Consider the following 243,793-nt stretch of genomic DNA (forward strand, 5'->3'; position numbering starts at 1 on the left):
CCATCTAGTTAAATAATGTGGAGATCGCTACAACCCCTTTACGAAGCAAGATATTCTTTTAACAAGGCTAAACCAGAATGCTTAGCGCTAAGTATTTGACGGTTATATGATAACCAGCCACCAAGGCTAAAAAAATACTTGACTTGGATGGAACCCTAAAACATCGTCTCGATTCTCTGCGCTCCCTTGATAGTTATTTGATATGATTTATTCATACGAGCGTGCGCGTCAAATGGAAGCTTACTTAATAGAAAATACTTTCCTGAACGTATTTATAAAGCCATTAAGTTTATTGTGGAGTTGCTTGTGACGCCGCGTGTTATGCTAATGAGACGGGGGTTACGGGATGTTTACTCGACTAACTATAAAGTTTGCACAAGCTTTTACTTTGTTTTTCTAATGCTATCAAGTTAGGTTCAGTGGTGTGCATACAGGGTATGTTTATATAAAATGAAGAAAATACTCGAGTACGAGTTATAAAAACTTAAGGGTAGGTTTTACAACTCGTACTATGCCTACCTTTTAGTTTTTTTGTAACTAGCACTGGTGATTTTTAAGAATAGAATAAAATATGTTTTATTAGAACCGAAAATTTTCCTGCTTTCTGAGTCGGGGCCGTGCGTTCGATTCCCACAACTTGAAAATGTTTGTGTGATGAACATAAATGTTTTTCAGTGTCTGGGTGTTTATCTGTATATTATAATTCTGTGTATTATATTCATAGAAATATTCAACAGCTATCTTAGTACCCATAACACAAGCTACGCTTACTTTGGGGCTAGATGGCGGTGTGTGTAATGACGTAGTATATTTATTTATTTATTTTATTGCTTTAACTGTTTACATTTTTTTGGTGTTTAAAATGGTAAAAAAGTGTCAACAGTTTGCCACTTTCTGGCGTGCAATTTTCTTATATACTACGAGTTTTTTGTTTTAGTTTTTAGTTTTATTTATTTTATATCATCTGCGTGCATGGTGCCATACCCTTTGCATGCACGGCAAAGGCTTTGGTTGAAAAATAGCGCATGAAAACTCAATATTGTTTATTTATTTTACTAAAAAATCGGCACGAAGTGAGGTTATTTCCCCCTCTTTCGCCCCTTAGTACGCACGCTTGACGCTCTCATTGATGGATTGGAACCATCTCATGCGACTCGCTACACCACCGGTAACGGGCGCACTGTTCCCCCAGCTGGCCGATGTTGGCTGATCGTTGTCCTTTTGAAGTTGATGTCGCCGCGTGGTGACGTCCTTGCAGTCCGACGTACTGGAAGCGTCACTTCCGCAGCAGTCGTCGGTGGGGTTTCAATTCGTTCAACGACGACGACGACGAAGATGACGACGACGACAACGACGACGACGACGTCGACTAATTATTATTTACTATTATTTACTTATACTATTATTATTATATACTTACTATTATTTAATTATACTATTATAATTATGTTATTATTTCTGCCACCAAGCAGCATTGCTGTGTTCTGTTCTGAACGGTGTGATTGCACATGAGGACACATGAATATATATCTATATATATATATATATTTATATATATTTGGATAAATAACTAAATTGTGAGTATTTGCTGCCCATTTCAATCATGTTGCACTCAATTTGTACCCAAAAACACTGAATATACCATGATAAAATTGAAGAAAAGACATCCGAACTGTAAACATCGTTGCAAATTCAACTGACATAATTTCTTTTTCTTCTGGCTTTTTCTTAATTTTGGTATGAAAAGAAAAGTTATTATATTTCTCTATGGTCATAAGTTGTTTTTAAATATTGTTTCTCAGGTGACTGCGCCATTACTGTTGCGGTTGTCAGCGACTGTTTACGAAACACGTGTTCTAAATATAAAAATACTAGAATATACAACTTGAACATAGTTATCGATTTATGTCACCAGTTATGACACCTAGACCGAACTTTAAGATGTAGAATTCAGGTGTCAGTGTGCGAACGCATCGTAAAAATTCACTCTCATCCTTTTTCTCCATCGCGTCAAAAGAAGTATAACTTCAAAAAAACAAGTCACGTGCAACTTGTCAATTAGGCTAAAACACACATCCTAACCTACCTGCATCTGTGGTCCCCATTTACGAAGCTTATAAGTTTATCTATTAAACAGTCTGTTCATTCGATACAGTGATTAAGTATTCAGTATTCCGCCCACGTGACTGCCACTGAAGGATCGCTAAGCCCCGCCCTACAATACGCTTATGTATAACAAATGTATGCAGCACTTTGTACATTTGTTAATTTACGAATTTAAATATACTAAATAAATAAATCTAATACAACAATACATACATCGCCGTGTACCACCAAAGTAAGCGTAGCTTGTATTATGGGTACTAAGATCATACATATACAATCAACCAATTGACGTTCAATGCTTAACATATAGGTATTCTGTAGGGAGTTCCACAATCCACGGTACTAGGCCGCTTGTACTAAGATAGCTGACGAAAATTTTATTATAGATTTTATGAATGTAATATACATAAATTCTGATAAACACCCAGATACTGAAAAACCTTTATGTTCATTGCACAAACATTTTCCATTACGATGAAATATATACCAGTGCATTGTACATTTGTTAAATTTTTGAATTTACACTTTGTCTGTAGTTTGGAAGCGGCGGTAGGTACGATGAAACCAGACAGGAGAAACTAACAGCTGCTTTGTTAAGGAATCCTAGCCAACCATGGATTGAATCAACTTATTAATCATCATCATATCAACCGATAGATGTCCACTGCTGGACATAGGTCTTTTGTAGGGAGTTCAAAATTCCACGGTTCTGTGCCGCTTGGATCCAGCGGCTACCTGCGACGCGCTTAATGTCGTCTGCCCACCTCGTTGGGGGTCGACCAAATGCTGCGCTTACAAGTTCGGGGCTGTCATTCCAGCACCTTGGGGCCCAAACCTCCATGCTTTATCCGAACTATGTGCCCGGTCCATTGCCACTTCAGCTTCGCGACTCGTTGAGCTATATCGGTAACTATGGTTCTTCTACGAATCTCCACATTTCTGATTAGATCGCGTAGAGATACTCCGAGCATAGCTCTCTCCATCGCTCGCTGAGTGGCTCTGAGCCTTTTTATGAGGCCCATAGTTAACGACCATGTTTCTGAACCACGAGTCATCACTGGCAACACGCACTGTTCACTTATTAATAAGGCAACCTAATACAATTAGATTCAAAAGCTTTCATTTTACATGACTACAGAATTGAGAATATACAGAACCCTCATTCAGCCAATTGCCGGCATTGTATTTTGTCCAAAAACAGTGAAATGCCCAGCGAACGTCTCACGCGTAATGTTGCTAGCTCGCAAACTTTTTCCCATTTCCCCATTTTATGGTGAACGTAATTGGAATAAAGTGACTAAACTGCCTGTTTGTCAAAAAGAAAAAAAAAAAAGAAAAGAAAATAAGAAATATTACTAAGGCGGAGTGGTTTTTGATGCTTAAATATTAGTCGTGCATACGGTTTCTGTATGTTCTTGATTCTGTTTATATAACAAATCATTAAATAACTGCTGCGAGTATTTATTCGTATTGCTTGGGTATTTGATTATTATTATTTTTCCCATCATTTATTTTATATTTATTATATTTTATATTAAGCGATAAGGCCGCCTTTTGTATCCTACTTTTTAAGTTTACTCTTGTTGTGTCCATTGTTTCATTGTCCATTGTTGTTGTGTCATTTTTTTTCACTTTGTGGTATACAAATAAAGTGTAAAAATAAATAAATATTTATATACATTTTTTTTTTATTTTCAAGTGTGAATTGTAAAAGAAAAACAATTTATAAAAAAACCCCTCTTTCGCTTGCGGGGCTTGTGAGTACCCAAGCAACCGGCGCCCAGGGCTCCAGAGTGAGTGACCTCCTCACAATACGTGCCGTTTCAAGAACTACTGCATTCTGTACACGAACCTTGATCCAACAACCAAGTGAAATCTTCTTAAGATATTGGTCTAAGCTTTTTGCCAGAAGACCATTGACTGTAACAACTATCATAGGAATGACAGTTGACTCAACACTCCATTATTATTTGTCATTTATTTCATTTTGCAATTCGTTTATTAATACGGATCCCAAAAAGCAGCTTTTCCATTACCTAGTGTACGGGGACTGTGGAAGTGGGGAGGGAGCTCTCGGAGTGGTGCATGCATATTTTATGTGGGCTTAATGCGTTCCCATAAGCCGATTGTGGCATTGCAAACCAAAACCAGTGTTCTTGTATATGCAATCAATATCATATCTACCTATATATTGCTATTTCAACTACAGAGTTTCTATTTTGTTCGTTTGTTTGAACGCGATGATATCTAGAACTACCAGAAGGGCTAGGCACAGGCAGGAAAAAAAAGTATATATATAGAGGGATATACTTTTTTTTATAATTAATAATGTGTCCACCTGCTACAGCAAGGGAACTTGGAATAGGAAAAGTTTATCCCCGTATATTATTACACATATTTTATTTGGATATTGTCTCCACTTGTGCGCCAGTGCTCTGAGAATAGAATATAATAGAATAGAATAGAAAAAATTTATTGCAACAATAACACAATAGGAAAAACACAAGAAATAACAGTAATAGTACTTAGTACTAGGGTTCAAATGCGGCCTTATCACTAAAAGTGATCTTTTAAAGGCAACCTGAGCGTACGAAGCCGATAAAAATGTGGAAACTGGGTGGTGCATAAAGGATGTTACAAAAAAATAAAATAAACTTACATGAGAGTTGATAAAGCGGTGGGAGAAGTTAAATTTGTATCCTTTCACCAGGGAGATAATTGTTTCCGGCCCTTGCTAGCCGTGCTGTAGTATTTTGCTTTTGATATCCTAATAAATAGACTACATGAAACCTACGGCGCCAAAAAGACGATGAAACGGTACGAGTGAGCTGTACTACGCACTCGGTGGTTCAGGATATATTGTGCAGAAGAGCGAATTAAAGTTAGTATGGGAACCGTTACCGTCTGTGAATAAACTTCAAAATTTCAAATAGTGTGCTCGGATTTATAAATACAATAATGTACTGTTATGTGTGTGTGTTTGTCAGTTTCAACAATGTATTTTCTGTAACTTCAGAGTAAAATAGACAATACCTGCAATATAACGTATAATCGTCGTTGCAAGACATATCCTCGGCAACGCACCCTCAAAGAGTAGGTTTGGCGTTGCCGAGGATATGTGTGGAGAGTAAAGATTGGAGAAATTATAAATTTTCATAGCGTTTCGTTTTTTGGACCTATGTTTTACCTATGTTTTATAATAGTCTTGATAACATGGATCCCAAATACAGTAAATGTCAAACTCCAAATTTCGGTTAATATTGCTCTAACCAGGTTGCTTATTTCATAGTTTTGAGTGATAAAAAAATAAAACAACCGGCTAAGTTTGTTGTGGGCTTCTTCTTAGACCACGGAACCCTCGTAGCTTTAGTTTTAAGTTGACGAATTCAGTTATCGCCATCAACTCACTTCTATGTTAAATTTTACACGTATTGTACGCATCAAAAGTGCCATATATGTGCCTATTTGAATGAAGAAATATTTGACCTTGACTTTGACGGTTAGCAGTAATTTGCATTTATTTAAACGGTACGTGTATTTTCTGTCTCATTTTCTATTGACACTTTAACATTTTCGTCGTCCAAAATGGTGTAGACATAGTCCCTGAACGTGTAGAGATTGTCGAACATGGTTCGCAGGAGCAGCTTGTGGATTTTCATCATATGTGGTGGAACCCGCTCTATGCCAGACTCATCCGTCAACGCAGCGTAATAGCTATCCTGAAAAAGGCAATTGTCAATAACACTATGTTAAAGAGCGATGATCTTTGCTACGAAAGCGGCTTCGTCCTCTCTTTCGTTCCCCGACTCGCAATATAGTTACGAGTTATGTGCGTCTTTTAGTTTGAGCAATGTCACAGGCTGCAACGGTGAAGGAATACATAAACATGCATGCCTTACAGCTCTGAACCGTTTGAAGTTTAGGTACCTACAAAAATTCGCACCAGCGTTGTGGACTACGGCCTATCCTTCCCCAATCTAAGAGGAGATGGTTTGGTTATGAAGATAAAAAGACGATTAACGGTTGTGGTTAAGAGACAACCGTATCAGCAACTACCATGAAATTTTATATGTAGAGTTTATTTGAGGGCTCAGGAGGCCTAGAGCTTGAAACTATTCATTATTTTATTCCTAAAACTCTTTCTTAAACATCTTTCAATAAACATTAAAGCCCCTTTTTATAAGACTACACTGGATTCAATTCCATCTTGTTTGTGTAGTTGTAAGTTAGTTTAGCACTATTTATTGCATGCGGCGTTTACCTGTAAGTAGATTAACATTTGTTTTCATACTGTATAAGATCGTTTAAATTTAATTTTTTGAAATGTAAAGCAGCTGGTAAGCCAAATAAAAAAAAATGGTTGTCTGTAAAGTCGGCTTACTGACGATAGTTGAACGTGACAACGTCGTAAGAAAATACTGATGGAATGGTTGCATTTTTCAAAAGAAAATTTTAATTTTATTTGTTTGATAGATATTATCGTTGCTTTAAACAATTGACACCACATTCACGATTCACTGCACTTCATCATTGCCGAAAACATGTAAATGTATTATTGTTTAGAAGCTGTCTACGCGGACGCATCGCTCACTCAAGTAGGAGAGAGACAGATGTCGAACGTGGGAATTTGAGAATTTATAAATTCCGAATTTGCTCTGGTCTCGTGTGGTGGGAGGCTTTGGCCGTGGCTGTTAACACCCTACCGACAAAGACGTGCCGCTAAGCGATTTCATGTTCCGTTGCGATGTCGCTTAGAAACTGATTAGGGGTATGACTACCATAATTCCTAACAGGTAAGCCCGCTAACATCATCACTTACAACCAGGTGAGATTGCAGACAAGGGCTAACATGTAGTCGAATAAAAAAAATACAATTTTAAAACACTTTGGTTACAGTGCAGTAGTGTTTATTTAATTCGATCACATTAACGTAAATCACACAGACTACGTTATGAAAATTAAGCTTAATTTGCTTTACTCCGCGAATAGCAGGAGAATCTGTACGGTGTCATTTATAATTTCTTCAATCTTTATACTCCACACCAAACCGATCTTAGGCAATGTACCCTCTACGCACGTTTCGCTTCGAAACCGGAGCATCCTCAAGAGATGTTGACTTTAAAATGAATAATTGTTAAGGATACATAGACTACGGTTAATAATGAATTGCTACAACACTAACCTCCGCATCAGCTATTACGTGTAAGTCGGAAAGTGGTCGTCCGTTTGTCCGGATTGTTTCGACTTTTCTGTTCCATTCCTCCAACATATTTTCTTTAGACGGCAAAGTGAAATCACCTTTCACCAACACCGCAGCATATCTGGCCTGAAACGTTGGGTAAAGAGTATTTGAAGCGACGCATGTGATGTCACCGATACTTCCTGTGTCCTAACCTAATAAATATGTTAGGTTACTATATAGTTACACTACAAAACACGGACGAATGATCACTGGACATTGTTTTGGTTTAGCATTACCCTCTTACGTCAAACCTACGCAAGAATATTGAAAAGACCAAAGTAGAAAACAAAAGGCGGCCTTAACACTGCCAGGCAATATTATTGAATTAAGAATATACGTGTAAGGTTACACGTCATTTAAATTTGTGTAACAAAGGCGTTTATACATATACTAGCTATTGCCCGTGACTTCGTCTGCGTTTGATTTTGTTTTTTGATGTGGCATTCAATTTAGTTGTAGTTCTAAAAAAATTAAAAGGATCAGTATCGCTAAGCCTTAAATGAGGGGTTTGCTGCTGTTCGCTGAGGAGTTCTGTCCTCTATCTCTGACCATATTCATCAGATCTACACAAAGTTTGGGCAAAATTAAACACATATTATAACCACTATAGTACAAAAAAATAATTATAAATCGGTTATAATTGGTCGGAGTTATGATGTAAAATCGTCAAACACTTTCATCCTCTCTCCCAAAGAAACCGAGCTTAATATCGGGATAAAAAGTATCCTATCTTACTTCTAACACTTCCAAAAATATGTGTACAAAGTTTCATGAGGATCGGTTAAGTAGTTTTTGCGTGAAAGCGTAACAAACAAACTTACATTGACATTTATAATATTAGTAGGATAGGAAGTAGGGAGTAGGGATGTATGAACGCTTCATATCGCGATAGGCCTACATGAATAAATACATTTTGATTTTGTATATAATATGGAGTATAGATAACATACCTGAGCGTCCAACGCAACAACCAGACAAGCGCGCACAATAGCACCTAGAAACAACATCGTAGGCTGGTGGATGTTAACCATATATTTATGTAATGGCTTCACGCACTGGCGATCCCACTCCAGGCCGCAACTTATGTCCAGAAACGGGAGATAATACTGGTATCCTAGAATAGGACAATCCTACCTTTTTTTGAAGTAAAAACTAGCGCGCGTGCGACTTCATCCGCGATGAAATTTTGTTTTGTCCCGAAGTTAAAAGAAATTCTCGGAACCGCCTACACTTTTTTTTTAGCTCTTGACTGCAATGTCACATTTTGGTAAGTGATGACGCAGTCTCAGTTGGTAGCGGGTTAATTTGTTAGGGAGTATGGTAGTCATACCCCTAATCGTTTTCTACGCTACATCGCACCGGAACACTAAATCGCTTAGCGGCACGTCATTGTAGGTAGGGTGGTAGCTAGCCACGGCCAAAGCCTCCCACCAGACCAGTTCAAAGAAATTTGCGTTTGCCGGATATCACACCAGGCACCTCCCACTTAGAACGACAGCGTTCACTGATTTGTCCAATTTTCCATAATACCTAATAATATTAATAGTTTGTTATGTTGTTGTTGTGTTAAGTCTTAACAATTATTCATTGTTTTTTTTTTAATTTTAATATTAATTGCGGGCAAACGAGCAAGTGGGTCACCAGATGGTAAGTGATCACCGCCGCCCATAAACATCTGCAGCACCAGAGGAGCCACCGATGCGTTGCCGGCTTTTAAGGAATTTGTTGATCCGCCCCTTGAATAACCCTAGATTGAATTTTAGAGGAAACACATCAGATGGGAGATTGTTCCACAGTTTGCAAGTGCGCGGTAGTAATGATCTGGTATTTCGAACAGTAGAAGAATACCAGGCATCCAGATGATGAGGGTGGAATTTATTTCTACGACGTGAGGTGCGGTCAGAGAACAGGGAAGGAGGTATCAACGCAAACAACTCTTTGGAACACTCTCCATTACAGAGTCGATAGAACACACAAAGGGAGCTTACATCTCTTTGGTGCCCCAGGGACTCCAAACTGCAACTCAATTTGGGATTGTCAACAAGTCGAACTGCCCGCTTTTTTATCCGATCAAATGGAAGGAGTTGGTAAAGAGGTGCCCCAGCCCAAAGATGCGAGCATGTGAATGTAAAGTCAACATCTCCTCAGGATTCCCCGGTGTTGGAGCGAAACATGCGTAGAGGGTACATTGCCGAAGATCTGTTTGGTGTAGAGTATATAGATTCTACTGCTTTCCGCGGAGTATAGCAAATTAAGCTTAATTTTCATAAAATATCATGGATTCCACAAAGTAATAAATCCAATGTGACGGTAATAAAGACAGATATGGACAGATATGGATATGTCTTTAAAACTGCCACGCGCAAAATATCAACGATTTAAAAATAAATACTTTAAACTCACCTGTACAATAAATAACATCATCAGTATCCTCATAGCTCCCATCCTCGAATATAACACCGGTAGTATTAAACTCCTTTATATCCGGCTTTTTAATGTAATGTTCGGGGAATACAGTTTTTAAAGGTGCTTTTGAGTGGTGACTGTGTACTAAAGTCTTGGAGACGTAAGCCACGTCGATAGCTATGTCCAAGCCTGAAGGACCAGCGCCTACTATGAGGACCCGACGGTCTTTGAAATTATCTCTTTCTCTGTAATCGTGACTGTGGATAATTGTTCCTGAAACCGGTTCACCTGTTAGATAATAACTAATGGTGGCCGCGGCTGCGCCTGCGCTTACCGTAGTAAGTAGCTATACTATTCATATATATTTTTTTAAGTGTATGTATCTGTGTTCTTAATTCAAACATAAGCTCTCTCATCTTGAGCTGTGTTTAACGCCATTGGTTTCCTGGAAGAGATCGCTATAAGGCCGCCAAATTGTATACGTTAGATTTGTATTTACAATTTTTTTATATGTTTATGTAGTGTACAATAAAAGTGTATTCATTCATTCCTTCATTCATAGCATATAATCGACGGGGGATGATAAAATAATGGTTTTAGTTAAATTAAAATTACCAGTAAATAGTTTTTCGCCAGCTATATCAGGGTAATTTGGTTTATTAAAGTGTCCCGTGGCTACAAAAACGTAGTCATACTCGTCTTCGAACTCTTCACCGGTCGCTACGTTTTGGTGTTTCACTTTCCATATGTTTTCTTCTCGAGATACTAATATCACTTTATGCAAGAACTGTAAAAAAAGACGTAAGAGAACGAAAGAGAGTAAAATTCGTCTTAAAACGACCACTCTGTTCATATGTCCAATCATCCGCAGCCCACTGCTGGGCACGGAACCCGTCTCTCATAAGGGAGACGGGTTTAGAGCATAGACCCACCACGCTGCTCCAATGAGGTTTGGTGGGATAATATATCAATAACTTTATTTTTTTTCTTTTAATTTTATTTACTGTACAACAAAACATAATAATAAGTTAACAAAGAATAAAAAACTAGTATTCATTGGCAAAGTATTTCAATAATAGTTATAAAAAATGCCCTACTCGTCGGTATAGTGGTTAGCATCTTCAACTACGGTTAACGAGTTCCTGGGTTTCAATCCCGGGTCAAGCCAAAAAAAATGTTAGGTACCTACTGTGTATTTTCATTGCCAACCAATCAGGAAACTCCCCGTGCCTCGGAGAGCACGTTAAGGCGTTGGTCCCGGTTATTATAACTTACTTGTGGAGCAGCGTGGTGGGTCTCTACTCCAAATCCGTCATATAAGACACGAGGTTCGCACCCAGCAGTGGGGCTGCTGATGATTTAGATGAATAAAAAAATATACTATTATTATTTTGGTGCATTAAAAAGCTACCTACAGCGAGTATGAGCGACGCTAGTAGAATCTATGAGGATACTTTGAACCCTGGATAAACGGCCTGCGCGAGATTTTAAATAACCGAATCAAAGAATAAAATCGCTACTCACTAGTTTTATAAAAGATAGAAGGTCCGAGGAAATTTTATACCTAAAGCTTTTAGATTAAGTATAGAATCTTCTTAAGACTTAAATAAACATTTAATTAGATCTTCAAACATGATATTATATTGTTTACCTTGATACGTTTTTCTAAGTCAAAGTGCTTAACATAATCCTCAATATATTTGTAGACAGTTTCCCGTTTCATAAATGAAGGTGCATCCTCTGGGAGAGGAAAACCTCTCAGTTCCATGGTAGGTTTTGGGAGATTAGTCCTGCGTTGAACAAAATTATTCTCATAAACATAACATTCGAAAAAAAATCTATAAATAACGCAAATCGTAAGGTACAATTACATTTTCAATTTTTCATATCGTCGTTGTGAATTAAATTGCAGCTTCTCCAACTATGTGTCTGTACCATAATCAATGCTGTACTTTTTATATGATTAACATATTATATATTCGAGAAAGTAAACTATCTAAGTTTCGTTTCAAAGTATGCCGGTGAAATGTAGATCAGATTTAACCGTAAAATAATTTTTCTTTAATTTTATTTCACTGTCTATAGACATAGTAATCTACAACCGTCAAACATAAAAACAAAAGTAAATCAATAGAATATACGAAATTGAATAAACATTGTCATATTTAATAGCATTATTATTTAGAAATTAAATAATTGAGTGAAATGATTTCATAAGGACATAATATAATTTTTTTAAACCATATATCATAATCGTCTCTCTTAGAAGCAAGAGATTTAGAGCGTGCCTGAGCCAGATACTTATCAATTTTTAGCCTGACTCTATAATCGAAACTCAGGGGTTAGGTTTGATTACTAGACCAACTATACTCGTCTTTTCTTACTTCTACGTCCTAATACGTAACAATCTTATTTAGTGTAAAATGTTTTTGAAAAATAAAAAACACAATTGCGCTAAAATAAACAAAAATAAATGATAATAAAAAGTGATTTCCTCACTTAATGTGTGATTTATTTCATTTTTACATAATTTTTAGACATATTCTATACTAAAAGTAACGAAATTGTTGTTACGACAGATTATTGTTAAGACAGGTTTGAAAAAATATACTTAAGGTATGCATCATTCATTATAATATTTTATGCAGAATACCTTTAAGTTATAAGCATTTAAATGTTTGTCTACTTATTTTATTTGAATATTACTAGACCAACTATACTCGTTTTTTCTTACTTCTACGTCCTAATACGTGACAATCTTATTTAGTGTAAAATGTTTTTGAAAAATAAAAAACACAATTTCGCTAAAATAAACAAAAACAAATGAAAATTAAAACAGATTTCCTCACTTAATGTGTAATTTTTTACATTTTAAAATATATTTTATACTAAAAAGTAACGAAAAGATCGTTACGAAAGATTGTAGCAACAAACAAAGTTGTAAACAGGTAAGACAAAAAGACTTGAGGTGTGCATTATTTATAACAATATTTTATGATATACCTACTGATAATCATTAACTGCGCCGCATAAGTATACACGTATAAGTCTCTTGCAACCATATTATATATTATCTTATATATTATATGTTTATTATATGTTATCTAATATAAATCTTATTCGATTAGATAAAAGTGTCATGCAATATGCTGTCAAATATATAGATAGTATCAAAGGAAGATGAAAACATCAAGTAGTTAGTTCGCATGGGATCAGAAGTGGTTTAATATACGCGTAAAACATATAAAGGTTCAAATAAAATAAGAAGACAAACATTTAAATTTTTATAACTCACTAGCTGTTGCCCGCGACTTCGTCTGCGTTTGATTTTGTTTTTAAAGTATCCAGTATCGCTAAGCCTTAAATGAGTATAGTAGTATATATATATAACATGTGAGTTGTGACTGTCAATTAATCATAGACAAATAATTTGCAATAAAATAAAATTGCGACTATAAAGTGCTTATATTAGGCTTACTTGAAATAAATGAATTTTGAATTTTATAATTAAAGACCTAGCTATCCTATCTCTTAAGTTGGACCAGACTGCTCACGGTGTGCCAATTTAATTTAAAATCGGTTAAGTAGTTTAGGAGTCCATCGCGGACAAACGGCTCATAATATATTAAATCATTTATTTCTCTCCGTATTCATTCTCTTCTACTCTCGAGCGGGTGAAAAACATTATCTACACCCATGTACACCCAACAATAGAATATCATCATAGTAAATAAAACCTGTATTTCACAGTTGAACAGTTCAAAAATAGGAGTGCTCCGATGGTCACCAATCTTTACAGGATTACTCGCCAGGTCAATCCGGAGATTCCCTGAAAGTTTCATTGAAATCGGTCCAGTCGTTTCGGAGCCTATACGAAACATACCCACACATTTTCTCTTTTATATATCTATCTATGTAAAAATTATGTAAAAATGAAATGAAATCTCATGAAAATGAAATTTATTTTCATTTATTTTTGTTTATATAGGGTTTTCTATTTTTATGACCTATGAAGTATGATCATATGCCATCATCAACTCTATCCATAGACTCGTAACTGGCCCACCGTTGGGCCTCTTTTCTCATAGGAGTTTGGGATTTAGAGCTCTGACCTTCAGCGCTGCCCCAATGCATTATAACAAAATAATGATAATGATTTAAATGGTCTGGTCTGGTGGGAGGCTCGGCCGTGGCTAGTTATCACCCTACCGACAAAGACGTGCCGCTAAGCGATTTAGTGTTCCGGTGCGATGTCGCTTAGAAACCTATTATATGGTATGACTAGGGTATGACTACCGTACTCCCTAACATATTAGCCCGCTACCATTTAAGACAAGTCAGGTGTGACAGTGACAGCAGTCAAGGGCTAACTTGTAGTGGAATACAACAAGAAAAAAAAGGTAGAAGAAGAGGATCAGGTTACCTCAAATTTTTATACATGCTGGTTTGCAGAGGTTGTCCATACTCGTCGGTGCCGACCCTGGGGTCGTACCGCCACGTGCCGCCCACGTACTGCGTGCCCTCCAGAACCGTGAAGCTGATGCCTTCATCCTGCAGATACCTGGCGGAGATCAACCCAGCCAGTCCGGCGCCGATGATGCACACACGTGGATTTGGTATTTTTGTCTGGTGATTTTTTTATTTCGTTATCATTTTTTTGAGTTAAACAAATAATATGATAGTCTTTATGAACTTTTAATGTCAAGGCCAAAGTCAAAAATATCTTTATTCAAGTAGACCCATAGATGGCACTTTTAATGCGTACATGACATGAGAATTACACGGTAGCGAGATGATTGCGATAACCATATTCGTAAACTACGGGGGTTCCAAACGCGTCCCGGTCTATGAAGAAGCCCAAGAAAAACTTAGCCGGGTGTTTTTTTTTGTTAACACCATCTCACGTTGTCATTTACAATTATTAGGAGAGCAACCTGGTTAGAGCAATAATTTACATCCAAGCTTTTTCATCGATTACGTAGTCCTTTGACTACTATAATAAGAAGTTTCTATAAGCTTACGTTTAATACAAACTTTGAACTTTTTAAGAGACATCTCCAAGATGTCAACGGGTATTTTATTTATAGTTTATAAATATATATATTAGTTTATTATAGTATTGTAGGCAATTTCCTTTAAAAATACAACTTCTTATAAATATTTAGATGGAAGATCTCAAGCGGCGAGGTGCTTCTACACATAACTAAAACGGTTTCAGAACAAAGTTACTTCTAATTCACAATGTAGGTACCTAATGCCCAAGTTTACTTTTTGTGTATTAAAAAATGTGCTTATACTATGTGTAACGCTAGAAGGATCTTGAATCTACAAAATAGTAAGTCAGAACTCGACTAGATGAATTATAATGAGTCGCTGGGAGCCGCTGGACAAGTTTGTCACCCAACACGTAGAAGGCCCTAGAAGGTGTCGTGACATGTTCCACGCCTCTCTGAAGCGTTCGGCATAATCAAAGCAGCCGAAGACCATATGTCAAAACCTTGGCGAGGGTATGGTCAATACGCAAATGCACAAAACTTTTACTTTTAACTTTTAACTTTACTCAAAAGACACAGAGTTTTTATTGGGTGCAAGCCCAAAGACTTCGTTACCACCAACAAAGTTTGGCATTTTCGGCTTAAAATGCATTCGGCAATAGCATGTTACGCATTTTCGCTGTATTAAAAATAATTAAATAGTTCAAACAAACTAAAAAAACACGCTTGGTATAAAAAACTAAACTAATTTCTTTCTTTTAGTTTATTCATAATAGCGATTTTTTTTAGTTTTTCTTGATCTATTATTTTTATTAGAGCAAAATTAATCGGTAACCCATCCACCATTAAAGAGATATTTTTATTCAGTGTGCCCGTCTCTAGAAATGCAAGTTCTAATTATTATTTAAAACAGGCTATTAAAAAGTAATAGCTAACGCCCTCTACCATCTAGTAGCTTAATGTTTTCTGTGGAATTTGTTAGGTACGCTGTAGATGGCGCTGTAGTAATTAGTAAAAATCTTATTTTTTATAGTGAAAATTGGAATAATCTTTTCAGATTCGTGTATTGTCATCGGTCCTCGATATGTCTACAAAGTTTGAAAGAAATCTGACCGTTTAAAGTGGGTCAAAATCGCGCCCAAAGAAGTCGGTTACAAACAAACATACAAGTGAAGCTAATATAAAACGTGTAAAAAGGTGGAGCTGTTGGACGCAAGCAGATACCGCAGTTTTCGGAACATCCTACAAGAAGCATAATTTGTTGTGATGATAATTTTAATCTTACTTTGACAATTTCCGATTTGAGGTGAAAAAAAGAAATTAAGTTTCAAGCATATCCAGAAGGTGCCTAAAATACTCGATATCATAACGACCAATTAAATTGAACTTTTCTTGTTTTGTTTTAAAGTCATAACTTTTTTAACTGATCTTAATTATGCAAACCTTCTGATAGGATCTCTAACTATGGGCGTTAAAACAAAATAGATCAGATACATTTTGCTCTGTTGTTTGTGTTTTGACACTAAAAAAAGATACCGAGCGCGTAAATCTTGTAAAAATCCTTCTTACCATTTTGGATACCGTTAAATATCACAAAAATGTTCGTACACTCAAACAAATATATTATAAAATAATACGAATTGATCTATCTTTACTTCAAATCAAAACGTGATACTTTATTAGGTAACAAAAGTATTTTTTCAATATCTTAACGACACAAAGGTCGGCAGTTTACTGTGATGTAGTGTCTTTATTTACGTGTTCAGTAATAATATCAACATTAAATATGAAAGTTGATAAATGTTATCTATTACGAACACAAATTATCTCTAGACTGAGATATTGTGACTTGCAGAACTCAATGGCGCAACATTGTGCTTATGGCTTTATACTTACGTGGTTCTAGTTTCTTAGCTGGAAGCTATTTAGTTTATGCACATGGGCACTGCTTTATTAATAAATGTTATTGTAATCTCTACAACGACTTAACAAATTTTCATGTAATTTCCAGTGGTTCATTAAGATGATCTTGTGCTAACATTTATTGTTTGTTAAATTTTCATTTTGTGAACTATATGAGAATGTAATAATTTAATTAAAATGAAAATCATATTAATTACGATTTATATCCTCATCATCATTTGTATTTATTTAAAAATTTTTGTATCTATTTTAAATCTTATTTATTGCACCACCTACCTCTTTTCTATGTTTTTTCCTTTTACGCCATTGGTTGCCTGGAAGAAATCGCTATGTAGCGATAAGGCCACCAAATTGTACTCTCTTGATATGTATTTATATCTCTGTAACTACCTTTTTTCCTTTGGTGTACAATAAAAGTGTATTCATTCATTCATTCGTCATCATCATCATCTTCATCATATCAACCTATTATCGGCCCACTACAGGGTCCCATAATAAGAAGGGGTTAAAGCTTTAGTCCACCTCAATGGCCCAGTGCGGGTTGGTGGAATCACACACCTTTGAGATCATTTTGAAGAACTCTCTGGCATGTAGGTTTCCTCGCGCTGTTTTCCTTCACCGTCGAAGCAAGTGATATTTTTAATTACTTGAACGCACACAACTTAGTATAGGTGCGTGCTGGGTTTTAACTCGGCCCCCCGAAAGTGAAGTCGAGCTCCTACCTACTGCGCTATCACCAGTACCTTTCGCGTTTAGGGGGTCCGTTAGTAATTAATATAAAAAGGTAAAAGTAGAACTTTAGTTATGGGTGTGATGAGGCCATCCAAACGCGTCAGATCTCGCATCACACGGGGCGAGGGAGGGCTATAGAGGCTCAAATTAGATTCAGGAGGGGCCATTCGCTTCCGACAACTGTATTATATTTTAAATTGACCATGAAAAAGAATTTGAGTGGAGGTTGCCCCTGAATATTACAGACTATGGACATTTTTTAGACAAACTCCTATTATTGTATCGTATTATAGTATCTTTAGCCGGTAATTCGATTGACTAATTTTACCACACAGGTCATTGAACTTATAAAACCAGTCAATAATCAATAATGTTTTTTTTAAAATCTAAAACTGCTTTTATTGAGCATAACATTTCGGCATGAACCAAACCAGATTCCCATTTGATTTTGTCTCTTTGAATACCTAAATAAACCTCTGTTGTTTTCATGACTAGTTTTAAGTATAGTTACTTGGAATAATTTCCAATGGTATTCAAAACTACTTTTCAGGTAATTATTGAAATATTCCGACAAAAAAAACGGTACCCGGTAAAAGATAGCAAAGCAGAAGCAATACCGTTGTCTACGACTGTGCCTCGGAGAGCACGTTAAGGCGCGTACAGTTGCAATAAAAACAACAAACTTTATTTTGCTATTCTATACAATACACTCCGACCCAGCTCGTCGCCAACGCCTACGCAGTACTTTGTCCTAAAAAGATTTTTCATATTCGACTGGCAGTTCCAGAGGTTACCGCACCAAAAAAAAGCTTTATTATAATAAGCTTTTTTATTATATTAATAAGTCCTTGTCTTCTATCTCACCTTATAGTACGCACTACTAGTAGATGATGCAGTCTTCGATGACGGGCTAACCTGTTAGGGGTATACAACCAACTGTAATAAGTCTTAGTCCGCCTTAGCGGCACGTCTTATACACGTATTCCAGGTAAAATATTATTAATAATTTAGTTACGTTTAAAAAAAAAAGAGAGAGAGTCGGATGTCTCTTTTCTGACTTTATCTTGTCATAGCTAGTAGTCGGTCATTAAAAACAGACCAGCCCAATGTTTCAGAAATGCTTATATAATAGGCATTCAAAAAGTAAATTAATTTTAAATTATTTGTTTTTGTCTGTTAATTAGCTTTTGTTAGTGTGTGTTGTGTGTTAGTAATTGTGTGTTGTCTGCGTTTATTCCGGTTGTTAACAAATCCCGTGCGAACCGTTTGTTTTCCTGGAATAAAAAGTAGCCCATATTACTCTCCGTCCTTTAAACTAATTATTTGATAAAAATCAAGTGGATCGGTTGCTCAGTTAAGGTGATTAGGTAGTAATACGAACAACACACACTTTCGCATTTAATACATTACTTATGACTACAAAAAGTCTAAAGAAGTTTATCTGTAAATTTTCCCTGCACGTTCTTAAACCCCCTACCCTGCTGTAGATTAGCCAGACGAACTTAAGGGGTGGCCCGAATCACGTGCTATTCATACGCGAGATTCCTATTTGATTTATATTTTTTAATCTCTCGTCAATATCACCTTTTCAACCTCCTTAGTCAACTCGTATAAATTACATAAAAACTTACGAGTCTTACGAGTTTATGTCTTAACAAAAAAGGCATTCACCTACTATAAGCTAGCTATTGTCTTTACTTGTCCTTTTAAGATAAAAAGTATAATTTTTCTATGGTGGGATAAAAGATTAACTAGAGATCACTGACGATAATGACTGAGAATTGAAAATATCATGTTTTACAGGATAAATAGCACAATTCGCAGAAATATTTATTTATTTCTTTATACCTTTTATTTGTGCACCACTCAGAAAAACGAGGCAAAAAAAAGAACAAACACATGAAGAACGAAGCAGGATACAAAAGGCGGCCTTATCGCTATGTAGCAATCTCTGCCAGGCAACCTTAGGATTAGGAAAACTAAAAAGAAAAACAAATTATATATTTGTCTCAGTAATACTAATAAGTATTTAACGTATACACAAACGATTATATTATCAATTAAATTTGGTACAGTACAATAGTTTTCAGCAATAACAAAGCGCCTGGAATTTGAAACTCCCGAACACAAAACAGACCTAAACTCAGCAGCAGCAGAAATGTTACATTGGTTAAGATGACGACGAAAAAAAACTTACATTAAACAATCTCAAGAAAACATAATTATAGATTGATTGGTTCTACTATCGCTTAAAACAGTATCCGGGCACACCTCTGATTTTTCAGAATTATGTGCGTGTATTTTTTATTCAAATTCAATTAACTGTGAAGGAAAACATTGTAACTGTCAAAATTTCTCAAAGGCGTGAGTATACCAATCCGCAATTGACTAACGTCGCGAACTGCGACTTAAACCCTTCTCCCTAAGTCCATGAGGAAACTTTTTTTTCAAATTTTTCATCGTTCGGTCAATAATTTTATCATTTCATACCTAGATCACTTGTAGTGATAAGCCAGTCTGTGCACCCTAGTACTAAGTACTATTTCTGCTTTCCTTGAATTGTTTCTTGTTGTTTTGTTGCATTAAAGTTTTTTATTCTATTCCATGGAGAGATTTATGTTGGGAGTATCCAGTGGCGTGCACTTCATACATGCACAAAAGCATTGCATACCCCAAAAATTTTGTATTACTCATAAAGGGGATGGATTTTTCCATTTTATGCCATTTCCCTTCTTTATGCATACCCTGGTCAAAAACCCTGTGCACGCCACTGGGAGTATCTCTACGTGATCAAAACAGAAATGAGGAGATCTGTAGAAAAACCAGAGTTACCGACATAGCTCACCGAGTCGCAAAGCTGAAGTGGAAATGGGCGGGGAACATAGCTCGGAAAATCGATGAAAGTTGGGGTTCCAAGCTGCTGGAATGGTGATCACGCACAGGTAAACGCAGCGTTGGTCGGCCCTAAACGAGGTGACGTCAAACTAGACACTGGGAGCCGCTGGAAACAAGCGGCTCAGTACCCTGGATTTTGGAACTCCCATTCTAAAAGACCTATGTCCAGTGTTGCCCTTACGGTTGAAGTTGTGATGATGGTGCTTCTGTTTTATTTTAGAAATACCCACCTGAATTATATACCAACTACCTGGCATCAGTATTCACGCAAATACCAGTTTGATTTATCGTTATTAACGTGGTATGTGGCCCACACATAATGGTGGATGCTCACTGTATTAAATTTTCCGTTAATTGATAAATACTTGACCGCTGATGTGAATAATCGAATGTTCATACTGGAGTATATATGTATATGCTGCTTCTCAACAATGGATCTTATTGTTCAGTTATTAGGTATAGTTTTGTAATGGCGGTTGATGATGTTCATATCGACATTACACCACTATGAGGTACAGTGATTCAGAGAAGAATGTCTATTGACTTTAACTATCAATTAGAATGACGGTTTAAATAAATGATTTTAAAACAACTCAAGGTTGTCCTTAGTTGTTTTAAACAGTTCATTCCTACTGTGTTAAGATTTCTATAGCAAAGTTATAACGTAAAAGTTTATATAGGTACCTATTACGATTCCTCAGGCTCAGAATTAACTTCTCGCTGCCTTAAAATAATCCATATAGCATTATTGCCATGGAGTAAAATAAAAGAAATAAATAAATGTATTACGATAATACACACATTGCTATCTAGCCCCAAAGTAAGCGTAGCTTGTGTAATAGGTTTAGTACCTATGATGGCTGACGAATATTTAAATGAATAATATAATATAAGTACATATAATATACAAATAAATACCCGGACACTGAAAAACTAGTAAACCATTACAAGTCTCAAAGGAAGGGAATACGAATAATATCGTGTTCATTAAAATAATAACATTCGAGCGTACTGACACAAAACTTTGGGCGAAACCGCATGGCGACGGTTACCTTTGTAGAGTCTTTGTTAGAAACGGCCGGACTTTGGATGGACTAGTGAGGTTAACTGAAGTTTATTCATGTGAAAACTTCCCACCATGATAACTTTAGGTATAAACAACTAGATAGATATATAGATACAGTAGCGTGCATAGAGGGTATGCATAGGGTATGCAGATGCTATAAAATGAAGAAAATCTCGAGTACGAGTTATGAAAGACTTCCCTTAAGTATATACAACTCGTACTGGTGACTTTCTTCATTTTATATAATCTGCATACCCTGTGCATACCCTCTATGCACGCCACTGGATAGATAGAAAGTCTTTATTGCACATACAGAAAAAAAACATAAATTATCAAAACAAAAGGTAAATAAATACATATGCACAGAGGTGGCCTTATCCTCCAGACAACCTTTGGTTGAGGAAGCATGAACATGCAACTAGGATAGCCGACGCTAACGCAATCATTATTATCTCAAACAGAAAACGTCCACTGCTGGACCTACGCAAAGGTATTTTGAAAGGATTTTTACTCGTTACGTTTTTTGTCAAATGACCGCCTGAGCTACGAATCGTTATATCACGTATGTCCATCGTTGGGGTCCGCCAACACCGCGCTTTCCTGTTCGAGTTAGCCCTTGACTACAATCTTACGTGTTAAATGTGTAGCGGGATAACCTGTTAGGGAGTATGGTTGTAATATTATTATTAAACTCTTTATTTGTATACCACAACATTAACATATTTAAAATATAACAAAAATAGAAACATATCGAAAGAAGTATATAGGCTATAGGCAATATCTTCACACTTAGATTTCGCACCAATGAAGAATGTTTTAAAATCGGGGTTTTCCGGGGTTTCCGCTGTGTGCGGAAGAAACGGAAACGGTTATAGTTTAGATAGCATAAGGTACGACAAAGTAGTTTCCCTTTTAAAAAATATCCGCGACGTCATATGTCTATCTCTTAGCTCATCAAATGGCTGACTTATACGCGGATGAAGTCGCGAGGTACCGCTAGTATATTTATATAATCCATACATTAATATGGCAGAATACGAAAAAATAATATTAATAAAGGTACACACACAAGAAATAAATGATAAATTTTCTCCACGGCGAAGTGTATTACGGAAAGCGGGAGCGCAATTTTCCCGCCTAATGGAAAAATTCCGTGGAAATCTGTTAGCGCACCTGCTTCTAGGTACAATAGACTTTAGGAATATAAAACCTGAGTCCTACCTACAAACTATGTAAATATATAAGGAAATAAAGATGTATAATTTTGTCATAATTACTCCAACAGAATTTGTATGCTAAGCTGTTTTTTTTCTTACATTTTTTTATGTTTTTGATTTTTTTTTGTTTTATTATTAAGTTACCATTATTTATCTTTATTATACCTGGAATGAAGTGATTTCCACGATACAGGGAATCCTAGTGTAGAATTTACAGACTTTTCTGTATTCTTTGGCTTACTTTTTATGCGTTTGTTTGAAAAAAACAACAAAATAAGGGAGCAGTGTTTATCTTCGAACTCTTTCCACATTAAATATAATTTGCTTTAACGATGAAGGAAAACATCGTGAGTAAACCGTGCATGCCTGAGAGTTGCCAAATGCGTGTGAATTCTACCAATCCACGCTTGGTCAGCGGCCTTAATCCATCTCATTCTTAGTTCTTCAAAGAATGAGATGGATTATGTATGACGTATGCCCTAGTAATGGGAAGGTGATGGGTTGGTAATAGTGATGGCGATAACGATGATGACGCCTGTCACGTGTTTGGTATCCTGGAGTTACCTACCTTATATTACCTATACTATAACCTACAAAATACTGTTGAAGGATGCATACGTATTTTTCATAACGAATCACCCTGTAAAAATATTAAAACAAAAGAAGCATATTTATTTTTCCATACAAATGAATTCAAAAGTGTTTAATTTTGAAAACCCTATTGAAGATAAAAGACCGACGAACGCATAGTGCCTACGCTACGCGACGCGTAAAGACGTGCCGCTAAGCTATTTAGTGTTCCGGTGCGATGTCGCGTGGAAACCAATTAGGTATATGATATCCAACACTGAAAGAATTTATCAAATCGGACCAGTAGTTCTAGAGATCATTGCATTTAAGTAAACAAACAAACTTACTCTTCAGCTTTATATATTAGTATAGGATTCTACTAAAGTCTTCCTCCAGACGAAATTACTACACACAAGTACGTCTGGCGTGAGGCTTCGGCCGTTGCTAGTTACTATTCTATCGACAAAGACGTGCCGCCGAGCGATTTAGCGTAACGATTTCAAGTAGAAACCGATTGGGGGTACTATCTATACCCCAACAGGTTATCCCGATACCATCTTAGACTCCATCGTCACTTAAATACCACCAACTGAGCTTGAATCTAAGGGATAACTTGTTGTGGTATAATAAAAAAAAAATGTAGGTAGGTATATACCAAATAATTTTCCGATGTCAACTCACCTCTTACGTGTTTAACGAGATTACTTTCCTCCTACAGCGAAATAACAAAGCGAAAGGAATTCTTAGACATGTCGGACAAAGATGTCCCGAGCCACGACAATGCAGGCATTAGACATGCCCTTACAAAGCCGGCTAAAGCCCACAATCCCCGGACAGACCGAAGCCTGGACATAGGGATTACCACACAAAAGAATTGAAGGCTTATGTTGAGGTTTGACTTTGTACGCCTGTAAGAGTTGAAAACTGCTTTTGTGCTATGTACAATAATTTTATTCTTATTATTCCTTTAAAAGTATGTATTGAAAACTTACTTAAGGTCATAATTTAGTTTATAGACAAAACTTATTTTTCTAATTTCGTGTGAGCTTCAGAAATTCATCATCATTCGGAAACATAACATCTTAACTCACTCACACACCGGCATATTTAGCGGAACACAAAAAAAAGTTTTGATATCAGTATCATATCTTCTTCGGGCGGATTAAATCGTGAATTATTTAAAACTGTAGGTCTATAGGTACAACGAGCCACAACTTACCGAAGCCGACAAAAAGGAAAATTTACGTTTCTTGGCCAGTGAGAGAGTAAAAGTTTAACACATTATGTTTCCGTACGACTTCGGCTACGTTTTATGTTTATTTTTTTTAATCCTGTGGATATCGTTAGTTTTCTTGGAAGTTCAATTAGTAGTATTTATTAAAAACTTGTTAGATTAAAATAAATAAAACTGTTTGTCTATAGTTCTAAAAGATAACGAGCCGTTTGTTGCAGATAAATGATAGATAGATAAAATATTACGACATTACATTAAATAATTATATTCAAATGTAACATATTACGTTTATATTTGACATAATATGTTACGTACGAATTGTGTACGAATTAATATATACCAAGTAGTTTACTTGGTATATATTCATTCGTACTAAATATAAGGAACGTCTATTACGATTCCTCAGGCTCAGAATTAACTTCTCGCTGCCTTAATATAATCCATATAGCATTATTGCCATGGAGTAAAATAAAAGAAATAAATAAATATATTACGATAATACACACATCGCTATCTAGCCCCAAAGTAAGCGTAGCTTGTGTAATAGGTTTAGTACCTATGATGGCTGATGAATATTTAAATGAATAATATAATATAAGTACATATAATATACAAATAAATACCCGGATACATGGCCGTCAAAATATGAAACAAAAAAAAACCTCATAGCAAATAAGGGTTTTGTTTAGGTGAAAATGCATTCGCTATATAATAGGCAAGTGCGATTAAATACAATTCTTATATTCTGTGTTATATTAAAGATCATATTACATATTATTTCCTTCATACAGAATGGTCCTTTTAACGCAACACAAAACATGTCTAATCTCCTGTAATTCTTAATGGAATCAAACAGGTGATCGTCTTAATATTTTCGGGAGTCCCTACTTACTATAAGGGTTCCAAAAGTATTCAAATATTTAGTTCAATATTCTATTTTTAATCCTCACTCACTCCCTTGTGAAATGTTTTTATAGGGAATTCAACTATTATACTGCTTTTGATCATAGACTCCCAGTGATTATTTTGAAGTAGTCTTTCCACCAGTGGCGTGCACTTCATGCACAAAAGTACTGTCTATCCTAAAATGTATTTATAACTCGTATAAGTGACTTTTGACGTTTTATGCAATTTTCCTGCTGTATGCATACCCTGGTAAGAAACCCAGTGCATGCCACTGCTTTCCACCTAGCAGAGGACCTACCAACGCTAACTTTACCAGTTTGAGCCGCAATATTGAGTCCGATAATCCTCCGAACTATGTGCCCCAGTTGCAACTTCAGCTTTGCAACTCGCTGAACTAGGTCTGATGCTTTGGTTCTTCTCTTCACTCCAAGTATCACCCGATGGGTTACTCTCAGCTTTCGAATGAGCTTATATATTTAGGGACCATGTTTCAGAAACCTTGTGACACTGTTCGACGACTGGTCTCCAGGATATATAGGAGATGAACTCCTATTTTTCTTGATAGTAAAATTCACAATTGGCAGATTCACAAGTAATTCTCGAAGAAACGCCAACGTAGCTTTTTTTTACATAGAGCAAACTAACAATTAAAAATTTCGAAAAACAACAATTTTGAAGTTAGACAATAATGCTAGAGTTATCCATTTTGCATCGCATGATAACGCATTTCGCATGGTAGTCTTCTTTTTAAAGTGCCATATCAAATCAGATTCATTATCTATTGTATCATCACCATGTAAACCTATTACCGGCCACAGAGCACAGGTCTCCCCCCACAAAGAGAAGGGGTTAAAGCCGTAGTCCACCACGCTAGCCCAGTGCGGTTTTGGGGACAACTGTAGTATAAGAATCACTTTTTTGCTAAATACATAGCACCTTAGGAATCTTGGAGAAATCAGGCCTTATTCCTTGTCTACAGCATAAAATTCTCGCGATTAAGAGAAACCATTTCTCCTTATATGCTTGGTATCTACGACAACTTTGGGCAACACAGGGGCTCTATAATCGCTAATACCCTCGCCTATTATCATTGGGCACATTATGTCATAGACTCCGACCGCGTCTAATACGCGAAATCGAATGTTCGATCTCATTATTCACTAATACTGGCTGATGCCTTCAAAGGTACGGAGGGTAGCGTGGGGTGGAAAAACGATGAATAGGGCTTATGGAATCTAATAAAGTGGAACATTCTTTGCTGTTCGCAGCGTCTCGGCTAATTTTGCTTTGCTCTTCCAACCGTGATCGAACTTCGGATATTTATCTTATTTCTTTCCCTTTCAACTGAGCTCTTAGATGCAATATCACCTGGTGATGCAGTCTGCGATGACAGTGGCCTACCTTGTCAGGGGGCTACCCATAAATCAAGTCTACCTTGCATCGTATTGAAACGCTAAAATGGACTGACAAAGACGCCGCTAAGCGATTTAGTTATTTTATTATTTTAACATTATTTTATTCTACAGATAATATCAATTTGTTTTATAAATATAACCTAAATTAACTATTTAAAACTAAATAAAATCTAAAACGTCTTCGAAACCACCGCAGCGAGGCACAGTTCCTAAGATGCTGGCAGCATTGCCCCTTTGGATGGTCAAATTAATTCGATGGCCAAGTTAACTAACTGCCCGCTCTAGGATCACCGATAGACTCGATAACCCTTTTCGATAATTCTTTGAAAAGATGCGGACCCCACGGTCCGAAAGTCTCTACTCAAAAAAGGCACAAAAGTGAAGCATTATTATTATTATTATTTAGTGTCTCCAATAATTAAACCTTTCGAAAAAAAACAATCTAGAAATTAGACGATAGTACTAAATTAGATCTACACTAAAGTCAAAACAAAATGACAGGTCTAAAAATAGTGCTAGATCCATTTTCCCATGGTACGTTTTAAAAACGACTATTAATTTAAACGTGTCATACTAAATCAGATTTATTAACTATTGTATTAGAATCACGCTATTGCTAATTATTAAATTGTATTAGCTGCACTCTTTTGCTAAACACTGCCTGGGAATCTCGAAGAAATCAGACCTTTTTCCTTGTCTTCATACAATTCCACAAAAGTCGATGAGTCTTTACTTTTCATACTTTATATAAAGTGTATATAGTGTCCCGGTGCGACGTCGCGTAGAAACCGATTAGTGGTATGACTACTACACTACCTAACAGGTTAGCCCGCTACCATATTAGACTACATCATCGCTTACTAACACGTGAGATTGCAGTCAAGGGCTCACTTTTAGTAGAATAAAAATAAATCAATCGAAGCCTTCCACCAAACCATACCAGACCAAATTCAGAAAATAAAATAGGCTTATTTCCCCTGAACCGGAGAACCGCTGTGGTCTTATAAGGGAGGTCCCTTATAAGACCACAGCGTTCATCATTCGACAACGAAAGGGTAAATATTATTTGGTTTGTTTGATCTATTCCTAACACATTCCCCTAACGAATGTAGGAACTCTTTAGAGACAGAGTGCGATTTCTGCATCTCTGCATTAGCTAATGTCAGTTTTCCTCATATACCTAATACATAAATGTACATAAATAGTTAAATACCTACATACTGCATACATTAACGGCATAATGGAAATGACAGCAAACAGCGGTCCCACAATCGGCTTAAGAGATTACGAACCTCGTACCTAATAGCCATCAAATATGCATATGCCCAGGGAGATGTTTTACCTCTAGAGCCCGCAATGGCCCGTTAGAAAGGTCTGAATTGTGTGCGTGAACATCTGCTAACTTAAAAAGTCACCGCCTCGTTGCTCTAGTGGTTAGCATGTTTAGCTACCGATCTCGAGATCCTGGGTTCGAATCCAGGGTGAGACAAAAAATTTATGAGGTATTGTACATTATCTGTTAAAGAATTTTCAGTACCAGTTGTTAAAGAATTGCCAGTGTCAGCACCCGTGCCTGGTTATTATTACTTTTGGTAATAGTCGAAACCCACAAACCTGCATTGGGATAGCGTGGTGGATCTATAATCTGAATCCGTCTCTTCCTTGGAGACGAGGCCTATGCCCTGCAGTTGGCCGTTAATAGTCTGCGGATCATAATAATGATGATTTCTAAACCCAGACATATTCACAGACCCAAAACAATAGAGGCATAATTTTGAGTTTTGTGGCTGTAATGTTGATTTCCGAATTTATTTATTTTGTGGGGGGCGTTCATAAAATACGTGAAATGTTTAAGGGGGGGGAGGAGGTCGAGTCAAATCTCATCTAATCTTACGTTGGAGAGAGGAACCTCGTTGGGTCTCGGCAAATATCACGCATTTTTTTTTCCTGATAGTTACAAAAAAAATAATACTATTTCGGTCCATTGGTCTTTTATACAATAACAATCCAACGCGTTAACGGGGTTGAATAAAATCTCACGACATCTCACCAGGGGGGGAGGGAGTAACAGAAAATTTAAAACACCTCACGTTATTTATGGACGCCCCCTTATATGTCACCTCATCTAAAATACCTAAGTACCTGAAGACAAAAGTCTTCGAACAGTGCGTATTGCTAGTGGTGAATTATGTCTCTGAAACACGGTCGCTATCTATAGACCTCATAAGAAGGCTCAGGTTCGCTCAGCGGGCGACGAAGAGAGCTATGCTTGGAGTATATCTACTTGGTCAAATTGGGTATGGGGAGATTCGTAGAAGAACCAGAGTGACCGACGTAGCTCAACGAGTCGCGAAGCTAAAGTGGCAATGGGCGGAGCACATAGCTCGGATAACCGATGGGCGTTGGGATCCAAGGTGCTGGAATTGCTAGCTAGCACCAAAAAACGCAGCGTTGTTAGACTCCGATGATGTGGACGTATGACATGAAGAAAGTCGAAGCCGCTAGACCCAATAGTGGGATTTGGAACTCCCTACAAAAGACCTAGTCCGTTCAGCAGTGGACGCTCATTAGATGACATGATGCTCAATCGCTGAACCAAAAAAATCAAAACGTCTTTATTCATGTACGCCACAGGCACTTATGAAGCGTTCATACATACTCGTATATGTTTACATAATTGTAAGGAGATGGTGATAACTTCTTTCACCAACTTATTTATAATTTACACCGCAGATATACTACAAAGTATCAAATATTGCAGTGCACATCTCTACGCAGACGATACACAATTATACTATCATTTTAATCCCAAATCCACAAAAGACGCGGTGGAATTAGTCAAGCGGGACCTAGAGTCCGTTGCAAAATGGTCCGAGGACAATATGCTAGTTCTTAATGCGAAAAAGACTAAGTATATGAGTCTGGGTAACAAACATCAAAGGGCAATGATACAGGGGAGGAACCCGTTGATTTCGTTGAATGGTGAAGTTTTAGAACGCGTCGCTGTTGCAAAAAACCTAGGTCTCTACATAGACGAAGACCTGAGATTTAGTGAACACCTTAATATCAAAATACGTAACGCGTTCTATAAGTTAAAGGTACTCTACGGTGTACGACGTTTTCTGACAGAGAAAGTTCGCCAAATTCTGATGGAGTCTCTTATCTTGTCATCGTTTAATTACTGTGACGCAATATATGGACCTAGACTGTTAAGGAAAACTGAAAATGCTATACAACGTGTGCAAAATGCTTGTACAAGGTTCTGTTACGATTTGCCCCGTAGAAGTCATATCACACCCGTAATTAACAGTCACAAAATTCTGAATATGAAATCACGTAGGAACCTGCACCTGACAATGATGATATACAGAATACTGCATGGTAAGTGTCCACCGTACCTGTACGAGAAAATGCACTGGCAAAGAAATAATGATACAAGGCGGGTTATTAATAAATGGAAACTAGCCACCCCTAAACACAAAAAGGCAGGGTTCAGGGGCTGCTTTCGATTCGCTGCGGCCAAGATCTGGAATGATCTTCCTCCTCCGTTCCGTACATGTGATAATATTCTCGGCGAAATAGTATTTAAACACAAGCTAAAAAAATTATACCTTAACTTACAAATTGAAGCAGCGAGATTTGTCTATGCAAAATGAGTACTGTTTGGAATTATGTATATGTTATGTATTTATTTTTTGTTTTTTCTACAATTTCATTTCATTTTATTTTCATTTTATTGTTTTATTTTTTAATTACTTTTATTTACCTACTTGTTTAATTTAAGTTTGCGTTAGTTTTAGTTTTATTGGCTCTCTTTTACAGTTTATTTGGATTTTTTTTTTTCTTTTATTTCTTTCTTAAATTTACTCGGGCGTCGCGGTTGTTTGCTCAGTCGGATACTGGTGCAGACTGAAAATCAGCGCTGAGCATTGTTGCTAATGCACAGCATAAGGCTGAGTTTGCGGCCATTTGCCATATTGTTAATATTAATGGATGATTCTTTTAGTTATTAATCTTGTATTAGCAATAGTGTATGGCAATAAAGGATTTTTATTATTATTATTATTATTAACTTAAACCTAAAGCTACGAGGGTTCCAAACGCGCTCTGGTCTAAGAAGAGCCCACAACAAACATATCCGGGTATTTTTATTATCACCATCTCACAGTGAGTTAATATTAAGCTATGAAGTCAGAGCAATTCATACCCAAGCTTTTTTATCGTAATCCTAAACATTATATTAATTAATGTTAAATTAATTAAGAAAATAAATAGATGGCATCCTGGCAATACGAGAATACTCTTAAATCCGAGTAATAAAAAAAACGGCTACATATTCATTTACGCGGGTATACAGCTAGTTACATAAATATGTGGTACATAAGCGGATTATAGGGCGGGGCCCGGCGATCCTCCACTGGCTGTCTCGTGGGCGGACTGAATACTGAATACTTTATCACTGCCACAGAGTAAGGATCGACATTGTCACAGAGCAATGCGGTAAGTACGAGTCGAAAGAGGATACATAAATAGCCTTTATACACTGTAGCGATGATGTCTAGAGCCTAGACCAGGTGTTCCCAACCTTTTTACGCCGGCAGCATACTTCCAACCTTTTTAAAGATAGTCACGGTGCCTGCACCCTCACCTAGCTTGTTGAAATAGATAGGTTCTTACTTGTTTGTTCGACAATAGGCACAGAAAATAAAAAAAACCCTGATAAGGAATATATTCATTACACATATATTATTTGGTAAATAGCTTTACCAAGATAATTTTTTATCCTTTTCCCGGGGAGATAGTTGTTTCCTGCACATGCTAGCCGTGCCGTTAGGAAGTATAATTGTGGCACCTATATTTACCCGTACCTGTAATCCAGCCACGGCCGATGACTCCAACCGGACCTGACCAGAGAAAATTCAGAAATTATATATTTCCATATTACCCCTGCCGGGAATCGAACCCGGCACCTCCAGTCTAAAACTAGCGTTCACCGCTGCGCCGGAGAGGTTGTGGCACTGTGCTTAAAAAAAACAACGGCTTTATGAATACACTCACGAAAGTATTTTCTATTAAGTAAACTCCCATTTGACGAGTGCGTCGTATGAATAAATCATATCAAATAACTATCAAGGGGGAACGTCGAGACATTATTTTTTCACTTTGCACTTTTATTTTGTGAACGGCCTATTTGTTCTGACGAGATGAGTGGAAATTGATAGTTTTATAATGGGTATTAAAACCTTCTGTTTTATTATTAGGATTTTAAAAAATTAAACTGAACTCTGTATTGGATAGAATCAGGCGTTACTTTGCGGAATTCCACGATCAACATCATCATCCTCAACCCATCACTGGCCAACTACACACAACGGGTCTCCTCTCAGAGTGAGAAGGGTGTAGGCCGTAGTCTAATACGTCGGCCAAGTGCGAAACCGTAGACTTCACACGACGTTAAGAACATTATGGAGAATATATTCTATAATATATTCTTAGTTTGTTTTCTGAGGTTAAATAGTTTTAATATTATTTGTTCTGTGATTTATGATAAACTTATCAAATAAAATATTTTATTATTATAATTATTATTGTCTGCCCAGCGTGGTGATTACGAGCAAACCTCTAGGTTGGGAAAGAATAAGTCCAGCATTGGACTGTTTAGAGCTTATTGCCAATCATTTTACACGTGTACGGACTGTGGACGGACTATACGCACCGAAAATCTCGCTGCGAGTTCAGCACAACAATGTACTGAGAGCGGTGTTGAAGAAGCCACGACGGTGTAGTGCGTAAGAAATGTTTGCGGGTGCGACGGTAGATAATTTCTACGGGTTCGGCGTCAATGATAAAAAGGCTTGTGAGTAGCACTAACACCCTCCTCAGTACACTGCCATGCAGGCTGGACAGCTTTTTCTGGACGTGCTGCGAAGGTGTGCATCTTTCGGGGACACAAGCAGACTTTAAGGCATTTTTTTGTGTAGATTTAGATTGTTTCTAGCTGTTAAGTCTGGCTTCTGGTTAACTATTTTATATGAATAATACGATATGGACAAATGTCCGCACCGAAATAACACATAGGACCCCAAGATCCGTGCTGTAACGTGCGATAATATGCCTAATAAGACCAACTCAACAGTTGCTTTAGGTGAACAACTTAATTTATTTTTTTTAAACAAATAAAAACAACTTTGAAAATGTCTTCGAATCGATTTTAGATAGGTACATATTACCAAGTGTAGGCATCCATCAAACAATCCGTTCACCGAAAACGAGGTGAGTTCCACATTTCCGAGGCTTTATATCAGATCTTGTCGACTCCGCATTTCCGGATACATTGAATTTTTCACGGAAAATTGAAAGGAAAGGATTCCCGGAGGATGTCAGAGCGAACTCTTACGAAGATTTAAGCCTCTACGTTGCTTTGATTGACTAAAGATCACACAGTAAAGTAAGAAAATAAAATAAGTAGGGACGTATTTTTGAGAATTATATTTCTAACATTAAACAAAAACTACTCTATGTTCGATCTACGAGTATTTTGACTGAAACTTATTTCAAATATTCTGAATTTAGACGATGAGAATACAATCACAAGGTGAGCCTTTTTTTATTAGGTTTAACGGAGACAAGTCCTTAGCAGACCATCTTTACTATTTCACCACCCGTCATCAAGCAACATGATTTATTTAAGAAAAACTTGTTTGTAAAAGTAATCAATACTTACATATGATTATTATGTTGGTTTCGCTGAAAATATATTATATATTCTTAATTAATCTTAAGAATTTATTTTATAAAATCTGCCTTAACAAAATACAAGACATGAAATGTTTTTGAAATATTATATTTGTGCATACCTAATGAATGAACAGATTCACTAGCACAAATCGAGCGTGCGTTTGACGCTGCAGCACTCATTGTCGGCGTCTCATTCTCAAGCCCTCTAATTATTGCCCTGTGCCTGACGTACTGTACGATTCTATTAAAAAAAGAATTATAATTTATTTTTCAATTTTTCTTCTATTTTTGAATGAGTGTAACAGATCTTATTTTAAAAGCACGATGAATACAATTTTTAAGACTATTGCTGTACACTACTTATATCGAAATAAATAACTGCGTGAGGCTTCTTCAACATCTCATAATATTACCTACAAATAAAATTATTCCTATGTTTACGAGTTCGTTTTAATTGGTTCTTATTTGGGAATGGTAGGTACCTATTCCCATATAAAATTACAACCTAAAAGACAATAAATCATTTCCCAACCCGTTTTGACCTCTGCTACAAAACCATACAAAAGAAGCCAGAAAAAGTACCTAATAGAGGCAGACATAAGGGTAACATCATTATAATTATTAGCACCAGGGAATATTGCAGACAAGGGCTAACTCTTAGTGGAATAAAAAAAAAGAAATAAAGTTTTTACTCCAAAAGTTCAAATATTCAATACGCGAGCTTGTATCTATAAAATAAACATTTAAAAAAAACAACGAACCATAAGTGGGTGAGTACCAAATCTCGAGCTTAAGTCTAGGGCGGCTCCCGTTTACAGCGGGGAAGGACTCATGAATATTTTAAGTGATTCATTTTATGACAGATTGACTTCATCGGCGGGCTACGATGTACGCACGCAGACGGCGGGAAAACTGTTTACATTAGCATTATCGGATGAAAAGTTTTAAAGGTTTTGAACTAGGGTGCATGAGTGGTGCATAATGTAGAGATGGTGTTCTTAATTTAAATTGCGTGCCTAAAATATAATACATAGAGTAGATAATATCTATGGGTTTTCTACGACATTAGTTGCATGTAGCGATAAGACCGCCGAATTGTTTACGCTGATTTGTGTGGTATTTTTATTAGTGCGCAAATAAAGTGTATTCGTACATTCATTCAATATCTCATATATAAAACTGCGTGTCACGGTGTTTGTGGTCGGAATTCTACGAAACAGCTCTACCGATTTTTTTTTAAATCATCATATCAACCGATAGACATCCACTGCTGGACTGGAGTTCCAAATTCCACGGTTTTAAAAATAAAGAACCTGATTGTCAATTGAAAGCCAAAAACAATATATTAATATTATCTGTACTATAAACCTTAAAGTACCTATTGAAATGCAATCTGCTGATTTCCTGGGGCCTGGCTCTAATTCTCGCTGGCCAAGAATGCTACATAAAAACTTTGGTTACTTATACTTCAAACGATTACACCACTCGATTTGCACTGGTGTCCCGGGGCTAATCTAGTTTCTCGCTGGCACCCCGGGTACTCAGTTAAAATCGCAAGGCTAATAAAATATTTTGACCCTTTTACTAGACGAATACGCCCACTATACTGTACACTCGCGTACAAAGTGCTGTGGGGATCTAGGGACCAGAGATGGCGCTCTTTCGGCCCCATACAAATCATAGTTAACTTTAACGCGATCGAATAGATGAAAAATCTCGCACTGAGCACTCATATACTATCTGGACTTGCGTACAAATAAATTATAAAGTATACGTTTAAAAAGTTAAATAAGAGCTTTTACTAAATGATAATGAAGAATGTATATTAGTTACTATTAATAAAAACTTTTTTTTTAATTTCGGTACTTTTTTGTTATCATCACTGAATTTTTCTCACGGTTGGCCGTTCCTTTAATCTGTTCGTCCTAGGGCCCTACTGGGCCTAAGGGAAAATCCGTCACCGTTTCTCTAGCATAGTTTTAAACAATGGAGAAAAAATATAGTAGTGATGGCCTAGTGGTTAGGACATCGGCTTCTCTTTCGGGGGCAGAGTTCAAGTCCCACCAAGCACCTCTAATTTTTCCAAGTTATGTGCGTATTACAATTAAAATATCATGCCTGAAAGTTCTCCATAATGTTCTCAAAGGAGTGTAAAGCCGAGCAATCCGCACTGGGCCACGGCACTACAGCCTAAACCCTTTTCAATGTGGGAAGAGAGCCGTGTACTTAGACCCCTGTTGTGGGCCGGCAATGGGTTATTAAAATGAATATGATAACTTTTTTAATTTTTAATGTTAACGGTCTTAAATAAATAAATATACTACGACAATACACACATCGCCATCTAGTCCCAAAGTAAGCGTAGCTTGTGTTATGGGTAATAAGATAACTGATGAATAATATACATAAATTCTTATAATATATAGATAAACACCCAAACACTGAAAAACATTCATGTTCATAACACATAAATTATCCACTTGTGGGAATCAAACCCACGGCCTTGGGCTCAGAAAGCAAGGTCGCTGTCCACTGCGCCAATCGGCCAATCTTGGTCATAACCACCGGTTAAAGGTTGGTTTGTGACCAAGTCTGCTTAGCGGCAACGCCTCAGGTTGATGAACACAGGGCACTTTGTGTTGTCTACGAAATGTTGTTCTGTTTATAGACTTTCGTTTTGCTGTTACCATAAAGTGGGCCATCTGCTTAGTACAACCATCATTCCACCATCCAACTGGTATTTCATAGACTGAAACATGATTTTATATTTAATTTTGTTACTTCTACCACAAAATGCAGGTCAAAATACATAGAGGTCGAATTGATTTTTGGCATAGAGTTAGTTGAAAGGATGGAGAGTAACATAGGCTAGTTATTACTCCAGGAAAACAATGGATCGCGGAAGAAGAACGTGGGCACCAGCTAGTTCTATTAAAAAGGTACATTCGTAAAGATTTTCCTGATGACTGTACCCCAAACCCCACGTTAGTATTCGGATGTGACAATAATTGAAATTGGTGCCCGGAGGCATTCATGGCAAATAACTTTATTCACCATTTAGCTTCCAATTTTGAAGGCGTGAGCTTTTATACAAGAAGTCAATCAGAATTTCTGTAACAACATCAAGATTAGAAGCAAACTTTATGTTTTGGATTGGATTGCACAGCATTGAACTCTGATCAATGGTCACTTTAGGAATTAAAAAAATAAACAATAGGTAAGTTGTTGCAATTATTAGATGATCAAAGAAGATTCCTAGGCATCCATTTACTTTTCACTATTAAATTTTCAATATGCAACTCATTTAACATAACTTGTCTATGGTTCTCGCCACAAAGTGTGGTATTATGTGTTTGTATTATCATATTTTTCATTTTCAGTGTGGATTTTAGATCATTGAAAATAATCCAAATTTAAGATTTCACCACTGCTAAATCAGATCTTTATGTTTCGTGGATGGGCCTTTTTAAAGATTAAAATTATAGTGCAGGTAAATTGTAAAATTAAGTAGAGTAAGTGTAGTTAGTTCATAAATGTACAAAGAATGATAATATCAATGCAAAAACGTTTTCTTAATAATTAATTGACATCTCCGTCAAGTTGGCAGGTAGGTACGTCCCTTGTGCAAAATTCCGGAGTTAATTGTGCGTTGTACGAGTATATTGGTTCCGCATAATTGGCTTTCATGACGCCCGCTCCGGTCTGTTCGCACTTCGCAATACAGATAACCTCGTTAATTATACTTTAAACTTTCGTTTATACGAAGTTAAGAAGGACTTAGCCACAGGCTTATCTGTGATCTCACTATGACAGGGACTAAGATGGAAGCCTGCATAAAAGTCCTACAAAATTATACATAGATACCTACTATTATCGATGGTTTTATTTATTTTTAACTTGGCAGCCAGTACAAACAAAAACTAAATAGAAGAAAAGAAAAGTTTTTTACTATGAAAATTAAGCTTCATTTGCTATACCTACTCGCGAAAAGTAAAAGAATCTGTATGGTGTAATTTATAATTTCTTGAAACCTTATACTCGACACCAAACAGATCTCCGGCAATGTACCCTCTACGCCCGTTTTGCTCCGAAACCGGAGAATCCTCAGAAGATTTTTAATTTTGCAGTAAATAATTAGTAAGTGTTAACAATATATCATGGAATATAATTTTCATAATATACCTATCAAGGAATTCCGCAAAGTAACGCCGGCTTCTATCCATTTTTTTTTTCCACTACAGATTAGCTCTTGACTGCAATTTCACCTAGTGGTACCTAAGTGATGATGCAATCTAAGATGTTAGCGGGTGAACTCAGTGCCAAACCAATAAAAAAAAAACAGCCAAGACTAAATAGCTCGAAAATAACACCTGTGTTTATAAAATAGCAAAGTATTCCGAAGAAAAATTGGTCTCGGAGAAAAGTGCGTCATTAATAGCCGTCCACTGCTGGACTAAGACCTCTCCAGAACTAGGGGTTTGATCATAATCACCACGCTGGGCAGTTCTCTGTTATATTCTCTTAGTCTCCTCGTACCACACTCACGGGAAGAGGAAGGCTGGTGACACCAGCAGGTATTCTGAGCTGCTGGCACCACACCGCATAAAGTGAAAAGTTGGTGCACAATTACCTGCACTTCATACATGCACAAAAGCACTGCATACCCTAAAATTGATACATAGGAGGATTTTTGCCATTTTATGCAATTTTCCTGCTGTGTGCATACCTTGGTAAGAAACCCAGTGCACGCCACTGGGTACAATAGAAAAATTCCTGTTCAATAGGGGCGTGTTACAACAACACGGATAGGAAAGGTTTTTGGAGTGTTCCATACCCAAAAAACTTCTTTCTATTCGTATTAAACCTGATAGAGGAACCATAATGCCAAAATGAAGGGCCAAAAAAAACCGCAACCGACGACGGCTTAGCGTACTCTCCGGAGCACATGCTGATGTACACCTACCTAAGCAAACCTTTTTTTTTATGTGGTTGAAAAGCTTTATTGCTACCTCCGACCCTTGGGCAGGAGGATTATCTGGGACTCCTCCTTCTAAAGGGGGTATAACAAAACTAAAAACCATCACGCCATGTCCCTCTTGTTGGCTTTGTTAGACGCGGGGAACCCGTTGTATACCTCGCGGACGTCTACCAACCCCCGAAGTCCCCAACCGATTGCTGGGGCTCCCGCGCTAACGAGGAGGGGAAATGGACAGCTTGAACTTTTACAGGGTACAGAGATTTTTTTTTTTGTTAAAACTTATACACGTAACAATTCTTGGCTCCATCTAGGTATCGAACCGAGGACCTCGTGAACCGTAGTTGATCATGCTAACCGCTTGACCAAAATTGCAGTGCTTCGTCAAGATCATAAAATTTAATAGGCTCGCGTTTTTTCTCCTATTGACATTTTTTTGATCATGTTTGTTTTCGTTTTTTATACCTCATCACATCAACACATTACCAGCCCAGTACAGAGCACGGGTCTCCTGCCACAATAATAATAATAATCATTCATTTAAGGCTTTACCCATAAAAACTTTACATCAGTTCAACAAGTACATCGGTTACAAAATTAAATTAAATGCAATTGAAATAAAGCCCCAACAACATTCTGAATACATTATTCGCGCGCGAGGTCGAGCCTAGAAAAGGTACAGCCTTTTCTTAGAAAAATTAGTCCACAGGCTACACGTGTATAAGGATGTGCAGTATGATTTAAAAAGCGTCACCTTAACGTGCACAGAACAAAATGAGGAAGGGTTAAGACGTCCACCACACTGGACCAGTGCGGATTGGACTCCACACCTTTGAGAACATTACGTAGAACTCTCAGGCATGCCGGTTTGCTCGATGTTTTCCTTCACCGTTGCAGCTAGTGATATTTTTAATTAATAAAAACGCACATAACTTAGAAAGTAAGAGGTGCGTGCTGGGATTTGAACTCAGCCCCAGTGAAACTGCTCCTACCCAATGCGCTATCGGCGCTTCATTTCTTATACCTACTCATTTTATATTAGGTACATAGGCGTACGAGCAGTCCCCATGCGCCATCCAGCGAGGCAGCTAGCGATTTTCCTGGTATTTTTCCATTACGCGGACAAATTGCGCTCCCGCCTCGTAATGTACCTACCACTCCGCCCGAACACAAGCTTATTATTTATTTGACAACTTGATGATAATAAAGGTACCTAAGAATATAAGAAGTTCATATTACGCAGTTTGTAGAGATAGCCTAGTCGTTAAACTTCAGCGTCACTTTGGGTGTTTTAACTTTTGGAAGTTATTTAGTTTTAAGCCACTTGCGGAAAACATCGTGTGGAAATTATCTGAGAGTTCTCTATGTTCTCAAATGTGTGTGAAGGCTACAAATTAGAACTTGGCCAGCGTCGTGGACTCCGGTCCCGTCGCGGCCTGACAATAGGTTAAAAATAAATAAGGATGATGTATATTCCTGTTAAATATTTACTGAACGATCCGGCAGTTGTGACGTCATTCAGCGTATGCATACAGAACCCTCATGATTCAGCCATTAGTGCATACAGTGCCTTGTGTTCAAAATCAGTGAAAATGCCCCTCGCTCGTCTCACGTTAAACCCGCGGAATGATGCTAGCTCACAAACTTTTCCCATTTTCCCCATTTGATGGTAACCGTGTAGAATATTGGAGGTAAAATAATAACTGTCTAACTACTAAATGGAATGAAGTGACACGAGAAACACTACTAAAGTGGGGTGGTTTTTGATGCTTTAATAATTTAGTCGTGTACACGGTTTCTGTGTTCTGAATTCTGTGTGAAAAATCGACCGTAGTCATCGGGAGAGGCTTGCGGAAGGAAAGAAGGCCCAAAAGCATGCTGAATTTATTGAATTGAAGTTTGAATTTTATTTGTGTCCAAAGAAGGCTAAGAAGACATACATCGGGTTCTTATTGCATTGATGGCCAACTGTCAATATTTGCGGCCGTAAATGTCGCTTACGCATCAGCTTATTCAGCCATACAAAAAAGTATCGCTTAGACAATGTTTGAATCGTCTCTGAAGATTTAAGTACCTACAGGCCAATGTGTGTGTGTATCTGGTGACATCACACCTACCTTATTAGTAAAAAACCTTGACGGTTTTTAGCCGGCGACATGTCATCTCCATACAAAATTTGTGATGAATAAACAACTGATGAGCTATCGCTGTCAAATTGTACGTTTTAAGGTTTTGTATCAATACCTACGATTGGTTGGCGAGTTTATGTCAAAGTTTCTGAATCGAACACTAAGATTGAACAACGATCACTATTGGAAATTGGAAATCATGAAAATGTCATTTCTAAAACTAGAGTCATGACCCCGTATTTATTGCTTCACCAAAATTCTTTTATATCGTGTAAATGAAAACCGAAATAGTACTTTACATGCTTTTGAGGTACATTATGTAGGTACAGTCTTTGAGACTTATCTATGAAACCGAAAGCTTTTGATCAACTCTTGAGCTTTATATATTAGTATAAGATATCTGCATTTATATATGTGTTACTTTACATATTATAGTTTTGAGTTCATCAAACTTTAAAATTTTTAACACTAATTAAAGTTTGTTAAAAACCTATATGGGAAAAAAAAAAACTAGAAGATCGTAAAACACACAGTACCCATCCCCAGAAACCATTTAAAATTGGTGTGGAAAATATGTACCTACTGAAAAATCTGATAATAAATTTCATGTGAAATTCCAAATTGACTCATCCGGGAATCGAAGCAACAACGCAAACCTACCCTGTGCCAAACAGATCGCCATTGACATGGGCAAATACCAATTTGATTATACCTTATCAACGCGGCATGTGGCCATAACTCGACGCCAGAAGCTGGCTGTATTAAATTTTCTAATAATTGATAAATACTTGACCACTGATGTGAATAATCGAATGTTCATACACATCTCTTACGCAACTCTGAAATGCATCATATTGGATGGTGATAAAGTCCATTTTTGAATGCGCTAGGACTATGCAGGACTGAATGTGAACCATATCGATATGGACATATATCGATATGAACTCTCAGAACTGTGGACAGTCCAATACGCAGTTTATTAAGGTGCCGTGCTAAACGAGTTCCAAAGCACTTAACAATTAATAATTGTCTATAGAAATATAGGTTGGTAGGTTTTTTCAAAGATATTAAAACCGATAACAACCGATTTGATGCAGGCGAAGTTGCGCGGGTCAGTAGTTCAATAATAAATTCTTCAATTACCCTTGCTGAGAATTGAACCCGAAACCTCTCACTTATAAGAACAATAATCTAAGTATGTACCAGAATTGCTCACTCACAAGTGTGGAGAGTTTCTTACATAAATTATTAGACTCGGTATCGTCAAAGTAAAATGGACCTTATGAACTATTATTAGTTGCAAATCGTGTGATTCTTGTTTTACAAAGTATGCACCACTGCTTCAAAAATAATTACTATGGTATGCTGTCCTTTTGGTCGCAGCGTGATGTTATTAAGCCTTCCTCGATAAATGGAATATCCAACCCAAAAAGATAATTTTCAATGTCATGATCACCTATAGTTGCCGAGATCAGCGCGTTGGACAAATCTCTTCAGCTGTATAATATTAGTATTTATTTATTTAAAACTAGCTGACACGTGCAATTTCGTTGCACCAAATCGTTTATTACCGGAAAACACAAATAACATTTTCTAAAAATGAATCCTAGCTAGATCGATTTATCGCCCCCGAAACCCCCTGTAGATAGGTACACTAAATTTCATGAAGAAAAAGTTGGAGCCGATTCCGAGATTTAATAGGAATATATTATCTTAATATATATAAATCTCCTGTCACGATGTTTGTCCGCGATGGACTCCTAAACTACTTAACCGATTTAAAATTAAATTGGCTCACCGTGAGCGGTCTGGTCCAACTTAAGAGATAGGATAGCTTAGATCTTTAATTATAGTCACAATTTTATTTTATTGCAAATTATTTGTCTATAATTAATTGGCAGTCACATGTTATATATATACTACTATACTCATTTAAAACTTAGCGATACTGAATACTTTAAAAACAAAATCAAACGCAGACGAAGTCGCGGGCAACAGCTAGTATATATATATATATATACAAGAATTGCTCGTTTAAAGATATAAGATTAATGGTATTAGTACCTACTGGTTTTGTGCAATGGTTTTGGTTTTGTGTACAATAAATTATCATGATCATCATCATCATCATCAGTGGCGTGCACTTCATACATACACAAAAGCACTGCATACCCTAAAATTGAAATATAGCTTGTATAAGAGGTGGATTTCTTCCATTTTATGCCATTTTCCTGCTGTATGCATACCCTGGTAAGAAACCAAGCGCACGCCACTGATCATCATCAAAACATTACAGGACACGGGTCTCCTCCGCGAATAAGAAGGGTTTTAGCCATAGTCCACGCTGGCTTCCAGATTGGTAGATTCCAGACACCCTTCAAAACATTATGGAGAACTCTCAGGCATGCAGGTTTCCTTACGATGTTTTCTCACACAGTTAAAGCAGGTGATATTTCATCGCTTAGATTAAAAACGCGTATAAATCCGAAAAGTACGAGATACGTGCTGGGGATCGAATTCAGTTCCACCCCCGAAACGGAAACCCAAGCCTTACCCACTGAGCTATCACCGCTGAGCAATAATTTATTCTCATCATCATCACATTACCCCTTTACCGACCCACTATAGGACACAGGTCTCTTCCCACAATGAGAAGGGTTTAGGTTAGGGTTAGGGTTTAGTCCAATACGCTGGCCCAGTGCGGATTGCTGCACAATAATTTATATTATGACTAGCTGTTGCCCGCGACTTCGTCTGCGTTTGTTTTTGTTTTTCGAAAGACATGTGGCAGCACTTTGTTTTTAGTATAGCTAAGCCTTAAATGACGGGTTTGCTGCCGTCCGCTGAAGAGTTCTGACCTCTATCTCCAATCACATTCTATATATAGATCTGATATCTACACGAAATTTGGGCAAAATTAAACAGATATTATAACTCTAAAGTACAAAAATCATTTGACGGCGTTATGGTGTAAAATCGTCAAACACTTTTGTCCCCTCTCCCAAAAGAACTGAGCTTAATTTCGGGATAAAAACCATCCTACATTACTTCTAATACCTTCAGGAATATGTGTACAAAGTGTCGTGATGATTGGTTAAGTAGTTTTTGCGTGAAAGCGTAACAACCAAACTTAGATTCACATTTATAATATTAGTAGGGAAGTTAAATATATAAGTTAGATATAATAACATTTGGAATAAATATAAATAAATAAAATATACTGTATTTTATTTATGTGAACCTAACCCAATATTAGTAACAATTATGTCGGAATTCCCTTTTAGCATTCGAAATATTTTACCTACCCATAAATATTATAGGTCAATAGGCAATCTCTACTGTGGATTTATTAACAGAGTTTGTGATAAGAAAAAATATTATTTTATTTCGGTTCCGTACTGTTTGCAATTATCTCTGAATCAAAGACGAGATAAGTGTGGCTGCCTGGCCATAGTCCTTCCTTAATCGAGGATGGAGATCTGTTGAAGAATTGTACTTTGGACATTGGTATTAATACTGATGTACCGAACACTCTGAACTACTTATACTGACTGAAAACAGAGAATGTGATCTCTCGAGATCTGATTCTGGTGAAGAAATATGCACTGGGCGCCATCTAGAAACGATTGTCGCTAGACTCCATACAAATCGTAGTTATCTTTCACGATTTCAAGGTTCAAATATAATTATTACAAAAAAAATATATATTTACAACCAACATAACCTACTACTAAAATTAACACTAATGTCAAGACATTGTAAGACATTCAAATCGGACATTGCAGAATTATTGTAATGCTTTGTTCCGGTCTGAAGGGCGTGATTGCCGGTGTAATTCCAGGCGCATGAGGCTTAACACCTACGTCTCACGTTGATGGACACAGGGCGGCTAGTTGCAGGGGCGGCTAGTCGAGTTCCTAGCATGCCCTGCTTGGTTTGCCTTCATTATAGGCGCCTGTTTTCTACTTAACCATCATCTGCTGGGTTAACTAAACTTTAAAAAAATAAAAAATAAATATACATTTTGCGTTCTTCTTCTTAAAGTGCCATCTTCTTTCGAAGGTCAGCGATCATTAAGGCAACTTGTATTTTTGATGCCGCGGCTCTGAATAGTGAATAGTGCTTTTTCCAAACCATTGGTGAAGTTTTAAAGCGTAGATCTTCGCCAAACGCTTGGTTTTCCTTTGCTCTTGCTCATCATATAGATGAGTTGTGGTAGGTAGTATTTTAGGTTTCTCATCCCATCTCATTTATATGGCAGAGATCAAGCTTTCTTCACTCACGAGTTCTAGCGAACCCTAAAAATCTCTGTAGAGGATAACGTCTCACAAAGTCACGGGCAAACGATGCGTACGAACAGTGTATATATTATGTGTGATACCTTCGCAGGTCAAATTATATGATACAAGCGATAACACAGGCACCAAGGGCCTCTGTTTTATCTGTGATCGGGTGTGAATTAGAATTGTAAGGAGCGTAGTGAATAGAATTTTTATTAATTTTTATTTTATTGTTTTAAAAATGAATTTATTTTATAGTGTTATTCTTTGTGTCTTGTTGATGAATATAAACTGTGCCTTTTCATCTAAAATTAATAAGGTATTTATATTTTAAATCATGATTTTGACTAGACTAAGAAATGTGTGTAGAATACCTAGATTTTTTTTCTATTTGAAATAGTTGAGACAATATTTTATTATTTATTGAACAGTAATAAATCAATTTGATTATATTATTTAAGAACTAGCTAGATGCCCGCCCGCGACTTGGCATCAATTACGGTTTAATACAAATTTCGCGGAAACGTCAGTTTTGCCAGGGATTTTGTGTACTTTAATCATGTAGTACATAACTTTTATGTATCATCAATAGCTTTTACAGCGCACGCAAAATAATGAATGAAACAGGCAAAACGACTTTACGTTACGTTATTGCAATTGGTTTTCTTAAGAATCGCTAATGAAAAAAAAAATTGTTTCTTCAGGATTATTTAGCTTGGGGTATAAAACATTGTTAAAATCGGTCGAGTAGTTCCGCAGCCTATTGGGAAGAAACAAACAAAAGATGGCCTACCTCTTTATAATATTATTAAAGCTAATAATTTATTATTACAATTTAAATAGTAAGGTTTGTGTACTAAGTGTTAAAGTCAGAGGTATATTTTAAACTCACATCTTATTTTAAGGGAGTATTTGTAATTTCCGTTATATTAAAAGACAAACCCTATACTTAAACAATTAATAAGCCCAAATTAATTTTACTGGTAACATTCAAATATTACCTCCTAAAACTTACTACTTAAAACGTTTTTTATTTTTTTTATTTAAATATTAAAATTAGTTATTTCATGTTGTGTTAATGTACAATAAATTATTTAATGTGAAGGGAAGAGTGCTGATAACTATACAAGTACTATATATTAATACTTAGTTCAGGCATCAGTGGTTAATACCTAATTAAAATTTAATTTTTATAGAACATTACATTATTTTTTAATGCTCAACCAATATAATTTTGCAAACAATTAGGATAACACATTTAGGGTTGACTTTTCAGTCGCCAAATATTCATTAACTGGGCAATTAATTTAACATATTGAACATTAGTGGTGTGCATTGGAGTATGTACAGGGTATGCAGTTGAAATAAAATGAGTTGTATTAATCCAGTGCAAGTTATAAATACTTAAAGGTAGGCTTTTTTAAACTCTTACAATGCCTATAATTAAGTTTTTTATAAATTGTACTAGAGACTTTTATCATTTGGAGATGTCTCTTTAAAAAGTTCAAAGTTAGTACTAAACTTAAGCTTATAGAAGTCCTATTATAGTATAAAGGACTAGGTAATCGATAAAGAAGCTTGGGTGTAAATTATTGCTCTAACCAGGTTGCTCTTCTAAAAATTTTAAATGACATTGTGAGATGGTGATAACAAAAATAAACACTTGGCTAAGTTTGTTGTGGGCTTCTTCTTAGACCAGGATGCGTTTGGAACCCTCGTAGATTTAGTTTTAAGGTTACAAATGTGTAATTCTTATGTAGGCATCAAAAGTGCCACCTATGGGCCTACTTGAATAAAGATATTTTTGACTTTGGAATTTTATATAATCTGCATACCGTGTGCATATACTCTATGCACGCCACTGTTGCACATTGATCTTTAAAAATTATTGCTCAAGCAGGTTATAAAATAATACAAAAATCAGCTACTAATACCTAACACAAATCATTTATTGATTGTGTTAAAAGGAGTTTGAGAGATTGTAATTATTTGGCCTCCATGGTTGGAGAGCATGCTGCATTGCCAACATAACAAAACAGAGTTGGTGATAGCAATAATAATCTTATATATTTAAATGAGCATTCTTGTATATATATAATTGGAATCTCGGAATCGGCTCCAACCATTTCAACGAAGTTGCACGGGTCAGCTAGTAAAATATAATAAGAGATAAATGAAAAGAAGATGCCCACAACCAATCTTAGCAAGGTATCTAGGACAATAATGTGGGAATTCTCTTAACACAACATTTTAGGTATATTTATATACTCTTTTCGGCTGGTTATTGTCATTATTATCAATCCATTACCAGGCTATTATAGGGCAAGGATATCCTCTCAGATTGAGAAGGGTTTAGATTGCAGTGCACCATCCTAGCCAAGTATGGAATGATAGACTTTACCTCTTAGAACATTAAGGCAAACCCTTGGGCATGCATTTTATGTGTTATTGGAAATGATTAGTCAAAGGCATTGTAAATTTCAATTTTGGCATCACAATAATGGCAATAAGTCAGCAGCATTGTAGCATATGAAAGCATATTTACTGGTCTGAGTTATTTTGTCTGTGTGATTCAAGTATTTCTTTTTAAAAAACAAGAACAAGAACACAACACTGTGAATTGAATAACACTAAGTAACTAGACAAACTTTGCTCAGCAATTAGAACAAATTTTCTTCCTTAATATTTTCCTATGATTTAAAATAAACAATAGAACAGATGGTAAAAAAGCATTATCATATTTTAGCCAAAGCCAAGCAAAGTGAATAATATAAATGCTAATAAATTTGGCCTTTATATTATTAATTTCGCCTAGGCATTCTGTGTAATGGCCGAATATGCACATCGTCCGGAACATAGACTTAGCTTCATTCACTTGTTTTTAGTAGTCTCTTTGTTTCTGAACTAAAATTGAATAATAATAAATATAGACCGTATAGCACGCCTTCAATATTCGCATTCACTTCCTTATCAATCGCGATACCTATTTACATAATAGATATCCGCTATCGTGAGTTTGTTTATACCTAAAATACGAAAAAATGATCGCCTCATCTCAGTAGCGAATACCGCTTCGATAAAAACAAATTGGTTCGCAGTAAATATTTCTCGTAACAATACAAAACACTTTACAGGTGTAAGTAGGTATCTTATTTAATTGCGCGTTTAACAATTTCTTTTGCGTGTAGTGAATAGTGACAGTATACATTAAAAGTTGACGAAAATGGTAAGAATTTTAATGAAATGAATCTCTATGTTATTGATAACGTCACAGATTAATGGTTTTCTCGAGATGTTGTAATAATTGGTCGTTAAGTAAAAGTTACGCTGTTAAACTTTAAAGAATTACTTAAATTTACGTATTTTAACAAGGTGTCTATTATAGTAATTATCATTTTTAATTTTGGATTTGGCAAAAGTAAACATCATAGATAAAAAATACAAACTGTGTTCATAGCACATAGGGATTATCTAACTGTTATAGTCTATGGTAGATTTTTTTCTCTAAACGGTACGGTAATTTTTATATTATTCAAGCAAATAGTAGCTGTCTCTTTCTTCCCTAAACCAATGGAACAATAGATGTCACTTTCTCGCTAAGTCTGCGTCTATGGTTCTACCATAGAAATAAATCAAGTCCTAATGCTCTTAGCTATTGGGAACATTCATCACGCATTTACGATGAAACCTAGATGAAATCTCAATATTACACCTCATTACTTTTAAAATAATCGGTCTTGTTTCATCTGTATTCTAATTATTGCATAACAAAACATTAACCTCGGTAATTTTAGACCACGAGGCGTTCATATCAATTCCTTATAAGGTTTGCCGCAGACAATCGTTTTCCGCATTCGATTTCCAAATTCGTCAAATTTTATTCGATTCTACGGATAGTACAAGCGTTGTGAACGCACGACGATGGAGGATGACCATTTATTAGAAATTGCATTTCTGTTGAAAATTAAGTAGAAAAAGAAACGTCGTCGGTATTGGGTGCATCCACTGAAAACTCTATTTAGTCAATTTTATTTGAAGAGAGCAGAGTTACGAGCACACCCAGACAAATTATTTTATTTCTGACATGACAACGATCGTGTTGCAACTCTATGCGTTACAAATATCAAATATACGACCGCCGACGCGACGTCGTAAGCGGGCCGGGCGCGGTTGAGAATGGATATTTCCGAACGGGTGCGAAAGCACAAGCAAAATGTATGCAAGCACTGCATTCCGTATGCCGTCATAATGTTTTTTCCGAATTTCTTACCCGCGAACTCGCGGGCTAGCATTCGAAACGTAAATAGGAAATTTATTCAGTTCGAAGAAAATGGATATATGCGGCAATTTATGCATTTTATATTGATTCTATACATTTGGATATCCGAATACGGAAAACAAATTTGAAAATCTAATTCAAAAAACGAGCATATGCCGCAAGCCTTAAACAGAACAGAATAAGCAATTGATATGACTAGTTGACTTCTGAACTTGAATTTGCTGATACAAACAATTTCCGCATAAGAGGTTCCGTAGACACTAGAAATAAATAACATTATGTTATAGAATAACATAATTTATTAAAATAATTATTAAAATCTAGGTACTTTCGTACAAATTAAAAATCTCATAACATGCAGTAGGTACATAAGGGGAAGAAAAGGAATCCTTCCACTGACCCAAGCATACAAGGCAAAATGTATGCAGAAATGTCATCGGGATCGGAAGACAATGCAATGAAGTGATGTACTTATAAACTGCTTCTGCCCCATGATGCCCTTCCCAAGTAGCCACAATGGCAGTTGTTTTACTGCCCATACTCATTTTTTTTTTAATTTTGTAATGCGTAACTATATCATATTTTAAAATTAGTTCACTTTACTTACGCGTGCCGCGACTAGCCTTAATATAAGATTTGCTCAGTGTTACAGACTAGCCACGTTCTAAAACTGAATCCATAGACATGGCACATTCGCCGCCTCGATCGAATGAGCTGTGGCTGTGGATCCCGAGGTTCAAAAGAACCCGATTTATTGTGTAAATTATGAAATAAAGATAAAAATTTATAAGAACTACTATTTTATTAGGCTACAGCTTAAGCCGTGGAATCTTAATAAGTTTAGTTACTAAAGTTATCTTAACAGAAAAAGATACCAAATCCACGTGTATGCATCATCGGCGCCGGGCTAGCTGGTCTGACCTCTGCCAGGTACCTGCAGGATGAAGGCATCAGCTTCACGGTGCTGGAGGGTACGCGCTACGTTGGTGGCACGTGGCGGTACGACCCCAGGGTTGGCACTGACGAGAATGGCCTTCCCCTACACACCAGCATGTATAAACATTTGAGGTAAGTAACCAGAAAGGGTCGATCCCCGGCCTCTAACTTTTCGAACTTTTGAGTGCATTTGTTTTTTAATCTCTACCTGAGAGTTCTCCATAATGTTTTCAAAGGTGTGTTAAGTCTACCAATTCGCAATGGTCCAGTACGGCCTTAACCCTCCTTATTCTGAGACTCGTGCCCTTTAATGGGCGGGTAATGGCTTGCCAATGGTGAACCATTTACCAAAAAGGATTAGTAATCTTAATTGGGCGGAGCACACGATATCTGTCGATGAACTGATGATCGCTGGTACAGCTCTCTACTCGCTGGTAGTTGGTACATATTCTAAAGTAGTGACTGCGTTTCGTTTCGTAAGTTTCGTTAATATTAAACATGTATCTAAAGGGTGAAGTTTGGACGCTAGTGGATCGGTGCTTGGGCTGCACGAAGCAGTACTTCAGGGTTGCATCCAAAGTTTCATTAAAACAGCAACATTTAATTTCAGTAACCTAAACCAAAATTGAAGAACAGAGGCTTTAGACCCACCAGTGTTACTCTCAGCTAATAATTTGCAGCCTGGCTAGCATGGGCTGGCGACAATTATATCCCCGGGGAAAGGATATAAATGTATCTTCTCCCACAGCTTTATCAACTATCAGAGCACTGGCGCACAAGTGGAAATAGTATCCAAATAATATATGTGTATTAATAAACGGGGAAAACTTCTTCCACTCCATGTTCCAGTGTCTTAGCAGTACGGGCACGTTAATTATATCCCTCTTCAGGGTATATAATCGGGGGATATAATTTTTATCTCCCGCGCGTGCTAGCCCTGCAGGAAAAATACTCAGTTACACGGGGTTCGAAGTAACGGCCTGTCGATTACAATTATATTTGAAGAAGACAGCCTAAACGAAATCCATGCGAAACTGATCCAACCAAATCGGAGACGAAATTCGACATGGCGAATGTAGGCCATAATCTCGGACTTCGGTTAAAAGCTGACCTTGATTTATTTTAAGTCATCATTATCGAATCGGCCAATATTAGGCTCAGGTCTTTGATAGGATTGTCATGCCAGCTTTCTTGATGTCCTCCTGGTCACCAGTCCAGCGCCATGCGACCCCGTTACGTTATATAGGTGGAATCTGTTGTGTAGGTAGATAGGTAAAAGAACTTCGCGAAGAAAGTACCATCTTCATTCGTGTCAATTCCAGAGGAACAGCTGATTAATAGGCGCCAATATTGTTTTATAGTTCTTCATAATATCAAGATTGTTTGACATTTCGATAAGCGATATGACCCGACATTGTAAACCCGTTGTAAACTTTGTTATTTTTCCGTTATCTATAACTGTTCCGATAAGATACCGCAAACTTGCTATCAGCTACGTGAGGTGTTCATGCACTCAAAAGAAAATGCATGAAAGCCAAATTGCTTCTTGAATGTTCTTACGAGATACCTACATTGATATGAAACGAAAAAGCTCCAGAATTAATAAAGAACCATTTTCTTGTACTGGTCATGGTTCATCTTAATTGAATTTAACTATCCTGTGTATCGTGTGGTGACGGAAGATTAGAATACATTTGATACCACCACTCCGCTTCTAGCGGGTTTCGTACGAGGCGACTATAGGAATATAAAGTTGAACAGACAGCAGCGTTCTCTGTGCTACTCCTGCCTATTACCTTACGTCTTTTAACATCACATAAAGAAACTCTTAGAATATATGTCTCAATAGCCCGCTGAGTGAGGACGCTTACATAAATATACGTAGTTTTGAAGATTGACGAGAACTCTGAAGCGAACGCATCTCTGGTCAAATGACTACACCTTGTAGTTTTATGTCACTACTGTGGACTTGACTACAACAATGCTCCATACATAGTCTAAAACGGCGTTGTTTATTATTTTCGCGATGATTATTTTCTTTAACCTTTTCCCTATTTCCAGGACGAATCTCCCAAAGCCTACGATGGAACTGCGAGGTTTTCCTGTACCAGATGACATGCCCTCATTCCCCAGTTGGAAAATATATTACAAATACATACAGGAGTATGTGAAACATTTCGATTTAGCAAGGCATATAAAGGTAAATGAATATAAGCATAAAAGATTACCCTGACATTATGATGTGGCCAATGATTATCATTGGCCAAATCGTAATGTTCTTCACATCACATCAACTTCTTCCCAGAGTTTTGTGCAAATTTAACTAGCCTGTGAGTATTAGATTTTGACAACCCGGCGCAATATTCTTTATAATTTTCTGCTCAGTAGATTATTAAACAAAACAATTAAACGACCTAAATATGCTTTCTAAACAGTATCGTATTGTTGTGGGATGTCCTAATTCACAAGTCTATCCCTATTACATTAAAATAAAAGAATTCCTATTGTGGTAAAGGATTTAATCTAACATAACTAATTCACATAAAATTGTTTCTCAGTTCCTACATAACGTAATATTAGTTTCTCGAGTACAAAACATGTGGAAAGTGAAATATCAAAATGTACTGACTGGCGAGGAGTTTGAAGACGAGTTTGACTTCGTGATTGTTGGCACGGGGCATTACAGCAAACCAAATTATCCGACCATCCCAAATGAAGAACTCTTTACAGGTAAGTTATTATATTTTATCGAAGGTTACTGCTTTGCCTTTGCATAGGAGAATACCAGGTGTTTCATAAGCACAAACGTCTATGCGGAAAGAAGTTAAATACTTAGATTTTTAGTTCAAGCATTGTTATGTTAAAGATGCAAACATATGTAACGAATTTTTAAATTCGTAAAATATTAAAAATGAGATATAAGAATCGGTGCATTATGCAACTGATTGGGTCTGCTCTGAAAGCGAAGCAAAAGTAGTAAACATGTGATACTTAGTGAGTAGCGACCTCGGCTACCATCCTGGACTACGATTAACCTGAAAACCTTCGACTTTAAATCTTACTTAAACCCAGCTATCGGATTTTCTTATTCTAACTCTGATACGTTACAGAGCCATACAATCAAAAAGGCAATGTTCCATTGTTGTTTGTAATAGAAAACTAATTGGTAAACCATAGACAACTAATCATTAATCTGTGCCATAAACACCCGCACACACTTCGTCAAGGAGGATACAATTGACTTTTGGGCGCGAATGGCGAACTACTAAATAGAATATAAAAATAAATGATTTTTGGAGTTCTACAAATCATTAATATTTCAGGTACAATTATACACAGTCATGACTACAGAGAGCCTGAGGTTTACAAAGACCGTCGGGTACTTATAGTTGGTGCCGGTCCATCCGGCATGGACATCGCCATCGACGTGGCATATCACTCCAAAGCCCTAGTACATAGCCATCACTCCAGAATAAAGTTCAGGGAAGTCTTCCCCAAACATTATATAAGGAAACCGGATATAGAAGAGTTTAACGCTACCGGCGTTTTATTCAAAGATGGCACTTATGAGGATATTGATGACGTCATTTATTGTACTGGTGAGTAGGTTATTGTACAATAGAATTCATCCGAGAAAGCTAATATGCCAGAGGCTTTGAAGTATCACTAAGTATTTTTTAAATAATAATTTAGGGTTGGTAAATAGTTCTTCTAAAATTATAGAACTATTTATATAGTAGAACTGAAAAATTGTTTTACATTTCCAGGAATATAACACACAAAAACAAGATGCTTTCTTGATTTTTTCTGACTGATCTAAATGGTGGTAAAATGGTAACCGCTAAAAAGTAGTAAAACACTGATTGTCTTATTTTGAATTCACACGAGTTTGTTTGAGTAATTTCTTATTGTAAAGGCCGATTGCCGCAGCGGGCAGCGAGCCTGCTTTCTGAAACCAAGACTCCAACAACTGGAAAATGTTTGTGTGATGAACATGAATGTTTTTCGGGTCTGTATATTCTAAGTAATTATGTATATTATCATAATAATCATAATCATAATAATATTCAACAGGCATTTTAGTATCCATAACATTATTGTCGTAGTATATTTTTTGTCGTAATGTTTTTGTTTGTTTGACTTACGATTTAATCATTCGCGTAACGCAGTCCAACATAAAACTGCTAGCGGTCGGTACTGAAAGCGGCAAGCATGGTCCATTTGAGATTGGACGATGTGGCGATAAAGTGGCTTAATAATAAACAGACAAAGTTTTTTGGGGGCCCTTCACCTCAAAATAATATAAATTTATATGTATGACCAATAGACGTAGGTAGATGAATAAAGAATTCTTATTTGTATTTATTTGTAGGTTTCCAATATGACTATCCATTCTTGGACAAGAGCTGCGGCCTGGATTTAAGCCCACGCAGCGTCACGCCGCTATACAAGTACATGGTGAATATCCGCCAGCCCACTATGGTGGTGATGGGACTCACCGTGCGAGCCTGTCTGGTTGTTGCTTTGGATGCACAGGTGAGTCCTTGGAATCCTGTTGCGTTATATCAAACTTGGTCAGTTTAATGACAATAGCTCTCTTTCGACTAAACAGTCAGATGCCTAATGCCACGAACTCTTGTCTATACTTTACGACGTTAGGCACCGTCTAATGTTATGACATCGATTCGGCGAATCGGTAAGGGGACTCGTAAACGGACACTTTACAGATCAAAATAATATAAATTCCGTTTTTTATATTAACCTTAAATCCATACTAAAAATTAAAAATATGATAATACAAACACAAAATACCACACCTTGTGGCAAGAACCATAGACAAGTTAGGTTATATGAGTTGCCTAGTGAAAATTAATTGGTGAAAGGTAGGCCTAAATGTATGTCTCCGTCCTGCCCAAGGGTCAGAGGTAGCCATAAAGCTTTTCCAGAAGGCAGGAAAAAGACCTAGACCTTGACCTTGTACTTATGCCCTGCAATGGTTTGCTAAAGGAGTAGATAGGAATTTATTCAGAAATCACGTCGTTTTCTACCTGTACCTTTACACTACTGAAGATTTTTCGTGTCGTCCCGGCATTCTCACATCAACTGCAGTAGGTCTCTGTTTATATGTGAGAGAGAAACAGATATGAGGCTTATGATAAACTAGTTTCCATTTCCCAGTCCCGCTACGCCACGGCGTTGGTGAAGGGCAACTTCACGCTGCCTCCTCAGGAGGAGATGATGGAAGAGTGGAACAGGCGTGCTGAGCTCATCAGGTCAAAAGGACGACCGTTATCCGATATCCACTTCCTAGCTGAAAAGGAGGTAACATTCCTACAATTTTGGAACAACTTACTTTATACATTTTTGAATGACCTGCCAATTTTATCAATCTTCTATAAGGTACGACTCGATTCAGCTCATGCTTAAGACAGTATGCGGATCTTAGATACTCGCCTCGTCCTTGAATACAGTACTTTTATATCTTCAAATACCTAATTTACAAGCATGGTATTAGCTTTTAGAATAACTTAATTGCATTTGAAAGAAATTCCAAGCATACCTCTTCCTAGCATTGAAGTTCATAGAGTAGCTTCGCTTTCAATTTCCAAGTCTCGGCACCTTCACCCACAGATTTTTGGCACCACTTCCCCATCGTCCTATTAAGATTATAACCTAGCCGCCACGCGAGGTTGATGAATTGGCGATCGCAAATATATACACTTGATTTGCACCGTATCGATTCTGCACAACAGAGTGCCATTTATTGAATAAATCGGTTATCCCGCCATTTGTCAGTCGCCATAGGTTCGATCATCGATAAGAAGTATTTCCGTTTCCATCTCAAAACTTCAACGGCCAATAACACTTTCAAACTGAATTCCAAAAAGACGACGCCCTTTTTTTGGGCATATCAGTTTGTTTTAGTTCAGAGATTTATGTACCAACAGCAAAATCAGCACCAATATTTTCTATTCCGTACGATACGATATATAAACTATGTTTTCAGGATGACTACTACGCTGACTTGACAGAAGAATCTGGTATCGAGAGGGTTCCACCAGTCATGTTCAAAATCCGTACAGTCGATACACAGGCGAAACTTGAAAGCCTCTACACTTATAGAAATTATGCGTATACCGTTCTTGATAATGAAACATTTGTGAGGACTCTGGAAGACAAAAATATTAATAGAATAAGATAGATTTTATTTCGTCGCTACCTACATTTTCGGCGAAACCAATGTGTTGAACCTGAATCCACGCCGGTGTGCAATACTGCGTTCCTCTAGTGTCCAAAGGCTAGCTTAAACCAGCGGGACTTGTGATTGGTCGTAAATTTGCACGCTCAAGCAAACGCAGGCTATTTTAGTAAACTATACTTTGCTAAACAGACCAACGCCGTCTCAGTCAATACAAAGTTTCAGTCATGTGTACAATTCGCGATGTTTTGTTAACAGTTTGCTCGCTCGCAATCGAGGAGTTGTTTTCGCGTATCAATAGGCAGAGACATAATAATATTGAAAAAAAAAATTACTATGGATTCGTTAAACGCAATAAAATAATTAGCATTTTTTACAATTTAAGTTTTACTGGTTAGTATTATGAATTTGTTTAGCAACTGTTAAGTACAAAGCATACTAGCTGTTTTAATAAAAATAATCACTTATGTAATGTTTGAATTTTATTTACAAAATGTTTATTATTTTAAATAATTATGTCACTTTTTGTTTTGTTATTATTCTCTAATTTATTTCATAGGATATTCTGCCGATTCTACGTCACAACTGACTTTCATTTAAATGGACACCTATTAAGTAGCTTTATTAACTGGTAAGTATCGGGCATATGCGCAAATTTACAGTAACTATGCAATCAGCTCTATCAAATTCTGCATTTTGTATAGAGACGACGAGTTGCCAACTTGTCACCAGTACCTACAGTTAAAAGATAGTTTTGTGTACAGCGGTGTTAATGGCACCTTTAGTGTAAGTTTTCAAGTAAACAAACTTTAAATTGGCGTTGGTGTTAATTTTTTATTTTTTAATATTACTACCCTCCAAAATATGACAACTATAATTTCTCCGGTTGAAGTGCCTCGTTTGACTTATGGGAAACTGTATGTTTTATTGAGTTCGCTTGAGTTTTAATAGATCAATCAATCAATCAATCAATCAAAAATACTTTATTGCACACAAGAACAAAACAGAAATAAATAAAAGAGAACAAAGGTGCAATTTGTGTAACAAAGGCGATCTAATCACTTTCTTCCAGGCAACCGTTATGAGGAATTGACCCACATATAAATCCTTATAGCGGTGCGCAAACCTCTAAGAATATTCATAATTACTAAAACAGTACATATATAAAACAAATAAAATAAAGTAATAATATTTTCCTACGGTAAAATAAAGATTTTAGTGGTAACAATTTTAGTTCCTTTAAGACCTGTATAAGAGCTTCACAACTTACAGCGCCAAAATGAGCAATCAATTGAAGTGACATAATATTAATTAAAGTGACACCCGCTCTCACGTTTGTTATCATGAAAATATTTACTAGTGGTCCAGATGTATGTGGAGTTTGAAAATCCTAAGCTATGTTTTGTGTTACAATAAAACTACATGCTATATAAAAGTATGCTTTAATTTCCTTATACTATACTTAATATTATTTTTACAACATCTTACAGTTTCTGTTATTAATATAAAACGTGAATACCTAAATATTCAAACAGTTTTGCTAGCTTTGATTTAAATATGTTGTACTATAAATATATTATAACAAAATGGTAACAGTTAAATCTTACCGTAGATTATAGTGTATATAATATTTAATAAGAATCGATATGATATAGGTAGGTACATGTTATTTTTTTTTTTTTGACAATACACACCTAGCTCCAAAGTAAGCGTAGCTTGTGTTATGGGTACTAAGATAGCTGTTGAATATTTTTATGAATATAATACATAAATACTTATAATATAAATATAAACATCCAGACACTGAAAAACATTCAAGCTCATCACACAAACATTTTCCAGTTGTGGGAATCGAACCCACGGCCTTGGACTCAGAAAGCAGGGTCGCTGTAAACTGCGCCAATCGGCCGTCACATAATTATACTCGTTACACGTTATAATTGCCGTGCAATGTATTTTATTGGCAGCTCTAAAATAATATAAGGTTGATAAATAGTTTTCAGATCGGGATTGCTCAACTGTCAATTGTCGATTGTATAAGTTTATCACATTGCAATTATCGCAACGGTTTTTATTGAACGTATTTATGGCATTCTCGCTTTAAATGCGTATTATCTCAGCCTATCAGATAGCGTTGAGATCTTATTCTGCGACATCGCTAGACTGATTTTATATCGCAACTACGCATGCAACTCGTCTCGTGACGTCACACTTGTCAAATTGGATAGTTAAGAGTTTGATACGATTTCACCACAGAGAAATAGAGCCAAGAGTTTATATTAAACGCTTTAAGTAAAAATATAACGCGGTGATAGAGTAGCTTGTAACATTAATTTTTAATCGGTTCCATAGTAGTTAAATTACACTACAATATAATTTAAAAAAATACTTCTAATAATGTAGCAACACTTTAACAAATTAATTTATGATATCTTAGACTATTTACGAATAAACGTAACGTTAGACTGTGAAAAGCGCAGCACAAATTTTTGAAATGTAAATTTGATTAAGTTAAGAAATTTTATGCATTATTTATTTTTTTAATTTTCTAGACGACGATAAAATGACTTCTAGATGTAATTGAAAAACTAAAGATAGAAGAACATTCCGAATTTTCAGCCATCTGTCCTTTTCTTAATTGCGTGCTCATATAAGTTCCTTTCCAACATTACCAAACCTCAGATTTTGATAACAATATACAGAAAGTCCTCGGAAATCGTCCTCGGTTTTTCGGAAAGATTCGTTTTATCATGGTATGTGGAAATCCCTATAAAAATATCTATATATATCCAGCTGTAAGAGTATCTCTTGAGACGATGACAGCTAACGTTTTGCTATCTTCAATATTAACTTGCCTCTATAGGACACTCTTCTCCTCTTTTTCCCCCACCGTTATACCACCGTTTATAACTGCGAGAATCAATGATTTCGTAATCATAATCTCTGTAGTTGAACAGATCTTCCAATCGGTTCTTAGCGTTAAAGTCTCTGATGTGAGTCAACACTGGCGGGTTTCTTGTGATACCAGCTTCTTTTGAAAGCTTTGCGAAATATTGATCCTGAAAGACAAAATTAAGGTTATATTAATATAGGATATGTTATGTGTTTTTCCAAATGTGGTGTTCCACAAGGAGCATTCTTAGGGCCTGTTTGTTTTTTAGTTTATACGAGTGACCTATAGATAAATTTCTACAAAAAAGATTTTGCGCTATTGACAGATGATCCCTTAAAATAGAATATATTGAAATTACAAATTGTACACACTTCATTTAATAATGTTAACTATAATAATTTGTTTATTTCACTCCTTAATACAAAGTGATACTATTGATTTCAATTCTGTTGTACACAAATCTGTAAATTAAACTAATCTTGTAGGTCTACATATTTCACTTTCATTTTACTGACATCTCACTTACATACTTCCGCAAAGTAACACCTGCTTCTAGCTAATACTTTGCACGTAACCGATATCAATTGCGTGACGTCAATGGTAAGAAAGATTTTTTTTATCATTTAAGAGAAAGGGCGCTTTGAAAATGTACATATGGATATTAGACTCATTATTAGTGGAACCTGTAGGATTATGAATTAAATAATAGAGGCCCTCGCCTGCAAATGAATGCGATGTTGCCTAAAGTAGAGCTCCCCTAGTGAATATTCACTCACTTGCTTTAAAGGTGAAGGAAAACTTCGTGGAAAAAACCTGCATAACTGAGAATTCTCCATAATGTTTTCGAAGGCGTGTGAAACCAATTCGCACTTTGTAAGCGTGGTGGACTATGGCCTAAGCCATTTTGATTCTGAGAGAGGACCTGTGCCCTATAGTGTGCAGGCCATGGATAGTTAATGATGATATTAAATCTTGATTTGAAGGGTTTTATTGAAGCATAACATTATAAGTAGTTACAAAAAACGGTAGCCCGAAATATTGAATAGAAGCTGGCGTTACATTGCGGAAATCTGTGATATATTATGAAAATTAAGCTTAATTTGCTATACTCCGTGAAAAGCAGGAGAATTGATTGAGGAGCGAAATGCGCGTAGAGGGTACATTGCCGAAGACCAATTTGGTGTGGAGTATAAGGATTGAAGAAATTATAAATTACACCATACATATTGTTCTGCTTTTCGCGGAGTATGGCCAATTAAGCTTTATTTTCATAATATACTAGCGTACCCAGCCCGCTTCGCCGGGCTAGATTTTGCTTTAATTTATTTAAACAATAAACTAATTTAAGTCTCATAATATATTAAATCATTTATTTCTCTCCGTATTCATTCTCTTTTATTCTCTTCTCGAGCGGGTGAAGATCATTATCTATACCCATGTACACCCGACAATAGAATATCATCATAGTAAATAAAAACTGTATTTTACAGTTTGAAAGTTCAAAAATAGGAGTGCTCCAATCGTCACCAAACTTTACAGGATTACTCGCCAGGTCAATCAGGAGATTCCCTGAAAGTTTCATTGAAATCGGTCCAGCCGTTTCGGAGCCTATGCGGAACATACCCACACACTTTCTCTTTTATATATATAGAAGATAGATGGAAGCCCGAAAGGCATTTCTGGTCTCTGCAGATTTGTACTGTACTCACCATCTCTGGTCCAACAGTGTTGATTTCCTTAGCAGTCTTATGCCTGTAGGCGTGGTCGAACCACGCGTCCAGCATCTCTTGTTCTGAGGGTAGCTCGAATTTACCCGCTATCAACGACGCAATGTATGCCGCCTGGAAACATTGTTAAACAGGTTAGCAGGTCATCAGCATCAACCTTATAAAATAGAAGCAGGCGTTACTTTGCAGAATTCCATGACATATTATGAAAATTAAGCTTAATTTGCTATACTCCGCGTAGAGTATAAGGATTGAAGAAATTATAATTTACACCATAAAGATTTGCATTTGCTTTTCGCGGAGTATAGCAAATTAAGCTTAATTTTCATAAAATTATAAGTTATAGAACGTACCTAATAATAGGCAGAAGCCTTCTCTGTCGTCGAAAAAGAACAAAACAACAGGATCAAAAACACTAATGGACTTAGGTAATAAATATATAAATATAAGTACTACGACAGTACACACATCGCCATCTAATCCCGAAAGTAAGCGTAGCTTGTGTTATGGGTACTAAGATAACTGATAAATAGTTTTATGAACAATATACATAAAAAAATATAATATACACATAAACACCCAGACACTGAAAAACATTCATGTTCATCACACAAACATTTTGCAGTTGTGGGAATCGAACCCACCTTGCCAGCCCTGCTTGTCCAGCCTTGGACTCGGAAAGCAGGGTTGCTGCCCACCAGTGGCGTGCCCTTCATAGATGCACAAAAGCACTGCATACCCTAAAATTGATAAATAACTCGTATAAAAGGAGGATTTTTGCCGTTTTATGCAATTTTCCTGCTGTATGCATACCCTGGTAAGATACCCAGTGCACGCCACTGCTGCCCACTGCGTCGTAATCGTATGAGCTCCGAGTGTTGCTTTCAACCCGACTTCGCGATGCAAAGGAGGGTAGTGTGCTATTATCAGTTTATATTATTATAATGATCCCATACACCGGTCAAAAAACTTGTAAGTGTATGACTGTATAAACTTACATCGAGCTAACAGGTTCTGGCGTCAATAGCAAAAGCAACTACTGAGTTTCTTGCCGGCTCTTCTCGGTAGAATCTGCTTTCCGAACCGGTGGTAGAGTCACACAAACATACATACTTGACGTTTCAAAAGTGCTTATAAAGTAGGCCTACTTGAAATAAATGAATTTGAATTTGAATTCAATCTATTTTTAAGAACGAAATTAAGAACCTGTTACCCAAATGTCGGCTTCATAATATGGACCTTAATGCTGAAAATTTACCTGAGCGTCCATAACTTTAGTTATGACGCGGTTGACAACGCCGATAAAGGTCATGGTGGGACGGCGCATATTCACGATGTGCTGGTACAACGGCATCACGTATTTTCCAGACCTCGTCAAACCGCTGCTTTCGTCCAGGAACGGGTGGTAATATTCATAACCTGTCGATGAATCACACATCATCAGTGGCCTATCAGACGGAGATTTAAATAATAAGGAATTCATTTTTCTTTTTATTGGTCAACTCAAGAGTAAAACAATTAACGACAACTAGATCACTCACCTCATCTCAAACCACACAGAGTTTATGTGACAAGGTATAGATTAATGATTTTTTCTTTTTTTTTTTTTATTGCAATCACAACCCTACCAGTAGCAAGAATGCAAGTTTATGATTACAACTTGTACATAGATGACATACCAGAACCCCACGCAACATTCTCACTGATAAAGTTATTTTTCTTTAAGGTTGCCCTTACATATTCAATGCTATTAGTGTTTTTAATTAAGTTACTGAGTTACAGAAACACCTACCAGTACAAAATATGACATCGTCAACTTCTTCAAAGCTGCCGTCTTTGAAGACAACTCCGTTCTCCACAAAGCCCTGAATATCGGGCTTCTTTACATAGCGTTCGGAGTAATTTGGCTTCGTGTATTTTAAATGATGGCTATGCACCAACTTTGCCGTTATGTTGTGAAGCTGCACTGTCAGGTCCAAACCAGAAGCACCAGCTCCAACAAGGAGAACTCTTCGGCCAGTGTAAGGTTCTGGAGCTTTATAATCGTGGCTGTGGCATATTGTTCCTAGAAAAAGGAAAACAAAATTTGAGGAAACGAACCCATGAATTTCATACGACTCCTTCTCTATTCTACATCGCATAAGTAATATTAGGCTTAATAAGACTGGAAAGAGGCATTAGGGGTATTATTAGTATCCACAAATCCCTTTGTTATGTTTTTTCGGATTACCTACTGCGGAGATTTCACTCAACCGATTTCAATTTAGTGATTCTGTGCAAGTAACAGGAAATATTAAGATTTACAAATAATTATTGCGGAAATCTATCCCGCCAAACAGAAGCGTCCTTGTTTCCTGCCACTTGTACAGCAAGTCGATTTACCACGAAATATTTACAATTCCAAGCTCTAGTTACTATTGATACAGCTTGGGGAGAGAATATTTATCCTCTAGGTTCACTCCATCTAGACTCTTCTTAAACCAAACATTGTCAAGTGACACATCCTCTAGGTCTCTAAACATCTTGGTTCTTGCGAAGCATCGTCAGAGTCTGCATCGTAATATTATAGTTGATAACCCATGGACGCTAAAAAAACTTTACATCAGACTGCATTTGTATGAGGTGTGTAATTAAATAACTTACCTTGAAAGGACTCAAGTCCCGGAAACATCGGTACTACAGGAAGCACATACTGGCCGTTCGCGATTACGACATAATCACAAGGGATGGTGTAGTTGTTGTGGTCTTCCGTCCTAAAGTACGTCAGGTCCCAGTGGTCGCCCGCCCACGTCACTGACGTCACCAGACTGCGGACCTGCATATAAAGTATTTACTCCATTTAAATATTAATAACACTGGCTAACGGTGTAGAGAGGTTGAAAAAATTACAGGTTTGTTTCTCACGGCCGTTCTTTAATCCACTCCTGTGTCCTCTACAGCTTCCCAAAGTAAACGCGACATATTTATAACTCTTAATAAGAAGCTATTGAAATTCAACTATTTTATCTGTTTGAATGCATGTGTAAAATGAACCAAGCCTAATGTGTCATGCATCCCATAAAAATACAAGTCTTTATTTAATCTTTTGTATTGTTAAAAATATGGTATTTCAAATAATTTTCAATAAAGAAATATTATGCATGTCTCTATCATCCATTCGCAGAAAAGCTGACGATTGTGGAATATCCTTCGTATTAACTTCACTTGGCACCTACAAAAAATCATCTTTTGATTTCACGTCTATTTATATATGTGATGTGCAAATTTTTATTACTGTCGCTTTTAACACAATGGCCTAATCTACATCGCATCCTTAGGTGTTCAACTCACGTCTCAAGCTCATCTACCTCTTCCGTTTTGAATATAGATGTAGCGATAGTGATATATTTATACTGAGTTTATAATAATCTTTTATTAGCATTAATAAATTAACGCGATGACGAGGTTCTAGAGTTTTCGTTGTGGAGGTTTTATTTACTTACAAGCGCATTCATACAATTAAATATCACTTGCTTTAACGATGAAGGGAAACTATCGTGGTAAGTCTACCAACCTGCATTTGGCCAGCTTGGTGTACTATGTATATGTACGTCATCTTTATTAATCCATTACCGGTCCACAATAAGGCACGCGTCTCCTCACAGAAGGCATGTTACATTTCAAGGAACGTGGATTCCCTTACTTATATATAGAATTACGATACACGGACATACTTAGCCTCTTATAAATGGTCTCCTATGAATGTTGTTTCAATCAGACAGATGCTAAGGTTAGACAGAACCATAGGTTTTATATAACTTATGCGTAATATACTTCCAGTCATCCACTGCCCATTTGGTACCAATCTGCGCTAACATCTATTACTTAGCAGCCATTATAGTTGGTAACTTACTTCCTAAGATATATTCGGGAGAACTGGCCAGAATATTTCTTAGGATGTAGGAAGCCCAGCAACGATTCGATTATCGAACCGCAGTTCTCATATGGAACCGCGAGGCTATTTATAAACGCTTGATATACTACGATGCGCTTCGCTTTCTCGTTTCTAAATCGCGCCGCAAATATCTTGAGCGCCCTTCCGGATTCTGTCTTTCTCAGTATGGTTTCAAGAATGAATAGGCATTTTCTATTAAAGACAAAACATTACAGACGTTGGTCAGAATATTGAAAAAAACAAAGTTTATGAAAAATTGGTATTTTATTACATGAGCAAATGAAGACATACCTACTTACTTGTATATTGGTCATCAAATCGAAGTGCTTGACGAATGACTTGAGGTACTTGTAGAAGCACGGCCCATCGGGGTAGGTCGGAGTGGTGGAAGGAAATGGAAACTCGTCAAATTCCATTGTCTGTCTTGGAGTGTTCACCCTGTAATTAAATAATTAATTATGATAAAACGGTAGAATGGCTGGGATCCTATGATGGGGATGGTTTAACAAGTCAGTTGTGAAAAAAGGGGTCCGTCAGGGGAGTTCATCACGGCCTTTTAAATTCCACATTTATATTACTTACCTAATGTATTTTTCAGCAATGATAATGATAAAGCAAACTGTATTTAACATAAATTATATAAAATTGGTATGATTGTATATTTTCATTCTTATGATTTCATAAATTTTATTTATTTTAAGTTACTTTTCTAAATATAACCACGGAATCCAGATTAAATCTGTCTCTTTCGGTGTGTGAACTTCTTAAATTAGCGTAATTAAATCAAACATAAAGTACATATATTAAAATTACTTTGACGTTATAAATTAATATTCAAAAAACATTACCAATCAATCGTTAGCGGAAGTAAACAATATTATATTATTTAAATAAACTTAAGATATTTGCAATGCACTTCCTGGTAACGATCTACAAGTAGGGTCAGGTTCTAAGTATATTGGATTTATATTTACAAGGTTAATAAATCAACTTTATATGTTTTTTTACAGTAGGTACCTACCTCCTAGATATAAATCTTGCTTGTAAATTAAAATAATTAGAGCAAAGTCTGAACTATTTTTTTCGTTTAATTAGCTTTCTTCCGTCTTTCGTAATGCATGGGATATTCTCTCTTACTCTCTTCAATCGACCTGATACGGATTCCATCCTTGACAAGGGCAATTTGAGAACATTAATTTCTGAATTGTCTGTGATCTGGTCGAGTGGCAGGCTTTGGCTGTGGCTAGTTACCACAATACCGACAAGCTACTCGACTTCTAAGCGATCTAGCGTAAAAACCTACTACCCCTAACAGGTTAACCCGTTACGATTTTAGAATTTGACCACTGCACAAGGTGAGATTATTTCAATCTCACTTTTTGTAGTATAATAAAAGCTAAAAAAACATACCTCAAGTATTTATACTGGCTGGTAAAAACAGGTACGCCATCTTCGTCTACGCCCACGTGGGGGTCGAACCGCCAGGCACCGCCGACTTCCCGCGCCGCCTCAAAAGCGGTGAAGTTGACCCCGTGCTGCTTGAGGTACCGCGAAACCGCTAGCCCTGAGTACCCTGCGCCGATCACGCAAGTGTACGAGGATTTCTCCGGCTGAAGAAAAATAAAGAGGCTAGGTTACATTACAACCACAGTCCGTAAAAGAGGAAGCAAACATAAACTAAACCAAACATAAACGAAAAGCTGCAATCTTTATGAATTTTAAATAGGTATTAATGGAAAAACAAAGCCATACAGAGCAAAAAAGAGATGGATATATTGTGTGAAAAAGGAAATATCTGGAAAAGGAGTGGATAGATGACTGCTAATTTCTGTGAGTGGAAGGAGAATACATATTTGCTGATCCTACATAGCGAGAGCCAGGATATGAGTCGCGTCCTTTTAGAATACTTAGTTTTTTTTAAGAATAAAATATATGGGTAAGTAGGTACCTAAATAATAAAGTTGTAAAAATATTTATATGCGTCCGTTTCTTTGGTAAGTACATTGAGATGAAAGTGAACGGTGAAATTAATTATTAAATTCCTAAATTAAAGTATCGCCAAAAAACATTTATGCGTTTATTTATGGACAAAATAGATGGCCCACGTAAAAAAACAATCGCCTTTATATAACAGAGCAACACTTTTCAGGATATACCAGGAATATTTCCTGCAACAGCCCTGTGTCCAACAAACTGAGGTACAGGTGTTAAGTGCGTGTAATTACACCGGCCACCACGCCCTTCCGACCGCAACACATCATTGCAACTTACTCTTATTATAAACTTTGTATATCTAAGTTCCCAAAGGAGCGGGAAGTTCTTAGCAACATATGACATTAATATCAGACTGAGCATTTTTTATTTTTTTTAAATATACTACGACAATACACACATCGCCATCTAGCCCCAAAGTAAGCGTAGCTTGTGTTATGGGTACTAAGATGACTGATGAATAATTATATGAATAATATACGTAAATACTTCTAATATATAGATAGACACCCAGACACTAGAAAACATTCTTTTTCATCACACAAACATAGTCCAGTTGTGGGAATCGAACCCACGGCCTTGGCTCAGAAAGGGTCGCTGCCCACTGCGCCAATCGGTCGTCAAAAGCATGACCGAGATTAGCAAATTAAATAATATATTTTTTTAATTAATTGCTTTTGTTGCATAACTTAATCTTAACATTTATTATGATTTAATTATTGGAACAAATTATAAATAGTCGGTCATATTGTAATGGTAGTACACTGGGACTGATATATTAATATTTTAACATGTAAATTAACTTTATTTTATGTATATGCAGAATGTAGATAAAATGTTATTACTGTTAACTCTTACATGGCACTTTTACAACTAATCGACACCGACCCGAGGCGGTGATAGAAAGTGGCGTGCACTGTGTTTTTGACCAGGGTATGCATAAAGCAGGAGCTTGGCATAAAATGGTGAAATTCCCCTCCAATACGAGTTATATTAAAAAAATATGGGTATGCAGTATTTTTGTGCATGTATGAAGTGCAAGCCACTGGTGATAGCCCAGTTGGTAGGACTTCGACTTAACCTTTAACTTTTCTAAGTTATCTGCGTTAACATCACTTACTTCAACGGCGAAGGAAAACATTGTGAGGAAACCTGCATAATGTTGAATGTGGATGTACAAAGGTGAATGGACTCTATTAATCCGCACTGGGCCAGCGTGGTGGACTACGGTCTTAACCCTTTCTCATAGTGAGAAGAGACCCGTGCCCTGTATATTATGGTTGATATGATGACGATGATAATATATCTAGCCAATTCATTATAATCACCATTTCTTATTTACACGTTACCGATCCACTAAAGTGCTCTCTTATGGATCGGTGTCTCCTTCAAATAAAAAGAGTTTGAACCGTATAACCGTATAAGATGTCTCTTGGAGATGTCTCTTAAAATGTTCAAAGTTTGTATTAAACGTAAGCTTATAGAAAAGTCCTATTATAGTATAAAGGACTACGTAAACGATAAAAAAGCTTGGGTGTAAATTATTGCTCTAACCAGGTTGCTCTTCTAATAATTTAAAATGACATTGTGAGATGGTGATAACAAAAAAAAAAACACCCGGCTAAGTTTGTTGAGGGCTTCTTCTTAGACCGGGACGCGTTTGGAACCCTCGTAGCTTTAGTTTTAAGTTTACGAATGTGGTTATCGCCATCATCTCACTACCGTGTAATTCTTATGTACGCATCAAAAGTGCCACCTATGGGCCTACTTGAATAAAGATATTTTTGACTTTGACTTTGACTTTAACCGTATTATTCCACGTAAGGCAAGACTTCACACGCCTTTGAGAACATTATGCAGAACTGTTTGAGAGTTCTGCATAATGCAGGTTTGCTCACAATACTATTCTTTACGCTTAAAGCCAGTGCTATAAAACAAGATAAGATGTGCTTTCAGGGGTTCAAACTCGGTTTCCCCCTAAAGTAAAGGTGAAGACCTCACCAACAGGCTATCACCGTTTTACCTACTTAGTTCCAATTGACGGCCGAGTGGCGCAGTGGACAGCGACCCTGCTTTCAGAGTCCAAGGTCGTGGGTTCGATTCCCACAACTGGAAAATGTTTGTGTGATGAACATGAATGTTTTTCAGTGTCTGGGTGTATATATGTATATTATAATTATTTATGAGTATTATATTCATAAAAAATATTCATCAGCTATCTTAGTACCCATAACACAAGCTACGCTTAGTGCTTACTTTGGGGCTAGATGGCGATGTGTGTATTGCCGTAGTGTATTTATTTATTTTGTTTATTTAATTATATTTCACAAGTTAAATAAATTTGATATACGGACAGACTGGCAAACAGACAAATTCACAGATGAAATTATAAGGACTTATTTTAACATTTAAATAAAGTAAACTCGAAAAAAAAACCGCGGCATAATTTTTTTATTTAAATAAACACATATCTACTACGTAGTTACTTCATAATATTGTAATGTAATTTGATAGTCACCTATATTTTTGTACCATAATGAGGATAACGGGCGTAAAATTCTCATTAAAACACAGCAAAAAACAACACTAAGTACGTATACTCAGAACCCATTAACCTTCAACGCAAAATCACGGTTTTCCCAAACACTAAAACTCCGAACTAATACTTGGAATATTTTGAAGTTTAAGTAAAAACTTTTTAACTCCTTATTGCTATAGTACTAATAAGTACTTTATTAACACCGGTATAAGTAGGTACATATGTAATTTTATATTACTCAGTAATAATAAACAATATTATTATGTATCAGAACCTTAGAAGGCAATTACGAGTATACTGCAATTTATTTTGCTATTATATCTATTCTTATAATAAAACTGTAACTGGAAGATATCTATAGATTTAATATACAGTCAAACCTGGGTTAGTGAGAACTGGATAAGTGAGAAAACTCTATAAGTGAGAGAAATAGCCAGGATCCGTCATTTTAAGCTCCCAAAACCTCTATTAGCGAGAAACAGAAACCTTTGTAAGAGAGAGTCGTTTTTCCCTCATGGACCTCGTAAGTGAGACTGCTACTTATCTATACCTCTATAAGCGACAGTCGAGCAAGCAATATTCGACAAAATTTATGAGTTAGAGAAAAACATTCAAAATACAAAAACAGAAACCCAAACGAATGTGACGGATTTTTTTAAATGTAAATAAGTTCTAAATAAAATAAAATTACATAGTGCATGAATATGTCTTGTTATTGCTGCGTACCTCTATAAGAGAGAAACGCTACCCACTTTGACTGTATTTTGAAAATTTTGACCGGGGTATGCTTTTTCATCTGATACTGAGTCCAAAACAGATTTCTATTTATTTTTTGTCCGTCCCTCTGTCTGTCTGTCTGTCTGTCTGTCTGTCTGTCTGTCTGTCTGTCTGTCTGTCTGTCTGTCTGTCTGTCTGTCTGTCCGTCCGTCCGTCCGTCCGTCCGTCCGTCCGTCCGTCCGTCCGTCCGTCCGTCCGTCCGTCCGTCCGTCTGTCTGTCTGTCTGTCTGTCTGTCTGTTTGTCTGTCTGTCCAGGCATCAAATGAAAACTACTAAACGGATTTAAATACAATTTGGTATAGTGGTAGCTGATCCTGGTCAACATATAGGATACTTTTTATACCGCTAAACAGTTAGTTTCCTCCGGGAAACGGGATGATAATTTTTATCAATTTTACTTCATAGCTCCGTTAATTTTGAATCGATTGTAGTAATTCTTTTTTTATTTGAAAGTGTATACTATAAAGCATGTATTGTCAGTTTTTAATGAGGATCTGATAAATATTATCGGAGATAAAGGACATAACTCTTCACAAATAACAGTATGTTGCAAGGCATATGGAAAAACGATGAATGCATGCATACCGTCCTACGCATAATATAAATGGGAAAGTTTGTGAGGATGGATGTATGTATGTATGTATGTATCAACTAATATAATGACAACTGACATGACATTATAATGACATGCCACGATGATTATTATGTTAGCATCAGATCTATTCTAGCCTCTCGATTGACTCGTACGCGGACGAAGTCGCGAGGGTCATCCCGAGGTGCAATAACAAAAGGTACATCTCAAAGAATCTGCAATTATATCTTATTTATGTTCAAATATTTTGGCTAAGGTCCACCTTTTTTTCCATTTAATGGTTTCGCATAGAACCGTAAGTTTGGTTGACAAAGACGTGCCGTGCCGACCAGCGATTTAGCGTTTCGGCCCGATACCACGTGAAAACCAATTAGGGTTTTAATAATGAAATAATAATTAATAACTTCCATACCCCTTAACAGGTAAGTCCGCTGCCATCTTAGGCTGCATCACTTACCACCACACAAATAAAAAAAGGCAGGTGAGATTGCAGACAAGGGCTAACTTGTAGTGGAATTCATAAAGCTGCTTTCATCAAATTCTAAATTCATTTATTTCAAGCAGGCCTTTATATCTGCGCTTTTGAAACGTCAAGTATGTCTGTTTCTAGTGACTCCACCACCGATTCGGAAGGCAGATTCTACCGAGAAGAAGCCGGCAAGAAGCTCAGCAGCATAAATACAAAGAATCATTTTATTAAACCAAAAACGATCTAAAGTATCAGATTTCCGAGATATAAAATTTGAGAGCTATCAAAGTTGTAGGTACTTATTGCGCTACAGACTACAGTGAATATAATATGAAAACTACGACCTTTTTTAAGGTATTGTTTTTCGTTCAACAAAGTCGTTCAAAGATTTACCGTAGAAACCTACTCTTATATTATTAACTGTGGCCAACATAAGGGGTTTTCGAACAGCGAGTAATAAAGTGATGTAAGATTAAGCTGATTTAATAATCACGGGTCTAGATTATATACAAATACCTTTATCAAGCTGTATTACAATTTATATTCTAGTAAATTGAATTCAAGGACTTCAACATTGCTTAAGAAGTGTATAGTAATAATAACTCAGCAAGGAATACTGTTTGTTCTCTGTTGACACGTGTAAAGAAACTGGCGTGCGCTCTGACTCAGTCGTGCAAGCTGTTTTGACACAGAGTTTTCATCCGATGTCGACGTTTTGAAGTTCTAGAAAGCTTTCCTGACTATTCCCGCGATGGTGTTATCATGTCTGTATGTGTTTGCGTGTATGCTTAGGTATAAAATTGACGGATAATTAAAGAAAGGACCTGAAGATAGAACCACCCTACTAATTTTCTATAATTGAATAATTTAATTTTTTTTATATCTTTACGCTAAGAATCTAAATTTCTAAATTTAAGTTTAAAAATCCGAAAAATATTGCTTTATGAAACTTCTATCAGACTTTTGAGCTCTAAGAACCAAACAAGCATGGAATTAGCGGGAAGTTGCCGGGATGGCCTTTAGATAAACCGTTTTCCTATTTTTTTAAAAGCTGTCCATAAAATGGTGAGTATATGCTTATAACGTGCTAAGTCCACGAAAATCTGTACTTTGGCTAAGTTAAGCATTGGGTCAGTATTTGTTTATTTATTTATTGTTATTAGGTACACAAAACAGGTAATAACTAAAGGTAGATAAAATATCAAGTTATGTTCGAAACTAAAACCCAAAGTATGTGTACAACTTGGAATTAAATTGATCAAAAAGTAAAAGTAAAATTGATGTTTAAACAAAAAATGAAACACAAAAACATGAACACTTTGAAAATAAAATCCCTAGAGTTATTAGGTTGACTTCCAACGAAAGCAGATGCTAACGTAGCTACTGTCTATTTAAGGGATTGTAATGCTTGGAACAGACGCTAAGCACTTACGCCATACAAATGCAATTTGCCTTAAGCCATAGCTTAGCAATGACTATTCTTCCCGCATGGGGGTACAAAAAGAATATGAAGAAGAACGAGGTTTCCAACCTTGTTCCTCTTCATATTTTATGTACATAAATGTAACACAATCGACACAAGTAAACCTTTTTTTTTTACAGAGAAAATGCCTGACGCATAGCACTCCGTTGGGGGAAACGGAGTAGTTATCTCTCACACAAGTAAACGTTACAAAATATTCCTATCTACTTTTAGTGCGTGTACCTATGTTGTGGCAGAACGTGACTAGAGACCTAAATTATTTAAAACGAGGACACCGTGTTGGTGGTAACCGCCTAGGCTTGAATGAGTTTAGTGGCCATTTTTACGAGTACTTTGTGATTTTTCCAGAAATGGCATTTACGATTAATAATTTATTTCTGGTCTGGTTGGAGGCTTTGGCCGAGGCTAGTGACCATCCGCGATCTATTAAGAATCGTAAATGTCAAAAAAATTATTACCTAATCAAAGGCCTTATTTTCTTATTTTTCATAAGGCCCTGTGCTGGCTTAATTCAGCATTCTATTGGCTCCATTACAGCGGCAAGTGTGTATCGGCAATTGATCGCTGCGGATTTGTAAGCAATTGATCGCATTTTATTGGACCCTATATAGGGCTTTGAGTGATAAGGACTAGTTGTTAGGACTCCGGCTTAACTTTCGGGGGGCCGAGTTTGAATCCCATTACACACCTCCACATAATCGGCGTGCACTTCATACATGCAAAATGCACCGTCTACCCTAAAACTTTCATATTATTACTCGTATAGAAGGAGAATTTTTCCATTTTACGCCATCTTTCTCATTTATGCCTACCCTGGTCAAAAGCCCGGTGCACGCCACTGCTCTACATTTCTAGGTTAATTGCTTTAATAACTGTGTCACTTGCTTTAACGGTGAAGCAAAACATCGTAAATGAACCTGCATGCCTGAGAGTTCTCCGTAATGTTCTCAAAGGCGTTTGAAGTTTACTTCCGCTCTGGGTCAGCGTGGTGGACGGCATTAGGTAAAAATGAATCAATCAATAGGCTATAACAGTCATTGCTGGACTAAACGTTACTTATACATTTACGATTCAAAATCGATCGGATTATAGGAACAGCTTGAAAAAAGATATTAGGAGATTCGTTTTGTATGTATTCGTTATGTTTTAATGTTGTAAGATAATGTACAGACTGAGAAGAAAAGAATAGATGCTCTTGAGATGTGGTGCTGGAGGATAATGTTGGGAGTGACCTGAACATTTTCGGTACTAGTAAATCAATTCTCGACGAACTCAGTACAGAAACATCGCCTATCTTCTGCAGTTCAAGCGCGAATTCTCAGTTTCTTCGGTCACGTGTCCAAGAGTGTCAGTGTGTGAGAGTGAGAGCGTCTTGTGGGTCAAGGGAAGGTACAAGGTACCAGAGCACGTGGTAGATCACTGATGAGATGGACGGACCAAGTGAAGGCCTCAATCGAGGCTCCTCTACATTGAGAAGAGATTGTAAAGCGAGCCACAACACCCAGATGACGACCACGACCAGTCTGTCAAGACTGTAACGACTAAGAAGAAGAAGATAATATAGGCCTTACTTCACTTACAGAATAACAACTTCGTATTACAATAGATTTGTGGGTTGTAAGGTAAAAAACCTATCTCACTATTGTTGATTGTGCTTAAAAAACCATCTATGGTTTTATTGGCTCAATCGCGAGGCCCTATGTAGGCAATGTATTCTTTGCTTCTCTTGTGATATGGGTAATCTGTAACTGAGCCTATATAATATTATATTGTGACAGCCGAGTGGCGCAGTGGGCAGAGACCCTGCTTTCTGAGTCCAAGGACGTTGGTTCGATTCCCACAACTGCAAAATGTTTGTGTGAGGAACATAAGCTTTTTTCGGTGTCTGGGTGTTTATCTGTATATTATAAGTATTTATGTGTATTATTGAAAGGATATTTATCAGTTGTCTTGGTGCCCATAACACAAGCTACGCTTACTTTGGGGCTAGATGGCATGTGTGTATTGTCGTAGTTTATTTATTTATTTATTTATATAGCATGTTAGTGGTAAGGCAGTTATTATTAAACTTCATTATATTATAAATTGTTATTTATCTTATTTCTGAATGATAAACTTTGTTGTTAAAAGAGCAAACGCTAAGTTTCTCGATGGCTTTTTCTCGAGAGTGCATTTTTCACACCGGTAGCTTAGTCACTACAAACAGAGAGACTCAACCTTTCAAAAATAAAGCCCAAGTAGTCTTATATAAATGTATTTTTGAATTTAAACCCTTAATCACTTTCTATACAGTATCTTACCGAAAGTTACATTTCTAGCAACGGACGTTTTTCGGTAAGGTGGCACTGCAAAGGCCGATGCCCCTACCAGACTAGTCCAAGAAAAATTCTGATATTATCAGTTTCCCAAATTGCCGTTCAGCGAATCGAACCATAGACTTCCCACTTACAGCGCTCACCAGTGAGCCATAAAAGTTAGCATGTTAAGCAATTCAAGTAGACCTACTATTTCCATGGGCATGTTGGAAACGTCAAGTCTAATAGAAGGCGGATTCTATCGAATCAGTGAAATCAACAGTTGTAAAACATTCATTTCATCTTGTGAGAGATAACATAAATATAGTTATACATATAGTATTAAAACAGCTCTCGCTTCGTGTACACTATAAGATCTTTAAAACTACGCAACGGATTTTGATGCAGTTCTCAACAGCCGGTAGTGATTCAATAGGAAGGATTCTCCTCTTAAACCTTACGAAGGCATTTACTTTAAAAGTTGACCATATTAGTTGTAATATAACTAAGTTGATGTACACAAAAACATGGTAAGCGACGATAATAACTAAGTGATTTTTAAATACATTTCATTTAACGGACATTGACGTCTTGCTCTGGAAAAATAAACCATAGATAGTTGTTTTACAGTAAACAGGGATACCTAATATAATATGGATTTATACTATATATATATTGCTTACTAGTGGTTCCCTGTGAGTTTGACCGCGTACTGTAACTTCTGTTATGTACATGTTTCCCTTACAAACTTTTACGCACTACTTACTCTAAAAAAAAAATATACCGGACCCACCGCATCGCAACACATTTCCGCGTTATTCCGGCCTTGGCTTGCGTGCTATTTAGTCGCAGTGTGATCTTATATGAATAACCTTCCTCAAGAATTGGACACTAATCTTATTTAGGTAAAAAAAAGTGTTTCTAGAAACTATTATCCCAGGACAAAAGGTATATATACCATGGCCGTCTGCAGGCCGCAAGCTATTTTTTTTTAGGATAAGCAACTAACAATTTTATTTATTTAGGTACTTTGAGAACATTATGTAGAATTCTCAGGAATGCAGGTTTCCTCACGATGTTTTCCTTCACCGTTGAAGTACGTATCACTACATACATAAATATATACATTTATGTATATATTTTATATTTATGTTTATGTATGTCTATTTATTTTCGAATATATGTATATAAAATTGCACTATCCCGCTCTCTTGCAGCTTTCCTTCTGCCAGGGGTTGCCTGTAAGAGATTTCTCTCAGCGATAAGGCCACCTTTGCATGCCTACAATTCTTGTTCTTTTGTTTGTTCTTTACTTTATGTATATTTTGAGGTTTGTGTGCAATAAAGTCTTTCTTCTTCTTCTACTTACTAAGAAAAGTTAGCGGTGCGTGCTGGGATATGAACTGGGCCCACAGAAAGTGAAGCCGATGTCCTAACCACTGAGCTCTTTATTGAATGACAGCACAACTGTGTCATGGACAATATTAAATAGCAACTGACATTGTTTGTAATCACGCGTAGGCAGACACGTCCCCCTATATCCCCTCGTCCCCCCCATAATCGTACCCCTATTAGAGAATTTTTCATTGTAAAGCTAATTTTGGTTATTCGCGAGTCACGCCAACATGCAAACCTTGATGAAACGAGTTTCAACAAATTCCCTTTTCATTTTAATATTGGCAAAAGTATTTAGCATTCTAATTAACTTCCAATTTATTGCGACAAGCAAAAAAAATATGTCAATTCATTAGCTGGACGCAGTTGAAGGCTGTTAGTATCAGGAGATTAAGTATAATAACGCCGATCAGATTTCAAATACACGTTAATTAATTTTGTATGGTGTCAATCATCAACATATTATTTTTCATTTTTTAATCCTTTAACGGGCCACTACAGGGCGCGGCACAATGAGAACGGGTGGTGGCACGCTGGCCTGGCTGGAAAATTTTTGTGTGATCAACATGGATGTTTTACAGTGTCTGGGTGTTTATGTGTATATTATAAGTAATTTATGTGTTTTATATTCATAAAAATATTCATCACCTATCTTAGTACCCATAACAAAAGCTTCGCTAACTTTGGTGCTAAGATGGCGATGTGTGTATTGTAGTAGTATATTAAAAAAAAACACTCTTCCAACGGAAAGATTTGTACACAATCACTACGCGACGGTTTGGTGATCGCAGTAGATGGTAAGTAATAGGAAGTCACTTGTTATAAGGATTTCTATGACTAGTACACAGGACGCTGCTGTCCATTGCTCCGTTCTTCTTCTTCTTCTTCTTTCCCTGGGCTTGTATCCGTACTTGGTCGGCCGGAACCTTCCGTTGTACGTAGTGCCACTAGTACGGCTCCCAGCCCGGCACTCCAGCCAACCGAGCTCACTTCGGAAGCTTAGCAGGCCGCGGTCACCAAGTGCTTCAGAAGTGATCTTGGGGAGCCAAGGTATGCTGCTCTGCTACTCTACTACATCGGAGCTTTACGTGTTGCGGTGTTTCATTTACCTCCATCCATACTCTGCACAGTCCATGTATGTATGTATGTATGTGTGTGTCCAGTAGATGCGAATGCATGTGTGCGTTCTCCGTTATATTATTTCCTTAGTCACCTCGTACGACACCCGCGGGAAGAGTACGGGTGGTGACGACTGTATTCTGATCTTTCGTACCACACAATTTTATATTGTCCATGACACAGTATTGTGTGGTTAGTGGAAACATCCAACAATGATGGTATTCATCCAATGAAACATCACACAGAATATAATTGAACTTTAATTACCACGTTTTAATTATCTTGTCTGTGGTACCTATCTCAAGCGTCCATGCATAGTATGAGTACGTATGTACTATGTATAATGTGTAGTCAATAATTAATAACTATTAGTCGTGACCGAAATTATCAGCTTAGCTTGTTCAACTTTTTTTTCGGATTGTGTGTAGCTGATTAAAAGTGGCGTGCACAGGGTATGCATATGATATAAAATAAAAAGAAAATCTCCATTACGAGTTATAAAAAACTTAAGGATAGGCTTTGTAAGAGTTATAAAAAGTCTACCCTATCCTTCAGTATTTATAACTTGTACTGGAGATTCTCTTCATTTTATACCCTGTGCATACCCTCTATGCACGCCACTGCTGATTAACCCTAATGATTTTAACTGTTAGGCTTGTTGGCGTGCCACGGAATGAAGCTCTGCCAGGCAGAGTTGGATCCCTAGGGCTCGAAGAAGCGAAGGGATCGTCGGCCTGAGGGTGCCTCATGTGAGGCTGAGCCTCGGCTCAGGATGCGGTTTGGGAAGGTGATTAGTCCGCACGCCTCCGAGGCCGCGGTGTGAGGTCACGTCCGGATGACGTCAGAAGTCGGGGACCTCGTCTTCGCCGGTGAAGACCCTGTGCAGTTAATTGTGAGAATTGCCAGTAGTAATCTGATCGCCAGGGTCGTGAAGGATATGTTTAGGCCTCCTCTTCTTGAGAGTGGAGTTAAGGTTATGTGAGTAAAAAGAAGCCGCAAATATGAGATGGTTAGGATTTGTTCAACTACGGATTGCGAGGTCCTCGGTTCGATTCCCGGGAAGGGCCAAGAATTCTTAATTATGCATTCGGTTTTTCTGTTATTCTTCTATTATAAACTGTAAGTACTGCTACCCGGAGTTAGAAAACTGGTAATGTGAAACTTGCGCCTGCATCGAGCACAGGGTATTGATATCCAAATATTTGATATATACAAATTTCATCTTTTTTTTTTATTACAAGTTAGACCTTGGCTGCATGGCCTGATGGTGAGTGATGATGCAGTCTATGCGGGCGACGAGATATGTGTGTAGGTATGTGTGTATCGCTAATGCAGTCGTATTTATATCGTTTTAATAAAATATCGGGCTAATATGACTTTATATTATAATATAATAATATACCATCAGGTGAGATAGCAGTCAAGGGTTGAAGTCAAATAAAATTAAACCTAGAAGGAAAACCATGCAGGCCAATCTACAGGTATAAATATTAAAACGAAAGTTAGATAATAAACATTGTAGTTTATAACGATTGCGTAAAGGCAGCCTCAACTGGACCGGTTTGTATCCAGTTTTCTTGATATTCGGGTTTAATTCAATCAGCGTTCATTGATCTGTCATCTTACAAATGACCTTAATATTTGCTTTAATCCGCGAAAAGGAGGAAAATCTGTATGGTGAAATATTTGATTTATACACCACACCAAACAGATCTTCGGCTATGTACTAATGGTTGCTTAGTTGGAGCTTAAAGTATGGACAAACAGACAAGCTAATTTTTGCATATGGTTTTATTTAAACTGAATTCGATAGATCATCACAAGTATATACCTAATTACCTAAGACTGTATATTGGTATCACCCGTATCTACCCAACATCATGTCAACAGTTTAATGCAATAATTATGTCAACTGAATTATATACTAATACAATTATAGTTAGACCATAATCGCTACTAATATTAAAACTTTGAAGACGCTTTGAAGACGCTAGCAAACCTTACATCAAAGCTATCCCATTGCGTCCAATTTGAAAAACGAATTCCCCAAGAAAAAAAAACATGCATGACAGTCTTTGAGGAGTACTAATTCTACAGTTAAACATATATAGTATACCTACATATAGTTCTTAGAAACCGTTCGGTGAGTATGACGAGAGTTAATTTTTTTTTTTACCCAAAAAGTGCTCTCCTAAAGAAGGTTTCACTTCAAATATCGAATTCACGAAATGCATTCCGTGTCATAATTTTCAAACTTTTCAATGATGAGTAAAATATAAATACTACAGAAGAAATCAGGATCTCAAGGTAAGTTCAAGCAAAACTACAATTATGGAAACACACGCTAAACTTCCTCATGCGCTATCATCTAACTAAGACCCCGATTGTCTGTAGAATCGTGATGACCGATGAGGCAAGACCTTTGCAAACATGGAGAGAGACATGCGAGCCGGTTACGAAACGCTTCCCGTTTCGCCTTGAGCTGAGCAAGTTGCCGCTTACAGTGTGTCACTCAGGTATCTGCTGGTATAACTACTACGTACAGGAAATAACTAAGCATTTTTATCGCATCTTACGCCCTAGATTTTTAACTGGTTTTATGGATCGAGAGGGAGTGAATAATTTTGGGGGGGTGTTTAATCCAATCAATAATTCTCTATTCAAATAAGCCTATCACAGGCATCCATGTAACCGAAAAGACCACGAGTCTGAAATTATATATTTTTTTACATTAATGTATGGTGATAATTGAGTATAATTCGTTAGCTACAACTAAAGATACGAAGGTTCATGTATCATAATAATATGTACATAAGCGTTATTTAATATAACATACATATTCATGTATCATTATACGATTTAATCGCCATCAAAATATCTCATACTTTTACGGAATATAGCTAGCTTTATCCTAGCAATGAACATTTAAGACAATTTTTAGTGTATACTTTTGTTATTGTACCCACACGTACAATAATATGCAGTTTAAAGAGTAGAATAAAAATATGCGCGAACCCGGAATAAGTAGGCCTCATGGACCTTTTCTAATATTGTTTTGAAGTATATACCGGAACCACAGATAATTAAATAAATACTTTTGTACTATCGTCGCGCAGCTATCTACGCTAAATAGCCTTGCAGTTTTTCCGGTAGAGTTCATTTTAAAAGCGGTTATTATATCCTGTGGTATATAAAAAAAAAAAAAAATTATATATAAGATAGCCCAAGAAGTCTTATAGTTTCGCACGATGTAATCATTCGGAAGTATCCAGAGTTTTAATACACCAAAAGAAGAAAATCTAAACAATCTTGTGTCACGATTTTAGTACCACTTCTGATAAATAAGTAATATATATACTTTCTAGACCTGTGTTCGCTCGCTTTGCGACAAAAAGGTCGTCAAACTCATGAATTATTTCATAAGTGGTTTTCTCACGTGATAATGTTTAATTGAGTAATTCTAATGCGAAACCTCAAACGATTAATCAGTTGTTTATGTAAAACCACAGACATCAAATTAACATGGATCTGACCAATTAAAGTACGAGTAAGCAAGAAGTGGATTTTTTAATATTGTCGTAGTATATTCGACTTAAAATACTCTTTTTTTTTCAATTTTTAGTAGTGTTTTACCTACACTTGGAGGAATTATCAATTTTTATATGCATTTTAAATTTAAAAAAAAATTAATATACTCTATTTTTCCATAATTGTCCTATTATGCAAACAATCTTTTTATTACTTTTAAAATAAAATTATTTTTTGAACATAAATAAAAATAGTTCATTCACTTAAATGTATTTTTATTTTGCTTTTATTAATTAGAATATGAATGAAAAATAAATAGTTTACCGTTTTCTATATCTCTTCGATATACATTTAAAATACTTGATGGATTTTGAATAGAAAGTTTAAGAAATTAAAAAACCAACTTTACAAATGGCGCTAAACAACTTTAATGTTAATTTTCAAGGTTTTTATAACAATAAAAAAATCTTCTTAATTAGCAAAGAGGCAATCAAAATCTTGAAATTGTCGAATATCTCCAAGTGTTGGTTTTCTTGACTTAGCCTTCCCTGTTTAACTTTGAATTCCAGTTAATTATCCTCTAGGCATAAAAATTGTACAAGACAAAAGCGGCACGTGTCTGAGACCTTTTGTAAAACAGCCAGCTCCATTGCGTTTACATAAAGATAGTTTATTTATTTATACTCTGAGGCCAGCTGTTTAGTCCTTTAACTTAGGCTAAATAAAAATGCGTTGTTAGTGAAACGCTTAAGTGTTTTAAAGAGAGTTTACATAAAGATAGTTTATTTATTTATACTCTAAGGCCCGCTGTTTAGTCCTTCATCTTAGGCTACATAATTAAATGTGTTGTTAGTGCAACGTTAAAGGCGCTTAAGTGTTTAAAAGAAAACATTTTCATTTTCTAGACTAGCGCACCAAAACCTATGCTTTATTGCTTTCCATCAGCCATAAGTTGTTTTTGAGGAGTTTATAGTTCATTGTGTCTTACCAACCAACCTACACACACAAATGTGTGTAATCTTTTTTTGTGGTTTTGGGTAGTTTACGAACTCTACGTTTTGCAGTGTTGTGGCGTACTTCGGTTTTCCAAGCTATATGCCTAGCGAATTCCTACTGCTTTTACTTTCTGGCTCTCTGGTTGTATAGTTTTGATCACATATGAGTCCAAGCATAGCTCTCTCCGTAATCTGTTGAAAGGATCTCAGCGCTCGTTTCAGAGTCGAAGAAGTAAAGAAGAAGTCTCGTAGGTACGAGTAGGTACTACAATTTCCGCTGTTACCCGACGCGAATGTAAGTCAGCGTGAAATTTACTTTAATCACAAACATCGGAGCTCCGACACAGTAAAGGCGGCCATAGTTTTGCTATTCCGTTATATCCCGAGAGGGTGCAGGCAATTTTAAAGGAGTGTTTGATCAATGCAAAAACTTTTTCATCTAAGATAGGTCATCGGATTGTTTTTTTTGTTGCTTTAAAATTACGACACAGACATCTTGGTGTGTGTGTCTGGGATTTTGTTTTAACCTGCCTTGAAGATTCTCTTAAAGAGGCTGGCAGGAAACCAAGACAGTTGGTGTATAGTTTACACCGTAGTAGTTATAAGAAGCTCGGAGAACCGATGGACGTTGGGGTTCCAAGGTAGACCTCGCACAGGTAAACGAAGCGTTGGTCGGCCCCCAACGAGGTGGGCAGACGAGATCAAACGAGTCGCTGGGAGCCACTGGAAGCAAGCGGCCCAGGACCGTGGCTAGATAGATAGATAGATAAAGTCTTTATTGCACAAATTAAAAGCGAAAACAAGAAATAACAAAACACACACACACACACACACACATAACGTGGATTTTAGAACTCCCTACAAAAGACCTATGTCTAGCACTGGACTTCAATCGGTTGAAGTGATGATGATGAGTTATCAGCAACGTTGATAAAGTTGGTTTTTCTGTGCTACTGGAAAAGGGATATTTTACATTTGATTACAAATTAGACCTTGACAGTATGCATCGATAAATTTTTAGGAGTGCCGCGTGCGCTCTGAATCGCTTGAATATTCCGATAAAGAGATAACTAGTCGTAGCCCAAGCATTCCACCAGAGCAGTTAACTGAGTCAACATTGAAATTTTAAGTAACCTAGATTGGCCACTACAATTGGATATTTTAATTATTTGTAACAGTATATCATTCATAGAAACTGTTTATTGCGTAGTAATAGGTAGGTATCTAGAAGCGGTGATAGCCCAGTGCGTAGGAGCTCGACTCCATTTATGGGGTGCCGAGTTCGAATCCCAGAACACACTCTAACTTTTCCAAATTATGTTCGTTTTAAGTAATTAAAATATGACTTGCTTTAACGGTGAAGGAAAACATCGTGAGGAAATCTGCATGCCTGAGTGTTCTACATAATGCTCTAAAGTGTGTGGAGTCCACAAATGCGCTGAGCCAGCGTGGTAAAGAGATAAACCTCATCGTGGGAGGAGACCCGTGCCCTGTAGTGGGCCAGAAACAGGTTGATATCATGATGATGATTTTCAACATTTCTGGTACATTTCGAAAAAATAAGTTTTAACTAATAATAATAATAATTTATTTATTTCATATATAAAAGTGTATACAGCAGGAATCTCCTAATGGACACAGTGATACTCTATTTAAAGGAGTGCTCGCACTAAGGTAACTTGTGTTACGAGAGTTGCCACCTTCCTTCGGACCCATTACAACAACGTGAAATTAGGCAAATTCAAAACTTCCGAAATATTTCTTCTAACACCCGCTAACGACATATTTACTCCCGGACGTTGTTAAAATATTCCTTATCATACAATTTTTGACTATGAACATCAATCTTTTGTTACATACAAATCTTTAAAGGGTTTTACCCTTAACATTGTTAAGTCGCTTAAATTTTAGATTTTATCAAACACCCCGACACAATTGTCTATGGCCTCTTCGGCCATGAGTCCATTACACTTAACGTATGATATTATGACTGCCGCATCGAATTATATCCTTTCACTTGGACGTTATTTCGTTTATGTAACAAGTACCTACCAGTAAACTCATTTTTAATTTTTATTTATTGCGTATTTTCAATTTTTTGCAATACATTAAGCTAGTAATGGTGTGGTACTTAGTTGAAATTAAAGATAAGCCTAATACAGATTTTATGTTCATCATAACCGACCGATTACAGGACACTAGTGTCAAATCATGGGTAGTGTTTTGTACGGTTTTGGTTGACTTAACACGCCTTTTAGAATATTGTCCATAACACTCAGACATGCAGGTAGAAATTCGACGTGGCTGACGCAATGGTAAACTTTGTAGTCTTTTATAAAGTGGTCCCTAGTACGATACCCGGCCGAAGAAATTTGGAAGTTCATAATTTTTTAACTTTTCTCTGGTCTGCTTAGATACCCGATATGGATTTAATTTAACAATTTTAAAAATGTATATTTTATATCAGACTGACATAACATGAAGAATTCCAAAAATATAAATATAATATCTGGCTGTAAAAATATCGAAGAAAAATGGCGGGAACTTCAATAACCTATTTTTGTTATTACGGCACGCGGCGTTCAGCCGACTAGTCCAAATTCAAATTAAAGTTTAAAACAATGAGCATAAGAGTATATTAATAAAAGTAGAATTTATGAAAATCATCATTTACCAACAAGTGAGATTGATACAAGGTGTAACTTTTAGAGGAATAAAAAAGGTGCATTTCGGGGCGAACTTGCTCAAATCCTGACCACCTAGACTAGCTCCGCATCTAATATGGAGCTAGATGAGAAGCAGTGGCGTGCATAGAACGTATGCACAGGGTATGCAGATGATTTAAAATGAAGAAAATCTCCAGTACGAGTAATGAAAAACTTAAGGATAGGCTTTGTGGAGAGTTATAACAAGCCTACATTTGAGTATTTATAACTCGTATAAATTAGTGCATACCCTCTTTGCACGCCACTGATGAGAAGTATAGAATAAGAATGTATTTAAAATAAAAAGTAGCTACCAGTGACAATATAATAACCTAAAGATTCACACTGTATTGCAAAAACCAAGGATATCTAACAAACTAAAATCCACTTGGGTTTTTTAAATTATTAATCCTAATTACCTACGTGTTATTGTTGAAAAACGAAAAATAGTAAAGTCTGAGTCTTTTTGTAACAAATGTTGTGAGAGTTTAAAAAATTCTTTTATTTTCTATAGTCATAAATGGCGGACAAAACAGTTTCCTGATAAGTGATGACATTATGGTTAGCGGAAAACCATCCCTTAAAATAGAGCAATATCTCGCAGGATATACGCGTTCACAAAGTGCCGCTCAGTATACCACAACCTAAAGCATAGGTGCAAGTCACATTTACCTATAATCATTCCAGCAAGAACGACCCTCAGGCCGCAACAAAGCAATGCTATCTGTCCGCAGAAATACTTTGTATATATGATGTATAATAGTATATATATTATATATGAAGTATAAATATACTAAATATAATACGACAATACACACATCGCCACCTAGCCCCAAAGTAAGCGTAGCTTGTGTTATGGGTACTAAGATGACTGATGAATATTTGTATGAATTATATATACATAAATACTTAGAAAATACATATAAACACCCAGACACTGAAAAACACTTAATGCTCATCACACAAACATTTTCCAGTTGTGGGAATCGAACCCACGGCCTTGGACTCAGAAAGCAGGGTCGCTGCCCACAGCGCCAGTCGGCCGTCAAATATATATATATATATGTACATACAAAGTAACTCATGCACTCATTAAGCAAAATTTAGATGGCTCCTAATATAATAATTAATGACCAAATGTTTCCACTTATTTAACAAGTTTTCGTTCTCTAACTTTGTACTAACATACTGTCGCAATTAATAAACTAGGTTACAGTGATTCCAACGTGGTATTCCAATTAATTAATTCCATTAAGTTTTTAGTATAATTTACCAGTTTCCTATTGGAATCTGTATCCGCCGCGCTTCAAATTTGTTATGCCTTTTTCTTACATACGTAACTACAGAAAAATTTATGTTTGCTAACTAGGTTCGGTTTCTGATTATTATGCAAATCCTTCATAAGCTTTTTGCAGTATCACGCATTAGTATTTTAACATGTATATAATATAATATTATTGTGACGGCAGATTAGAATATTGAATATTAAGAATAATAATTAATTAGAATATTATTGCATTTGCTGCAATCACCAACCCTGTTTGTCTGCCCAGCGCGGCGTTGTGATTTAACGGCCGATTGGCGCAGTGGGCAGCGACCCTTCTTTCTGAGTCCAAGACCGTGGGTTCGATTCCCACAACTGCAAAATGTTTGTGTGATGAAAATCAATGTTTTTCAGTGTCTGGGTGTTTATATGTATATTATAAGTATTTATGTATACTATTCATAAAAAAGTTCATCAGTTTTCTTAGTACCAATAACACAAGCTACACTTACTTTGGGACTAGATGGCGGTGTGTGTATTGTCGTAGTATATTTATTTATGGGAAAATCCCTCTCGTTCGGCAGCACTGGACTGTTAAAGGCTATATCGATGATATATGTGAACTAAGTACTTAAAAGTACCGGTAATCGGTACATTAGGGACGAACTAGGTCGCTTTCCCAATTTTTATTCAAACTTATATACCTATGTATTTTATTAAATTAATAAAGAAGATAATATCTAAATAAATAAAACTCTGCATTGCCAACTGAAACTCACAACGTTTATCACACGTTTTTAAATAAAGATAAATTTCTACTAAAATTACAACTGGCTATCTGACTCTAAATCGACATCCCAGAATTCAAATCCCATATCACAGCGTTTTTTTGAAACAATGCCGACTCGAATACTCATAACATATCATGATATCACTATCCAGGAAGGAATTTTTTGAATATATTATTCAACAAAAAAAAGTATTTAACAAAAAAAATTATAGTTGTGAAATATATTCTATTTTATTTTCTCTAATACTTTTCTCTCAAATATCTCACTTTTATACCACATATTCTCCCCATTAGGCTTTTTGTAAAATTTTGCTTGAATTTTCACAAAAATTAAATAAGTTTATCGAAAAAATATTAATTATAGACAACAAGATTCTAAAACTTAAAAAAAAAAACTCACCAAAGACAATCCGTTAGATGTTCCAATAAAAACAATATTCAAACACAATAACAGAATAGTAGTCCGTAAAACTATTAAAAGAGACATTTTTAATTTAACACTAAAGTTATTAAATTACCAAAATGTTATTATTACGAATTAAAAAAGATCACAACAAAACTGCCTAGTTTTTTTTATTTATTTACGTCGCGTAGTATGGCACAGGTCGAAGCTACATTCGTATGCCGAGCGAAACATCGAATGAGGCTGTATCTCACAGTGAGGGCTGTACGAGGGTCCAGCCAATATTACCTTGGCAATCAAGGCCTACTGAATCATATACCTGTCGCTATTCGTGACTTTAGTAAAAAACGACCAACAATTTTGTATGTGGTTACTTAATTAAGTTTTAATAACTTCTTATTCATTACTCATTGTTTTTTTTTCTTCTTATATAACGTCATGTTAGACCAGTATATTATCCCTACTAATATTATAAATGTGAAAGTAAGTTTGTTTGTTACGCTTTCACGCAAAAACTACTGAACCGATCGTCATGAAACTTTGTACACATATTCCTGAAGGTATTAGAAGTAATATAGGATGTTTTTATCCCGAAATTAAGCTCAGTTCTTTTGGGAGAGGGGACGACATAACGCCGTCAAATGATAACCGATTTAAATAATTACTTACTTACTTTTTGTATACACAACTTAAAAATTTCAGTAGAATTAGTTCCCCCTAAATTGAATGCCACATGTCTTTCGAAAAACAAAAACAAACGCAGACGAAGTCGCGGGCAAAAGCTAATAATGAATATAATTGTACAACATTTATTTTTATTAGGTAGACTTTATAATTCTATCAGTCTCAATGGTCAAGTGGTTAGCATTTCATCGGCTACAGATGCCGGATCACGAGATCCAGGGTTCATTGCCCGGATGTGACCATTTTTTTAAGATGATATTAAGTTTTTCTGTTAAGAAATTCTCACCAGCCCGGTGTTGGGATATTCGCGTTCTCCATCCCCTTGCCTCAGAGAGCACGGTAAGCCGTCAGTCCTGCTTGATACTCACACTAACGTGTGCGATAGCTACTACGCTCCTAACTATAAATTCTAACATAGGACTATTATTTACTAATATAATTTTCATCTAAGCATCTAATTATGCGGTTACGTACTGTTTTGAGTGACCGCGATTATATTATGTTATAAATCTAAAAGTATGTCACCTACAGACAAAATGTTTATATCGTTATGTTGCGTTTCTCACGAGTTAATACTAGACAAAGTGGTCTTAACGATTTAATAAAAAAAATGTTTTAATATTTGTTTTGTTTTTAATTGATTTATTGTTAGGTATCCAGCAGCAATAGTATATATCTGTTGCTTCACAGGTCTCATTCAATCGTATGGAATCGAATGAGACCTGTGAAGCAACAGATTTTCTAAAGTTATTACTGATTTTGTGTGCATATACACAGAAAAAAATACTCAAAACTAGCCATTTAAAAGGATATTTCGATGGTGGTTAATGAGTTATATACAGATATTGACTCCCTTAAATTATAGCTAGTTCGATCCCGTTCACACTTTTCAAGTAGGAAACGACCAAACACGTTGCTTTAAAGTTTTTATTTAAACATTGTAACATTTTAATGTTATATATTTAGGTACTTAGGGCCTTTACATACAATTTACAAATATGCAATCGAAGTATATTACCTGAGTTCTTAGTTATTTCAATAACATAATATGTTGTTCGTGTAGGAGCTTTGATAGCCCAGTGGGTAGGACTTCACTTCACTTTCGGTGTCGCGAGTTCGAAACCCAGTACGCACCTCTAACTTTTCAAAGTTATGTGCGTTTACGCAATTAAAATTTCACTTGCTTCAACGGTGAAGGAAAACATCGTGAGGAAACCTGCATACCTGAGAGTTCTCCAAAATGTTCTCAAAAGTGTGTGAAGTGGTGGACTATGGCCTTAACCCTTTCTCATTGTGAGAGGAGACCCGAGCCCAGTAGTGGACCGGCAATGGACTGGCGGCGCGTTTCTAAATCACACCGCGGTTTCGCACAAGTCTAATGTGCCTATGCTGTGCTTTTCGGAAGTTCCAAAAGAGTAGGTAGGTACACCTATAAAGATCGACGAACAAGATTCTGAATCATATTCTTATAATATAAATAAACAAAACTATTCAAGTAGAAACTTAATAGGATGAAAAACTTCTCTGTGATGGCCTGAAGTATCTACTAGTATATAGGTACAAAAAATATCTTACTTTTGTAGAATCAAAGGTTTTATTTTTTTGAATTTATAACAAAAAACTTAGCAACTGATTATTTGAAATCACACAATACTTGATATAGGTACGTTTACGTACCTACGTCACATTGGAATATCGGTTACGCTTTTAATCGGTTATGCGAAGTGAAAGTCCTAGATGTAAAAAATGGGACAAGGATATAATAAGAAGATATCTACTGTATATTGGGAATTACTTACTAAGTTAGATTTATTTGTACCCTCGCGATTACCTAGGCATAAAAAGATTCTGCACGTACCCTTAACTAAAACTAAGAATAGATTTAATTACTTTTTAATCCGTGTCTCTCGCCTTCTTAATTCTGTTTACAATGACCCCGAAATTGACCTATTTTATGGTAATATGAATAGTGTACGTCGCAAATTAGTAGATAAACTGTTGCATGCTAGGTAAACTTAACACTTTGTTTTAGTTTGCTGCGTTTCTGCTGGGTTCTATCAGGTACCCTTGTTTATATAAGACTTATCTGTGGAAACCTGTTATTAGTTTTAAGTCAATCAATCTGTTAACTAGTTAGTATCTACAACTGTTGGTTTTCCAATTAAAGAAAAATAAAATAAAAAAAAATAAACTTTCTTTGTTTCTCGTTGGACGAAGAAAAATGATTTCGTGGTACAGTCTTTTACATACCTACTTAATATATGGTCCCGTCAGTCGTAAACATTGTCTTGAAGAACACAATGAATCGAAGTTACTATACAAATGATGAATTTCTTCATGAATACTGCTTGGAAAGCAATTGGCTCCGCTTTCATCTGCACACAATATGGAATAATGGAATGTGCTGTCAAATTGTAAACTGTTCATTTTGGAAACGAGCAACTGCAGAAATTATCCGGGACAAACGACTTAACGTGCTTTTCGAAGCACGAGGATGTAAAATTCTAACTTGCGGTTCTGTGCCTCTTGCGCTTCTGTGCTACAAGCTAAAGATTAATCGTTTCCAGCCTTCCACTGTTCAAAGAAAATACAAACACTAGATTTTGAAGCATTCATAACGACAGCTCTTAATATATAATTAATATTCACATGCAAAGTATGAAACCCGAAGCTGTAAAGCCATTTAAAAAAAAGGAAAGTCAAATCTAATGTCAATTTCCAATACCTAAAAAAAAATCGTAAACACTCAACAAAATAACCCGATTAATGATTTTTGGAAGCTAGTTAATCAGTTAAAATGTCGCTAAATCCAGAAGATGAATTCTATTCGGACCATAAGGTACTAGATAATACCGTGAGTACTATAATAATTCCAAAAAAAATATAACTTCTAAAAACCGATGCCAATTTTTCAGTCACCGCCAATTTTCGAAGATTTAGGCGACCAAATAAAGAACTATCTACTGAAACCTGAAAGTCTGTCCATCCATAAGTGGGTGAGATCCCAGGGAAAGTGGAACAGATCTACTGATTTAGATTCATTGTTCTTAACTGATGATTTGGAAGTTGATACTACCCTAGAAGTGAGTATAGATTAACATGTTATTTAATTTAATTTTGGGCTGCTTTAGGCTGAAAAAATCTTTCTCATAACATCTGCTATTTGGTTTATTACTTTAAAGTTGAATTTCTATTGTTTCCCAGCTCGTAATAACCCACCGATTTCCAAAGCGATTTTTTTTTTACACGCTTTTATTAGCTTGGTATGTATGTATATAATAATAACAGTTAACAGATTTTATTTGCTTAAAAGTACAATATTTTTTCTAAAATTACCCTGGAATCCCAAGACAGGATATCCTAGTTTGGGGGAAACTAGGATATCCCGTGTCTAGGAAGTCAGTGTCTTTCCATATGTGCATTGAGATTAGAGAAAAAACAAAAAAACAGAGGGAATACATATTTGGAAGAATATATATTTATATACATTATCAACATACAATTTATTATGTGTACAATTTATAATATTCAAACTCGAATTTAACACCCCTCAAAACGTTGGATTAATTTGTAACTTCACACTTAGCAAGGTCTGTGCAGTGCAGTTATTAAAAAAAATCTACTTTTAGTTTGACTACAAGAGCGTGTTTCATCTGATGTGCGCAAGCTTTATATAAATATGTTTTAACTGTGCTTCAATAATAAAATAAAACTGTGACCGTTAGAATAATATTTATAGCAGTTGTGTTTGCTATAAATCAGCAATTTAAATTCTTTTGAAATAATTTGCTATGTATCAAAAACTAAAATAAACATTTAATTGTAAAATTGATCTAATGCTATTGATCCCGCAAAGTGCATTTCACAGACATTTTTCTCTACATAAAGGCTCAAAAAGATCTGAGTAGTTGATCAGTGGGTCACTATGGACTCTTCTCAGTTTATGATTTAAAATAAATTCAACTAAATTAATTGAGAATAATTTATTTCAATCAAGTACATTGCAGGTTGTCTATGATGGTCTAACAGGAGAAATAACAGGTCTACAAGAGGTAAGTATACCAGTTGAAGATGATGAAGACTTTTCCATGTCCAGAGCTCCTCTACCTCCTAGCCTGGCCACTAGGGGGAGCATTATGCAAGATCCTTTCCTACCTGCTGGCTTTGAGGAGGAGTTGCAGCAAATGCTTGATGAAGCAGCCAAAAATGGAGAGATATTAATTGATTTGGAGAATGATGAGCCAGGGAAATTTCTTGGAGAAGGTACAGTTACACCTCTTTAGAATACATTCCAAACTTAACTGATTAAATGAGACTTTCTGCAGCTAAGCAGCTTTGATGTTTTTGGGTCTGCTGGTGTAATTACATACACATGAGGTTTAACACCTATGCCTAAAATTGAAGGACACAGATCTACCACAGATTACCTTTACCTAAGTTTAAACAATATATTAAAACACATATAACCAATCGTGATTACTACATGATTGATGAATTCCTTCACGACAACTACTTGAAGAAAGCCACTCTGCTCTCATCCCTCACAAAACAGAAAAATACTAACGATTGCTAAACTATAAAATGATGTTGGAAAAGAGCAGTCTGCTGAGGTTCTTGCCGGCTCTTCTCAATGGAATCTGTCTTCTGAAACAGTGGAAGAGTCACTACAAACAGACTGACTTGACGTTTCAAAAGTGCTTATAAACTACACCTACATGAAATAAATGAATTTTGAAATTTTCAGAGCAGTACTTTCTAGGACATGTTTCTTGCAGCGCCTGCAACATTTATGAACTAAATCAACATCTCCAAAAATCGCTCTAAACTTTTTATTGTTTCAGAAATTCTAACAACTGCACCCGGAGCAGCTGAAAGTGTTGTTTTCGCTGATGGGGTGACATTACTCAATAATGTGAACAAAGATGCACCTAAAGAACTAAAGAGTGAAGAAATTGAACCAATCAATTTTAATTTTGAAGAGATGATTGATAACAATACACATTTAGCTGGTAAGTGGGAATAATATTCTTTTGGTTTGGATGTCACCGAGTTTGATGAGTAACTTGTACATTTTTAATTTAAGAGATTAAATATCACACACACATCAACAACCGTTGATGATGAATGTTTAATAAGACATATCAATGTCTAATTTTTCAATGGTTAAGAACCAATACTTTCTATTTGTGGTTATTCTTAGCGTTTATGTATGACTAAGTTGTGGAAATTTCGTTGGTTTCATCATCATCATTTTTTTACACGCTTCATATTAACTTCACTTGTATGTTGGTATGTTTGTTTGTATGCTTGTAACCGACTTCTTTGGGCGTGATTTTGACCCACTTTAAACTTCAAGGTTTCATTAAAACTTTACACACATGTGAAAGACCGATGACAATTCAATAATTCGATTAAAATATCCGATTATCCTGATAGTTCATCAATTTCTTTCCGCATCCTTTGCATGAGAGTAAGAGGGATAGAGCTAGCGCGCAAAATCCAGATTTGACTATCAATACAGCTGTACACATTAATAATTTGGAAAATAATTAAAGCTGCACACATTAATAATTTAGAAAATAATTACAGTTACTTATAGTTACCACAGAATCGATAGTAGATTAGATCAAATAATAGTTTAAAAAAACTAAAATGCCCGTCTTATATAGAAAACCAAACTAAAAAATAATTAAAAATTAAAATAATTATTAATAGTAAACAAGAAAGATATGTGGCTGCTTTTTAAGATATCCTCGAAATGATAATCCTTCTTCTCATAACTGTCAATGAAGTATTTATTATTAACACCAAGCTTCTTTCACCTCACGCTTTTTTGTAAATACATTTTTTTTCTTTTTAACTCTATTATTCATTTATATTTTTGTTAGAATTTTTTTCATTATTCTTAATTCAAAAACAAACTTATTAAAATTTATCTTCTATTTTTTAGTTTGGTTTTCTATATAAAGTGTGTTTTTTTTTACTATTATCTATATATATAAAAATGTTATGTTGGTTTGTGCACGCTTCAAAAACTCAAAAAGTTCTGCACCGATCGAGCTGAAATTTTAGCATGATATATAATACGAAGCGAAGCGTGGCAGGTTACAGCTAGTTTAATATAAATATAATTTAACCAGGTCTTTGGCAAGATGACAACGAACCTGTAAAGCCTGAACCAAAAAAACCTAAGCCGAAGAAAGAAAATATTGATACAGAAGAAGATGACAATTTTCTTGAATGCACTGTCATACATCCTGAAGTACCTGAACCTGAGATACCAGTACTCAATATTACTAGCTCTGCAGCCAAAATGGCGGTAACTTCTACTGAATGGGCAGAAATGATAGATGTTTCTAAACCTGTACCCGAGTTCAGAGAGAGAATTACAGAAATGGCACATACTTATCCCTTTGAATTGGACACTTTCCAAAAACAGGTAGGAACAATATACTTAACATGCTCTCCCAGCTTTAGTTTTAAGTTAACGAACCAACACAGACAACAGCACTCAGCACTGCACCAAAGAGGTAGTCAAAAAGAGTTTTTTATTCTTCTTCCGCTGGGCTTGTCTCCGTACTTGGTCGGCCGGAACCTTCCGTTGTACGTAGCCCCTATAAGGAGCATTACGTGTGTCGGTGTTTCATTTACCTCCATGCATGCTCTGCACAGAGGACTGCCGGTTATAACTTATACCTGAAAGAGTACAGTGCTTTAATATCAGAAAACACAATTTTGCCAACCAAACTTGTTTGTATCATCATCGTCAGTATCGTCATATCTACCCATTACCGGCCCACTACAGGGCACGGGTCTCCTCTCACAATGAGAAGGAGTTAAGGTCGTAGTCCACCACGCTGGCCCAAAACGGATCGGTGGACTCCACACACCAGTCTTAGGCATGCAGCTTACCTTACGATGTTATCCTTAACCGTTGAAGGCAGTGATATTTGAATTGCTTAAAACGCACGTAACTTGGAAAAGTTAAAGGCGTGCTGGGATTCGAACTCGGCTCCCCGAAAGTGAAGTCGAAGTCCTACCCACTGGGCTATCACCGCTTTGTTTGCATACTATCTACATCAAAAATCTACATCTTTGACTGAAAACTGCCCCAATAAAACAAAAGACTACTCGAAAATATAATCGTTTCTTATTTCTTTTAACAGGCTATATTAAAGCTAGTAGAGGGGCATCACGTTTTTGTTGCGGCCCACACATCGGCTGGTAAAACTGTTGTGGCTGAATACGCTATCGCCTTGTCCAGAAGAAACTGCACTAGGTATGTATATCACTATTAATAAAATAAATCGTTAACACTGGCAAAAGTGCTAAGTTTTGACAGCTTGACAAATCATAGGCAAATCAAAGAACGAAAGGTTCGCTCTATTAGAAGTTCGCTACACACTTTTAATTAATGAAATTAATAATTTTAGGGCAATCTACACGTCGCCAATAAAGGCACTATCCAACCAGAAGTACAATGACTTTAATAGAACTTTTGGCGAGGTCGGCCTTTTGACTGGGGATCTTCAGATTAACGCCACGGCTTCCTGTCTCGTCATGACTACGGAGATTCTACGGTCTATGTTATATTGCGGCTCTGACGTCACGAGAGATCTGGAATTCGTTATCTTTGATGAGGTCCATTACATTAATAATGCTGAGGTAAAAGATAGTTTTAACATTTTTGTATTATACGAAGACATTTAGATATACAGGTTTAAAAAAAATATACTAGAAAGCTCTCGGCATTGTCGTTCCTGTCGTTAAAACTAATAACTTTTGTTCCATGACTTTTCAAAATTCCGTAATTAATATCATGCATAAAAATTTATAAATCATGTTATTTCTGTAAAGTGACATTACACTGTGTAACCAATTACGTCTTGTGCTTCGACAACGTCGCGTAGTCGGGTCGTATTCGATGTTAAATTACAGAGTAGTAACAAGTAGAGTATCTATGTATAATGAATGAATGAATGAATACACTTTTATTGTACACCACAGAGAAAATTTACAGAGATACAAATACAACAGCACTATAAGGTAGAACGTACAATTTGGCGGCCTTATCGCTAAATAGCGATCTCTTCCAGGCAACCAAAGGCATACAAGAAAATGTTATACGAAATTAGTAGGTGGTACAACAAACATTAGTTAAACATTAGGATTTTAAACTAAATTATCATAAAATAAAAATCTTACATAGTACATATTAAAGATATGTACAAAAATATAATATATATTCCAATATATAATCTATAATATTTAATCATAAACTATCGTGTTAAAAAAAAGTCGTAGAATAAAAGTTGTTAGTTATAATGTACACAACTACAGGACGAGAGCTTTCCGGAACTTTTTATTTAACCCTGTTATACAATATATTATGAACAAATTGATAGAATCAGCAAATATGTTATTATAATATAGTTTTCGCATAACAAAGCTATAGTTTAATTGATAATATTATAAGTTGCTCGGAAAGCAGGCTTTTCCGCTTAAATCTCTCAAAACATAGATTAATGAATGTTAAATTATATTATAATATCAGCTTTCGAAATTAACGCAACTTCATCATACAAGCATAAGGGCTAAAACTTTAAAAAGTTCAAATATAATAGATTCATTGACAAAGTGAATGAATGTTTAAATTAGGACCATTAGAACAATTCATTTATACCAATGCGCGGAATGCATCAAATACGAGTTTGCTATACTAGAAATAAAAGATAACAAGCTGGATTCCCTGTACCGCTAACTTTTCGGAGTTATTTATGTATAAAGCATTTGAAAATGAGTGATATAAGTGAAGGCTTTACAATGGTGAAGAAAAACATCGTGAGGAAACCTGCATGCCTCAGTTTTCCCTGTTGTTCTCAAAGGCGTGTGAAGTCTACCAATCCTCACTCAGCCTATGATAGACTATGGCCTAAACCGTTCCTTTGAGGAGACTCATGTCTTGCAGTTATCTCGAATAGGTTGATAATGATGAGAACATTTTAGCGTGGCTACGTATGGGAGGAGGTGTTGATATTGCTCCCGGCGCACGTAAGCATAGTGATGTTGAGTGCAACTGTACCCAACACGCTACAGTTCGCGGACTGGGTGGGGCGCACCAAGAAACGGAAAGTGTACGTTGTGTCAACACCCAAACGACCGGTGCCGCTTTGCCATTATCTATACACAGGTAGATATATATTTTTATGCTAATGACAAAAAAATAATTTTTGTTTTACACAAACTACAAATACAAATTAATAAGACTAGTGTAAATATATATATATTACAGATATCATGAATTCTTTCATGATTTTGTTCTCATACTTGTTAAAAGAAATTAGAAAACCCCTCTGCATCAGCGCAATAGTTGCACAAAGTCTTTTTTTTTAAGTATCATTTATTTATTTACATTACGCTTACTTTGGGGCTAGATGGCGACGTGTGTACTTGGCGTGTATGGCGATTTTCATACGCGCCGTTTCAAGGACTACCTCTCTCGTTCTAAGGAGAATCTTCTGTATCTTCTGTATCTTCATAAGCGAAATATTCTTAAGATATTTAGTCAAAACTTTTCGCGAGAAGACCATTGACTGAAACAACTATCGGAACAATAACGGTCGACTCAATAATCGCGAGCAAGGTCTAAGTATTTTGATACTTTTTCCTTCTCAGCTTTCACCAGGTTATCGTCGTGTGGAATAGTCATGTCGAACGATCGACTAGCACTACATCAGGTATATTGGCTGCAATATACCTGTCAGTGATAATCGTTTGATCCCAGGAAAGCAATGCACTGCTATTTTTAAGAACTGTCACTAACAATTATTAGCAGCTTTTAGTACTATAAAATTACAAATTACAAGTGGGTGTCTTAAAACTTGTTTAAAAGACGTCCAATTAGAAATTGTAACATGCGAAAATATTTAGGTTCCGGTGGAAAATCTAAAAACGAGAGGTTCTTGGTCATCGATCAAGAAGGAAACTTCCGACTACGTGGATATAACGATGCAGTCGCCGCTAAGAAGGCCAGAGAAAATGATTTCAAGAAAAACTTTGGACCTAAAGGTATTTCAACACTGTCTACCACTAATGTATTTTTCCCACCATGAATTTTGATTTATGTGCTATAAAATAAATATAGTAAAATGATTTTTTTACGTTTGGGAACTTAACAATTAAAACATTACAGCTAAGTTTCCTGCAAAGAGAGTAATTAATTAAAGAAGTGACATAAATACACCTACGTATTTTAGAGATATTCCAAAACCTTGATATTTTCTATTTACCTGTTAGAACTTTCTGCTTGTTAAAACACATTTATTATGTCATCGATGTTACTAAACAATTTATCAATTTCTTAATGCAAAGCCCTGGAACAGGTGGCTTTCATCCCGCAAGATAAATTAATGAATGTTCAATTGTAAAATGAACCGGAGTTACTAAGGTCAGATTTGACGTTTCTAAAGTGCAAGTGCAAGCGTAAAGTAGTTCAACTTGAAATAATTAAATCTTAGGTAATTTTTTTATTTTATTATAATAAGTTATGTCCAATTACCCACAAAAGATATTAATGCCATATTATTGAACAAAGTAAATTCCATTTGACTTGTTGGGTGTATGTACAGGTGGCAAACAGTTCGGAAACCCGAAGGCAGAGCAAACGATGTGGGTAGCTTTTGTAGACCACCTTAGGTCGAATGACAAGTTGCCCGTAGTAGCGTTTACTTTATCACGCAATAGGTGAGTTTTATTCTTTGCTTAGAGTGCTCTTAAAAAGGTTAAAAAACATGCTATTTAAATCTGAATTATTCGTCGAAAAATAGTACATAATAACTATAACTGAATTCGCCTTAAAAGCGCCTAAAATTGGCAAAGAATATTTTCACACTAATCGCTCGACAGAGCCTTATTACAAAACCTATTATCTTAAGGTACGCTATTACATTCATAAGGTTAAGCAAGGTTGTAATGCTGTATTGAAATCTATTGCCCGTTTGGGTTGTAATATGTTTATTCGAAAAATAAAAAATTACGAAACATCCCGTTTCTGAAGAAATTCTGTCCATTGTAATAAATATTGCTTTCTCGCTTTTTGACTTGGTAAATAATAAAATAAATAAATAAAAGCGTTCATACGAATTCAAAGTGAGAAAGCATTTTTTATTAGAATGGACAGTATTTTCAGAAGCGGGATGCTTCGTAATTAAGGAAAATAGGACCGCTGATTTAACCCTAGAAGGTACTTTAGAATCGTACTGTTTTTCCAATTTGTCAACTGTTTTCATGTTTATTAATTCTATTACTTCTTCCAAAGATGTGACCAAAACGCTGAGAATTTAATGTCAGTAGACTTGACAACGGCGAGGGAAAAGAGTCACATAAGGTCCTTCTTCTCAAAATGCCTGCAACGTTTAAAGGAGCCGGATAGGCGCTTGCCTCAAGTAAGTATTTTATTCAGTTGTTTATTCTTTTTTAGATATTAAATTGGCGGTTAAAAAAATATAAACGTAAAAAATTATGCGATTGTCTGTAATATGCAATAAACATTAAATAGTTTGCTTTGCAATTTATATTTAATGAAATAATACTTGACTTAATGTAGGGCCCTTGGTACTATTAGTCGAGCTTTGTGATATCACAAAGATCGCTCGAAAAGAAGAAAATCTTCGATAAGAGTTACAAAATACTTAAGTATAGGCATTGTAAGAATTATAGAAACCCTACCCTTAAGTATTTATAGCACGTACTGGGGATTTTCTTCGTTTTATATCATCTGCATACCATGTGCCATACCCTCAATGCACGCCACTGTGTGCCAGCATGGGAAGTACCACCGCCATGGTTACTTGTGCCGCTAAGCAGCAGTGCTGAGTTCCGTTGCTAAGGAATTAACTGCCGTTGTAAATCAATTATAAGCACATAAGGCTTAAAACCTACGCCGCAGGTTGATTGACACAGAGCGGCATTTTGTAGGAGCTTTGGTATCATGCTCTGAGAAGTGTTGCTCTGATATAGGCGATTGTTTTCCAAATATTTATTTATTTTTTGTGCTAATAACACACAAAACAGGTAATATCTGGATCCAAATATAAATAATAACAAGTTTTTTTCTAAGCTTAAACCCAAAGTGATAGTACACAACTTGAATTGGAATTGAATTAAACAAAAAGTAAAAATAAAATTAAAGCTGAAACAACAAATAAACACATAAAAAATAATATATATGTATATAATTTACAATCCCTGAAGTTACGTGGAATATTGGATAGAAGCAGGCGTTACTTTGCGGAATTCAATGATATTATATTATGAAAATGAAGCTTAATTTGCTATACTCCGCGAAAAGCACTGGATACTTTATGGTGTAATTTATAATTTAGTACACAATTTGGAATTGAATTAAACAAAAAGTAAAAATAAAATTAAAGCTGAAACAACAAATAAACACATAAAAAATAATATATATGTATATAATTTACAATCCCTGAAGTTACTTGGAATATTGGATAGAAGCAGGCTTTACTTTGCGGAATTCAATGATATTATATTATGAAAATGAAGCTTAATTTGCTATACTCCGCGAAAAGCACTGGATACTTTATGGTGTAATTTATAATTTCGTCAATCTTAATACTCCACACCAACTCCTAGTTTTCTTTTTATTTTCCACCAACCATGGAGTGGACCGTTTGCTGGTCTTCCAATTATCACGATGAAAAAAGTGTTCTTCGTACAGTCATACTTAGTTGAATGGTACACCATTTTAACTTCTTAATCAACATTGGATAGAAGCAGGCGTTACTTTGCGGAAATCCATGATATATTATCAAAATTAAGCTTAATTTGCTATACTCCGCGAAAAGCAGGAGAATCTGTGTGGTGTAATTTATAATTTCTTCAATCCTTATACCCCACACCAAACAGATCTTCGGCAATATACCCTCTACGCACGTTTCGCTCCGAAACCGGAGCATCGTCAGGAGATGTTGACTTTACAATGAAAAATTGTTAAGTCAATTCTTTTAATCAACGACGACCACCGTGGCGCAACGGTGAGTGCTGTGGTTTGAAGTTGGAGGTCCCTGGTTTGAAACCCGGCAGAGGAATTTCTAAACTCTCTCTGGTCTGGTCTGGTGGGAGGCTTCCGCCGTGGCTAGTTATCACCCTACCGGCAAAGACATGCCGCTAAACGATTTAGCGTTCCGGTTCGATGTGTACAAACCTGTTTTAATATTACTGCCATACTCCGTAACGCCTGTTACCATCTCAGACTGCATCATCACTTATCAGGTGATAGCACTCAAAAGCTAACTAGTAGTGGAAAAAAAAATTAAACAAGAAAATAATTGTAGGTTATTTCGAAAGGTTATACGTCTTCAGCGTGTATTGGAGAATGGGATCGGAGTACACCACAGTGGTATTCTGCCGCTGTTGAAAGAAATCGTTGAAATGCTGTTTCAGACTGGCCATGTAAGTATCTCGTCATCGTCATAAATCAATTACCGGCCCACTACAGGGCACGGGTCTCCGCCCACAATGAGAAGGGGTAAAGGCCGTAGTCCACCACGCTCGCCCAGTGTGTATTGGTGGACTTCACAGACCTTCGAGAACAATATGGAGAACTCTCAGGTATGCAGGTTTCTACACGATATTTTCCTTCACCGTTGAAGCAAGTGATATTTTAATTGCTTGAAACGCATATAACTTGGAAAAATTAGAGGTGTGTGTTGGGATTCGAACTCGGCTCCCCCCTTAAGCGAACTCGAAGTCCTATCCACTGGGGTATCCCGCTTCGTGAGTATGTAGTTTGTATGTATTGTTTTACTTAATTATGCACCGCCTGCAGTCTGTTTTCCTCATCAATTCCTAACCCTAAGGTTGCCTGGCAGAAATCGCTTCTAGGTCACCAACTCGTCTGCCCAGCGTGGTGATTATGAGAAAACCCTCCTTAGTTATTAACTTTTGTGTTGTCTAAATATTCTATGTTTTAAAAATTTGTTGAAATTGTTTTATTCAATTTCTTACCAGGTTAAACTACTGTTCGCGACGGAGACATTCGCGATGGGTGTAAACATGCCCGCACGTACTGTGGTTTTCGACGACATTACCAAATTCGACGGTTTGCAGTCCCGCAGTTTGGCGCCCGCTGAATACATTCAGATGGCGGGCCGTGCTGGCAGACGAGGTACAATCTAATAGTCTTCGTTAGGTACTTCTTATTTCTTTCGGCCATATGAGCTTCATAATTTTCAACCAACAGCTAGTTGTTTATCGTAATTTGTGCGCGTTATTTTTTTACAAATCCTGTGGGAACCGTTTGTTTTCCTGGGATAAAAGGTCCTATAACTTACCCATAGAGTATACAAACACCACGACTGACCATGTCGCTGTCTGTCCGTGAAAACCCGTTTGCTCGTAAAGTGAGAACAAACATACACACTTTCGCATTTATATTATTAGTATGAAAGTATGGATTATAATTTTTATCCCAGGAAAACAATCGGTTCGCACAGGGTTTTTAAAAATACCGTGATAAAACAGCTAGTAATTTTAATAAATTTCCTATGTTGATTATTAACTATTCTATTCTTTTACTATTATAATGTTAAGGATTACTTAAACGTTAAAAAAGCTTGGGTGTGACTTGCTCGAACTTCATAACTTAATATTAATTTACTGCGAGATGGTGATAACAAAGAAAAATTACCCAGCTAAGTTTGTGGTGGGCTCTTCTTAGACCAGGGCGCGTTTGGTACCCTCGTAGCTTTAGGTTTAAGTTGGCGTACGAAGTTATAACCATCCCCTTACAATTATATAAACATATATGTACGAACGCTTCATAAGTGCCTGTGGTAGGCCTACATGAATGAAGAAATTTTGAATTTGAATTCTTAGGTCTTGATGACACGGGTACAGTTATAATCCTATGCAAAGACGGCGTGCCCGATCAGATGACGCTCAAGGCCATGATGTTGGGCACTCCCCAAAAGTTATCCTCTCAGTTCAGACTCACATACGCCATGATACTCAGCTTGTTGCGGTAAGTCACTTATTCTAAACTTATCTTCTTCTAACTCCGCATAACATAAAGACTTCAGACAAACAGAATTGTTTTGGAAAAGGTTTAAGGAGATAAAGTATTATTCCGCTTTAACTTTTGTTCGTAAGTACGAATATAATAACTAGCTGTTGCCCGCGACTTCTCTGCGTTTGATTTTTCAATTTAGTTGTAGTTCTAAAAAAAATTTAAGTATTCAGTCTCGCTAAGCCTTAAGGGTTTGCTGCTGTCCGCTTAGGAGTTCCGTCCTCTATCTCTAACCACATTCATCAGATCTACACAAAGTTTAGGCAAAATTAAACACATATAACCTCTATAGTACAAAAATAATTATTTAAATCGGTTATTATTTGTCGGAGTTATGGTGTAAAATCGTCAAACACTTTTATCCCCTCTCCCAAAGGAACCGAGCTTAAAGTCGAGATAAAAAGTATCCTATATTACTTCTAACACTTGTACAAAGTTTCATGAGGATCGGTTAAGTAGATTTTGCGTGAATGCATAACAAGCAAACTTACATTGACATTTATAATATTAGTAGTGATAATAAGACTGTCAAGGTCACTAGACATATTCAAACATGCTATTAAAGCAATAGAGACGACATTAGATGATTAACTCTTACTCATATTTAAGTATGTATCGTATGTTATAGTATATATTAGTTTATTATTTTTTATATTTATTATTATTAGTATTTTATGTGTGTAATCTGGATAAGTATTAGTTTGTAATTGTTCGTAAGTATGTATTTAATAATAATACATCCCATCAATTGGTTTCCCTTGGGTTTCCTAATCCTAAGGTTGCCTGGGCGTAAAAGTAAAATTCAATATGACAAAATGCTGTGAAAGTAACTAAAATAATAAATAAATATACTATAACAATACACATATCGCCATCTAGCCCCAAAGTAAGCGTAGCTTGTGTAACTGATGAATATTTTTAATGAATAATATACATAAACACTTATAATATACAGATAACACTGATAAGGATTCATGTTCGTCACACTAACATTTTCTAGTTGTGGGAATCGAACATGCGGCCTTGGACTCAGAAAGCAACCCTGCTTTCTGAGTCAAATTCAAATTCAAAATTCATTTATTTCAAGTAGGCCTAATATAAGCACTTTTGAAACGTCAAGTCTGTCTGTTTGTAGTGATTCTACCACCGGTTCGGAAGGCAGATTCTACCGAGAAGAAGCCGGCAAGAAACTCAGCAGTTGCTCTTTTCCAACATCAACAATTAACATTTTGCATTTTAACATTCATTTTTCTATCTTGTGAGAGCTGAAAGCGGAGCCGAAAGCTTCCAAGCAACCATGTCATTAAAACATTAGTCTAAGGCCGCATGTTCGATTGGATGCTGTCCACTGCGCCAATCGACCTTCAAAAATAGACTAGTCTAGCAGTTCCTACGTCTGTCATATGGCGTATCTTCTTTACCACATATCTTTATATATATATTTCTTGTGTGCGTGTGTATGTCACTTAACACCTCCTAGAGGGCAGGATCGATTTGAATGAATTTTTTGGTATACGTTTGGGTGGCGCCCCTGGTAGTTTAGATTCACAAATTAGCCCGGCAGATGGCGCTGGGGTGCGCTAGTTTTATATAAAACAAGAGTGGCATATTCTAGGCAATCGCCTCCTAACTACTGATAAAAAACAAATGAAAAAAGGCGTATAAAACTAAAGATTTCTTTCAGAGCGGCAACTGTATCAGTGGAGGGTATGATGCAACGTTCATTCCGGGAATTCCATCAAGTATGCCAGGCAGACAATTACCGCAAACAGTTACAACTAGCCGAAAAAGAGTATTCCGAGAAATGTACTGTTCCTTTATCCTCACATTTGGCACCGCTAGCCACTTTCTACGACACCGCAGTGGCTTATATAGACGTTTTGAATGAAATAATGCCGATCTTACTGAACCAGCCCAAGGTCGTGAAGGAATTTGCGCCTGGGAAGGTGCTGATATTGTCCGCGGGTCCATATATCAATCAGTTGGGCGTTTTTTTGAACGGAAACGGTAAGTTTTTCTCTTTCAATATATAAGACTGGTGGATCTTAGAGCAAGTGACTCCCGATGTATTTATATTTTTAATTTGATAGTTTTGGTATGTAAACATAACTCAATGTTGGTGTTTGCATAGAATGAATCATGTCTTATTTACACAGCCATTGCGTTTATACATTTCGCTGAGTATTCTTTGCAGGGTACAAAGTCGAGACCCCAATCCTTTAAAATTTATTTGCGCAATTATACAAAGTGTAAATGAATATGGATATAATACTTCAGAGGCTTTAGAGATACATTATTAACTGAATCTGAGACTTATCTGTGACGCCAATTGTTTTTGAGTAAACCATTGCCATAGTTTTTACTGAAAGAAATCAGATACAGCCCTAACATCACATACAAACGTAAAATCAAGCGACTCCTGTCACCTTATTAAGTACGCGTTCTGTAGCGTAGGTACTATGCGCGTGTCCGTCTTTTATATTCAATAGGGTTATCATAAGTAAACACTTAAAATGTTTTGCATTGGTTTGAATTTCAAAATAAATATGCTTCTTTTGATTTAATATTTTACAGGAATATGGCAGTTTTAAATTAAAACCATTTACTAATCAGTTCCTACGCGACATCGTACCGCATCTCTTAATCGCTTGGCGGCATGTTTTTGTCAATAGGGGGTAACTAGACATGGCCGAAGCTTCCAAAAATATCAGAGAAAATACGGAACTTTTTTATACTCAAATTGCCCCTGATCTAACTCGGGACTGGTTTTATGTGGTCGTGCATTGAGAGGACGTATTTAGGGGTGTATTCGAGATGAGATTAGAAAAGGTTAAAAGTGGAAAAAGGTTTTTTAGCATTCTCGCCACGAGAAAAGCCCATTCGGTAAAACACCATTGATCTTGTTTTATCCTTTTGACCCCTCCTAGGCACTATTGAAATAACATTATGCGTTTATTAAACTGCAGGGCCCCGACTGACTCCATACAAGGTTTTAGTACTTGACACGGTCAAAGAAGACACCGTGCGGTACAATTTCGACGTGGATGAAAACTGGTATCGAATGCTGAGCTTCTCTGCGCTATACGATAATATAGGTAATTAGATCATTCCATGTGTACCTACTCTCCACAGCTGGACTAAAGACCTCTCCCGATAAAATGTTTTTTTTTTTATAAATATACAACGACAAAACACATATCGCCATCTAGCTTAAAAGTAATCTTAATTCAAAAAATTCATTTATTTCAAGTAGGCCTAATATAAGCACTTTTGAAACGTCAAGTCTGTCTGTGTGTAGTGACTCTACCACCGGTTCGGAAGACAGATTCTACCGGGAAGAAGCCGGCAAGAAACTCGGCAGTTGCTCTTTTCCAACATTAACAATTTACATTTTACATTTCAAAATTCATTTTTCTATCTTGTGAGAGATGAAAGCGGAGCCGGATGCTTCCAAGCAACCTTGTCATTAAGAAATTCATCAATTGTATAATAACCTCGCTGTAATTAAAGTGTTTTAACACATTCTTTAAACTTATGCATTGGTAAGTCCAAAATTACCTAAGGAATCATATTATAAAAGCGTATACTCAGTCCCACAAATGACTTCTGCACCTTTCGCAGACGATATGCAGATGTCACTAATTCATGACCATTTCTTGTAAGTCGACTGTTTATATCCACTTTTTGTTTATAAAGACTAATATGTTGTCTTACAAATACTATATTGTTATAAATATATTGTGAGCCTACCGTAAGGATACTTATTTCTTTAAATTTTTCACGGAGGGATTCACGTGATTTAAGTTTATATATTGACCGTACAGCTCTTTTCTGCAATATGAATATAGTTTCAATATCAGCAGCTTTGCCCCATAATAAGATCCCGTAAGACATCACACTATAAAAGTACGCAAAGTAAACAAGTCTTGCTGTTTCTACGTCAGTAATCTGTCTAATTTTCCTGACAGCGTAGGCAGCCGAGCTTAGTTTACCTGCTAGTGTATCTATATGGGTACCCCACTGAAGCTTGCAATGTAAGGTCATGCCCAAAAAAACTGTGGAATCTTCAATTTTTAGTGATTCTCCATTTATTATTATATTTTTATTAACTTTCTTTACATTTGGTAAAATAAATTCCACACACTTCGTTTTTATTGCATTTAAAAGTAAATTATTGACAGTAAACCAGTGCGACACAGGCGTGTGCTTACAACACTTAGCTTGTGTTATGGGTACTAAGATGACTGATGAATATTTTTATGAATAATATACATAAATACTTATAATATACCAGTGATATAGCGGTAATAGCGCATTGGGTAGGAGCTCAACTTCACTAAGGCCGTGGTCCACCACGCTGGCCCAGTGCAATAAAATCAAAATTCATATATTTCAAGTCGGCCTAATATAAGCACTTTTGAAACGTCAAGTATGTGTGTTTGTAGTGACTCTACCACCGGTTCAGAAGGCAGATTCTAACGAGAAGAATCCGGCAAGAAACTCAGTAGTTGCTCTTTTCGAATTGGATTGGTTGGGTCCACACACCTCAGAGAACGGTTTTTTTTTATTTATTTATTCAGGAAAAGGAACAGCTAATACATTTTTTCATATACAATTTTTTATGTTGTGAGCTAAGTGAATGTTCAGTTTTTTACAGGTTTTCGCAACGTTTACAAATAATTTTAATATTAATTACATTTTCAATATAACTGCATTACAGAATAAATATCTGGAAATACTACTAATTAGGTTAGGTTTAAAGACATTTATTCCCATAAAAAGACCTAAGTCACTTACATAGGAAACTTCTTCGCAATTAGACTACACTAAATTCAATTTTACTATTATCTACTCATTCAATGTATTCGTCTTTAAATTTATTGGTATTACTTAATATATAAGAAGCTAATTTAGTTTTGAATACATTGAATGAGTTTACATTTTTTATAAGTATATGTATTTTATTATAAAATTAATAAGGTTATAATGTTAAAAAAAAAAGAATTAAAATAAAATTAAAAAAATGTTTATCGTTGAACTCTCAGACATGCTGGTTTCCTCACGTTGTTTTCCTTCACCGTCGAAGCAAGTGATATTTGAATTACTTAAAACGCACATAACTTAGAAAAGTTAGATTGCGTGCGGATTGGAACTCTGCACCCCAAAAATGAAACCGAAGCCACTAGGCTATCACCGCTTCCCCTGCAGTGGCTCGATATTGAGTTGTTAATGAGAAAATAATGTTGTTAAGGTACCGAGGAAAGCACAATGGATCATACGATATTGTGCATAGCACCAAAGAACGTGATCGCCGTGACAAAGATGAATCTCAAAATAGACGCCAACAAAATCATACAAGACTTCGAGCAGAGGCAAATTCCGAGGTAAAATGACCTTTTAGTTACCACGCAAGTGTTTACTTTAGTTATAACTAAAAAACTTTTTCAGCTGAATGTGTCATTAGTGATCGAATTTACAGACTGAATTTTAAATGCAACCAAGAAACTGATTGCAAATAAAAAAAACTAAACAACATGCTATAAAGCAAGGTTTATCTACATAACTTTGGATAGAAGAAAAAAAATATTTGAATGATTATTTTTAAAAATTTGATTATTCAAAAAAAAAATCTTTACCTAACTATGACGATTAGAAAACCTTTTAATATTTTTCAAATACAATATAGTGGCTTATTTCTTTCTTTAGTATACAGGTAAGACACAGTAAACTCACCTCCAACAATTAATGTATGGTGCCAATAACACAAAAGTAGAACATATGTAACGTGTAACAGAATTACGAAATAATATTGAAGGATGGAATCACCTGTAAAAATATTAAATCAAAAGAAGTAAATTTATTTTTCCATACAAAGGATTCAAAACATTCTATGTGTTTACTTATGACAACCCTATTGAAGATAAGAGACCGACACGCGCATAGTACCTACGCTAGTCGACGCGTACCTAATTTTGCATGTGATACTGGGGCTGTATCTGATTTCTTTCGGTAAAAAATAAGGCAGTGTTTTACTAAAAGAATAATAGGTTTCGGTTGCACAGATACTTCCCAGAGACACTACATAATCTACTGTACCGTGAAGTACTTTTTCGATTTTAATTTAAACGTTGTAAAAGAGTGATGCAAATTAAACAAAAATAAATTTAAATAATAATTTAGTTTCAAATACAAACAAGCATGCAACGTTTTATTTAGTGTGTTTGGGTGTGTGTGTCTATGTGTGGGTATGGCTCTAGATAGGGCGTTTTGCAAAGAGAAAATAATTTTTTAGTAGATACGTATTTACTCAACCAGGTTTAAAGACGCGGCTGTCGGCCCAACCTGCGCAAGCGCAGTGCAGGAGTTATCCAGAGTTTCTCACGCGGTTCGAACCGGCGCTACAACACTCGACAGGATCAGCCTCACTCAGTCACTCGCTATATCTACCGGTGACATATTGCACGCACTCGATAAAATGAACAAGTTAAAGGTAAGTTAACCGTTCACTTTTTTTACTTGTTATTTATTTAACTAAAGATCACGAGGTCCTATTCTCTGATCGGGCCAAACAGTCAATAGCCTATAACAGCAGTGGCTCAGTATATAGATAAATAAATAGACTACGACAATACAAACATCGCAATCTAGCCACAAAATAAGCGTAGCTTGTGTTGTGGGTACTAAGATGGCTGAATGGAATACTTATGATATACAGATAAACACCCAGACAATGAAAAATATTCATGTTCTTCACACAAATATTTTCCAGTTGTGGAAAACGAACCCACGGCCTTGGACTCAGAAAGCAGGGTTGGGTTCAGGTTGCATAGTTCATTAATGTATAGCAAAAATAAGATTGGGCCAAGAACACTACCCGGAGGGACACCATAGGCAATATCTCTTTGCTAGTACAGTTATCAATTCTAACCATTTAAATTTAGTTTCACCGAATATAATTACCGAATTGCAATAAAATATTTTTTTAGGCGGAACTAGACTCACTTAAGAAGGCCACAGATATAGCGAACTTCAAAAGCGAATTCGCAGTAGTATATGAACGAAAGCAGACCGAAAGAAATCGAGATAAATACAAACGCTTACTCTCATTTGAAAGCCTTGCCTTATATCCAGATTACCAAAGAAGACTTTTAGTCCTACGCGAACTAAACTATATAGATGAACACGACAATGTTATCATAAAAGGGAGAGTGGCTTGTGGTATGGGAACGAATGAGTTGATAATATCCGAATTAGTCTTCAGAAACGTCTTCACTGATAAAGATCCGGCTGAGATTGCCGCCTTGTTGAGCTGTTTTGTTTTCCAAGCGAAAACTAGAGTGGATCAAGTTCTGACGGATAAATTGGCTGCTGGAGTGGCGGCGATTCAGGCGATTGATGAAGAGTTATCCGCTATCGAATCTAAGTATTTGGTAAGTTTATTCACCATTTTATTGTAAGGTACACTTCCAATCATTGCGTTAAGCGTCAGCCGATTCAATTATTTATGGCATGCAAATTTTAAGAAAGATTACGTTTCGTCTAGGTTTCTCTCTCTTTCGTTTTGTTCTTTTTTATTTGTCTATGAGTCTATAAACATGGCGGTAAAAAGGTGTATTATTGGTAATTTTAAAGGGTGTAGAATTTCTAAAAAATTTAGCCTTCCAAGACAAATAAATTATAGCCTCATTTATAACAAAAGAAAAAAAATCCACCTACTTTACTCCTAAAGAAGGTTTCTCACGTCAAAGTTTATAATTATTTATTTACAGGTAGGCCAATTCGAGGGTCAAGGTGAGCGACTGAACTTCGGTCTCGTCAGGGTAGTTTACGAGTGGGCCCTCGAGAAACCCTTCGCGGAGATTGTGGAATTGACCGACGTGCAAGAGGGTATCATTGTTAGGTGTATTCAACAACTTCACGAGGTACGACTTGGCTTAGTTTTTCCTATGTTGCTTAAACTGAGTTCCAGACTTGTCCTGCATCTGCAAAAGTAGCTTTCCCTACGTGACTTTTCCCCGTTTTCACTAAACGTAGGAAACTTCTTAATCGAATGCCTAATGACTGGTCGAAATTGGCACTTTTAGGAAAATAATTATGGCAACATAAGTATTATAGGCTCTTGTTTTCTTCTTTTTTTTGTGTAATTTTCGCTTGGTACTTAAGCCTTAAGCAATTTGTGGTTTTTGTATAACTAAGTTGTGAAAACTATGTAATCTTCATGTACTTTCACTTCTGTACTGTGTGTTATTTAATCCTAAGACTCCTTCTTATCTTAAGGAGAAGTTTAAATTTCTTGGAGTGCAGTCGGAACTTAGATCGAGTGGTGCGCTGACTTTGAGCATGCCGTTCCACAAAACGAAGTTTTATAAGCATTCGTTCACTGTCAAAGCTACTGAATTGTGGAATGCACTCCCATTGATCATAAGACAGTCGAAGTCATTGGGCATATTTAAAAATGCTGTTATAGTCGTAAAAATATAATAGGCCCGTTTTGACATTTGTGCAAGACCATAGAATGTAACTTGGAACGAAACTGAAAGAAACAATAAAATAAAAATCAATTACATACAGTGTTTTAAAATATACGTAAATTTTTTTGGGACGTCAAATAATTTCAAAGAATATATCGCGAGTATTCTTTTTGCGCTTACTTTATAGTAGCACGCAATTCATAATTGTTGCGAAACGTTTCGAAAACAGTAACGTTCTCAGTCTTTTTTTTTTTAATACTAGTGTTGTAACCATTTAATTACTGAATATCACCAGCTTCATTCGATTTGAATAGGAATTAAATATTATATAAAACTTTAATTTAAATTTTATTTGTAATGAATTTGATTAAATTCTGAATTGGTGACACTGAGGTCTAAATAATGAGTTGTCTTTGACCAATCGGCACATGACTGAAGCGTGCCCGCGCGCACAGCGCAGTCTTTCGTTCCTCATCTTGTGAAGTTGACTGTACGCTCGTTTAAATTTGATTTTTTTTTTCTTGACTCGGCTTTGCTTTTGGACTATTTCTGATTACTATTACGTTAACCTTGGCTCTTCTATTTTGGACATTGATTTAAACATAGTGATTTGGACTCGACTTTTTTGTTTGTTGTTATTTATTACGAACTCTGTTTCAACATGTCGAAAAGAGGACGTACAATTAACAGCCAGTCACGCGCATTGGTTGTGAAGTTAGCGGAGTACTTTGAACGCGAATCAGTAAATGGTGGACCTTTATTGCCCGTAACGCAAGTGCAAGATCGCGTCGCAGAAGCACTTGGAATCGGCAAAAAAACTATTCGAAACATCTTGAAGGAAAAATATGGGCCTTCCGGTACTGAAGAGAATGTATTACATACGCCTAAAAGGAGGAAGAAAAGCAAGCCTGTAACAGGCATTGATACATTTGACGCACACGCTATTCGAAATCACGTGTACGCTTATTACACAAGAAGTGAATACCCAACTGTGAGTAAATTGCTGATATCACTACGAGAGGCTGGTCTTTTTATTGGCAGTTCCACGTCTTTCATACAAATAATGAAGCAAATCGGATTCAAATACAAGAAAACCGACACGAGAAAAATTATGATGGAAAGATATGATTTAATTTTGCAGAGAGTATCATTTTTGAGGGAGATGAACAAAATCACAAGTTGGGACAGTGTAATATTTATTGATGAGACTTGGCTTAACTCGAACCATACTGTGCCGCAGTCGTGGACGGACGATACCAAGGCATCTTGCTCAAAAGTGCCGATGGGAAAAGGTGGTCGCCTAATTATCTGCCACGCTGGGTCAGCCGGGGGAGGTTTTGTGAATGATGCCTTACTCGCATTCGAGTCTAAAAGTACAAAAGAATATCACGAAGAAATGGATGCAAATAAATTCACAGACTGGTTTACCAACCTGTTAACAAACCTCCCCGAACAGTGTATAATTATTATGGACAATGCATCATACCATTCAGTACAAATCGATAAAGCACCTAATCAAGCACACAAAAAGGCTGATTTAGTAGCATGGCTACAGAGACAAGGCGTTGAAGCTGACGTTAACATGTTGAAAGCTGAATTGCTGAGACAGGTAAAAGAAAATAAACCTGCAAAATTAAAATATAGAATTGATGAATTGGCACTTCAGCATGGACACAGAGTGATAAGAACGCCGCCGTACCATTGTCAGTACAATGCTATTGAGATGATTTGGGCTCAAGTTAAAGGATACGCAGCACGCCATAATACAAAGCCGCCATTCTCCACAAATAAAATGATGACATTGTTGAAAGAAGCTTGTGCCTCAGTTAAAAAAGAAGACTGGGTAAAAGTGGTAGAAAAAACTCGAAAAATAATAAAAGAAGATTACGACAGAGATGTCAATATTGATAATTTTATAGAAAATGAAATAATTATATTTACAGGGGACGATAGCTCAAGTAGCGATTTTGGCTCATCGTCCGAAGAAAACAATTGAATAAAAATATTTTTTACTGTAACTAAAAATATTAAATAAAGACAAGTTGACCATTTGTACCATTGTTTTATTTAAAAATTACCCCAGTTTAAGTACAATTTTCCTAGTCAGAACTTTAATCCAATGCACTTCAAAATACATAATCATATCGATCAAATACTGTTGCAACTGATACAAATACAAATACTGATACTTGAATCGATTTAGCGTGAGTATCGAGTACCGAGTCATATGGTGACATACCTAGTTACGTCGCGATGACAAATGTCAAAACGGGCCTATTATATTTTTACGACTATAAGGCTCGAGCTTCGGCGGGAAACTTCGTACATGGCGGACGCGGTTTTCTCAAATTTTTCTTTGATTTTACTGTAAACTCGTCTTGAAAAGGATTTGGTGTTGTTTATATTGAACTGTAACTTGGCCTGTCAATTTGTGCACACGTGTTAGTGAGATTCCGGTGTAATTTCGGTGTTTTATGTGAATTTACACAGCAGCAGAAATAGTTGTTATTGGTGATATTCGTATAAATCTAACCGTATTTGGTGTTGGTTAAATATTTATTATGTGTCTGTAGTTATAGTGTTTCCAGTAAAATGGATCTAGATACACCTCCTGAGCCGCCCGACCCGGGGGCATCAGCCTCGTCTCGCAAACGACAAGGAGAGGATACCAACGTATATGCGGCCAAAAAAACTATAACTGATCCTACTCAGGTAAACCCATCCGTTCAAAGCCTTTACATACATCCTTCCTTCACCGAAGGCGCCAAGTCATACTCTGACGATGATAATGGGCCTTTTATCGTCCAAGTCTCACGGGAAGTGGAGGACCCATCCTCTGGAGCGTCATTACGGGCTATAAATTTCGGTCAATTCTTGCACAAACACAAAATTGGTTCAATTATCCACGACGGCGTCAAAAATATAGGCCGCAACAAAATTACTGTAGAGTTTACTTCTGCCCAAGCTGCCAACAACTTTCTGGTTAGTCCAGTTTTGAAGTTATGCAAATATAGAGCTATAATTCCCACATACAACATAACCAGAATGGGGCTGGTGAAAGGAGTTCCCGTGGACTGGTCGATGGACGAGCTTGTTGATTCGCTAGAGCTCCCGCCTGGCTGTGGTGAGGTTCTGAAATCAAGGCGACTGAACAGAAAATCTGTCACAGAGGGTGTCATCACTTGGGTGCCTACCCAATCTGTTGTCCTAACCTTCAGGGGGCAAATGCTTCCTGCTAAGGTATATTCATACCACACCTCACTGCCAGTTGAAACATATAAACTTCCAACAATACAGTGCCAGAACTGCTGCCGTTTTGGCCACATTAAAACAATCTGCAGATCTAAGCCCAGATGCTACAGATGTGCTCAGCCCCATACAGGTGACTCATGTTTGGTCATCAAGGAATTATCTACATGTTTACACTGCTCTGGTAGTCATTTTGCTACTGATAAAGACTGCCCAGAATTCTCCAGGCAGCAATCTATTAAAATGGTCATGTCTCAGAATAATAAATCTTACATTGAAGCATCATCTCAGTTTCCTCCTGTCCGCAGGTCCTATGCTGAGATAACAAAAGAAATGTTTACTCCTACTAATGTAACTTCCTCCAAAACCTCCTACCGGCAAACAGTTTTCCGCTCTCCTCGTCCCCGAGCTCCTCTAGCAAAGGGCTACGATAAAAAAGCTGTTCAGACTATTGTCGGTGATTACTCCTCATCCCTTCCTAATGGATGCGCTCTCAACAACAATGTTGAGAACCCTCCCTCCCAAGGTAAAATGCTTGAGTTTATCTCCGAATTTCTACTTAGTATTGTCGCTCCATGTAGTGAAATTCCCTTACCGCCCAACGTTGCCAAAAACTTAAGCCAACTTTTTAAACTACTCCAAAATGGGCCCAATAACCCTGCTACAGTGGAACTGTAAAAGTTTACGTCCCAAGAAACATGAGTTAACCTTCATAATCCCACCATTCTTCCTCCCAAAGTCCCCCGTCCTTTGAGTGTTAAATGTTTTTTAATGTTTGTTTTCAGTCCTTATTGTAGATTTTTATGTAAATATATAGTAAGTAATAAAATTAAAGTATAATGTACAAAAAATATCCGTGTAAGATATATATGCATGTGTTGTCTGTGTCCTTAGGTTAAAGAGCTAACTAGCTAATAACAACTATTTCTTGGTACAAATTCAAAATTAACTTTTCATTAGTTTCACCGATCAATCTCCTTCGTGCCTTCTTCATCTACAAGACATTGGCGAAATACCTTGTGCCCAGTTGGCGCAGACAAAAGCCATAAACAAGAATTGAATTGAATTGAATTGACTATAAGGCTCATTATCTCGCTCAGTAAAGACGACTATTATTATTATTTATTATTATTTGTTTATCTACTCAAACTCATGTTTAAGTATTTATGGTATATTAGGATATGTATTAGTATATTTATTTTTTTATATTTATCAATAGTATTTTTATTTTATTTTTTATTTGTGTAGTCTGGTTTATGTATTAGTATGTAGATATTTGTATGTATGTACTAAATAGTGTACCCCACCTATTTGTTTTCTTTTTAGTTTTCCTAATCCTAAGGTTGCCTGGCAGAGATCGCTACTTAGCGATAAGGCCGCCTTTTGTATCCTGCTTTATTCTTCATGTGTTTGTTCTTTTTTTGTCTTGTTTCTTTGCTTGAGTGGTGTACAAATAAAGAGTATAAATAAATAAATAAAAATAAATAATTAAAAATAATACGGCATTACTCTTATTTGTAATAGTACTGTTTATTTCCCTTGAAAAGTTGATAAATAAATTAATTAATATTTATTTCTTATACTCAGTTGTTGGTGGCAACTTCAAAAGTGCTTATAAAGTAGGCATATAAGTAAATGAATTTTTAATTCGTTTTCTACTTAGTTGTTTTTCATTGATTTGGAGTCGTATATAAATATTGTCACATTATTATTTAGTTTTTCTTTTTAAATTACAGCTTCTTGTAGACGTCAAAGACGCGGCAGTCGGCATCGGGGACACAATGCTTCAAGCCAAAATGATGGAAGCCTCCACCGCCATCAAACGTGACATTGTATTTGCCGCCAGCTTGTACACAACGCAACGGGAGACTATTACCATATAACTAATAGGCAGCGGATAACAGTTTTTAAACTAAGATGATGAATTTAGCAGGGTTAACTTTATAAAGCCTCAAATTATGTCTACCATTTTCTCATCCCATTTCTATAAGATAAATCGAGGAAAGGGTGCGTTCATAAAATACGTGAGATGTTTAAGGGGGTAGGGGTTCGAGTTAAATCTCATCTAATCTTACGCTGGAGAGAGGCCAAATATCACGCAATGTTTTTTCTGATTGAAACAAAAAAAATATATACTTTTCAGTCCATTGGTCTTTTTACGATAACAATCCAACGCGTTAACGTAAGAAACCCACATTTTGATAATCTCACGTGAGATTGGGGGATGGGGGAGGGGGTCGAATAAAATCTCACGACATGTGTGCGGAAGCGAGGGACTTAAAAAACACCTCATGTAATTTATGGACGCCCACAAATGGTGTAGACATAATTATCTCGTAACGCATCTGGGTAAGATTACCCAAATATATATAGATTTCCAATTGAGTGATAATTATTATTATGTAACTTACTTGAAATAAATAAATATTGAATTTTGATTTTTTTTTTTAATTTTGAATCAATTATTCGTGTTAGCGTTACTTTTTGTATTAATGCTAGAGAGAGATAAGTATGAACCAAAAAGTTATGCGCAAAATGTACTGTTTCTATTGCTAAATAAAGACAACCGTTTTATATATTTATTTTCTAGTTTGTTTTATTTTGTCCTACTGGTAGAATAGTTTTATAGTTTGCGTTATGAAAACTGGCTGCGCAACAGTCAAAATTGTAACCCAAAACAGCAGTAATGCATGCAGACACGCTAACAAACTGTATGGATGGGACTGTGTTATTTCTACTATAACTTGACCCCTATCTTGTATAGTGCAATTCACGACCCAGCACGCACTTACTACTGACTTTTCGGAGTTATGTGCTTTTTTAATTTAAGCAGTAAAATATCAATTGCTTTAACGGTAAAAAAACAAATGTTCCTTACAACTGTTTTTGCATGCCTTAGAAGTCTCCATAATGTTTTCAAGCGCGTGTTAATACTACCAATCCGCACTTGGCCAGCGTATTGGTCTACGGCCTAGACCCTTCTCATTCTGCGAGGAAACTCGTGCCCTGTAGTAGGCTGCAAATAGCAATCACAGATGATCCTGAAAAGTGTACAAAACAGAAATAGGTCAAAGAAACAAGCATAAAAGTTTTGCATCCTAATCAATAATATTTATGAGATTTATTCATATCTCTTTTAGTATCGGTGATCGTTAAGCTGTATTACTTGCACATTAAACCTAGTGCAACCCACAGATTAATGATTGTGCAATCCCCAGTGTGCCAGCGTCTTTTCTCCCTACTCTGACCGTTCTTTAATGTCAGTGTTACCCAGTACTACTTCATACTTCCAGTGAATATTGACAAGAACAGTGAAATAATTTTTAAAAATGTATTTTTTTATTTCATTGAATTGAAGAAATTATAGTTAATTAAAATAATCATTTTGAGTAAATTTTTCTAAAATAAAATTTACAATAAAAAACAGAACACAGCGTAAAAATAGTCGCAATTGCACGACTGAAATAATATTGAACGACCTTATTCTTGGCACACTGTTGACATGACATTGCAATTTGGTCTTGAACAGTGATACGTCAATCTAAATCATTAAAGTGCATAAAAATCGTAAAACGGAACGTTGAAAAATAATGTATGAACCTTTGATATTTATTCGGATTTCGTTTCTTGGTGAATTTTAGTGATGACTTGCTTTAAATTCAATGTTGTTTTTCATGTGTCGGTGACTGGACAAACAACAAAGCAATAAACCTTATGTGCACTGAATAAAACATGACGTGTTAGAAATATTTGTGAAGAGTGATGTTTTTGTGAATTATTATTATTTTTAATACTTCAAAATGTTATTGGACGATGACTATGAGGGGTTTGTTACGACCCCGGAGAGGATCAAGGCTCTGGGGTTCAAGCCGCAAAAGGAACTCCTGACTAACCACCTGCTGCCATACGCTGATCAGTTAGATGACGAGTCACAACTATTCCTTCAACAGGTGAAGACAAACCTGGCCAAATCAGTTATGCTGCGGGAGATGAAACCTGCCTGCGGGGTTTGGTCCTCTCGGTTAATGAAGTATGTTTCTGAGAAGTTTTTTTAAACAGTAATAACTATTTGTTATAATAAGTTGCTACCTTGGAAATTGAAAAATATGAAAGACTTGGTACTGACACTGTAATGAAAAATGACATCTTTATCAAAGAAAATAATGCCTAATTTGCTTAATTTGCTTTTAACTTAGAGAAAAGCAGGAATCTGTATAGCATTATTTAAAATTTCTCCAACCTGTACACTCCACACCGGAGCACCCTCTAAAGATCTGTTTGGAGTAGAGTATAAAGATAAAACAAATCGTATATATTTTCCTGTTTTTCATGGAATTACGCAAAGTAACAACCTGCTTCTAACCAATCTTCTTCTTCTTCTTCTGCTGGCGGCTCAGGTTCGTCTGATCCCTGGTGTCACGTCGACCGGCTACGATCTATTGTGACGCCGCTGTCTAGATCTCCCAGCAAGCGTTGGTCGCCTTCAGGAAAAGCAGCACTTTCCTTGCTGGAAGAGATTTAGCATCCACTGGTTGCATTATGTGTTTCCCCAAAAGAGTGCTGCGTTTATGCATCAGCGCGGGACAGGAACAGATCAAATGCAGCGGCGTCTCCGCAGCCTCCTTACAGAGTCTACATAGATCTGTATCCTGCAGCTTTAGGTTGAACATGTGTCTATTAAGCCCACAGTGCCCCGTAAGCGCTCGCACTAGTATGCATAGGTTTTTTCTGTTGAGTGCTAATGCCTCAGAGGCGGCCCTTTTGTTAAATGGTTTTATTAGCGCTCGAGAATGGTTCATTCCTTGGAGTTGTCTCCAGCGAAAAAGTGTGTGGTAATTACAATAGGTTTGAAGGGTTCTAACCAATACTTTTACCTTCTATTGTAATAACAAAACATCCCATGAGTAGATTGGTTTCAATTTATCAAAATCTATTACTAAGTACTGGTAGAATTACTACAAACCAACATAATGTAAGTTTCAAAAGTGGTTATAGAGTAAAAGTAGGTTTACTAATACTGAGTATGAAATGAAATTTGAATTTGAAACCCTCTATGTTTGACCCATATCCACACAAGAATTAAGGCTCTGGCTTTCAAATTTTCCAAAAGTAAAAACAATACTTCTTCATCTAAAATTAAAAACCCAATAAACATAATATACAGAAATATCAGTCATTATATGTAGAGTTGTCAAGTTATGGATTGCCAAATGAATTAATACCAAACACAAAATGTTGGTATGTATAACACTCATCTGAAGAACATGGCTATAAATTGAAGAATGTGTTTTAGTTGCCTCTGTACATTATGTATATCTATATAGAACATGTACTTGTACGCTGGTAGTACTTTATCAAGTACAGTTAGGTTGATCAGATAAGTTAGGTCAACATCTATCAAACTTGGGTATAATACATTTTTGTACTGCAAAAGTTTTGTCCAGTCCAGTTTGGTCTATTAATTTTTGCATTATGCATAAACTTATAAATAAACAAATATTTAATTCATCAACACTATCATCCAATTAACAACCTTCTACTTTACATTGAATGAGCGTAGATTACAGGGAAATTTCAGGCTTGCAGGTTTCCTAAGAATGTAATTTTTTTCTCATCTTGCAAGAGGTATTAAATTGCTTTACACACCTAACTGGTGAAAGCTAAGTGGTGCATGCCAGGGATCAAGCTCAGCCCCCTGAAAGGGAGGGCCTTCCTAGCCACTAAGGTATCATCATAATGATAACAAATTTTCGAATATCATGCAATAAATAATTTGAATGGTTGTTGAGTCTTCTTTTGTTTCTTCTGACTTTATAATAATTGAAATTCATTGCTAATGGTGTTTTACCTGATTTTATAATAATAGCTAATAATTTTCCTTAATAAACATGCTGTCTAATGTGAAAGAATTTAGTAATTCAAACTTGTAGTTACTGATAATTAAACTTGTTCAGTTTTATAATATTGGTATGAATCTCTTTTTTATTTAATCTTAAATAAGTAAGCCTATTAAAATCCCACAGCTGGGTACAGGCCTCATCTCACATTGGAGAAAGGGTTTTAGAGTTTGGACTGACATCACTGCTCAATTATGTTGGGTTTAAGGCTTTAAAGCCATTATAATTTTTACAATCAAACCAAGACCAATGGCTTTACATACTCAGCATGGGAGTGGACACCATCAATTTCTTAATTCTTGGCTGGTACTGAGAGTTTTTTTACAGAAATAACACAACCTACCTACAAATACCTAACAATTCTTTGCCAAACCTAGGAATCTAAGGCAGGACATTATCCCTAGTTCAACATGCTACCCAATAGATCAGTAAGGCAGTTGTAGGAGAGAAGTAAATCATATCTATGTACTACTGTTAGATAACAAATAAATAATTTTTCATTTTTTTTCACTGTGCTGCATTTCTTGGCGTATTTGATTTTACTATTTGCAAAAAAACTACATTTCCATTAGTATTTATTACTGCACATGTAATATTATGCCTATACAATATAATTTTGGTGTCACATGGTCTAACCTTTGGCAGCATACCCTGTTCTTAAATATCTGGCTACTGCCCAGAACTTCCTGACCCAGACACTTGGCATTGGAATGCTCTATAACATATCTTTGGTTATAGTTACTATCAATTGTGTTCAGTTAATAGAAAACAGAAATAGCATCATATGTTAAATACCATCACTATATTTCATTATATCATAATAATAAATGAAATAAAATATAGTGATGGCTTTCTATTTAGAAAATTTTTGATCATATTATGCCACATCTTAGTTTCGTATTTCATAAGAACCTATCTGACTCACGTATAGGTAATTCATATATGATCTGAATTAAAATTCTGTCAGTTTAACACTTCTTCTAAATCTTTTGGGGAAAGCTTCAATATCCTTTGGTGGTCTAACACAACTTTAATTATTGTTCTAATGCTAATGATTGTTCTCACATTTCTTTAGACTTCTTTAGTTCAACAATTTATATATAATGTGTTGTATTTTTATTATGTATATTATCATAACCATTTAAATAATTAATTATTCAAACTTTCACACTGAAATTATAAATAAATAAATAAAGATACTACAACAATACACACATCAGCATCTAGCCCCAAAGTAAGCGTAGCTTGTGTTATGGGTACTAAGATGACTGATGAATATTTATATTAATAATATACATAAATACTTAGAAAATACATATAAACACCCAGACACTGAAAACATTCATGCTCATCACACAAACAAGCTGTGCTTTAATAAATAATCTTAAGATAGCTTAGATAAAAAATCTTAGATTAAAATAAGTAGTGCTGCTCTTTTTGTACTCTTTCTTATTGATTATTACCTTCAGGCATTGAATCATTAAACTTACAAGTTGCCAGTTTGGAAATAACCAACTTAAACCTTTTATTTATCTTTATAGATATATACGCATTTATGGCTTGAAGTTCGGGAAAGAAGACCATTTATTGTTTATAAAGCTTGCCTATGAGCTTGTTCTCATTCCGGATCTAGAGCCATGCAAAGTCCACAAGTTTGCTACACTGTTCCTTATGCTCACAAAGTAAGTTTATTATAATAGTTATTATATTTTTTACACTAAGTATATCATTAAAATTTTTATAAGTTTACAACTATGTAGTTTAGTTTGTAAAGTTTAGCTTGTGTAAGACAATAGAGATAACTGATGAATATTTTTATGAATTGTATACATAAATACTTATGATACACATAAAAACACCCAGGTACTGGAAAACATTAATGTTCATCACACAAACATTTTCCAGTTGTGGGAATCGAACCCAAGGCCTTGGACTCAGAAATCAGGGTTGCTGCCCACTGCTCCAATAGGCCGTAAAAATAATAATATATATATATAGATAATATAAGGAATTACATAAAAGGATAAAAAGATATTGGCTGCAACTTCATTGCTAAGTATTAATTGACTGAGGGATGAGATAAAAAACTAAATATGTCTTAATTTTTTGTCTTCTTCTTAGACCAACGCATACGTTAATGAGTAGTAGTAGTTATAATCATCACCTCACAATAATGAAAACAAATATGGATAAAGCAACGAAGAATTTTAGAATTTGAATACGTTTTCACCTTTTTCACTGATTACAGGAAAAGATTCCTTATATCACCTGAAGAGCTGACACTTCCATGGCGACCTCTTTATGATGTTGGATTTAGGATTTTCGAAAAGAGTTCATCAAGCATTGGCATGTACCACTACCACACGTAAGTTATACTGATATCTCTATAAATAAATTTAAATTAAAGGTCATTCTAACTAAAATTAAAACATTCAGTATGCCACGTCACATAAACCCTTTGTGGTCTGAGCCGAGGTTAGTTACCCAGCCTAAGTTATTAAAATTTGTGTGTCTGTTGAAATAAAGGAAAAAACAAACCCTTCATACTGACAGCAAAGGATGTTCAAGTTATAAGTAAGTAAGTCATCGGGAATATGAGGAAAATCAATGTCAAGTAGTCTCTGATAATGCCATACTGCTTTAATAGCATTGTTAATTGCAGCTAAGTTAAAAATGCTTATTTTACAGTAGGATCTGATATTTTTAAATAACATGATTATAAATACAACAAATGACAAATATATTCTGATCTGCCCTTACCATACGGCAATTATAAAATAATATCACTTTAAGCGATAGTGGTTGGCCCCAGAATTGTATTGATAATGATAGTTACGCGGTATCCAAGACGAAAACGCCAAAACGTCGGAATTAAGTCGTAATTGTCAGAATTGGTTCTTTAAAGTTTTAAACTACCAACAGTCCGTGACTATTTTTTAAGGTTGACTCATACGCGGACGAAGTCGCTTGGGTCCGCTAGTCGTCTATGTGAGTCATACCTCAGTAGTTATAATGCCCACACACTATTTATTAGTATAGACAAGGTTAGACCTGTTCATTTTAATTAATTCAAATTACATTTGTAAATGGCTAAAGAATTAATATTATTTATAGTTTATGTTTAGCTTTTCATATTGGTTGAGATTTGCTGTAGGCATTTTTTTCGGTAAATCTAAAAAAAAATACCAAGCAAAAAAAAGGCGAAAAACATAATCATCTGGACTCGAACCGGGATTTTCTGGTTTTGGGACTGCCTGATTTCCCACCTGAGCTAGTATAACCTAGGATATGGTGACGAAATGTACCTTCGTATTCTAATGATATGGTAGTAGTTATTCAATGCCTGAAGACGCGGATAAAACAGCGTTTCTAAAAATAAACCTAGCGATCTAGATTTATCGCACCCGAAACACCCTGCATACTATATTTCTTGAAAATCGTTTACGAGAATTGCTCGTTTAAAGGTTAAAAAGTTAATAATGCATACTGCGGAGGTACAAAAGCAGTCACCGCACGTCACGGTTATAGCATGTTAAATAATGTATTTATTCGACTTTCTTGAATGATACTCTTTTAGTTCGCAGTGAGGCATTTTTTTTATTTACCTTCTGGCTTTACACAGATTAGCCAATGTTTTTGTAGGGAGGCACTTTGATATCGATTTTTTTGAATTTAGAAAATTCGAATTAAAATTTAATTTATAAGTCTATGGAAGTCACCTTTTGATGTCACATATATTAAAATTGTAGTAAGATGCAACATAGCGGTTCTACGGGGCATTCTATAAGAACACTTGGTTTTGCTGGCAGGATGGTGCCTAACTTAGCGTGATGAAACCATACGATATAAACGCTACCAGGTAGGCTAGATGGCCTACCTGGTGGCGTTGAAAAGCGTAGGCTAAGCAGATGCTTAGCCTGACAATTATAAATATATGTAAGATAAAACTTTACGACGTTCAGTCACGTTACGTTACAACTGTACAGTTTCGGGCGGTTGTCGCGGAATGTACGGTCCGATTCAAACTTTATGTCGCCGCGAAAGTTCTCTGCGCGAAAGCTGCGCGCAGGTAGTCAACTACCGTCCCGTTGATTGGCTGATACCAAATGAAGTTCGTAAAGTCATAAAGTTTCAATCGGACTGTACCAGACTAAACTTCATATTCATTGTATATCATGGGCATCCGCAAATAACGCCTTTATCCAATATGTAATAGTTATGCTAATAGTAAGTGCTTCCTAATGTTTGTTCAGGCGCAAAAGTGAAAATTCACGGCCGAGTGTACTCGACATGGTTCGGAAATTTATCTCGGGAAACGGTTTAGCCGGCGCTCTCGATTTGTTTGGACTTCCGTTACTGGAGGAAACTGAACTACCGACGTAAAATAATTTTCAAATAATTTGCCGCCGAATACTAAAACGCTTAATATTTATTATAACGCGACGCGTAGGTACAGTCTTTTAAAATCGTATCGTAGTATTTTCTGTCACCAGCACGGCTAGCATTTTACTCTACTACTTAAAGGAAGATATTTTAACTTTTCCCACAGCTTTATCACCCCCCCCGCCAATGCTCGAGCGCACAGGTGGTAATTATATCCAATATACGCGTAATAATAAACTGGGATAAACTTCTCCTAGTCGCTGATGCCGTGGTTTGGCGGGTGAACATGTTAATTTTATCCCTTATCAGAGGATATTTTTCTTGTCTCCTGCCTATGCTACCCGTGCTGAGAGAGAGATTCTGTCAGAATATAGTTCGCATTCATTTTGACAACTAAAAGCCTTCGCTCATTTATCGACTGAACACCGACACCGGTCAAACTCCGTTTCAATGCCGATTCAACTCCAATTTACTATGCACCGTCAGAGTCGTCCACTATACGATCGATACGGCGTCCACTAGTCTACAGCATTGTCTATCACTCCTACCACATCAGTCGAGTCGAATCGACAAAGCGACCTCCCTGGCACAGTGATAAGCACTGTGGTTGTTTGAGCGGGAGGCCCCGATTTCGATTCTCGGCAGGAACAATTTATAAATTTGTAATTACTGAATTTTCGGTGGTCTGGTCTGGTGCCAATAGTGCCGCCAACCTATTTACTGTTATGTACTGTTTCAAAAGTATGCTTTATATTACACTATATAAACTTCAAAATTCAATGCTTCTATTTGATTAGAGTTGATGTTGAGTCGATAAAGTGTGCCAAGGCCATGATACGATAGAGGTTACGATAACGCACAGATAATATTAAAGATGCGCTTAAAAATGAAGCGTTTCCGTATTCGAGGCTGGGATGCTTACATGTATGGTGGAAGTTGGCTCATTTCTCATTAAAGTTAAAAAACAACTGAAATCAGATCGCTAATAGGTCTAAAACGAAGTAGACGGCTGTCTTACCTTAGTACAACCATCACTCACGCTAGCTGAAAGGCACTTGTTTAAAGTAGTTATTGGTTTACCATTAATTAATGTTAATTTACCATTTATAAAATACTATCTAGTTGGTTTTATTGCTAGCGTCTTCGAATATGTATAACGAAAGCCTTTGTTCAATTTTCGGATAAGGTTTAAATAATAATATATTCGGTTTCCGTTAATAAATTTTGAGTACCAATCCGGAGTCAGGAGATTGGGATAAAAAACACGAGGGCCCCAAAGAGTACGTTACTAACATGACCTGATGATAATCGTCAAAGCCATCCAATGTGGGTTAGAGCAGCGTTGAGAGTTATACTCTAAATACCCTCGATTCTGTGCCCAGCAGTGGAAGTAGAAGAAACTGGTTAAGACCATTGTTATGCGATTTAATAATCATTGTAATCCTCGGAACTGCAATGTACGCTTGGTATTAGATTTACATGCTCGCAATCGTGGAGTCGCTTTCGAGTAGCGGAACACTGTAACGTCAAAGCAAATTGGACCTATTGCTACTAGGCTTAAAGTCACCAATTAATATATTCAATTATACTTTGACATTACAGAGTATCGGTAGTGTAAACTGAATTTAAATAAACATATACAAATCTTATAAATGTACTGATATCCTCACACGTCACAACCTGACCCGTAAGTCTTATGAGTATCCGGCTTAAATATTTTTAGTTTTGGAGTTCCCAACCTAAGGCAACCTTAGATTAAAAGCCGATATGTCCTAAGCGTAACATTGCAAAAATAAGTTTTCCTTAAATTTGATAAAAAAAAAGGAAAGAAGTCGAAATATCGCAATGACAAAGAAAAACAGTTCAGGAATTTCAGAAACAGGTTCAATATTAATATAAGAAGGCAATTACTATAAAAATGGGACTAAGTAAGACTTAAATTGTCAACCTCATCATCATAAATCAAAAGGTGGCAGGGTTTTGCATGATCGGCTTAGAATTTAATTTACGAAGTTTTACATTATTAATATTGATTTCAGATCCCTGGAGTCGTCGTATATGACAATGATAAAATGTGCGAAACCGTGAGTATCTACACTATGCTATAATATGACCCATGTGCCATTTATGTAATGAACTACTATATAATAATTTCAGCGCCACAGAGCGCCATTACATGAGTATCAGTAGGTGAATCCTTCTCACTACTTGTCTAATGCCCGGTTTCTGAACAACTTTTTTCGGCAGTTTATCTATTCAATAGCGCTATAGGTTCGATAACTTAGGAAAGTGCGTTTCTGAACAACACCTTGACAGAAAAACTCCGTTTAAACTTCAGTTATCTTAACTGACCCCTGAGTGCCGTTTATCGGTTCCGTAACTATATTTGACGCATATTGGACGTTTGTTCGTTCAAATTTGTTGGAATTTGTAGGTTAAAAATATTGAAATCAAAATCTCTTTATTCAAAGAGAATCAACTACGTTTTTATTATTCGAAGGCCAAAAAATGAATCTGATGGATACAAGCAGCTCATGAATCAAGTATGAAGTCTGACGATCTTTGACAAGTGACAATACGTTTCGTTTATAAAAATGTCTGTTAAATTTTAATAGAATAGAGTAGGTAGAATAGGGAACTGTTTATTGGTCTCATAGTTATTGAACGGTTCATTGGGTGTTCAGAAACGCAATTGCAATTAACCGACGTTTATCCTTTAGTAAATCAATAGCTGACTAACAGAAACTGGGCATCAGTAACGTAAATGAAAACAGGGTAATAAAATATAATTAAATTTGCGCTTTTATTATTCGTTGATTCAAATGCTAGGTAAGTTATATTGCGTACACAATGCGATCGTATGCATATTTAAGCGCTAAAATTTAAAACTACAATGCTACTACTAAACTCAAAACTTACTTCCAGTTTTTTTAAATCGTTTAACTAATCTTTTTTATTGAATCGTGCATTCACTTCCTTAGATATGTATTTAATTAATTACATATCCATTTTTAGTACTCATGCAAAGAACACATTCTGCAACGGTAGTTTATTTTAAGATTCCTTTGTTACGTGCTAAGGTTCGAAGATATGTATTTAACACCTCAAGGCTGATGAAAGTAAATTAACTTTTCAGTTTAGAGATCCAGTGTATTCACACTTGACCACTTATTTCATCAGCTATTACACTGGATCATTTGTTTCCCTTGATTTCACACTTGTCCACTAGTTATCACACTGGACCACTTGTTTCACTAGTTACCACACTGGACCTCTTGTCTCATTAGTTATCACACTTGACCACTTGTTTTACTAGGTATCACACGTGACCACTCTTTTCACTAAGTATCACACTTGACCACTTGTTTCACTAGTTATCACACTGGACCACTTGTTTCACTATGTATCACACGTGACCACTTTTTTCACTAAGTATCACACTTGAACAATTGTTTCACTAGGTATCATATTTGACCACTTGTTTCACTAGGTATCACACTTGACCACTTATTTCACTAGGTATCACACTTGACCACTTGTTTTACTAGGTATCACATTTTTCCACTTGTTTCACCTGGAAACTGCATCGCAACACTTGAACAACTGACTTAGTCGCGACATACACCACCACCAGCCTTCTTTAACCGCAGCGTACACTATACGAAATCCAGATTCATTTTGGATTTATGAATATTTGAGGAATGTTTAAGAAGATCCTTAGTCCTTCTTAGGAATTAAATACGAAATCCAGAATCATTTTGGATTTATGAATATTTGAGGAATGTTTAAGAAAATCCTTAGTCCTTCTTAGGAATTAGGTTTGTAGTTGGTCGGACTCTGTACGTGGTCACACGGGATTATGAATTTTATGTCTATAAGGTTCTTTGTAACAATACCATTGTATTTCCGCAGATATTTCCCTGTTGGGGCGACCAAAGAAATACTAGAGGAGTTGCTGCCACAAATCTGCCCGTGGTCGTCTAACTCTCAAATGATGGGACCTTTTACGACCTTCTTGCCTGTAGGGCTGTATCCAGAGCACGCGGAGCAGGGCCACTTACTGTGGTTCGATAAACTGATGGACTTATGGGACGTGTGCTATAACAACCAGTGCGGGATTTCGGTGAGTGCGCTAAATTCCAGCAGATATCTAACCTCAATGGTGTACACTGGCTTTAGGTGAGATTGACAGAGTTTTGCTTGAGCGATCCAAGAGGAAGTATAATACATGAATACTATAGTTGAAAAAGACTGATAATTTTAGAGGTTTCTAAGGTGATTGGAAACGCTGGCTGAACCCTAAGAGATAGATCTATAAAATGTAGAACAGTATTGTAAACCTTAAATAGGTCTTCAATAAGGTCCGCAATGATATATGTCCTCGAAGGAGAACCCACAGAGACAACTTTTATCTTTAATGTTTAAAAAAAAAAAATATGGGTAAGATATTAAAAAAAAAAATATAGTAATAATCCAAATCAAAGTTGTCGAAATTACAAATTTTAGTCAATTAAATAGATCAATTTTGTCCTTTATAGCATTTAAATGGAGAGGATATCAAAGAAATAAAGAGCGGGGACAGGCTACAGACCCGTAGCAAATTAAAATTACGTACACTGTCTCTAGATTTCTATACACGACAATTCCATACATATTTGACACATTAACTTCTGTGTAAATTAGTTATCATTATTTATATTATTAGTTTCCTCTAAGGGTCTAGGTGAAATCGCAATAAAACAATCGGTAACTTGTAAAAGAATAAAAATCTTCTGTAATATTTACGATAAGTTATCTTCCCAGGATGTGATGATGCTTTTTGCTGGTCTGGCGAAAAGGAACCCGGGTGCGGTGGACTGGACGCCACACGTGCCCAAAATGTTCATGAGATTCCTACACGCCCTCAGTTTACCCGTCAGCTACAAAGATATGCAGTACACCAAGAATCATTCGCTAGGTAAGACATGTTAGCCGGAATTGAGCATCCTACCTTTATACAAAGGTGACATACCTGGCGCAGAGGCAAGCGCTGTGCAATTTGAGAATTTATAATTTTGACGGCCGCAGTTTGCAGCGACCCTGCTTCCTGAGTCCAAGGCCGTGGGTTCGATTCCCACAACTGGAAAATGTTTGTGTGATGAGCATGCATGTTTTTCAGTGTCTGGGTGTTTATATGTATATTGCTATTTATTTATGTATATTATTCATAAAAATATTCATCACTAATCTTAGTACCCATAACACAAGCTTCGCTTACTTTGGGGCTAGGTGGTGATGTGTGTATTGTCGGAGTATATTCATATTTATTAAAAAAGTAAAATTAAATAAAATCTGAATTTTCTCTGGTCTGGTCTGGTTTTGGCCGTGGCTAGTTACCGCCCTACCGACAAAGACGTGCCGGTGCGATGTCGCGTAGAAACCTATTAGGGGTATAACTACCATACTCTCTAACAGGCTAGCCCGCTTCCATCTAAGACTGCATCATAACTTAACATCAGGTGAAATTGCAGTCAAGGGCTAACTTGTAGTGTAAAAAAACAATACAAAGTTTGTAAAATCCCGGCCATATTATGATCTGGGACAATTAAGCAGAGCCGATAGATAATTCAAGGTTTAAAACTAATTTGAGAAATATACTACACCAGGAATATATAAAATCTCCTTATGTCCGTTTTCGTAGGTAACGTATAATCTAAGGAGATTCCAAAGCATACATAAACTTTTTACCAATAGTTATCAACTAAGAAAATTCGATTTTGGCGATTCCTAGGTTTAATGCCCAGAATAAAGAAGATAAAGAACCCTCGTTCAGCCATTATTACATGCAAAAACGCCCCGCGCACGTCTCACTTTACATCCGCGGAATGTTGCTAGCTCACAAATTCTCCCATTTTCCCATTTTATGGCAGACGTTTAGAACATTGGAGGTGAAATATTTACTATCAACTGCTAAATGGTATGAAGCGATTAACCGCCTGTTCGAGAAACACTACTGAAGTGGGGTGGGGTGGGGTTTATGATGCTGCAATATGAGTCGTTTACACGGCGTCTGTACGTTCTTTAGGTTTAATGAAAACGGGCATTTTGCCCCTTGAAGTTTTAAAATACTGGATAGAAGCAGGCGTCACTTTGCGGAAATCCATGATATAATATGAAAAATAAGCTTAATTTGCTATAGTCCGCGAAAAGCAGGAGAATCTGTATGGTATAATTTAAATTTAAAATTTCTTCAATCCTTATACTCTACGCACATTTCGCTCCGAAATTGAAGCATCCTCAGGAGATGTTGACAATGAATAATTCTTAACAATTTCATTAAACCTGAGCTCGAAGCCGATATAAAGTTGGATATTGTATTGTGCATAAAGTAAAAAAAAACTTGCATGTACATACACACTATATTTACGCTCTAACACGTTGGCTGCTGAAAACACAACGTTTGTGTTTGAAAACTACGTAACGCGTGTGCGGCTCGAACACGCTAGGCGTGTTAAAATAAATGTACCTACAAGGATGCGGCCGAACACGCTGGGCGTGTTTTTCCGGCGTTCTGCGAGTGCGGCAAACACAAACGCTGTGTTGTTTAAATATACTGTTAGAGCGGCCTTTACGCAACAAGTGTGTTATACGTTACCGCAAGTACGTTTTATTAAATATTAGTTAAACGTTAACGCAATTACGTTTTATTATATATTAGACAATATACCTACTTAAAATTCGTTGTTTTGTGAGTTATCTAATCATTATACATGAGTGTTTTTCTTAATAATTCCCATGCCATCGAGAGAATCGACCATCACACGTATAACTAACAAGTTCATATAAAAAACATGTTTTCGACCAAATATTTGCAACAATAGTATAATACCATCGATCACTAAATAATACCCACCTAGATAATTGCATTGTTTTAAAATATTTTATAGGGACGCGAAATAGATATTGATATCGATATAGGATCGTCGTCCTATATTTTAGCATACTCTACAATGTTTTTCTGCAATAAAGGTATCCGCAACATAAGTTTGACGTCTATTTGTATATTTTTTAATATTTGTACGCCTGAGTTCGCCTGCACTATTTTCTTTGGTATCGGTATCGTTTATAAATATCGGTTTGCATTCCATTATACCGACAGAATTACAAAACGATGCATCCGCATCCTTATTTTTTCTTATCGTCTTAAATAAACGTTATCGGTGCGGCCAGCGGTACCAATAAACTACTCAGGAATGAGTTACTATTGTTTCGAATTTAAAAGTAAATTTAACAATGGTTCTGTATATTTACTGGAAGGATTATTATATTTAAAATGCATATTATTTTAAAATTTGCTTCTTTGTCGGCAATCCGCATTCGTATGTAAGTAGGTATTTAATACTGTTTTTTTACTTATTTATTTATCATGATTCGTAAATGACATTCACAAGTTACACACAGGTTGATGTTGCCGCGATTTTGAATATAGTAAAATAGTGTACCTACCAGATGTAAAGCCACTATATTTAAAGCTCTTTAGAAAATGATTATTTTTGAAAAAAAGAAAATCTGTGTTGACTACATTAAAGTTTTATTCTATTTTATCCAACAAAAAAATACAAATTGCTATTCAAATGCGACAAGTGTTGGGTTTTCATGTTGTTCAATAAATAAATGAGAAAATACGAGTGATGTAATAACACACCTGTTGCGTAAAGGCCGCATAGCTGTCGCGATAAGTTTAAACACGCCAGGCGTGTGGGGCCGCATGCTCGTAGCGCCTGTTTCGAATACGCTTCACCAGTGCTGAAAACACGCCTAGCGTGTAATCCTGCCGCACTCGTGTACCGTATTTGTTAATGTTAGGCAGCAGTCAACGTGCTAACTACAAAAATACAGGTATTAACGTATTTACATTACATATTTATGATAAATATATGTTAGTTACATACGACATGGCGGTTGTTGAATGTTTTATGCTCGCTATCCCGAATTAAAAAAAAAAGGAAAGGCCATTTAATATTTTCGATCCCATGGAAAACCAGAAACAAAAACATTGTTATTAACATTTCATAATGTTTTTAGACATGAAGGTTGTTGCATCCTGGATCGTCTGGACCATCAATCCAGATGGTGTCGTGTTGAAACACTTAAGATCATTCCTGGCGGGGGTGGAGAGCTACCTGCAAAGCGCCAACGCTGGCCGGTGGTCATTTAAACTGAGAGATCTTCTTAGAAAATTGGCCAGAGAATTTCTCATCAGGTAAGATTTCTATGCTTGAATTCTTTTAACACACTACCTGTTGACTGCAGGATTAGGTTTCGTAAAATTATTTATACCTACCTATGTTAAATTTCAAAGTTGAACCCGGTGCATACCTCTGACTATAGTGATAATCTTTCTTAGGGGATACCAAAAACCTAAAAGGAACCTACCTGATAAGTTTTAAGGTATCTTTAAAACCTTGAGATTCTCGTACAATATTCCAAACAGAATGAACAACGCTTGGGGATAGATTCCCGGATTAAATTTTGTCTATGTTAATCCCCGTATAATGCTTTACCTGCCTATGACAATCGGTTCATTGATTCCAAAGGCAGTATAAACAGACAGACAAACCTACTAAAAGTTTTAAAACCATTAGAGTGTACCACGAAGGTTTTGTCGTTGAAGTTATCTGAGTTATCTTATGAGGTTATTTCGAAATCACAGATCGCCCCAATTTAATTTATTTGTATAGATAATAAATGGTTCCGACAGTTTAAAAAAGAAGTAGACATAAATTAAATGTTGTTTCAGGGTGCGTCGTGAACGCGAAAAAAAATTGCAAGAAACATGGGAGAACAAAACCCCAGAACACTACAAACTTCGAGATGAGGACATAACGGAATTCGTTAAAATAGTCCTCGAGCCAACCTTACAGGCCGTTTACAGCAGGAACGGTTCACTGGACATTTCTCTAGCTTTACAGAACTTGTCTACTTTACGACCCGCCATCGTGATACCTCCTCTAATCGAGAGATTAAGGACATCGTTGACTTCTTTGACTGAGCCTCACAGGGTCACAGCAGCAATGACAGCGGTGGCAGCAGTCGCTCGACCAATGATCCAAGGAGCCAATGCAGACTATCCAGAAGGACCGACACACGTGGTTCCCTTTTTAATGGCTGTATTACCAGGCCTCGATCCAAACGACATCAAGAAAACTTTAGTCACCCTACATTTCATACTCATTTTTAGCGGAATGATACCTTTCATCGATTGTAGCACCGCCCACGAGCACCACTCCGATCTAACTGAAGAGGAGTTACTCGTTTGTGAATCGACAGCTCAATTCGAAGATTTCATATTAATCTTCTTAGACAGGATCTTTGTTATTATAGAGTCGAGCGTTACTGAGCATGCGCGGTTGGACACAAAAGACCATGACTGCGTTAGAAGCAAGACAGATGCTGTCATGGAAACCGCCATTTCCTCCGCGGCGACCGCGGTTTTAACTCAATGCTCCCCCAAAATATTTAAAGAAGCTTTGAGGAAGTTCAAATCGTTCGCGACCGAAACTACGTTCGAGACCAACGTATCTGGAAGCATGGTCGGTGTGCTTTTAAAAGTGTTCAGTCGAATCGATTCTGAGTCAACTTTGGCTGCGTTTCTCCCCAAACTCATAGAAGAATTAACAGAGTTATTAGCGAATGACGAGGTCTTAAAAGAAGAGAACCCCCCGCGGGATCTCTGCTACAGCCTCGTTTTATTCAAACAGGTCATAGAGTGTAATGGCACAGCATTGCTTAAATACATGCCTCAGATAGTTCCAGTACTAGATCGCTTATTGAAACTGCACGCGACTTACGCATTAGTTCGCGCAGCGGATGCTCTTGCCCACATATTTGTTTCGTTGTCATATGTTGATGTCGTGGAATGGCGGAGTTCCGCTAAAGACTACGGGAGTGCTCCGGAAAAGTGGTTACCTGTACGCGAGTGGGGAAACGGTTGTTGGATGCAAGATGCTAATTTAAAATGGCATGTCCCTAACGCAGACGAAGCGCAATGCGCGCAGATGTTGGTGGACAGATATGTCAAACATGAAGTTACACGTCTCCGGCAATGGTTGAGTGGGGAAAGGGACATGAGCCGTGAGCGAAGGTTGAAGAGTTACTACATATTTAACGCGATGCTGGCGAGCTGTAACTTCTTTCCACCGGCTAATGAGAAGCATCTTCCTATGTAAGTTAAGATATAATTGTAACACGCCTTCCGATCGGAGGGATTTTTCCTATCTGTCCCTCAGTTGCTCTATCCCCTCAGGGCGACAAATAGAAAAAAAAAGCGCGATCGGTCCCCCTGCGCCCGACGAGCGAACAGATCAAACTAATCAATTCAAACCGATGCGGTGTAATCAAAATTATAATAACGTAATCTGTCTTAAAATTTTCATGCCAAAAATAATTGAATCTGCTGAGTTTTCGTTAAGAAAACAGGGGAATACGAAACGTCGATATCGTAAATTTTTTTTAGGTTAAATAGGTCAGAGGTCTGCCTCTATCGCACTCTACTGGGAAGATTCATCAAATCCTATTAATAAAATATCACTTGCTTCAACGGTGAAGGTAAACATCGCGGAAAACCTGCATGCCTGAGATTTCTACACAATGCTCTAAAAGGTGTAGTCCACCAATCCGCACTAGGCTAGCGTGGTGCACTACGCCCTTAACCCCTTCTCATCGTGGGAGGAGACCCGTGCTCTGTAGATTCATCAAATTTGCCCTACCCCTATACCATCGTCTTAATATTAATTCCAGGATAGAATCCCAAGTACCGGCCACATGCTTGCCCTTCATAAACGCCGTGCCGCACGAAGTGACGCTAGACGGTGAGAACATGCGCGTAGCCCTTACGCGTTTGCTGGTGGATGTTCAAAGACGTCTGCTAGATGATAAGACAGACGATACAAGGGGATTGGAAACGCTTATTCATGTGCGTAAATTTTTAATCTTTTCAGCTATTCATAAGACATAACTTATCGCTTCATTGCGATTAAATATTTTTGTTGCCCGCGTTGATTACGGTTCTTTATTTAAATCCCGTCGGAATCCTTTGTTTACCTAGGATAAAAAGTACCTACGCTATGTCGTTTAACTAACTCTGACTGACTGACTCTATGCCAAAGATCAAGTTGATTGATTGCTTAGTTAGGGCGTGAAGTGAACAAGAACAAACAAACAAACAAACAGTTCCGCATTTATAATATTACTAAGAAATAAGGATTACTTTGTTGCCTGCATACTAGTCTCCTAGTGCTGCAGCAACTATATTTCAAACCAGAACAATGTGACATTGTAAAACTTTTTTACCTATGTTTTTTTTCGCTTAGTTTTGTTCTTTGTTATAGCAAATAAAAAAATGAATAACTAATGTACTAACTTGCTATGCTCCAGTGAGGGGTTTTATACTACATCTAAGAAAATCTTTAAAACATTCATATAGAACTATACCGACTAACACTGGCACTTTTTTGATTATTTTTTGTACACCTAATAATAAAATTATTGTGTAACAGTTTTATGAAATTCATTCCCACTGTACTCCAACGATACATAAATTTGATTAAAACAAATACCATTGTGCATAAATAATTTTTAAAAAAGGTACCAATTTGAGAATAGCTGCACTAGTAGGAAAAAATTAATTGCCCTGCATTTCTCAGGTTGACAAACAAACAAACAAAAATACTCTTTATTATTCATTCTATATATATATAAACTATATCTACATCACTTAGCGGGGGATGAAAAGAAATTTGTTAGGAGTATCTCTACGTGATAAAATCAGAAATGAGGAGATCCGTAGAAGAACTAGAGTTACCGACATAGCTCAAAAAATCGCGAAAGTGAAGTGGCAATAGGCGGGGCGCATCGTTCAATGAACCGATGGACGGGGCCCCGACCGGTAAACGCAGCGTAATTCGGACCCCAACGAGTTGGACAGACAACATCAAGCGAGTCGCTGGGAGCCGCTGGAAACAAGCGTCCCAGAATTGCGGATTATGGAACTCCCTACAAAAGACCTATGCCCAGCAGTGGTCATCAATCGGTTGATATGATGATTTTAATTGAACGCCAACTATTTGTATCTGCGTTAATGCTACTTGTTTTGTCAGGGATCCAGATTACAGATATGCGTGGAGTTGGGGATTCAAATAATAATACAAAAATAGCTAGATCGATAACAAGATACAATTTATTGCATTAAGATGATGATCCACATCCTTATAAATGACCAAGGGTTAAACACCTTCATGCATATTATAATTGGTGTACGAACACCAATTATAAAGCTTTAAAATTCCAGGTCTGGGAACGAGTTGTAGTCGTAAAGGGTCATCGGGCGGGTCCCGGGATAGAGGCTCGGTTACGTTCATACAATGCCCTCGAAAGAGCCCTGGACGGTCGTGGAGGCCTCCTTTTAGGAACTGGGTTTGGGAACGGAGGCGACGTAACGGGGTCGGCTAGGTTGCGGATGTTGGTGGCCGACGCCGCGAGGTTGCAGTTTGAATCGAGGTCTGACCTTGTATGCGACGCTGGAATGACGCCCACCGGCATTCAAGCCCTTAACTCATTGTTTGAGCTCTCCATCAACACTTACAGCTCGGTAAGTAATCGATCGACCTCATGAAACTTTGTACAAAGAGCAGAACTTTTGGCAGAGGGGATGAAAGTGTTTGATGATTTTACACCATAACTCCGACAAATTATAACCGATTTAAATAATAATTTTTGTATTGTAGAGGTTTAATTTTGCCCAAATTTTGTGTAGATCTGATGAATGTGGTTGGAGATAGAGGACTGAACTCCTCAGCGGACAGCAGCAAATCCCTCATTTAAGGCTTAGCGATAATGAATACTTTATTTTTTTTTTAAAGTACAACTAAATTGAATGCCACATCAAAAAACAAAATCAAACGCAGACGAAGTCGCAGGCAACAGCTAGTATTCAATAATTATCTTATTTTTACAGAAATCAAAGGTTTTGTTTTTATAAATTGTAAACTATATTTTTAAAATTATTTCCCGCGAAAACGTTCGCCGGGTATCATGGCCGTAGTCGTGACGTCATTGTCAAATTAGATCTTTAGGAAGTCCTTGTTTCATAGCTGAAGATTATTGATTATGATATTGATAACAAAAATCTTAACAACTGTTAGTTTGGATAAATTATAAGTGTCACATATCATGCCAATATTAGCGTGCAAAAAAACCTAAATTGTCTTTATTATTATTGTAAAAGAACATTTCATAAGCAAAATATTTGATTTTAACTTTATAATATTCACAGGTGCGTATCCTAGCTCAAATGCGTCTCTACTGGATGCTGAGTCACTTTCCGTATTCTTACCGGGTGCTTGTACCAAAAATAGTCGAGCTTCTAGCCAAAGGCGGCGAGGGCGAGGAATGGCACGCGAAACACAAGGGCATTTTGTTCGTCATAATGGGCCCTAAAGTCGGCCCGATGATCGCCAAACAAGATTGGGACGTTGTCAAAGCACTTTGGCCGGCAGTTCTGAAAGCGCCGCTGAGTGAGAAACCTAGCATACTGAGGTGATGTTGTTTTAAGACTTAAAAAAATTATTTCATGTTTCCAAAATAAGTTATGTCTAATCGACAGCTTTGGTCAGAACTGTGGTCTTAAGTGGGCGGTCTCTGGTACCATACCAGGCAGGTGAAATTAGGGAGTTTATTATTTCTGAAATGTATCTGGTCTGTGGAGGCTTCGGCGGTGGCTAATTGCTACCCTACCCACATATACGTGCCGCTAAGCGATTTAGCGTTCCGGTGCGGAAAAGGTGAGCCCCTAGGTAACGGGGATGCTAAGGGCTAACAAAAATAAGATCCCGCTGACCTACCAATATTATTAGAAATGTAAGGAAAATTGCGGTATCTGAGAGGACGATTGAAGCATTGTTTTTTTTTTAAATCGATATAATCCTATTGTATTTATACACGAAAACGAAAGCCTATTCTAAATATAGTTCTTAAAAATTCCTGCTCCGCTTCTTTTAAAAACTTCTTAGAAGGTATTGAAAAACCAAGTTTCCTAAATGTCCAAAGAATTCATGTAGGCCTATTACAGGCACTTATGAAGCGTTCATACATATATGTTATCAATAGTGTGAGATAATGGTGATAACTAAATTCGTTCATTTAAAAGTAAGAACCCTAATGCGGCCTGGTCTAAGAAGAGCCCACATCAAACTTAGCCAAATTTAACTTATGAAACTTAAAGTTAGTTTGTAATACTCCGCGTTAAGCAGGAGAATCTATATGGTGTGACAGCGTGCGTAGAGATTACTTTGCCGATCATCTATATGTTGTGTGTGGAGTGTAAAGTTTGAAAAAATTATAAATAACACCATACAGATTCCCCTGCTTTTTGCGGATTATAGCAAATTAAGCTTAATTTTCGTAATATATCATGCAAGTCGGCAAATTAACGCCTGTTTCTATCCAATATGTAATTTTAATATTTTACATAAAAATAATTCAATTAGGAATAATTTGACAGCGACACGACATCGCTTATTTTATATGAGAAGGCCTCCGGTTATCAACTGACAGAATACCGGCCCAGGGCCCAGGCAGCCAACGCGCCGCAAGACCGAACAATCCCTTCCACCATCGGAATGACAGTTTAATTGCGCCTCGCGCTCAACTACTACATCTTACTATACTGAGTTATAAAATCTTTTACAAATTGTCCTGATTTTCATAAAAATACACATCGCCCGAGCCTCGAGTATTTTTGATGCGGTAATGCTTGTGAAACAAATGTATGCAGACTGCGAAACAGTCATGTTTGTGATGATTAAAAATGCGTTGCTTTATATTATTAATATATTATTATTATTTTATTATATATCTATATTTTCTTCCTTTTTTAATTTAATTTTATTTTAATATTTTTATGGACATCAATTAAGTGATATATGTTTGGCCACAGGCTCGAGCAAGCGTTCAGTGACTGTCTTCACCGTCAATTCCCAGCGGTTAACACTCGGCTAACGACCCCGGAAAGTGCAGTAAATGTAGCTAAAAACCTCCTCCGCGAAGAAGATCTAAATGACTTTGAAAATAATGGCCTATTGGAAAAAGCAGTGCAGGACGAGATAGCTACATCCGATAGAATAGAGAGAGTCTATAATGAACTTGTGATGGAATTGGTTGAGGCTGCTGAGAAGCCTAACATGTAAGTATAATTAAATAATTCTGGTTGCGCCAAGTTATAATTAAGTCTTAAAGATTCATTTTTAAAATTTCATTGGTGTTCCTATTCTCCCATTTCCAACCTAAAACAGCACTGAAGTATTCTTCACGAAGATACCGGCGCCCTCAAAACACTAGAACGCCGAGCCGTCACATAAATTGACGGAAGCAAACGTTTGCGAACTACTTGCTTTCCGATGGCGAAAAGTAACGGGCAATACGAGTTTGGCTGCCTGAAAATAAAACCGTAAAATATCATAATATATCTTAGAAGGTTCAATAAGATCCTTTCAAAAGCATAATTCTTTATTGTGTGTACCAAAAACTATAACATAAGTGGTGGTGTTCGAGAAGAGAGAACTATGTGTGGAACATTTGAATCAACAGACGACGTGCTCCTACCGGATAGCCGTGAAAAATAGGGTCAAATAAGCTGTCTTCCCTGTGCTCTGATTCCTTGACATCTTTCTTTTGTATACCAATTTACCGCAAAAATTACAGTCCACTCATTCGAAATAAAAATCTTAATAATAACTTAATATAACTTGGCGCATACAAATTCAATAGGTACACGGTAAGGTGTTTGTTTGCATTTTCAGCTTCTTGACATTTGGTAAGATTGTCTGAGAACTTTTTTTTCCCCCGTATTGCAAAATCGTAAACCAGCTCCCAAAAGGCGGGCTTTATGCTTAAGCATTTTCTACCAGCCAACATTCGAACGTGCGAGAAAAACGTGTGAGAATCACAAACGTGTCACAGCCCAAAAAAATATATGATATGTAATAATTTATAGTTATACAGTGAGACACACTGTACATGGTGTATAACTACATGTATGTATAACATAAATAAGACTTTAAATTTACTTCTATAAAAAAGAAAAAAAAAGATTGTAACAAAGAAAAGAAAAAAAATAACATATAGATCGAACCCACGGTCGCAATTAAATTAACTCAATTAATTTCAGATAATATAGTTTATAGATTTATATATATTTCTTGTGTTATATATATTGCGCGTGTGTATTTCACTGAACGGCTGACGCCTCCTAGACGGCTGGACCGATATGAATGAATTTTTTGGTATACGTTTGGGTGGCACCCTGGATGGTTTAGATTCACAAATTAGCCCGACAGATGGCACTGGGGTCCGCTAGTAAATTTATATATTCTTTATATTGTGATTGACGGCCAATTGGCGCAGAGTGCAGCGACCCTGTTTTCTGAGTCCAAGGCCGTGTGTTCGATCTGTATGTTATTTATTTATTTTCTTTGTAACACCCTTTTTTGTTCATTTGTTATAGAAAATATTTATCAGACATCTCAGTACCCATAACACAAGCTACGCTTACGCTATGTGTGTACTGTCGTAGTATATTTATTTTGTTGTAATAGTTTTAAGTTGAATGTTTTCTCTACTAAGCTAATTTTTGTAATTCTTTTGAGCAATAAAGCTCTTAAACTTAAACTATTTTGCAGACAATGGCGTCGTCTTGAACTGGCAATGCAGATGCTGACGTACTGCCCCCTGGTTCAAACCCACTACCCCGCTCGGGCGGTTCGTCTCATGGTGCGATCGTTGCTGCACGACGACATCGCGGTGCGCCGTACCGCGCAAAAGCTGACGATGTATGCGCTGAAGCAGAGGAAGAATAAAATAAAGAAGATCGACATTGATCCGTATGAATTTGCGGGATTGCCTAGACCTGAGAAACATATACCAGGTGATTGCACTATCTTATCTTACTTGTTATTTACTTATCAAGACACCGGTTTCGCTTGATTGTCTTGCTTTAGCATAGGCCTCCCCCAGGTTCTTCCACTGTGCAATCCCTGGTATTTCATAAAAAAATACCAGTGATTACACTAATCTACCTTTATTTATTACTAGCTTTAGCCTGCGACTTCGTCCGCGTTTGTTTTGTTTTACATCCCGTAGGGTTTTTTGTCTTAAATAAATACACTCATCGCCATCTAGCCCCAAAGTAAGCGTAGTGTTATGGGTACTAAGATAACTGATGAATATATTTTAGGAATAATATACATAAATACTTATAATAAACGATAGATGCGCCGTTTGGCGCAGTGGTCAGCAACCCTGCTTTCTGAGTACATAATTGTTCTGTATTATCAATAGTTTTCTCAGCGCACGCCAACTAATGAATTTCATAGGCAAATTTGTGCTACTTACGGGTTACTTTATTGCAATTTTCTTAACGATCTCCAATTTTAATGAAAATAAATCATAGGTTATGTTACTTCATGATAGTTCAGCTTTCTTTTGGCGAAGAAATCGGTCCAGTACTTCCGGAGCATATTGGGTACAAAAAAAATCATTCCTCTTAATATTAATGTCCCTCATTCTACACTGTAGGAATTTAGCTTTAATCAAAAATTTTATTATAGTAGGTAGGCGTACATCTTTTAAGCTCTTGATACTTTCGTTCTTAGTAAGCTAGTTCGACGCCGGGGTAATTTTTGTTAGGTTTTTCCACTAAATATATGTACCTAAGAAAAACAAAAATTGGCACAATGCGGGATCGAACCTAAAACCTCGTCAAAATTATATACTGACTAGCGGACCCCAGCGCCATCTGTCGGGCTAATTTGTGAATCTAAACCATCCAGGGTGCCACCCAAACGCTTACCAAAATATTCATTCAAATCGGTCCAGCCGTCTAAGAGGAGTTCAGTGACATACACACGCACACAAGAAATATATATATATTTAAATATATATATATATATATATATATAAGTTTATTATATAAATATTTCGAGAGTAAAAACCGCGAGGATTTTTGACGCAGTGCGGGCTAACAAGATCCAAGGAATGAGATTAGGTTTTCTCTTTCAGGTTACAGGAAGGACCTCGAATGGGCCATCTGGTCCGAAGACAAGGAAATAAAATCCGACGAAGAGTGGGATAGGCCGTGGTTGCGTGACTATACTTTCGGATTCTTTGCGTGGCCTAAGAAACTGAAGGTAATATTGTACAAGCAAGATTATTATGTGTTTTTATTAAGCAATAGCTTTTACTCGCGGCGTCGCCCGCGTATATTTTGAATCTTTGAAGATTCCGCGGCGTTGATTGTCTTCGATTATCCAGTTATTCCTGTAACACACACGTCTGTCTACTATTATTTTTTCCTATTATTTTGGATTTCTGACTACCGAAATAAGTGGGTTGATATTTTTAACATTTTTGAAGGACTGTATAAGAATGATAATGATTGATGAAATGATAAGGTACTTTAGGTACCTACAGTTAAGTTTATCGACACAGTAAGTGTTACTTGTATGTTCATCGTATCGCCCTACTCTTCCTTACAATATTATGTGTAATACCCCAACTTTTTTGTCCCAAATAATTGTTTTCTGTCCCAAATGAATAAAATAAAAATAAAATATATAAAACTATTTAAGTTTGTGCAATTGAATTGCTTTCATAATATGATATCTCACTTGGGGCAGGAACCCCACTGTATAATACTGAAACTTCTTGCTGTCGCTAAGCATCATTGCTGTGTTCCGTTCTGAAGAGCTTGGTTGCCGATAATAACAGACGCGTAGTTTAACAACTACGCCTCAAGTTGATGGATACTGGGCACTTTCTAGGACGTATTTATTGCATGCCCTGTGAAATGTTGCTCTGTTTTTAAGGTATGGTCCATCTGATTGGCCCAAAAATTTATTATTACCATAAAAAATAAATAAAAAATTACTCAAATGATTCAAGGTTGCGGGCAACAACGAGTGAAATTTTTCTCTATTTTTAGGCATTGGTTCAACAATTATTCCAATGCAAAAATAAATAAAAGAAATAACTATTTCTTGAGTGCCTACCGTAGGTATGTGTCACCTATCCTGAGTTATGGCCTTATATTGTGGGGTAACTCACCAGATTTAAAAAGAGTATTCAGTAAAAAAAAGTGTCAGGGCAATAACTGGGGCACATCTTTTGGATAGTGCAAAACCAATCTTTAAAAGACAATACCCTGCATGTACATTAAGGAAATGCGCCTATTTGTAAAAAAGTATGGAAATTACTTTAGAACTAAAAAAGAACAGCAGGCGAAGGATTGTAGGTGCGGTAATAAATTAGTATGGCCCAAAGTAAACCTCACTTTATATCAAAGAAATGTTTATTGTATGACAATAACAATTTATAACAAATTACTTTAATTGACATACGAGTACCTCTACCTAAATTTCTGGCTTATGCTTCGTCAGTTTTATTCAGTAGCAATATCTAAAATTAAAGGTTTAAATTATTGTGTTTCTAGTTTTATATTTTGGTTTACTTTATATTATTTAATTTTAAGATGACATTGTTATTTAATTACACATTTTTGATACCTTAACTTTCTGAAATTTTGTATAGAATGGAAAAATAATTTTATAATTAAGGTGTTATTATAACTTGCATGCCATATAATAATGGCAGATTGCAGCACGGAATTTAGTATGTTTTATGAAGAGATCAAATTTGTTAACCTCCAATTACGCAAATAAAGATGTGAATTTGAATTTAACCGAATAATTATATATACCATGATTCCAGGTTGCGGCACCAACAAGTGAGCAGAAATATTCACTAGACACTCCCGCAGAGGAAATGGAGGAAGGCGAACGCTATTTGTTTGAGTTCTTCAGTGACGACGCCAACATCGACCGCCTCACGGGCTTCTTCACTGTCGAGGAGAAGAAGGGCAAAGACAAGTTCAGCGGTATACGTTTTTCCATGTTTCGGGTAAGTTTCCTTAAAATCGGAATATATCAAAGTTTTTAGAATCTACGATAGGGTTTATTGGACTGTATTAAAAATATGTTGTGCTTGTGTAATCTTTATAGATTTCACTACTATTTTATATCACAAATATATATAGTATATAGTATTTCTATAATTTTTTTTTTTTTTGAGATTTTTGTATGCAATCAACGTATCAAAAGTACGTATGTGCTTGTTTGACTTTCACCATAGTGCTCACCACTTCTCACTATGAGGATACAAATACTACGAATGGAAAGAAAAACATTTATGATTAAATTATTTTGTAAATGGAATCAAACTAAACAGTTGTTTTAGTTTGATTCCATTTACTAAAATTAGCCCGCTTTGAAGACTTTGACTTTATCTCTATCTACTATCGGAGTCGAGGAAAATAATATTTTTGATAATTTATATAATTATCATCAATAGTTGATAAGGCAGAAATTATATTAATTTTAATCTCTTATCATAATCTTTAGCCTTTTCTCTGATCTTAAATAAAATTATGGTGAATAGATGACCGATTAATTTTGCTCTAATGCAAATAATAGTATAAAAAACACGCTTTTATAAATAAACTAAACTTTGGTTTTTATACCAAGTGTGTTATTTAGTTCTTTTTGAACTATTAATTTATTATGAAGGAACAATTTGACCTTACTTACAATAATCTTTGTTGTTGACATGATTATAGTCGCGGTCATCAACTCCTTGTTTAAAATATGGTATTGCTATTGTTAGAAATAACTTTATTACTGGTACCTTAAGAGACATAATCGCGCGGGACAGCGTAGGGTCTCTCGAATTCTCGGGACGTACCTACAAAATTATACATGTTTTTAATACTAAAATAATTTGTGACTCGTTTTGTTTCGAGGCCGCTAATTGTTTGATGATGATGAATTTACTAGATGGCGTTCGCGCAATTCGGCGAGCGTGTGTATAGCAGACTGATGTCGCACGCGGTCCGCTGTGCGGGCGATACGCAAGAGGCGCCGCAGCGGTTTGCGGCCGAGCTGGCCGCAGCCGCACTGCGTGCGCCGCGGTACTGGCCGAGAAACCGCGCGCTGGCCCTGCAGAAAACCGCTATGGAAGTCATTAAAAAAGGTAATTTTTTTAACTTCACTGTCACGTTCCGCTTAAGCCGAGCGTGCAAGCGAGAGCGCGGAACAAGCGATAGAGAGGCGTTCGGCTTGTGACGCAAGTGTTTTCATAGAACCTTATCACGTGAAATAATCGTCCGTAAACCGACTTTACAGACAACTATTTTTTTTTATATAGTTCCATTAGTGGCTTTTTGTTTACCTACTACAAAAACTGCTTGCAAAAAAGCTGATTTCAGGCAAATCAGTTTAGGAGTTTTTTTTTTTTACCAGTAATCCATACATCCTCACGATCGTAAACGTTTATAATATTGGATGAATTTATATCGAAAAGATATTTTTAGGGCTAACGTCAGTGACTGCCTTTTTTTTACCAGTAATCCATACATCCTGACGATCGTAAACGTTTATAATATTGGATGAATTTATATCGAAAAGATATTTTTAGGGCTCACGTCAGTGACCGCCGAAACAATGGAAGACTGGGGCACTTGCGTGGCCACTGGAGTGGAGAAGTTAGACCCCATCCGCGGCAGTGAAGTGTTGAAGAAACTGCTTCAGCTATGCGCCCCGCCGCCCGCTGTGGGGGACGTTGACCCAGATCATCACACCTCATTCGTAGTTTGCGCGAGGCTTTATGCCCTACAGGTGAGTTGACTCTTAGAATTTGAACCCCAGAATCAAGAACATACAGAATCCTCATTCAGCCATTATTGCATGCAGTGCATTGTGTACAAAAACAGAGAAGACAATAGATATATTTAAAGACAAACTACCCAACTTCAAAAATCAGCTACTTAAAATACTTGGCTAGTCAGATTTTGTTTGTTTAGTGAATTAATTATTGTTTTTTCTTTCTTTTTAAAATAATGAATATAGAATTGGTTTGCTTATTTTTCCTTTTGTATAATGTTGTATATTTATTTACAATTTTCATTTTTTTTCTTTTCGTGTTACTGTTTTCTTACTCTTGCTCACTTCACACTCTCGGAATGTTGCTAGATCACAAACTTGTTCCATTTTCTTCCAAAGTTGAGTGGTTTATGATGCTTCAATATTAGTCGTGCACACGGATTATGTTTGTTCTTAATTCTGTGGTCTACTAGATAATTTATTTTTTTGTTGTCGAATTTACAGAAAGATTGCTTTAGCGTTTCAGTACGTTGTCGCGTAGAAACCCTTTAGGGTTTAATACCCCGCTTCCATTTTCATCCATCAGTTACCAGCAGGTGTAGTTCCTGTCAGGGGCTATCTCTACCAAGCCAAAGCCAAACATTTCTTCATTCAAATGGGACATACATGGCATTTCTAATGTGTACGTTACATAAAACTGTGTACATAGTAGTGAGATGATGGCGATCTTGTATAGTTGTACTGTGGCAAAATAAAAATTTAATGGTAGACAAAAACATTTTTTTTTTTAACTTTTATTCATGTACATGAATATTATACAGGGTGCTCTCGGATCGATGACTTGGCGAACGGCCCCACTGGCCGCGGACTTGCTAAAGCGACTGGACGCAGCCAACTTTATACAGCATCCCTACCAGAATGTCCGAGAAACTGTTGGAAGGTAATATTAATTATAGGACTACTATTAAATCAAATCTTTTAACATAACAAGTAAGCTTTAGATTTTAGGGTAATTTAATCTACAAAAAAAACCATAAACCATATCTAATAGTAGAGAGGTATTTAGAGCTCCGATCCACCACACTGCTCTAATGTAGGTTGGCGGGCTTCTTCTTTAGATTGTTACATGTTGTTGTGGATTTCCAAGTTTTCTTTGTCTCCAGGATGCAATATATCTCTGTACTAAAATGCGTTAAGATTGAGCCACAGCTATAAAATTCAAATTCAAGCTTCATTCATTTTAGGTAGGCCTAATATAAGCACTTTTGAAACGTCAAGTCAGTCTGTTTTTAGTGACTCTACCACCGGTTGGGAAGTCAGATTCTACCGAGAAAAAGGCAAGAAACTCAGCAGTTGCTCTTTTACATTTTACATTTTAACATTCATTTTTCTTTATCTTGTGAGAGATGAAAGCGGAGCCGGATGCTTCCAAGCAACCTTGTCATCTAGAAATTCATCAATTGTATAGTAACCTCGCTGTAATAAATGTAGTAGTATATATACTTGTACTAAAGTACAAATTTTATTATAATCCTGCATTAGCTATTCATTTTTCCAGGATACAAATTATATGCCCGTCACCGGGATGCGATATTTCTGTGTGCCAAATTTAATTTAGATCTGTGCAGCGATTGAGCGAACATAAGTTATAAACAAACAAACAGACATACTTTCACTTTAACAGCATTAGTATAGAGAACTAAATTTATTGTAAGGATTTAATAGAAATTGACTTAACCTTGCCCCGGAGAGCACGTTAAGACATCGGTGCTAAAGCCTACCAATTTGGAGCATCGTGGTGGGTCTGTGCTCTAAAACCGTCACCCCTACGATAGACTAGGTCTGTGTGCGGCCTTAAAAGTGTGGACTATACACTGAAGCGGTGATATGAGTAGGGTGTCGTCACTCTCGGGGTGCCGAGTTCGAATCCCAGCACGCACTTCTAACTTTTCTTAGTTATGTTCGTTTTAAGTAATTAAAATATCACTCGCTTCAACGCTGAGGGAAAACATTGCGAGGAAACCTGCATTCCTGAGAGTTCTCCATAATGTTCTCAAAGGTGTGTGGAGTCCAATTCGCACTGGGCCAGCGTGTTTGACTACGGCTATAACCCCCTTCTATTTCTGGGAGGAGACCCGTGCCCTGTAGTTGGCCGGTAATGGTTTGATATGATGATGATGATACAAGGAAGTCTCAAGGTCACCATTTCCCACAGTATACTGATGACGATCTTCGACACGGAGCTGGTATTCCCTGGAGGCAGTAGCGGTAGGGCGCCTCGCCTTGAGGACTTCATCGCTGAAATCAAACCCAGGCTGGAGGCATTGTACGATGAAAATGGAGACATCGGTATGTATAAGATCCCATTCCTAAGGCTCCGTACCAAAATGGTAAAAATTGAACCCTCATGGTACTGTACTACTTTGTCTTTGAGTGATGGAATTCGAAGTAGATTCTTTATATTTCTTTCTTTTAAATTATGTATTAAAATCTACTTATATATATGTGTTATATATTTATATATGACGTATATTTATTTAAATTATCTATGTATTTGTATCTTTACATTTTGGTATTTATGTATATATGTGTATTGACGGCCGATTGGCGCAGTTTTCAGCGACCCTGCTTTCTGAGTCCAAGGCCGTGGGTTAGATTCCCACAACTGGAAAATGTTTGTGTGATGAGCATGAATGTTTTTCAGTGTCTGGGTGTTTATATGTATATTCTAAGTATTTATGTATATTATTGATAAACATATTCATCAGTCATCTCAGTACCCATAACACAAGCTACACTTACTTTGGGGCTAGATGGTGATGCGTGAGTTGTAAAAAAAAAATATTCTATCAACACTCTTGGCACTATCCCGTTCTCTTGCTGTAAGTCCTATCTACAAAGGTTGCCTGTAAGAGATTGCTTGCAGCAATAAGGCCGCCTTTGCATGTCTAAATTGTGTACTGTATACTCCTAACTGTTTCTTTTCCTGTGTGTTATACGTGCAATAAAGTGTTTCTTCTTCTTCTTCTTTTTTGTCTATTGCAGTAACAAATCAGGGATATCGGTTTAATACAATTGCCATACTCCTAACAGGCTAGCCCGTTACATTCTTAGAAAAGAGAATTTAAAAAAAACAATAAATTAAACTTATTACAAATTCGTAATTTATTCAATTTATTAATAACTAAAACGGGAGACATAAAAAGTTCATCATTTATTTCATCGTTCATTATTAGAATTATTTTTACTGCGCCCCGCGGTGTAACCCGCGGTTAATAAGAGGTTTGGTTAGTTAATTTGTGTGTGAATATAGTACTATTATTACCGTAAACGACCCTTACGGGAATTTGATATTTTTACAGGATCAAAAAGCTGTGTAATTTCAAAATTCTAGCCAATTGATTGCTTAGGCAGGGCGCGAAGGTAGGACAGTCAGACAAACACACTTTCGCGTCGTATGTATTTATTTGAGGTCGGTCAAATTGACAACCTCCTTTATTTTATTTTATTTATGTACTAGATATTCAATGAAACAAACAGTACTTTTACACATGCCGTATTTTTATATAACATAAACAAATGCAGTTTCCATAACTTAAACGATACCATTAACCACAATTGCTTAGGCATTATAAAGCGAAAACAAAATAAAATTAAAACAAAAACTTTAAAAGCTTATAATACTTATTTTAACGTGAAAAATTTCCGTATCACAATATTTGCTGATGAAAACATTGCACGGTTTTGTTAAAAAAAATATAAAAATTAATTTGCGTTGTAATTATTGTTCTAGTGATAAAAACGGCCGCGTCCCTGATGGGTCCGTGCGCGTCGCAGGACACGTGCGTGTCACCCGCGCCGCCGGTGGTGGCCGGGCCCGCCATGCCACTCACCGTGATGCCCGCGAACCCGCACCTGGTGAGGCTGGCCACGGACACCTCCCACGCGGAACACACCCACCAGGTAACCATTATAGCCAGTGCACACCAGGGATGCTGGAATGGCAGCACCGCACTGGTAAACGCAGCGTTAATCACCCCCGACGAGGTGGACGGACGACATTAGGCTGTTAAGCGATAAGGCCGCCTTTTGTATTCTACTCCAGTTTTTGTGTTTCTCTCTATTCGTCCTTTATTTTTCTAACTGTGTAATGGTGCACTGGACGTCTATCGGTTGATATAATGATGATAACGATGACACCAGGATGGCACGACATGTTACTCGCACCTATCTGCTCTTCCAAATGTCCGCCAATGCTCGCAGAGTCGATAAAGCTTACCCGTCTGTTAATAAAAACCATTTCTAAATTTAAGAAAAAATGTGAATGCAATAATTTAAACATTAGAAGTAAGAATAAACTTACAGTGCAATATACTAGTTTACATAAAATTCATAATTCATTTGAAGGAAATTGCATACAATTCTACAATAAACTACCCACTTTTTAAGAGACATCTTGGAGATGTCTCTTATAAAGTTCAGTTTGTATTAAACGTAAGCTTATAGAAAAGTCCTATTATAGTATAAAGGATTACGTAATCGATAAAATAGCTTGAGTGTGAATTATTGCTCTAAGCAGGTTATTCTTTTAATAATTTTAAATGACATTGTGAGATGGTGATAACAAAAAAAAACACCCGGCTAAGTTTGTTGTGGGCTTCTTCTTAGACCAGGACGCGTTTGGAACCCTCGTAGCTTTAGTTTTAAGTTTACGAATGTGGTTATGCCATCATCTCACTACCGTGTAATTCTTATGTACGCATCAAAAGTGCCGCCTATGGGCCTACTTGAATAAAGATATTTTTGACTTTGAATTTGACTTCTTCTTCTCTCTGGAAAGTTTCCGCACGTAAGCACTTCGCATGTTTTACGTCGAAATTTCCCGTTGTTGCTCGCTATTCCAGCCATCCAAGCTCATTCCAGAAACCTAGCATACCGCCCAGATTGCTAATGACTTTTGGTATAGTGGCTGGTTATCTCAGGTAGATCTCGCGTTGCTCTGTCACGCCCGTGCACTCACGCGTCACGTGCGCAAGAAGAAAAGAACATTTTTCAAGGTCATGCACTTCGGGCGCTTTCAATAGGTTACCTAGTTCCTCGCCTTATTAATGAATTACCTTACGCCTTATTAATGTACAAGACGATATCAATCCTTGTAATATTAAGAAAAAACTGAAATTCTTCTTTTTGAGTCACTTGTGATCATTTTTATACGCAACATGGTAAAGTGGCAATAATGTTCTGTAGTTAACGTACCTAGACTTGATTCTCTGTTAGCATATATAACAAACCTGGGTGGTTTTATGATGCTTCTATAAGCCTGTTTTCTAGCTATAAGTATTTTTTTGGAAACTTGTATGTAAATAAATAAATAATAATAATAATCGTATTTGTCAGACGGAGGGTACAACGGACCCGGTGGAGGCGGAGGGCGACGAGACGCGAGTGGACAAACAGCTGGTAGAACGCCTCGACACTGCGCTACGACTGTCCGGCGACGCGGCGCCTGCGCAGCGCCATCACGCACGCGCCGTTAACCTACTCACCACCGGTAAATACGTTACTAGCAGTGCCAAGTAGCTTTATCATTTTTACTTCTTTCTTCCCGCTACGGAAATTAAAATTTTTCAAAAGTGAAGAAGAAGGGAAGTTATTGGTTTCACCCCGTTTTTCGAAAATCGAGTTTTCATCAGATGTCGACGTTTTGAGGTCCTAGCTTTCCTGACTATTCCCGCGATGGTGTCATGATGGTCATCATGTCTGTATGTATGTATGTATGTATGTATGTAGGTATGTATGTGTGTGTGTGTGTGTGTGTGTGTGTGTGTGTGTGTAAGAGTATGTAAACTCTCATAACTTTTGAACGGCTTGGCCGATTGGATCGCGATTGGCGGCATTCGAAAGGGCATGACTAAACTTAAATTTTCTACAATTTCGACATCGATTCGGACCGATAGATTCCGAAAAATCTCAAAAATAAAAATTTTGAAAAAATTTTTTTAGAATAACTTTTAAACGGGTCTACCGATCGATCCCAAAAACTAATCAGCTCTTAAGCTTGATATAAAATCGGTTGATCCGTTCGAGAGATATCGAAAACGAAAAATTCCGAAAAAAGTGTTTTTTTAGAATAATATTGAAAATTTTCGTCTTATCTCAAAGAATTAGTTATGAATAATTTTTTTTTAAATTTTTCAAAACGAATAAATAATTTAAATTGCAAATGTAATCCCAAAGCAACATTAATAAACAGTACATATCTATATTATTTTCGTCAAAAATCCCTCAGTGCCTGAAGACGAAAGTCTTCGAACAGTGCGTGTTGCCAGTGATGACCTATGGCTCTGAAACATGGTCGTTAACTATGGGCCTCATAAGAAGGCTTAGAGTCACTCAGCGGGCGATGGAGAGAGCTATGCTCGGAGTATCTCTACGCGATCGAATAAGAAATGTGGAGATTCGTAGAAGAACCAAAGTTACCGACATAGCTCAACGAGTCGCGAAGCTTAAGTGGCAATGGGCCGGGCACATAGTTCGGAGAAAGGATGGACGTTGGGGTCCCAAGGTGCTGGAATGGCAGCCCCGTACTGGTAAGCGCAGCGTTGGTCGACCCCCAACGAGGTGGACAGACGACATTAAGCGCGTCGCAGGTAGCCGTTGGATCCAAGCGGCTCAGAATCGTGGAACTTGGAACTCCCTACAAAAGACCTATGTCCAGCAGTGGACGTCTATCGGTTGATGTGATGATGATGATGATGATCTATATTAAAATTGATGCCGTATTCATGATGAAGTATGGTTTAGTGTAATTGCTCGAAAAAGGATAAGAAGACATACCACAGGTTCTTCGGATTGTGTCGATGGGTTCAACTGCCATATTTGACGCCGTAAATGTCGCTCGCGCGTCATCTTATTTAGCCATTTATACCCAGTGGTCAGCTGGCATCATTCGAGTCGCAGGGAGCCGCTGGACCCAAGTATCACAATCACCGTGTTATTTATTTAGAACTCCCTACAAAAGACATGTCACAGACATACAGCAGTGGAACTTATTCGGCTGATATGAAAAATAGGAAGATAGATAGAGAGATATTATTTATTGTGCACAAATCCATTAAAAACAATGCACATACAGCATAATAATATCTTCACAAACATTGGTATTGCAGAGGCAGAGCTAAAAAATAGAGGTCAGTTCCGGACTTGCATTAAAATTTAACTAAAATAATATATAATAAATATACTGCGACTAAATTCAAAATTAATTTATTTCAAGAAGGCCTACTTTATAAGCTATTTTGAAACGTCAAGTATGTCTGTCTGTAGTGCTCTCTCGCCGGTTCGGAAAGCAGATTCTACTGACAATACACACATCCCCATCTAGCCTTAAAGTGAATGTAGCTTGTGTTCTGGGTACTAAGATGACTGATGAATATTAAATAGTTACAATTTACAGGAAACACCCAACATTAATGTTCAACACACAAACATTTTCCAGTTGTGAGAATAGAACCCACAGCCTGGGACTCGGAAAGTAGGGTATCTGCTCACTGCGACAATCGGCCGTCTAAATCTATTGTATTCTGTTTATAAACATAGTTCTCCGCGCCTGCATGGGCGTGATCGTCCGCGGCGTCAGCGGCAACACAGAGACGCATTACGAGCTCGTGAGCACGGCATGCGCTTTGGCCGCACGCGGTCCGCCGCAACCGCACGAAGAACTCCCGCGAGCCGCAGGGGGTTTCCTAGCGAGCTTGGCCCTCGCGAACCACTCCTACAAGGCCTTCGATAAAGGTTAGTTCTAGATTAAAGGAATAAAATTATGAATGCTTCGTACCATCCGCATCAATGGCGTAAGAGACAGCTAGAAAAGAGATTACCAGCAATCTCATTTCTGGAATTAAAAAGGTAATTTTTGAATCGAAAATCAATAAAAAACTCATAGATGAGGAAATTATTAAATCGGATGGTTTTTTGTTGTATTTTTTTTTTTTGGTTCGAATAGGCTTATCACGAAATGGTGCCTATGAAATTTTATATAGATCCAATGAAGTTTCGATGCTGACTGCATGCATCTTAAAAACATTTCATCGAATTAATCGCGGTTGCTTTTCTCAGAAGTCTGTTTTTAGCGCTAACCTTACCCTATTACTAAAACTCCACTGTTTTACCCTCTGTCTGTCGGTCCGTGTTTCGCTAAACTATATGTCATGAACTGTGTTAGACAGTTGAAACTTTCACAGTTGAAACTTTCACAGATAACGTATTTCTGTTGCCTCAATATATTAAGCCAGACCGTACTAATAGGAAGATCTTCCTCCGAGCGTGTAGGTGTTGTATGCTCGGGGACCGAGGTCCAACTATTTGACTTTGGAAGTTGTTGGTCATTATTTGTAAAAACTTCGCTAGTGCGATGCAGGATATTTGTGGCGCCATCTAGTTTAGTAATGTGGAGTCCCACAACAAATCATTATCATCGTATGAACCCATTATTGGCCCACTACAAGACACGGGTCTCCTCCTACAATGAGAAGGGTTTAGGCCGTAGTCCACCACGCTGGCCCAGTGCGTATTGGTGGGCACAACCAATACTAAGAAATATTTAAGGGGGCTATACCCTACAACGGATATGATTATTTTGACGTTTTCATAGATAATTTAATTCCGCACGGAAACCTTCGTGCGCAACAACGACTCTCACATGGATGTTGTTTTTTTTTTAAGTTTTTTATCATGTTATTGTAGCTTTGGAAGTGCTAGAGTCCCTGGCGGAAGGTCGGTCCTGGTGGGCGCGGTTGGCGTGCTTGGAGTTCGCGCAGCCGCTTTTGTTCTACGGGCTGCCGATGTTGTGCGCGCAAGCTGACAGAGCGGTGCGCGCGGAGCGTTTCGCACTCAAACTGATGAGGGACCCTCGGGTTGAGGTGAGTTGACAACATATTTTTCATCTCCAAAAAAAAAATAAAAGAACAAAATTCATTTATTTCAATATAAGCACTTTTGAAACGTCAAGTATGTCTGTTTGTAGTGACTCTATCACCGGTTCGGAAGGCAGATTCTTCCGAGAAAAAGCCGGCAAGAAACTCAGCAGTTGCTCTTTTCCAATATCAACAATTTACATTTTACATTTTAAAATTCATTTTTCTATCTCGTGAGAGATGAAAGCTGAGCCGGATGCTTCCAAGCAACCTTGTCATTAAGAAATTCATCAATTTTATAATAACCTCGATGTAATAAATGTGTTTTATGACGTTACGAGTATGGCCATTACACCCATGAGTGTTTTTGCGGTAAATATTATGGCGAACGAAGTAATCACCATCATCTTGCAATTATGTAAACATATATGTATGAACGCTTCATAAGTGCCTGTTATAGGCCTTGAGTATCAGTGTGAAGCCATGAACGGCTTTTTTAAATCTTTCAAGATCTTCTCAGCTCGGTAGTTTTATGGGCTTTAAAATCTTATGACCATCTCCAGGATGCAAGCTATACAGGGTTAATAGGTTACTTTTAATTTTAGGAACTACAAGGCCGTCAGATTTCTGCTATTTTTATTTATCCCAGTATATGTACCAACTTTCAGCAAGATCACTGCATTACCGAAGATATATAGCAAAAAACCATTTCACATTTTTTACTTTATTTTTTTGCTTGGTATTTGGAACACTTTAAATTTGTTGTATTTGTTTACTCCAGGTCCGACAGGCTGCTGCAAAACTACTAACAGGCCTTATGCACTGTCGCGCTTTACCTGATGAGGCAAAAACCTTGAAGGCCCTCACACGAAGTTGTAGGTCCAAGGAGTTGGTCGAACGACATTGCGGAGTACTCGGTTTATGTGGCTACTTATCCTCAAGGCCATACAGCCTTGGTCCAAGACTTGGTGATGTTTTGGCGGAATTGGCGAGGCATACGAGTGCACCTGATCCAATACCCGCTACGATTAGGACAGCATTAGCTGATTTTAGGAGGACCCACCAAGATGACTGGTCCAAACATAGAGAGCAGCTTACTGAAGAAGAACTAGATTTATTGGCAGATTTGACGTCACCGCCCTCTTATTGCGCTTAAACAGCATTTTAATAGCAAAGTTAAGGTTACGGAGACTTTTCATTTTCATACAAACGTACTAGCAAAAACTTACGATATAGTGACTGCATAAGCAAAGAAGAAACGAAGTAAAAATTGCGGATATCACAATTGTTATTACTTTTATGTATGGTACATTGTGTTACAAATGTTGGTATTATAACCAACAATGGAAACGTCATCCAATTAGACGGGATACAATCATCACACTGTGTCATAGTTTTGCAGTAGGGAGAATGATCTCACTTCTGATAATATACATAAAGCTTGACACTCAGCCCGCTTGATTAGTCTAAAGTAGCCAAAATACAGCACATTTTATGACAGATATATTGTGACCCTTGTCAGTTTCAAATAGATGTAGTAGACAATAGACTTAAAAGTTACTCTCTCTTCTTTAATGTTATAGTCTGTCTATAATAATCTATGTCAAAAATAATGAATGTTAAGACATTATTTTTTTACTGTCACTGCAACACTATATTGTTTTATTTCATTTGCTTGTACATAAAATTAATATTATTGCATATGTACAAATAGGTTGCAAAAATAAACTGAATTGACATGAGAAAATATCAAGCTTTTAAAAAAATGGGCCTGAAATAGTTTTTTGAGTACTTTAGCAATTTTTGCTATTTATACAAATAATATGGTTAAAAAAAGTTCAAAGTCTTTGCAGTGGGGATCTACATCCCTTAGTAGCAATGGGTGTTTGTATAAATATAGCAAAATAAATGGCTTAAAAGAACTTAGAGGTTCATTGTTGTATTGCTCATTATTATGTCTGTATAATAAGCAAAATTAAAACGCTTTACTTCAAGCTGTAATATAGGATTTCACTGTTATTGCTTAACGTCATCACTTTTGTTCCTCTCTGGCGCTGAATTACTTATGATTTCATTTCACCTGTTGGAACAATGAGGTTCGGTTGATATGTCATTGCAGGGTGCATATTCTGAGATTTTCTACCTACGTTTACTTATTTCCTGCAGGCGTAAATCTTGGAATCTTTCCTGTCAAACGTTACTATGGTATTTTTTGCATGAGTTTATTCACCCAGAATTTATTGATAGTCTAGTTTCCCAGTTGTAAAACTAGGTGGCACTCTTTCGATTCCATGCAGATTGTAGTCGACTCTCAAGCTATCGCATCAGTAAATGTAGGTAGAAAATCGCACACTATGCACTCTGAAGGCTGCCCAGCTGATGTTAATTCTGCGATTGACCATAATAATATAATTTTATTTAGATTGACCATAATAATTTAATTAGCTTTGAGTGTATATAAATTCCATACACAGGGAAGAGTGGTACGGTTCTAATACATTGTTGTAATATTTTTGCATGTGGTGATAGTTTTTTTTTATTTTTTAACTAGATACTTACGATGGCAAAATGAAACTTACTTGGAATGTTGCAATGAACTGTGTTTTTTTAAATAGGAAAAAATTGTTGTTATAACCGGCGCCATTAAAGAATAGATTTTTAAATGGCGACCAATGTCGTGATTTGCCTTTTGATAGCACTACATCGGACGCTTTTTATAAATATATTATTTAATGGCGTCTTTGGATTTCTGTACAGTGTGCGTAATTTAAAATTGGTTCCGTTTTCAACTCGTAGATGTTATTGCCTATAGAGTTCTTACTGTCCTACAATAGCATTTTCACCGGAATTTTGTCCATTGTCAGTATGGTTCAAATGAGCAACCTTAAATTAGACAGCTATATGTTATCTGGAATTAAGATACCTGGTACGAAAATTACTCTATAAGGAACTAAAAGTTATTTTTGAGCGAAATATTATATATTACTAAATACCTAGTTTAACGTGCCTAGAGTATAACTGCATTGTACCTTTTTTTTTTCAATTTCCTCGCTTGATTAGATATTAACATGAAGCAGTCCAATTATTATCTTGTAGAGATAACTGTTTGGCCACCTCTTTTGGTGTTAAACAAAGAATAACAGGAATAAAAATATACAAAATCCGACCTTAGTATAGCTAGTTCTACCATTAATTTTTCTTTGCAAATAGGAAAACAGACTGTACATAGTACACAGTTATTTTGAGTAAATACTTACAAATAGCTGCATACTAAAATAAACTAACGTTTGTTTAATTATTAAAGGGTATGGTAAATATACCTGCCATACTACCTTACAGACTTTTGATAGTGTTAACCTACACTTGGAGGAAATTTTTAAATGCATATAAAAATTGTTAACTTTTAGTGTAATGTCTCTAGAATAGGTTTTTAATGTTCATGGTTGCGCTTTAATTTAGTTATTCTTTGTTTAGATTCTAGGGGCAATAGCATATGAGCTATTTTCAACGTGTTATGTAGTCATTATAATAATTATATTTCTTTACATATTATCAAAATTAAGCTTAATTTGCTATACTCCGCGAAAAGCAGGAGAATCTGTGTGGTGTAATTTATAATTTCTTCAATCCTTATACTCAACACCAAACAGATCTTCGGCAATATACCCTCTACGCACGTTTCGCTCCGAAACCGGAGCATCCTCAGGAGATGTTGACTTCACAATGAATAATTGTTAAGCAAATGGAGTATAGCAAATTAAGCTTAATTTTGATAATATATCATGGATTTCCGCAAAGTAACGCCTGCTTCTATCCAATATTTATTTACATTCAAAACAGTTATAATAAACGAAAGTAGACTGCTCATAATGTTAGGTTATACAAAATATACCTCACAATAATAAATATAATCGATTTTTTTAATGACGATGTATATATTATACCAGTATGTTACAATAATTATAATTATTATTTTTAATGCATTTGTTTTTGCATAAATGTGTATACATGTCTATTTGTTGGATGTAAATTAGATTCGGATTATCTTTATAATTTTAGTATTGTTTTAAATTTTTCTAAAGATCTGTAAGGTTGTTTTAAAAAAAAAAAGAGAATCTAAAGTTGGTGTAATGTTATAGGCGTATAATAAAAATAAATACCCATTAAAGAGTTTAATTTATAAAAAACTAGCCTTCTGCTGATCCAATTAGTTAAAATCCGCCCACCATCTATGTCTGATTTAAATCACTTATCTGGAAAAGCTTAACGCTGTCTGTCCGCTCATACGTCAATATTATTATTGTCTGTTGTCACTATATTCTGCATTATTGAAGGTGGTGCTAATTTATGTGTTGTTGAACCAAGTTGGGTCAGAGCACCAAAGGAGGTTGAGGTGGCCCTTCTACTTTGTCCGTTATTACTATAGAAAAGTTTGTATAAATCTACAATTGTCACTACAATTAGACTCTAAAACTTGACAGTCATTGAATAAAGAAATTTATGTCAAGACTATCACAAACAAAAAACATTTTATTGCACACACTTATAATTTCAAAGCCATAGAAAATTTGGGGCATAGTTAAAAGATATTTCGACCAAAAGTCTTGCTTAAAAAAATAAAAAGAAAATTAGACCTTCAGTTTAATTTGTATATTATCTATGACAAACAAACCACAATACAACTAAACTGACACATCATGTTATACAATATTTAATACTTTAGCAAAATGGTACTTTTTACAAAACTTTTCCATTACAATATTCAGTAGGTATTACCGCCGGTCATCAACATCTGAAAGTAAAAAGACATAATCATCAGCCATTCTCCTAAGAAAAGAAGCACTGACCGAGTTCCACTTATACTGATTTAAATGTGAAACTGTCAGTTTATACGTTTTTGAAATTTTTGCCTAGACTGCTGCACCAATCTTGATGAAATTTGGCAGCCTTGTAGGTGAGCACCGGATGCTATCCCAGAACAGCACCAGTTTAATCATTCCCAGGGTTATTAAAAAAATTCTATGCACAGCATCACAGTTACTGTCTTTGGCAAAATTGTGCATAGAAAAAACTTTAATCACTAAGCCCTCTTCAGAATACTTTTTAATTGCCAGAAAAATAATAGGCTGTGCTAAAGTTACCAAAGGTAAAATAATTGGTAATTTAATAAACAAGTTTTTGCATGTAGAGCTGGCTGTAGATATCAAACTAAAGCTGGAAACACTCTAAAACCAATCATCCAATCTCATCTATATGTGCAAACGGGTAATAAAAGTTCATACATAGATGTGCATACACTTCATACATAGACAATTGCCTACCCTTAAAAGATAGATGCTGTATAAGAGGAGTATATGTACCTGAGTCGAAAATAAAACATACTAAGTGTAATAATAGGGAGTACTGAGTCAGGACATATTGAATTATAATCATAACCAAAGATACTGTGGACACTGGCTATGGAAATAATAATTAACTAATAAAATACTTGAAATATTGTGAATATTTCAACTATTTTATTATTATGTATATTGAGGTAAGATTCAATATCAGAAGTTATACTACCATTTATAATATATAACACTGGACTTTCTTTCGGAATATTGGCTTGTGTGATAAAATCCTAATAACAATAAATGATGTTTGTGTAGACTATGGATTTTATATATTAATTATTAAAGGCCCTATGTGCCCTAAAAGATTGTACTTACTTTTACCATCACAAGCCACAATTTTCACTTTATCCACCTTGGCGACTTCTTGAACTTCCCTAAATTCTACATCATTCAGCATAAATGTCCACACATTATCACAAAATCTGAAAACAAACAATAATTTCAGTAATATAATGCAGCTATGTTTGGTTTGAAGGAAGATTTCTGCAGCTAGAAGCTAAAAATTTATGAACAAATTATGCATGCCAAATTACCTGTAAGTATTTAATTTTCCTGCTTTGAAGGTTAGCCTAGATTTAACCCTGTTTGATAAGGCTTGGTTTATTGATTTATCGAACTGTAACATGACTTTCACTGCTATATTTGGAGTTATTTGTCCATACTGAAACAAAACTGAATTAAATACGAGTACACATTAAGTTGATTACTTCATGTTTTGATTAATAAAGTAAATAATCACTTCTATCAATTCATCGAGGCTTTCCTGTAACGTGTTACCGATTGTAGTATTTCTATAAAGTTGATACGAAGACATAGCTGTTCAATTAATACAAAGTTACTATTTCAAACTGCTATTATTATTATTAATAAAAATAAAAACCACAATCTAAATTTTAAACACTGATTTTCTCTCGTAGACGTAGACACTTGACAGCACAGACCAATAAATCGAGTAAATAAATTATAAACCACAGACCTGGTATAGGCTGTCAAAGTCTGTGACAGACCAATAATTTTTTAGATATTTTCAACCATTGATTTAATAATACTGTTACTGTTGAATTCAACAGTAGACAGACCATAAAAAATATTGCCTAAGGTCTTTTTTTCTTTTCCTTTTCCTTTCAAGGCTCGGTATTAGAGACCAGTAAGCTTCGATAGTAATATAATAATTTACAAACACGCCCTTAAATCAATATTCAATGAACTAGAAACAGTTTGGAAATAAATTTCAAACAAAATTTGCGATTTTTTGCCTCTTGTCTGTGATATCTTTTTCAACGAACTTCCACTTATTTTTAGACAGCTGATCTTGACAGCTAAAACTGATATAATGATATTCTAGTAAGGTTAGAATTTTGTTTATTTCGTTTGTAAAAAATATGTAATGGGTAATAGTAATGTTTAGACAAGTATGTGTTAAGTTATAAATAGATTCGGCATTATGGCACTATATCGAGGTCTGAATATCTGTATTTTACGAGGTAATCGTTCGTACAGTATCTTGAGTAGAACCTATGATGCCTCTTCTTTAAAAACATACTATTACGTGAATGTAATACCGAAACGGCTTTTATTCTGGGAAAAAGATCGAAAAGCGGGCTATAACACAGAGGAAAAGATTTCAACCCTTCAGCACATCAAGAAAGGAATAAAGGAAATGAAATCAGAATTTAAATTACTGACGGAAGAAGTAAAGGAATATCTGGCCACCGATCCCTTGCTTATAGCCAGGCCAGGTAAGTTATTAAACATATAATTATATTAAAATACCTGTGATTAAGTACTATATTTCTAGTGGAATGTACAGATGGTGTATCCAACATTATAATGGACACTGGCTGACTTTGTGGTTAGATTCTTAGTTTAGCTCTGTGAATTTTATATTTTGTAAGTTGTTTTATTTTTATTATGTATAGCTTTAAGCTTGGTATGAATGAAACAGTGGTTAACACGTCTGCAAGTACACAGGGTCCCCCTACAAAACCAGAGCCGAAGTTCGCTGCGCCTTTGTGCTGAGACGGAGCCCTATTTGTCCACATGCTTAGTGTTCGTATTTTTGTTAGTTATAATTGTGTATACCTAAGTAAGCAATTATGTGTTTGCTTACTATAAAGTACATATGCTGGAGGATCATATAAAACTCTTCCATATAACGGAAGCATCTCAGGGCATGTAGCATTTGCTATGCCTGCTTCATGCTACATTAACTCATTGGACCTAATTAGATGATTTTTGTTATTTGTAAAACATGATTTTTTACATGCTTACTCATGAACACCTCATGTATGAAGATGGATGCCTTCCCACCTTCTTATGGATGCTTTGTGCATGTTTTATAATAATTTTTAAATATTCTATCAAGACATGTGTCTCTTACTTAATTACCTAAGAATACAGAACAAACTCTGTATTATATGTTCCTTACATATCTTATGTTCCAGTTTATTTGTTTTTATCTGAATTAATCAAAATTATAATGTATATACAACATATTGTCTCGGCTTAAATATTTTAACCAAAATTTTGAAAGGGTAGCAACTTGGCTTCATGGGAAAAAAGTACATAAATATAAGCTAACATTTAACTAATTCAGGTAATAATTATCAATTAACTAGATTGCCATAAAATTATTACACAAATGTTGATGTTATTTTGTTATACATCAAAGGTATGGAGGGTAGAGGTAAGGAGGATCATCTGTGTATATGAAAAAGTGTCGTCAAAATGTATTAAATTAGGATGGCGCCACATTTGCATCAAGGTAACTCTTAAAAGAAGCGCCAAATATAAATATTGTTAGAGTAGGCTTGAAAAATAAACAAGGAAGTAAGGTTATATTTACCACAATATTTTGTACAACGTAAGTTGTTGAAATTCTCAATAATTAACTACTTTAGTCGATAATGACATTAAATTTTTTAACTCTGCATACTTCAATTCATCTACGATTGCTACATTCATACCATACCCGGTGCATCCACCAGCGCCATTGTGGAGGATTTTTGAACTGTTATTTAGCGCATACAACTGGACACTTTTTCAACTTTTCTCCCATATAAGATGACTCTCCTTACCTCTACCCTCCATAATCAAAGGATAAATAGCAGAATGATAAAAAAGACACCAAAAGAATAAAAGTTTAAAATCAATATAAAACAATATTTTCTTGTCTATGAATTATTTTTATGTCAATGTCAAACACTTTGACGTGCATAGCTGTCAAACGTCAGTTTCAAAACTAAAACATCCGTTATTTTCGTAAATTCAATTTTCAACGTTCAGGTTCTTTGTGAGTTTGACGATTCTGGATTATTTGTTTTTCACCAATAATGAAATGAATATTGTGACATAATCGGAATTTTCAAAGTATTCAAAAGATTTGCATTACCGTGTTGAAATAGTGAGACACGTTCGAGTACGTAAATAAAGATATTGAAAAGACAGACATGGCGTCTGATGATAATTTTAGAACACCTGTATCTTCGACCGAAGACCTTATGACCTTATCTCCTAAAAGACTTGGACTCGAGGAACCAGACATGAAGAGCGATTACCTCACCGACGGCGAGTTTGACAGCATATGCGATATAACCATGAGAGAAATCCGTGACGATAACGTATTTATTGACGCTACTAGCTTAGATTACCTGGACAAGTGTACTATGTCGAAAAAAAATCAAACATCATTAGAGAGAGGAAAGGACAGCTTGTTTGTTAAATTCGATCCTCTGTATGCGAAATCGTTCCTAGCGCACTGTACTCAACAAAAGTCTTTGGACGAGTTATCACAAAGTGACATCGGTTACGAAACTGCGAGCAACAATTCTATATTAAATGACGGTGCGGCACATTCCAGACATACTTCATCTGCAGGATCCATGACCTCCAAGTGTGGGATTGATAAGCCAACACAAGTAGTGAGCCCAGTAGTGAGCGCAGAAATGCCCAAGCTCCTTCCAACGCTACCAGGACCTACCCCAGCCCTCGTGCGCAGCGTCTCTGCGATCCTCACGCCTACCCAAGCGGGTCCCGAGAGATTGATTTACCTATCTGGGAGCACCCCTCCCACTGCTGCACCACGTAGCCCACGTACCAAGTTTTGTAGCGCCCAAGACTTCAATCATGTACAATCCTTACGACTCATCCTACAGAACCAAGACCAAGAGCTCTCTCATCTCAAACACGAGAACAAGGAACTGAAATACACAATACAAAAGACAAGAGAAGAAACTGACATTAAAATTAAGAAACTGGAAGGTGAGCTGAAAACAATGGTACACAAAGAATGCAAGTTAGTGCAACAAATCAATGACAAAACATTAAGTAACAAACAAATGTCGATAGTTATGGAGGAATATGAGAAAACAATTTCATTGCTCATTGATGAAAATGAAAAACTAGCAGCTGATAGGGACGAAGCGTTGAAGCATCTCTCAATTATGGAGAGCTCCTTTAGTGATCTTTTGGCAAAATACGAGAAGTGTAAGGGTGTGATAAATGAATTTAAAGAAAATCAAAAAGTGTTGCGTGACAAAATAACAGAGTATGAAACTGGATTGAACAAGTATGAATCTTTATATAATACACTGAAAAAAGTTACTACAGAGAGTCTAAATGAAGCTAACAAAACTTTGGAACAGGTCAACAAAGCACACAGCATAGAGATAACTAAATTAAATGCCACAATTAAAAAACAAGAAATCACTATGTCTTCCCTACAGGAAAATCTTTTACAAAAATCAAGAGACATTGAAGAATTGACTAGAATCTGTGATCAACTTATAAATGCTAACTAAGAGAATGGTAACAGAATTAAATTATGTCTCCTCAACTGAATATGTGATGAGCCAAATTCAATTGTAGTATTCTTATAGCTATTATCAGAAAAGCACTACCATCCACTAATGTAGTGAGGAGTGGATAGGCATTTAACCCAATATACCATGCTTTAGGTGAAGTTTCTATTGTGCCCTACCAGCATACGCACTTTAAAACCTACCTTGCTTTTGTGAACCGACTAAACAGAGATTTTCATTAGGTTTTCACTTGTTCTGTCATCACCTGGCAGTTCCTTTCTTATCATTGTACTCTGGGGGCTGCTGTTATGATAAGATATTATATTCTCTTATTTATTAACTCGCAAACAATTTTAATTACCTTAATTGTTCTAAATTGTTACTTGTATAACATACTAGTGTAAATTTGTCTTTCTGTGGCCTTCTATGGCAGAATTAGAATGTGCTGTCTGTGGCTATAGAATTTCACCTTTCAAAGCTTATTAAATGCAACAGTGTGTGCTGCAGCCCATTATGGGCCTGGGCATTTATTTTCTCAAGCTATAACTTTTCATAGATTAAAAATATATCATTAAATTTGACTCTACATATTTTAATCATGGATAGTCATAAAAGTAAGCTGGTGTCTTAATCCTTATTCTATTTTAATTTGTATCATATTCACAAAGTACAATGACATTTTATTATGTTTACTTAAAATTTTATAGTTATTTACTTGAAGATCTTCGGCAGCTGTATATGATGTGTAATTGAGGTATTATTATGTGGTATATAAATTTCCAAATGATTAAATGGTGCTTTTGTAGTGACTTAAAATATAAATTACAATTACTTTTTGCCTAATTTTCATTAGCATTCCATGAGATATATGATTAATCATTAATGGGTTTTATTAATGATATACACAAGAAGAATGCAAACATTTGTTATTTTAGAACTGATCAAATGAAAGGTTACCGAGACATCCAATAATCAATATTATAATGAATACAGGAAAAAATTATTTGTTAAGTTCTGAGGTATTGATTGGTATTTTAGATTAGTAACCTAGTTTTAGTCTTTAATATTTACCTAGTTAGCTGCCTTACTTATAAATTGTGTTAAAAAGAATCTCATGTCTCGTTAATTTAATCCTGTTTAGTATTTCGTTAGTCACATTTCTTTAGAAACTTTCTGTGACAAATAAAATTTCTAATGTTACTTTTGTTGTTTTATTTGAAGGAAACTAACTTCATTTTATACCTTATCATCTGTGCTTTTCAATGCCTTACAATTTTTTCATGACTGATTTGGTAATACTGTACGATACAATAGATTTTAAGGATTTTTGTTTTAATTTAATACAATTGTAAAAATATAATATGCTACGTTTTGAATAGAGACTGCACATGTTTTGAAAGAAGGACTAGAACTACAGGAGTACGCAATTTGCTTTGTCTTTTTTCAAGTTCTTGTATGTGCTCTAAAATAGCTTTTTTGCCACCGCAAACTAGAATCTGACTCCAATAGAGGATTTTGCGGGATTTCTGTAGTACAAGTAACATTTTGCAATAAAGTCACAAATATGTAAATATCGGATAATAATATAGTAAAATCTTTATTGTATAGTACAAGGCGTGTTTATTTGCGAAGGTTTCACCATCTTCATATCAACACTCCTCCACTCCACTTGGCTTGGCACAAACTCACTCCACTTGGCCGTAGACAACGCTGGTCTAGTGCGGATTGCTGTACTCCACACGCCTTTGAGAACATTATGGAGAACTCACAGGCATGCAGGTTTCCTCAAGATGTTTTCCTTCACCGTTGAAGCAAGTGATATTATAATTGCTTAAAACACATAACTAAGAAAAGTTGAGGTGTGTGTGAGGGATTTGAATTGGCAAACAACTAAAGCAAAGTCGAAGTCTTACCCACTGAACTTATCTTCCCAAATAAAAACACCTTCGTCATTTTTACTACCTGTTATAATAAGATAAAGTAAGTTAATCTTAAAAGATAGATATATAATGCTCCTCCTTAAAAAAGGAACATTAAGTGTAACAAGATTTTTGCTTAGCTTTCATAGTTTTTGCAGCGTACGCAATGAAGCTCCCAAAAAAAAACATTTTTCCCATTTCTGCAACATTTTTCATTTAGCTCCGCTCCCATTGGCTGAAGCGTGATTTTATATATGAATTAGTGCCTATAGCGTACAGCCTTCCTCGTTAAATTAATTATACAACACAAAAAAAATCCACTTCGAACCAATAGTTCCTAAGGTTAGCTCGTTCTGCCACACAAACCAAATCTTCATTGATTCTTTGTTTTAGGTGAGACTGACTTGTTATGGTGCTTCAATGAACCCAGAGTGGTAGAACAGTTCGTGGCAACGTGTGACAGTGATCACAATGAGGGCTACAGTTCTTGTGGATTCGGCATGAGTCCAGCGGGGCGAGGTCTGTTCCACGGCTACCTTGATACACGGGTGCCGAAGGATGGCCGGATCAAAAAGGCCGGTTATTGCGCTATAAGATCACAGCGGATAAGGGTAATTCCAGCCAATTATTTCTAAACAGCACACCGAGACTAGCATAGTCAGGAGAGAAAAAGTTTTATCTCCTATTTTATCCACAGACTAGGATACATTTTATTTGTCCACAACGAAATCATAGCAACGAGGGAAAAGCTAAGTTTTCCCCTATTTAGTCACTACACGTTTACTTTTTGGATAATAATTTCCATTACGTGCTCCTTACACATTTCGTCGTGAGAAAATGTCTCCGGCCCATGCTAGCTTTTGAGAGTAAACTTAACCTCTTTACTTAGAAAACTACGGTGTAAGCCAAACTCGTCCGGAATATGACTCTTGAACGGCTCATAATAAAGTAAAATATTTAGTTACGGAGACATTCACAACGCGCGTGTTATTAAAAGGCCGATTCACACATGACGCTGCTGGCACCATTTACCGAACCGCAATGGCACGATCGCTCTCAGTTTGTGCATCAGCACTGATAGTAATCGAAACATAAACAAATGACAGTATGGAGATTACCAAACAAACTATTTTGAGACTTTAAAGTCCTGGTAGTGAATAAAAAAATAACACAGAGGCTTAGATTATTCAATTTATAATTCTATTTAAGCTGTCAACTCGCATTGGTTCCCCTATTAGTACCTTTTCCCTAACATACAAGAGGCCCAGTGGTGATATGACTGATAGACTTTTTTTTTTTTTTTTTATAAAAATAATTAACGGACCAAGCAGCTGTACCCAGTGGAAAACACTACGCAGGGCAAGCAAAGATCTCGTCCTGCAACGTGCCGCCCAGTGTCCATCAACCTGAGGCCTTATATGCCTATAAATGCACACAGGGGCGCGCACTTCATACACGCACAAAAGCACTGCCTACCATTCAATTTTTATATAATTCGGATAGGAGATATTTTTCCAATTTATGTCATCTTCCTGCTTTATGGCTACCCCGATTAAAAAAGCCTGTGCACGCCACTGGATACAACCACGCATTTTAGCTGCAATGCTGCTTAGCGGCAAAAATAAGCACGGTGGTAGCATGGTGGTACGATCTTTGTCTCAAAAAGCTCCTCGACTACTGTACCTACTGAGGATGTTGAAGATGAATTGATTTTCCAGAAAGCATTCAAACGAGAATCGACGTTTAACTGGACCATATACAACACATTAGTGCTCAAAGTGAGGGGCGACGGCAGGTCGTACCTCCTGAACATATCCTGTGAGGGCTATTATGACATCACGTGGAATGACATATATCATTACGTGCTCTACACCAGAGGAGGGCCTTATTGGCAGATCGCGAAGGTAAGGAGAGCCCAGATATGTAATCACCAACATCATATCAGTCCATGGAAGTCTTGACTTTATTTTGTATCAATTGTAATAATATCGCCAAAATAACATGCCAAGAAAACACGTCCTGCGACGTGCCGCCCTGTGTACGTTAAGGCGTAAGTGTTAAGCCTCTATACATATGCGTACCCAGCTTCTTGTCTAGGAGGGGCAAGTAAGATTTTTAGGTCACATAATCCGCGGCTGTTTTGTTTTGTAGAGGGCCCTCTATAATTGATACTGAAGCCACAACCGTATTTTTTCATTAATGTCTGTCTGTCTGTATCTTAGTCGCTATACATTTATTAAGAGTTCATATATTTTCTGCGAGATTTCCAAAGGAGCAGCTGCCCTCGCCTGCCCCAGAAAAACAAGTTAATATGTGTAAGTGATATTCCAGTCTAAGATGGTAGCAGGCTAATCTGTTTAAACCCCTAATCGACTTCTACGCAAAATCGTAGCGGAACGCTAACTCGTTTAGCGGCACGTCTTTGTCGGAAGAGTGATAACGAGCCTCCCACCAGATCAGACAAGAGAAAATTTAAAGAAGATTGTGAATTTTCTCTTGTCGAAATTATCGATCCCGGAACCTCCGACCACAGCGCTCACCGCTGCACCAGGGAGGTCGTCAAAGTAGGCTCATTAATTGGTTATTCCTGTTTCAGATTCCATTTTCAAAGTTTATTATAGGTTCCAAGGGTAGAATACAGGACAAACAGACTAGGATGCGTCTGGATAAAGTCACACACTTCGGCATCACTTGCGGTGATAAGATCAACGGCAATTTCAATCTTGAATTGGAGTATATTGGTAAATATTTTTTACTTTCTTTTGCTCTTAACGTTCATATGCTCTGCGTACTAACACTGCTGTTTGTGCCTTTATATGTAACATATATAAATCCCTGATCATTTTTTGGCAATTCGACGGCCAATTGGCGCAGTGGGCAGCGACCCTGCTTTCTGAGTCCAAGGCCGTGGGTTCGATTCCCACAACTGGACAATATTTGTGTGATGAACATGAATATTTTTCAGTGTCTGGGTTTATCTAAATATTATAATTATTTTTGTATATTATTCATAAAAAATATTCTTCAGTTATCTTAGTACCCATAACAACTAACTTACTAACTAACTAACTTAGTACACAAGCTACGCTTATTTTGGGACTAGATTGCGATGTGTGTATTGTCGTAGTATATTTATTAAAATGGCCAATGTGTCAGAGTCGCTCTGATCGCATGCTAAATGTCAGCTAATAGCAGACCGATTGGCATTTCAATATGGTGTCATTAGTTCCAATTTTAGTCACCGGGTCACGCTGTACGCAAGTAATTTAATTTTGGTATGTCTAACTTCACAACTTTCGATGTTTATAACAAATTGCAATTACAACAGCTGTTAAAATGTAATGCTGTGTTATCATTAGTTAACGACTTTGTTATATATGTTAATAATTTTATTACATAAAACTGTTATATTAAGAACTTAACGGCGCAAATACAACACGGTTTGTACGCGCGTTAATGTCTTGTTTATCCTGGCTAAAAGTATCCTACGGCGGTAAACAGCAGGTCTAAGATGCGCGACACATGATAATTCTATCGACCCACTATCTCGTCTCATAGAAATAGCACGAGAAAATTATAGACATAATTATCTCGTATGAAAAATGTCGCCAAGGTCTGTCAATCATTAATTTGGTAGTATTAGTTATTAATTCATTCGGCAGGGGCACGGTTCCCTGATACTTTTACGAAATAAAATGTATTACGTATCTTACTTTTGATACGGAAATAATATTTTGATACCCTGCCAAATGAATAAATAAATTATCCTACCTGAAACATACTGATTGGCAGATCTTGACATTTTGAATACGAGATAATTATGTCTACCATTTTTTCGTCTTATTTGTATGAGATCGTAATAGTGGGTTGATAATATTGTCTCGTCCGTAGTCATACTTTGTCAAACTTCTTCGGGCAAGCCAACATAGGTATTATATTATAGAATGGATATACCTAGTAGATAGATATATAATTTAGTCGATGCCATGTGGTGATGGCAGATAAGAATACAGTTTTCACCATCCGTCCTCTTCTTGCGGGTGTTGCACGAAGCCAGTGGCGACTAATAATAAATAAATAAATATACTACGACAATACACACATCGCCATCTAGCCCCAAAGTAAACGTAGCTTGTGTTATGGGTGCTAAGATAGCTGATGAATATTTTTTATGCATATAATACACATAAATACTTACAATATACAGACTAAGCAAAGATAACCTCTGTATAATTACTACCATCTTCTGCGATCACAACGACTGCCCCGTGTAAGAGGTCTTTAGACCAACAGTGGCGTTCAATATAGTCACAATCGCCCTTAGGCAAGGTGCGTAAAACTCTAGCACTATCGTTAGAAAAAAGAATACTAGGAATACTCAACAACTGATGTTGTATCGATATAATTTATTTAATCCCAACTGTTTCTTAGTGTTGTTTATTACAATTTGTTTGTTAGGATGTTTTATTTATTTATATTTATTCCAAATGTTAGTCCATATTATATTGACCGTGTACCATAGAGCGGATAGGATCTGAATTTTTAAGAATTTGAGATGCGATCTGAGTCCCAAAACTCAAATTAATATCCTTTTTGCTTTTTTTCCAGGTTTGGAATTTGACCCGACGCACGACGAAGAATTTGCTTATGAAATGTACAAAACGGATCGATATATTGTTGGAGTTTAATAATATTAATTAGACAATTAAAATAGATATTTAAACAAATATCCTGGCTTTTACTTCCGTATATTACAATAGTTCTCGGTTCGGCAAAAACGTTGTCACCCTAAGGTCGGTGAAATAACGTAAAAAAGCGCTGAGGGTCTTACTTTGGGAGGTTTCAACAATGTGAATTAGTTACACAACTAGCTGCGCCCCGCGGTGTTACTCGCGGTGATTAAGTCGTTTGGTTTTCTTGATTAGGACGTGAAGGCAGGACGATATATGGTGTACAATAAAAATGTTCCTGTAAACCAATTGATGTATTCCAGGATCAAAAAGTAGCCTATGTTACTCTACGTTCTTTCAACTTTATCTATGCCAAAAATCAAGTCGATTGGTTGCTAAGATAGGGCTCTAAAGAAGGACAAACAGACCAACAAACTTCCGCGTTTATAATATAAAAGTATGGATAACTTTTATAACAGCACAAAATAGGGACGGAAATAAAATAAATATCCCTGGCTTAAATCGTTCAATATCTTATCCTTGTAGCGACTACGGCCTCATTCTGAGGAGACTCGAGCCATTGCAGTGGGTCAGTAATGGGTTCAAAATGATGATGATGACATAACCCTAAAAAATTATGATAACTGCAATTATTAACATTGCAGTAGGCATACGACATTAATAAAGAATCACTAAAATATTGAATTTCTGTAATGATAGATAATTAATGTATTATGACACGTATTTTTTTTTATATTGTAAGTGAGATTGGTATTTATTTTCAATTAATAAAACTGCAAATCCGCCGTATCAGTTGAAACGCGCTATTCAAAATTATGACGTCACTCCTATATAAACATAATACGTATTTTGGGATTTCAAACTATCATCATAATAATCTTTATCTAGTGAACTAGAACTTACTAATAATCTCAATCTCCACGCCCATACCGACAAAGTAATAAGGGCCTTATTTTAATAACCTTTGAGTCCTAAATTCTGTACTTCTGAATTTTATATTACAAATGCTCTGCCAAAAACCCTATCTAAAGAATCCATTTCACTCCGATGTCCAAGTATATCAATACTCGAAAACGACTCCCCCATTGCGAGCGAGCAAATCTTATTAAGTTATTTCGATTCCAGGCTACAGGAGAATAGTGAAAGAGGAAAATGACACGAAATAAAACCGCACTTGTTATTTTCTACTTAATTTACTTATTAACTACTTGTAACAGGCGACCTTCGCCCGCGTAGAGTTACCTATCGAATCACTTCTGCTTGTTTAAAGTTTTCTTCATATATTTCACTAGTGAACAACACTGTGCTAATATGTGTTTAGTTCTGTCCGTATATTATATTCACGACTTATTTTCGTCTATGTTAACATTCACTTCGCCTGTTGTTCTATGAGACCTTATTAAGTATTTGTATTATCAATTCGAGGATGGTTATTTTCCACGGACTTCTGATCTTCTATTTGTGTTCTTTTTGATATATTGTTTTTGTCTGTAATCTAAGAAGAAATAGTGTTTTTTGTGTTTACGCATGCGCATGCGACCGTTTCAAGCGGGTATATATTCATTCTGTGTTCACTTTCGGTGTTAGTTCAGTCTGACTTGAGATATTTCTGTGTTAAGCACTTTCAACTCATTTTCTTCCATTTGTATACTTTCATACACATGTGGCACTGTTAAGGTGTATCTTACGGTATGAAGACACATGTTACACGAGTTTTTTTCTGTGTGATCTGATCGCATGCGTACTTGTAGTTCACTATCCGCCCTGAGTATTCATACGATGTTTCTTTGTCATGGCCTCAGTTTTTCTGGGGTCTCGTTCACGTGCGTTCTTCCTGAATGTTCACATATTTTTTCCTGCAAATCTATTTGTGTCTGTATGTGTATGAAATCTTTCTATGTTTTGAGGTCACAAACTCTCATTGGTTTATTCCTGTTCACTTATGCGTCCACATAGTGTTCTATAATACTGATTGCGTGAGATCTTTCTATGAGGTAACGAATATTCTTACTGCTGTTCAGTTGCTTTCAAACTGTCTGTGTTATGATACCTGTGTTCTTACGTTGATCTGTGTTCACGTGTGGTCACAATTTCCTGTACGTTTACAGGCGACAGTACTCACGTGAGACATTTCTCATCTTTCTGTGTTATTCGTGACATGGTTTACTAAAACTAAACATGATATATTCAGTGACGATATATGTGTAAGGCACGTGTTTTGTTATGTGATATTGACTAAATTTTAAAGTTATTTTTTTTACTATAAGGTAACCTGCGTTCTTACTGAGAATCAGATAGTCAAATGAGTTTTTCCTGTTTAAATACAAATGCGCTCACATAAAATTGATATAAGCTCGAGATTTAAGAAATCCATTTAATTCCATCCATGTATTTCTGAAAGCACGTTAAGCCTTCGGTTCTGAGCTGGTTATTGATAAAGTTTATGTCAACTAGTATTTATGTCGGAAGAGTCAAGAGACAGAGTGGATGACAGTTATAACGAAAGGAGTGTTGTTTGTCTGTGTTCCGAGGTCACGTGTGTTCTTCCAGTAGCTCATACTCAGCCGCGCGTGCTCACATAAGCTCTTCCTGCGGGAGGAGCTGGCGCGGCTTGTTCCGGGGCCCGCGGTTTCGCTTGGGCCACGGCACCTTCATGTGTACATGCTGCACGTGGATATACCGCTCGGGGGCCGTGTTGAAGCTCTTGTCGCAGATGTCGCAGCTAAACTTTATGCCCTTGTGGATCTGTGGAAAGAATATACAATTAGATAAGTAACAAAAAAAAACCACTTTCGTATCCAAATTGAGGGAGCTAATTATTTTTTTAAGTTATATTGACCAAATAAAATTTAAAGTATTTTCTTTTCTTTTTCATATTTTAATGTTGCTGTAAGAATCATGCTGTGGTCAATAAATAATAATAATAATTATTATTATTTTGTATATTTAATAATAATATGAGATATGTATGTTTTTTGATTATTACTGTTTTTAATTTTTCTGTCATATGATACTGTAGACGGGTCATAGTTACTAAATAAGAAATTTTTATTTATTATCATTTACTACATTCAGCGATAAAAACGTATCGTTATTTCATCTCAATATTATAATAGTAATAATTATATATTTTTTTAAGCAGCAGTAGAGCTATTTGTGACAGAGCTCCTCCGGGGAAGTACCACCGGCCATGCGTATTTCCGCCGCCCAGCAGTAACACTGCAACGTAAGCCCTTAACAAACAGACAACAAGGCTGTATGGCGGCGGAAAAAAGCAAGGCGAAAGTACTACCAGCACGTACGTATCTCAAAACAGGCGTAAATCTTGTAATCTTTGCTGTCGAACGTCACTTTTGTATTTTCTTTGTATGCAATAGTGCCGTTTGACAGCAAAGATGTACGTAATGAGATACGTAATCTGACGAGGTCTACGCTACGCATCACCACTATGGAATTCAGGGTGTAGCTAAAGACTCAATGAGTTACTATCTACGCGATAGAACTCAGAAAGTGGACGTGAATGGAAAACGGTCTAATGGATCAGTTGTGCAAATAGGTGTCCCACAGGGGTCTATATTAGGACCATTTCTGTTCCTTATTTACATTAATGACCTTCCTTACGTAATGAGATCGGTAATCACCCTGACGAGGTCTGCCACGAAAAGTTCAACTTGCTAACGTATACTGACCGTCATGTGGCGGTACTTGTTGGACTGGTAGGCGAAGGTCTTCCCGCAAAAGTCGCAGGCGTAGGAGGGGCGCGTTTCGCTGTGCAGGGTGGCGTGGCTCTTCAGGTTGAGGATTGAGCCGAAGCTCTTGCCGCACACCTGGCACTTGAACTGCTTGTGCTCCGAGTGCACCGGCATGTGGTAGCGGAGCTGGGCCTCGTTCTGCGGGCAGATGGCTTATTGGCATTCCACTAGACGACCAGACAGACGTTACTCGGGACCCGGTAGATGTTTTGCGAAATGATTTCAGAATGTAATAACGTTGGATGCTTTATTATAAACTAGCTGTTGCCCGCGACTTCGTCTGCGTTTGTTTTTGTTTTTCGAAAGACATGTGGCATTCGATTTAGGTGTAATTCTACGCACTTTATGTATTTTGGATAGCCTAAGCCTTAAATGACGGGTTGGCTGCCGTCCGCTGAGGAGTTGTGTCCTCTATCTCCAATCACATTCATCAGATCTACACGAAATTTGGACAAAATTAAACACACATTATAGACCTCTAAAGTAAAAAAGTAATTATTTAAATCGGTTATCATTTGACGGCATTATGGTTTAAAATCGTCTAACACCTTGTACCCCTCTCCCAAAATAGCGGAGCTTAATTTCGGGATAAAAAGCATCCTATATTAATTCTAATACCTTCAGAAATATATGTACAAAGTTTCATGATGATCGGTTTAGTAGTTTTTGCGTGAAAGCGTAACAAACAAACTTAGATTCGCATTTATAATATTAGTAGGGTAGGTACAGGGCACAATGAACCCAACCCTTCGCGTACTGAAAAAAGTGTCTATTTCACTTTCAATTATCTACTTAAATTTTCTCTTAACTTGTCTTTATTATTTATATTCGCATTTATTATAAAAACATATAAAATTAATTGTAAATTTTATAATAGTAAATGTAGATTTTACACCATAACTCCGACAAATTATAACCGATTTAAATAATTATTTTTGTACTATAGAGGTTAGAATATGTGTTTAATTATGCCCAAACTGTGGTTGGAGAGAGAGAACAGAACTCCTCAGCGGACAGCAGCAAACCCCTCATTTAAGGCTTAGCGATACTGAATACTTTAATTTTTTTTAGAACTGAAAATTTAATGCCACATGAAAACACAAAATTAAAAGCAGACGAAGTCGCGGGCAACAGCTAGTTATTTATAAATTGAGAGAACAAAACTCCTCAGCGGACAGCAGCAAACTCCTCATTTAAGGCTTAACGATACTGAATACTTTAATTTTTTAAAGAACTGAATTTAAATTTAAAAAATCAAATGAAAAAAAAAATCAAACGCAGGCGAAGTCGCCGGCAACAGCTAGTTATTTATAAATTGTATGATTTTGTTGTTATAAACATTATTTCATCATATGTAATTAATATTGTTTTAGTTGCCAATATCTCAGCTGTACCAAGTAGTAACGTCACTTTAAATTTAAATACTACCCTGATGACAATTTGCAGTAGCGTGGTACAATTAAGATCCACATATTTTTTTCTGTAACACCAATTTACCTGTATCAGCAAATAAATAAAAATTGATTGATTGATTAAAGAATAAAATATAAAAACAATTTACATAAAATTCATAATTCGTTCAAAGGAAATTGCACACAATTCTACAATAAACTACCAATTGACATCTTGGAGATGTCTCTAAAAAAGTTCAAAGTTTGTATTAAACGTAAGCTTATAGAAAAGTCCTATTATAGTATAAAGGCCAACGTAATCGATAAAAAAGCTTGGGTGTAAATTGTTGTTCTAACCAGGTTGCTCTTCTAATAATTTTAAATGACATTGTGAGATGGTGATAACAAAAAAAAAACACCAAGCTAAGTTTGTTGTGCGCTTCTTCTTAGACCAGGACGCGTTTGGAACCCTCGTAGCTTTAGTTTTTAAGTTTACCAATGTGGCCATCATCTCACTACCGTGTAATTCTTATGTACGCATCAAAAGTGCCACCTACGGGCCTACTTGAATAAAGATATTTTTGACTTTGACTTATATACAACAAATAAGTGATCACAAAGAAGGTATAATATGCAAAAAGTAAAAATAAAAGCAGAAATGTAAAATGACAAATTCTCCTGCCGGTGTACCGACACTATGACATTGAAAAGACTTTAGCCTCACGTTGAAAACCTTTCCGCACAGTTCGCAAAGCAGCTTGGGCCGGTGGTACTTGGTGCGGTTCTTGTCCGGGTGCGCCTTCTTGAAGTGCTGCGTGTACATCCAGTAGTCCTTCAGCGGGATGCCGCACTGAAACAAACCATTCGGTAGTAGTAGAGTTTCTTGTGACAGAGCTCGTCCCGGGAAGTACTATCGCCTAATTCTGCCGCTAAGCAGCATTTTTCCAACCGCATGTTCCAGTCTGAAGGGCGCGGTTGCCGGTGTAATTACACGCTCACGAGGCTTAACACTTACGCCTCAAATTGATGGAAACATGGCGACATGTTGCAGGACGTGCTCTTTGCATGCCCTGTGAAGTCTTGCTCTGTTTATGGGCGATGGTTTTGACGTGACAACGTCTTAAAATTCGATGGAGCCGGCTGCACGCACGAAAAAACATGACGTATGCGGCGTTACCTCGCTCTGAGGCGTTCCATTCAAGGCTTGAAGTGCAAGCGAGAGCGCGGAACGAGCGACAAAGAGGCACAGTCGGCCTCCGCGTTCGACATCTGTCTCTCTCCTACTTGAGTGAGCGATGCGTCCGCGTGGACAGCTTCTATACAATAATAAATTAAAATGTTTTCGGCAAGGATGAAGTGCAGTGAAAAGTGAATGTGGTGTCAATTGTTTATAGCAACGATAATATCTATCAAACAAATAAAATTAAAATTTTCTTTTGAAAAATGCAACCATTCCATCAGTATTTTCTTACGACGTTGTCACGTTCAACTGTCGTCAGTAAGCCGACTTTACAGACAACCAATTTTTTTCACTTACCATCAGGTGGGCCGTGTGCATTAGTCCGTCAAATATTACAATAAAAAAAACCATAGAGTAAATTAAAACGTCTCGAAGCCTTTGAGATGTGGTGATATCGTAGAATGCTCCGCATTAGCTGGACACAGAAAGTTTCTAACGTGAGAGTACTCCAACGCGTCGCCAGAAGCCGGGAGTTACTGCTTATCATTAAGAAGCGTCAGGTCGAGTATCTGGGCCACGTTCTGAGACATGAGCGATACCAGCTGCTCCGGCTCATAATGATGGGCAAAGTAGAGGGCAAACGACGTGTTGGAAGGAGGAAGAAGTCGTGGTTGCGCAACATCCGTGAATGGACCAATGTTGTAAGCGTGGAAGCATTGTTTCGCTTGGCACAAGACCGCGAGAAGTTCGCTGAGCTGACGTCTAACCTCCAGTAGTGGAGAGGCACAAAAAGAGAGAGAGAGATATTTTTTCCACACCCTCGCCGGTATTTCTCGCACGTGCTAAGAAAATTCTTTTGCATCAAGTCCGCCTTTCGTAAACAGTTTTTTTGTTTGTGCAATAACAAGACAAGATAAACAGATAAAATAAATAAATTGCGGTTGTCTTCACACATTACACACCCGCACAGGGTGCACCCGCACACCAGCTCCGTGTCGAAGATCGTCATCAGTATACTGTGGGAAATTGTGACCTTGAGACTTCCGTGTGTCATCATCATATCAACCCATTACCAGCCCACTACAGGGAACGGGTCTCCTCCAACAAATAGAAGGGGGTTATAGCCCTAGTCCAACACGCTGGCCCAGTGCGGATTGGTGGACTCCGGTGGACACCTTTGAGAACATTATGGAGAACTCTCAGGCATGCAGGTTTCCTCAATATGTTTTCCTTCACCGTTGAAGCAAGTGATATTTTAATTGCTTAAAACGCATGCTTGCTGGAATTCAAACTCGGCACCCCGAAAGTGAAGTCGAAGTCCTACCCTATCTACTATCACCGCTTGTGTAATAAATAATAATAACAAAGCGCGGTGAAAGCCTTCACTGGGGTAACGGGGTTTATATTAGGATGATCATGATACGGACCTGTTCGCACTCGACTGGTTCGCCGTCAACCGCGTCCGGGTCTTCCTTCTTGGACTTCCCGCTCCAGGGTCGTTTGCGCCAACAGACAGTCTTTATTAACGGGTCGTTGCGTTCACGCTTCCTGAAGAACCAACGATGAGACATTTGATCAGTTCCGTATTAAGACCAAGATTAAAGAGATGCCCTAAGCGAACTGTTATAACGGGAATTGTATTTATCTTTTTAAAAAAGGATAATTAATTACACTGTAAATAAAAGAAAGACATTCACTAGGTAGAATGTTTATTTACTTGTTACATACACACTTGACTTTTTGGCAACCGAATAACTTATCAAAATTAAGCTTAATTTGCTAAGTGCAGTTTAAGTGCACTTAACAATTATTCATTGTAAAGTCAACATCTCCTGATGATGCTCCGGTTTCGGAGCGAAACGTGCGTAGAGGGTGTATTGCCGAAGATCTGTTTGGTGTGGGGTATAAGGATTGAAGAAATTATAAATTACACCACACAGATTCTCCTGCTTTTCGCGGAGTATAGCAAATCAAGCTTAATTTTGATAATATATCATGGATTTCCGCAAAGTAACGCCTGCTTCTATCCAATACAACCGAATAACGTCGCGGTTGTTGTCAATGAAGGACTGACGATGATTCCCGTCGCAGTCTTAGCTTAGATGGGATGTGCTGATGTGTTACATCGCATCAGCCCTTTCCTATGCAGACGAAAGGTATAACAGATCCCTCAGAGAAACATGATGTTATGAAAGCATTATGCACTGTATTATGATAAAAATTTAGCCTTAGCTAAAAATAAATAAAATTATATAAATAATTGTATTTATCACATCTTACATCAAAAATATCAAAAATGTAATTCTTAAAACATTTATTTTTTATAATTCATTATCAACAAAAGAAAAATTATAACCCGCGCCGATAAAGAATAGATTTATGAAAGACAGCCGATGTCGTGCTATCTCTTTCGCACAATATATCCGCCCTCCAAAAGTTAAGCCCACTGTTGTCATGAGACGTAGTTTTAAGAATTTCAATAATGATTGTTTCATGTCTGATCTTAATAACATTCATTGGGACTCTATTCTTGGTGCTAATACTGCTGACGACAAGATCTCCATTTTTAACTCAATCCTGACCGAACTCTTTGATAAGCACGCTCCCCTTCGTCCAATTAAACTGAAGCATCTCCCTGCGCCATGGTTGACACAAGATATCCGGGCACTGATGGCGAAGCGTAATGCTGCCAAAGCCAAGTACAAACGCAACCCAACTGACAGCTATCTCAATAAATATAAGCATCTGCGTAACCGTTGTAATAAAATCTGCAGGGACGCACAGCGGAGCTATATTTTCTCCTCCGTTGAAAACTGTGGCAGTACTGGGATTTGGAGATTCTTGGAGACACTCGGTTTTGGCCGGCAACGCTTGAGCGCCCCATGTGACCTGGATATTGATGCTCTTAATCGCCATTTCACTTCAATTTCGCCTATGGATCCACAGAATAAATGCAGCACCTTAAGTCATCTTAAGACTCTTTCTCCTTTAAACTGCGCTCCATTTCATTTCTGTCCTATAACTCCGGCTGAGGTAAAAAAACATGTCCTGGCAATTAAGTCCAATGCTACTGGGTGTGACGGAATTAACCGCAAAATGATTTTTCTTCTCCTAGATACTGTGGCGCCAGTACTTTCGCATATTTTTAATTTCTCTTTATCTTCTGGAGAGTTTCCTAAATCTTGGCGTAAAGCTCACATTATTCCTATACCTAAGGCTAAAAATCCAATTTCTTTCTCTCAGTATCGCCCTATCTCCATTCTTCCCTTTTTATCTAAAGTATTGGAGCGCATCGTGCATTTCCAGCTTAACTCTTTCCTGGTCAATAACAATATCCTCAGTCCGTATCAGTCCGGTTTTAGACGCGGCCATAGTACTGTAACTGCTCTTGTTAAAGTTTGTGACGATATACGTGCTAATATGGACAATCAGCTTATTACAATCCTTGCTTTATTAGATTTCAGCAATGCCTTCAACACTGTGGATTTTGATATCCTCCTTGCTATTCTCAAATCCATTAACATCTCAGAGGCAGCTATTGATTGGTTCCATAGCTACTTAAATGGACGTCAGCAATGTGTTTATAGTCAAAATAAATTCTCCTCCTATTCTTCTCTCACTGCTGGTGTTCCTCAAGGTGGCGTCCTCTCCCCTCTTCTATTTGCTATTTTTATAAACACTGTTTCAAAACAACTTTCTTCCAGCTTTCATCTCTATGCCGATGACTTACAAGTTTATATTGGATCCCCCTCACACAGTATTTGTGAGGGCATTGCTGAGGTTAACAATGAACTACTCAGTATCTACACATGGAGTAATTCATATGGGCTATGTGTTAATCCCAATAAGTCACAAGTAATTATTATTGGCAGCCGTCAGCAATTAGCAAAAGTTAATTTTAGCACTCTTCCTTCTGTTCGCTTTAACTCTACTGATTTGCTTCTTAGCACTACAGTAAAGAATCTCGGCCTGCTTATGGATACCACCCTATCCTGGTCACCTCAAGTAGCTGAGGTGAGTCGTAAAGTTTTTGCTTCGATCGGTTATTTAAAACGTTGGAAAAATTTCCTTCCAGTTAAAACGAAAATTTCTCTTGCACAATCTCTTCTTCTTCCGTTACTTGACTACGCTGACTCATGCTATCCTGATCTTACCGAAGAACTGCTGAACAAACTCGAGCGCCTACAAAATTTATGTATCCGGTTTGTTTTTGGACTGCGTAAATTTGACCACATTTCGGAGTACCGGGTTAGACTTAAATGGCTGCCGATCAGATTGCGTCGTGAACTTCATCTCCTCTCATTCTTGTACTCTATCCTAAATAATCCAGTTACACCCTCGTACCTTAAATACCGTTTTCGCTATATTTCTGATTCTGCCTCACATACTGACCTCCGATCTCGGCACGATAACCGCCTGGTACTCCCATTTTGCAAAACCAAGTTCTTCGGTAACTCTTCCACTTTTAAGGCTGTTGTTCTTTGGAATAATTTGCCTGCTGACATCCGTAAAAGTCAATCCCTTCCCATATTTAAATGTCGTCTTAAAGACTACTATCTGTCTTTGAGTGATGTAATTTGAACAAATATCGTAATTAATGTGTTTTTTTTTTGTATTTTTTCTTTTTTCATTATTTAATTATGTATGTATTTATATATATATTTATTATATATGTATTTATATATTTATTTATATTATATGTATGTCTATTTATTGCCGAATATATATGTATATTATATGTAGTATAATTGCACTATCCCGCTCTCTTGCAGCTTTTCCTTCTGTCAGAGGTTGCCTGTAAGAGATTGCTTGCAGCAATAAGGCCGCCTTTGCATGCCTACAATTCTTGTTGTTGTTTATTCTATATTTTATGTATATTCTGATGTTTGTGTGCAATAAAGTATTTCTTCTTCTTCTTCTTCTATATTTCTACAGCGTGATTACGTATCTCACACAACGCTTGCGACACGCGTAAGTCTTGCGATCTTTGCCGTCAAACTCAACAGTTCAACGGTCAAGAGAGTATACAAAACAATAACCGGTGTAGTAGATTCGTAAGATGTATCTGGTGCGGTACAGTTGTACGGAAGAAGGAAACTCAAGAAATAAATATACGCACATTTATGGCTATCAGTAGCCCTAGTACACCATTTGCACGCTCACAATCGAGGAGTCTTTTTCGGATATGGACATAATTGAACATCGGAGTTAAATCGATCTTATTTGCATTGACTCCAAAACGAGTGATGTTAACGTCTCATTTTCCCTGTTTTAAAATTTTGTAAACACCTTCATTTTTTCTTTTTTCTCTTCAGTCTTTCCCGTAGGAAAAAGGCAAAGGTATCGCTGTATACAGCCATATAGACACTTTAAGTTTAACCCTTGTCAATGTATACAATGAGGGGAAAAAACTTTTTCTCTTGCCTATGATAGCTGGGCTTTAGTGGGCCGGTAATAGTTTGATATGAATGAAAATATTGGTCTGTTTACGATAGTGTTGGGAATCCTGAAATAAGTTTTAAAATAGAACCTGTGTTTTAAACGCTCTTTGAATCTATATTTATATCAAAGAGAAAGTGTGTGGGTATGTTCTGTATAGGCTCCGAAACGGCTGGACCGATTTCAATGAAACTTTCAGGGAATCTTGACCTGGCGAGGCCTATTTTTGAACTGTCAAACTGTCAAATACAGCTTTTATTTACTATGATGATATTCTATTGTTGGGTGTACATGGGTGTAGATAATGATCGTCACCCGCCCGAGAAGAGAATAGAAGAGAATGAATACGGAGAGAAACAAAATGATTTAATTAAAAATTGAATGATGTAAGTTTATTGTTTAAATCAAATAAAGCAAAATCTAGCCCGGCGAAGCGGCCTGGGTACGCTAGTAGTATATAAATACTAGTTAACGCGCGATCGAATAACGAAATGTAGCAATGGACGTGACAAAACGTACGTCATCTCCTCCTCATCTAGCGGGCCTTCTAACCCTCTCGTATTGAAAATCTCATACTACGCACACAGAAAATTATGAAATAATAAATTCCCAAATCCCTACTGGAGATAGAACCTGGGAGCTCCCACTTATATTCCGCTCACCACTACGCCAGGGGAGGTTGTCAAAAAAAACTTACTGGCCAATGTTGTGCTTGGGCGATACTTTCATGTGCTGATTGTACGCCATGTCCGACGCGAAGCGTATGTTGCATGGCTTGCACAGGGGGCCGTCGGGGTTCTACAAAAAGAAAAAAGAAAGTTAAATTCATTCATTATGTTTGGAGATAATATGAAACGGGTTAAATATTTCTTTATTCAAATAGTATGCACATACGTGGCACTTTAGATGCGGTACCGTGCATACAGAATATGTGTACATTGCAACGGTTTTTTATCGTTTCCATTCTGCCGTCTCCACGGCAAAAATGGCAAAACCGGTCTTGGAAAAATTTCGTGTTAAGATACCTTGCATTCTGGAGCTATATAGACTTTAGACTTTCCAGTCGTGGAAATTAAACGGTTCTTGCAGGATATTTACAAAACGGAAACAAAAGCGGACCAAAGGCTGTTCTACACTAAATATTTCTTACATGTCTTATTTTGTAAACACTCTTTTAACTACTGTTTAGTGTTAAGATCGTAATGAAAATATTAAAAAATAATTAAAGCAGATATTATGAATGTATTTGCTTGCTGTGCTTTTATAAATTTTGAAAAAAAAGAATGTCTTTTTATTTTATATCTTTTTTTTTTATTTTAACACGTTTGTTTTGCTTCTACATATTTGATACTTTACACCAAAAAGTTTAAATAATAATAATTCTAACTATGACGCGATTTCAATTTCTACACTATTATAGAACAGTATTAATAAAAATACAGTATTAATCCAAAAACTAAATCAAAAAATTACAAGTTACAATTCTTCTCTCCAGGCAGCCCTACAGTTTATGTATAAACTTGTATATAAGAAAAGATTGTTTACAAATAAGACAAGGTAAGAAATATAAACTTTATAATCTCACCTGTACGTCGAATCGATGCTTCTTATTCATGTGCAGTTTGATGCCTCTCTCCCCGATGAAGGAAAACCCGCAGATGGTACACGCGTAGTCGGAAGGGTGCTTTATCCGAAGATGTGACAGATATGACGACCTTATACTGCGGAAACAGTATTATATTATGATACATCATCTGTCATAATATAGCTGTGTCCTTGAAGATGATTTACGCTAGACCGTGGCGAGAACGAGCCGTGCCCCGTATGACATATTATTATACAACGTGTAACCGAATTATGAAATAATGTACAAGGATGCATAAGTATATTTCCTTAGGAATCACTCTGTAAAAATATTAAATCAAAAGAAGCTATTTTTTTTTCCATACAAACGAATTAAAACATTAAAAGTGTTTACTTATGACAACCCTATTGAATATAAAAGACCGACGCGCGCATAGTACCTAATAAAGTTGCGCTCCATAGGTATCAGGCGTTCTTTAGATTAACACACTTCCACCTTATAACCTTAGTATGAATGTATTATTAAAACACCACCATACCAATCGGTTTCTCTTGGTTTTCCTAATACTAAGGTTGCCTTTACGTTTCAAAAGTGCTTATAAAGTAGGCCTTCTTGAAATAAATTAATTTGAATTTGAATTTGGAAGAGATCGCTACTAAGCGATAAGGCCACCTATTGTATCCTACTTTTAAAGTTTTCTCTTGTACTGTCCAGTCCTTTTGTTTGTGGTATACGAATAAAGTCTATAAATAAATAAAAAAATAAACTTTACTTCAGATTTAAAAAAAATCTTGGATAGAAGCAGGCGTTAGTTTGCGGAAATCCATGATATATTATCAAAATTAAGCTTAATTTGCTATACTCCGCGAAAAGCAGGAGAATCTGTGTGGTGTAATTTATAATTTCTTCAATCCTTATACCCCACACCAAACAGATCTTCGGCAATATACCCTCTACGCACGTTTCGCTCCGAAACCGGAGCATCATCAGGAGATGTTGACTTTACAATGAATAATTGTTAAGTGAAAAATTCGCCAAATGTGTCGCCTTTTATACCTTTCTGACCCCCACCTAATCTATCTAAGCCCCTCCCACCTCATTAGTGCCTCTGAATATGTTCAATAGAGGTGAAGTTGATAAATTTATTTGTTCGTTTAGTAATTCGAACCTCCCATTCCTATGTTTAATAATTTCTAATTGTTCCCTCAAATCAAGTTTCAACCCTTTGTCGCAAGCATGTAATATTTCGTATGAATGATTACTGGTTACGTTATGTCCACTGTCTAAAAGATGTTTTGCAAAATGAGATTTTTCAGGATGGTTATGATTGAAGGCTGCCATATGCTCTTTGTAACGTGTTTCAAATTTACGTCCGGTCTGACCCACATATGTGGCGTGGCATTCAGAACATTGGAGTTTATATACCCCTGATCTGTGCTTATTGTCCAATCTGTCCTTACCGTTACAAATAGCTCTCAGTTGGTTATTTGTTCTAAAAGCCACATGAACTCCATGTGATCTAAGTATCTTTGCTACACGCTCTGATATAGATCCGAAGTAAGTCAGACTGGTCTTATACCTATTCAGTTTGTCCATTGGTACGGCGTATAACTCCTTAGCAATCAGCCTCTGTTGTTTCTTTTTAATTATGCTATCAACCAAACCTGAATTGTAACCATTTGCATTTGCCATGTGATAAATGACATATAACTCTTTCCTATAATCCTCCTTAGTTAATGGAATAGATAATAATCTATGAACATAATTAAGAAATGCTGCATGTTTATGCTGCCAAGGATGACACGATGAAGCTGGTATGGTGTTATCTGTATATGTAGGCTTACGATAAATCTCAAATCGATGCTTATTGTTACTACGAGTTATTACCAAATCCAAGAAATTTAATGAATTGTTTTGTTCCATCTCTGATTTGAATTTAATTTTTGGATGAATTTTATTTAGCTTTTCCACAAAAACATCTAGCTGTCTATCTGTCCCCGTCCAGCATATAATTATATCATCTACGTATCTATAGTAATACAAAATATTATTATGAGTTACTATGTTCTTATTTTCAAAATAATCCATAAATATTTCAGCCATTAAGGGACTTAGTGGAGATCCCATAGCTAATCCCTCTCTTTGATGATAGAACATATCATTAAATCTAAAATAATTTTGCTGCATACATATCTGTGTTAATTCTATTAATTCTGATACTTCTCCTGGATGTAGACGTTTAATTTCTAATAATTCAGTCAAAATATGTAAAGTTTCATTAACTGGAACATTAGTAAACAGACTGTCCACATCCAATGACAGCAATTTGCAACGGATAGGTAGATTTATATCTTTGATTTTGTTTACTAATTCAATACTATTTTTGATTGCAAATTCTGGCTGAAAAGAAGTCTTCAATTTTAAAATATAATTTAAATATTTGGCTAAATTATATGCTGGGGCTCCAATGTATGAAACCACTGGACGTATAGGAATATTTCCTTTGTGTATCTTTGGTAAGCCATACAATGCTGGGGCCCGAGGATTCATTTCAATGACTTTCTGCTTTAATGATGTTTTAGGGAATATGTATTCTGATTTATTTATAGCTAATCTAACTTTTGCTGCAAAATGTTTAGTTGGATAAGAAGATAGTTGCGAGAATTCATCCCCTGTGATTACATCTTTAACTTTGTTTACATACTCGTTGCGGTCCATAATCACAACGGCATTCCCCTTATCTGCTTTTGAAATTATAAGATCATTATCTGCAATGGTGTTCTTTAAAGATCTTAATACTCCGATGTCTGGATTATATAATGGGGCTGAAGGCGTAGTTTTAATTTCATGCGCAACTATATTCTTAACTATGTCATCTTTTTTACTAAGAGACACTGCTAATTCTGCGTCAATTGCCAGTGTTTCCAATGATTTTTTAGAAATATTATTGGGAATATTATATTTTAAACCATTCTCCAGAAGCTTTGTCTCGTCTTCTGAAAGAATAGTATCCGTAAGATTCTTAACACGGGGATGAAAAACATGATTGGGCATATTTGTCATAGCGTCTATAGTTGCAGTATTCATCGTATCATAGTGTATCGGGGAATATTGGAAGGATTTATTTACTAAGACTTGGAGTTTTTTCTTTTGGGAAAGAAATTTCTTGTGGACTTCGAAAGATGCCAAATCTCTAGCTTTACTGTCTAATAAATCAAATTCAATATTGTGTAATTTAAAGGTGAGTTCTGAGTAAAGTATTTTAAGATGGAGTTTCAAGTTGTCTCTTACCGTAAACCAGTGACGCGATTCCTCATTTAACCAAATTCTTTGGGCTTTGGTTATTGCAATATTACATGCTCGACTTCGAGTGTTGGATCTGATATTAATATAATTTGGAATGACATTTAACTGCTTACATTGTTGATTGAACCAAATATTTTGAACTGCGACTCGATGTAATTTAGTTAATTTTATGTAAAGTCGAGCCTGCACGGTCAAGCTCACCGTTTTTAAATATTGGATAGAAGCAGGCGTTAGTTTGCGGAAATCCATGATATATTATCAAAATTAAGCTTAATTTGCTATACTCCGCGAAAAGTATCTTTGCTTAGCTCCGGATGTGGACAGTCTGTTTACTAATGTTCCAGTTAATGAAACTTTACATATTTTGACTGAATTATTAGAAATTAAACGTCTACATCCAGGAGAAGTATCAGAATTAATAGAATTAACACAGATATGTATGCAGCAAAATTATTTTAGATTTAATGATATGTTCTATCATCAAAGAGAGGGATTAGCTATGGGATCTCCACTAAGTCCCTTAATGGCTGAAATATTTATGGATTATTTTGAAAATAAGAACATAGTAACTCATAATAATATTTTGTATTACTATAGATACGTAGATGATATAATTATATGCTGGACGGGGACAGATAGACAGCTAGATGTTTTTGTGGAAAAGCTAAATAAAATTCATCCAAAAATTAAATTCAAATCAGAGATGGAACAAAACAATTCATTAAATTTCTTGGATTTGGTAATAACTCGTAGTAACAATAAGCATCGATTTGAGATTTATCGTAAGCCTACATATACAGATAACACCATACCAGCTTCATCGTGTCATCCTTGGCAGCATAAACATGCAGCATTTCTTAATTATGTTCATAGATTATTATCTATTCCATTAACTAAGGAGGATTATAGGAAAGAGTTATATGTCATTTATCACATGGCAAATGCAAATGGTTACAATTCAGGTTTGGTTGATAGCATAATTAAAAAGAAACAACAGAGGCTGATTGCTAAGGAGTTATACGCCGTACCAATGGACAAACTGAATAGGTATAAGACCAGTCTGACTTACTTCGGATCTATATCAGAGCGTGTAGCAAAGATACTTAGATCACATGGAGTTCATGTGGCTTTTAGAACAAATAACCAACTGAGAGCTATTTGTAACGGTAAGGACAGATTGGACAATAAGCACAGATCAGGGGTATATAAACTCCAATGTTCTGAATGCCACGCCACATATGTGGGTCAGACCGGACGTAAATTTGAAACACGTTACAAAGAGCATATGGCAGCCTTCAATCATAACCATCCTGAAAAATCTCGTTTTGCAAAACATCTTTTAGACAGTGGACATAACGTAACCAGTAATCATTCATACGAAATATTACATGCTTGCGACAAAGGGTTGAAACTTGATTTGAGGGAACAATTAGAAATTATTAAACATAGGAATGGGAGGTTCGAATTACTAAACGAACAAATAAATTTATCAACTTCACCTCTATTGAACATATTCAGAGGCACTAATGAGGTGGGAGGGGCTTAGATAGATTAGGTGGGGGTCAGAAAGGTATAAAAGGCGACACATTTGGCGAATTTTTCACTTAACAATTATTCATTGTAAAGTCAACATCTCCTGATGATGCTCCGGTTTCGGAGCGAAACGTGCGTAGAGGGTATATTGCCGAAGATCTGTTTGGTGTGGGGTATAAGGATTGAAGAAATTATAAATTACACCACACAGATTCTCCTGCTTTTCGCGGAGTATAGCAAATTAAGCTTAATTTTGATAATATATCATGGATTTCCGCAAACTAACGCCTGCTTCTATCCAAGATTTTTTTTAAATCTGAAGTAAAGTTTATTTTTTTATTTATTTATAGACTTTATTCGTATACCACAAACAAAAGGACTGGACAGTACAAGAGAAAACTTTAAAAGTAGGATACAATAGGTGGCCTTATCGCTTAGTAGCGATCTCTTCCAAATTCAAATTCAAATTAATTTATTTCAAGAAGGCCTACTTTATAAGCACTTTTGAAACGTAAAGGCAACCTTAGTATTAGGAAAACCAAGAGAAACCGATTGGTATGGTGGTGTTTTAATAATACATTCATACTAAGGTTATAAGGTGGAAGTGTGTTAATCTAAAGAACGCCTGATACCTATGGAGCGTACATTGTCTTTGCTCAGTGAAATGTAAAACAAAAAAATGTTAAAAGAAGACACATTACTGTTAAGACACATTACTTAGATAACGTTGTAACAACATCTTAAATTTGAGTTGTACGAGTTGAGAATCGCAGCCCGGGATCTATAGGGTGGACTTTGATTTTGCTAAGAAAAAGTAAGTATTAAGACTAGATACATTTATATCAGAAACGTAACTTTGTCTGGTTTTAATGGATACTTGTATTATAATTGCTTGTTGTTTAATTAATTTTAAGTGTTAATGGTAATTCTTTTGGCACGCCAGCTAATGGCAATACACTGTGGCTTTGTAATTAATATACATTTTATGTTACATCTATGCAAATAAGGTATATCAATTTGAAATACCGCCGACTTTCAGTATATATAGTCAAGCCCTATTATGATTTACACACACACAACCTCACCTAGGCACGCACTCACGCACGCACACACGCACGCACGCCCGCACATACACGTCGGAGTTTAATAAAGATTGATTCCGTTCTATTCTTCTTAAGCAAAATATGTTTAATTAGAGATAGACTACCTAATTTAATATGTCACCTGTAGATTACAACGATTATTAACTTCGGGGTTTAATCAACAGGATTTGGTGCTACTTACCCGAATTCTAAATCGCATTCTGGACATTTGAACTTGGAGCCTTTGTGCCAGCGCTCGTGAGAATTCGCCGTACCTCTGCAATAGTACATCATAACATACTGAGTGCTGCTAAATTTATTTTATTTTATGTTTTATAACTAATTACCGAATGAATCTTTGAGATGTCTCTCAATAAGTTCAAAGTTTGTATAAAACGTAAGTAAAATACAGAATTTAATCCTTAATATTATAATAGGATTTAACTTTTGTAGAGATATCACACGGATTTCATCTGGTCATTTGTTATAAAACGTTGTACAATTAACCCTTTAATGAATTACTAATTGATTTTGGTTTTTACTTCTAAAATTACAGTCAACTTTCTTTTGAATGTTGTTATATTATTATGTACATAAATTAAATTTTCAAATATGTATTGATTATGCACCGTAGTTTGAGCTTCTTTAAATTTATTACTTAGAGACTCTTTTGGGTCCATTATATATATTATTATTTACGAACAGCCCTCTTCTGCAGTAGAAAAGTAGAATCAATATCAGCAGCATTACCCCATTATACATAAGATAGGTCAAGAAGATTAACTTACACATGCATAGTGACAAACAGACAGAGGGTGCAACTATATCTAATACTGTGATTGACGACGATGTGCCGACATAGGTTGTTACGGCTTTTGCTGTGCAGCCCGCATATATCGCACTCAAACGGCCCATATTTCTGAAAACAAATGCACATTTTAAAATGAAACAATGCGAAATCAACCTATGGTTAACAAGATAAAATCTACGGGGAAAATGGTTTCTTTTTTTCAGAGATCACATTCCAAAATTATTTATACGTAATTAATATTGGGTTTCTACCCAATATCAATTACGTATCAATCAATCAATCTTAAACGTATTTGGTCACAACGACTGTTTCGGATTGCGCTTGAGAGCGTCAAAATTACGTATGTATGTAATAACAATACACCTCACCAATCGTTTCTCTTGGTTTTCCTAATCCTAAGGTTACCTTGAAGAGATCGCTACTAAGCGATAAGGCCCCCTTTTGTATCCTACTTTTTAAGTTACCCGGCCATTTTTTTTTTATGTGTGCAAATAAAGTATATAAATAAATACTATTAACCCAGTAACGAAGTTTATCATATCACCACAGTACCCAATATTTAAAACTCGCGTGACATATAACAAAACAAGCTAATAGTAAAGCCTGCTTTCTATGCAATATATCAAACCGAGTAACGTAGTTTCCATTTTTACATGCGTGTCCATAGTTTCCTTTACTTTTTTAAACCATAGAGACTATTAATATATACAGGGTTCAATAAAAAATACCAGAAAGCTCTCGGCTTTGTGGTTCCTCACATTAAAACGAAAAACTTTTGTTCAACGACTTTTCATAATTCAGTATTAATTCATTTCATACAAAGAAACTAATCGATAATGTTATTTCTATAAAGTGACATTACACTGTGAAACCAATTACATGTGATACGATACAGAGTAGTAAAAAGTAGAGTATCTATGTAAAATATTTCACGAACTACTAAGTTAAAAAAAAAAAGTAGAACAACTGATGTTAGTCTTATTGTCAACAGCTACAGGGCGAGAGCTTTCTGTAATTTTTAATTTAACCCTGTATAACATAATATTTTAACAAATTATGACAAAAAAAACAACTAAGTTAGACAACTAAAAAGCAAGAAATAAATAAATTTCTACAATATTTTTAAGTTGGTTGCCATGTAAAATAGAAAATTACTAGGTATAGAACATATAATTCGTATTCCGTTATGCAATTTACAATGCAATTAGCGTGCAATCTGTTAATACTTACATTTGTATGTTTAATCATGTGACCATTGTAGGCGTCGACATCCAAGAAACCCTTATAACATTTAGTACATTTATACCGAGCATTCAAATAGTTCGCAGTTTCCTTCCTCTGCTGAACATCCGCTAACTGTTCCTCATAACTTAGCACAGTCTTTTTGAATAGCTTTTTCTCATCGGTTTCCGGTTTAATTTTACAACCTTCAACTTTTGTTTTAGCTGCCCTTTTCCTTCCGTTCTTAAGCTTAACAATACCATTCTTTAGTTTAACTTTTGCTTTGGAACGTTCTTTACCTGATTTAGCTTTAGTTTTATTATTGAGCCTTTTTATTGAACCTGTAATGTGTTATCAACATCATCAAAATTAAGAATTGTTGAGAATTGTAGAAGATCCATCATGTCCAGAGTGCGGTGAGGTGGAAACCATGTCTCAAACATGAGGAATAGGATGAAATGATCGTTACAGATTACTGATCACCCGTCTGGCTCATTTTATTTACCTTAGTGCAAGTGTTTAAGCACTGTTTTGTGCACAAATCAATAGAGTATCACTGTAAGGAGATTTCTGCTGTATTCATTTTTCTATATGAAATAAATAAAAAAAAAATAAAAAAACTAGGGTGGCCGGTCAGTTGACATCATAAAAAAAAAATTCGGTCCGGTATATTGTGGGGTACCCGAATCACCCCCATTTATGTTCCGCGATTTTTTGTAGTTTTGGAGTTATGATTTTTTTTTCGATTTTTTGACAAATTTCGACATGACCATCTTAAATTTTTTTAAAAAAAAAAGCTAAATACTTTTTTAGAGTTTTATTTTTGCAACTTAATTCTCATGAGTTTTACTTTTATGCGTAAAATAATCAGCTTCTTAGCTTTGATGAAAGTTATGAAAATGTTGGTCTAAAGTAAAAAGATTAAGTTAAAGTTTTCCGTTCTGTTGTAGCACGGAAATCAATCAGGGGTTTAAAATAACTAAACTTTTATATGTTATGAGGTGATTTATAATACTTAAACCTACTTCTTTCTCATGATTGTTTGGTACTTATAACATTATTATGAAAACCAAACGAATAAGTTGGATATAGCTGCATGCAAAATATAATTTAACTTTTTATTAAAACCCAACAAACGCATGTTATTCAATTACGCTAAACGTGGTAATTGCTCGATATTATTGACAATAAATGCAAAGATTTCAACAACAATGTAACAAACCTAATTTGCTTATCCTTTTCACTGAGCCTTTACTACTAATACTTTTTTTGGAGCCTTTTTTAATCCTTTTTATTGGCACGGTTCCCTCTTTCACCTTCGGGGTTTCGAGTGGTTTGCTGTCACTATCACTGTGCCCAAAGTCCATATCCATGTCAAGGTCATTATTAATAACTCCGACATAGCTAAAGTCTTCATTTAGATATTTTATATCATTATCATTCGTTAATCCGTTATCATTCTTAATTTCGCAATTATAAGTCTCCTGTTTTGGTTCTAAAACAAATAAAATATTGCAAAAAAATAACACAGAAGTAAACAAATGCTATCTATGGCTCATAGATATTTGAATAAAGAAATATTTGTCTTTAACTTTGCAGTTAGTCATTAATTTGAGTAACAACAAAAAACATAGCCAGAACAATTTGGGTTTCAAAAACGTCAGAAAGATCAACTAGAATCAGGATAACACTACAATTAAAATGGCCAGGGGCGAAGAGATTTGTAAACTTGTCACGGGGTTCACAGATTGTATCTAAATGCATAAATATAAAACAAATAATATTACCTAGCACACTATTATTGGCAATATCATTATTTTTAGAAGCAGTTAGGTGATCATTATTTATGCCATCCTCTTCATCTTTCACCACAGGTACGTCGTACAACTTTTCTTCCTTGTCATCTATTAAGTAAACGTCACAATGGTCGGGCTGGTACACTCTCTTAACTAAGTTGGATATTAGAAAGTTGTTCTCACGGTTTATAGTCTTTAAATTATGTGCTGTTAACTGAAAAGTACTTATATGGATTATTTATCTGTACTAAAATAAAAATTAAGTAAAATCATTTTATTTCAGGTTGGGGGACCCATATACAAAATTGAGACACATAAAAGACACTCAGATTAATAAATTACTAAATTAAAAAAAAACAATAATTAATTAAAATCAAAAATTAACAATTTAAATTATAATAAATTAGATTACAATTAAAATTCAACTATTATATTATTTCAGGTTCTGAAACAATTTAATATAGTTGAATTTTAATTTTGAATCTGGTGCACTTTTTGGAGAAAGATTATATATAACACTTCTATTAAAGATGCAATTATAACCTTGTTGACTGTTGACTATATCCTGACAAATGTCCAACTGAACTGATGAATGAACGGAATAACTATTTTACGTTTGTTAGTAAAATATATGTTTTTAGGATAATTGGATGTGTGTCTGTTGGATGTCTCCATGTTACCAAACCGGATGGCGCCACAAGTTGAGTAGTGTCCAATTAAAGGGTAATTTCTTTTCAGCAGTATGTCTAACAGCTTAACTTACCATATCATGCTTTTCGACTAGATCCAGTAATAAAGTATGTGCTCTTAAACTCTTGTCTCTGAATGAATTGCAATTTATTAATCTTTGAGCACATTCTGCACACAGTTTCAATGCAAAGTTCATTTTATCGTACAACTGAAATCAACAAATACAATTATTATAGAACACACAACAAAGCTATTATTTCATAAAGTATAGTTGCGGTTTGCAAAAGACTGTTTTTTTTTCTCAGACTTGATATTATTAACAGACAGAGTTTATACAAAGCATATAATATTAATAATAATAAAAGCGTATTTTGGCTGCCTAAGAGAAAAAACACAGCTTAATCAACAAAAGCTAGGAATAAATTGGTTAGAAAGTTCCACCAAATGATATCCATAAAGCAGGAGACAGTCACAAGATCAGATTGTTCTCTAGAATGTCAATGCTCACTACACTGGGTTCATACAAATAACATACCAAAATCATATTTTAGCTGTATAAAAAGAAATGAAGTAAAATTACCGAGATTCCTGTCACATTAATATAAGCCTCCTCTAAATTAAATTTGCCTAATGGATACAGCTTTCTCGCAGTATCTAAACATATCAGGCACACCTGTAAAAAATAAATATTTAAAATTTTATTTACCATCATCTTTTCAATACTGAATAAAAAGATACTGTGCAAAAATTTTTAGCAGTGAAGCTAAAAACCTGGCACCTCTTAACTATAGTAGGTTTAAGTTTTTTTCTTAATCCTGTCCTAATCTAGTCAAGATATTAGGTAAAATCCCTTTCCTGCACAGTATATAAAAAGGAATGTTTTCTTGCACACTATAGTGTGCAAGAAAATAAAAACAAAAACATTCCTTTTGTAATAAGAGTTGTAGAACTAACCACTAACTCATGATTCAGGCTGACCACTGACAATAATTGACAAATGCTATACAAATGACGAGTTCACCAGTCGATAGGTAACACTTTAACACATGAGTAGTGTATTCTCCTTTAAAGTGCCATCAGCGTATTATTTGTGCTCTGTGCACATATAAAGCCATTCGCCTAAGAAAAGAAGAACACTTGTTAAAAACCAAACTTGTTGATTATAAACATACATATCAAGTATGTGACAGCACAAAACACAACTTATTTAAAAACCAAAACTAGATTCAATTAGAAACTATGTTAATTAAGAGGCTGTAGATGTTATAGGTGTCCTCCATCCTGGTGCCTCTAATAAATCAATGAATTAGTTAGGCGGTTGGGCCAAAGTATTATCACTAACATATAATATTATTTGTTAAAGCCTGCCAACCCCTTGATTTGTGCCACTTGCAGAAGGGAATGTTTTGTGCAGGGCAATGTACCTGAGGGAAATGTAAGGCAGCATAATATAGAATTTAACAAGAAGTAATAGATATTACATATTGGATAGCAACAGGCGTTACTTAGCGGAAATCTATGATATATTCTGAAAATTAAGCTTAATATGCTATTATATATCAGTGAAAAGCAGGAGAATCTGTATGGTGTAATTTATAATTCCTAGAATCTTTATACTCCACAGCAAACAGATCTTTGGCAATGTACCTACTACTTACGTTTTGCTCTGTTATATTATTGTTAAGAACTTAATTAAAGATTTTCCGACTTTTTGCAGAGTATAGCAAATTAAGCTTAATTTTCATAATATAACATTATTATGTTACACCACTGAAACAGCATGGTTGGTCAGTGGTAGCAAACCATCTCTGCTATCTAGGAGCCCTGTGCCCAGCAGTGGGACATTAATAGACTGAGGATCACTCTGATAGTTTGTACAAAGTAGATGTTGGACCATTGCTGCAGTATCTTGTGTCAGTTATTTGAGTGGTTGCCTGTGTAATAACAGGTACATGAGGCATAACACCTGTAATTGATGAACATGGTGTATTATCCTGCAGGATGTGCTCCTTGCATGCCCTGTGAAGTGTAGCACTGTTTATAGGAGAAAGTTTTACACTTACCACTGGCCCATCCGCTTGGTCCATCAATTATTACTATTAAAAAAAAGTAATACCTCATATTAGTTAATTCTTCATAGTTACAATAATTTTGTTTATTACTATTCTTTGGTTGTCTTTGTAACTTTACCTGCACCGCAGAAGGAACAGCATTACTTCTTAGCTCAGTGCATCCATTTTTAATATAAAAATCATCCTTTTGAAAATGTTGGGAACAAACCATTGGAGCTTCTGGTAACTGTCTTTCTTCTAAACCAAGACCCACCAGCCAGGATAACTTTCGACATTTTTTACTAGGAAACCTGTAATATTTAATTTGGAATTTGTACAGATGACTTCTTAATCATAGAATATCACATATATTCTATATCCTAATAAGAAGAATTGTAAAACTTGGGTAACGTGACATAATACTTAATAAATATTTCGCAGTTCCTATTTTATCTGGAAGCTGAAGTTCAAATTTTTTTTTATTACAGACGCACAACATTAAGTAAGCCAAAGGAACTGTTGCAAAACAAACTTTATAACTATGTGAAGATCTGTGGAAAAACTTTAAAAAGGCGCCCAGCAGTAATTTATTGAACCCATTGAAATAGGTGTCAGGGCTCTAAACCTGTCACCTTTCTAGGCAGTTTCCTTTAATCCAATTGATGAATGAAAATGTACCCTTATTGCGCGCCAATGAAGTGTGGACCCTTGTTTTTGTCTTCATGCCATTACATGGAACGATATTCACAATTTGATGGTCCCAATTATTAATTTCGACTTGACCTGGGACTTGAATGTAGCCTATTGATTTTTAAATTAAAACTCTACTTACTTATGAAAAGTAACCTTTTGCTGTCCTGAGGCTTTTGATGACGAATCATTGTCTCTTGAATTCTTGCAGAAAGACAAGCAACACCTCATTTTAGAAGTAAATTAGTCAATGGAGGTTAATGCACCTATTAAATTTCAAAAATTCCGCATCGCGGCAAACTAATTTAGCACATATATTGCTATTATTACAAGCTACTTTTTTCAAGTTTTTATGTTAAATAAAAATCCATAAATAGGTTTAGAAATGATTGTGTGTAACACAAAGATCACCACGATAAACAAACACAGTAAGTAAAACACAACACAGTAGCCACAGATTAAAAACAGGTAGATACACAAACTGACACCATTGACAATGTCACAAACCAACATAATACAGATAAAGACTATATACCCAAAGACTACACTAACTACGCAGTGTTTTAAAGATAAAGATTGTTTACATCTTTGCTTACCTATTTCAAGAAAGCGTTGCACGTTGTCTTTAGTTTGTTGTTAAAGGTTTCGATTGATGTGAAACTAAGATTAAAAACTATAGCTTGCACCCGCTTCTTTGTTGATGACTTAATTTTTGGCAATGACTCGTGTTTAAGGTAGACGACCCATACACAATACCAATACGTGACTTTATTGGATGGCTTTATTTTATTATTCATCGTTCCTAGGGCTTTATAATGTTACTTATCTGTGGCAGAGTATAGCTTGTCTATAGTCTACGATTTCTTTATGACAAATGATTCTGATGTCATCCATCCGTCGACCATTTAGGATTTTAGCGAAAAATCCTAATTTTATTACCGTATTAAGTAAAAATTGATTAAGTGCCTACTTAAGGCGTCACATTAATTGTCGCTGTATAAAAGTATTTTGTCATAAGTGTGTGTATAGTGCCTTTTATAACTCTGAACTCCCAAATGATATTTTAATTCCATGCGTGGGATGTTTACAATTTTTTCGTAATTTCCATTACATTTCTAAGCAGTAGGCGACCTATATGATGTGTTACATCGATTACAAGGTAATTCAAGCTAGTGCGAGATCTGTTACAGTTTCCTTGTTGTAGTATTAATTGTCATTGTCCTTGGAAATGTAATTCGTTATATGGTTCTAGGAGGCGATGTCAGCAACAAAAGTTCATCAAGTGTAACTAACAGAGAGTGCAGTTAAATATTTCGTGTACACCGTGAAAAGTACCATGTCAGGTACAGAGCAGAATATAGTGAACTCTATGCAACAACTCTCTGTTCAACCAAGCAACAGTGGTCATACAGAGAAGCCCACGCAAGTAGTCACGCCAGCTGTCAACAGGAGTCAGTCTGTTGCTAGCAAAGTTACATCTGTAAAGGTCAACAGTGTATCCCCTGCTATTGCGACTATTGATAGACTTTTAAGCTTGGGTGCCAGCATTCCTCCACCACCTCCTGTGATCACAAGGTCTTCAGACATGGACCCTCACACCCTCGAACAATTGCGCGCTGTCAAAGAAATGTTGACAGCCCAAGAAGAAGAAGCTCAAGGCTTGAGGGACCTAAACAGAGACTTGCGTGAGCGTTTAGAACATTGTGAAACAAAAATAAAAAAGCTGAATGAACAGAATGATGAATATGCTGAAAAAGAGAAGGTGCTGTCACATCGTGTGGCTGAAAAGGTTAGGAATAACAAACAAATGAGTGTTGTTATGGAGGAGTATGAGCGCACCATATCCTCACTAATAGGGGAAAGGGAAACTGAGGCTAAGAGGTGGGCAGAGGAACGTGCCACTCTGCTACGGGAGCGAGATGAGGCTGCAGCACATTTAGCTTCTATGGAGCATGCTTTCAACGATGTTCATACCAAATATGAAAGGTGTAAAGTAATTATTCAAGGGTACAAAGGCAATGAGGAGATGTTGAAACGCACAGTTGAGGAAAACAATGATGCAATACAAAAACTGGAGGCAAGATATGAGACATTACGTCAACATGCTATGCAACAATTAAACAAAGCTAATGCTGAACTAGATTCGGTCAAAAAGTCTCATCAGGCGGAAATTCTGAAGCTTAATGCAATGCTTAAAAAGAGTGAGGTACATGCATCATCTTTACAGGAATCATTGGCACAGAAAATCAAAGATAATGAGGAACTCACAGCAATCTGTGATGAGTTGATAAACAAAGTGGGTTGATTAAGGATAACTATGGTTTCTAATATTGACTATACTCAATATCATTATCATTTAACTAATTAACATATAGATTTAAAAAAAACAACATTAGAGTACATTAATAAATAAATAATCACTCAGTCTCTAATGTTAACGATTATAAAAAACACGCAAATTAAAACAAGCAGAGCTGTTACCATTTTGAAAAAAAAATGCATGAGTAATGCATATCCATTATTATTTATAGTTTTGTGCAATCAGTAAGTAATATTTTTTTATTTTTGTACACTTTAAAATGTTAACTTTATTTAGAATTTAAGTTTTTACCTTATGACGTTTTTATTTATATATTAAAATGAATTGTGTCATATCTCATACAGCAATAAAATCACTCAGTGCTTTGCGTTCATCTTATGGTTCTTTCACATTGGTGCTAATTCAGGTAACATATAGACACACACATTTTTATATTGATCTCTTTAAAATGGCCTTGTTTTTTCACAGTGTTCTCTGTTCAAAACAATGGATTATTTTTGAACCTGTCAATTTTGTTTAGAGATTTGTGTTCAAACTACAAAAAAATAGCACCATTATCATAATTTATAAGAGAATATCACTTGTCTATGAAAAAAATTTCTCAGCTAGATTTAGACAGTAAGGAATAATGAAACACTCTTATACTATTGGCCAAAAGGTGTACAGTTTTAGCAAGACACATCCGATGCATCCACCTCAATGTAATAATAGCATCAAATGTATCCTATTATCATTGGTATTATAGGGAGACCATTTGGTGATATTTTAGTTACACACATTTTTGTCTGTTAGTTATAGGCCTTGCCCAGCTTAAACATTTGTGTAATTAGCAAAATGGCCTTATTGTAAATATTTTTTGTATTCCATAGCCAAGTGATAATGTCTTATGTGAATTAAGAAGTTTAATGTGAATGAATCTTGACACCTTAGTAGCTTTTCATATTTTCATTTATTTATATAAGAAAGGAAGCAACTGACAATTTTTTTTGCTTCTCATATAGGAATTGTAACAAATTCATTTCCAAAGATTTATTTAAGAATGTGCTCACAAAAAATAAGGTGGTGCAAAGCATTCAGGGATATGTAAGGGTGCATTCAGGAAGATTTATATCTTAAGCTCTCCTAAAGTGAATCATAATTAATGAATGATAGCAATTTTATCACAATCTTAATGATTCAAAACAGCATCGAAAATTAAAACAATAGTGAATTGTCTAATTTTGCTCTAAGGTTATGAAACAATATTCAGGCCTGTCAATTCATGATTGGTAATAGTTTGAGAATGTTATTTTGGCAGCCAACAGTAAAAACTTTATCTGAAATTGAACAATTGATTGAGTTCAATCATGACATTATTTCTAAAGAAATATTATTATTTAAAGGATTCTGTTATTATAGACTTCCCCTTTCTGTACTTAAAGACCAGTAATTTTATTTAAAAAATCAATAGTTTAGGATCTAAGAACTAAAGAAACCTAACATTTATAATTAAAAGCTAGAAATATGTCAGTTTTTAAGTAAATCTCCAAAAATAAACGTTAACTGCATAATAAACATTCTGTTTTGAAGAAATTGAATGAAAGATAAATTGCTACATACGTGTATGTCTAAACATAATGCTATTATTTTCCACAAAGAACTGAAAAGAAGGGCACTAAATTCAGACCTGTTGTTTGTCATCTTAGTTTAGCTTTTCTGTGATACTTCTTCAACAGATTTGGCAACAGGGAATACTATCCTTTTTTCACAGTTTTTGTTTTTTAAAAAAAGACGCCGCCTTGGATTCGTATCCTGCGCTGCCAAAATTACAAGACATAAAACCCGCCGCTCATTGTGAATTTTTCGCTGTCGTTTCCATTGTTATATGTCACTGGGCTATAAAACCCGCTCTTTCCTCAGTTTGGGAACTGTCGATGTCGTCGAGCCCTGGGGTTCTTCTCATGTCGAGCTCTCGCGCTCGCCCCACTCCCCCGGTGACTTCGTAGCAACCCCTCAGGTTGTTAGCGGCAAGTGTCCTTCCGAAAAAGTAAAAGATGGAATTCAAAGAATTTTCCGCTATTTGTCGCCGCGCGACCCGCGCACCCTAGAGTCGTCGGTTGCTGGAACTATGGGTCGCTGTCATTTGATACATCTTCATAGCATTCCACTTGCGACAATAATTCACGACGGCAAAAAGTCACAATGACCTAAGGCCCTAACATTCAGAAACTCTTACAACCCTAGCTGCCATATACATATTATGTCATTGAATAAAAATTTTGTATTAATGTATAGTAATAATTATTATAGTGTAAGAGTAGTTGTTATTTTTGTGCTTTGTATTTTATTATTAACCTTATTAACTATTATATTTTGTGTTATAATCATTTTAAGTTGAAGTATTTTATAGTTATATACAGCATCTCCAGAATAGAAGTGATATTATTAAAAGATTCGGTTTGCAAAAAAATTATGATTAGCAACTTTTGGAAGTCGAAATGAGTATGAATGTATTGGACGAAACATACCAAAATGTATAATTTAAAATTCAGTGCTTTTAGATCACTTTTATACTGAAGGTGGAGGTAGAAAAAAATAATCCAGGCTCCAAAATTCGCTTGTTTTTTTTATTGATCTAGTCTTTAAAGCTAATTTCCGGAAATTTTCATTATGCTTTGCTTATGAGATTACGAACTCAAAATAGATTTATAAAATGTGTATTAATATTTAGTGAAATTAGTGTTTAAATGCCGCTTGGTTAAATTCACTACACACCATAGCCAGAACACGATTGCAATGGGCCTAAAGTAGACAAATATATTCTAAAAGAATTCTGTTCCTATTTCATAGAATCTCCATCTCAGTAAGATGAAGGTATACTAAAAAAAAAAAAAAATTTGAGACTATGCGCGTACGAACCGATTGTCAAGGTTAAAGTCAAACACTAAAACGCAGTCGATGTTTTACCATTGCAGGATTAAATTGATCGCGTGCCTGCAGCAAAGCGAAAACTATAAGACTGGCGATCATTGAAGTGAAGGGTGATGGGCACTGAAGGGCAAGACCATTGTGATCTTATCACCCTTTATTTCATAAATTTATAAAGAAAATTAGTCATGATATTATTTAGTAAGGTTCCCGGAGTTTTTCGCCGCCTCATTTTTCTCGATATAACCAGTATTAATTATTAAAGGATAATTTTCATAAAATGATAAAACTTTTGATTGCTACATATGGGTAGTGTGCTTAATTAAATACGGGTGCATAAGCAATATACTTAACTCTTGTTGCAAGACTCAAATGACTGGTAGATATGCCTCATGGTATTTTTAGTGGTTTCTTAACATAAAATCCCCTTAGCCTTGCGGTATACGGACATTGTGGATTTCCAGTATTCCATTTTGTGCATTTCTGGCTTTAAAACGAAGTTCACATACAACTCGATGCGGGCGTGTGGTGGGCACCGCAATAGGTAATTAGGTATTAATTTACTATTGATACTGAGCGCTTGCCAATGCGCTTTCTCCAAAATTATACACGTACTAAGACGACTAAGTTGATGTGTGTCTTTAAACTCTCATGTTTCAATGTTTCTATTTCATCTTGTTTAATCGTATTGATAAGTCATGAGTCAGTTTAGCACTATGTTACGCTTAAAAGCAATAGGTATAAGCCTTTATCGCGATCAAAAACCTTGGGAGCTTAGAGACTAGCTGACTGCACCTCAGGTTATTCCATAAAATGAACTAGGATCAGTTTCATAAGACTGAAAACTTGTCAAATTATACTATTGATGAACACGAAAAGCTCTGCCTGGAAGTCTGCTCTGGAAGCTGGAAACTCTGGCTGGAGTCCAATCGATATCGACAGAACGAAATCCGATTAATTATTATTATTTTAACGAAAGGATAAAGGATACTACATATACCCGTATCCAAATAATAATAATTCATATAAATATCCAACCGATTATAATATATTATAGTATCGTAAGTTATGTTCAACATCTATCCATATAAATAAATTAGATTCAATTTTCTTTCTCAAATCTTTGCTTTAAAATAAATTTATTATGAAAAGATCATTGTGGCCTTTTAGTAGCGCGATACAAAAATTGTCGCAACTAACAAGCAGCTCTCTTATCGCGCGACATTTTCTTCCTAATTTAAAAGAAACTAAGGACACAGCGTCTTTTCTTCGCTCAGACGATGTACATTAACGACCTTTAAGCGGGATTTAGTCATAGCTAGTAAAACTTTGTACACGTTGTATGTACGTCGCGAAATATTGGCACAAACGTCGATACAGGTGGGATGTGTTCATGTATTTGTACTGAAGCATCATGTTCATGAAATGTACGTTGCTGCGACGCTGTTTTTATAGCATTTCACTCGCGACTTTTAATTGTGCTTTCACAAGAAAAAAGTCGCGCTGTTAAACGACTGTATCGTGTTCGCAGCGCGTTTCAGTTTAGTTTATCGCGCTGTTTCGCGCAGAAAAAGTTGCGCGCAAGTGTTCTTAAACTTATAATGGCCGGTTTTATACTAACTTAATTGTATTTAATTATTATACGGCTGAATCGCTCGCAACTCGGTCACGTGCCCGCCTAGGCTAATAAAATATCTAATATTGTGTTACTGTAATAGATTGTTTTCCTTGTATAGTGTGTGTGCCTTTATGAAAATAAAAACTCAGCATCCATCCAGTCCAATGTAACAATACATTACGAAATGTTCTTGAAAGTTTTAAAGTGAATTAAATATGTGATAGTCTAAGAGCTGGTGAAGGGATTGTTCAGTAATTTATGCAAAACAAAGTTACTATTGATAGTCTAATATGAAGGGTTTACTGGGTTGATACATTAATTTAAATAGACATTGAATAACAAGTTACAATAGGATTTACGATGTAACTATAAATTTGTAGGCACTTATGTACACGTGTGTAGTAAACATTTTTAACGAATCGTTCACCAATTCTTGGATTATAACTATAGTCCTGTCCAAGTTATTGTGGTTAGTAGTTTAATTATTAGAATTAACTTTCTTCACGACGCAAAAGTATTACTGCTTGTAATATTATGGCATTAAAGGAAGTAGAGAGACAGTTAAGATTGATTTAGGTTCGAAATTATTGTTCTTGAAATATTTTTAAACAATAATTACTTGTTGACTCACGTTATTCTACTCGGTGAGTTTTTTTATTTATCAATTGAAACTTTATTTTTATGGATTTGATTTCGATGTGAAATCAAGTAACTGTCTCTTTATCTAGCCAATGTAAGAGTGGAACACTTATATCCACTTTTACAAAAGTGATTCTTGATATATTTTTCCATTAATAGAACTGATTTATGTAAGTAACCATTGGCTAACAAACCGTAAAAAATGATAACATCTAATGAATATCAACATTCCACAGTTTATTTTCTTAAAAATATGTTTTTTGGATATTTTTTGTCGCCAATTTTCTTAAATATCATTATCCTCATTGATTCATACAAGATGTTTTATACAAAACAACTAATGTCTCAAAATAAATGTGACCCTCCAAAAATGTTACTGAAATTTATTTTTATTAGGCTGGATCTACATAGGATCAGTTACTGTCTCGAAAGGAATACCACCAAGTTGATTACTGACCCTTGTCCTAAAATCGTGTAAATGGAATTTAGGTTAGTTCAGAGACTGAATGTATCTATATACAAAGCCGTCAGTTCCGTGTATTGCTGCCATGTTTTGTAACATTGACAGATTGCCAATCGGTCCTTCTTTATATCAAAACGCATGATTGGAAAGGTTGATTGATTCAGTGCTGAACACTCGCCGTAAGTCTTGTATGGAGATGGAGACAGAGCATCAATCGTAAAACCGATGTCACATCGTGGCTCGTTTCGATGTCGTCTTGCAAATCTAGGAAATCCAACTTAAGACTTCCTATGCAATCTGGACAAAAGTTACACAATACCAGCAACAAATACTTTGATAATTACGGAACGAAAATCAAAATTCCTTCCAAAAGCATGACACTCTTCGGTAGAGGCTAAAATTTAGTTTTAGCAAGAGTACGATGCAGTCTTGAGCCAATTATTATATTTGTTTTAGAAAAGAGTGAGTACCTCTGTTGTTATGCAAAACTGTCAATTTAAAATAATACTGCTATGGTAGGTACTGAGCCCACTGTACGTGAATTGAAACGAAAAAAAAAAAACATTTTTATGTTTGAGGATTCATTTAAATTTGCAGTAGGTATTTGAAGGTGTGGGCAGAGTGGTAGTTTCCTCTCAAATACCAGTACCAGTAACTGTGACGCCTTTACCTACACAACATAGTTTAGGTATGTAGGTACCACTCTGGTTAAGACCAACTAAACTTTTATAATTTAAGAATCCTATTCGGTTTGCTCGTTATGTGAAAATCAAAGATTAGAAGGGGGTAGCTATTTATGTAGGTAGTGTATATTAACTTCAAGTTGTGGTTGCAAAGCAATGCGAGTCAATTCTCGGTGTAAGTATTGAAGACAGTTACTGAGTCAATGTAAATCCGCCTTTAGTATAAGTATAATTTTGTACTTTATCATTTTTTTATAATAATATTATATGATACGCATTATGTGCAGTCATTATTCATGTGAATAGAATGAGGAAATAAAATTATCCCTATTTTATACAAATACGTTGTTTAATTTTACTAGGTGGGGTCCTAAGGTACTGAAATGGCGACCCCACACCGGTAAACGCAGCCTTAGTCGGCCCCCCCTGAGATGTCATCAAACGAGTCGCTGGGCGCCGCTGGAAACAAGCGGCCTAGGATCGTGAGTTATTGAACGCTCTAAAAAAGTCCGTTAATATGGTCAACGACGTAATCCACCACGCTGGCCCAGTGCGGCTTGGTGGGTTTCACAAGCTTTTAAGAACATTAAGGAAAACTCTTAAGCGTGCAGGTTTCCTCGCGATGTTGCCCTTCACCGTTGAAGCAAGTGACATTTTGTTGCTTAATGTATATAGCTCTGTAAAGTGAGAGAAGAGTGAATCGAACTCAGTCCCCCTGAAAAGTAACCAAAGCCTTACCCACTATTCTATCACGCCTTTTTAAGTGAAAAAGGGTATTACAACCAATCAATAATAGAATAAAAAAGAATTAACATATAAACCTTTTACTATAATTACAATAATGATTATAAACAATGGATGAGTAAACATAACACAATCAATGATATATTACCTAAGGCCGGAAACATTCTCATAACAAGCCACCCTCAACTCTGAGCCACGCGACGCGTGTTGAGTAAAATTTAATAGTACTTTTTTATGGAAATTATATTTTATGGGTGCCCGCACCCATAAAATATAATTTGAATTGTTATCTGTATGCTGTTTCCATAACAACTTCACTCATAACTTTTTATTCAGCACTTTGTATGTGTCCTTACTAATAAGATAACTTATAGCTGAAATTATAGTGGACGCCGCAGTTAGCCCGAAGAGCGCCTGCAGAGCTGGGTGGTCTACGTACCCGAATACGGGTGACGCTAGTGTCGTACCAACCTGAAAAACAATTTCATATTGCTATAGGGGGTTTTTTTTTTAAACAATTTAAATATCTTATTTAAGGCTTTAAAGAAAGACATCTTCAGGAAACTTGCATGCCCAACACTTCTCTATAACGCTCTCAAATGGTTGGGAAGTCCACCAATCTGCACTTGACCACCGAAGGAAGCCTGAACCTTTCCCATTCGAAGGAATTGTTCCCACTATACCCCCTGGCCCAAGTACACCAATACATTTGTTCCTACTACGTCGCGCCTCGCATCCACGGTAGTTTGACATGCCCCTTTTACAGAAAATGTAACTATGTTTTGTGACTTAATGTAGGAGATAGGAATTTGTTGTAAAAACTTTACAGACGCAAATTCATCCAAAGGAGATTCATCATAGAAGACTTATACCCGTCAGTTAATCTTATATAGAAAAAACGACGTTGGGTGCCATCGCCGGTGTCATAATTTCGCTGGCGTAATGTATAGGGAACTCTTAAAATGACACAAAATAAGAAAACTTGTGGCAAGAATCATAATTAGTTTGTTTGAGTTGCCTAGTGATTTTTTTGAGAAATTGATTGGTTAAAGGTAAATGTATGGCTAGGAATCTTAGGCGTTACTTACTTAGGAATTATCTCGCTTGTCGTTAGAGAAAACGGGCATAAAAAGATTCACCGTGCCCTTTAGTGAGCTTGTGTATTGGTTTGTTGATGGCTATAGTTTCATTATACAACGTGTAAATGAAAACCGCAATAATACTTCACATGCTTTAGTGGTACATTATGTACTATCTCGAAGATTTGTCTGTGAAACCGAAAACCTAATAGTTGTTGAGTAAACCACTGCTATCGTTTTTACTGAAAGAAATCAGATACAGTCACATCACATGCAAAATTAAAATCTTGGGACTCCTGTCACTTTGTTAGGTACGTGTCGCGTAACTTAGGTACAATGAGCGTGTCGGTATTTTATCTTCAATAGGTTTGTCAACAGTAAACACTTAGAATGTTTAGAATTCGTTTGTATGGAAAAATAAATATGCTTTTTTTGATTTCATATCTTTACTGGGTGATTCCCTATGACATATACGTATGCATCCTCCAATATTATTTCATAATTCTGTTACACGTTGTATATTAATAATTTACGTTGTATATTAAAAACGCACGTTGTACCAATATTAAAAACACATTTAACTTCTAAAAGTCAGTAGTGCTTTTGATTTAAATGGGTAACTTTAATTACCAGAACTAGTTGTAAGGCGGTGTTCATCTTGCTTATGAACGTGGGCGCCAGCTGCGCAGTCGCGTGCGTAACGTCGAAATACCTGCTCAGGGTTTTCTGCAACAGATAACACTGAATTAGCAACACACCACAAATAACTTTTCATTTTTATATCATTCGTTGCTTATTGTTAACTAGCTGTTGCCCCGCGACTTTAAAAAAATCAAAAAAATTCCAAATTAATTTATTTCACGTAGCCCAGTTTATAAGCACTTTTGAAACGTCAGTCTGTTTGTAGTGACTCTACCACCGGTTTTATTGTATTTAACCACTATGTTGTGTGTTTTTAAAGCATACTTTTGAGGTGAAAAAAATGGGTGTAGGTTTTTAAAATATCTTTTTCAATTGAGTTTTGTTCAGGTGTCCTTAAATCTCTTTAACTCGCGATAACTTCTACATTTAATTTCAGATCGAAAGAGATCCCTTGAGATGTTTGCATCCTGTTTTTATTCAAAAAATAAATAAATGCGAAAGTGTTTAGTCTGTCGTTCTTTCTAGCCGCAGCCGTTGAAAGGACGGGAGAGCAGCATAGACTTTTTATCCCAGGCGGACAAACGGTTCGCACGTTTTTACGAGCTGGAAGTTAATAAATCAAACGATACACTTACTGGAGGTGGCAAACTAATATATCTGATGACAAAGCCAGCAGCGACCAAAGCAGTGTCCCGTGCCACTATCAGTAAAGTTAGGGGCAACGGTATAAGGCCCTGCCATGTGAGACTTATGAACAGGGTCGCTATCAGGATTTTGTCTGCCATCGGATCGAGGAATGATCCCATTTTCGATGATTGACCTTCCCAGTTACGGGCTATCCAACCATCCAGCTGAAAGAATATACATTTTATTTTAATACATACTAATATTTATACTCGTAGTTATATTTTAAAAACTCATGAGGAATAAAAACTTCTACAACCTTTCCTGGCCTGTAATTTGATTTGGCCGATGGGCGCAGTGGGCAGCGAAATTGCTATGGCCAAGGCCGTGGGTTCGATTCCCACAACTGGAAATGTTTGTGTGATGAACATGATTTTTTTTCAGTTTCTGTGTGTTTATATGTATATTATTATTATCCAGAGCCAGCCCAGAAGTCAAACGTTAAGAACTCTATTGGTCCAAATAGCTGCACAAAATAACCAAGAACCGAAAGATATAATAGTCATGTAATCGTTATTCTTGATGGCCGACTGGCGCAGCGGGCAGCGACCCTGCTTTCTGAGTCCTAGGACGTGGGTTCGATTCCCACAACTGTAAAATGTTTGTGTGATGAACATGATTGTTTTTCAGTGTCTGGGTGTTTATCTGTATATTATAAGTATTTATGAGTATTATATTCATAAAAATATTCAACAGCTATCTTAGTACCCATAACACAAGCTACGCTTATTTTGGGGCTAGATGGCGATGTGTGTATTGTCGTAGTATATATATTTATTTATTTATTTATGTAATGCTTTATATCATTACACATACATACATACATATTACTAATTATTTATCGCAACATTTTATTTATTTATGAAGTAATTTACAGTTTATTTCATTTTACTATTTCATTTGCTGTAACATCACTCAAGTCTCAGCTGAAAATCAGCATTATGCATATACCTACAATGCATGGCAAGCTGAGCTGTCCACCCTTTCTGTCTGGTATTACAGACAGACATTCTGTTACTATATCAATTTGAGATGTAGTGTTTGTAACATTTTGCATGAGTAAATGTATTTTCTTTCTTTACAAAGATGCTATTGTTTGTGGTAAAATTAGCATTAAAAAAAATACAATTGAAGCAAAAGCTAAAACTTCCTAGTAACATGAAAAATAGCATCCCAACTAATATTATAAACGCAAAAGTGCCTTTGTTTGTTTATCCTTCCTTCATGCCCTAATTTATTTTATTTTAATAAAAAGTGAGTTAGTAAATAAAGATTTTTACTAACTCATAAAGATTTTATGAGTTAGTTAAAAGGACAGGATTTGTAAAAATAGACAAGAGCTAGTAATAAATAATTTTTGGTTTTATTATTCCACTTCAAGTTAGCCCTTGACTGCAATGTCACCTGGTAGTAAGTGATGATGCAGTCTAAGATGTATATGATTATACCCCTTATAGGTTTCAACGTGTTTCAACAGGTTGCCCCTGCCGGGAATCGAACCTGGGACCTCCTACTTAAATTCACAGTGCAAACCGCTGCACCATGGAGGTTGTAAAATTATAAGGTGAACTTCTAAATAAAAGGCATAAAACAACTTACCACATCTGTAACACCTGCAAACACCAACAGTCCTAGGGCTAGATTATAATTGTCTTGTAATATAACATAACCTAAATATGGAGACATGGCTATTCTTGTCATGCACAGTATGTTCGGAACGGTGAATACATTTTCTTTCTGAAATAATTAAAATTTAACATTTCAAACGATGTCAGAGAAAGCAAGTATCTGTAGGAATACACACAGACATGGTGAAAATGGAATTGTATTTATCTTCCTCCAATATACCCAATAAAGGGATAGCCCAGTGGGTAGGATTTGGACTTCACTTTGGGGGGCCGAGTCCGAACCCCAGAATGCGCCTCTAGTTTTTAATATAATGTGCTTTTTAAGCAATTTAAATATCACTTGCTTCAAAGGTGAAGGAAACAATCGTGAGGCAAGCTACATGCCTGAGAGTCCATACTGTTCTCAAAGGTGTGTGGAGTCCACTAATCCACACTGGGCCAGTGTGGTGGATTAGGGCTTTACCCCTCCTCATTGTGGGAGGAGTCCCATACCCTGTAGTGGGCCGGTAATGGGTTGATATGATGATGATGATGGTTATACCCAGTAAATGTTTATTTTAATATTAATGTAGCCTAATGGTATGGGAATTGGGAGTCTACTACCAAATAAGCAATTGTGATATCATATTTTATGTTAGGACATAAATCCATGTTGATAAATTTACGCATACTGGCATATCTTTGTCGGTTTTGTCAGTCCGATATTTTATATATAAGTGAGAGAATTAAAAACAACATTCAAAAAATCCAAAGATATGAAGAAGTTTTTTCTCATTATTCATAAATTTATCAGAAAGTCGTGCAACAAGAATACTCATTATAGACAATAAAGAGTTGCCATTAAGGCAACTTGTGTCCGTATCTCATACCTCAACAACTTCTTCAATTTTTTCCCTAACTTTAGCTTTTGTTTCTAAAATATCCTTTACTAAGTGCTCTCTTTTCTCTTTGAACCTCTGACCTGTAATGTCTTTCTGCTGCCTCAAGTCTCGGACGATCTCGACACCTTTTTTACGTAGTCGCTGTTCAGTATCTTTTATTTGTATTTTCCTTTGCTCCAATACATCTTTTAACACTTCTCTCTGCTTATCAATGTCAAGCAAATGTTTTTTGTTGTCTGACGAGTATACACAAACTAACGATGTAAGTTTTAAAGGACTATTTCTAATTTGCCGCCTCACAAAGTTATTTTGAATGGTAAGTGTACTATATTGGTAATTTCTGTTACCACTTAAAGTTTGAATTTGTTTCACAAAGCTGAACGTTCTGAATCTCATATTTAGAAAGTTTTTAGCTGTAATCTTTTATTTTTACTTTAGAAAAAAAGACAATCAAAAGAAATTATAATAAATATAACCTCAACACAGCTGACTTTGACACAAGAATTGCTAGTTGCGTTTAGAAATTTTGAAAACGATTGAGATAAATAATATACCTAATGGGAAAATATTCACAGCATCTAATGCAATTAATTTTTAGCATTTATTGTCTGTAAAAAGTTCGGAGCAACCATTGAAATAATTAAATTTAGTCACAGGCTCAGAGCAATATTGACCAGTTCTTAAAAGGTTATGGTATAACTTCTTTAAGGTATAACGATGAAATATTCTCTTAAGCTAAAAGGAAATCATTCCTGTTGCATTTCGGGGTTCATTTCTTTTGAATTGTGAATTCATGCATATTAACTATATAAGATGTTTGTGTCCTCTTTGGATGAAAGGCTTTTAGTTTTGTTTCAGTTTTAGTGTATTTACTATTTATGCATTTTAATTATTACTGTCATTGTCACTGTCATAGTCCTATCATTTTATACTGTCTGTGATCAAATCAAATGTAATGTTTCTGTTTTTATTTTGTAATTGCAGTCGAAAATCGAAATAATTATTGCTAAAATAATCATAATTCTAGTTTGTGCTTGTGATTTACAGATTAGTGTTATGTCATATTTATCTTTTTATGATCTAGGTTAAAACTGTCGTCAGGTAAATTTTAAAACTATAATTGTATCGAATTCCTTATTACAATATTTACGTATCAAATTCGAGTACGTGTTTTATTTTTTTTATATTATTATTTGTTAGGTAACCGTTCAATTTAAGCAGAGAACAGCTATTATTCGTGGACAGATAGTATAGATAAAAGATTTGTAACACCACCTTCTATAAATGCTTTGTTTACTCCTACTATGTACCAAATGAACTTATAGAAATTATTTCTTTCGTTTTCTCTTGACTTCACTCAAGATACAACTGGACTTATTTTTCCTAAGTTTTTCGTTGTTCAACTTTTAATATTATGTTACACAAGTAGGATACCTAAATATAATTTTAATGCTTGTTATACTTATTGTGAATATTTTTTTCAACATCATGATCAGCACAACAACTGTTGGATGTACATACAGCAACTGGTGGTCGACTTTTTTTTGTATTTTATTTATTTATTATTTATGTACCATCAATTGTGATTGTGAACATAAGATACATGAAGTGTTCAAAGGAATACTGTATTTTGTGGAGACCCCAAACCTGCAATTTTGTGCAGTTTGCATCCAGTAGCTATGTGTCCATCCAGTCCTAGTTTTATGACATCATCATCCAATTTCTAAAATATAAATAATCTATTGAAGTAGTACCACAACAAACATAGATAAATTTTATTCTAGTTAAAATTGTCATTTGAAAGTAATTTGCTATCTTGGCATAGCAATCCACACCCAAACTTTTTTCTGGCTGTGTAATTCTTATTATAATAGTAGGTTTTTCTATAGTAGTTTATACCTTGCTGATTCTAGTTATTTAAATTGTTTTGTACTCTTATTTATAAACGTAGTGATTCATTGTTCATTTTAAGTTTAGTATTTGTTACTGGTAGTTTACACAGCTTTTCTATACCATAGGTGATTAACATGAGTTCATGAAGAAATATAGAGGTTCATACATAGAAACGGGAATTTTGTCAAAACTGAATAATATTTTGTAAAATGCTTTAGGAATTCTTCAGTCATGTGTAGGAGGAGATAGAATGCAGAATTTGGATCAGTAAAAACTTCTTGTCATACAAGGAAAACACTTTTTAATGAGACAAAACTACATTTATATAGTTCACATTTTACAAAGCTGCTACTCAAAAAATAACACATTTTCAGATTAAAAAACCACCAAAATGAAGGAAGAGGAATTGAAATATAATCTCCGTTTATTGGATGAGCTAACAGTAGATGTTTTTAAGGTAAGTTGTTTTAATGTCATCAATAAACACATCAGGCTTTACTTATTATTTTGAACTAGGTTTAAAGAGCAATACGGGTGGAGCTAGGAGTAGTAGGCTTTAGTTCCATATTTCTTCATTATATCTTACGCAATAATAGACATGTGTCTAAATTTTTTGTTTGTTTTTTTTTCTTTACTAGTTGTACCCTGCCACGCATCGCTGTGGCACATTTTTATGGAATGGTTGAGAAATGAGAAACAAAACAAAGAATACATTACATATGTCAGCGAGTGTTTTTCTCGCTTTCGGCAGAAGGCTCGGTCACTGGTACATCGATCGTTAAAAAAAACTGTAGTTTCACGGTTGCGGATATGTGACTGATGCAAAAAATAGATAAAAACAATCATAGATGCGGATTATATATCATGCTAAAATTTCAGCTCGATTGGTGCAGAGCTATTTGAGCTTTTTCAATCAACATAACATTTTTATATATATACATTACATAATTAAAGTAACATGTACATAGGCAAAACTTAATTTCTGGAGGCATTTTCTACCAGTCTAAAGGTTGGTAAAGTGGACAGAGTTATAATTATAGAGTTGTATACTTAAAAAGTTAAGATTCTTGTTGAATAGCAATTAATAAAACTTAAAAACTTTATAATTTTACAGGAAATCTTACAAATATTTCACTCCACCCAAGAATCTAGAGCAGTCAAAGAGTCAGTCAGTCTATCTAGCCAAGCAATGGAGTTTCTGGGAAAAAATCTGAAAAGTAATCCAGTGACAACCTCTACAGTTCTGAATTTTCTCCACTCCTATATTACTGATACAAATGAGTTACATAAATTACAATTACTGTACTTAGATGTTTTGAAAACCGAATTAACAAACAATTGTCCAGATCGAGTGATAACAATTTTATCACTAGTGAAATGGGACGAAAAACTACAGTCTGTATTCATAAATGATATATTTACACATTTCTCAGATGATATATTTAGACAACATAGAAAGCAAATTCTCATTAGCTTAGTAAAACATAGTAAACCTGAACTCATAAACATAGCGTCAGACATGATACATAAAAATGAATCGCAGAAGAATTTCAAGCTTACAGCTGAATACATGATAGAGCTTTGTTATCAAGACAAAACTCACTGGCTGTTAAAAGCTGCGCAAATTTACAAGCAGCAGTTGCAAGATATGAAAACTGTAACATTCGAAATAAACAACTTCACAAAGCAGATACTGATAATGGTGCTTATAGATCTCACAAATTCCCCAGAAACGTACGATTTACCATCATTAGTCAATCAATTGACAAATATATTCTCTATCCTGGATACATATACAACAACTGATCTAAATTTACAATTTTATATGACTGAAGTTAAAAGAGAGTTAAGTGTGATAAAATTTTGTTTGGAAAATAACTGTAAAATAATGTCCACATCTATATTTAGTCAAGTTTTAAGCCAAAGCGCTTTGACGGTCATATCGCAGGTGTGCAGTCTTTCCAAGTTTGACAGATACAAAGTTTCCAAGCTTCTACACACCAATAATGATTTTATAACTGAACTATTAGCACTAAGCAATAAAACCGAGAAGAAGACTGATAATATTTGCACTAACTGGGATATTTCTACATACAACAGTTACTGTGCAATAACTAAAGTAATAGATACAATATTAAATTCATCGGAAAGTATTGACAACACACAAGAAATGAGCACATCATTGGACGATATCAAACGTTTAGTCTTATCAATTCAACCTGTGCAATATTGTATTGAAGTTATAGAAACGATATTCTCTTGTTTATTTCTGAGATATGAATACTTTTCTTGCTATGAACACAACCAGGAATTTCCATGTGGAACACATTCAGAGTGTTCGTATTTTTACTCAAAAAAGCAAAACAAAACTACTGCAAACATCAACAGTGCCAGTACTGGTTTTATGTGCAATGCATTGACAACACAGATAATATTAAATACCTTGAAACTGTGCTTGGAAACTCTCATGGATAGAGATGTTAAAACTATAGAAGATAATGATCCAAATACATATGCACGTTTTAAAACACTGGTTAGCGTGGTAAATCATTCAATATGGAAAATGCAGTTAGTATCAACTCTTTCGCCTGATACTAGTCCCTTACAACTAAAGTTGTGCTTGGATTATGTTGAAGTAGACGACAGCAGTGAGGACGAAGAACGGGAATTCGATCAAAGAGCGCATAGGAAAAAAACTAAGATGAAACGTCGTCATACTAATCCTAAACCCGAAGTTGAACATGTTATGCTTGCTTCTACAGTTTCCGCTTCAGAAGATGGTAAACGCAATCTGTTGCTCTGCTTCTCTGTTTACCTTTTCTTCTTTGCCTAATTTATATAAATAAGTGTTTCCTTGTCTAATATATTCCTATGCTTTCCCTGTCACTTTTAAAAAAAAAAAACTTTATTCTTAACACAGATTCCACACATTTTACTAAGTAAATAATTTAAAAAAAAACGTTATTCTTAACACAGATTCCACACATTTTACTAAGTAAATATTTTTTTACAGCTTATTCATTAAAGAAGAATACGATAGATTTTATTTCCATCATGCTGGCAAAGCCAAATTGTCTTGTGGCACTCGCGCTCTACCAAAACGACTTTTCAAAAGCGAATCAGATTTTAGAGGTATGTATTTCAAATTCATCCTATGTAAATATTTTTATTTTAGTTTGTTTTTGTTTTTCGAAAGACATGTGGCATTCAATTTAGGTGTAATTCTACTGAAATTTTTAAGTTGTGTATTCTTATATAAAAAAGTAAGTAGTAATAATTTAAATCGGTTATCATTTGACGGCATATGGTGTAAAATCGTCAAACACTTTCGTCCCCTCTCCCAAAAGAACTGAGCTTAAATTCGGGATAAAAAGCATCCTATGTTACTTCTAATACCTTCAGGGATATGTGTACAAAGTTTCATGATGATCTGTTCAGTAGTTTTTACGTGGAAGCGTAACAAACAAACTTACATTCACATTTATAATATTAGTAGGGATATATATGCAATAATCAAGGCAAGAAATCGAAAACTGATCTCATGACGTATTTTTTTCATAACTGACAACTTAGGATCGTTCGGTCTCGTTTTTAAGCATGTTATTAACTCATCTGCCATGTCTTATATTCTAGTTAAAACTTTTTGTATTTTTCTTTCTAAGCTTTGATTGGAACAAAAATCTATATTTGCCCGAAATTATATGGTCCTAATCAAGTGTCCAAATTTTTCATAACATTCTCTCTCGTTTCTTGTCGGCGCGTAAAATATAACTCCGCCCTTTTTGTCTTGAAGAACTCCCGGTGGATTCGCTTCTAGAAATCTTTTCGATTCCTCGATGGTTTGGGTTGATTGGAAGAACTTGCAAAACAAACAACAACAGCACCATCCTAAATAGTTGGAGCTGATAATTAATTTCAATATTAAACAACCTTATCTTCCATTCATGACATACGGATCCACCTTTAAATTCTATGGGCCTCATAAGAAGGCTCAGAGTCACTCAGCGGGCGATGGAAAGAGCTATGTTAGGAGAACTAGAGTTACCGACATGTCGCGAATTACATGACGAGTCGCGAAGCTGAAGTGGCAATGGGCGGGGCACATAGTTCGGTGAACCGATGGACGTTGGGATTCCAAGGTGTTAGTGGCCACCCCGCACCGGTAAGCGTAGCATTGGCCGACCCCCAACCAGGTGGACAGACGACATCAAACGAGTCTCGGGGAACCGCTGGATACTAGCGGCCCAGAATCGTGGAGTTTGGAACTCCCTACAAAAGACCTATGTCCAGCAGCGGACGTCAGTCGGTCGATTTGATGATGATGTTTTGCTTAACATTTCAAGGTTACGTTTAAAGCACAGAATTAAGAACATACAGAAACCGTGTACACGACTCATATCGAAGCATTAAAAACCACTTTAGTTGTGTTTCTCGAACAGGCTCCATTCCATTTCGCAGTTGACAGTAATTATTTTACCTCTAATGTTCTAAACAATGTTATATGTTGTGTAGCCCAGTCGGTAGGAGCAGAGCAGGAATCCCAGAATGCACCTCTAATTTTTGAAAGTTATGTGCGTATAAAGCAATTAAAATATTACTTGTTTCAACGGTAAAGGAAAACATTGTGAGGAAACCTGCATGAGAGTTCTCCATAATGTTCTCAAAGGTGTGTGGAGTCCATCAATCCGCACTTGTATAGCGTGGTTGACTACGGCCTTACCCCCTTCTCATTGTGGGAGGAGATCTGTGCCCTGTTGTGGTTCGGTAATGGGTTGATATGATGATGAAAAATGGTAAAGTTTGAGAGCTACCATCATTCCGCGGGTGAGAAGTGAGATGTGCGCGGGGCGTTTTCACTGTACTTGGACACAATGCAGTGCATGCAATAATGGCTGAATGAGGGTTCTGCATGATCTTAATACTGTGGTTTATAGCTTGGTTTACAATTAGTACAGTAGCAGCGTCACGAAAATTTAATAAAGATGGCGCCGACGCAACTAGAAGGGCATACTTACTAAACGCTGATATTATATTACATAGAAGCTACGCATAAAGGAAATATAAAATACCTCTAGTACACCATAAAGGTACAGCCACAAACAAATAAATGACGATCCAAACTTTGATAATCTTCCATAGACGTCTTACAATTATATTTTGCCTGCGGGACCATATGTCATGTAACACGTTTCTAATAGATTTCATACTATTTATTTGTTCTGCTTCGGAGACATTATTTGAATCTTCAACTGCAAAAAGATAGTTTTGAACTAAATTTTTTGAACTATTTTATTTTATTTTTCCGGAAAACCAACAGTTGGAAATACTAAATAGTTAAAAAATTAGTTGACTTAAAACTAATAACAGGTTTACACAGATAAGTATTATATACGAGTATAAACAAGGGTACCTGGTAAAAAGAACCCAGTAAAAATGCAGCAAATTATAACTAAAAACTTACCTAGCATGCAACAGTTTATCTACTAGGTTGCGACGTACAATATTCATACTACCGAAATAAATCAATTGTAAACAGAATTAAGAAGGCGAGAGAAACGCATTTCAAAATAATCAAATCCGTTCTTAGTTTTAGTTAAGGGTACGTGCAGAATCTTTTTATGCCTATGTAATCGTGAGTGTACAATAAAATCGTACTATGTATGAACATTCTATATTCTTCAAAAGTTCTTACAATCTCGTTTATCCTCGTAGACTAAATTTGAATGTGATCCATTAACCTCGTTGGAATATTCGTAAACCAAGTCATCATAATCGTAACTTGTATAATTTTCTATTTCTGCGTGCTCTGTTTGATTCTCTTTATTACGGGTTGCGACTACCTTCTAAAATATATTATATTATACTAGTTTCTGCCCGCGTCTTCAGAATTGGGTCTAAAGCTTCGCTCCTTATCAATTTTTAATCCTACCACGGGAACTGTTTGAGAGATCGGTATAGAAAGTACATTTCCTTTTCCATTGCATAGGTGACATGCATACAAAATTTCAATTTTAATTGCTTAAAACACACGTAGCTTCGAAAAATTAGAGGGCTGGCATTCGAACTCGGCCCCCCGAAAGTAAAACCGAAGCCCCTGAAGCAAGTACCACTAGTGCTGTCACCGCTTTAAACAAGTGCTTTGTTAATTAATAATAATTTCTTTCTCGCCCAAGTGACTTATCTTTTACTTATCAAAGATAAAAAAGTTATTATTCATTTGCAGTGTTTATAAACAGATGAATGAAAAAAAAATAGTTTTGTTTTCTTTAAAATCGGTGCTTCAGCTTTGATCATGCAAAATTTCCTGCAGTGTACCTATATTATATTAAAATTGCATTTCGAAAATATGAATACATTATTTCCGTCATAACAGCGAACTTATATCGCTATCTAGTCATTAACCCGCAGCGGAACATAACAACTGTTCATACAATCGATAATAATAATTAATGTTTATTGTCAATTTATTATAAACAACGTAAGCGTATTGACTTTGCACACATCAACAGTATTTAAACAGTTGCTAATTGGACACGCTTTGTATTAAAATACATTGAAATCTTCAAATTGCTATGTAAATGTTTTATATCAAAATATAATATTTACAAAACATAATACTTCTGACTTCGTAGTTTTCGTAGTATTTAAGCGCAGTCAAAACAATGACATTGTTTTGACTGTGCTAAAATTTTTATCACGTGCCGGGAAACCGGATTAAATGGTTAAAAATTCTGAGCTAAAATGCGTAGAACTGGGTGCAGAACTTGATTGCTGGGAATCACGCCTTTCTACTATTATATCTCTCAAGATAAAATCCAATGTTAGGAATGAGAAAAAGTTGTCAATAATGTGTCAAGTGTATGCTTAGAACTTAGTCATAGTACAGAATGTTTTGGTCTTAGGTTGTCTTTCAATGGTAAATGCTAAAGTACCATCTGTTTAAGTGAATGTAATGCTTAGAACAGATGCTAAGCCTTCTTCTTACTTACTTCGCACAAGCCATCGCTTAGCAACGACTATTTATCCTGGCCTATATATAGTAATGTTAGTAAATGTAGAACTATAGCTAAGATATTATAAATACAAAAGAAAAATACGGATTTTATCACTTAATATGTATTTGACATGAATAATTTAAATTTATTACCATTTGGTTATCTCCGGTTACCATGTTATCAGTATAAATTATTTTGTTCTGTGATATATTGTATGAGCAATCAACTAATACATTTGGATCTATTGCTATAATAAAATTAAATAATACGAAGAACTTCTTTTTAAAAAAGAAATTAAAATTTATAATCATTTCTTACAACACGGTTTATTTATCTTACGATGTCTACAAATACGTCACTTTGACAAATTATTTTGTCACATAGTTTTTATAGATTTTCTACATCTTTTAAAGCTTTGACCTCTATACTACAATCTAGATATATTACAGGTCAATGTTGTAAAGAGTTTATAACCTAAGTAAGATACGGTTATTCATTTCTGATTTCTCAAAATAGGGTAATGAAATTTAAAATTTTTATATTGCAGATGTTTGATTTGTCCGATTCAGAAATTGCTACAGAAGTAACTTTTACGGAACAATTGAGACATTTAGTAGCGAAGATAAAAAATATTATTTGCTACAGAGATTGTTCCCGCTACCCAACTAAGGAATTGTCGGCACTATCCGTTGTATCCACTGAAGTTATGGGACTTGTTGAAGGTTTCCTAGCTTCAAATAGAGCGCCAAACTCTTTCGACATCATTGAATTAGGCTCACGACACCCGCATCTGCAACTTTATAATCATCAAAATGCCCCATTTATAAACGCTGTTGACATACTCTTGAGCAGCGGTCTCAATAGAGAAATAACGTACGGGCTTATAAATGTAGTTGAACGCAAGCTCGCAGAAGTGAGATGCAGTACGGATGTAACGGCTGTCAAAAAGAATAACTATATAAGATTTGTAGAAGACATAGCCAGTGTTACATTCGAAATTTTCGGTAACACAGAGAAATCTTTCGACTTCGTTGATAACGTTTGTGAGTTGATAACAGATTGCCGCATTCCGATTAAGCATAAAGACTTCTGCAAACTAAACCAACTATCCAAAGAATTAAGACAATGCTGCTTAGATTTAGCAGACATCGTAAATTCTACCAAAAAAACCGATTTCGATGATAATTTATTACAGAAATATCACCAAATTTATATGAATGTTGTGGCGGCTTCAGATAAAGACTTATGTAATGTTGGAGAGGTGTCTCGACATGGTACAAAAAAAGCTAGAGTGCCTTATTTAAGAAAATGTTACATGTATACGAAATCGGTATCACAGCTTGAACAAGAGGATCTCCAAAATGCATCTTCAACTGAAGAACCCTACTTCTCGGTATTAGAAAGGCAACTACACGATATATTCGGAAATATGATTAACAATAAAGAACTGCCTGTGACATATTTGGAGCCGATATGCAAAAAGTTAAATGTCAATTTGATACCCAAATTGATCTTGAATTTCTGCCCATCGATTACTTTACCCGGATCTTTAAGAGAAGCTACTGAAGAAAACTTTAACAACCTTCTTCAGGGCGTATTCGATTTCAAGAATTTGGAAGAGAAATTGTTCGTTGAACCAACAGCCAATTTTGCTCCATTACCGAGAACTCCAGATCCTCAATGCTTAACATACGTTGTCTTACACAATTGGGTACTCGCCCATATAATCAGGAAAATTCATTCGAGCTTGAGCGAAAGCACAAGTCAGCATAGTATGGATGCGAGAACCAAATACTTAAACAAATACATGGATTTAGACAGATTTGATAGTACCAAAGTTTTATTCGGAAACAATAAGTGTTTGGCTTCACTTCACACTATTATAGATTTGGATAAATTGTTTCTTTATATGCCACAGCTGCTAGAGTCAGGGAAAATAATGCAATGCTTGAAAATAATCGACGCATTATCCGAACGGCAGTTGAAGTGCAGTGCAAATTTAATGAACTTGAGAGACTTGATGCTGTTCAAAATAGCGACGAATCCAAAAGTCCCTAACTGTTGGAAGTACTGTCAGTACTTGAAATGTCCAGAACTCAAGTTCGACCTTATTCTGAACAATCTATCATGCTGGCCTGCCGAAGGAGCAATGGAAGCTATCGATTATCTGCGTTTTGTTTTGGACCAAACGGTTGAGGAGGAAGGTTTATATGAAAGATGTAATGAATGGAAGATTAAAATACCTCTTTATGAGCAGGTAAGCTGTTTAGAGTCTGTGGCTTCAACACAACGAACTTTTAATTAACTCATACGAAAGTTTCTTTCGACTCGAGTTATAGGTTCGCCGTGTTACAGCAGATCAGAATGCAGTTGTCACCACTCCTCTTCTTTTCTAGTCTTTCGTACGAGGCGACTAAGGAAATATAACTGCCATTGGAAAAGGCATTCAGTCCAGCTGTTATAGGCTGTTTATAGTGATGATAATTAAGTGTCTTTCGACTCTGCTGCATTGAATATTATTACAAGGAACTGAAAAGTAATTCACATATTTTTTTGATAGTAATAATTGATAGATCACGTCCTGCAACATGCATCCCTATTTCCATAGACTTGAGGTGTAGGTGTTAAGCATCATGTGTCTGTAATTGCATCGGCAACCACGCCCTTTGGAACGGAACAAAGCATTGCAATTGAAATAAGCATGGCTATACTACCCCGGAAGAGCTCTGCCTCAAAAAGCTCTCCTTCCTACTATTAAAGATACTTTTAGAGTTTGTATGAGTGATTTTGTAATATCAAATTTCAGATAGCCTCAATAATGGGCACTAATCATTGGTACACAATATACGAGAAATCGGTGGAAAATCCCGAGAATATTATTGAGGTTCTCATGGATAGTCAGCAGGTAAGTGACTTCAGTGTCACCCGGCGTTCAAAGTTGGACTTATGTTTTTAAGTTATGTAATGACGACCTCCCTCGGGCAACGGTGATCGCTGTGGTTTCAAGTAGGCGGTCCTGGGTTCTATTCCCAGCACGAGCAATTTAGGAATTTATAATTTCTTAATTTACTCTGGTCTAGTCCCGTCTGGGAGGTCTGGGAGGCTTTGGCCGTGGCTAGTTACCATCCTACGGACAATGATTTAGCGTTCCGGTACGATGTCGCGTGTAAACCAAAGAGGTTTAATAAACCCCTAACAGGTTAGCCCGCTAACATAGTGGACTGCAACATCACAGGTGAGATTGCAGTCAAGGGCGTACTTGTAGTGAAATAAAAAACATTATTCCTAACATAGGCTGTTACTGGAGAAGAGTGATAACTTGACTCAGTATATTGTTTCAGACTTAAACATCAATAATAATATTGATAGTATTCTTTTTTGAAGACATACTTCTTTTGGCGCGTTAGGGAAAAATTATGAGAGTAAATTTTTAAAATGCGCGCGCACACCGGTACAATAAACGGACACCCTGAAGTTAGCGATAAGGTTTGACAGTGTACACTTTGAATTGTCAAAGTCTGCGGATTCATTCCGGTGATATAATTATAATAATAATAACTGTCTATTAGTTAATATATAGTAATTTAATAATGTTTATTATGTCCATGTCTTTGTGATATTTAAATAAACTTTATTCAACTAGATGGGTATAATAAACTTTCAATGTATGTATTATTTTTTTTCCTATTGTTAGTGTCGTTTTTTCTACAAACGTAGAATAAGGTGAAGGGTAAAATTTTTGATAAAAATTTTATCTTGTGACGCCAAAGTATGACTTCTCACGCGTGTACACAAGTAAACACTCGTTTTTTTTAAAAATAGTATTCGTTCTTTACAGTTCAAATTGTGCTTAGAATGGGCAGACACCCATGACGTGTCAGAACATATGAAAAATTTGATTGTAGTTAATCTGTTACGCCAATTCTTTGAATACACAAACCAGGCGACGCCATCTTTAGTGCAAGATTTACTTAGAAGATTACCAAATATCCAAGCAGTAGACTTGGTCACAGATGAAATATCTAAGATCAGAAACACAGAGATACTCCAAGTGTGTATTGACTTCCTCGCAGCGAATAGCACAACTTGGAGGACTTTCGAAAACATTAAAACTGGATTTCAAATCATGCTTGAGATCGAGGCCAATTCAAGACATCTTTTCTGGGATTTAATAGAGAAACCTCTACTCATGATCGAGCAGCTTCTGATGAACGCGAAATTGGAAATGCTGGCGCATATAATAAACAAAATTTCACCCAATTTGAAAAACGATTTGAGTGGCGACAATCTTTACTATAACATAAAGACTATAGAGACTTTACTGATATCTCGGAATGCTGTAGACAGTTTGTTGAGGTAATCTTTTTTTTTTTTAGTTTTTTTTTTTTTTTTATACACTTTATTTGTACACAACAAAAAGAAAAAAAAACAATGGACACAATAAGAGGAAACTTAAAAAGTAGGATAAAAAGGCGGCCTTATCGCTTAGTAGTATTTTTTTAATACGAATAGCGGGCAAGCGAGCAAGCGGTCGTGTAGCACCAGAGGAGCTTTGCCGGCTTTTAAGAAATTTGTTTAGCTGTCCTTTGATTATTATGAAAATTAAGCTTAATTTGCTATAACATATGGTGTAATTTATAATTTCTTCAATCTTAATACTCCACACCGGAGCATTTACAATGAATTATTCATTGTAAAGTCAACATCTGATGCTCCGGAGTCAGAGCGAAACGTGCGTAGAGGGTACATTGCCGAAGATCTGTACGGTGTGGATTATAAGCAATGAAGAAAATATAAATTTCACCATACATTAGCAAATTAAGCATTTTCATAATATATCATATATTATGAAAATTAAGCTTAATTTGCTAAACTCTGCGAAAAGCGGGAGAATCTGTATGGTGTAATTTATAATTTCTTCAATCCTTTACAATATACTTTACAATGAATAATTGTTAAGTTGTTGTTCGCCAAATGTATCGCCTTCTATACCTTTTTTACCCCCACCTTATCTATCTAAGCCCCTCCCACCTCATTAGTGCTTAATGTAAGGTACATTGACGAAGATCTGTTTTGTGATCTCTTTTCAATGAGTCTCTAATAAGCAGTTGTTTTTTCTGCAGGTATTACGCAGAAAAAGCCTTGGACATGAAAAACCCATGGCATACCAACTGTCCCGCACCCCTGAAACCTTGGGACGATTCGCTGCTGCAGTCAATAGATTCCATCAACATCGAGGCTGCATCGAAGCCGTTTGTGATGCCTGAACACGTGCCTGCGAAGGAGCAATGGGTTGAGGATTACACGGTTGACAGATGCATGATGTGCAAAATATCGATATTCTCGATGATCATACGCAGGCATCACTGCAGGCGATGTGGGAGATTGATATGTCACGCTTGTTCCAGAAGTCAGATGCAGGTAAATGAGTTTTCATTTGCCCTCGCCCCACTTATATTGCGAAGCGATAAGACCGCCTTAGCAAGTATTTATGTAATTTTTTTTTTAATATTCATCGGTCATCTTAGTACCCACAAACATCTTAGTAACACAAGCTACACTTACTTTTGGGCTAGATGGCGATGTGTGTATTGTCGTAGTTTATTTATATTAAGTAATTTATTATTACTAATATAACATATCTCTTCTATCTCAAAGCATGTACATAATAATAGGGTTCAATGGCGGCCTTATCATTCAAAGTTATCTTTTAAAGACTACTAGACATTTAAACAGACAGTGGACGTTTCACAAAGGTAGAAAGTCTGTCGCTTAGCACAGTGTTGATCTTATGAACATAATGATATTGCATTTTTGTAAGGGTATGGCTTATAACTGCTTTACCCATAACAGGTTAGCCGCTCGTATATGGAATTGATAGAGCACCATCTAGTGACAATACTTTTTCCCAGTATTATAGCTAGATTTCGCTCCTTCTAGATAAAGAAAAGCGCCATCTAGTTAAATTGAACGAAACGAAAAGTAAAAGTAGATACATACATTGAATATAACTTTATTGCAAAAGATAAAGTGATCTTTTAAAGGCAACCTAAGTGGACGGTGAAAATCTGTCGCTTAGCACACTTTTGGTGCTATGAACATTATGCTATTGTATTTGTGTAGGGGTTTAGATTATAACTGCTATACCCCTCACATGTTAAAAACACAGAGCAACAATACAAAAAAACAAAGCCAGTACATAGTCTTAGAGTTCAAAGGTGGCCTTATCACTTAAAGCCGGGGGAAGGTACACAACTCTCACACTGTTGTTCTATAAAAACATATTACATTGCATTTTTTGTTCCTAAAGGTACCATCATACCCAAGTGGTGTGAAATTCCGCGTCTGCGACGACTGTTACACGCAAACGATGAACAAGAAAACGAATTCCGAATACGACAATTTGATGCTGAGTAGCAACTCGGATTCCGCTGGCAGTGGCAACACTTGTATGGACTGGTGCCTCTCTACCAACGCTAAGAAGAATGAGGCCGTGCGAGCAGAGTTCAGTTACGAGTTCACACCGAACGTCACGCTTTGTTTGTCGATAATGAAGATGCATACGTTTAGTTTGGACTATCCGAGGTGCGTATCTTGTTCTGGCGCGTTAGGTAAAAATGATGAGATTTAATTTTTATGATGAGTTAATTTTTATACACCGGCACAAAAACCGACACCCTGGAGTTAGCTATAGACAACATTTTAGTTTATCAAAAAAAGGTCTGACTGTGTACATTTTCAAATGACTAAGTTATTGTAAAAAATCTCGAATTTTAATGTTGACTGAAACTTGACTGTCCGATAATGAGATAACTAGATAATGCGTTATAAAAAACTTGCAATGTATTAAATACATTTAGTTTTTTCGAAAAACTTAGAATTAAGTTTCTCGCCGGCTCTTCTCAGTGGAATCTGCCTTCCGAACCGGTGGTAGAGTCACTACAAAAAAACTGACTTGACGTTTCAAAAGTGCTTATTAATTTGGCCTACTTGAAATAAATGAATTTTGAATTATGAATTTGAAAGCGGAAGATTTTTCTTTTTAAAGATTTCTATCTTGTTAAAGAAGTATAACTTCTAACGCTTATACATAAGAAAGCACACGTGTTTTTTTTTTTTTTTTTCAAAACATCTAACTCCTCATTCAAAATTCATTTATTTCAAGTAGGCCTAATATAAGCACTTTTGAAACGTCAAGTCTGTTGTGTGTAGTGACTCTACAACCAGTTCGGAAGGCAGATTCTACCGAGAAGAAGCCGGCAAGAAAGAAAGAAAGATTTCCTTAGAATACTTTTAACAATTAAATATTTTCCAACAGGTTCCTCTTAGATCGCAGCGATGAAGTGGCGCGAGAGTTGGCTAATGGAGGTGACTCTAGACTCTTAGTGCGCGCTCGAAGGTCTTTGCTATTAGCTGCTGCAGAACTATACTCAAGGGCTCCGAGTGAGAAGTCGTGAGTTTACCTTATATTTATGTGTTACATTTTATTATACACAGTGCCGAATTAAGACTTCTTGATGCTGAACTTCGTTCGCCAACTTAAATCTAAAGCTACGCGGGTTCCAAACGCGCCCTGGTCCAAGCCCTGGCCCACAACAAACTTAGCCGGGTTAATTTTTTTTTGTTATCACCATCTACCAGTAAATTTATATTAAGCTATGAAGCTAGAGCAATTCACACCCAAGCTTTTTGAATGCACGATGTGGAAGCGGTGATAGCCCGTAGGCAGTGGCGTTCCTAGGTTTTTGAATTTAAAACCTAAAGGACAAATTTAACTCGACATGATCTCTAAGTCACCATTCTCGTTGTGCGAAATGACAAACAATATCAACAGATCTTTGAAAAACACTACGATCAAGGTCAGCGCGCGAATAATGATTGGAAATTTCGATTGATAATTAATTGGTTGGATAAAGAAGTATCTATGCGCTGTTTGCCAAAATTAAAAAAGTATTCACAGAACTTTGATCACAGAACCGGCTTGTATGGTAGAACCGCCACTGCCCGTAGGTAGGAGCTCGGCATCACTTTCTGGGGACCGAAATTCTAAAGATTGCAGAAACTTTAAAATTATGTTGGAAAAGAGCAATCTGCTGAGTTTCTTGCCGTCTCTTCTCAGTGGAATCTGCCTTCCGAACCGGTGGTAGAGTCACTACAAACAGACTGACTTGACGTTTCAAAAGTGCTTATTAATTAGGCCTACTTGATATAAATGAATTTTGAAATTTGAATTTTGAGTTCGAATCTCAGCACGCACCTCTAACTTTTCTAATTTAGGTGTGTTTTAAGTACTTAAAATATCACTTGCATGCCTGAGAGTTCTATATAATGTTCTCAAAGGTGTGTGAGGAGGTCTTCTCATTGAGGGAGGAGACCCGTGCCCTGTAGTGGGCCGGTAACGGGTAGATATGATGATGCTGATGATGATACTCTAAACCTCATTTTATGACCTCCCTATCGGTTAGATTTGGCCTTTTTTTGGCTCGCGTAGAACAGTTTGGTAAGGATTGCAGCAGGATACTAATTAGACACATTTCCTGATTTCGGATGCAAACCTTTCGTACTTATAAAAATAATATATTAATATGTCGGCATTGATTGTTATATATATTGCTTGACCTTTGGAGAAATCTATTTCTACGGTGTTTACGATTAACTTGTAAAAGTTGAAATATGTAGTCTAAGGGTTTTGGTACCCTATTGTTATTTGAACCACTTTATATAAAAACTCTTGGTTACTTAAATATAATATTTATAGATATGATGTCGCGGACTTTTTTGGTAGGCATTATCAAGCTCTACAACTTTTCTCTACAACTCAATCGTATATCTCTCATCGTTAAGACTGCGTGCGTAAGAAACGATTTCTATCGACCGTTTTTTTTCTCCGACTTACTTTGTAATACCACGAAAAGTTCTTTTCAGTTTTCAGCCTAATAAAAAGCCTATGACACTCACATATAATGTGGCTTTATATCGGTGAAAGAATTTTCGAAATCGGTTCTGAAGATCCAGAGATTACCCCTGACAGTGTCACAAATTCACAAAGTCACAAACTTCACCTCTTTTTAAGATGTATATTTAATTTTATAATATATACATAACTAGCTGTCCCGGCGAACTTCGTACCGTGGATCATTTTTTTTTTATGAATGTTTTATTTTAATACTTATTAACCTATTCCGGTCTAAGAGGAATCCAAAAAATCAAATATCATAAGATTGGTCCTGCCGTTCTTGAGAATGGTGTAACTAGCACAACTTTCTTTTATATATATATGTAGATATAAACGATTTCATCTTTATGTTCGTCTCCTAGTTCTAAGGAAATTATAAAAAAAAAAATACTTGCAGTGGAGGCATGCGAGTAGCTGAGACGGGCGCGGCGCACGCTACCCGCTGTCTGGCGCACGCGGACGCCATGGCCACCCTCGTTAAACACCAAGCACACCATTTGGTGCCGCACCAGGGAGCCCATCCGAGTATGATTATTCGTACTTCACTTTTCTTTTTTTTAATTTTCGCGATTATTTATTAATAATGAATTTTCTCTGGTCTGGTCTGGTCTGGTAGGAGGCTTTTCCCGTGGCTAGTTACCACCCGACAAAGACGTGCAGCTAAGCGATTTAGTGTTCCGGTGCGATGTCGCGTGGAAACTGATAAGGGTTATGACTACCATACTGCCACAACAGGTTAGCCCGTTACCATTTTAGACTGCATCATCAGCTGAACTTGCAGTCAAGGAATAACTTGAACAGAAAAAAAAACTAAATTACGGAGCAATGCTGTGATGACGGCTCACACAACTTTTTTATTAGGCTATATCTTCTGCAGGTCAAATCGTGCGTTCACTCCTCGAAGCGGAGAAATGGGAGCTGGCATTGGAAATAGCCACCAAATCGGGACTCCCTAGAAACAGCGTACTCGCAGCTTGGGGCAAAGCATGTCTGAAAGCTGGTTGCTTTAAAGAAGCAAGACGAAAATTCGCTCTGTGTTTCAAAAACACACACGTGTGTGTCGATGTAGATGAACTCGAATACGGGAAGGAAGCCTCGGAGTTCAACTTCGTGAATAGAAGGTTGAATAATATGAGATCTTCAGAAAGGTCCATATCGACTTCTAGTGCGACCTCTGAAGGAAGGGGTAGGACGAACGTGCCACTGTTGAATGAGATCATCTGTATGCTGGAGGACATGAACTATCCCGTTAACCAACAGTTGTTGGACAAAGCTGAAACTATAAAGGTAAATTATTCTGATATGTATATGTATATGTATATATCTTTTAGTGATCATACTTATATTATAAATGCGCAAGTGTGTTTGTTTTTTGTTGGTCCTTACTTCAAGCCCTAATCAAGCGACCAATAGACTTGATATCTTAATATGATATGTTAAAATTTAAACTGTTGATGTTGGAAAAGAGCAACTGCTGAGTTACTTGACGGCTTCTTCTCGGAAGAATCTGCCTTCCGAACCGGTGGTAGAGTCACTACAAACAGACAGACTTGACGTTTCTTAAGTGCTAATGTTAGGCGTACTTGAAATAAATTAATTTTGAATTTGATATCGAAATGGCGGACAGTAAAATAGGCTATTTTTCATCCCTGCAAAGCAAACGATTCCCACGGGATTAAAAACAGCAATAAGCCCGGACTAAAGACGGCCAACAGCTAGCAATGTAACAAAACTTTTTATGCAAAGGCATAAAACACAAAACTATGGCTAAGGCTGAGAAAGTATTGTGGGATAATTCTTTTTCTTATAAAAATCTAATCTTCTAGTTATTATATACAAAAACTCACACACACTTTGTCAATTTGAAACGCACATTTATATAATATAAGTATATATACATAAAAATAAACTTATAGCTAACATTAAGGTTTGCACGTTTTCATTTCTAGGACATCATTATAAGAAATGATGTGAATAATTTAATCCCAAAACTCTCGGGCTTTCAGGTTTCCTTACGATGTTTTCTTTAACCGTTAAAGGAAATATGCCTTCATTTAATTTAAAATGCTCTCCGAAACTCCGAAAAATAGTACCTTATTTACCTAACTATTTTAGATAATGAATAGTGTTATTTAACACGATATTGATGCATGTTTAACAGCTGTAATAAAATAAAAAAAATTCATGAGTTAAGAAAACGTATTTTTCTAGTCTACTAACGAAAGGTTATCAACAATGAACACGAGTAAAAAGAAGATTCAACTAACCGAGCCGGCTCTGAACATAATGCACATGTTGGCGAGCGTGAAAAAAATAAAACAAGGAGACTATAGCGATTTCCAGCAGAAAGCTACAATTCAACCGAAGAAAACTCTAGCCCAAGAACTCTTAAGAAGGGGTAACCATAACGAAGTTAAAGTCGATCTATCCAGTAAAAAACTCGATCCTTTTTTCTACAGAGAATGTATTTATTATCTCAGCAATTATGGATCTCACGTTGCTAACATAATGTTTTACATGAAACACAGTAACTTGCGTGAAGTTATCCGGTACTGTTACGATAATATGGTAGAAAAGGAAACGTTTACAGAGTCCGTTTATATGGAGTGTTTGAAGAAGAATAAAGTCAATGATTTGCTTAAGTCGATGAGCGATATGGACAGTTCTCTAGAAATGTGGTCGGTGAGTATGATTTTCGTTTTTATTTCTTTTTTTCTGTTTATGAAATTTAACTAATATCAATTTGAAGTTTACCTCTTGGTATGTTATGGCCTTATCTAACCTATATTATAAATATGAAAGTATGTATGTCTGTTTTTTTGTCTAACTAAACAAAACAACCAACTTTATTTTTAGCATAGTGTTAGTCGAAAGGACGGAGAGTAACATATCCTATGTTATTCTTTTCAATTTTTAATACAGAAAAACCACCGTTTCCCCACGAGATTTGTAAAAAAACTTATAAAACGCGGGCAATAGCTATTATTTACAATAGTTAAAGCTATTTGATTATTTTCTTTATTGATTGGCCTTCCGGTTAGGGCCATATAAATATTTTAAAGTAATTAAGTACCAGTAGTTTCTTAAATATAGTTCAACGGGTACATACCACGATAATATTTTTGGATTTGTCGACCCAGTTGCATGGATCGTGGTCACGACGGGACTCTTTCTTAGTTTAAAATCTTTAAGTACCAGTAGATTTGCCAAAATGGAATGCTTCTTTATATTTATTTGCACTCAAAAACAATGCAAACAAGAATTGTGTAAAAGTCTAATAGAGCGCCAGGTTTCCGAAATGTAAACTATTAAAGTTTTGCTTACTGTGTGACCTTGAGACGATGGCTTGGCGCATATGGTGGTAGAAATCGCACTTCAATACTGTCAAATCTTTAATTGGAACATAACGATAACGAAGTACTACTTATCAAATGTATAATCTTATCATTATCATTGAATCATCTACCTTTCTTGCTCATCTCAAATCATTAAACATTCCATTTCCCACATCTATAATTTGTTTATTAAATATCAATTCACATAGAGCTTATAAAATTGTATCATTGTTTTTAGAAAAAAATGGTGTCAATCAAACTATAGAACAAATCGTATAATATTAAACATAAAGTAGAATCGATTTCTATCCTTTTCCTATCTAAATAGTAAAGAAGTATAATCCTGATGTTTTTCATTAAACATGAACATTGATATTGGCTAATCTTTTCTGTCTGGGACCCAAAAGAAAAAAAAAGCTAGAATCTCTCTCTGATCTCAACTCAGTTTGAGAAGAGTTTGGGCCAGTCCCCCCAAAAGTTAACCATTAGGCTATCACCGCACGTATCTTCAATATCCTCAATTGTAAAGTCAACATCTCCTGAGGATGCTCCGATGTCGGAGCGAAACGTGCGTAGAATGTGTGAGAATTTTCATTGCCGCAGATCTGTTTGGTGTGGAAAGTAAAGATTGAAGAAATGATAATTTACACCGCAAAGATTCTCCTGCATTTCGCGCTCACAATACAGATAAAGCATTATTGTAAATTAGAGTACCCAGGCCGCTTCGCCGGGCTAGATTTTGCTTTATTTTATTTAAACAATAAACTTTCAATAGATTTTTAATTTAAGTCTCATAATATATTAAATCATTTATTTCTCTCCGTATTCATTCTCTTCTTTTCTCTTCTCGATCGGGTGAAGATCATTATCTACACCCATGTACAACCAACAATAGAATATCATCATAGTAAATAAAAGCTGTAGGTATTTGACAGTTTGACAGTTCAAAAATAGGAGTGCTCCGATCGTCACCAAACTTTACGGGATTACTCGCCAGGTCAATCCGGAGATTCCCTGAAAGTTTCATTGAAATCGATCCAGCCGTTTCGGAGCCTATACGGAACATATCCACACACTTTCTCTTTTATATATATAGATAATAAATACATAAATATACTACAACAATACACACATCGTCACCTAGCCCCAAAGTAAGCGTAGCTTGTGTTATGGGTACTCAGATGACTGATGAATATTTTTATGAACCATATACATAAATAAATAGCAATAAACATATACACACCCAGACATTGAAAAACATTCATGCTCATCACACAAACACTTTCCAGTAGTGGGAATCGAACCCACGGCCTTTGACTCAGAAAGCAGGGTCGCTGCAAACTGCGCCAATCGGCCGTCATAGATGAATGTACCAATGAATGAATTTAAACAAATCATCCAGATGTTTTCAATATCCTGTTTCTTTTACAGGAGTACATAATGCATATCTGCCGCACACTGGAAGTTGGTAAGAAACTCGACGCGTTGTACGCTTTGCAATGCGGCACGGGGCAGCACGCTCGGGCCTCGGCCTCGTGTGCGTTACTGTACTCCAGGCCGATACCCCCGGGCAACCCGCCTTTTGCTGTGCTGCTCGCGAGACAACATCATTTGACCGCTGCGTTACACCATCTGAACCAGTGCGTACCGGTTACCAACAGTAAGTGCTTACTTCGTCCATTATATAATACTGGCTGTTGCCCGCGATTTCGTCTGCGTTTGATTTTGTTTTTTTGACGTGGCATTCAAGATACATAGTTGTAGTTCAAAAAAAAATTAAAGTATTCTGTATCGCTAAGCCTTAAATGAGGGGTTTGCTGCTGTCCGCTGAGGAGTTCTGTCCTCTATCTCCAACCACATTCATCAGATCTACACAAAGTTTAGGCAAAATTAAACACATATTATAACTTCTATAGTACAAAAATAATTATTTGAATGGGTTATAATTTGTGGGAGTTATGGTGTAAAATCGTCAAACACTTTCATCCCCTCTCCCAAAGGAACCAAGCTTAATGTCGGGATAAAAAGTATTCTATATTACTTCTAACACTTCCAAGAATATGTGTACAAAATTTTATGAGGATAGGTTTAGTAGTTTTTGCGTGAAAGTGCAACAAACAAACTTACATTGACATTTATAATATTAGTAGGGAAAGAGATAGGGATAATAGAATATAATAGAAAAACTTTATTGCAACACAACACAATAAGAAAAACACAAGGAAAACAGTAATAGTACTTACTTTGTTTTAATTGACAATTGACCCGTCGATAAACGGAAATCCATCGCCTATAAATAAAAAGCAACACCTCGCAAGGTATGCGAGGATCACGTCCAGCAAGATATCACCTGAGACGTAAGTGTTAAGACTGTAATTACACCGGCAACCACGTACTCCAGACCGGATAGGTAGAATAACATTCACAAAGAGATAAAACACAAAAAAAAAGAGACAGTGCATTGTGTTAGGATGCAAGAAAACTCATCAAGGCTGTTTGGAGACAGCTATACTTAACAGAAATAGGCATGGTAGTACTTCCCCGGACGAGCTTTGTCACGAAAAGTTCTACTAATGTTGTTTTTTTATCACCATCTCTTATTGCTTTTCAGAGATGAGCGATCCAAAATCCATCCAGTTCCATCTAGACAAAGTGACCATAGACAATCTAATGACAACAATGTCTCGACAAATGGAGCTGGCCAAATACCTGGCGGCTTGCGAAGCGAACGGAAGATTGACCGAGAAAGTTATCAATGACGTCATACCTGCACAGGGCGGTAGAAAAGATGACGGAGATTTAAGACCCTTGACCCTCTTCGGATCGAATACAGATAAGATAAGAATTGTTGCTTTGGTACTGGCGAGTGGACCCTCGATAGAGAGTGGATTGGATTTGGCATTCAAGTGAGTTGATTCATTTTATCCTTACTAATGCTATAAATGCGGAAGTTAGTTTGTTTGCCCTTACTTCGCGCTCTAACTAAGCAATCGACTTGATTTTTGACATTTACAGGACGGCATAACATAGGCGTCTTTTTATACTAGGAAAACAAACGGTTCCCAGGGTATTTGTAAATATCAGTTATATTAATATACGCGTACGAAGAACGTGGGCATAATCCTCTACGCACGTTATGCTCCGAAACTGGCGCATCCTCAGGAGATGTTGACTTTACAATGCATTTTAAAGATTGAAGAAATTATAAATTACACTTTACAGATTCTGTTGCTTTTCGCGGAGTATAGCGAATGAGGTTAATTTTCATATCATTATAAAAAAATTTTAACAATCTTCGTTAATGTAGATGATGCATTATTGAACAGGATATAATCCAATGATAACATTATACATATAATGTTATCATTGGATTGTGATTTGTCGGATTATATGGGATTCCTTTGTAAAAAAATCCGGATTATAGGGGGTCTTAGGTAGTATACTCTATGATCCGATAAATTTAAAATCGACACTGCCCTGTGTTGATTATTGAGTAATTTCGTTAGTGGGATATTTATTAAATATATGAAGTTATTTCGTTAACGGCATAGTTATTGAAAAACGCATTTTTAAATAGAGCACTTTACTCACACGTCCATTGTTTTACAATTTTTACAAAAAGAGAAGCATAGACTAGTGACATCACTTTGCATGGATTTAAATCAAGCTTATTATAATTTTTTTATGTCTATCATTTATTGATTTTCAATGCTTAAAAAAATATAAAACGCTATTAAAAATTTATAAGAAAAAACATCCACCCTCCGCTTGCGGGGCTTTTGAATGCCCAAGCAACCAGAGTGAGGAACCTCCTCACAATACGCGCCGTTTCAAGGACTACTGCCTTCTGTATCCGACCCTTGATCCAACAACCAATCGAAAGCTTCTTAAGATAGTGGTCGAAGCTTTTCGCGAGAAGACCATTGACTGAAACGACGATCGGAACAATAACGGTCGACTCAATATTCCTTAATTTCTATTACAGCGGATAACGTAAGTTGTGCAATTCGAACGTCTTCAAATTTGAATTGTCCAGGTCTTGACGGATTGCACAACTTCTGGCTAAAATGGTTCCGTAGTGCGCATTTTTTCTTGGCAGCACAATTCCAAAATGCCATTGACACTAAGTCGTTACCGACATTTGTAACAACTGGTGTCACGTTCCTACTACACAAATCCGGAAATACCACGGACCCAAAAAACCACCGACCGATCACATGCTTACCCACCATCTATAAGATACTTACATCCATTTTGACATCAAAAATAACGACTCAATATTCCTTTATTATTATTCTTATTATTATTGAAATTTGAAAATCAAATGAAAATTTGTGTCTTATTTATAAGTAATACTGCAGATGATGATGATTTAATTAAGCAATTTGAATCATTTGTTCCTTCAACCTCATTTAGCAGCATTCATGTGTTTATGTGTATTGCAGGATAGTCGGTGAACACAAACTGGACTCGATGAACATCTACATCCACGTGGCCAAGTACCTGGTCAACGCGGACCGATTCATGGAAGTGAAGACGCTCGCCAAGTGCATCCGCGCTTCCAACGAGACTGCTGCCAAGTAAGTTTGGTAGAATATCATCATCAACTCATTATCGGCCCACTACAGCACGGCTAGCCAATTATCTCCCCGGGAAAAGGATACAAATTTATCGTCTCGAACAGCTTTATCAACTCTCAGAACATTGACGCACAAGTCGAAATAATATCCAAATAATATATGTGTAACTAGCTGTCCCCGCGAACTTCGTACCGCCGATCAATTTTTTTTATGAATACTATATTTTAATACTTTTTATCCTATTCCGGACTAAGAATAATACAAACAATTAAATATCATAAAAATTGGTCCAGCCGTTCTTGAGTTATAAATGGTGTAAGTAACACAAGTTCCTTTTATATGTATAGATAATATTCGGGGGTAAACTTCTTCTATTCCATGTCCCGGTGCGTTAGCAAGTAGACAAGTTAATTATATCCCTCGTCAGGGGATATATTTTCTATCTCCTGTGTGTGCTAGCCCTGCAGAGCACTGGTCTCAGAATGAGAAAGGTATAGGCCGAGGTCCACGTCGCTGGCCAATTTCGGATTGGTGGACTTCACACGTCGTTGAGAATAATATTGAGAACTCCCAGGCATGCAGTGTTCTTCACTCTTTTTTCCTTCACCGTTAAAGCAAGAGATATCTATTTTGATTGCTTAAATTAAAAACGCACATAACACCGTAAAGTTAGAGCTGCGTGCCGAGGATAGAACTCGGTCCTAACGACTTCTTATCTTCTATCTTTTTTTTTTCCCCTGTAGCTGTGCTCTGTTTGTTGAATAAGTATATTGATTTTAATTTTGCTATTAAATTAATATTTATTTGAAATTAATTTCAATTTGTTTAGCCTGATGAGCGACCAAGTGCTGGAAGCGGGCACCGCTGCGGTCGTGGCCCGATGCGAGGCGCGCGGACAACTGCACGATGAGCAAGCGGAATTACTCATCAATGATATCACTAGCCATGCTATCAAGGTAACTTATAATTCCCATAAATGAAGGTAACTCTCATATACCAAAGTAACTTCCACATATCAGGGTAACTCGCATATATCAAAGTAATTCTCACATATCGAAGTAATTCTCACATATCAGGGTAACTCTCGTATATCAGGGAAACTCTCATATATCAAGGTAACTCCCCATATATCAAGGTAACTATCATGTATCAAAGTAATTCTCACATATCACAGTAACTCTCATATATCAAGGTAACTCTTATATAACAAGGTAACTATCATGTATCAAAGTAATTCTCAGATATCAGAGTAACTCTCATATATGCTAACTCTCATATATCAAAGTAATTATCATGTATCAAAGTAATTCTCACATATCAAAGTAATTCTCAGATATCAGAGTAACTCTCATATATCAAGGTAACTGTCTAACAAACAGCATACTGAAGATGATTGCTAGCAGGTTGGACTGCAGGTATGTGAATCACTGCTGCGCTATTTCAAATGGATTGGGAGGCAGTGATTCGTATATACAAATAAAATTTTCTTTCACCAATAAAGATGTGTTTTTTTACCAAAAAACATATATATTATGATGCCTTGATACCGGAAATAAAGATTAACTTTTAATTTTATTATTATTATGACGCCCGACTGGCGCAATGGGCAGCGACCCTGCTTTATGAGTCAAAGGCCGAGGGTTCGATTCCTACAACATTAATGTTTTTCAGTGTCTGGGTGTTTATCTCTATATTATAAGTATTTATGTAAATTATTCATAAAAATATTCAACCGTCGTCTTAGTACCTATAACACAAGCTACGCTTACTATGGGGCTAGATGGCGATGTGTGTATTTTTGTAGTATATTTATTTATTTTATTTATTAGATTAACGCCTATCATTCGTTTGCTCGGACTAATGATTGAACGTCTGTAAAACAGAAATCAGAAGTACAGGAATTGCGACTCTAATACCATGACATTGTGTCCTTTTTTCTTTGACGATACAGATTTCGCGAAAACGACTCCTCGATTGTCAGCGAGCAAATCTTGCACTGTAGTTTAACTTTATGATCGTGTTATAAACTGATGAAGAACTTTCCTTGGTCAGATATCCTGCTACCTGGTGTGCCGGAACGTAAGCAGTGCTTACATCCTGGCAGCCAAGCATGAGCGGACCAACGATCTGCGCAAAGTGCTACACGAGGCCGAGCGACTTGGCAACGACCAAGTTAGGAACGCGTGCCTCAAACGACTCACCTCAAAGAACGTGCTAGTGTAACGCGTTACAATAATCTAATAGTTTGGCGGTTACCCCTTTTATGTCTGTCACGCGTATAATTTGACTACACCTCCCGCAGCACCAACGTGAACGGTTCCCCTATTCAATGGGGATATCCCTATCTCTACTAATATTATAAATGTGAATGTAAGTTTGTTTGTTACGCTTTCACACAAAAACTACTTAACCGATCCTCATGAAACATTTGTACACATATTCTTGGAAGTGTTAGAAGTAATACAGGATACTTTTTATCCCGACATTAAGCTCGGTTCTTTTGGGAGAGGGGATGAAAGTGTTTGACGTTTTACATTATAACTCCCACAAATTATAAACGATTTAAAAAAATATTTTTGTACTATAGAGGTTATATGTGTTCAATTTTGCCCAAACTTTGTGTAGATCTGATGAATGTGGTTGGAGATAGAGGACAGTACTCCTCAGCGGACAGCAGCAAACCCCTCATTTAAGGCTTAGCTATACTGAAAACTTAATTTTTTTTTTAAAACTTCAACTAAATTGAATGACACATAAAAAACCAAATAGCGGAAAACCGCTAGTAATGTTATAAATGGGAACGGGATCACATCGATCCGTTGATCTGTTACTGCGTGCTTTAAAAACAAACCAACCATTTATAAAATTAATAGTGATGCAGCGTTCATACAATGCGTGATGTACGCAGATTGTAACCGTAAACGATTTTCATAATTCGAAGTCAATTTCTGCCTTTAATTAGATCTGCTCCAGGTTTCGTCGGCGTTAACACAACCTTACTTGCATAAACGAAACCATAAGTGCTTTAGCGTTTTAGTATGAAGCCCATTGAAAATCAATCAAAAGTCCATACAAGAACTGTCAATGTTTATGTATACCCTTTTATGCTATATCATTACATCTCGAATGGAGTACACCGATGCATACATATATGATACAGTGGCGTGCACTGGATTTCTCACAAGGGTATGCATACAGCAGGAAAATTGCATGCAATAGCAAAAATCCTCCAAAAAAAATCAATTTAATGGTAGGCAGTGCTTTTGTGCATGTATGAAGTGCACGCCATTGCTTCGAGGCTTTGTAACAATATAAAATATCATATATTTACTAAGCCTTGTACATATACCTAACATGACCTAACCTAACTTTACCAACAAGTAGCCAACGGTTACAAGTTTCCGAATAGAATGGGGCTGAAGGGCAGTGGCCAGTGGGACATCAAGCTTGCGATGATGAATCTTTCTCAATTCTCTCTAGTTAAAATTTTAGTTAAACTTGACCACCAAAGAAATACTCTATCTACTCTTAGTGGTTTTCTATGTTACATTATTCATTAAACTTTAGTGCTGTCACAATTTAATAGTTTAAGAACAGTTTAACGAGCTTACTAATCCTAATCCTACATTATAAGCGACAGTTTGCACTTTCCATGCTAAATCTTAACACAACCTGACAGTTGATATATTTTTTTTAAGTATAGTTCAACGGGTACATACGACGATAATATTTTGGATTTGTCGATATTTCGACCCAGTTGCTTTACTTAAGAAATATTTATTAACCACGAAAATCTTAGTTTAAAATCTTTAGTTGATATTTTTATCAAATCACTATAACTTTAATAGTATGGCCGAATGCAGTCATGCCGGGTTGTAAAACAATATGCAAATTAATTTTGTGAGTGTGGTAAATTGCAATAGGAGTAAATTACTTTAATTATGAAGTATCTTTATACTAATGATCTGTGTCTACATAACTTATGTTTTTTATATAGCAGTTTGCAGCTAGCTTGGGTAATAACTAATACATAAACTATACCCGTAATAAAGTTTGTGAACCATGTATGACTTTATGAACAGTATGCTTGCTAATCTGTGGTTCAGGCTTTAAACATTGTGTAGTTTATAATTATAAGGTCATGTATATAGAGATTAAATATATTTTTGCCCATCATAGATAAAACCGCTAGGTGCTATTATATAATATACTTTGATGTGATAATAAAAACTATATGTAATTGTAAATAAATAAATCAGTTGATTGTATTAGAAAATGAGTTTGTAGTAATCGTTTTATTTCAAGAATATATTACATACATTACTATGTCCCTGATATGTAAACCATATAAGCTTTAGTTATAACCTAACTATAATGCAAAAAAATGATGAACGCTCCCTTATTGGGAATGCTTACTTTATAAACAAGATGTTAATTTAATTATTTCTCTGCCAGTTCGCAAACTATCTACTCAACACCGGTCCGAAAGTATTGAAATTTGAGCATATATTGTGATCCAAAGTAGTATGAGAGCTCAAAACTTTATTTATTTATTTATTTATACTCTTTATTTGCACACAAATAAAAATACAAAAAAAGAATAAAAGAAAACACAGACAGAAGAAGTATACAAAAGGCGGCCTTATCGCTTCGTAGCGATCTCTTCCAGGCAACCTTAGGATAAGGAAAACAAAAGGATAACATACTGCAGGTTGTGCATATTAAAAAAAAATACATACTAACTTTGTAAAAGTAATAAAAAATATTAAATCTATTACTATGTCCCTGATATGTAAACCATATAAGCTTTAGTTATAACCTAACTATAATGCAAACAAAT

General features: G+C 36.1%; 12 protein-coding genes across 16 annotated transcripts; 7 read left to right on the forward strand and 5 right to left on the reverse strand.

Moving 5' to 3' along the window:
* Positions 1 to 5,551: 5,551 nt before the first annotated feature.
* LOC120632016 (senecionine N-oxygenase-like) lies at positions 5,552 to 16,351 on the reverse strand. The gene is made up of 8 exons (XM_039901765.1): positions 16,318 to 16,351; positions 14,178 to 14,380; positions 11,406 to 11,544; positions 10,370 to 10,541; positions 9,752 to 10,027; positions 8,299 to 8,462; positions 7,289 to 7,432; positions 5,552 to 5,825 (listed from the first exon to the last, which is right to left on the reverse strand). The coding sequence occupies exons 1-8, from the start codon at positions 16,318 to 16,320 to the stop codon at positions 5,628 to 5,630; spliced, it is 1,299 nt and encodes a 432-aa protein (XP_039757699.1). The 5' UTR covers positions 16,321 to 16,351; the 3' UTR covers positions 5,552 to 5,627.
* A 28,585-nt stretch (positions 16,352 to 44,936) lies between these two features.
* Positions 44,937 to 56,709, forward strand: LOC120632015 (senecionine N-oxygenase-like). Of its 2 annotated transcripts, none has more exons than XM_039901763.1 (8): positions 44,937 to 45,147; positions 49,973 to 50,175; positions 52,105 to 52,243; positions 52,602 to 52,773; positions 53,367 to 53,642; positions 54,416 to 54,579; positions 55,222 to 55,365; positions 56,051 to 56,709. In XM_039901763.1, exons 1-8 carry the CDS (start codon positions 45,070 to 45,072, stop codon positions 56,243 to 56,245), a joined length of 1,371 nt encoding a protein of 456 aa, XP_039757697.1. In that variant the 5' UTR covers positions 44,937 to 45,069; the 3' UTR covers positions 56,246 to 56,709. The 2 variants fall into 2 exon arrangements, with proteins under 2 accessions (XP_039757697.1, XP_039757698.1); XM_039901764.1 differs by lacking the exon at positions 44,937 to 45,147 and adding an exon at positions 47,750 to 48,054.
* A 1,348-nt stretch (positions 56,710 to 58,057) lies between these two features.
* On the reverse strand, positions 58,058 to 87,366 carry LOC120632014 (senecionine N-oxygenase-like). Its single transcript, XM_039901762.1, has 8 exons — positions 87,139 to 87,366; positions 66,207 to 66,406; positions 65,096 to 65,234; positions 63,506 to 63,677; positions 62,655 to 62,927; positions 62,121 to 62,281; positions 60,845 to 60,976; positions 58,058 to 59,301 (listed from the first exon to the last, which is right to left on the reverse strand). The coding sequence occupies exons 1-8, from the start codon at positions 87,223 to 87,225 to the stop codon at positions 59,089 to 59,091; spliced, it is 1,377 nt and encodes a 458-aa protein (XP_039757696.1). The 5' UTR covers positions 87,226 to 87,366; the 3' UTR covers positions 58,058 to 59,088.
* A 3,181-nt stretch (positions 87,367 to 90,547) lies between these two features.
* Positions 90,548 to 117,219, forward strand: LOC120632066 (helicase SKI2W). The gene is made up of 21 exons (XM_039901839.1): positions 90,548 to 90,664; positions 90,741 to 90,908; positions 91,833 to 92,088; positions 92,667 to 92,834; positions 93,966 to 94,264; positions 94,992 to 95,104; positions 95,259 to 95,490; positions 96,832 to 97,015; positions 97,756 to 97,893; positions 98,454 to 98,568; positions 99,143 to 99,269; positions 101,194 to 101,298; positions 101,857 to 102,013; positions 102,724 to 102,868; positions 104,598 to 104,920; positions 105,880 to 106,008; positions 108,165 to 108,297; positions 109,229 to 109,403; positions 109,900 to 110,343; positions 110,683 to 110,835; positions 116,370 to 117,219. Exons 1-21 carry the CDS (start codon positions 90,623 to 90,625, stop codon positions 116,514 to 116,516), a joined length of 3,753 nt encoding a protein of 1,250 aa, XP_039757773.1. The 5' UTR covers positions 90,548 to 90,622; the 3' UTR covers positions 116,517 to 117,219.
* Positions 117,220 to 118,113: 894 nt separating this feature from the next.
* On the forward strand, positions 118,114 to 156,788 carry LOC120632065 (proteasome activator complex subunit 4A-like). Of its 3 annotated transcripts, none has more exons than XM_039901837.1 (25): positions 118,114 to 118,663; positions 122,072 to 122,212; positions 122,779 to 122,895; positions 124,784 to 124,909; positions 126,953 to 126,997; positions 128,826 to 129,036; positions 129,717 to 129,870; positions 132,978 to 133,155; positions 133,693 to 135,036; positions 135,693 to 135,867; positions 137,242 to 137,541; positions 138,226 to 138,488; positions 139,888 to 140,133; positions 141,629 to 141,873; positions 143,007 to 143,134; positions 144,714 to 144,902; positions 145,835 to 146,030; positions 146,475 to 146,674; positions 147,481 to 147,599; positions 148,875 to 149,008; positions 150,453 to 150,622; positions 152,057 to 152,210; positions 154,259 to 154,453; positions 155,405 to 155,580; positions 156,356 to 156,788. In XM_039901837.1, exons 1-25 carry the CDS (start codon positions 118,434 to 118,436, stop codon positions 156,728 to 156,730), a joined length of 5,811 nt encoding a protein of 1,936 aa, XP_039757771.1. In that variant the 5' UTR covers positions 118,114 to 118,433; the 3' UTR covers positions 156,731 to 156,788. The 3 variants fall into 3 exon arrangements, with proteins under 3 accessions (XP_039757771.1, XP_039757770.1, XP_039757772.1); XM_039901836.1 differs by having other exon boundaries at positions 118,115 to 118,663; positions 133,693 to 135,117; XM_039901838.1 differs by lacking the exon at positions 124,784 to 124,909 and having other exon boundaries at positions 118,115 to 118,663; positions 133,693 to 135,117.
* A 3,410-nt stretch (positions 156,789 to 160,198) lies between these two features.
* LOC120632099 (transcription initiation factor IIA subunit 2) lies at positions 160,199 to 161,924 on the reverse strand. The gene is made up of 4 exons (XM_039901889.1): positions 161,710 to 161,924; positions 161,504 to 161,631; positions 161,286 to 161,392; positions 160,199 to 160,366 (listed from the first exon to the last, which is right to left on the reverse strand). The coding sequence occupies exons 1-4, from the start codon at positions 161,782 to 161,784 to the stop codon at positions 160,347 to 160,349; spliced, it is 330 nt and encodes a 109-aa protein (XP_039757823.1). The 5' UTR covers positions 161,785 to 161,924; the 3' UTR covers positions 160,199 to 160,346.
* A 346-nt stretch (positions 161,925 to 162,270) lies between these two features.
* LOC120632012 (complex I intermediate-associated protein 30, mitochondrial) lies at positions 162,271 to 172,417 on the forward strand. Its single transcript, XM_039901759.1, has 5 exons — positions 162,271 to 162,709; positions 168,082 to 168,299; positions 169,407 to 169,592; positions 170,285 to 170,429; positions 172,297 to 172,417. Exons 1-5 carry the CDS (start codon positions 162,415 to 162,417, stop codon positions 172,374 to 172,376), a joined length of 924 nt encoding a protein of 307 aa, XP_039757693.1. The 5' UTR covers positions 162,271 to 162,414; the 3' UTR covers positions 172,377 to 172,417.
* On the forward strand, positions 164,198 to 166,969 carry LOC120632011. The gene has a single exon (XM_039901758.1). The coding sequence runs from the start codon at positions 164,420 to 164,422 to the stop codon at positions 165,767 to 165,769; it is 1,350 nt and encodes a 449-aa protein (XP_039757692.1). The 5' UTR covers positions 164,198 to 164,419; the 3' UTR covers positions 165,770 to 166,969.
* Positions 172,418 to 173,559: 1,142 nt separating the features above from the next.
* On the reverse strand, positions 173,560 to 199,339 carry LOC120631966 (zinc finger protein 479-like). Of its 2 annotated transcripts, XM_039901680.1 has the most exons (16): positions 199,049 to 199,339; positions 198,356 to 198,527; positions 196,746 to 196,838; positions 196,239 to 196,373; positions 195,467 to 195,689; positions 194,902 to 195,174; positions 193,689 to 194,020; positions 192,436 to 192,566; positions 191,850 to 191,924; positions 185,727 to 185,862; positions 184,839 to 184,939; positions 180,130 to 180,250; positions 178,247 to 178,372; positions 177,560 to 177,628; positions 176,069 to 176,269; positions 173,560 to 175,124 (listed from the first exon to the last, which is right to left on the reverse strand). In XM_039901680.1, exons 1-16 carry the CDS (start codon positions 199,135 to 199,137, stop codon positions 174,954 to 174,956), a joined length of 2,448 nt encoding a protein of 815 aa, XP_039757614.1. In that variant the 5' UTR covers positions 199,138 to 199,339; the 3' UTR covers positions 173,560 to 174,953. The 2 variants fall into 2 exon arrangements, with proteins under 2 accessions (XP_039757614.1, XP_039757615.1); XM_039901681.1 differs by lacking the exon at positions 177,560 to 177,628.
* A 453-nt stretch (positions 199,340 to 199,792) lies between these two features.
* LOC120631863 (transforming acidic coiled-coil-containing protein 3-like) lies at positions 199,793 to 206,287 on the forward strand. The gene is made up of 2 exons (XM_039901521.1): positions 199,793 to 200,065; positions 200,159 to 206,287. Exon 2 carries the CDS (start codon positions 200,243 to 200,245, stop codon positions 201,209 to 201,211), a length of 969 nt encoding a protein of 322 aa, XP_039757455.1. The 5' UTR covers positions 199,793 to 200,065; positions 200,159 to 200,242; the 3' UTR covers positions 201,212 to 206,287.
* Positions 206,288 to 208,343: 2,056 nt separating this feature from the next.
* LOC120632370 (probable cardiolipin synthase (CMP-forming)) lies at positions 208,344 to 213,686 on the reverse strand. The gene is made up of 5 exons (XM_039902227.1): positions 213,183 to 213,686; positions 212,285 to 212,422; positions 210,637 to 210,852; positions 209,990 to 210,085; positions 208,344 to 208,751 (listed from the first exon to the last, which is right to left on the reverse strand). Exons 1-5 carry the CDS (start codon positions 213,588 to 213,590, stop codon positions 208,599 to 208,601), a joined length of 1,011 nt encoding a protein of 336 aa, XP_039758161.1. The 5' UTR covers positions 213,591 to 213,686; the 3' UTR covers positions 208,344 to 208,598.
* Positions 213,687 to 214,185: 499 nt separating this feature from the next.
* On the forward strand, positions 214,186 to 241,360 carry LOC120632006 (zinc finger FYVE domain-containing protein 26 homolog). The gene is made up of 18 exons (XM_039901744.1): positions 214,186 to 214,295; positions 215,462 to 215,544; positions 216,202 to 217,867; positions 218,101 to 218,219; positions 222,630 to 224,339; positions 224,889 to 224,987; positions 225,921 to 226,438; positions 227,206 to 227,503; positions 228,393 to 228,667; positions 229,401 to 229,535; positions 231,436 to 231,563; positions 231,916 to 232,325; positions 233,250 to 233,720; positions 235,805 to 236,033; positions 236,985 to 237,279; positions 238,819 to 238,953; positions 239,783 to 239,909; positions 241,006 to 241,360. The coding sequence occupies exons 2-18, from the start codon at positions 215,479 to 215,481 to the stop codon at positions 241,174 to 241,176; spliced, it is 6,852 nt and encodes a 2,283-aa protein (XP_039757678.1). The 5' UTR covers positions 214,186 to 214,295; positions 215,462 to 215,478; the 3' UTR covers positions 241,177 to 241,360.
* The last annotated feature ends 2,433 nt before the right edge of the window (positions 241,361 to 243,793 follow it).

This window comes from Pararge aegeria, chromosome 19 (genome assembly GCF_905163445.1).
Source record: "Pararge aegeria chromosome 19, ilParAegt1.1, whole genome shotgun sequence".
Taxonomy (NCBI): Eukaryota; Metazoa; Arthropoda; class Insecta; order Lepidoptera; family Nymphalidae; genus Pararge; species Pararge aegeria.

Bases quoted from the DNA above. Each gene is read 5' to 3' on its own strand.
- LOC120632016 (XM_039901765.1), bottom strand. The intron at 11,545-14,177 runs GTAACCTGATCC...TGTTCAACGCAG, and splicing joins AGCATGTATAAAAATTTGAG to GACTAATCTCCCAAAACCTA. The intron at 5,826-7,288 runs GTTAGTGTTGTA...TGCCTTTTTCAG, and splicing joins ACGTAATAGCTGATGCGGAG to GATAGCTATTACGCTGCGTT.
- LOC120632014 (XM_039901762.1), bottom strand. From the start codon at position 87,225: ATGTCTCTTTTAATAGTTTTACGGACTACTATTCTGTTATTGTGTTTG. The intron at 62,282-62,654 runs GTAGGTGTTTCT...ATTCATCGACAG, and splicing joins CGATGTCATATTTTGTACTG to GTTATGAATATTACCACCCG. The intron at 59,302-60,844 runs GTGAGTACAGTA...TTTGTCTTTCAG, and splicing joins ACACTGTTGGACCAGAGATG to GATCAATATTTCGCAAAGCT.
- LOC120632099 (XM_039901889.1), bottom strand. From the start codon at position 161,784: ATGTCTTCGTATCAACTTTATAGAAATACTACAATCGGTAACACGTTA. The intron at 161,393-161,503 runs GTAATTTGGCAT...GTTTGTTTTCAG, and splicing joins GGAAAATTAAATACTTACAG to ATTTTGTGATAATGTGTGGA. The intron at 160,367-161,285 runs GTAAGTACAATC...TTTTACTTTCAG, and splicing joins TGTGGCTTGTGATGGTAAAA to ATGTTGATGACCGGCGGTAA.
- LOC120632066 (XM_039901839.1), top strand. From the start codon at position 90,623: ATGTCGCTAAATCCAGAAGATGAATTCTATTCGGACCATAAG. The intron at 92,835-93,965 runs GTAAGTGGGAAT...TAATTTAACCAG, and splicing joins TAACAATACACATTTAGCTG to GTCTTTGGCAAGATGACAAC. The intron at 102,014-102,723 runs GTACAATCTAAT...TTGAATTCTTAG, and splicing joins GGGCCGTGCTGGCAGACGAG to GTCTTGATGACACGGGTACA.
- LOC120632015 (XM_039901763.1), top strand. From the start codon at position 45,070: ATGAATTTATTTTATAGTGTTATTCTTTGTGTCTTGTTGATGAATATA. The intron at 45,148-49,972 runs GTATTTATATTT...TTATCTTAACAG, and splicing joins TTTCATCTAAAATTAATAAG to AAAAAGATACCAAATCCACG. The intron at 54,580-55,221 runs GTGAGTCCTTGG...TCCATTTCCCAG, and splicing joins TTGTTGCTTTGGATGCACAG to TCCCGCTACGCCACGGCGTT.
- LOC120632012 (XM_039901759.1), top strand. From the start codon at position 162,415: ATGGCACTATATCGAGGTCTGAATATCTGTATTTTACGAGGTAATCGT. The intron at 162,710-168,081 runs GTAAGTTATTAA...TCTTTGTTTTAG, and splicing joins CTTGCTTATAGCCAGGCCAG to GTGAGACTGACTTGTTATGG. The intron at 168,300-169,406 runs GTAATTCCAGCC...TTGATTTTCCAG, and splicing joins TAAGATCACAGCGGATAAGG to AAAGCATTCAAACGAGAATC.
- LOC120632006 (XM_039901744.1), top strand. From the start codon at position 215,479: ATGAAGGAAGAGGAATTGAAATATAATCTCCGTTTATTGGATGAGCTA. The intron at 232,326-233,249 runs GTAAATTATTCT...GTATTTTTCTAG, and splicing joins ACAAAGCTGAAACTATAAAG to TCTACTAACGAAAGGTTATC. The intron at 237,280-238,818 runs GTGAGTTGATTC...TGTGTATTGCAG, and splicing joins GGATTGGATTTGGCATTCAA to GATAGTCGGTGAACACAAAC.
- LOC120632011 (XM_039901758.1), top strand. From the start codon at position 164,420: ATGGCGTCTGATGATAATTTTAGAACACCTGTATCTTCGACCGAAGAC.
- LOC120631863 (XM_039901521.1), top strand. From the start codon at position 200,243: ATGTCAGGTACAGAGCAGAATATAGTGAACTCTATGCAACAACTCTCT.
- LOC120631966 (XM_039901680.1), bottom strand. From the start codon at position 199,137: ATGAGGTGTTGCTTGTCTTTCTGCAAGAATTCAAGAGACAATGATTCG. The intron at 196,374-196,745 runs GTAATTTTACTT...TGTTGATTTCAG, and splicing joins TTAATGTGACAGGAATCTCG to TTGTACGATAAAATGAACTT. The intron at 192,567-193,688 runs GTAAGTATTAAC...ATTTGTTTTCAG, and splicing joins ACATGATTAAACATACAAAT to AAATATGGGCCGTTTGAGTG.
- LOC120632065 (XM_039901836.1), top strand. From the start codon at position 118,434: ATGTTATTGGACGATGACTATGAGGGGTTTGTTACGACCCCGGAGAGG. The intron at 126,998-128,825 runs GTGAGTATCTAC...GTATTTCCGCAG, and splicing joins ATGATAAAATGTGCGAAACC to ATATTTCCCTGTTGGGGCGA. The intron at 135,868-137,241 runs GTGCGTAAATTT...TTAAAATTCCAG, and splicing joins GATTGGAAACGCTTATTCAT to GTCTGGGAACGAGTTGTAGT.
- LOC120632370 (XM_039902227.1), bottom strand. From the start codon at position 213,590: ATGAGATTCAGAACGTTCAGCTTTGTGAAACAAATTCAAACTTTAAGT. The intron at 212,423-213,182 runs GTATGAGATACG...TAATTATTTCAG, and splicing joins AAATTGAAGAAGTTGTTGAG to AAAGAAAATGTATTCACCGT. The intron at 210,086-210,636 runs GTAAGTGTATCG...TATCTGTTGCAG, and splicing joins ATATTAGTTTGCCACCTCCA to AAAACCCTGAGCAGGTATTT.